At 41.5% G+C, this 269,583-nt stretch overlaps 5 protein-coding genes and 1 pseudogene across 6 annotated transcripts; 1 reads left to right on the top strand and 5 right to left on the bottom strand.

Annotated features, from left to right (window-relative positions):
* Positions 1-26,915: 26,915 nt before the first annotated feature.
* LOC106593049 (myosin heavy chain, fast skeletal muscle-like) lies at positions 26,916-46,584 on the bottom strand (annotated as a pseudogene).
* Positions 46,585-56,580: 9,996 nt separating this feature from the next.
* Positions 56,581-78,407, bottom strand: LOC106569817 (myosin heavy chain, fast skeletal muscle-like). The gene is made up of 41 exons (XM_045694482.1): positions 78,380-78,407; positions 77,846-77,891; positions 77,486-77,713; positions 76,980-77,126; positions 76,531-76,687; positions 76,184-76,211; positions 74,907-75,015; positions 74,693-74,785; positions 74,487-74,547; positions 74,230-74,328; positions 72,290-72,393; positions 71,774-71,912; positions 71,377-71,495; positions 71,056-71,205; positions 70,791-70,961; positions 70,288-70,591; positions 69,709-69,773; positions 69,527-69,614; positions 69,298-69,415; positions 68,933-69,056; positions 68,349-68,485; positions 67,049-67,304; positions 66,588-66,830; positions 66,069-66,245; positions 65,831-65,976; positions 64,087-64,177; positions 63,384-63,773; positions 63,136-63,262; positions 62,808-62,926; positions 62,462-62,658; positions 62,182-62,365; positions 61,880-62,045; positions 60,970-61,094; positions 60,490-60,798; positions 60,068-60,271; positions 59,833-59,958; positions 59,514-59,684; positions 59,115-59,219; positions 58,819-58,914; positions 56,999-57,130; positions 56,581-56,718 (listed from the first exon to the last, which is right to left on the bottom strand). Exons 3-41 carry the CDS (start codon positions 77,699-77,701, stop codon positions 56,698-56,700), a joined length of 5,814 nt encoding a protein of 1,937 aa, XP_045550438.1. The 5' UTR covers positions 77,702-77,713; positions 77,846-77,891; positions 78,380-78,407; the 3' UTR covers positions 56,581-56,697.
* A 9,907-nt stretch (positions 78,408-88,314) lies between these two features.
* Positions 88,315-105,154, top strand: eif2b5 (eukaryotic translation initiation factor 2B, subunit 5 epsilon). Its single transcript, NM_001165302.1, is given in 16 exon segments — positions 88,315-88,524; positions 90,286-90,410; positions 90,523-90,708; positions 93,343-93,520; positions 94,207-94,287; positions 94,658-94,735; positions 94,886-95,198; positions 98,228-98,373; positions 98,692-98,836; positions 99,808-99,906; positions 100,021-100,125; positions 100,219-100,309; positions 101,680-101,803; positions 102,224-102,349; positions 104,237-104,347; positions 104,524-105,154. Coding segments are annotated over 16 exon segments (2,109 nt in total). The 5' UTR covers positions 88,315-88,386; the 3' UTR covers positions 104,587-105,154.
* On the bottom strand, positions 105,151-110,143 carry mul3 (mitochondrial E3 ubiquitin protein ligase 3). Its single transcript, NM_001279087.1, is given in 5 exon segments — positions 105,151-106,541; positions 107,820-107,940; positions 108,043-108,130; positions 108,207-108,335; positions 110,100-110,143. Coding segments are annotated over 4 exon segments (825 nt in total). The 5' UTR covers positions 108,327-108,335; positions 110,100-110,143; the 3' UTR covers positions 105,151-106,045.
* Positions 110,144-129,294: 19,151 nt separating this feature from the next.
* Positions 129,295-232,446, bottom strand: LOC106569811 (vasoactive intestinal polypeptide receptor). 2 transcript variants are annotated; one of them, XM_014141442.2, is made up of 14 exons: positions 232,171-232,446; positions 202,410-202,497; positions 198,904-199,017; positions 177,253-177,365; positions 175,876-175,973; positions 158,219-158,348; positions 151,871-152,024; positions 150,368-150,428; positions 145,614-145,680; positions 145,303-145,394; positions 140,287-140,355; positions 139,903-140,032; positions 134,261-134,302; positions 129,295-133,922 (listed from the first exon to the last, which is right to left on the bottom strand). In XM_014141442.2, exons 1-14 carry the CDS (start codon positions 232,222-232,224, stop codon positions 133,725-133,727), a joined length of 1,410 nt encoding a protein of 469 aa, XP_013996917.1. In that variant the 5' UTR covers positions 232,225-232,446; the 3' UTR covers positions 129,295-133,724. The 2 variants fall into 2 exon arrangements, with proteins under 2 accessions (XP_013996917.1, XP_013996918.1); XM_014141443.2 differs by lacking the exon at positions 140,287-140,355.
* A 6,068-nt stretch (positions 232,447-238,514) lies between these two features.
* Positions 238,515-258,870, bottom strand: klhl40a (kelch-like family member 40a). The gene is made up of 10 exons (XM_014141437.2): positions 258,451-258,870; positions 257,776-257,979; positions 257,135-257,272; positions 256,639-256,701; positions 256,003-256,545; positions 253,606-253,766; positions 253,330-253,437; positions 240,824-241,009; positions 239,935-240,084; positions 238,515-238,995 (listed from the first exon to the last, which is right to left on the bottom strand). Exons 1-10 carry the CDS (start codon positions 258,628-258,630, stop codon positions 238,890-238,892), a joined length of 1,839 nt encoding a protein of 612 aa, XP_013996912.1. The 5' UTR covers positions 258,631-258,870; the 3' UTR covers positions 238,515-238,889.
* Between the last annotated feature and the right edge of the window lie 10,713 nt (positions 258,871-269,583).

Here is a 269,583-nt window from a genome sequence, read left to right as displayed (position 1 = left end):
ATTTTTACTTTAGTTTATTTAGTCAATATTTTCTTAACTCTTATTTTTCTTAAAACTGCATTGTTGGTTAAGGGCTTGTAAGTAAGCATTTCACGGTAAGGCACACGTGACAAATACAATTTGATTTGATTCAATTTGACTGAAGCCCTGTGGGTGACTGAAGTCTGCTTGATTGAGGCGGAGTACATGGGCCCCCAGGCAGTGGTGGGAAAAGTAGTCAAAAGTCATACTGTAGTAAAAGTAGAGATACCTTAATAGAAAATGACTCAAGTAAAAGTGAATTTCACCCAGTTAAATACTACTTGAGTAAAAGTCTAAAAGTATTTGGTTTTAAATATACTTAAGTATCAAAAGTAAATGGAATTGCTAAAATGTACTTAAGTACCAAAATGTACTTAAATGTACTTAAGTATCAAAAGTAAAAGTACAAAAAAAAAAAAGAATCCTTATATTATTCAAACCAGACAGCACAATTTCTTTTTTTTGTAATTTACAGATAGCCAGAGGCACACTACAACACTCTGGCATTAATTTAAAAACAACGCATTTGTTTTTAGTGAGTCCGCCAGATCAGAGGCTGTCACAACGTCCACAGAAGGTGGCGCCACTCCCCGGTCGGGCGGCGCTCGGCGGTCGTCGTCGCCGGCCTACTAGCTGCCACCGATCTATGTTTCATGTGTCTGTTGGTTATGTCTGTTTAGTACACACCTGTTCCTTGTTTGTAATTAGTGGGAGGGTATTTAGTTTCTTCGTTTCTTGTGTTACGTTGAGGTGAAGGGCTGGATGATTTTTCTTATGTGTTTTATTACACAACTATTTTGGTTAGGCCATAGGGTCACTGTGTTCACTCTGGACTTTATTAAATATATATTCTACGGACCTTTCGTCTCCTGCGCCTGACTCACCCGTTTCCTGCTCCTTGAAATACGTGACAGAGGCAGTAGGGATGACCATGTATATTCTCTTGATAAGAGCGTGAATTGGACCATTTTCTTGTCAAAATGTAACAAGTACTTTTGGGTGTCAGAGAAAATGTATGGAGTAGAAAGTACATAATTTTTTTTAGGAATGTAGTAAAGTAAAAGTTATCTAAAATATAAATAGTTAAGTAAAGTACAGATACCCCAAAAAAACGACTTAAGTACTTTAAAGTATTTTTACTTAAGTACTTTACATCACTGATATTAGGCATGATGTCTCATCATTATTTCTCACCTTTATGTCCCTTGAGTGTTCATGCTGATAACTATTTTGGTTATGCTGGCCTATTGTAAATGATCAAATAAATTCTGAACATATTGTCATTCATTATGTTAATGCAGCGACACCAATCAATTCTCCAGTAGACTTATTGTATGCTGTTTACATGTACAGTCCCTTATGTCTAAGCTTCTAAGGTGACTTGGGCTTTACTAATTATTGTGAAGAAGAAGTGTATCAGCAAACTGTATTCTGTAATTATACTGAACAAAAATATAAACACAACATGTAATGTGTTGGACCCATGTTTCATGAGCTGAAATTAAAGATCCTAGAAATGTTCCATATGCACAAAAAGCTTATTTCACTCAAATTTTGTGCACACATTTGTTTACATCCCTGTTAGTAAGCATTTCTTCTTTGCCAAGATAGTCTACCTGACAGGTGTGGCATATCAAGAAGCTGATTAAACAGCATGATCATTACACAGGTGCATCTTGTGCTGTGGACAATAAAAGGCCACTCTAAAATGTGCAGTTTTATCACACAACACAATGCCACAGATGTCTCAAGTTTTGAGGGAGCGTGCAATTGGCATGCTGACTGCAGGAATGTCCACCAGAGATATTGCCAGATAACTGCATGTTAATTTCTCTACCATAAGCCGCCTCCAACGTCGTTTTAGAGAATTTGGCAGTACTTGCAACTGGCCTCAATCGCAGACCACATGGATGGCGTCGTGTGGCGTGTGGGTGAGTGGTTTGCTGATGTCAACGATGTGAACAGAGTGCCCCATGGTGGCGGTGGGCTTATGGTATTTTATCGATGGCAATTTGAATGCATAGAGATTCATCCGCCACCATTACCTCATGTTTCAGCATGATAATGCACGGCCCCATGTCGTAAGGATCTGTACACAATTCCTGGAAGCTGAAAATGTCCCGGTTCTTCCATGGCCTGCATACTCACCAGACATTTCACCCATTGTTTGGGATGCTCTGGATTAACGTGTTCGACAGCGTGTTCCAGTTCCCACCAAAATATTCAGCAACTTCGCACATCCATTGAAGAGGAGTGGGACAACATTCCACAGGCCATAATCAACAGCCCAATCAACTCTATGCGAAGGAGATGTGTCACTCTGCATGAGGAAATTAGGAAATTGGTGGTCACACCAGATACTGACTGGTTTTCTGATCCACTCCCCTAAAAAAAAAGTATCTGTGACCGTCCCAGTCGTGATATCCATAGATTAGGGCCTAATGAATTTATTTCAATCGACTGATTTCCTTATGAACTGTAACTCAGTAAAATCTTTGAAATGGTTGCATGTGGCGTTTATATTTTTGTTCAGTATAGTTACAAAACAAAATTAAATTGAAAAATTAAATTGTGTATTGCTGCTGTTTGTCTGATATCAACAGACCATGATCAGCTCAGTTGACCATGAGAGCATTTTGTAGACAAAATGGCTTGATGCATAATATTTAGGCTCGGGAATTAACATGTGGCCCATTGTTTACCTTATCATCAATGACAAGAGGCCCATTGTTTACCTTATCATCAATGACAAGAGACCCATTGTTTACCTTATCATCAATGACAAGTGGCCCATTTTTTACCTTATCATCAGTGACAAGAGGCCCATTGTTTACCTTATCATCAATGACAAGAGGCCCATTATTTACCTTATCATCAATGACAAGAGGCCCATTGTTTACCTTGTTACCTGGCAACGGCCACAAGGACGTTTCAAAGACGTCAATCAAGGTGAGCCTATTCTTTCAAGCTTACTGAAAGTTAGAGATGAGAGAAAAAGGTAACATTTCTTACATTCTGAGCATTTTAAATTAATAGCGTAAAAATATTATGGGTGATGTTTTGGTCATTCAAAGGCTATTTTTACTTAGGAAATAGGATGACTGTGCCGGGACCGTAAAGTAATGTCTTACTGACTACACTTCTAATTCATATTAGACCAATTCCTTTTCAACATGACTTGTTATTCTATGTCCCTTTTTTGTTATTTTTTTCATTTAACCTTTATTTAACTAGGCAAGTCAGTTAAGAACAAATTCTTACTTACAGTGATGGCCTAGGAAGAGTGGGTTAACTGCCTTGTTCAGGGGCAGAACGTCAGATTTTTACCTTGTCAGCTCGGGGATTCGATCTGGCAACCTTTCGGTTACTGGTCCCTTAATCAGGACCTTCTTGGATCCTGATTGGGTTTAAAGGTGTGTCTAAGATCCATTGTTCTCACACAAACAATGTAAACTTGTGGTTTACTATAAAACAACAACCTTCAAACACAACGGCTGTGTTATTTTAAATGTAACTGTCTGCTTGGCCTTGAAGCCAACCTTTCCCGCCAAACTGGATTCTATTTTTAGCTGTCCCATAAATGTCTGAGGCCTGCACTATGTATGTGGCATGGTAGATATAGTGGAGATCTGAGATCAGACAATTTTGATGTAATACCTGCTTACAAAGATCTACAAGACTCGGCTCATTGCAACTTGAAGCCCCTGGTATGTGGATAGGTGTAACATTACTGAATACATGAAATGCTTTTATCTTGGTCTTAAACAGGTATTGACAAATGTTATCATTATAGGAGCTTGGTTCAAGTGAACGCTGACAGCATTAATCAAAATTTTATCATTTACAATCTGAGGAGAGTGAAAGGCAAGTTGATAAATACATTTGATGGAATAATCGAGAGTAAAATGTATTGTACTTGTGTAATTGTGCTGATACTAGATTGCACTGGTCATGCTGTTCCTAAAGAGTGCATCCACACAGACACATTCTCTCTCACACAGCCAGGCACACACACTGGTAGACCAAGAATGCAAAGTACCAGGCAAAGCCCTGCCAGCATGCTGACTACTTCAGTGATCCCTTGTTTCCTAAAGAGCGCACACACACTCTGACTGAAAAAGATGCTGGCAGGTCTGGTGAGGGAGCCACCTGGGACTCTGTCTAAAGTGTTTGCTTGGGCCTCAGGTCCAGGCCAAGCATGCCTGTGAGTGCAGCAGTCAATGTTGGGACCTGTTCCGGCCTTGGCGTGTGAAGAGATGCCCGCCATTGCATCGGTTTTGGTGGCAGCACTGGCTCCAACTCCAACTGGCTTCTGGGCGGGCTGGCGCTCTAGGGGGGCAGATTAAATAGTCTATTATTAAGTGCTTGTTAAATTATGAATGAGAGACTGATGAAGTGTGTGCAGCCTGCATAAGATAGCATAGTGCATACCTTTCATGCAACTTTTTTCAAATCATCATCAGAGTCACATCATGCAGCCTTTGTAAGGATCGACGCTGGAGACAAGAAGCAGGTACAGGGAGTGAACATTTAATGAAACACAGACATTAAACAGAACAGGAACAGCGTCTGGACAGGGGAAAATTAACGAAATCAATGCTGACAAAGGGAACAAAGTGAGGAGCAGACAGAAATAGGGAAGTAAATCCTGGAGTCCAGGTGAGTCCCATATTGCACAGCTGCACATAATGATGGTGACAGGTGTGCGTAATAAAGGGTATCCTGGCGCTCTCACGTGCCAGAGAGCGGGAGCAGGTGTGACAGCCTTAGAATGTATTAGAAATCAGAACACAGTGCCTTCAGATAGTATTCAGACCCCTTGACCTTTTCCACATGTTACGTTACAGCCTTATTCTAAAATTGATCAAATTGGATCAATCTACACACAATACCCCATAATGATAAGACAAAAACAGGTTTTTAGAAATGTTTGCAAATGTATTAAAAAAAACACCCTGTCATTATCGTGTATGTAGGTGGCAGGGAAGTCAGGCGCAGGAGAAACCAACTTGGTGTAACTGAAGTAGTTTAATTAATTATAAAACAAACTCCAAGAAACCAACGTATATAAAAATAAACATGGGTAAACATACCAGTCGCACACCTATTCAAAATTCACAAACACATAACCACAAACAATCTCCGACAAGGACATGAGGGGGAACAGAGGGTTAAATACACAGCATGTAATTAATGGGATTGGAACCAGGTGTGTAGGAAGACAAGACAAAACCAATGGAAAATGAAAAATGGATCAATGATGGCTAGAAGACCGGTGACGTCGACTGCCTAGCACCACCCGAACAAGGAGGGGCATCGACTTCGGCAGAAATCGTGACACACCCGGAAATATCACATTTACATAAATATTCAGACTCTTTACTCTTTACTTTGTTGAAGAACCTTTGGCAGCGATTACAGCCTTGAGTCTTCTTGGGTATGACGCTACAAGCTCGGCACACCTGTATTTGGGTTTCTCCAATTCTTCTCTGCAGATCCTCTCAAGCTCTGTCAGGTTGGATGGGGAGCGTCGCTGCACAGCTATTTTCAGGTCTCTCCAGAGATGTTCGATTGTGTTCAAGGACATTCAGAGACTTGTCCCGAAGCCACTCCTGTGTTGTCTTGACTGTGTGCTTAGGGTCGTTGTACTGTTGGAAGGTGAACCTTCACCCCAGTCTGAGGTTCTGAGCGCTCTGGAGCAGGCTTTCATCAAGGATCTCTCTGTACTTTGCTCCGTTCATCTTTCCCTCGATCCTGACTAGTCCCCCAGTCCCTGCCGCTGAAAAACATCCCCACAGCATGATGCTGCCACCACCATGCTTCACCGTAGGGATGGTGCCAGGTTTCCTCCACACGTGACGCTTGGCATTCAGGACAAAGAGTTCAATCTTGGTTTCATCAGACCATAGAATCTTGTTTTCTCATGGTATGAGAGTCCTTTTGGTGCCTTTTGGCAAACTCCAAGCGGGCTTTCATGTGCCTTTTACTTAGAAGTTGCTTCCATCTGGCCACTCTACCATAAAGGCCTGATTGGTGGACTGCTTCTGAGATGACTTTCTGGAAGGTTCTCCCATCTCCACAGAGAACTCTGGAGGTCTGTCAGTGACCATAGGGTTCTTGGTCACCTCCCTGACCAAGGCCCTTACTCTAGGAAGAGTCTTGGTGGTTCCAAACTTCTTCTATTTTTAGAATGATGGAGGCCACTGTATTCTTGTGGACCTCCAATGCTGCAGACATTTTTTGGTACCCTTCTCCTCATTTGTGCCTCGACACAATCCTGTCTCGGAGCTCTAGGGACAATTCCTTCAACCTCATGGCTTGGTTTTGGCTCTGACACGCAACTGTGGGACCTAATATAGACAGGTCCTTTTCCAAATCATGTCCAATCAATTTAATTTACCACAGGTGGACTCCAATCAAGTTGTAGAAACATCTCAAGGATGATCAATGGAAACAGGATGCACCTGAGCCCAATTTCGAGTCTCATAGCAAAGGGACTGATTAATTATGTAAATAATGTATTTCTGTTTTTTATGTTTAATAAATTATCAAACATTTCTACAAACCTTTTTTCTATTTATCATTGTAGGGTTTTGTGTGTAAATTGATGAGGGAAATGTTTTATTTCATCCATTTTAGAATAAGGCTTTAGCGTAACAAAATGTGGAAAAGGGGAAGGGTTCTGAATACTTTCCGAATGCACTGTATAGCCTAAGGTTTGTATCACAACTAAAGTTGCATAAATAACTCTAAATTAAGCATATAGGACATGTTTCAAATCATCACTTTGCTAACCCTTCAACACCAAATAGCGAACTTCCTTGGAAATCATTTGGGAAAAATGATCCTTTCTATTTTATTCAGCTGTGTTTTATCGTATTCTTCTTACTATAAAATAATATAAAATAATGGCAATTATATGCAAATCTTATGTGCTAAATGATCTAGTTTAGCCACAGCCATAAGCGTTAGACGATCAGGGTCTGACTTAAGGACGACTCTTTAATACCCTGTCAGTGAATTTGTCAAAATACGTGAGTTCTACACATCTAATATCAGTGGCATCAGTGCCAGAATAAGGCTGTTTGGAAAATGTTGGCAGATATACTAAACAATAAACCTTGGCTGCCTTGAACACGAGAGCAACAGTCCAAGAAATGCGAAGGCCTTGATGGGGTCCTTCCAGATGGTCAGCCCAGCATCCAGCAGCAACTGGTGCATCCAATTACATGTGTCAGCAATTATTTCAACAAATGTCTCTACTGATGGTGGCTCCTACACAAGTTGCTGGAGCTGTCTTTTAGAAAGACATAACAACTGTAATGTAAAGGATGAATTGACATGTACATGTTAAGAATATGTACTTTTATTGTAACTATTCACTATTCATTTTATATTTTTTTAAAGCAGCTGAAAAGCGGTTTACTTCAGAGTGTAATAAACAGCTATATCGAGGTCAGCAATATAGGGCGGCAGGTAGCCTAGGGGTTAGAGCGTTGGGCCAGTAACCAAAAGGTTGCTGGGTAAAATCCCCGAGCTGACAAGGTAAAAATCTGTTGTTCTGCCCCTGAACAAGGCAGTTAACCCATTGTCCCCCGGTAGGCTGTCATTGTAAATAAGAATGTATTCTTAACTGGCTTGCCTAGTTAAAAATATGAATAGATAAGATTATTGGCTAGCATTTTATAATAACACCTTGTAATAAAGAACTTAGAATGAATTAGAAAAAATATATATATATTTATCAATCGTTACTCCCGCATTTGTACGTTTATTAACACATTTATAAATCATATCAAATTAAATGTTATTGGTCACATACACATGGTTAGCAGATGTTAATGCAAGTGTAGCGAAATGCTTGTGCTTCTAGTTCCGACAGTGCAGCAATATCTAACAAGTAATCAAACAATTCCACAACAACTAACTAATACACACAAATATAAGTACAGGGATGGAATAAGAATATATACATATAAATATATGGTTGAGAAGTATGTAATAATGATTTGTAAGACATATGTAGGGCTCTGGCAGTCATTACATTTTTGTCAGCAAGAAACATGCTAATAAATGCTGGTCACATGCTAATTGACCATTCATTAATTTAGCATCTACGGGCTTCCATAGCCTACAAGCCACAGATGCGGACCTTTTGAACTTCTACATTTTAAAAAGTCTAATAAATCAATTCAATGTAGCCTACACCATCACAATAAATCCATTATTTATTTTAGGCAGGTCTAAAGAAACATTATGATATTAATAAAATGTAGCCTACTTCAGAAGAACAGAATAGCACATTTTCACTACACTCGCAATAACATCTGCTAACCATGTGTATGTGACCAAAAACATTTGATTTGATTTGAAAGTTGTCAAAGCTTTAGTATTTGGTCCCGTGTACAGAATATGCTGTCGCATCTTTTGAATGTACTGGCTGTGCTGATTTATCAGCCTCCTAAGCTCAAGTCTGACTTCTTGAACTATTTGAGCTACTATCACTCCTAAGCCTCTTGTGCACTGCTATGCTAGTGTTTGGTGATTACAACATACATGTCGACTCACCTGACTGCTGTCTCTCTACTGGCCTTGCTGATGTCCTGGACAACTTTGGACTCCAACAGCACATGGACTTTGCCATCCACAACAAAGGTCATATCACTGGACGTGGTCTGTATCACGGGCGTGGATCTGGACAAACTGAATGGTAATGTGTCAGGGCTGTCTGACCACGTCAACCTAGCTATTCCTCTTTCCACATTGCCCAAGATAAGCTCCCATTAATTTTATGAGTCTGAAAAGTATAAACACTGCCTAGCTTACTGAATCCATCTCCAAACTGCTAGGTACTGACTCTGTGGCTCAATACAACACTACTTCAATACAACACTACCTCAATACACTACATCAATACAACACTACCTCAATACACTACCTTATTACAACACTACCTCAATACAACGCTACCTCAATACATCACTACCTCAATACAACACTGCCTCAATACAACACGTACTGAATGAAGCTGCTCCTTTGAAAATCCGCCTGGTGTCTTTCTCCAAATCTTCTCCCTGGTACACTGAGGCGCTACGCTATCTCAGAGCAAGTGGCCGTCGTCTAGAACAACAGCATAGGTGTTAACCGTTAGTATCTCCACCAAGCAATCCGTCTTAGCCTTCTGATTCCGTGTGTTGTCGCGGTAGTGGTGCTGATTGTGGATAAACAGCGACCATCTAGTCGGAGAAGGATTCTGATGAGGACTCGGCAGCATCTCCCTGTGGTGAGGTGTTGGTGGGTGTGTTGTCTGCCAGACATCACTATGATCTATGATAACAGAGACGTGGTTGGGATACCTCAGGAAACACACACCCTAACTACACTGGGTGCAGGTGAAGTTTATTATTGGGAAACATTGCTGTTCCATTCCAGAGAAGGACAGAGAGGATCCCTAATCATGTTCCCTCCTGAATCTCACAGACCCAGATCCCGCAGCTCAGTTGGGCTCAGTTGCTGTGAACGCTACTATCTGTCCCGGGATCCTGCCAGATTCCATGTAAAGAGAGAGACACGGAAACTCAGCTAGACTAGCTGGGTCGGCAGTCTCAAATGGAGGTCGCTATTGAACGTTTTCAATGCTGCAGGAGCTGTGTTTATTTTGCTTTATTCCGGGACAATGTGGACCGCCCGGACTTTCAATGTAGCAACTGTTTGCTTGCAGAGGACTACATTGGTGAAGCGGCTACTCTTAGCAAACAAGTAGCGAACCTTACACAAGCTACTGGGGAATCCACGCCCACCTACTTTTTTGTTTTCTTCTCTACCCCAGTAGTCGGACGCCACTCTGGTCTGCTGGAAGTGTCGCTGCCGTGTCAGCTCACCACAGCCGACTGGCAGGCACTCTGCAGGGATTCTTTCCCGAAGGGATCTCCCCCTTCCCTGGAGAACGGAGCTAGTAGGATGCTCCTGGATGACTTAGGGGATGATCCTGTTCTCGACCCAACCAACCAGCCATAGAGATATGACATCCGCAGTGGAAGTCGAAGAAAGCGTCCTCTGGCAACGTGGGCCTCCTTGGAGTTGTTAAGCACGGACCAGAAATGGCTTTGTCGCCCTGGATCCAGAAATTCCGGCGCCTTCTTCCCTAGGGGCTTCTGATTCGAGATTAGATCCGGAGTACATTACAAAGCTGCTTCTGACCGTTCTACGACAGATGCCGGTAGCTGACCCTGTCGTAGTCCATGTGGGGTCAAACGACATCAGGAGGGCTAGCTAGGAATATCTGAAAATTGATTTTAAAGAACTGATTATATCACTGAAAAATTACAAAAGCTTTGTTGGAATCACTTTTATAGATAACTTGGCAACCTTCTGGAAACAGACGATACTCTACAGGAATGACGGAGTCCATCCAAATCATCTTGGCTCCTGCATTTCAAGGCTGCGTTGAGACAATGACTTATCAATGACCCAAGATCCGTTAATCCCTACCATTATGAAGCTGAGTTGTCGTAATACTGCATCTAATATACATTATCCCCGGGGCATTGGCAGACACAATGTAAGTCAGTTAATTTATGTCCCCCTAACTGCCCTGAAAACCTCTGTTGATCCTGCAACTATTCTATGCAGTCATCATGTGTCTATGAACCAGAGTTACACTGTGCCCTAGTTGGAAGTTGGAAGGCCACTGTGTGCAGCTCAACATGCACTGTTAGCTCCAATATAAATAACATGAGAAAGTCTACTTATGATAAGCTTCCCACTAAAGCATTAAAAACAATTAAGCATCCCAGAAAAGTACTAAAAATAACCCATGTTAACATATGTAGCCTAAGAAGCAAGGTTCATGAAGTCAATAACTTGCTTGTAACAGATGACGTTCATATGCTGACTATCTCTGAAACTCACTTTGATAATACCTTTGATGATACGGTGGAAGCAATACGTGGTTATAGAATCTACCGAAAATACAAAAAGGCCAATGGGGGTGGTGTTGCGGCCTATATTCAGAACCACATTCCTGTAAAGCCCATTCTTGTAAAGCCCATTCTTGTGGGAAGCTGCTAACAGTCAGTATCTGGATAATATGTGTGAAATATTTGATAATGTATGTGATATCAACAGAGAGCTATATTTTCTGGGTGATTTAAATATTGACTGGCTTTCAACCTGTAAATGTTTTACCTGTAACCAGTGTCTGCAACCTGGTTCAGGTTATCTGTCAACCTACCAGAGTAGTTACAAACAGCATAGGAATGAAATCATCAACATGTATTGATCACATCTTTACTAATGCTGCAGAAATTTGCTTTAAAGCAGTATCCAAATCCATAGGATGTAGTGATCACAATATAGTAGCCATATCTAGGAAAACCGAAGTTCCAAAGGCTGGGCCTAATACAGTGTATAAGATGTCATACAGTAAGTTTTGTAGTGATTCTTATGTTGATGATGTGAAGAATATTTGCTGGTCTTTGGTGTGTAATGAGGAGCAACCAGACACTACACTTGACACATTTATGAAATTGCTTATTCCAGTTACTAATAAGCATGCACCCATTAAGAAAATGACTGTAAAAACTGTTAAATCCCCTTGAATTGATGAGGAATTGAAAAATTGTATGGTTGAGAGGGATGAGGCAAAAGGTATGGCAAATCTGGCAGCAAGTCTGGCAGCAAAGGTACTGCAAATTGAGAAATCATGTGACTCAAATAAATAAAAAATAAAGTATACTATGAAACAAAAATAAATGATATAAAGAATGATAGTAAAAAGCTGTGGAGCACCTTCAATTAAATGTTGGGCAAAAAGGCAAACTCGGCTCCATCATTCATTGAATCAGATGGCTCATTCATCACAAAACCCACTGATATTGCTAACTACTTTAATTACTTTTTCATTGGCAAGATTAGTAAATGTAGGCATGACATGCCAGCAACAAACACTGTCAGTACACTTCCAAGTATATCGGACAAAATTATGAAAGACAAGCATTGTACTTTTGAATTCCGTGAAGTGAGTGTGGAAGAGGTAAAACAAGTATTGTTGTCTAGCACCAATGACAAGCCACCAGGGTCTGACAATCTGGATGGAAAATTACTGAGGAAAATAGCATACAATATTGCCACTCCTATTTTCCATATCTTCAATTTAAGAAAAAGTCATTCCGCTACCCAAGAATATTAAAGCCTCCTTTACTAGATCAAATAGCTGACCAATCAGCCTGTTACCAACCCTCAGTAAACTTTTGGAAAAAATTGTGTTTGACCAGATACAATGCTATTTTACAGTAAACAAATTGACAACAGACTTTCAGCATGCTTATAGGGAAGGACATTCAACAAGCACAGCACTTACACAAATGACTGATGATTGGCTGAGAGAAATTGATGATAAAAAGATTGGGGGGGCTGTTTTGTTAGACTTCAGTGCGGCTTTTGACATTATCGATCATAGTCTGCTGCTGGTAAAACGTATGTGTTATGGATTTACACCCCCTGCTGTACTGTGGATAAAGAGTTACTTGTCTAACAGAACACAGAGGGTGTTCTTTAATGGAAGCCCCTCAAACATAATCCAGGTAGAATCAGGAATTCCCCAGGGCAGCTGTTTAGGCTCCTTACTTTTTTCAATCTTTACTAATGGCATGCTACTGGCTTTGATTAAAGCCAGTTTGTCTATGTATGCGGATGACTCAACACTATACAGTCAGCTACTACAACAACTGAAATGACTGCAATGCTTAACAAAGAGCTGCAGTTAGTTTCAGAATGGGTGACAAGGAATAAGTTAGTCCTAAATATTTCAAATTAAAATCATTGTATTTGGGACAAATCATTCACCAAACCCTAAACCTCAACTAAATTTTGTAATGAATAATGTGGAAATTGAGCAAGTTGAGGTGACTAAACTGCTTGGAGTAACCCTGGATTGTAAACTGTCATGGGCAAAACATATTGGAAGAACAGTAGCTAATATGGGGAGAAGTCTGTCCATAATAAAGCGAAGCTCTGCCTTCTTAACAACACTATCAACAAGGCAGGTCCAACAGGCCCTAGTTTCGTTGCACCTGGACTACTGTTCAGTCATGTCGTCAGGTGCCACAAAGAGGGACTTAGGAAAATTACAACTGGCTCAGAACAGGGCAGCACGGCTGGCTTTTAAGGAACAAAGAACTTTCCGGGAAAAAGATAGAAGGAGTGTCACGTCTACTCCCATTCCGGCGCTCGATGTCTCCAGTTTACTAAGCATCACACCTGGCAACCCATCATTATGCACACCTGGCAACCCTCATTATGCACACCTGGCAACCATCATTACGCATACCTGCGCCCCATCATTGGGCAAACCTGGACTTCATCACTACCCTGATTACTTCCCTTTTATCTAGCACTCCCTAGCATTACTGTTCTTGTTTTGTATCGCTCTATGTTAAACTTCACCTGCTTCCTGAATCTCAGCATCATTGTTACACAGAGGGATTTGTTTAATGATTGCCAACTTAGGGTGTGATTGTGGATAACATACAGGAACTCAACTCCTTTTGTTCTCCCGATCTGGAATACCTCACCATCAAATGCCGACTGCATTACCTCCCGAGAATAATTTTCTTCAGTCATCGTCACTGCCGTGTGTATTCCCCCCAAAGCCGACACCGCGGCGGCTTTCAAGGAACTACATTGCACTATGTGGCAGGGGGGGGGGGGCTGGGCAGTGGTTAGAGTGGTTAGAGCGTTGGGCCAGTAACTGAAAGGTTGCTAGATCAAATCCCAGAGCTGACCAGGTAAAAATATGTTGTTCTACCCCTGAACAAGGCTGTTAACCCACTGTTCCTAGGCTGTCATTGTATATAAGAGTTTATTTAACTAGGCAAGTCAGTTAAGAACAAAGGTAAAATAAATAAAATGTGCCAAACTGAAACTGCATATCTTGAGGCAGCATTTACATTAGCTGCATACTCTACTAAAGGAATGTTACCAAAATTCTATCCTCATCATGGACTCTGGATCATTGCTAATCTCCCTTCTGGGATGGCTACAAGGCCCTCCCTTTGGCAAATCAGATCACACCTCCATTATGCTCCTTCCAACCTATAGGCAGAAACCTAAGGAAGCACCCAGGGCAAGGACTGTTCAATGTTGGTTTGACCAATCAGAATCTATGGTTAAAGATTGTAATTGATCCAGCGGACTAGAAAAAGTTCCGGGTCGCCTCTGAGAATAGTATCGACGTATACACTGAATCGGTGACTGGGCTCATCAAAAAGTGCATAAAGGATGATGTTCCCACTGTGACAACTTATCCAAAGCAAAAACGGTGGATAGATGGCAGCATTCGTGCAAAACTGAAAGTGCGAACCACAGCATTTAACCATGGCAAGGTGACTAGGAACATGGACGGGTACAAACAGACCAGCTATGACCTTCGTAAGGCAATCAAAGAGGCAAAACGACAGTACAGGGACAAAGTGGAATCGCAATTCAACGACTCAGACACGAGACGTATGTGGCAGGGACTCCAGACGATCACGGATTATGAAGGGAAAGCCAGCGGACACCGACGCCTTGCTTCCGGACCAATTTAAAAACCTTCACACGCTTTTGAGGAAAACAATATTGAGCCACAGATGCGGGCCTCTGCCACTCATGAGGACTGGGTGCTCTCGCTCTCCTTGGCCGACATGAGTAAGTCATTTAAGCGTGTTAACCTTCACAAAGGCTGCTGTCTCAGAACGGCATCACAAGCCGTGTCCCATGTGCAGACCACACTTGCTTCAAGATGTCCACCATTTGTTCCTGTACCTAAGAAAGCGAAGGTAACTGAACTAAATAACTAATCGCCCCTTAGCACTCACTTCTGAATACCTGTGCAACTGGGTCCTGGGCTTCCTGATGGGCCGACCCCAAGTTGTGAAGGTAGGCAAAAACACCTCCACCACACTGATCCTCAACAAGGGGGCCCCACAGGGGTGCGTGCTCAGCCCCCTCCTGTTCTCCCTGTTCACCCATGCATGTTTTTGCACTACACAGCTGATTCAAATAATCAAAGCTTGATGATGAGTTTCTATACTCTTAGTACAAAATTCCAAACTGATAACACATAAAACACAGCAAGTCTTTATATTCAAAACCTTTTATTGTGCATTAATTTTGTTTGGAGACAGCTTTCACCAGAGACATTGATCCAAAATATAGTTTATTGTGAAATACCATGAGAACATTGATTTAATCACCAAAACATAATATTTTCTCCATGTAGTTGTTTTAACAACCAGTTAATCCAATAGCAAAAATGCAAGATACATGTTTCACAATGTCCCTTTGAATGTAGTACAGTATTGTAAATTACAGGACGTTGCAGTGTTATTACAGTAAGCTACACACTTGCACTACCAATAAAAATGTACTGAAAATCCCATTTTCATCATTTCTGTCCCATGTGTGATTAAAGGAGTGATCATTGAAGACATCTTTCATAATCATTGATGCAAATGATACAGTATATATACTGCTCAAAAAAATAAAGGAACACTTAAACAACACAACGTAACTCCAAGTCAATCAAACTTCGGTGAAATCAAACTGTCCACTTAGGAAGCAACACTGATTGACAATAAATTTCACATGCTGTTGTGCAAATGGAATAGATGACAGGTGGAAATTATAGGCAATAAGCAAGACACCCCCAATAAAGGAGTGGTTCTGCAGGTAGAGACCACAGACCACTTCTCAGTTTCTATGCTTCCTGGCTGATGTTTTGGTCACTTTTGAATGCTGGCGGTGCTTTCACTTTAGTGGTAGCATGAAACGGAGTCTACAACCCACACAAGTGGCTCAGGTAGTACAGCTCATCCAGGATGGCACATCAATGCGAGCTGTGGCAAGAAGGTTTGCTGTGTCTGTCAGCGTAGTGTCCAGAGCATGGAGGCGCTACCAAGAGACAGGCCAGTACATCAGGAGACGTGGAGGAGGCCGTAGGAGGGCAACAACCCAGCAGCAGGACCGCTACCTCCGCCTTTGTGCAAGGAGGAGCAGGTGGAGCACTGCCAGAGCCCTGCAAAATGACCTCCAGCAGGCCACAAATGTGCATGTGTCTGCTCAAACGGTCAGAAACAGACTCCATGAAGGTGGTATGAGGGCCCGACGTCCACAGGTGGGGGTTGTGCTTACAGCCCAACACCGTGCAGGACGTTTGGCATTTGCCAGAGAACACCAAGATTAGCAAATTCGCCACTGGCGCCCTGTGCTCTTCACAGATGAAAGCAGGTTCACACTGAGCACGTGACAGACGTGACAGAGTCTGGAGACGCCGTGGAGAACGTTCTGCTGCCTGCAACATCCTCCACCATGACCGGTTTGGCAGTGGGTCAGTCATGGTGTGGGGTGGAATTTCTTTGGGGGGCTGCACAGCCCTCCATGTGCTCGCCAGAGGTAGCCTGACTGCCATTAGGTACCGAGATGAGATCCTCAGACCCCTTGTGAGACCATATGCTGGTGCGGTTGGCCCTGGGTTCCTCCTAATGCAAGACAATACTAGACCTCATGTGGCTGGAGTGTGTCAGCAGTTCCTGCAAGAGGAAGGCATTGATGCTATGGACTGGCCCGCCCGTTCCCCAGACCTGAATCCAATTGAGCACATCTGGGACATCATGTCTCGCTCCATCCACCAACGCCACGTTGCACCACAGACTGTCCAGGAGTTGGCGGATGCTTTAGTCCAGGTCTGGGAGGAGATCCCTCAGGAGACCATCCACCACCTCATCAGGAGCATGCCCAGGCGTTGTAGGGAGGTCATACAGGCACGTGGGGGCCACACACACTACTGAGCCTCATTTTGACTTGTTTTAAGGACATTACATCAAAGTTGGATCAGCCTGTAGTGTGGTTTTCCACTTTAATTTTGAGTGTGACTCCAAATCCAGACCTCCATGGGTTGATAAATTGGATTTCCATTGATTATTTTTGTGTGATTTTGTTGTCAGCACATTCAACTATGTAAAGAAAAAAGTATTTAATAAGATTATTTCTTTCATTCAGATCTAGGATGTGTTGTTTAAATGTTCCCTTTATTTTTTTGAGCAGTGTATATTTTTTTGTTGATGATATAATTACAACATACTGTAAACAAATTAAATGAAAGAAACATTTCAGTATGTTTTGCAGGTAATAGTTTCTATCAAGCGTGTCTTGAGCAGTTGGCCATAGGTTCTCATCGAAATGGAGATGTTTCCCCCATGTTGTTCAGGCACTCAAATAATGTGTCGTTGTTATGTATTGTAATCATGTATTCTATTTTACAGTATTGTATTTTAATAAGGTATTGTAGTGGTCTTGTTTGGCTCAGTTGGTAAGAGCATGGAATTAGGAACACCAGGGTTGCGGGTTCGATTCCTACTGGGGTTCACATACGAAAAATGGTCAACTTACTGTTGTCTCTTTGGGTAAAAGTGTCTGCTATGTAAATGGTATTACAGTACAGTACAAGTCAATGTAAATAAAGCAGCAAAAAGACCCCAGCAAGGGATGCATTTATTTGTACATGCAGTACATTTCTGTTCCTGTCAATATCAGATTAAAAGATATATATATTCTGAAGTAAAATCATCATCATCATACTTTAAAAACATACTTTTTCGTCCTGTAGGTCTCAAAATATGTAAATAGTACACAAAGCAGTTTAAAATGTATAGGATTACCAAACTGTTAAGTGATTATCAATTAAGAGAAGTAGGATTAAGTAATAGTAAAATGTATTTGAACAAATCAGATGATAATCACATCAAAAGTAAAGTGAACATTGCATTGTGAGAAGGAAGTACTGTATATGAACATGTATTGCAATGTGAAACATGTACTTCTAGATGAAACACTGATTAAGTTTTGTGAAAAGGTGACTGTATGATTGAGTGTGATGTTCTCAGTCAATTGAAAATGTTCTTAGAGTTTTGAAACAACTGTCTTTTTGATGATCTGTTTTGAGTTTTCTACTAAGAGTTGTGAAAATATACCACAGACTTGTGAAAATTAAACCAAAGCCTTAAAAAAAACTGTAACTTTAAATATCAACCACTCTACAACGCAGGTCTTCTGCTCTACGGATTGAATCGAGCCCTTAGTCTGTGCTCGCAAAGAAGTTTTATCTCCACAGACAAGAGTTTGCCTGAGACACCCCAACCCCTTGGCTCAAGTCAGCATTTTTTTTTTTACATGATTCAATCCATTAAAATGTCACAGGTATGTAAAAATCTAAATCTGGATGTGAAATGTCACATGCTGTGGCATGGATCCAGAAAACAACTGAGCTGGTTGTTTTTTACCCCCTGTCAGTGACCTTCTCCGCGGCCAATGGTCATGCTCTGAAACTGGGTGTCAGAAATACATGCAGCCTAAAGTTGTTTGGGATTGTTTTATGACCCATCGTCATAGAGATGGTATCAAACCACAGCTGCTGAGCTGTTCTTGAATCTCCAATTTGATCCCATACAGTCGATGGCAGAGTTACAGGAAGTATACCAAAGCAACAGATCATTTACAAGCCCAATATGGCCATGTGTCAGAAATACATCCAGCTTCCACAGCAACATATCTAAAGTCATTTGGCATTGCTTTATTGTCATTTGAACCGCACACCAGAAGATATGACCATATACAAAACAGACTTATACTGGACATGGCCATTATACGGATCAGTCAAATACCTGCTTCTTTTTGGACAGATTTATTTTTAGATGTTCAAATGTCAAGACAAGACAGACACAGTCAAGGACAAGAAAAGTAAAGTCCATAACTAAGAACATCAATAAAACGGGGAATCCCACACCCTCCCTTCAGCTGCAGCTGTTGGAACAAAAGCGTCTGGGGGAGCAGGGAACTCATCCTAGCCAAGCGTTTGGAAGATCCAAGACAAGTGGCAGCCCAATCCACTAGATGGTCCAACCAATGATCAATGTTAAGAAGTGCAACACCTCACATCAAGTCACACTATTGAAAGACTGATTTAAATCATGTGGGAAATGTTGAATAGAAGGTGTTAACAATGACTCAATAACCCATGAATTCTGGGATTGCTATAAAGTCGAAAAGTTATAGGTTGTGTTATGGAAAGCTGGTTGTCAGAAGTATTACAATGTAAACGTACTTTTAATCTGTCTGTCTGCATATTTCAAGACAGCATATGAGGTGCAGTGAGAAACCTGATGGGTTGGAAGATACTTTTCTCATCAATCATTTTTGAAGAAACATATACTTAAAAACTGGAAATCAACTAATCCTACATCGTTAACACAATGGAAAGGTCAAACGCTTTATTATCTAAATGGTGAAAGTGCGTGGGTGATGGGGGCACTGGAGATGTGGATGGGGCGCTGGAGATGGGATGGGGCGCTGGAGATGTGGATGGGGGCGCTGGAGATGTGGATGGGGTGCTGGAGATGTGGATGGGGGCACTGGAGATGTGGATGGGGGCACTGGAGATGTGGATGGGGGCGCTGGAGATGTGGATGGGGGCGCTGGAGATGGGATGGGGCGCTGGAGATGTGGATGGGGGTGCTGGAGATGTGGATGGGGGCACTGGAGATGTGGATGGGGGCATTGGAGATGTGGATGGGGCGCTGGAGATGTGGATGGGGGCGCTGATGATGGGATGGGGGCGCTGGAGATGTGGATGGGGGCGCTGGAGATGTGGCAACGGAAGAAACAGATAAACAAAATGGTGCAGTTTGAGGCCATGTGGCAGGTAGGTTTGTGGATGATGTTGTGGATGTATGTTGCCGTTTGTGAATTGTATTGCTAAGAAATACACTGCTCAAAAAAATAAAGGGAACACTTAAACAGCACAATGTAACTCCAAGTCAATCACACTTCTGTGAAATCAAACTGTCCACTTAGGAAGCAACACTGATTGACAATAAATTTCACATGCTGTTGTGCAAATGGAATAGACAACAGGTGGAAATTATAGGCAATTAGCAAGACACCCCCAATAAAGTAGAGGTTCTGCAGGTGGGGACCACAGACCACTTCTCAGTTCCTATGCTTCCTGGCTGATGTTTTGGTCACTTTTGAATGCTGGCGGTGCTTTCACTCTAGTGGTAGCATGAGACGGATTCTACAACCCACACAAGTGGCTCAGGTAGTACAGCTCATCCAGGATGGCACATCAATGCGAGCTGTGGCAAGAAGGTTTGCTGTCTGTCAGCGTAGTGTCCAGAGCATGGAGGCGTTACCAGGAGACAGGCCAGTACATCAGGAGACGTGGAGGAGGCCATAGGAGGGCAACAACCCAGCAGCAGGACCGCTACCTCCGTCTTTGTGCAAGGAGGAGCAGGAGGAGCACTGCCAGAGCCCTGCAAAATGACCTCCAGCAGGCCACAAATGTGCATGTGTCTGCTCAAACGGTCAGAAACAGACTCCATGAAGGTGGTATGAGGGCCCGACGTCCACAGGTGGGGGTTGTGCTTACAGCCCAACACCGTGCAGGACGTTTGGCATTTGCCAGAGAACACCAAGATTAGCAAATTCGCCACTGGCGCCCTGTGCTCTTCACAGATGAAAGCAGGTTCACACTGAGCACGTGACAGACGTGACAGAGTCTGGAGACGCCGTGGAGAACGTTCTGCTGCCTGCAACATCCTCCAGCATGACCGGTTTGGCGGTGGGTCAGTCATGGTGTGGGGTGGCATTTGTTTGGGGGGCCGCTCAGCCCTCCATGTGCTCGCCAGAGGTAGCCTGACTGCCATTAGGTACCGAGATGAGATCCTCAGACCCCTTGTGAGACCATATGCTGGTGCGGTTGGCCCTGGGTTCCTCCTAATGCAAGACAATGCTAGACCTCATGTGGCTGGAGTGTGTCAGCAGTTCCTGCAAGAGGAAGGCATTGATGCTATGGACTGGCCCGCCCGTTCCCCAGACCTGAATCCAATTGAGCACATCTGGGACATCATGTCTCGCTCCATCCACCAACGCCACGTTGCACCACAGACTGTCCAGGAGTTGGCGGATGCTTTAGTCCAGGTCTGGGAGGAGATCCCTCAGGAGACCATCCGCCACCTCATCAGGAGCATGCCCAGGCATTGTAGGGAGGTCATACAGGCACGTGGAGGCCACACACACTACTGAGCCTCATTTTGACTTGTTTTAAGGACATTACATCAAAGTTGGATCAGCCTGTAGTGTGGTTTTCCACTTTAATTTTGAGTGTGACTCCAAATCCAGACCTCCATGGGTTGATAAATTGGATTTCCATTGATTATTTTTGTGTGATTTTGTTGTCAGCACATTCAACTATGTAAAGAAAAAAGTATTGAATAAGATCATTTCTTTCATTCAGATCTAGGATGTGTTGTTTAAGGGTTCCCTTTATTTTTTTGAGCAGTATATATTAAAAATACAAGTAAAAATAAGTAATTGTATGGAATTGTGTCCAGTTTAACTGATGCTGTGGTAATATGTAACGGGGTAGAACCGGTTGATGCATTGTGAATGGACCCTTGTTGGTCTACCAGTCCCAGGTGTGGCTCATTGTTAATTAGGGCGTGGCCCACACTGCCTTGTTGTGTAATTCAGGGGGTCCATCTCCTTACTAAGTGCTAGTCGGCGTGCCTTAGGAGCAGTGGTGGATTCAGGAGGTATAGGCGACATGAGCAGCCGCCCGGGGCGGCATCTTGCCGGGTGCGGCATGGGGCGCCCGCACCAAAAAATTTGGAATGGTGACATTTGCGCGATGGGTTTTCTAAAAAGGTTTTATAAAACCTGTCCGCACACTACCAAGGTGAATTGGTTTAGTCTTGACTCTTGGTTGACAGTGTTGGGGGGTGGGTAATGTATTGATGCTAGAGTGCCAAATCAACATAAATTTGTTTCTATTTGTCTATGTTACTACTTTTTGATATTTTTGAGTCTGATTTTGTATATATTTGTATATATTTATGTAGTTTAAAATGTTATGATTGTTTATGTATTCTTCCAAATGTCTGAATATAAATTACAGTTATTGCAGAATGGTGCTTTTTATGTATGTTGGGGGGCTGAAGGGGGGGGGGGGGGTTCGCCCCAGGAGCCATACAAGCTAGAACCACCACGGCTTAGGAGGAGTGGATCGGTGACGGTGGTTTTAAAAAAACGAGGTATGAAACTAGGAATTGTGAATGTAGTCATTTTTTTGTGCTGGAAACCAAGGCTTTTTGAAGGCTTCACAGCTTTCACCAAATTATGCCAAAAAACAGCTCATTACTCAGGGTTTCATTGCCGGTTTACAATGCACATTAGTGACATCTTCTAGTAACAATAAATAGCAGATTTTTTTTCTCCACTGTTTTAATCAAAATTGTAGTTCTTCAACATAAAATGACAGCTCTAAATAACAACAATGGAATCTATGGCATTACTTAAGATTGTAACATAGTGCACTTAATAACAACCATAGACCACTACAAATACATCACAGAGTCTAACATGGAACCAGACAATACTAACTGATGACTGACAACAAAAGAGTACTATATCAAGGGTAGGTAATCAAGGAAGTAATGACGTCCAGGTGTGACTGATGATGAGATGCAGGTGTGCATATTGATGGTTGCCAGGTGTGTCTAAAGATGGGTTGCCAGGACCGTAGAGAGAGTGGACGTGACAGTACCGGCCAGGAGGACGGCCCCGAGTGATTCCATCAAGTATTAACCCTGGGTTGTGACATACGCAATCATGACATCTTCATTTCTTATTTTGTCTTCATTTAGAAATGTTTCGTTCACTTTGAAAATGTGGAGGAGGTTGTGTAGATCATTAGGAATTATTTATTATTAAATTCATTTAATCCATTTTATATTTACGGCAGCATAATTTAAACTGTGCTAGGGCTGTGTGAACTTTCACTAGGCACTGTATAATGTTTCAGTCTGTAAAAAGTGATCACATTATGCAGGAACAATTGTAACGCCCTGGCCATAGAGAGGGGTTTTTGTTCTTTATTTTGGTTAGGCCAGGGTGTTACATTGGGTGGGCGTTCTTATGTTCTTTTTCTATGTTTTTGTATTTCTTTGTTTTGGGCCGTGTGTGTGTGTCTGTGTGTGTGGCTCCCAATCAGGCACAGCTGAAGGTCTTGGAATCTCTGACCTTGGCAGTTTGCCTGGTGAACTCATGGGTACATAAAATGCCAAAGTTGGTAATGTAATGTATAATTTCCATGGTAATTTGGAAAGCTAATACAAGCACTATTTGCTCTCAAGGACATATTTTGGATAAACAAATGTTGAGTATTTGTAAAGTATCTTCTCACTCATCAGTTTTCTGTCAAGATGGCCATTCACTGAATCTGTCAGACATTGACTAGCTCTCCATGGTCTGCAGAACGCGATCCATGGCTGTCCCGAGACTCTGTAACATATTCGTGTGCTGCTGGACGCGCTCCTCTACTGGGAGAGGAGGGCTGGCTGCTCCTGCTGACTCCATTATATGGTCCGTGATTCTGTAATGATTTCGTTTAGAGAAGTATCGGAGTCAGGCGCAGGGCACAGGGATGAGTGCAAACAAAACGTGTTTACTCAAAACCACAATAAAACTTCTCCCTCAGCAAAATAACAGGGTTGGGAGAAACACCTCCAACAACCACAAAACATGAACAATCACGGACAAGACAAACAGGGAAGCCAGAGGGTTAAATAATGAACATAATCAGGGAATCATAAACAGTAATGTAAAATTAAGACAAAACAAAACAGGGAAACATAGATCGGTGGTTGACTAGTAAGCCGGTGACGTCGACCGCCGAATGCCGCCCGAACAAGGAGAGGGGCCGACTTCGGCGGAAGTCGTGACACTGGTAATGTAATGTATAATTTCCATGGTAATTTGGAAAGATAATACAAGCACTATTTGCTCTCAAGGACATATTTTGGATGAACAAATGTTGAGTATTTGTAAAGTATATTCTCACTCACTTTTCTGTCAAGATGGCCATTCACTGAATCTGTCAGACAATGACTAGCCTTGTGTTGTCAAAAATCACATGGTAAACGGCTGGGGGCAAGGCTGGCGGGCGGCGATGGCTGCTCCCGGCTGGCGGGCGACCCTTGCTGCGCCCGACTGGCGGATGTCCCTGGCTACGCCTGGCTGGCGGGCGGCGATGGCTGCGCCCGGCTGGAGGGCGGCGATGGCTGCGCCCGGCTGGCAGACGACCCTGGCTGCGCCCGGCTGACTGTATAATGAGCCCGTCTCAATGATGTTTACACACTAGCTGAGGGAAGGCAGTTCTCACCCAAGATTTGACGGTACATGGCCCCGTCCATCGTCCGTTTGATGCGGTGAAGTTAATGTTAAAGCATAATGTTTCCACCTCCATGTTTGACGGTGGGGATGGTGTTCTTGGGGTCATAGGCAGCATTCCTCCTCCTCCAAACACGGTGAGTTGAGTTGATGCCAAAGAGCTCCATTTTGGTCTCATCTGACCACAACACTTTCACCCAGTTGTCCTCTGAATAATTCAGATGTTCATTGGCAAACTTCAGACGGGCATGTGTATGTGCTTTCTTGAGCAGGGGGACCTTGAAGGGCGCTGCAGGATTTCAGTCCTTCACAGCGTAATGTGTTACCAATTGTTTTCTTGGTGACTATGGTCCCAGCTGCCTTGAGATCATTGACAAGATCCTCCCGTGTAGTTCTGGGCTGATTCCTCACCGTTCTCATGATCATTGCAACTCCACGAGGTGAGATCTTGCATAGAGCTCCAGGCCGAGGGAGATTGACAGTTCTTTTGTGTTTCTTCCATTTGCGAATAATCGCACAAACTGTTGTCACCTTCTCACCAAGCTGCTCGGCGATGGTCTTGTAGCCCATTCCAGCCTTGTGTAGGTCTACAATCTTGTCCCTGACATCCTTGGAGAGCTCTTTGATCTTGGCCATGGTGGAGAGTTTGGAATCTGATTGATTGATTGCTTCTGTGGACAGGTGTCTTTCATACAGGTAACAAACTGAGATTAGGAGCACTCCCTTTAAGAGTGTGCTCCTAATCTCAGCTCGTTACCTGTATAAAAGACACCTGGGAGCCAGAAATCTTTCTGATTGAGAGGGGGTCAAATACTTATTTCCCTCATTAAAATGCAAATCAATTTATAACATTTTTGACATGCGTTTTTCTGGATTTTTTTGTTGTTATTCTGTCTCTCACTGTTCAAATAAACCTACCATTAAAATTATAGACTGATCATTTCTTTGTCAGTGGGCAAACGTACAAAATCAGCAGGGGATCAAATACTTTTTTCCCTCACTGTATAATGAGCCCGTCTCTCTGATGTTTACACACTAGCCTTTAGTCATTATCTCCAATGGCAATCAACCAGCATCTCTTGAAGAAGGGAGCTGAAACGTTGGGCTGGATGAACGATATTGAATTCAAATAATATAAAATACAAAGTAAGAACCTTTTGTGCACTTTTTGGCGTGTTCATCTCTTCATTGACTGCAAGACTTTCTGGGTAAGTACCGCAGCTCACATACAGCTTCATCTACATTTGTTTTGCTTGGTTTAGGGACATTGACCTCCATATTGAGTCTTGTCTATCTGAATGTTTAACACACGTTTCTCTTTCCTCCTCCCACTGTTTCTGTTTTGAGGAGCTGCGGTTGAACCCTAAAGTGGATTGGAAATGCTAATTGACTAATGATAAACCCTTATCATGTTTGTCATTTCTTTTACCATTTGTGGGCATAATCTCGGTTAACCCAGAACTAAAATCTCACGTAATTTGGTCAGATGTTCATTAGCCATTTATTCAGTGGTATAAAGTAACTAAATAAACATATTTTGGGGGGGTATCTGTTCTTTACTATTTATATTTCTGACAACTTTTACTTTTACCCCAATATATTCCTAAACAAAATAAATACATTTTACTCAAACATTTTCCCTGCCACCCAATTCGTAACATTCGATTGCTTAGCAAGTCATGCACTTGTCAAAAGAACACATGGTCTTCCCTACTGCCTCTGATAAGGCGGACTCAATAAACACAAATGCTTTGTTTGTAAATGATGTCTGAGTGTTGGAATATGACCATGGCTATTTGGTAAATGAAATTGAAAAAAACAACAAGAAAAATGTACCGTCTGGTTAGGGTAATATAAGGAATTTGAAATTATTTATTATATTGAAAACCAGAGACTGACTTTTACTCAAGATGTAATTTATTGAGTGACTCACTTTTATTTGAATAATTGTTTTATGAGCCAACCAGGGGAGACTCATCGAGGCCTGGTGACAGACGGAGTCTACAAGACACAGCGATGGCTCCCTCTTCTGGACGTGCCAGGTCTCGATGGGCTCACTGGCCAGGAATAATTGAGGCTGATTGTGGTTGGTGAGTAATCAAGGGGCTGATTGCTCACCAGCTGGATGAGTCCCATAAAGCTGCCAGAACATGAGGGTGGGTAGTGGGAAAGAGAGGTTACTTCTGTATTGTTGTGGGTAGTACCAGAGACAACGGAGGGAGTTGGGTTTTGTTCTCCATTGGATACAGCAGGAGCCCAGAAAATGTTATCCTGGAGGAGTCCTTTTTGTTTCTTATTTAAATAAACAACATTGAAACTGAGCTAATGCCATTCTGTCTGTATCTGATATGTGTAAATGTCTTGACCAAACCCTGATATGTGTAAACGTCTTGACCAAACCCTGGTCTTCCACAGAAGTTATCTTCATTTTTAGTCAAGTATGACAATTGGGTAATTTTTCCACCACCACCACATTTACAGTATGTTTACGTAGTCTGATCACCAGAGATAATGTGTAATGCAGTCTGTTTCCTGAGAACTTTGTTCTGAGAATTTCTCCATAATCTCCAGTGTTCCCTTTCAATGGCTACCACGGTTGTGCTGAGTAATAAGTCCACCATCACAAGGAGTATGTAGGCATACATGTTTTTAATCAACGATCATTTTCACCATGAAAATCATATTTTATGCAACACAGGAAAATGATATAAGACATTTGTCTTGTTTATTCAGCAACTTCTTCTCTTGTTTATTCAGCAACTTCTTTTCCCTGTAAAAAAAAACAAAAAAAATGATAAATCTGTATTCATGAGCGTGTATACACTTGGAAAGAGTATAATGGATCCAGCATTTAAGGCTCAGTGCTCAGCCTTAATCTTATGTTTTTTTCCCTACATGAAATGTGCTTATTAGCAATCTTAAATACCTACATTTTAGTGAGTGTAAAAGATCAATATTGATTTCTGTGAAGACTGGATCATAGGTGGTGTTTATGTGGTCATATCTGAGCATTTGTCAGATGTAGGTTTAGTAGCAGCTCTGTACCTTTCCAGTGCTGCGGGATTTAGCTCTGAGCTTGTTGACTTGACTCTCAGCGATGTCAGCACGCTCCTCAGCCTCCTCCAGTTCATGCTGAACCTTCCGGAACTTAGACATGTGGCCGTTGGCTTGTTCCTCCTGTGTGAGGAACAGAGAGGGAGAGCACAACATCAGCATTCAAAGTTTGAAGCTTCAGGTAGCAATTTAATGTTATAATTTTTTTAAAGTATTTAACAGTTTTTTGTTATTTTTATGACAGATTTAAGATTGCAAAGTATGTAGGGAAATAGATGATTAAGCAGAGAAAGTGAGTGGTGGGACGGGGGATCAAACCACTCCCTCCAGGGGCGTAAAGTGCCTAACTCCCTTTGGATTTCGTCACATTTTATAGTCTTACAAATTAGGATTTAAATGGATTGAAATTAAATTTTTTGTCAATGATCTACATAAACTGCTCGGGAATGACAAACTGGATTCCAAAAAATCAAAAAATGATGTAAAATAGAACAATGTGTCTGTCTATGGTGATTGCATGGCTGAATGCTCGATTTTATACACCTGTCAGCAACGGGTGTGGCTTTAATATTTGACGGGGTGTCCACATACTTTTGCATGTGTATACATGTATACAGTATATATATAAGTACCCCCAGAGTCAATTTAAATATTTTTGGGTCAGTCTCTGAGAGCTTAACACACCTGGATCGTTAAATTTTAGCCCATTATTACTTTCAAAATTCTTCATGCACTGTCGATTTGGATGTTAATCACTGCTAGATAGACATATTTAAGTCTCACCATAGACTTTCAAGCAGATTTAAGTCAAAACTGTAACTCAGCCAATCAGGAACATTCCCTGTCTTCCTGGTAAGCAAATTTAATGTCGACTTGGCCTTGTGTTTTAGGTTATGGTCTTGCTGAAAGGTGAATTAATCTCCTAGTGTCTGGTGAAAAGCAGACTGAACCAAGTTTTTCCTCTATGATTTTGTCTTTGCCGAGCTCATGCTGTTTTTTTTGTTCTGAAAAACTCCCCAGTCCTTGCCAATGACAAGCATACCCATAACATGATGCAGCCATCACCATGCTTGAAAATACTATGCTTTTTTTGCAGTATTACTTTAGTGCCTTCGCAATGGGCAAAAAATGGCTGAATCAACGTTGTTTATACAACCCCAAAAAAAGTGATGACGTTGACTCAACATGGAAAACTGACTTGATTTGCAAAAAGTAATCAACGTAAGGGCTTTTTGTGTTTTTTTTCAACCAAGATTTTACCTTAATTCATAGAAGTGGTGACATTTGTTGTTGATTTCACGTTGAAATAACGGTTAGTTGACAGCTCAACCAAATATAAATCAAAACTATCCCAAGAAATGTCTGTGCCCTGTGGGTTGTTGCAAAAAGGATGCATGTTTTGGAATATTTTTATACTGGACAGGCTTCCTTTTCACTCTGTAATTTAGGTTAGTATTGAAGAGTAACTACAATGTTGCTGATCCATCCTCAGTTTTCTCCTATCACAGCCATTAAACTCTGATAAAATTGCTGATGGGTTTCCTTCCTCTCCGGCAACTCCGTTAGGAAGGACGTCTGTATCTTTGTAGTGACTGGGTATATTGATACAATATTGAACGGCTTATTAGTAACTTCACCATGCTCAAAGGGAAACTCAGCATTTACCAATCAGTGCCCTTCTTTGCGAGGCATTTGAAAAGCGTAAAATAAAATGTTGTAATGTAAACTAGGGAAGAAATATGTTTTTCAATGTATGCTTTCAGAGTATTTGACTAATTAAGGGTGCTCACCGCTTCCTCAGCCTGTCTCTTGTAGGCTTTCACTTTCATCTGCAGCTTATCTACCAGGTCCTGAAGTCTGCCAACGTTCTTCTTATCCTCCTCAGTCTGTGGGAGAATATCAAATAATCAATGCGCAGTAGTTTTATACACAAACCTGTCTGTGTTTGTGTCAACCCACTGGGCAACGGCATCAATTCAACATCTATTCCACGTTGGTTCAACATATTTTCATTGAAATGATGTGGAAACGATGTTGATTTAACCAGTGTTCCCAGTGGGAAGTGTTTGAAGAAGGCGCTTTCTCTTACCTGGTAAGTAAGCTCCTTGACTCTGCGCTCATACTTGCGGACTCCCTTGACTGCATCTGCACCTCTTCTCTGCTCAGCCTCCACCTCAGTCTCAAGCTCACGCACCTTGTGTGGAAGAAATTAATGTAGGCATTTGTTTGAAGGGGTGAAATCAGATTTAACAAACCTTTGTAAAACAGAGGTATATTGTTCTACTCATTCAAGGAGTCAAGATTGTTGCCTGTTCCTATGTGCTTCTACAATTTTAATTGAAGGAGTCTGTAATGATAACAGCTTTTCATTATCTAGGTGGGTTATTGAGAGAAAAAGTCATTACACAATGGTCCTGTGTGTATTATCAAATACATTTCCTGAAATCAGTCTTTCAATATACCCTAATCCATTGTGCTGTCAACTCACCCTGGACTCCAGTTTCTGGAGCTGCTTCTTGCCTCCCTTCATGGCCAGATTCTCAGCCTCATCCAGGCGGTGCTGCAGGTCCTTGACTGTAATCTCCAGGTTCTTCTTCATCCTCTCCAGGTGAGAGCTGGTGTCCTGCTCCTTCTTCAGCTCCTCAGCCATCATGGCCGCCTGGAATGGTAGTTTATTTAATTTATGCACCAATTGGCACCAATCATAACATCTCTCTGAGATCTTATTTGTTGTAAACCAGCCCAGCTACCATTGGCACTTGGTGACAAATCAAGTGGATGTATATCAATAGATCATAAAGACTCACGTCAGTGATGGCCTTCTTGGCCTTCTCCTCTGCGTTCCTGGCCTCCTGGACGATGTCGTCCACCTCTCCCTGCACCTGCACCAGGTCAGTCTCCAGCTTCTTCTTGGTGTTCAGAAGGCTGGTGTTCTGGAGGATGAAACAAGACCCTTTGTTTTAATCTCAAGAGAACTTACAAGTCACAAGGCAGACAAGGTATGCTTGGTTGAGTTTAATGAGAAATGGCTTAGAGCCGTACCTGGGAGTGCAGCAGTCCAACGCGCTCGCTGGCATCTACCAGCTCAGTCTCAGCCACTTTGCGGCCTCTCTCAGTCTGCTCCAGAGCAACTCTCAGCTCCTCAATTTCAGCCATCATCAGACCGTTCCTGCGCTCCACCATGGCTACCTGCTCCTTCATGTCCTCTGAGGCACGGACAGCGTCATCAAGGTGCAATTGGGCATCCTGAGGTTCAAAATGACATAGGTTCATTAGGACTTGTGGAAGTAGAGACGATAGGATTGGTGACAGAACTGTTCATTGGTAAGAATTTCCCCAATATCCCTACCTTTCTGCAGTATATTAGTCAACACTATTCAATTCCTCTGTTCTATTCTTTTCTACAGATTCACAAAAAAATCTCTCCACATGTTCAGATGTTTGAGCCTGAGGGCCTAGTCCCTTTACCTTGAGCAGTCCCTGGACGTTCCTCAGCTGTTTCTGGGCCTCAGCGGCCTGCCTGTTGGAGTGGCTCAGCTGGATCTCCATCTCGTTCAGGTCTCCCTCCATCTTCTTCTTCACCCTCAGGGCGTCATTCCTGCTCCTGACCTCAGAGTCCAGGGTGCTCTGCATGGAGTCAATCATCCTCTGGCTGTTCCTCTTGATCTGCTCCATCTCCTCGTCTTTCTCAGCGATCTTCCTGTCCACCTCACCCTTGATCTGGTTCAGCTCCAGCTGCACACGCAGAATCTTGGCTTCCTCGTGCTCCAGTGTTCCCTGGACAAGGAGAAGCAGTCGGGTAAATTGTGTTCAATACATTTAGTTGTGTATAACACAAGGAACTAAATATATATAACTATGATAAACACTAATACAAGGAGCATTGGAATGTAGCTGGCATTGGCTATTGTTACACTACTTTTCTCATCTAACAGCGGCAGTTTGTACCTCAGCCTCCTCCAGAGCAGTCTGGATCTCAGACTTCTCTGTCTCCACGGTCTTCTTGGCCTTCTCCAGCTCGTGGATGCTCTTGCCAGTCTCTCCGATCTGCTCAGTCAGGTCAGAGATCTCCTCTGCACACACAAGCAGTTTAGGCTTGGGAGATTTTCAGTGGATATCGCCAATGCACTGAAGTTGACATTGAGGGTGCGTTCGTAAATTCACTCTGGCTACCTACTCCGATTTCAGAGCACTCTCATCTGAGTGTGCCAGAGCACAGAATAATTCATACATTTATGAATGCTCAACACCCTCTGAATATGGTACTTGTCGGCAAAAAAAGCGTATTTAAATTGTTGCCAACAGCACAGATACAGTCACCAACGCTCTGGATAAGATGAAAACAGCCTAACCAGCTCTGTTAGGGCGAGTAAAATGGTCAGAGTGAGGTGTTCTCTCATTTGTGTCTGGAAGTAGCTAGCCAACATTAGCCAGTTAGCTTGGGTGCTTGACTGCTGTTGTGAGGTCAGAACGCTCGGATCAAACCTACTCGTCGGCCAGTGTCCAGTGTGTGCTCTGAACACTCCGAGAGCAAAACGCTATGAATTTACAAACGGACAATCTGACAACGCTCTGAATTTACGAACGCCCAGAGCGCACTCTGGCACTTCAGATGGAATTTACGAAAACACCTTCAATCATAATAATTAATTAATTAATCAGCACTTCATACAGTCTTGCAAATCTAATTGCCCCCACTTCCTTGGGCTGTTCAAAGGAATACCGATTACAAGTGAAGTTTTTTAAATGTTATACCGTTCTAAAATGGTGTAATAGAAATGTTGATGGTTACAGTTTCCTAAATGTTCAAAACCCGAGTCAAACATGAGCCAAGTAAAACTGCTGTCAAATGCTCACGTTGCAGGTTCTTGTTCTCTCTCTTCAGAGTCTCCAGATGATCCAGAGCCTCCTCGTAGGAGTTCTTCAACTTGAAGAGTTCAGTGCTCATAGAGCGAGCCTCCTTCTGAGCTCCTTCCAGCTCAGCCTGGCCCTCCTCATACTTCTGCTTCCATTCTGCCAGGACCTAGGGGAATCCATGAGATTTTCATTACAAGTAATTGATGAAGAGTTTTGAATCAGAAAAACGCTGCAATTATACTACAATTGGTAATATAGCAGATAGAAAATGTCAACCTAGCGTGAGGTTTATTTATTTTCACCTTGTCAAAGTTCCGCTGCTTCTTGTCTAGGTTGGCGGCCATTGCGTTGGCTCTCTCAACGTCAATCATGAGGTCCTCCACCTCTCCCTGCAGCCTCTGCTTGGTCTTCTCCAGGGAGGCGCACTTGGAGTTGGTTGCCTCAATGGTCTCCTCAGCGTCCTGTAGACGCTGGGCCAGCTTCTTCCTTTTGGATGACAGAAGGTGTAGAAATGTTACAATACATATGGACCCTCACCATCCACACCCTATATTTGAGTTTTTGCTGTTGGGTGTGACTTACTTGGCCTCCTCCAGCTCCTCTGTGCGCTGGATGGCATCAGTTTCATACTTAGTCCTCCACTGAGCCACCTCACTGTTCGCTTTGGACATGCCGCGTTGCAGCTCTGCCTTGGCCTCCTGCTCCTCTTCAAACTGCTCTCTCAGGAGGTCACAGTCATGGCGGGCAGACTGGACACCGTGGGCCAGGGGCGTTTTTAGCCTGTGAGAGAGAAAGACAAAGACAAAGAGATTTTAGAGAGATAGTAAAACAAATGACAGTAGAAGTCTCTGAGGGTGGCGTAGTCACCGTCTATATGAAGATATGGCTATAAACTCTGTGGTCGGTGGTATCCATTTTGTGTCCCTTACCTTGACCTCCTCCTCAATCTGCCTCTTCAGCTCCTCCACCTGCTGGGTGAATGCCTGTTTGCCTCTGGTCAGCTGAGACACCAGGGCTTCCTTCTCCTCCAGCTGGCGTCCAAACTCACCTGCAGGGATAAAGGGATATCTCGTTAATGGGGTCTCTGACCTCCTAAGATTGAAAATGTATTTTTAGGTATCGTAGGGCAATGTTATGTGGTGAATATTACGCTAGGAACTATTGTGGACTGGACTATCAGGATATAGCCCCCAATACATGTTATTGTGTTTTACTGAAGGAAAGCATCAGTTTGTTGTTCATTGTTGATGATGGTACCATTTTCTGTCAGGAGTCTGGCCCTCTGTCCGCTGATGTCGTTGACCTGGCGAACATTCTCATCATTCTTAGTCTTGAGCTCACTCAGCTGGTCCTCAAGAGTACGACACATCTTCTCCAGATTGCCCTGTTAGTGAAACATGTTCCATCATTACTTTATATATGGGACTCCTGTCAGCTGCAGTTCTCTGGAATGGTAATGTAGTTGACCCTCCTCAACACTGCTTGATCAAAACATCACTACTCACCTTAGCCTTGGCGACAGCCTCCATGTTGCTGGAGAGGTCATCAATCTCCATCTTGTACTCGCTCTTCTCCTTCTCTAGCTTCTGCTTGACACGCTGCAGGTTGTCGATCTGCTCCCCGAGCTCAGCCACACTGTCGGCCTGCTTCTTGCGCAGAGCGGCGGCTGTGGCCTCATGCTGCAAAGTGGACTCTTCAAGATCACGACGCAGCTTCTGGAACTCAGCCTCACGCTTCTTGTTCATATCAATCTGAGCAGAAGTGGCGCCTCCGGCCTCCTCCAGCCTCTCGCTGATCTCCTCAAGTTCCCTGGAGAGATCGGCCCTCTGCTTCTCAACCTTAGCCCTGGCAGCACGCTCAGCTTCAATTTCCTCCTCCAGCTCCTCAATACGGGCCTAGAACAGGAGACAGGAGCAGGAGGAATGAACACTACAATGCAGTTGAAACAATTGAATATGTTCATACTAAGCCAGTTCCAATAATATATTCAGTAGAAACTTGCCCATGCAGGAACCAAAACCACAATGATAAAAAGCACCATATTTACAATGGTACGAAGCAGCGGTAAGAAGCACCATCTTCCATCCTACTGAGCCATAATTGTTTTCAGGAAATGAAGGAACCGATTCAGGTGTTGGCTTTCCTGTACTGGAGCTTAGATCCTGTACTGTACCTGGAGTTCCTTGATCTTCTTCTGCAACTGAGCTCCCAGAGACTGTTCATCCTCAACCTTGCTGAGGAGCTGGCTGGTCTCAAACTCCTTTCTAAGAAACACAAACACGTAGATTGCAGAGTTTTGGTTCGATATTGTAAAGACAGAGTATCATACCATTCAGTTTCCTGTTAAGAATCACATGCAAATGGTCATTCATAATTAGAACAGTTAGTCAAGAACAACTATTATTTTGATCAATATGGCAGGTAATACTGTCGTAATTTGTTTGTGTTTACTTCTTGATTTTCTCATCAGCTTGCTGCTTGTCATTCTCCAGGTCCATTATGGACTCCTGGGCCAGTTTCAGATCTCCCTCCAGCTTTCTCTTGGCTCTTTCAAGGTCCATACGGAGCTTCTTCTCTTGCTCCAGAGAACCCTCAAGCTATAAGATATAAACACAATGTTCAAATCTTAACAACTTAAGGTAATATCATCTCATATACTATCATGGCCAAAATGTCAAACTCCTCTCACGTCGTCCACTTGCTGTTCCAGCTTGGTCTTGGCCTTGGTCAGAGTGTTGACTTTGTCCTCCTCTGCCTGCAGGTCGTCCAGTGTCTGCTGGTGGGCCTCTTGGAGGGCTTTCTTCTCCTTGGTCAGCTTGGCAACACTCTCATCCAAAGACGCCATCTCCTCTGTCAGGTTTTTAACCTGAAAACCACCACAACAAAATGAGTCTTTGGGCTCTTCACCATAAAGGAGAGATTTATCTTGATATATATTGCATTCATTTCATTTATATTAGAAATGTGTCAACAAGTACTGCACCATATTCAACACTAAATGGAAGTGTACACCATGCCAGTGTACTGAATGGAATTCATAAACGAGGGGGAAACATGCAATGAGTGTGGGGAATACTCCGCAACTGAAAATCAACTATTTTTCATTTTTCCTGCACCCACAACACGACTTGAATTCCATTTCTGTTAAGCTAGGTTTTGAGTTGATTATTGTTTGGTGGTTAGACTGTCTCTGGTAAAAACACAAGACCTTGTTTTCAGTGGCGTGCTTCTCCTTCTCCACTTTGGCTAGGGTGAGCTCCAGGTCATCAATGTCCTTCTTCAGCTCAGAGCACTCGTCTTCCAGCTTCCTCTTCTTGGCAGTCAACTCAGCATTCATCTCCTCCTCATCCTCCAGCCTCTCAGTCATCTCTTTGAGTTTGGCCTCCAGCTGGATCTTGCTCTTGATGAGCCCCTCGCACCTTTCCTCAGCATCGTTCAGACTTTCACCTTCCTGGTTTCAGAACAGGAGAATAAATTCAGAGGCCTCATTTTGTGTATCAAAATATAGACTTTATTTAGTCAGAGATCAGAGGAAATCAATATAAATTCATGAAATGTATTTTTAACATGGGCTATAAAAACGTGGGACTTAGCCACGAACTTCAGAGTGTGCGTGTGTGTGTTTGTGTGTGTGTAAATATGCCTTGATGAGGGTCGTTGGTCACTTACAGATGCGACTTGGAGAGCCAGGTCTGCCCTCTCCTGCACCAGGGACACTAACTTCTCCTCCAAATGCTTCTTAGCGGCCAGAGCCTTGGCCAGATCTGTCTTCATCTTCTCATAGTTCTCCTTCATGTTGGCCAGCTCCTTCTCAGTCTCAGCGCTTTGCAGCAGGGGCTTGATCTTGAAGTACAACTTCATCCATGGCCAGGTTTTCACATTCATGAATGAACGGATGTTGTACTGGATGGAGAAGATGGACTCTCTGGTCAACAGAAAGGATAGAGTAGCATGGTGAGTGACATGCTTAATAAAGCTACATTCTGGGAGTCAAAGAATACCACAACAGAGCCTTGTGACACTTTTGGTATACAGTTGAGGAATTGGGCTAGAGAAATGTAACCAGGCATGATAATGGATGAGGCTTTTCACTTTAAAATGTACACCAAACAAAACCATTGATTTCAAAGTTTAACAAACCAAACAACTCTATACACAAGGACAAATTTGACAAAAACACATTCACAGGAAGAACTGCAAGTTAACATAATGAAATGAAAGGAGATTTTACTGTAATTCTATTAACAAACTTTGCAAAGACAAAGTTTTTCTAGTAAATGTTCATTTTTTATTTTCTGTCTAAATTGAAATGTAACCTCTGTTAAATTCATAGACAGTGCTCTCAGTGACAAGACTGACAAGCTCATTAAGCATTTTGTATACTTAAAACCTGTTTGGGATAGGGGGCAGTATTTTCACGCGCCAAATAAATGGACATGTTGGAGATATAACGACGGAATTTATCGAACAAAAGGACCATTTATGATGTTTATGGGACATATTGGAGTGCCAACAGAAGAAGATCTTCAAAGGTAAGGCATGAATTATATCATTATTTCTGAGTTTTGTGTCGCGCCTGGCGGGTTGAATTCTGATTGTCATAATTCAATTGATGGGGTGCTGTCCTCAGATAATAGCATGGTTTGCTGTCGTCGTAAAGCCTTTTTTAAATCTGACACGGTGGCTAGATTAACAAGAAGTTAAGCTTTAATTTGGTGAATTGCACTTCTGAATGTATGAAAGTTAAATATTTCTAATGATTTATTTTGCATTTCGCACTCTGCCATTTCACAGGATGTTGTCGAAAGGTTCCGCTGGCGGAACCACTAGCCATAATTAAGAAATTAATATGTTAATATCCCAAATTTAAATGGCCTATTGAACAGCTTGCCAATTCCCAAACTACTGCGTTAGTAGAGCAATAAAATACGTACTTTCTCATTCTGATCAACTCACATCATATACAGTATATAATCATAATGAATTACATACAGGTGGTTCACAGAACGCTTTGCCAAGATATATACTATTTCTCACCTCCTCTCCATCATCTTGGTGAACTCTCTCCTCATGAGGAATCCACGGCTGAGAGCCTGGACCATGCCGACCAGAGCTGCTAGCTTCTCATCTCTCATCTCCTCCAGGACACCCAGCAGACCGGCTTTGAAGAACACCTGAAACAAGTAAACATTGTCAATGGAACCACAGTCAGATGGTGACAGATATAAATGGTTGACTGAAAAGAGGGGAAAACCACCACTAGACTGATTTGAACAACATAAACATTGCAATTCTTACAAACAAACCATGGGATAGGTTGTTTATAAGATGTTAGTTATTGTACAGTTGTAGATTAATAATGTATACTGATATAACTGCAGCCATACCACTAACACAATGCATATGATAATGAGTTGAGTTTCTCTGTTCTATACTTGTGATGTTTGAATTAGATTTTTTTTTAAAGGTACAATGTTTTTCCACCTTTTCAATTAGTTAAATGAAGAAGAAAGAACAATATCATAGATATACCAACTGGAAAAATGATGAATGGTTAGGGTTTATATTATCATTGAAGTTGTGATTTGTTGTCAGCCATGGCTGGGTTGTATTTGACTGACCTTGGTGTGTCCAAACTTATAATCCTCGTGATTTACATCAATGGACCCAAGTAGCTTCTCAGAAGCCTTCTTGTTGTCCATGAACTGGCCCTCTGGGATGACACTGGCATTCAGTACTTTATACCTGAATGAGGAAACATTTTTAACATGTGTCAAGTTGTAACAGGTTGGTGAAATTATGTGAAAGGTAAGCCTATTCTGATGCTGGGAAAACCCTTGGAGCAGGTATGTCTTTGTGTGTGTGTGTGTGTGTGTGTGTGTGTGTGTGTGTGTGTGTGTGTGTGTGTGTGTGTGTGTGTGTGTGTGTGTGTGTGTGTGTGTGTGTGTGTGTGTGTGTGTGTGTGTGTGTGTGTGTGTGTGTGTGTGTGTGTGTACCTCTGCTTGAAGTCAGCATAGATGATTCTGCTGGGGAAGCCCTTTCTGCAGATCCTGATACCCTCCAGAACACCATTACACCTGAGCTGGTGGATAACCAGGAAGTTCTCCATCAGACCTGGTAAAACAAATCAAGTTTTCTTTAATATTCATAAACTGGTTAAAGATTCAGATGGTTAAGGTTAGTGATACTGTACTGATAAGATGCCCTATTTAAGTCAATAAACACCTGGAGTCTTTGACTCGTTGGGGATCAGGCAGCGCACAAAGTGAGGATGAGTGCTCCTCAAGTTGGTCATCAGCTTGTGTAAGTTCTCCTGAAAGAGGGATACAAACCATTTTCTCAGAAAATAATTTATCATCATCAAGGCTCCTTTTGAAGGACTGAATATACACATTTCAAAAGCTCACCCTGAACTGGGAGGACACAGTCTGCATGGAACCACCCTTCTTCTTGCCTCCTTTCTTGGCTTTATCTGTTAAAATGAGGGGAAAAGTAAGAGTTAGCTAGAAAAGTACATTTCCTAGAGCGGGCAGAATAAATAGAAGAATAATAAGATGTAAGATATCGATAGTGGTGTTGTCTTCAGCAAGCACACTAATTATAAACCAGATCATGTCAGGATATCTTCACACTTATCCTAATGCAAATGGTGCCGATGAGATCGTGTAAATTAACACATATTGTAGGAGAAAATTAACCCAGTGAATAACCCTGAGAAATTGTGAAACGTTCAAAGACGAATACAATTTAATTTGTCACATGCTTCGTAAACAACAGTTGTAAACCAACAGTGAAATGCTGACTCACGGGTCCTTCCCAACAACATTAAGAGAAAAATATAGAAAAAAATAATAACATGTGGAAAAAATACACAATGAGTAACAATAACTTGGCTATATACACAAGGTACCAGTACGAGTCGATGTGCAGGGGTACCAGGTCATTGAGGTAGATATGTGATGCTAGATACGTGATGCTAGTCTTACCCTCAGGTGGGGCAGCAGGGTACAGGGTAGCCATCAGTTTGACTGAGGCTTTCCCGTACATCAGAATAACTGATTCGTTCAGGGGGTCCTTGTTCTTATCCAGCCAGCCAGTGATGTTGTAGTCCACAGTGCCGGCGTAGTGTACGAGAGAGAAGTGGGCCTCTGGCTTGCCTTTGGCAGGCTTGGGCTTCTCAAACGCCTTGGTTTTGCCAAGATGCTGGTCGTTCAACTTGTTCTTGAAGGTAGTGTCTGAAGCCTTGGGGAACATGCACTCCTCTTCAAGGATGGAGAAGATGCCCAATGGCTTTACGAAAAGAGATTTAAGAGACATTTATTCCTTTAGTAAACATGCTATTTTAGGATTCTATTCCTTTAGTCACATAATAGGAGACATATTGACTTCTCAATGTTCAGAAACGTTGTACCACCGTGATAATATATCACACATCACTCGCTATGAGCTTTGCTGTTGTGGTCCAGTATAATCCTCAAAGACAGCTTACCTTCTCAATAAGCTCAATGCAGGCAGCCAAGTCCATGCCAAAGTCAATGAATTCCCAGACGATTCCCTCCTTCTTGTACTCCTCTTGTTCCAGGACGAACATGGTGTGGTTGAAAAACTGTTGCAGCTTCTCATTGGTGAAGTTGATGCACAGCTGCTCCATGCTGTTGTACTGTGGAAGGAATTTCAAAAGGGATATTTTCATCATACAAGGCTGTAATCCCTTTCAATCACAACTAACTGTCTTGTTCTGGTCTCATACTCACATCAAAGATCTCAAACCCGGCAATGTCCAGCACACCGATATAGAACTGCCTTGGATTCTTGGTGTCCAACATCTCGTTGATACGGATGACCATCCACAAGAACATCCTCTCATAGATGGACTTGGCCAGAGCCATGACTGCATTATAAACCTGCAATGATAATACCTCATATTAATACATGAGATATTGACCATGTCTAGTGATGAGGTGATAAGCGTTTGGAAAAACAACATTAGACCTACTATTGAAAAAAAGGCAATGTTCTCATCCCCAAAAGAATTCAGGTGCTCAGAAAATGGTAGATGCTGTGTTTCACCTTACCTGAGCCACAGTCTGTCCCTTGGTCACATACTCGTTGCCAACCTTCACTCTGGGATAGCACAGACATTTCAGCAACTCAGCTGAGTTCAGGCCCAACAGGTAGCCTATTTTATCAGCCACTGGAGAGAGAACCAACATCAACATACTCAGGCACTCAAGATCGCTTGTTTCTGATGTTACACTGACAAAAAAGTTTGTCCAACTCTTTTTAGTGGGATAGGTTTTGATTTTCATCCTCATCCCTTGTTTCAAATCATTTGTGGAGGTTGGAATTTGGTCTCCATAATGTATCTCCTACCTGACTTTCATGTGGTAATGTCTGTCTTACCGTTTCTATTTCTATGTTTGGGAATGGGTCTAATGCTTTCCATATTGTATATCTATGAGTGGGACTCACCCTCTGTGCCGTCTGGCTCGGCCTGTTCCTCACGCTGCTTCTGCTTGAATTTCAAGTTGCCATGGTGCGTTACAGCTCCTGTCAGCTTGTAGATGGCCATCTTCTCATCATTAGTGAAGCCCAGGATTGTAATGGCATCCTGGAATTAGAGAGGAAGTACAACAGTGATGAAGTCAACAGTAGTTTGCTCAGTTACAGTACACTACAGTTCTGTGCTCACTCCAGAACAAACGGGATGGAGAGAATTAACTGGCTTCTCTGTTCCACATGATTACTTTTGGCCAACACTATTGTGTGGCAGCACAAAATCAGTTTTACACAGTTCCACAGGACATTAAGTGGCACTCTCTTGTGGATGTCTTACATGTACCTAAAGGTGAAGTGTGGAGGCATGACGAGTGCCTTGAGACACATGTCTAACTAACTCAAAGGTGCCCATCTGTCACCGAGTTGGAATTGCACTATGTTCCTACCCGTTCCATGTCTAGAGTTTGGCTAACCCTTTGTATAACTCACGTCTGTGGCATCCAGCTCTTCCTTGTCGTTGATGCTGGGCACAGTGATATGACCCTGGCTGATCATGGGGAAGTCGTAGGGGTTTGTGGTGAGGAGCGTCATTTCTGTGGACAACGGAAAACGGCTTCTCAGTTACATCTCGTAGAATTCCAATGTCCTACCTTTACGGTATCTCTCCCTCCTTTACTCAGTAGATGGACTCAAGGATAAACTCAGCAAAAAAATAAATGTCCCTTTTTCAGGACCCTGTCTTTCAAAGATAATTCGTAAAAATCCAAATCACTTCACATATCTTCATTGTAAAGGGTTTAAACACTGTTTCCCATGCTTGTTCAATGAACCATAAACAATTAATGAACATGCACTGTGGAACGGTCGTTGAGACACTAACAGCTTACAGACGGTAGGCAATTAAGGTCGCAGTTATGAAAGTTTAGGACACTAATGAGGCCTTTCTACTGACTCTGAAATACACCAAAAGAAAGATGCCCAGGGTCCCTGCTCATCTGCATGAATGTGCCTTAGGCATGCTGCAAGGAGGCATGAGAACTGCAGATGTGGCCAGGGCAATAATTTGCAATGTCCGTACTGTGAGACGCCTAAGACAGCGCTACAGGGAGACAGGACGGACAGCTGATTGTCATCGCAGTGGCAGACCATGTGTAACAACACCTGCACAGGATCGGTACTTCCGAACAGCACACCTGCGGGACAGGTACAGGATGTCAACAACAACTGCCCGAGTTACACCAAGAACGCAAAAGCCCTCCATCAGTGCTCAGACTGTCCACAATAGGCTGATAGAGGCTGGACTGAGGGCTTGTAGGCTTGTTGTAAGGCAGGTCCTCACCAGACATCACCGGCAACAACGTCGCCTATGGGCACAAACCCACCGTCGCTGGACCAGACAGGACTGGCAAAAAGTGCTCTTCACTGCAGAGTCGTGGTTTTGTCTCACCATGGGTGATGGTCGGATTCGCGTTTATCATCGAAGGAATGAGCGTTACACCGAAGCCTGTACTCTGGAGCGGGACCGATTTGGAGGTGGAGGGTCCGTCATGGTCTGGGGTGGTGTGTCACAGCATCATCGGACTGAGCTTGTTGTCATTGCAGGCAATCTCAACGCTGTGCGTTACAGGGAAGACATCCTCCTCCCTTATGTGGTACCCTTCCTGCAGGCTCATCCTGACATGACCCTCCAGCATGACAATGCCACCAACCATACTGCTCGTTCTGTGCGTGATTTCCTGCAAGACAGGAATGTCAGTGTTCTGCCATGGCCAGCGAAGAGCCCGGATCTCAATCCCATTGAGCACGTCTGGGACCTGTTGGATCGGAGGTTGAGGGCTATGGCTATTCCCCCCAGAAATATCCGGGAACATGCAGGTGCCTTGGTGGAAGAGTGGGGTAACATCTCACAGCATGAACTGGCAAATCTGGTGCAGTCCATGAGGAGGAGATGCACTGCAGTACTTAATGCAGCTGGTGGCCACACCAGATACTGACTGTTACTTTTGATTTTGATCCCCCTTTGTTCAGGGACACATTATTCCATTTCTGTTAGTCACATATCTCTGGATCTTGTTCAGTTTATGTCTCAGTTGTTGAATCTTGTTATGTTCATACAAATATTTACACATAATAAACGCAGTTGACAGTGAGAGGACGTTTCTTTTTTTTGCTGAGTTTATATACAGTATATAATAAATAGCTTCAAAAGACTGGACTGAGGCTCCTAGAGTAGTGCATCACAGCGCATTACTTGATAGGTCTTTCCCATGAAAGATCTATAAAGACCAGACCCATGTCTAGATGTCTTGTTATCTTGGATGAACTCATTGTAATTGTATTAATAGATGGACTAGGATTTTTTTTTTTTTTAATAAGTTCCACAGATGGAGGTGTGAATAATTTCACATCAACCTCTACTTTTCCTTACCAACTAGTTCAGGTTTGTGGCCTGTCATCAACTGGTAGAAGATGTGGTAGCCTCTCTCATCGGGCAGCTGGAAGGCCACTCTGGACTTCTCCAGCAGGTCTGAGAGACAACGAGAGAGACAGAGTGCGAGAGAGAGAAAGAGAGAGAGAGAGAGAGAGAGAGAGAGCGAACGAGAACATTACATGTGATGATATGATCTCCTAAAATATTCTGTGTAAATTAAGGAAAGCATTGAGAAATAATCAAAACCAACTCACAGGTCTCAATATCAGCTTTAGCCAGTTTGCCTGCTTGGAAGTGAATCCTGATGAATTTACCCTGAGGTAGAGCATGGGGGTTAGAAATATGTCTACAAAACAATTCAAACATTTTACTTTGATAGAACCCCTCGAAATGTTAGTTTGTTGGAATGTTTTTTTTCCCCAATATAATGTCACTTCCACATTATGCCCTTCATACTTACAAAGCGAGACGAGTTGTCGTTCCTCACTGTCTTGGCATTACCATAAGACTCCAGCAGAGGGTTAGCTGCAATGATCTGATCCTCAAGAGACCCCTGATTGAGAAAAACACAAGTTGCTAAGAAACTGATAAACCCTTTCTTGAAAAAGGATTCACTACTGGAAAAAAAATCACAGCCCACCAAACTGAAATACGTTAAAACGGCAAAACCTACCTGCATTTTGCTGGGGTCTGCTTCCTTCTTGCTACCAGATACTGCAATGGTAGCAAAGTACTGGATGACACGCTTGGTGTTGACAGTCTTTCCTGCACCGGATTCTCCACTGGTTAATATGACAGAGAAAGAGGGGTTTTAGTCACAGATTGTGTCAGATTGGCTTTCACTAAGAAATAGCATTTAAAAATACACTTTTGACCTGTTATCTAACAGAAGTAAATAATTAACAAATATTCCCACTCATTGATGTATTATTGCACATAGTCTAATCCAAAATAATCCCAAATACATTAAAGCAGATGTTGTTGTTTTTTCTGAGGAGGGGGGGGGGGGCGGAACATAATTGCAAATAATTTGTACACTGCAAATTGACCGCAAGAAGCCTAAACAGATTTAACAAAAACATAATAATTTCAAACCTTGATTACGTTGGGATATGATCACATATGTCTCTCTATTTATGTGTGGGAATACTTTGAGATCAGATTTCCTAAATTATAATCACTTGGACCTGATTTCCATTTAATCATTTACAACACATTAGGAACACTTGCTCTTTCCATGACATAGACTGACCAGGTGAATCCAGGTGAAAGCTGTGATCCCTTATTAATGTCACCTGTTAAATCCATTTCAATCAGTGTAGATGAAGGAGAGGAGACAGGTTAAAGAAGGATTTTTAAGCCTTGAGACAATTGAGACATGGACTATGTATGTGTGCTATTCAGAAGGTGAATGGGAAAGACAAAAGATTTAAGTGCCTTTGAACGGGGTATGGTGGTAGGTGCCAGGCGCACCAGTTTGAGTGTGTTAACTACAATGACTATAATCCATTGTGCGGCTACACAGAGAGGGAGAGAAGAGACAGTAGACGTGCGATGGAGAGGGATAGAGAGATGTTGCTTCACCAGGTATCTCTACCTGAAAATGTATGATCTAGGTGGTTGGTATTCAGCAGTCATAAAAGTATGCCTTATTTACTTTATGATAATGACTTGGAATGAAATAATAAAGTCATCAAATAAAACAAATGTAATGTATACAACTTACATATATAATTAAAGTAATGTGACTAAATGATGGTTAATTAAGCAATAAGGCCAGAGGGGGTATGGTATAATGCATTCAGTTGTGCAACTGACTAGGTATCGCCTTTCCCAAGTTGTTAAAAAAAAAGGAAAGACATTTTGGTTAATCACTCAGCATAAACAACTTACGTAATCAGGATGGACTGGTTCTCCTTATCTGGAACCAAAAAACATCATGTTTATTATTCTCAAGCAACATTATGGGTATATCATGAATTTCATTTTGGAACATTTTCTATTCAAGGCTTATGAAATCAGATATTCCAGGCAAAATGTTTAAACCTACATGAGAAAACAGTAGATTCCCTCCACCCATCCACCCATCCATCCATCCATCCATCCATCCATCCATCCATCCATCCATCCATCCATCCATCCATCCATCCATCCATCCATCCATCCATCCATGAGATCTCGTACCAATCATCATGAACTGAAAAGCGTTGTCAGAGACGGAGAAGATATGGGGTGGAGCCTCCATCCTCTTCTTCCCTCTGTAGGCGTTGACAACCTCTTCGTCGTACACGGGGAGCCACTTGTAGGGGTTCACCGTGGCACAGAAGAGCCCAGAGTAGGTCTGGATGAAAGGGATTCAATAAAATTGGATAAATGTACTTGTTTTTTTTTGTTGGTCTACTGCAGTGGTATGTTTTGGTTTATACGGTTCATTTATGTGTAGTACTGGAAGTGTGTATTTCTTATGTTCATTTATTGTATGTGTAGTACTGGAAGTGTGTATTTCTTATGTTGATGTATGTGTGTGTATGTTTATGCAGGTTCTTACATAAATCATCCATGCTGCATAACGCTCTTTGAGGTTATACAACACCGAGGCTTCATTCAGGTAGGTCATCATGGCCATGTCCTCAATCTTGTCGTACTTAGGGGGGTTCATCTGATAGATGTCTGCTTCTTTGAACTCTTTTCCTTCCTGAAACAGTCAGAATTCTACATTACACACAGATCAAACTGGACATGACTGAATGCATTTTGCTCATTATTTAAATCTTTAAAAAAAGATGCATTCCCCCATTTGAATCCAACTACTCTGTTATTTAACACCCATTGACACATAAATGGTTATTCTTGACTAATCAATGACAATAATTCCATGCCATTGTTAAAGGTTATATTCTCCTTACAAAAAACAAAGAAATACTTCTTAATCTATCTCTTGTTACTGATTTCATATTGCCTATAGGCATTTTTTTTTCATTCATTTTGTTGATTTTTCAAGAAAGAGTAATTGCACAAACTTGAACTTGAATACTTTTCAGATCAGGCTTACCTCCTTACTGCCATCAGGTTTCGTGACTGTCACAGTACACTTTCCATCGGCCCTGGCAGTGACCAAACCCTTTAGGTACAGCTCCACCTTGTCTGTCACATAGCAGGCGTTCTTTGAATCAAAAGGCATGGCTTGTGCCTCCATCCTCTCCCTCTCAGGCTTACGAAGGTACAAGGCAGCCTTGCCGTAGATTTGCATCTCCGCGTCCGTACTCATGGTGACGGATTACTAGGAAAGAAATGAAACAAGAAACTAGAGTGACTCTGTGGTGCTTCCTCCACAGTCAACAGAGTTAGATAAGCGGTATCTCTCACAGAATATTTCCATCATTTTTATATGAAGACTCAAACAATGTCTCACCTTCGTTTTCCCCTCCTACAGATTGATTTGTACTCCTTGGAGGACCCTGTGAAACATTAGAATGTTGTGAATTCTAAAGCCTTATCATTTAGCCCCCGAAAGGCTAGAAAACAATTTGAATGGCATCTTTCAACCCAAATCATTACAACCATGTCCAATTCAACTACAGGTGCAACTGGTTACTTTCATTTTCCTAGTGGCAACTTACGTTACTAGACATTCTGTCAAGAATTCAAAATACCCCTGAAAACCCAGTTACATTCTAGAACACCCCCTCAATTTACAAACAAGTGCAGGAGCACCACTTTTGACTGTGAATTAAAGTGACAGATTATAAGTATAACACCTTTAATGTAAAAATAATAATAATAAAAATAGCTTTAATCAATGCCACTTGACTGCATATTGTAAAATCTTAAAAGAGACTTATAAGAGAAAATGCAGAACTCAATTCAAACGTTGCATTTAGCTACTACCTCAGATGCTGAGTGAATGTAAAAATCTAAGGATGTGGAGAGAGTCTTACCACAGAGGAAGAAGGAGCTGACTTATGAATGCTGGGTTCTCAGCCTCCTTATATCTGGTTGAAAGTGCAAACCAAGCAAAAGTTAAATATGGACCACCCTGGTGAAGGAAATGTATTGGATGAGAGACCGATGTATTTCTGTGTCTCACTAGCCCCACCCACTTCAGGGAGCATCCCACACACTCCCATTACATGACTTTGTAATATAATATTTGTCTCTGAATGGAATTTCACAGAATATACGTAAATGAGATGTAATTTAATAATTAGGACAACATAATTTGTTTATTTATCAAATTGATTAAAATATTACAACCAAGGCCCCTCAAGTACTGTAATGGAGTCAGTCCATGTTTCCCCAATATCACTAAAATAGTTTTCATAAAATCTAATCTGAGAATATTTAGTAAAAGTTTTGTGATATTATTCCTTATGAACAACTTTATATTTTCAATTTTTTGTTTGAGTCATTTTGTATTTGGCTTTCAATAATCGCTCATTAAACTGTTGAATCAAATGTGTATTTATTCATCTAGAATATGATATTTTGAAGACGCTATAGGCACTATTATTTGTCTCACATTTCAGTTGTCTAAAACGGTCCAGCAGGATTATAGCTACTTGGGGTTAGCTTTAGGGTCATAATTCTTATGGCCAGCACAGTATTTCAATGTTCGGTATAGCACTTTCAAATACCACATTGTAATAATAATACATTTATAATTAATTAGTAAATCGTTTTTCCATCATTTATTTATCATTAATCTCACATTTGTAAATGTTAGCAAGCCTCTTATTTAATACTGATGAATAATATAAATCATAAGGGCCCTCCCTATACATTGGTTTATAAGGACCAAAACATGAAGTGCTTTCATTTCTAAACAGTAAAACAGATATGTGTCACATTCTCTACTGTCGCCTAATGTGAAACATTCTATTTAAAATCTAAAATGCTGGAGTATAGAAGGCAAATATAAATATGTAGCTTTACTGTCCAAATACGTATGGAGGGGGATTGAATAATAAAACTGACCTTAGATCAGTGTCAGAGGAATATGTACCCCTTGACATACCCAACTAGAAAACTGTTTATTTGGCCACAAAGACCACAACTGACTTTACAGCCGTGGGTCTTCTCACAATGTACTGAGCACTGTACTGAGATCAGTGCTGAGGTCATTGCAAATCCTTTCAAAGTCAATTCAGGAAGTGAACTTTAATTTTTTCATTAAAAAAAATCATTGTGCACAGTTTACTTCCTAATGAACTGATTTGTATTTCTTCCACTACAGCACTAATGTACTGATCCTGATTTCAAGTAATTACGGGATAAATTGAAGATTAAGATCAGTTGATTTAGCAGAAGGCGTTGTGTTAATGCTGAGGTGGAATAAAAGTTTGAACACCATGTGGATGGCTGTCCAGAACAGAAGTTGCATACCCCTGATATACTATTAATAACTGGCATTAGTAAACTGGCATAATAAAACTGGCATTGTACATATTTGACGTATTTTGGCATGGCCGGGAGGATTCGGAATGGAACTCTTGATCCAATACATTTTAAGGGTGTGACTCAGGGCTCCATTCAATCCGCAGCGTGGAAGATCTGCATTGTAGTGCCATTGACATTTAAAGGCAATGTGGCCGGAGACTGAATTCACGGTAAACGCTGCATATGTCAGATCAATAGGAAATGTTACTTTAGATGTCAACCGTGCTACAACGCAGATCTTCTGGTCTATGGATTGAATCGAGCCCCTAGTCTGTGCTTGCAAAGTAGTTTCATCACCACAGACAGGAGTTTGCCTGAGACACCCCAACGCCTTGGCTCATGTCAGCATTTTTTTTACATGATTTCATCCATTAAAATGTCACAGCCAGTAAAAATCTAAATCTGGAAATGAAATGTCACAAGCTGTGACATGGATCCACAAAACAACTGAGCTGGGCTCAGTTCACTCAGATCTTATTTTCCAGGACCCATATTTTGCTCTAAATTTATTACAGTGGCCAGTAAAGGCAACGTGAGGACCTCATGATGGACTAATAAGATCAAAATAATGTGCTGGTCTGTATCGGATCTCTGTGTGTTCCACAGTATAGGTCAGGGGTACTCAAATATTATTTGAGAAGGTCCGGTGAGCTAAAAAACTTTAGCTGACATGGTCTTGTTTTTTGCTTTTGCTTTTATCTTGTATTTAACTAGGCAAGTCAGTTAAGAACAGATTCTTATTTACAGTGACTTCCTATCCCGGATGACACTGGGTCAATTGTGGGCCTCTCAATGGGACTTGCTATCACAGACGGATGTGATACAGCCTGGATACAAACCAGGCATTGACGCGACTCGGGTGTCCCATTGAGATGTAGTGTCTTAGACCACTGCATCAGTCGGGAGCCCTGATCAACTGTCATGAATTGTTTTCTTTAATTAATCTCTCTAAGGTCGGCAGTGACTGATGTGACAAGATGAAAATTGCATTTTAGAAATTTAGAAAATGCAGTTTGTTCATTAAACTTTTACATCTTTCAAGGGTAAGTTGAAAGCCTGACTGAGTTCCTTAAAAAAACAAATAAATATATACTATAATTTTTTGGTCGGGACCTGTGGTCCATAATGACCCCGTTCTGGGTGTGGATGCGGATCGCAGTCTGCCTGTTGAGGATGGCTGGTATTTGTTATGCGGTTTTCACTTTTCAGCATGCAGTATGATGTCAATGGAGGGCCAAATGTAATATTAATGTCATACTGTTACGTGAATTAAGTTATCAATGTTCTTAAACCTAACTTCAATTTAAACTACTCAGCTTGTATACCAGAAGGTGTAAGGTTCCGGTTGAAATAAACAGACTGAGGCCCAGCTAACAATGGTCAGAACGTTTATTTATGAGAGCTCTGAAATCCTTACAATGTACAAAGCCTTTTATATTAACACACACACACACACATTAGTCGAGAACTCCACCTCGCTTTAGGCGGCTGTATTCTTCCACAGTACACATACATTCCTTATCAACCTTGCCACCTGTCTTCTAATCTCCTGCCAACTAGCCGTTCCCAGGCCGTTGTTTCTCTCCCTAACTTAGGGAGGCATCTTCTCCTTTTCCTTTCCCAAGGTCGTCTTATCAACTCTGCCCTGCTCATTTTGAATTGGTAACAGTGTCTTACTCACACACAGTATTGGAATATAGTTTTTAACCCATTATTTTAGCCTTATTTTGAATACATTCCAACAGGTTATAGGGTTTCTGAGTGAAATCATTTAGTCAAATCTTTAATCATATAATTTCAATTACACATACATATAAGAAGTAGTCAACCCGGTCTGTGACCTTCTCCGCGGCCAATCACCATGTTCTGAAACTGGGTGTCAGAAATACATGCAGCCTAAAGTTGTTTAGGATTGTTTTATGACCCATCGTCATAGAGATGGTATCAAACCACAGCTGCTGAGCTGTTCTTGAATCTCCAATTTGATCCCATACAGTTGATGGCAGAGTTACAACAAGTATACCAAAGCAACAGATCATTTACAAGCCCAATATGGCCATGTGTCAGAAATACATCCAGCTTCCACAGCAACATATCTAAAGTCATTTGGCATTGCTTTATTGTCATTTCAACCGCACACCAGAAGATATGACCATATACAAAACAGACTTATACTTGACATGGCCATTATACGGATCAGTCAAATACCTGCTTGGACAGATATCTGTTTGGAGAAATTTATTTTTAGATGTTCAAATGGCAAAACAAGACAGATTGTAGGAAGACACAGTCTGTCACATTTGCCGTAGAGAGGAGAGGACCAAAGCGCAGCGTGTGTATCGTTCCACATATTTTATTGAACTGTGAAACTATGCAATACATACAAATAAACTGAATAAACAAAACAACAAAACGTGACGCAGATGTGAAACATACACTACTCAAAAACAATCTCCCACAAACCCAGGTGGGAAAAACACCTACTTAGGTATGATCTCCAATTAGAGACAACGATGACCAGCTGTCTCTAATTGGAGATCATCCCAAACAAAACCCAACACAGAAATACAAAACTAGAATATAACATAGCCGAAAACTAAAATAGAAAACCCCCGTCACGCCCTGACCTACTCTACCATAGAAAATAACAGCTTTCTATGGTCAGGATGTGACACAGTCAAGGACAAGAAAAGTAAATTCCATAACAGAGAACATCAATAAAACTGGGAAATCCACACCTTCCCCTTCAGCTGCAGCTGTTGGAATAAAAGCATCTGCGGGGAGCAGGGAACTCATCCTAGCCAAGCGTTTGGAAGATCCAAGACAAGTGGCAGCCCAATCCACTAGATGGCCCAACCAATGATCAATGTTAAGAAGTGCAACACCTCACATCAAGTCACAGTATTGAAAGACTGATTTAAATCATGGGGGAAATGTTGAATAGAAGGTGTTAACAATGACTCAATAACCCATGAATTCTGGGATTGCTATAAAGTCTAAAAGTTATAGGTGGTGTTATAGAAAGCTGGTTGTCAGAAGTATTACAATGTAAATGTACTTTTAATCTGTCTGTCTGCATATTTCAAGAGAGCATATGAGGTGCAGTGAGAAACCTGATGGGTTGGAAGATACTTTTCTCATCAATCATCTTGAAAAAACATGTACTTAAAAACTGGAAATCAAACGCTTTATTATCTAAATGTTGAAAGTGCGTGGGTGATGGGGGTGCTGGAGATGTGGATGGGGCGCTGATGATGGGATGGGTGTGCTGGAGATGTGGATGGGGGCGCTGATGATGGGATGGGGGTGCTGGAGATGTGGACGGGGCGCTGGAGATGGGATGGGGGTGCTGGAGATATGGATGGGGCACTGAAGATATGGATGGGGGCGCTGATGATGGGATGGGGTGCTGGAGATAAGATGGGGGTGCTGGAGATGGGTTGAGGTTTCTGGAGAAAGGATGGGGCGCTGGAGGTGGGATGAGCGCGCTGGAGATGTGGATGGGGGCGCTGGAGATGTGGATGGGGCGCTGGAGGTGTAGATGGGGGTGCTGGAGATGTGGATGGGGCGATGGAGATTGGTTGAGGTTTCTGGAGAAAGGATGGGGGCGCTGGAGATGTGGATGGGGGTGCTGGAGATGTGGCGATGGAAGGAGAAACAAAATGGTGCAGTTTGAGGCCATGTGGCAGGTAGGTTTGTGGATGATGTTGTGGATGTATGTTGCCGTTTGTGAATTGTATTGCTAAGAAATATATATATTAAAAATACAAATACAAATAAGGCGTTGAATGGAAGGTTGTCCAGTTTAACTGATGCTGTGGTAATATGTAATGGGGTAGAACCGATTGATGCATTGTGAATGGACCCTTGTTGGTCTACCAGTCCCAGGTGTGGCTCATTGTTAATTAGGGTGTGGCCCACACTGCCTTGTTGTGTAATTCAGGATGTCCATCTCCTTACTATGTGCTGGTCGGCGTGCCTTAGGAGCAGTGGTGGATTCAGGTATAGGCGACATGGGCAGCGACGTGGGCAGCCAATGGTGACATTTGCGCGATGGGTTGTCTATCGCTCATTTGCACGTCACGTCAACGATATGTCACAGTGTGGTACTGTGGGTCAATTAACCTTGTCGGAGTGGGCGCCCTGATTCTAGTTTGTGGGGGGGCGGGGGTAGGATGACCTCAGGTCTCCCCACTGGAAGCCCGAGGTAGGGGGAGCAGGGCAATCTATCAAATAGCGCACCTCTGACTTTGTCCAGTACTATTGCAATTAGTAAAATAATGCACACTATGAAATGCTACCAAATAAACCACAATTCATTCATAATACTATGAATATGTAGTTTCACAGACATACTGTTGCATTTTTTAAGGGGTGGTGTGAAATCGTTAAGAGTAATATAAAACCTATCCGCACACTACCAAGGTGAATTGGTTTAGTCTTGACTCTTGGTTGACAATGTTGGGGGGTGGGGAATGTATTGATACTCAAGTGCCAAATCAACACGAATTTGTTTCTATTTGTCTTTCTTACTACTTTTTGATATGAGTCTGATATTGTATATATTTTTTTATATAGCTTAAAATCTTTTGATTGTTTATTGTTCCAAATATCTGAATATAAATTACAGGTATTGCAGAATGGTGCTTTGCTTTTTTGTATGTTGGGGGCTGAAGCGGGGGGGTTCGCCCCAGGAGCCATACAAGCTAGAACCACCACTGCTTAGGAGGACTGGATCGGTGACGGTGGTTTTAACAAAATTCAGTATGAAACTAGGAATTGTCAACGTAGTAATTTTTTGGTGATGGAAACCAAAGGCTTTTTGAAGGCTTCACAGCTTTCACCAAATTATGCCAAAAAACAGCTCATTACTCAGGGTTTCATTGCCGGTTTACAGTGCACATTAGTGACATCTTCTAGTAACAATAAATAGCGGTGTAAGATCAGATTTTTTTTCCTCCACTGTTTTAATCAAAACTGTAGTTCCTCAACATAAAATGACAGCTCTAAATAACAACAATGGACTCTATGGCATTACTTAAGATTGTAACAAAGTGCACTTAATTACACCGACAAGCATAGACCACCACAAATCAAGCATAGACCACCACAAATCAAGCATAGACCACCACAAATCAAGCATAGACCACCACAAATCAAGCACAGTGTCAGACATAGAACCAAACAATACTAACTAACAACAAAAGAGTGCTATATCAAGGGTAGGTAATCAAGGAAGTAATGACGTCCAGGTGTGACTGATGAGCTGCAGGTGTGCATATTGATGGTTGCCAGGTGTGTGTAAAGATGGATTGCCAGGACCGCAGAGGGAGTGGACGTGACAGTACCGGCGAGGAGGACAGCCCCGAGTGATTCCACCAAGTATTAACCCTGGGTTGTGAAGACATACACAATCATGATGTCTTCCTTTCTTATTTTGTCGTTCACTTTGAAAATGATGAGGAGGTTGTGTAGATCAGTAGGAATGATTTATTATTAAATTCATTTAATCCATATTTATATTTATGGCAGCATAATTTAAACTGTGCTAGGGCTGTGTGAACTTTCACTAGGCACAGTATAATGTTTCATCTGTAAAAAGTGATCACATTATGCAGGACCAATATATGCGTGTTGTGTTGCTGACTAGAACAGTCTTGGAATCTCTGACCTTGGCAGTTTGACTGGTGAACTCATGGGTACACATAAAATGGCAAAGCTGGTAATGTAATGTATAATTTCCATGGTAACTTGGAAAGCTAATACAAGCACTATTTGTTCTCAAGGACATATTTTAGATGAACAAATGTTGAGTATTTGTAAAGTATCTTCTCACTCACTTTTCTGTCAGACATTGACTAGCCTTGTGTTGTCAGAAATCACATGGTAAACGGCTGGGGGCAAGGCTAGAGATTGACATGTATAATGAGCCCGTCTCTCTGATGTTTACACACTAGTCTTTAGTCATTATCTCCAATGGCAATCAACCAGCATCTCTTGAAGAAGGGAGCTGAAATGTTGGGCTGGATGAACGATATTGAATTCAAATAATATAAAATACAAAGTAAGAACCTTTCGAGTACATGTTGGCGTGTTCATCTCTTCATTGACTGCAAGACTTTCTGGGTAAGCACCGCAGCTCACATACAGCTTCATCTACATTTATTTTGCTTGGTTTAGGGATAAGAGCGTCTGCTAAATGACTAAAATGTAAAAATGTAAATGTAAATGTAAATGTAAAATGTATTGACCTCCATATTGAGACTTGTCTATCTGAATGTTTAACACACGTTTCTCTTTCCTCCTCCCACTGTTTCTGTTTTGAGGAGCAGCGGTTGAACCCTAAAGCGGAAGTGGACATGCCTTTTGTTCTTCTACATCGACCTCGAGTTTGACGAGGACGCACTTATGTTGCATGTTGACACCATCACCTTTTTCCAAGCCAAGGAAGGACATAAAGTGCCTCTCTCCAGAAGTGTATATCTGCCCCAGCTCTATTGGAAATGCTAATTGACTAATGATAAATCCTTATCATGTTTGTAATTTCTTTTACCATTTGTGGGCATAATCTCGGTTAACCCAGAACTAAAATCTCACGTAATTTGGTCAGATGTTCATTAGCCATTTATTCAGTGGTATAAAGTAACTAAATAAACATATTTTGGGGGGTATCTTACTATTTATATTTCTGACAACTTTTATTTTTACCCCAATATATTCCTAAACAAAATAAATATATTTTACTCAAACATTTTCCCTGCCACCCAATTCGTAACATTCGATTGCTTAGCAAGTCATGCACTTGTCAAAAGAACACATGGTCTTCCCTACTGCCTCTGATAAGGCGGACTCAATAAACACAAATGCTTTGTTTGTAAATGATGTCTGAGTGTTGGAATATGACCATGGCTATCGGTAAATGAAATTGAATAAAACAACAAGAAAAATGTACCGTCTGGTTAGCGTAATGTAAGGAATTTTAAATGATTTATATTGAAAACCAAATACTTTTACTTTTACTCAAGATGTAATTTATTGAGTGAATCACTTTTACTTGAGTAATTGTTTTATAAGCCACCCAGGGGAGACTCATCGAGGCCTGGTTACAGACGGAGTCTACAAGACACAGCGATGGCTCCCTATTCTGGACGTACCAGGTCTCGATGGGCTCACTGGCCAGGAATAATTGAGGCTGATTGTGGTTGGTGAGTAATCAAGGGGCTGATTGCTCACCAGCTGGATGAGTCCCATAAAGCTGCCAGAACATGGGGGGTGGGTAGTGGGGAAGAGAGGTTTCGTCTGTATAGTTGTGGGTAGTACCAGAGACAACGGAGGGAGTTGGGTTTTGTTCTCCATTGGATACAGCAGGAGCCCAGAAAATGTTATCCCGGAGGAGTCCTTTTTGTTTCTTATTTAAATAAACACCATTGAAACTGAGCTAATGCCATTCTGTCTGTATCTGGTATGTGTAAATGTCTTGACCAAACCCTGATATGTGTAAACGTCTTGACCAAACCCTGGTCTTCCACAGAAGTTATCTTCATTTTTAGTCAAGTATGACAATTGGGTAATTTTTCCACCACCACCACATTTACAGTATGTTTACGTAGTCTGATCACCAGAGATAATGTGTAATTCAGTCTGTTTCCTGAGAACTTTGTTCTGAGAATTTCTCCATAATCTCCAGTGTTCCCTTTCAATTGCTACCATGGTTGTGCATATGCTTCTCTCTTGATTTATTTTTTGAAATGTTTCAATTTGGGCCTTTCCATACACTGTAGGTCAATATCCCCCCCCCCCAAGTGTAAAAGGTTCATTTAGGATTTTATGGCATCCATAGCTCAGTCTATGAATTTCAGATTGGTTGCGTTTCTCCAGCCCCATCACTCATCTGTTTACCAAAATAAGTGGCATTTGTTGTTGTTGGAATCCCAGAATACAATATGGTACAAATTACAATATTTTTGTGGTATGAAAAAACTGTTTGCTGAGTAATAAGTCCACCATCACAAGGAGTATGTAGGCCTACATGTTTTTAATCAATGATCATTTTCACCATGAAAATCATATTTTATGCAACACAGGAAAATGATATAAGACATTTGTCTTGTTTATTAAGCAACTTCTTCTTTTGTTTATTCAGCAACTTCTTTGCCCTGTAAAAAAAACCAAAAAAAAAAAGATAAATCTGTATTCATGAGCGTGTATACACTTGGAAAGAGTATAATGGATCCAGCATTTAAGGCTCAGTGCTCAGCCTTAATCTTGTTTGTTTTTTTGCCCTACATTAAATGTGCTTATTAGCAATCTTAAATACCTACATTTTAGTGAGTGTAAAAGATCAATATTGATTTCTGTGAAGACTGGATCATAGGTGGTGTTGATGTAGTCATATCTGAGCATTTGTCAGATGTAGGTTTAGTAGCAGCTCTGTACCTTTCCAGTGCTGCGGGATTTGGCTCTGAGCTTGTTGACTTGAGTCTCAGCGATGTCAGCACGCTCCTCAGCCTCCTCCAGTTCATGCTGAACCTTCCGGAACTTAGACATGTGGCCGTTGGCTTGTTCCTCCTGTGTGAGGAACAGAGAGGGAGAGCACAACATCAGCATTCAAAGTTTGAAGCTTCAGGTAGCAAATTAATATGATTTTTTTTTTTAAGTATTTTACAGTTTTTAATTTTTTTTGGACCGATTTAAGATTGCAAAGTATGTAGGGAAATAGATGATTAAGCAGAGAAAGTGAGTGGTGGGACGGGGGATCAAACCACTCCCTCCAGGGGCGTAAAGTGCCTAACTCCCTTTCGATTTCGTCACATTTGATAGTCTTATAAATTAGGATTTAAATGGATTGAAATTTATTTTTTTGTCAACGATCTACATAAACTACTCTGGAATGACAAACTGGATTCCAAAAAATCTAAAAATAATGAAAAATAGAACAATGTGTCTGCCTATGGTGATTGTATGGCTGTATGCTCGATATAATACACCTGTCAGCAACGGGTGTGGCTTTAATATTTGACAGGGTGTCCACATACTTTTGCATGTGTATACATGTGTATACATGTATATATATATATATATATATATATATATAAGTACCCCCCGAGTCAATTTAAATCTTTTTGGGTCAGTCTCAAAGAGCTTAAAACACCTGGATCGTTCAATTTTAGCCAATTATTACTTTCAAAAATCTTCATGCACTATCGATTTGGATGTTAATCACTGCTAGATAGACATAGTTAAGTTTACCATAGACTTTCAAGCAGATTTAAGTCAAAACTGTAACTCAGCCAATCAGGAACATACCCTGTCTTCCTGGTAAGCAAAATCAATGTAGACTTGTTCTTGTGTTTTAGGTTAGTGTCTTGCTGAAAGGTGAATTAATCTCCTAGTGTCTGGTGAAAAGCAGACTGAACCAAGTTTTTCCTCTAGGATTTTGTCTTTGCTGAGCTCATGCTGTTTTTTTTTGTACTGAAAAACTCCCCAGTCCTTGCCAATGACAAGCACACCCATAACATGATGCAGCCATCACCATGCTTGAAAATACTACGCTTTTTTTGCGGTATCACTTTAGTGCCTTCCCAATGGGCAAAAAATGGCTGAATCAACGTTGTTTATACAACCCCCAAAAAAGTGATGACGTTGACTCAACCTGGAAAACTGATTTGATTTGCAAAAAGTAATCAACGTAAGGGCTTTTTGTCTTTTTTTCAACCAAGATTTTACCTTAATTCATAGAAGTGGTGACATTTGTTGTTGATTTCACGTTGAATTCACGGTTAGTTGACAGCTCAACCAAATATAAATCAAAACTATCCCAAGAAATGTCTGTGCCCTGTGGGTTGTTGCAAAAAGGATGCATGTTTTGGAATATTTTTATACTGGACAGGCTCCCTTTTCACTCTGTAATTTAGGTTAGTATTGAAGAGTAACTACAATGTTGCTGATCCATCCTCAGTTTTCTCCTATCACAGCCATTAAACTCTGATAAAATTGCTGATGGGTTTCCTTCCTCTCCGGCAACTCCGTTAGGAAGGACGTCTGTATCTTTGTAGTGACTGGGTATATTGATACAATATTGAACGGCTTATTAGTAACTTCACCATGCTCAAAGGGAAACTCAGCATTTACCAATCAGTGCCCCTCTTTGCGAGGCATTCCAAAAGCGTAAACTAAAATGTTGTAATGTCTACTAGTGAAGAAATATATTTTTGAATGTATGCTTTCAGAGTATTTGACTAATTAAGGGTGCTCACCGCTTCCTCAGCCTGTCTCTTGTAGGCTTTCACTTTCATCTGCAGCTTATCTACCAGGTCCTGAAGTCTGCCAACGTTCTTCTTATCCTCCTCAGTCTGTGGGAGAAGATCAAATGATCAGTAATCAGTTTTATACACAAACCTGTCTGTGTTTGTGTCAACCCACTGGGCAAAGGCATCAATTCAACATCTATTCCACGTTGGTTCAACATATTTTCATTGAAATGACGTGGAAACGACGTTGATTTAACCAGTGTTCCCAGTGGGAAGTGTTTGAAGAAGGCGCTTTCTCTTACCTGGTAAGTGAGCTCCTTGACTCTGCGCTCATACTTGCGGACTCCCTTGACTGCGTCTGCACCTCTTCTCTGCTCAGCCTCCACCTCAGTCTCAAGCTCACGCACCTAGTGTGGAAGAAATTAATGTAGGCATTTGTTTGAAGGGGTGAAATCAGATTTAACAAAGCTTTGTAAAACAGAGGTATATTGTTCTACTCAGTCAAGGAGTCAAGATTGTTGCCTGTTCCTATGTGCTTCTACAATTTTCATTGAAGGGGTCTGTAATGATAACAGCTTTTCATTATCTAGGTGGGTTATTGAGAGAAAAAGTCATTACACAATGGTCCTGTGTGTATTATCAAATACATTTCCTGAAATCAGTCTTTCAATATACCCTAATCCATTGTGCTGTCAACTCACCCTGGACTCCAGTTTCTGGAGCTGCTTCTTGCCTCCCTTCATGGCCAGATTCTCAGCCTCATCCAGGCGGTGCTGCAGGTCCTTGACTGTAATCTCCAGGTTCTTCTTCATCCTCTCCAGGTGAGAGCTGGTGTCCTGCTCCTTCTTCAGCTCCTCAGCCATCATGGCCGCCTGGAATGGTAGTTTATTTAATTTATGCACCAATTGGCACCAATCATAACATCCCTCTGAGATCTTTGTTGTTGTAAACCAGCCCAGCTTCCATTGGCCCTTGGTGACAAATCAAGTGGATGTATATCAATAGATCATAAAGACTCACGTCAGTGATGGCCTTCTTGGCCTTCTCCTCTGCGTTCCTGGCCTCCTGGACGATGTCGTCCACCTCTCCCTGCACCTGCACCAGGTCAGTCTCCAGCTTCTTCTTGGTGTTCAGAAGGCTGGTGTTCTGGAGGATGAAACAAGACCATTTGTTTGAATCTCAAAATAACTAACAAGTCACAAGGCAGAAAAGGTATGCTTGGTTGAGTTTAATGAGAAATGGCTTAGAGCCGTACCTGGGAGTGCAGCAGTCCAACGCGCTCGCTGGCGTCTACCAGCTCAGTCTCAGCCACTTTGCGGCCTCTCTCAGTCTGCTCCAGAGCAACTCTCAGCTCCTCAATTTCAGCTATCATCAGACCGTTCCTGCGCTCCACCATGGCTACCTGCTCCTTCATGTCCTCTGAGGCACGGACAGCGTCATCAAGGTGCAATTGGGCATCCTGAGGTTCAAAATGACATAGGTTCATTAGGACTTGTGGAAGTAGAGACGATAGGATTGGTGACAGAACTGTTCATTGGTAAGAATTTCCACAATATCCCTACCTTTCTGCAGTATATTACACTATTCAATTCCTCTGTTCTATTCTTTTCTACAGATTTACAAAAAAAATCTCTCCACATGTTCAGATGTTTGAGCCTGAGGGCCTAGTCCCTTTACCTTGAGCAGTCCCTGGACGTTCCTCAGCTGTTTCTGGGCCTCAGCGGCCTGCCTGTTGGAGTGGCTCAGCTGGATCTCCATCTCGTTCAGGTCTCCCTCCATCTTCTTCTTCACCCTCAGGGCGTCATTCCTGCTCCTGACCTCAGAGTCCAGGGTGCTCTGCATGGAGTCAATCATCCTCTGGCTGTTCCTCTTGATCTGCTCCATCTCCTCATCTTTCTCAGCGATCTTCCTGTCCACCTCACCCTTGATCTGGTTCAGCTCCAGCTGCACACGCAGAATCTTGGCTTCCTCGTGCTCCAGTGTTCCCTGGACAAGGAGAAGCAGTCGGGTAAATTGTGTTCAATACATTTAGTTGTGTATAACACAAGGAACTAAATATATATAACTATGATAAACACCAATACAAGGAGCATTGGAATGTAGCTGGCATTGGCTATTGTTACACTACTTTTCTCATCAAACAGCGGCAGTTTGTACCTCAGCCTCCTCCAGAGCAGTCTGGATCTCAGACTTCTCTGTCTCCACGGTCTTCTTGGCCTTCTCCAGCTCGTGGATGCTCTTGCCAGTCTCTCCGATCTGCTCAGTCAGGTCAGAGATCTCCTCTGCACACACAAGCAGTTTAGGCTTGGGAGATTTTCAGTGGATATCGCCAATGCACTGAAGTTGACATTGAGGGTGCGTTCGTAAATTCACTCTGGCTACCTACTCCGATTTCAGAGCACTCTCATCTGAGTGTGCCAGAGCACAGAATAATTCATACATTTATGAATGCTCAACACCCTCTGAATATGGTACTTGTCGGCAAAAAAAGCGTATTTAAATTGTTGCCAACAGCACAGATACAGTCACCAACGCTCTGGATAAGATGAAAACAGCCTAACCAGCTCTGTTAGGGCGAGTAAAATTGTCAGAGCGAGGTGTTCTCTCATTTGTGTCTGGAAGTAGCTAGCCAACATTAGCCAGTTAGCTTGGGTGCTTGACTGCTGTTGTGAGGTCAGAACGCTCGGATCAAACCTACTCGTCGGCCAGTGTCCAGTGTGTGCTCTGAACACTCCGAGAGCAAAACGCTATGAATTTACAAACGGACAATCTGACAACGCTCTGAATTTACGAACGCCCAGAGCGCACTCTGGCACTTCAGATGGAATTTACGAAAACACCTTCAATCATAATAATTAATTAATTAATCAGCACTTCATACAGTCTTGCAAATCTAATTGCCCCCACTTCCTTGGGCTGTTCAAAGGAATACCGATTACAAGTGAAGTTTTTTAAATGTTATACCGTTCTAAAATGGTGTAATAGAAATGTTGATGGTTACAGTTTCCTAAATGTTCAAAACCCCGAGTCAAACATGAGCCAAGTAAAACTGCTGTCAAATGCTCACGTTGCAGGTTCTTGTTCTCTCTCTTCAGAGTCTCCAGATGATCCAGAGCCTCCTCGTAGGAGTTCTTCAACTTGAAGAGTTCAGTGCTCATAGAGCGAGCCTCCTTCTGAGCTCCTTCCAGCTCAGCCTGGCCCTCCTCATACTTCTGCTTCCATTCTGCCAGGACCTAGGGGAATCCATGAGATTTTCATTACAAGTAATTGATGAAGAGTTTTGAATCAGAAAAACGCTGCAATTATACTACAATTGGTAATATAGCAGATAGAAAATGTCAACCTAGCGTGAGGTTTATTTATTTTCACCTTGTCAAAGTTCCGCTGCTTCTTGTCTAGGTTGGCGGCCATTGCGTTGGCTCTCTCAACGTCAATCATGAGGTCCTCCACCTCTCCCTGCAGCCTCTGCTTGGTCTTCTCCAGGGAGGCGCACTTGGAGTTGGTTGCCTCAATGGTCTCCTCAGCGTCCTGTAGACGCTGGGCCAGCTTCTTCCTTTTGGATGACAGAAGGTGTAGAAATGTTACAATACATATGGACCCTCACCATCCACACCCTATATTTGAGTTTTTGCTGTTGGGTGTGACTTACTTGGCCTCCTCCAGCTCCTCTGTGCGCTGGATGGCATCAGTTTCATACTTAGTCCTCCACTGAGCCACCTCACTGTTCGCTTTGGACATGCCGCGTTGCAGCTCTGCCTTGGCCTCCTGCTCCTCTTCAAACTGCTCTCTCAGGAGGTCACAGTCATGGCGGGCAGACTGGACACCGTGGGCCAGGGCGTTTTTAGCCTGTGAGAGAGAAAGACAAAGACAAAGAGATTTTAGAGAGATAGTAAAACAAATGACAGTAGAAGTCTCTGAGGGTGGCGTAGTCACCGTCTATATGAAGATATGGCTATAAACTCTGTGGTCGGTGGTATCCATTTTGTGTCCCTTACCTTGACCTCCTCCTCAATCTGCCTCTTCAGCTCCTCCACCTGCTGGGTGAATGCCTGTTTGCCTCTGGTCAGCTGAGACACCAGGGCTTCCTTCTCCTCCAGCTGGCGTCCAAACTCACCTGCAGGGATAAAGGGATATCTCGTTAATGGGGTCTCTGACCTCCTAAGATTGAAAATGTATTTTTAGGTATCGTAGGGCAATGTTATGTGGTGAATATTACGCTAGGAACTATTGTGGACTGGACTATCAGGATATAGCCCCCAATACATGTTATTGTGTTTTACTGAAGGAAAGCATCAGTTTGTTGTTCATTGTTGATGATGGTACCATTTTCTGTCAGGAGTCTGGCCCTCTGTCCGCTGATGTCGTTGACCTGGCGAACATTCTCATCATTCTTAGTCTTGAGCTCACTCAGCTGGTCCTCAAGAGTACGACACATCTTCTCCAGATTGCCCTGTTAGTGAAACATGTTCCATCATTACTTTATATATGGGACTCCTGTCAGCTGCAGTTCTCTGGAATGGTAATGTAGTTGACCCTCCTCAACACTGCTTGATCAAAACATCACTACTCACCTTAGCCTTGGCGACGGCCTCCATGTTGCTGGAGAGGTCATCAATCTCCATCTTGTACTCGCTCTTCTCCTTCTCTAGCTTCTGCTTGACACGCTGCAGGTTGTCGATCTGCTCCCCGAGCTCAGCCACACTGTCGGCCTGCTTCTTGCGCAGAGCGGCGGCTGTGGCCTCATGCTGCAAAGTGGACTCTTCAAGATCACGACGCAGCTTCTGGAACTCAGCCTCACGCTTCTTGTTCATATCAATCTGAGCAGAAGTGGCGCCTCCGGCCTCCTCCAGCCTCTCGCTGATCTCCTCAAGTTCCCTGGAGAGATCGGCCCTCTGCTTCTCAACCTTAGCCCTGGCAGCACGCTCAGCTTCAATTTCCTCCTCCAGCTCCTCAATACGGGCCTAGAACAGGAGACAGGAGCAGGAGGAATGAACACTACAATGCAGTTGAAACAATTGAATATGTTCATACTAAGCCAGTTCCAATAATATATTCAGTAGAAACTTGCCCATGCAGGAACCAAAACCACAATGATAAAAAGCACCATATTTACAATGGTACGAAGCAGCGGTAAGAAGCACCATCTTCCATCCTACTGAGCCATCAGAAGCCACCAGCAAAGATGTGTGCTACCAGAATAATTGTTTTCAGGAAATGAAGGAACCGATTCAGGTGTTGGCTTTCCTGTACTGGAGCTTAGATCCTGTACTGTACCTGGAGTTCCTTGATCTTCTTCTGCAACTGAGCTCCCAGAGACTGTTCATCCTCAACCTTGCTGAGGAGCTGGCTGGTCTCAAACTCCTTTCTAAGAAACACAAACACGTAGATTGCAGAGTTTTGGTTCGATATTGTAAAGACAGAGTATCATACCATTCAGTTTCCTGTTAACCTGTTAGGGCTAGGGGGCAGTATTGACACGGTTGGATAAAAAACGTACCCGATTTAATCTGGTTACTACTCCTGCCCAGTAACTAGAATATGCATATAATTATTGGCTTTGGATAGAAAACACCCTAAAGTTTCTAAAACTGTTTGAATGGTGTCTGTGAGTATAACAGAACTCATATGGCAGGCAAAAACCTGAGAAGATTGCATGCAGGAAGTGGCCTGTCTGACAAGGTGTCGTTCTTCTTGTCTCTGTTTATTGAAGAGTGAGGATCTTAGCTGTCCCGTGACACTTCCTACGGCTGCCATAGGTTCTCAGAAGGCGGCAAAACGCTGAATCGTGGCTTTGCAGGCTCTGGCTGAAACAAAGTAGCGCGTTTGGGTAGTGGCTGGTTACAGTACTGTGAGACTCAGGCTCGTGCCCGCGTCGACCGAAAGCTTTGTTTTCTTTCCTCTGTTTAGCTAAATGGACATTCCCGGTCGGAATATTATCGCTTTTTTACGAGAAAAATTGCATAAAAATGGATTTTAAACAGCGGTTGACATGCTTCGAAGTACGGTAATGGAATATTTAGATTTTTTTTGTCACGAATTGCGCCATGCGCGCGACCCTGATTTACCATTTCGGATAGTGTCTGGGACGCACTAACAAAACGCCGCTATTCGGATATAACGATGGATTATTTTGGACCAAACCAACATTTGTTATTGAAGTAGCAGTCCTGGGAGTGCATTCTGACGAAGACAACAAAAGGTAATCAAACTTTTATAATAGTAAATCTGATATTGGTGAGTGCTAAACTTGCCGGGTGTCTAAATAGCTAGCCCATGATGGCTGGGCTATGTACTTAGAATATTGCAAAATGTGCTTTCACCAAAAAGCTATTTTAAAATTGGACATATAGAGTGCATAGTGGAGTTCTGTATCTATAATTCTTAAAATAATTGTTATGCTTTTTGTGAACGTTTATCGTGAGTAATTTAGTAAATTGTTAGTGAATTCGCCGGAAGTTTGCGGGGGGTATGCTAGTTCTGAACGTCACATGCTAATGTAAAAAGCTGGTTTTTGATATAAATATGAACTTGATTGAACAAAACATGCATGTATTGTATAACATAATGTCCTAGGGTTGTCATCTGATGAAGATCATCAAAGGTTAGTGCTGCATTTAGCTGTCTTCTGGGTTTTTGTGACATTATATGCTAGCTTGAAAAATGGGTGTCTGATTATTTCTGGCTTGGTACTCTGCTGACATAATCTAATGTTTTGCTTTCGTTGTAAAGCCTTTTTGAAATCGGACAGTGTGGTTAGATTAACGAGAGTCTTGTCTTTAAAATGGTGTGAAATAGTCATATGTTTGAGAAATTGAAGTAATAGCATTTCAAAGGTTTTGAAAATCGCGCCACAGGATTCAACTGGCTGTTACGTAGGTGGGACGAATTCGTCCCGCCTGCCCCAGAGAGGTTAAGAATCACATGCAAATGGTCATTCATAATTAGAACAGTTAGTCAAGAACAACTATTATTTTGATCAATATGGCAGGTAATACTGTCGTAATTTGTTTGTGTTTACTTCTTGATTTTCTCATCAGCTTGCTGCTTGTCATTCTCCAGGTCCATTATGGACTCCTGGGCCAGTTTCAGATCTCCCTCCAGCTTTCTCTTGGCTCTTTCAAGGTCCATACGGAGCTTCTTCTCTTGCTCCAGAGAACCCTCAAGCTATAAGATATAAACACAATGTTCAAATCTTAACAACTTAAGGTAATATCATCTCATATACTATCATGTCCAAAATGTCAAACTCCTCTCACGTCGTCCACTTGCTGTTCCAGCTTGGTCTTGGCCTTGGTCAGAGTGTTGACTTTGTCCTCCTCTGCCTGCAGGTCGTCCAGTGTCTGCTGGTGGGCCTCTTGGAGGGATTTCTTCTCCTTGGTCAGCTTGGCAACACTCTCATCCAAAGACGCCATCTCCTCTGTCAGGTTTTTAACCTGAAAACCACCACAACAAAATGAGTCTTTGGGCTCTTCACCATAAAGGAGAGATTTAGTTTGATATATATTGCATTCATTTAATTTATATTAGAAATGTGTCAACAAGTACTGCACCATATTCAACACTAAATGGAAGTGTACACCATGCCAGTGTACTGAATGGAATTCATAAACGAGGGGGGAACATGCAATGAGTGTGGGGAATACTCCGCAACTGAAAATCAACTATTTTTCATTTTTCCTGCACCCACAACACGACTTGAATTCCATTTCTGTTAAGCTATGTTTTGAGTTGATTATTGTTTGGTGGTTAGACTGTCTCTGGTAAAAACACAAGACCTTGTTTTCAGTGGCGTGCTTCTCCTTCTCCACTTTGGCTAGGGTGAGCTCCAGGTCATCAATGTCCTTCTTCAGCTCAGAGCACTCGTCTTCCAGCTTCCTCTTCTTGGCAGTCAACTCAGCATTCATCTCCTCCTCATCCTCCAGCCTCTCAGTCATCTCTTTGAGTTTGGCCTCCAGCTGGATCTTGCTCTTGATGAGCCCCTCGCACCTTTCCTCAGCATCGTTCAGACTTTCACCTTCCTGGTTTCAGAACAGGAGAATAAATTCAGAGGCCTCCTTTTGTGTATCAAAATATAGACTTTATTTAGTCAGAGATCAGAGGAAATCAATATAAATTCATGAAATGTATTTTTAACATGGGCTATAAAAACGTGGGACTTAGCCACGAACTTCAGAGTGTGCATGTGTGTGTTTGTGTGTGTGTAAATATGCCTTGATGAGGGTCGTTGGTCACTTACAGATGCGACTTGGAGAGCCAGGTCTGCCCTCTCCTGCACCAGGGACACTAACTTCTCCTCCAAATGCTTCTTAGCGGCCAGAGCCTTGGCCAGATCTGTCTTCATCTTCTCATAGTTCTCCTTCATGTTGGCCAGCTCCTTCTCAGTCTCAGCGCTTTGCAGCAGGGGCTTGATCTTGAAGTACAACTTCATCCATGGCCAGGTTTTCACATTCATGAATGAACGGATGTTGTACTGGATGGAGAAGATGGACTCTCTGGTCAACAGAAAGGATAGAGTAGCATGGTGAGTGACATGCTTAATAAAGCTACATTCTGGGAGTCAAAGAATACCACAACAGAGCCTTGTGACACTTTTGGTATACAGTTGAGGAATTGGGTTAGAGAAATGTAACCAGGCATGATAATGGATGAGGCTTTTCACTTTAAAATGTACACCAAACAAAACCATTGATTTCAAAGTTTAACAAACCAAACAACTCTATACACAAGGACAAATTTGACAAAAACACATTCACAGGAAGAACTGTAAGTTAACAGAATGAAATGAAAGGAGATTTTACTGTAATTCTATTAACAAACTTTGCAAAGGCTAAGGCTTTTTCTGTTTAAATTGAAATGTAACCTCTGTTAAATTCATAGACTGTGCTCTCAGTGACAAGACTGACAAGCTCATGAAGCATTTTGTATACTTAAAACCTGTTTGGGATAGGGGGCAGTATTTTCACGCGCCAAATAAATGGACATGTTGGAGATATAACGACGGAATTTATCGAACAAAAGGACCATTTATGATGTTTATGGGACATATTGGAGTGCCAACAGAAGAAGATCTTCAAAGGTAAGGCATGAATTATATCATTATTTCTGAGTTTTCTGTCACGCCTGGCGGGTTGAATTATGATTGTCATGTGTTTGTTTGATGGGGTGCTGTCCTCAGATAATAGCATGGTTTGCTGTCGCCGTAAAGCCTTTTTGAAATCTGACACGGTGGCTAGATTAACAAGAAGTTAAGCTTTAATTTGGTGTATTACACTTGTGAATGTATGAAAGTTAAATATTTCGAATGATTTATTTTGCATTTCGCACCCTAGCCATAATTAAGAAATTAATATGTTAATATCCCAAATTTAAATGGCCTATTGAACAGCTTGCCAATTCCCAAACTACAGCGTTAGTAGAGCATTAAAATACGTACTTTCTCATTCTGATCAACTCACATCATATACAGTATATAATCATAATGAATTACATACAGGTGGTTCACAGAACGCTTTGCCAAGATGTCTACTATTTCTCACCTCCTCTCCATCATCTTGGTGAACTCTCTCCTCATGAGGAATCCACGGCTGAGAGCCTGGACCATGCCGACCAGAGCTGCTAGCTTCTCATCTCTCATCTCCTCCAGGACACCCAGCAGACCGGCTTTGAAGAACACCTGAAACAAGTAAACATTGTCAATGGAACCACAGTCAGATGGTGACAGATATAAATGGTTGACTGAAAAGAGGGGAAAACCACCACTAGACTGATTTGAACAACATAAACATTGCAATTCTTACAAACAAACCATGGGATAGGTTGTTTATAAGATGTTAGTTATTGTACAGTTGTAGATTAATAATGTCTATTGATTTAACTGCAGCCATACCACTAACACAATGCATATGATAATGAGTTGAGTTTCTCTGTTCTATACTTGTGATGTTTGAATTTGATTTTTTTTTAAAGGAACAATGTTTTTCCACCTTTTCAATTAGTTAAACGAAGAAGAAATAACAATATCATAGATATACCAACTGGAAAAATGATGAATGGTTAGGGTTTATATTATCATTGAAGTTGTGATTTGTTGTCAGCCATGGCTGGGTTGTATTTGACTGACCTTGGTGTGTCCAAACTTATAATCCTCGTGATTTACATCAATGGACCCAAGTAGCTTCTCAGAAGCCTTCTTGTTGTCCATGAACTGGCCCTCTGGGATGACACTGGCATTCAGTACTTTATACCTGAATGAGGAGACATTTTTAACGTGTCAAGATGAAACAGGTTGGTCAAATTAAGTGAAAGGTAAGACTATTCTGGTGCTGGGAAAACCCTTGGAGCAGGTGTGTGTGTGTGTGTGTGTGTGTGTGTGTGTGTGTGTGTGTGTGTGTGTGTGTGTGTGTGTGTGTGTGTGTGTGTGTGTGTGTGTGTGTGTGTGTGTGTGTGTGTGTGTGTGTGTGTGTGTGTGTGTGTGTGTGTGTGTACCTCTGCTTGAAGTCAGCATAGATGATTCTGCTGGGGAAGCCCTTTCTGCAGATCCTGATACCCTCCAGAACACCATTACACCTGAGCTGGTGGATAACCAGGAAGTTCTCCATCAGACCTGGAAAAACAAACCAAGTCTCTTTTAATATTCATAAACAGGTTAAAGATTCAGATGGTTAAGGTTAGTGATCCTGTACTGATAAGATGCCCTATTTAAGTCAATAAACACCTGGAGTCTTTGACTCGTTGGGGATCAGGCAGCGCACAAAGTGAGGATGAGTGCTCCTCAAGTTGGTCATCAGCTTGTGTAAGTTCTCCTGAAAGAGGGATACAAACCATTTTCTCAGAAAATAATTTATCATCATCATTGCACATTTTGAAGGACTGAATATACACATTTCAAAAGCTCACCCTGAACTGGGAGGACACAGTCTGCATGGAACCACCCTTCTTCTTGCCTCCTTTCTTGGCTTTATCTGTTAAAATGAGGGGAAAAGTAAGAGTTAGCTAGAAAAGTACATTTCCTAGAGCGGGCAGAATAAATAGAAGAATAATAAGATGTAAGATATCGATAGTGGTGTTGTCTTCAGCAAGCACACTAATTATAAACCAGATCATGTCAGGATATCTTCACACTTATCCTAATGCAAATGGTGCCGATGAGATCGTGTAAATTAACACATATTGTAGGAGAAAATTAACCCAGTGAATAACCCTGAGAAATTGTGAAACGTTCAAAGACGAATACAATTTAATTTGTCACATGCTTCGTAAACAACAGTTGTAAACCAACAGTGAAATGCTGACTCACGGGTCCTTCCCAACAACATTAAGAGAAAAATATAGAAAAAAATAATAACATGTGGAAAAAATACACAATGAGTAACAATAACTTGGCTATATACACAAGGTACCAGTACGAGTCGATGTGCAGGGGTACCAGGTCATTGAGGTAGATATGTGATGCTAGATACGTGATGCTAGTCTTACCCTCAGGTGGGGCAGCAGGGTACAGGGTAGCCATCAGTTTGACTGAGGCTTTCCCGTACATCAGAATAACTGATTCGTTCAGGGGGTCCTTGTTCTTATCCAGCCAGCCAGTGATGTTGTAGTCCACAGTGCCGGCGTAGTGTACGAGAGAGAAGTGGGCCTCTGGCTTGCCTTTGGCAGGCTTGGGCTTCTCAAACGCCTTGGTTTTGCCAAGATGCTGGTCGTTCAACTTGTTCTTGAAGGTAGTGTCTGAAGCCTTGGGGAACATGCACTCCTCTTCAAGGATGGAGAAGATGCCCAATGGCTTTACGAAAAGAGATTTAAGAGACATTTATTCCTTTAGTAAACATGCTATTTTAGGATTCTATTCCTTTAGTCACATAATAGGAGACATATTGACTTCTCAATGTTCAGAAACGTTGTACCACCGTGATAATATATCACACATCACTCGCTATGAGCTTTGCTGTTGTGGTCCAGTATAATCCTCAAAGACAGCTTACCTTCTCAATAAGCTCAATGCAGGCAGCCAAGTCCATGCCAAAGTCAATGAATTCCCAGACGATTCCCTCCTTCTTGTACTCCTCTTGTTCCAGGACGAACATGGTGTGGTTGAAAAACTGTTGCAGCTTCTCATTGGTGAAGTTGATGCACAGCTGCTCCATGCTGTTGTACTGTGGAAGGAATTTCAAAAGGGATATTTTCATCATACAAGGCTGTAATCCCTTTCAATCACAACTAACTGTCTTGTTCTGGTCTCATACTCACATCAAAGATCTCAAACCCGGCAATGTCCAGCACACCGATATAGAACTGCCTTGGATTCTTGGTGTCCAACATCTCGTTGATACGGATGACCATCCACAAGAACATCCTCTCATAGATGGACTTGGCCAGAGCCATGACTGCATTATAAACCTGCAATGATAATACCTCATATTAATACATGAGATATTGACCATGTCTAGTGATGAGGTGATAAGCGTTTGGAAAAACAACATTAGACCTACTATTGAAAAAAAGGCAATGTTCTCATCCCCAAAAGAATTCAGGTGCTCAGAAAATGGTAGATGCTGTGTTTCACCTTACCTGAGCCACAGTCTGTCCCTTGGTCACATACTCGTTGCCAACCTTCACTCTGGGATAGCACAGACATTTCAGCAACTCAGCTGAGTTCAGGCCCAGCAGGTAGCCTATTTTATCAGCCACTGGAGAGAGAACCAACATCAACAGACTCAGGCACTCAAGATCGCTTGTTTCTGATGTTACACTGACAAAAAAGTTTGTCCAACTCTTTTTAGTGGGATAGGTTTTGATTTTCATCCTCATCCCTTGTTTCAAATCATTTGTGGAGGTTGGAATTTGGTCTCCATAATGTATCTCCTACCTGACTTTCATGTGGTAATGTCTGTCTTACCGTTTCTATTTCTATGTTTGGGAATGGGTCTAATGCTTTCCATATTGTATATCTATGAGTGGGACTCACCCTCTGTGCCGTCTGGCTCGGCCTGCTCCTCACGCTGCTTCTGCTTGAATTTCAAGTTGCCATGGTGCGTTACAGCTCCTGTCAGCTTGTAGATGGCCATCTTCTCATCATTAGTGAAGCCCAGGATTGTAATGGCATCCTGGAATTAGAGAGGAAGTACAACAGTGATGAAGTCAACAGTAGTTTGCTCAGTTACAGTACATAACAGTTCTGTGCTCACTCCAGAACAAACGGGATGGATAGAATTGACTGGCTTCTCTGTTCCACATGATTACCTTTGGCCAACACTATTGTGTGACAGCACAAAAGCAGTTTTACACAGTTCCACAGGACATTTAGTGGCACTCTCTTGTGGATGTCTTACATGTACCTAAAGGTGAAGTGTGGAGGCATGACGAGTGCCTTGAGACACATGTCTAACTAACTCAAAGGTGCCCATCTGTCACCGAGTTGGAATTGCACTATGTTCCTACCCGTTCCATGTCTAGAGTTTGGCTAACCCTTTGTATAACTCACGTCTGTGGCATCCAGCTCTTCCTTGTCGTTGATGCTGGGCACAGTGATATGACCCTGGCTGATCATGGGGAAGTCGTAGGGGTTTGTGGTGAGGAGCGTCATTTCTGTGGACAACGGAAAATGGCTTCTCAGTTACATCTCGTAGAATTCCAATGTCCTACCTTTACGGTATCTCTCCCTCCTTTACTCAGTAGATGGACTCAAGGATAAACTCAGCAAAAAAAGAAATGTCCCTTTTTCAGGACCCTGTCTTTCAAAGATAATTCGTAAAAATCCAAATCACTTCACATATCTTCATTGTAAAGGGTTTAAACACTGTTTCCCATGCTTGTTCAATGAACCATAAACAATTAATGAACATGCACCTATGGAACGGTCGTTAAGACACTAACAGCTTACAGACTGTAGGCAATTAAGGTCGCAGTTATGACAATTTAGGACACTAATGAGGCCTTTCTACTGACTCTGAAATACACCAAAAGAAAGATGCCCAGGGTCCCTGCTCATCTGCGTGAATGTGCCTTAGGCATGCTACAAGGAGGCATGAGGACTGCAGATGTGGCCAGGGCAATAATTGGCAATGTCCGTACTGTGAGACGCCTAAGACAGCGCTACAGGGAGACAGGACGGACAGCTGATTGTCCTCGCAGTGGCAGACCATGTGTAACAACACCTGCACAGGATCGGTACATCCGAACAGCACACCTGCGGGACAGGTACAGGATGTCAACAACAACTGCCCGAGTTACACCAGGAACGCACAAGCCCTCCATCAGTGCTCAGACTGTCCACAATAGGCTGATAGAGGCTGGAATGAGGGCTTGTAGGCTTGTTGTAAGGCAGGTCCTCACCAGACATCACCGGCAACAACGTCGCCTATGGGCACAAACCCACCGTCGCTGGACCAGACAGGACTGGCAAAAAGTGCTCTTCACTGCAGAGTCGTGGTTTTGTCTCACCATGGGTGATGGTCGGATTCGCGTTTATCATCGAAGGAATGAGCGTTACACCGAAGCCTGTACTCTGGAGCGGGATCGATTTGGAGGTGGAGGGTCCGTCATGGTCTGGGGTGGTGTGTCACAGTATCATCGGACTGAGCTTGTTGTCATTGCAGGCAATCTCAACGCTGTGCGTTACAGGGAAGACATCCTCCTCCATTATGTGGTACCCTTCCTGCAGGCTCATCCTGACATGACCCTCCAGCATGACAATGCCACCAACCATACTGCTCGTTCTGTGCGTGATTTCCTGCAAGACAGGAATGTCAGTGTTCTGCCATGACCAGCGAAGAGCCCGGATCTCAATCCCATTGAGCACGTCTGGGACCTTTTGGATCAGAGGGTGAGGGCTAGGGCTATTCCCCCCAGAAATATCCAGGAACATGCAGGTGCCTTGGTGGAAGAGTGGGGTAACATCTCACAGCATGAACTGGCAAATCTGGTGCAGTCCATGAGGAGTAGATGCACTGCAGTACTTAATGCAGCTGGTGGCCACACCAGATACTGACTGTTACTTTTGATTTTGATCCCCCTTTGTTCAGGGACACATTATTCCATTTCTGTTAGTCACATATCTCTGGATCTTGTTCAGTTTATGTCTCAGTTGTTGAATCTTGTTTTGTTCATACAAATATTTACACATAATAAACGCAGTTGACAGTGAGAGGACGTTTCTTTTTTTTGCTGAGTTTATATGCAGTATATAATAAATAGCTTCAAAAGACTGGACTGAGGCTCCTAGAGTATTGCATCACAGTGCATTACTTGATAGGTCTTTCCCATGAAAGATCTATAAAGACCAGACCCATGTCTAGATGTCTTGTTATCTTGGATGAACTCATTGTAATTGTATTAATAGATGGACTAGGATTTTTTTTTTTTTTAATAAGTTCCACAGATGGAGGTGTGAATAATTTCACATCAACCTCTACTTTTCCTTACCAACTAGTTCAGGTTTGTGGCCTGTCATCAACTGGTAGAAGATGTGGTAGCCTCTCTCATCGGGCAGCTGGAAGGCCACTCTGGACTTCTCCAGCAGGTCTGAGAGACAACGAGAGAGACAGAGTGCGAGAGAGAGAAAGAGAGAGAGAGAGAGAGAGAGAGAGAGCGAACGAGAACATTACATGTGATGATATGATCTCCTAAAATATTCTGTGTAAATTAAGGAAAGCATTGAGAAATAATCAAAACCAACTCACAGGTCTCAATATCAGCTTTAGCCAGTTTGCCTGCTTGGAAGTGAATCCTGATGAATTTACCCTGAGGTAGAGCATGGGGGTTAGAAATATGTCTACAAAACAATTCAAACATTTTACTTTGATAGAACCCCTCGAAATGTTAGTTTGTTGGAATGTTTTTTTTCCCCAATATAATGTCACTTCCACATTATGCCCTTCATACTTACAAAGCGAGACGAGTTGTCGTTCCTCACTGTCTTGGCATTACCATAAGACTCCAGCAGAGGGTTAGCTGCAATGATCTGATCCTCAAGAGACCCCTGATTGAGAAAAACACAAGTTGCTAAGAAACTGATAAACCCTTTCTTGAAAAAGGATTCACTACTGGAAAAAAAAATCACAGCCCACCAAACTGAAATACGTTAAAACGGCAAAACCTACCTGCATTTTGCTGGGGTCTGCTTCCTTCTTGCTACCAGATACTGCAATGGTAGCAAAGTACTGGATGACACGCTTGGTGTTGACAGTCTTTCCTGCACCGGATTCTCCACTGGTTAATATGACAGAGAAAGAGGGGTTTTAGTCACAGATTGTGTCAGATTGGCTTTCACTAAGAAATAGCATTTAAAAATACACTTTTGACCTGTTATCTAACAGAAGTAAATAATTAACAAATATTCCCACTCATTGATGTATTATTGCACATAGTCTAATCCAAAATAATCCCAAATACATTAAAGCAGATGTTGTTGTTTTTTCTGAGGAGGGGGGGGGGGCGGAACATAATTGCAAATAATTTGTACACTGCAAATTGACCGCAAGAAGCCTAAACAGATTTAACAAAAACATAATAATTTCAAACCTTGATTACGTTGCGATATGATCACATATGTCTCTCTATTTATGTGTGGGAATACTTTGAGATCAGATTTCCTAAATTATAATCACTTGGACCTGATTTCCATTTAATCATTTACAACACATTAGGAACACTTGCTCTTTCCATGACATAGACTGACCAGGTGAATCCAGGTGAAAGCTGTGATCCCTTATTAATGTCACCTGTTAAATCCATTTCAATCAGTGTAGATGAAGGGGAGGAGACAGGTTAAAGAAGGATTTTTAAGCCTTGAGACAATTGAGACATGGACTATGTATGTGTGCTATTCAGAAGGTGAATGGGAAAGACAAAAGATTTAAGTGCCTTTGAACGGGGTATGGTGGTAGGTGCCAGGCGCACCAGTTTGAGTGTGTTAACTACAATGACTATAATCCATTGTGCGCCTACACAGAGAGGGAGAGAAGAGACAGTAGACGTGCGATGGAGAGGGATAGAGAGATGTTGCTTCACCAGGTATCTCTACCTGAAAATATATGATCTAGGTGGTTGGTATTCAGCAGTCATAAAAGTATGCCTTATTTACTTAGAAGAACTACTAAAACAGTGATTTTGTCAGACAACATAGGCAGCAGCTCTCTAGAATAGAGATAATGACTTGGAATGAAATAATAAAGTCATCAAATAAAACAAATGTAATGTATACAACTTACATATATAATTAAAGTAATGTGACTAAATGATGGTTAATTAAGCAATAAGGCCAGAGGGGGTATGGTATAATGCATTCAGTTGTGCAACTGACTAGGTATCGCCTTTCCCAAGTTGTTAAAAAAAAAGGAAAGACATTTTGGTTAATCACTCAGCATAAACAACTTACGTAATCAGGATGGACTGGTTCTCCTTATCTGGAACCAAAAAACATCATGTTTATTATTCTCAAGCAACATTATGGGTATATCATGAATTTCATTTTGGAACATTTTCTATTCAAGGCTTATGAAATCAGATATTCCAGGCAAAATGTTCAAACCTACATGAGAAAACGGTAGATTCCCTCCATCCATCCATCCATCCACCCATCCACCCATCCATCCATCCATCCATCCATCCATCCATCCATCCATCCATCCATCCATCCATCCATCCATCCATCCATCCATCCATCCATCCATCCATCCATCCATCCATCCATCCATCCATCCATCCATCCATGAGATCTCGTACCAATCATCATGAACTGAAAGGCGTTGTCAGAGACGGAGAAGATATGGGGTGGAGCCTCCATCCTCTTCTTCCCTCTGTAGGCGTTGACAACCTCTTCGTCGTACACGGGGAGCCACTTGTAGGGGTTCACCGTGGCACAGAAGAGCCCAGAGTAGGTCTGGATGAAAGGGATTCAATAAAATTGGGTAAATGTACTTGGTTTTTTTTGTTGGTCTACTGCAGTGGTATGTTTTGGTTTATACGGTTCATTTATGTGTAGGACTGGAAGTGTGTATTTCTTATGTTCATTTTTTGTATGTGTAGTACTGGAAGTGTATATGTCTTATGTTCATTTACTGTATGTTAAGTACTGGAAGTGTGTATTTCTTATGTTCATTTACTGTATGTGTACTGGAAGTGTGTATTTCTTATGTTGATGTATGTGTGTATATGTTTATGCAGGTTCTTACATAAATCATCCATGCTGCATAACGCTCTTTGAGGTTATACAACACCGAGGCTTCATTCAGGTAGGTCATCATGGCCATGTCCTCAATCTTGTCGTACTTAGGGGGGTTCATCTGATAGATGTCTGCTTCTTTGAACTCTTTTCCTTCCTGAAACAGTCAGAATTCTACATTACACACAGATCAAACTGGACATGACTGAATGCATTTTGCTCATTAATTATTTAAATCTTTAAAAAAGATGCATTCCCCCATTTGAATCCAACTACTCTGTTATTTAACACCCATTGACACATAAATGGTTATTCTTGACTAATCAATGACAATAATTCCATGCCATTGTTAAAGGTTATATTCTGCTTACAAAAAACAAAGAAATACTTCTTAATCTATCTCTTGTTACTGATTTCATATTGCCTATAGGCATTTTTTTTCATTCATTTTGTTGATTTTTCAAGAAAGAGTAATTGCACAAACTTGAACTTGAATACTTTTCAGATCAGGCTTACCTCCTTACTGCCATCAGGTTTCGTGACTGTTACAGTACACTTTCCATCGGCCCTGGCAGTGACCAAACCCTTTAGGTACAGTTCCACCTTGTCTGTCACATAGCAGGCGTTCTTTGAATCAAAAGGCATGGCTTGTGCCTCCATCCTCTCCCTCTCAGGCTTACGAAGGTACAAGGCAGCCTTGCCGTAGATTTGCATCTCCGCGTCCGTACTCATGGTGACGGATTACTAGGAAAGAAATGAAACAAGAAACTAGAGTGACTCTGTGGTGCTTCCTCCACAGTCAACAGAGTTAGATAAGCGGTATCTCTCACAGAATATTTCCATCATTTTTATATGAAGACTCAAACAATGTCGCACCTTCGTTTTCCCCTCCTACAGATTGATTTGTACTCCTTGGAGGACCCTGTGAAACATTAGAATGTTGTTATTCTAAAGCCTTATCGTTTAGCCCCCGAAAGGCTAGAAAACAATTTGAATGGCATCTTTCAACCCAAATCATTACAACCATGTCCAATTCAACTACAGGTGCAACTGGTAACTTTTTTATTTTCCTGGTGGCAACTCACTTTACTAGACATTCTGTCAAGAATTCAAATAAATACCCCCGAAAAGCCATTTACATTCTAGAACACCCCCTCAATTTACAAACAAGTGCAGGAGCACCACTTTTGACTGTGAATTAAAGTGACAGATTTTAAGTATAACACCTTTAATGTAAAAATAATAATAATAAAAATAGCTTTAATCAATGCCACTTGACTGCATATTGTAAAATCTTATAAGAGACTTACTTATAAGAGAAAATGCAGAACTCAATTCAAACGCTGCATTTAGCTACTACCTCAGATGCTGAGTGAATGTAAAAATCTACGGAGATGGAGAGAGTCTTACCACAGAGGAAGAAGGAGCTGACTTATGAATGCTGGGGCCTCAGCCTCCTTATATCTGGTTGAAAGTGCAAACCAAGCAAAAGTTAAATATGGACCACCCTGGTGAAGGAAATGGATTGGATGAGAGACCTCTGTATTTCTGTGTCTCACTAGCCCCACCCACTTCAGGGAGCATCCCACACACTCCCATTACATGACTTTGTAATATAATATTTGTCTCTGAATGGAATTTCACAGAATATACATAAATGAGATGTAATTTAATTATTAGGACAACATAATTTGTTTATTTATCAAATTGATTAAAATATTACAACCAAGGCCCCTCAAGTACTGTAATGGAGTCAGTCCATGTTTCCCCAATATCACTAAAATAGTTTTCATAAAATCTAATCTGAGAATATTTAGTAAAAGTTTGGTGATATTATTCCTTAATATCTGTTGAATCAAATGTGTATTTTTTAATCTAGAATATGATATTTTGAAGATGCTGTAGACACTTTTATTTGTCTCACATTTCAGTTGTCTAAAATGGTCAGGCAGGATTATAGCTACTTGGCTTTAGGGTTAGAATTCTTATGGCCAGCACAGTATTTCAATTTTCGGTATAGCACTTTAAAATACCACATTGTAATAATAACGCATTTATAATTCATTAGTAAATAGTTTATCCATCATTTATTTATCATTAATCTCACATTTGTAAATGTTAGCAAGCTAGTTATTCACACATTTATAAGCCTCTTATTTAATACTGATGAATAATATAAATCATAAGGGCCCTCCCTATACATTGGTTTATAAGGACCAAAACATGAAGTGCTTTCATTTCTAAACAGTAAAACAGATATGTGTCACAATCTCTACTGTCGCATAATGTGAAACATTCTATTTAAAATCTAAAATGCTGGAGTATAGAAGGCAAATATAAATATGTAGCTTTACTGTCCAAATACGTATGGAGGGGGATTGAATAATAAAACTGACCTTAGATCAGTGTCAGAGGAATATGTACCCCTTGACATACCCAACTAGAAAACTGTTTATTTGGCCACAAAGACCACAACTGACTTTACAGCCGTGGGTCTTCTCACAATGTACTGAGCACTGTACTGAGATCAGTGCTGGGGTCATTTCAAATCATTTCAAAGTCAATTCAGGAAGTGAACTTTAATTTTTTAATAAAAAAAAATCATTGTGCACAGTTTACTTCCTGAATGAACTGATTTGTATTTCTTCCACTACAGCACTAATGTACTGATCCTGATTTCAAGTAATTACGGGATAAATTGAAGATAATGATCAGTTAATTTAGCTGAAGGCGTTGTGTTAATGCTGAGGTGGAATAAAAGTTTGAACACCATGTGGATGGCTGTCCAGAACAGAAGTTGCATACCCCTGATATACTATTAATAACTGGCATTAGTAAACTGGCATAATAAAACTGGCATTGTACATATTTGACGTATTTTGGCATGGCCAGGAGGATTCGGAATGGAACTCTTGGTCCAATACATTTTAAGGGTGTGACTCAGGGCTCCATTCAATCCGTAGTGTGGAAGATCTGCATTGTAGTGCCATTGACATTTAAAGGCAATGTCGCCGGAGACTGAATTCACGGTAAATGCTGCATATGTCAGATCAATAGGAAATGTTACTTTAGATGTCAACCGTGCTACAACGCAGATCTTCTGGTCTATGGATTGAATCGAGCCCCTAGTCTGTGCTTGCAAAGTAGTTTCATCACCACAGACAGGAGTTTGCCTGAGACACCCCAACGCCTTGGCTCATGTCAGCATTTTTTTTACATGATTTCATCCATTAAAATGTCACAGCCAGTAAAAATCTAAATCTGGAAATGAAATGTCACAAGCTGTGGCATGAATCCACAAAACAACTGAGCTGGGCTCGGTTCACTCAGATCTTATTTTCCAGGACCCATATTTTGCTCTAAATTTATTACAGTGGCCAATAAAGGCAACGTGAGGACCTCATGATGGACTAATAAGGTCAAAATAATGTGCTGGTCTGTATCGGATCTCTGTGTGTTCCACAGTATAGGTCAGGGGTACTCAAATATTATTTGAGAAGGTCCAGTCGTACAAATGCCCCCCCCCAACATTTAGCCATGTCTTATGTGTTTTCATGTGATACCTGAGAGACTCAACAACAAAATCATTACCTGCGTTGGGCTTAAAAACGTTAGTTGACATGGGCTTACTGATCAACTGTCATAAATATCTCTCTTTAATTAACTGTCATAAATACCTCTCTATGACTGACACGACAAGAGGAAAACTGCAAATTTCGAAATTGCAGCTTGTGCATTCTACAATGAAAAACTTCAAGGGTAAGTTGAAAGCCTGACTGAGTTCCTTAAAAAAACGAATAAATATATACTATAATTTTTTTCGGCGGGACCTGTGGTCCGTAATGACCCCGTTCTGGTTGTGGATGCGGATCGCAGTCTGCCTGTTGAGGATGGCTGGTATTGGTTATGAGGTTTTCACTTTTCAGCATGATGTCAATGGAGGGCCAAATGTAATATTAATGTCATACATACAAGAAGTAGTCAACCCGGTCTGTGACCTTCTCCGCGGCCAATCGCCATATTCTGAAACTGGGTGTCAGAAATACATGCAGCCTAAAGTTGTTTGGGATTGTTTTATGACCCATCGTCATAGAGATGGTATCAAACCACAGCTGCTGAGCTGTTCTTGAATCTCCAATTTGATCCCATACAGTCGATGGCAGAGTTACAACAAGTATACCAAAGCAACAGATCATTTCATCTATAACCTTTGAAGTTTGTCTTGTAGGACAGCTGTTTAGAGCTGAAAATGTATGGAAATTTCATAGGCCTATTGAGATTCTTGTCACGCTGAAAACTAAAATAAATATATTGTGTCATTGCATTTAGGGCTCCTGAGTGGCGCAGCGGGATAAGGCACAGTATATCACTGTTAGAGGTGTCACTACAGACCCTGGTTCAATTCCTGGCTGTATCACAACTTGCTGTGATTGGGAGTCCCGTAGGGCGGCTCACAATTGGCCCAGTGTCGTTAGGGTTTGGCCGGGGTAGGCCGTCATTGTAAATAATAATTTGTTCTTATCTGACTTGCCTAGTTAAATAAAAAATTGCTGATATTGTTGTCTGTCCCATGTACCACTTTTAAGGACTGTTTTAATTCAGTCCCAAGGACCTCACCTACAGAAGAGTTTATTTATTGTTAATTCCCCTGCGTTTACAAATAGCCTTGACCTCTACAGCAGCTGTTATATCTGGGATGACTGAAGACCTGATGAAAATAGCCTCTACTTTATAATTTAACTTCACAATCATCTCAATGTTTTACTCAATTTGTTTGATCGGAATCAGGTTTATGTTCATTAGGCACACCCCAGTAAAACATTAAATAAATAAGACTAGTAAGTGCCATTAAAGGAACAAGGTTGACCGTAACAGTTGAGGTTTTAATCTTAAATCGACCGTGCATTCCCTTCTGACAGGGGGAATGGAAGCTTGTTGTGTACAACAGGGAAGGGCAATTGAATGCAGTGGCTTGTATTCATGGATGCGAAAAAAAAAGTACAACTAGAAAAACATACAAAATAATGAATTTTTCATCTCTGTGTTTCATAAATTTCCTTCAATTTCCTTCCAACTATCTGATGTTGTCCGGTCAAAATGAGTATGATATTGTTGCCGCTGTAGCACTGAACACAAGGGAAGCCAGCGAGCATTTGGCCTCCCTTGATAAAAAAAAAGAATAAAATAATAGCCAATCAACGTTGAGCTAAACTGTGTGAGCTCAGCTATGAATGGTCCTGGTGCACCCAAAAGCAATTGTCAAAAGAAGCCAGTTTGGATTTGGCTTCAAACCAATCACATTACCAGCATCCAGAAATGTAATTGACAGAAAAACATTTAATTGTTACATCTTGTTTTGTTGTTCTCCTCTGGTGGCTAAAATTGTCCCATTCCTAAATTAGCCATGGTTGGAGATGGGGATTTGGACTTGTGGTTTTACTTAATTCTCCATGCTGGCCAATGATTATAATGGCAATTCTGATCCAACCATTAATTCATACATTGTGCTCCTGGCCTGAGAGGATGGATGTTCAACATGTAGCTACATGTAGAAGGCTAATGTTAACTAGCTAATGTTGCCCATGAATGAAAGTTAGCCTAGTGAGCAAGCTTTTTAGCCAGGTAGCCTAGGACAACAAAAACTAAAAGTGTGTACTGTATGACAGAGTCATAGACTGTTTAGGCAACATGAAAGAGGACGATGTCATTGCTGGCGTTTCTCTACAAGGGTTCTCAAGAACTTAAGGGTGAGTTCATGGTTTTTTTCTACTTGAAAGCACGCACATACACGCACACACACACGCACACAGACACGCACACAGACACAGACGCAGACACAGACACACACACAGACACACACACACACAGAAATCTTCACGATGGACAGTCACATCATATTTAGTTTACGTTGATTGGACTAAATCGTTTTTTGGTATATTTTAGTTGTCACTGTATTAGACTAAGCATAGGTGACTAGATGTTGAAATGGTGCTGGAATAGTGGAGGCAGCGACTGTTTTCTTTGCAACTTGCGGTAACTCTCCGTGGTTCTAAATCAATAGTTTAGTTGTCCAAAAATGGCGTAAACATGAACTTGCTTGGCCGTGCTGTAGGTCATGTAACTGTTTGTTACATGTAAAATGATTTCTGGACTTCAGCTGACAGATATTGCTCTCCGGTTTTGTGATTTTACATTTACATTTTAGTCATTTCGCAGACGCTCTTATCCAGAGCGACTTACAGTAGTGAATACATACATTTCATATATTTTTTCCACATACTGGTCCCCCGTGGGAATCAAACCCACAACCCTGGCATTGCAAACACCATGGTCTACCAACTGAGCCACACGGGACAAAATGATGAGACAAAGGTGTGGTTGAATTTATTCTGCCACTGTGTCTTCTTATTGTCTCTGCCTTTAGGTCTATATATCACGGTGTCAAGGCATATGAACTAACAGGATATAGAACACAACTACTGACTGAATGCAAGACTATCTATGGGTTAATAGCGTTGACATGTAATGCTTGACATGCTCAGTTTTCCATCACAAAACACCAGAAAATGGCCAAAGACTAGAACTAGCTCACCTGCTTATACACTGATTCAGATGTTTCAGATGTTTCTTCCAGAAATCATTTAAAATAATAATTTCACCATATTAAAAACAAGTTCAGTTCACGTAACAGGGTTGACCTTAACGTGGGACAGACGTAAATGAATCACGTGAAATAAATAATCTTCAGAAATGACTTTGTTGAGGCAATAACATAACTAGGCATTTACAATGATGGTGAAATGTTGGTTAAGTGGGTTAAAATCAAGTTGGAAAAACATGACACGGGACAAATTAAGATTGATAGAATTTTCCGTGTACTCTATATTTAAGGCACTTCGTTTACTATAACGGGCTTTTAAATTCAATATCGGTGCACAATTTCTACTTAAAATGTCTGCAAAATGTACTCTATTTGCAGAACGACCCAGGTAATGACATGGCAAGAGATTGGACTGTTTTGGGAAGGAGTTCAGCCCCTCTGTGATTGGTGCTGTTATCAGGAAGTAGATCCAGTAGATATTGTAAGTGAACGTTTAAGAACACTGCTATGCTTTTCCTGAATACACTGAGAGCACAGCGGTCTAAAGTGATGAGTGACGCAGCAGTCTAAGGCGCTGCATCTCAGTGCATGCGGTGTAGCTATAGTACCTGGTTCGACCCCAGGCTGTATCACATCTGGCCGTGATTGGGCGGTGCACAATTGGCTGTCAGCAAACTTAATGATGGTGTTGGAGTCGTGCCTGGCCGTGCAGTCATGAGCGAACAGGGAGTACAGGAGGGGACTGAGCACGCACCCCTGAGGGGCCCCTGTGTTGAGGATCAGCGTGGCGGATGTGTTGTTACCTACCCTTACTACCTGGGGGTGGCCTGTCAGGAAGTCCAGGATCCAGTTGCAGAGGGAGGTGTTTAGTCCCAGGGTCCTTAGCTTAGTGATGAGCTTTGTGGGCACTATGGTGTTGAACACTGAGCTGTAGTCAATGAAAAGCATTCTCACATAGGTGTTAATTTTGTCCAGGTGTGAAAGGGCAGTGTGGAGTGCAATAGAGATTGCATCATCTGGGGATCTGTTGGTGCGGTATGCAAACTGGAGTGGGTCTAGGGTTTCTGGGATAATGGTGTTGATGTGAGCCATGACCAGCCTTTCAAAGCATTTCATGGCTACAGACGTGAGTTCTACTGGTCGGTAGTTGTTTAGGCAGTGTTCTTGGGCACAGGGACTATGGTGGTCTGCTTGAAACATGTTGGTATTACAGACTCAAACAGGGCAAGGTTGAAAATGTCAATGAAGACACTTGCCATTTGGTCAGCGCATGCTCAGAGTACACGTCCTGGTAATCCATCTGGCCCCGCGGCCTTGTGAATGTTGACCTGTTAAAGGTCTTACTCACATCGGCTGCGGAGAGCGTGATCACACAGTCATCCGGAACAGCTGATGCTCCCATGCATGTTTCAGTGTTACTTGCCTCAAAGCGAGGATAGAGGTTATTTAGCTCATCTGGTAGGCTCGTGTCACTGGGCAGCTCTCGGCTGTGCTTCCCTTTGTAGTCTGTAATAGTTTGCAAGCCCTGCCACATCCGACGAGCAGCAGAGCCGGTGAAGTACGATTCAATCTTAGCCCTGTACTGACGCTTTGCCTGTTTGATGGTTCGTCGCAGGGCATAGCGGGATTTCTTATTAGCTTCCGGGTTAGAGTCCCTCTCCTTGAAAGCGGCAGGTCTACCCTTTAGCTCAGTGCGAATGTTGCCAGTAATCCATGGCTTCTGGTTAGGGTATGTACGTACAGTCACTGTGGGGATGACGCCGTCGATGCACTTATTGATAAAGCCTGTGACTGATGTGGTGTGCTCCTCAATGACATCGGAAGAATCCCAGAACATATTCTGTGCAAGCAAAACAGTCCTGTAGTTTAGCATCTGCGTCACCTGACCACTTTTTTATAGACCGTGTCACTTGTGCTTCCTGCTTAAATTTTTGCTTGTAAACAGGAATCAGGAGGATAGAATTATGGTCAGATTTGCCAAATGGAGGGCGAGGGAGAGCTTTGTACGTGTGCGGAGTAAAGGTGGTCTAGAATTTTTTTCCCCCTCTGGTTGCACATTTAACATGCTGATAGAAATGAGATAAAACTGATTTAAATTTCCCTGCATTAAAGTCCCCGGTCACTAGGAACGTCACCTCTGGATGAGTGTTTTCCTGTTTGCTTATGGCGGTATACAGCTCAGTGAGTGCGGTTTTAGTGCCAACATCGGTCTGTGGTGGTATGTAGGCAGCTATGAAAAAAACAGATGAAAACTCTCTAGGTAGATAGTTTGGTCTACAGCTTATCATGAGATACTCTACCTCAGGCGAGCAAAGCCTCGAGACTTCCTTAGATATCGTGCACCAGATGTTGTTTACATATATGCGTAGGCCCCCGCCCGTGTCTTTCCAGAGGCTGCTGTTCTATCCTGCCGATAGAGTGTATAAGAGCTGTATATTCTTTATGTCGTCGTTCTGCCACAACTCGATGAAACATAAGATATTACAGATTTTAATGTCCCGTTGGTAGGATATACTGTACGTGCTTTCAGTTCGTGACATTTACTTCCCAGCGATTGAACGTTAGCTAGCAGGATGGAAGGCAAAGGCAGATTAGCCACTCGCCGCCTGATCCTCACAAAGCACCCTGATCTTTTTCCGCGAAATCTCAGTTTCCTTCTCCAGCAAATGATGGAGATCTGGGCCTGTGTCGGGTGTCCTTAGTATATCCCTCCCCTCCGACTCTTTGAAGAAAAACTCTTTGTCTAATCTGAGATGAGTAGTCGCAGTTCTGATGTCCAGAAGCTCTTTTCGGGTCATAAGAGCAGCAACATTATGTACAAAACAAGTTATGAACAACGCGAAAAAACTAACAAAATAGCATGGTTGGTTAAGAGCCGATAAGACGGCAGCCCTACCCTCCGGCACCATCAGGTGGCAGTGACAAAAAGAGCAACGGATCATTTCTGTTTACACAGTAAAGTTGCATGGCCATACATATTATTGTATTAATCTGTTCTGACTCCTGTGCAGCACTGATTAGTTTAAATTCATTTCTGTCACTGGCGCAGACAAGATGTCTTATATGAGATTTTGCAGTGCTTGGCTTGTTTAGGGCGAGACAGATGGGGGTAGTTGTGAAGTTCCTCTGTGTTCCAGCACATGTGGGAGTAGAGGGGAATGAGGAAGTGGATGTTGTCACCAAACAGGCTCTCAAACATCCTAATGTCAAGATGGAAATGACAATCAATAAAGCAGAAGATAAGGGGTTAATAAGAACAGTGGTTAAAAAAACGGCAAGAGTTGCTGGAACAGTGCGGTAAAGGGACGACGGCTGTATAATTGTATTATTATCTTTATTTAACTAGACAAGTCAGTTAAGAACAAATTCTTATTTACAATGACTGCCTAGGAACAGTGGGTTAACTGCCTTGTTCAAAATGACAGATTTCTACCTTGTCAGCTCAGGGATTTGATCCAGCAACTTTTCAGTTACTAGCCCAATGCTCTAACCGCTAGGCTACCTGCCACCCCAATATCCAGGAGAAGGGAGGAAAGAGTAATCACAAGGCTGATACTGGGACTAACAAGGCTCAACAGCACTTTGAAAATACAGTAGTAGGATAAACATCCAACTGGAAAGTGTGCATTGATGTAGTGGTAAAAAACAACAACATTAGATAAGGGGTTAAAAAAAAAAGAAGGGGGTAAAACCTTTGATCTCCGGTCGTGGTGAAAAAAGTAATGTTTCCTATACTTTCATTCTTTTAAATCGCACAAGTTTGGTAAACTGTTGGGCACTGTTTTAAAACATGCATATTTAAGTACTTAAAAAAAATATATATAAACATTTTTCTCTACTGGAAGTGTGATCACTGCCAGGATGAGATACGAACTGTGGAACACATCCTATTTCAGTGCCAGCAGTATGGGAGGTTTAAGAAATAATGGTATTGAGGAGCCAAGTTTAATTGAGTTGTTAAGATAACCTTCAGGCGATGTTGCATTTCCTTTAAGACCGGTTTTATAAGGGTCTGGAAGAAGAACAAGAGTTCTCAATCTCATAGTCCACACCCCAGTACAGTAGGTGGCGGTAATGCACCATTAACGTTGGATGCCAACCGCTGATAAATCCCACCAAATAAGATGACCGGTCCCAACGCAGACACCGTAGTTGTACCAAAGATTTGTATAACTAACTCAAGATAGACCACAACCTTAATCATAGTGGACAGAACAAGCAAGAAGGTGGGCGAACCAAGCACGATCTAGCGAGATCTTATTTGCACGTTCAAGCAGGTATTTGCATATTTCCGTTAGGGAACGCCTAGAAACATATAGATTTTAGTTGGGAGAAGAGGTTTTATATTTTAGTTTGGGGCAGGTAGCCTAGTGGTTAGAGCATTGGGCCAGTAACCAAAAGGTTGCTGGATCAAATCCCCAAGCTAATAAGGTAGAAATCTGTTGTTCTGCCCCAGAATAAGGCAGTTAACTCACTGTTCCCCGGTAGGCCATCATTGTAAATAAGAATTTGTTCTTAACTGACTTGCCTAGTTAAATTAAAAAAATGATAATAACTGTATTAAGATCAAATGTTTCATCAATGAAAAAATTAGCAGAATGTCGTTCAAAATCCATCTCACTTCATCTTCGGCCACTGGGCTTCCTCTCATCACCATATTTGGTGGTGAGTGGAAATGCCAACCGGATGCTTCAGATTTATACATCCGGTGCAACATCTGGCTCATTGTTCTATCTGTGGTTGTTACTATCTGACGAAAGGTTGTTGAAATTTTGCTAGTAACGTTAACTAGCTACCTAGTTCTCAGACAAACACCATGTCTAGCAGAGGAGGAAAACAGAAGAAAGGTAATGTCACCAGTGAACAGGAGGAAGAGGAGCAGCCGCTTCAAGCTGTGCTAGTCGCCGATAGCTTCAACCGGAGGTTCTTCCCCATCTCCAAAGACCAACCCAGGGTATGCGATGGTGCCATGGCTTAATAGTGCATGCTAGCGCTCGAAAACTCTAGGTGGCAGATGGAACTGAGAGTCATGATCTAGGGCTAAGTGCATGCATGTTATTGTCAATGGATGACAGCGCTAGCATAGCTAGCTAGCTACCGTTCTTGCAAGCAACCTCGTGTTCTTGAAATGCAACATTTCATAACAATTATGGCCAATGTGTTTTCCTCCTAACTAGTTAGTAATATTCGTGGTAGAAAATCTGTGGGAGACACATGTCAACAGATCTCGTCTGTAGTTTAGTTAGGTAGCGAACCAGCAATTGTATCACTGTTCCAGATGGCATGATAAATGATCATCTCTTTAAGTGGGACACCATCAGATCCATGTAGCTGCTAGACTAATCGTGACAAAAGCACAACAACAATGTTCATTTATTAATCCTGCTAGTAAATGGACATTGGTAAAAAAATATATATATATATATATGTTTTTAACTTGTCCAACAAGCTTTCTCTACCCTTAACCTTGTTCTGAACACCTCCAAAACAAAGGTCATGTGGTTTGGTAAGAAGAATGCCCCTCTTCCCACAGGTGTTATTACTACCTCTGAGGGTTTAGAGCTTGAGGTAGTCACCTCACACAAGTACGGTGTACTGTCCTTCTCTCAGCACATATTAAAGCTTCAGGCTGAAGTTAAATCTAGACTTGGTTTCCTCTATCGTAATCGCTCCTCTTTCACCCCAGCTGCCAAAATAACCCTGATTCAGATGACCATCCTACCCATGCTAGATTACGGAGACATAATTTATTGATTGGCAGGTAAGGGTGCTCTCGAGCAGCTAGATGTTCTTTACCATTTGGCCATCAGATTTGCCACCAATGCTCCAATAGGACACATCACTGCACTCTCTACTCTTCTGTAAACTGGTCATCTCTGTATAATCGTCGCAAGACCCACTGGTTGATGCTTATTTATAAAACCCTCTTAGGCCTCACTCCCCCCTATCTAAGATATCTACAGCAGCCCTCATCCTCCGCATACAACACCCATTCTGCCAGTCGCATTCTGTTAAAGGTCCCCAAAGCACACACATCCCTGGGACTCTCCTCTTTTCAGTTCGCTGCAGCTAGCGACTGGAACGAGCTGCAACAAACACTCAAACTGGACAGTTTTATCTCCATCTCTTCCTTCAAAGACTCAATCATGGACACTCTTACTGACAGTTGTGGCTGCTTTGTGTGATGTATTGTTGTCTCTACCTTCTTGCCCTTTGTGCTGTTGTCTGGGCCCAATAATGTTTGTACCATGTTTTGTGCTGCTACCATATTGTTGTTATGTTGTGTTGCTACAATGCTGTGTTGTCATGTGTAGCTGCCTTGCTATGTTGTTGTCTTAGGTCTCTCTTTATGTAGTGTTGTGTTGTCTCTCTTGTTGTGATGTGTGTTTTGTCCTATATTTATATTGTATTCATTATTTATTTTTAATCCCAGGCCCCTGTCCCCGCAGGAGGCCTTTTGCCTTTTGGTAGGCCGTCGTTGTAAATAAGAATTTGGTTCTTAACTGACTTGCCTAGTTAAAGAAAATTAAAATAAAGTTGCCATCATTCTGGTCATCAGTCTAATCTTGGAATCCAAATATCACGTGAGTGCTAGCCAGCGTCACTCAGAACTTCAGATTTCCCGACACCATCCTAATGCTTTTATATGTGAGACTCCAAACCTGATGGTCATTGTTGCGCTCATCACATCTCTGCTGTGTTTTGTACCATCCAGGCTCTCCTACCGTTGGGCAATGTGGCCATGATAGACTACACCCTGGAGTTCCTAACATCCACTGGTGTTCAGGAGACATTCGTCTTCTGCTGCTGGATGTCCAATAAGATCAAGGACCACCTGCTGTAAGAACACACACACACACTCTGACCAGGAAAAACTAGTCATAGACACTATTTAGGGCCCAAACACACACAGGGTTTTCTCAATATAAATGTTTCCTCATCCTCCCAACAGTAAGTCCAAGTGGTGTCGTCCCACCTCTCCAAACGTGGTCCACATCATCACCTCTGATCTGTACCGTTCCCTCGGCGACGTGCTGCGGGATGTGGACGCCAAGAATCTGGTGAGGAACGACTTCATCCTGGTCTACGGAGACGTCGTATCCAACATCGACGTCAGCCAGGCCCTACAGGAGCACCGGTCAGTCACCTTTGACCCTTGACCTTAGACAACAGGGCTGGAGGAAAAGCCAGCACACCCAGCATCTCTCCAGGAGGAGGGTTTGAGTGGCCAATCCTCATGAGTTGGCTAAACCTCATCCTGGAGAGCTACATATACCTATGAAATGTCGTTTGGGTCTTTGTGAGTCAAAAAAGATACATTTGACGTGTCAAATAAGCTTGTTGACCAATCAGGACCTGAATATGACTGCACTCCACATACATTTTTTTTACGTAGTTATTACACATTGATTACACTATCACTCGTATTTAATGTCACAACGATTCAGCGATACGTATGCTATGATGCTGGTAAAGTTATCTCGCGCAGTTACAGTGCTGGTCATAAAAAAAGCTAGCTAGCTGAGGGATGCAAACAAGGTTCTTCCGTAAAAACAGCAAAACGACATCTGTTTCAGCTAACTATATAGCTAGGTGTCATCATCTAAAATAACCCTAATTTATAACACAGTTCTTAATTGATTAATGGTGGTCGGACCCAACTGTGTGAAGCTAGCCACAATGTTGATTAGCCACAATAGTGGACTTTGCGGTTTGCCTTTAAAATAAAAGTATTTTATATTTACCTTTATTTAACTCGGCAGGTCAGTTAAGAACAAATTCTTATTTTCAATGACGGCCTAGGAACAGTGTTGTTCAGGGGCAGAAGAACAGATCTTTACCTTGTCAGCTCGGGGATTTGATCTTGCAACCTTTCGGTTACTAGTCCAACATTCTAACCACTAGGCTACCTGCTGCCTCAAAATAAAAGTATGTCATTGACAGTGTTGCAAATTAATACAAATAGTAGATTTATGCCATAATTGAATAGATCATGCTAAAAGAGGTTGGAATGTTGTTATATAAAATCAATGAAAGACAATCATTTGTTAATTTGACAAAAATCTGTTGAAATCACACTGGATGTATTATACTTTAGAATTGCATTGTGGGCATCCTTATTTCACTGTATTTTAGTGTACAGCCTTACCTATTGATTGTGGATCAATGACATGCTATCAGTCTACTCAGTGACACCCAGAGAACATTAGCATCAAGGCTCTTATTGCTGGACTCTGAAACAACTATGAATTGAGCCACATTTATTGTCAACCTATGTGTATTGACCAGTATTCCAGAGGAAAAACAATACTGCGTGGATGTTCTGGAGTCTGATAACTCTGAGGACGTTGAGAAAAAAAATATCTTGGGTATTGAGTAGACTGATACCCCATTTAATTGATCCCCAATCCTTAGGTAAAACTGTACAGTGCAATATGAATGTCAATACACACAATAGGCTGACTGGGGAGGGGATTTCCCTCAGTCATAATGCTAATATTTGGTAAACTCTTCACAGTTGTGTTCTGTGGGTGTCACCGAGTAAACCTATACCCCATTTCATTGCTTCACATTCCAACCTTGTTTAACATTATCTAGTCTAAATATGGCATGTTTCCACCAATTGTAACCTTCTGCATCACTTTCAAAGAGGTACTTTTATTTTGAAGGCAAACTGCAAATTCCACTATTGTGCCTAATCCTTATTGTGGCTAGCTTCACAACCCGATCCGGTCGAGCGACACTGTCCAGTCGAGCCTCACTAGCCAGATGATGCTATCTGGCTGCTTATAATGTTAGCTTTGGGCAACAGGGTTAAGTAGCTGGCTAGCTATTTATTTTCATGAACTGAAGTTCAATTTCAATAGGCGAACAACAAGTGGCTACCTAGCTAATACTTACTCACAAGGATTCCTAAATCATTGCTGAGAATAATGAAAATGACTGCAGCTTCTACTGGTCATTGTTTTCAGGCTGGTTGTATTGGTGCTAGCTAGGTACCAAGATAAAGCTAGCTACCCCAGATGTTGCGGTCTAACAAATAATGCATTATTACCAACGCGGTATTGTAAACACATCGTTCGTGGCCGGTGTTTGCTTGTTTGCAGACTTTTTTTTGTACAGCTTTGACAGAGCTACTGATATTAGTGGTGGCGCATGGATTGTACGTGCAAATTCAGAACACACAACATTCTATAATAAAACTGTGTTATTTGAGGTCTCAAATTAAAAGCTTATTTAACGCGTTAAATAGTGTTATTTGACGTGTATCTTTTTTGACACGCGAAGACCCAAACGGCGTTCCATAGATACCGGCTTTTGCACCAGCCCTGCTTTAATCCAGCACATGTGATCCAGCTATTCAAGATTGTGATGAGCACTTGACTAGGAATCAGCTGTATAGCAATAAGGCCTGAGGGGATGTGGTATATGGCCAATAAACCACGGCTAAGGGCTGTTCTTAGTAACGACGCAACGCTGAGTGCCTGGACACAGCCCTTAGCCGTTATATATTGGCCATATACCACAAACCCCTGAGGTGCCTTATTGCTATTATAAACTGGTTACCAACGTAATTAGAGCAGTAAAAATAAATGTTTTGTCACACCCGTGGTATACAGTCTGATATACTACAGCTGTCAGCCAATCAGCATTCAGGGCTCGAACCACCCAGTTTATAAAATGTAATACACCAATGGGGCGGGTAGGCCTATTTGTATACCTTTTTCATATTGATCACGTATTAACACTAGGAATTATGTTGTTCATGAAGGCACCGGCGTAAGGTGGACAAGAACATCTCTGTGATGACCATGGTGTTCAAAGAGTCTTCTCCCGGCCACAAGTCTCGCTGCGAGGAGGATGACGTGATCGTTGTCATGGACAGCAAGAGCAAGCGGGTCCTCCACTACCAGAAGACACAGGGCCTTAAGAAGCTACAGTTCCCCATGGTAACGTAACAGTTCATCATGGGAACGTAACAGTTCTCCATGGGAACGTAACTGTTCCCCATGGTAACGAAACAGTTCCCCATGGGAACGTAACAGTTCTCCATGGGAACGTAACAGTTCCCCATGGTAACGAAACAGTTCCCCATGGTAACGAAACAGTTCATCATGGTAACGAAACAGTTCATCATGGGAACGTAACAGTTCATCATGGGAACGTAACAGTTCATCATGGGAACGTAACAGTTCATCATGGGAACGTAACAGTTCCCCATGGTAACGAAACTGTTCATCATGGGAACGTAACAGTTCCCCATGGGAACGTAACAGTTCTCCATGGGAACGTAACAGTTCATCATGGGAACGTAACAGTTCTCCATGGGAACGTAACAGTTCCCCATGGTAACGAAACTGTTCATCATGGGAACGTAACAGTTCTCCATGGGAACGTAACAGTTCTCCATGGGAACGTAACAGTTCATCATGGGAACGTAACAGTTCTCCATGGGAACGTAACAGTTCTCCATGGGATCCCCCAAAAGGTAAATTTACTGCACAGCAAGTAGTAGAGATACAAACAGAAAGTTTATAAGCAAAGATAAACATTTAGATATTAAGTCCTGAACCTCTTTTCAGAATGTGTGGATGTTCAGGAGTGGTAGACTGACCTATTGTGTTTTGTCTTGCAGAACATTTTCCAACATGGAAGTGATGAGTTTGAAGTCAGACATGATCTGCTGGACTGCCACATCAGTATCTGTTCCCCACAGGTAATCTACTGTCTGGGCGATTCCATGGTAATGGAATTACGCACATTAAAATGTATACCAAACAAAATCCATTGATTTCAAAGACTAACAAACCATAGCATTTCCACAAAGTTTGCATCTGCACAGAAATGTATATATATATTTTTGCTTTACTGTATAAATTGTTCAAAGTAATCATTGTGCATAGAGTTGTATTATATGTTCAACTTTTGAATTCAATGGTTTTTGTTTGGCATACATTTTAAAGTGAAAAATCAGATTCTCAGCGTAATTCCTTTGCTGTGGAATTGCCCGTCTTTAACCGGTGGGGGGGGTCTGGGTGAGCTGCAAGTCTCTTGTATGGAAGACATGACACTGGCTTTGTTTACAGGTAGCTGAACTCTTCACAGACAACTTTGACTACCAGACCAGGAATGACTTTGTCAGAGGGATTCTGGTCAATGAAGAGGTATGAGAAAACAAATTCAGTGATTATGATACAGTATATAAGATATACTGTATGTTGTATTGAAACCAGAACATCCCAAGCAATGCCCCAACCAAAGCTTATACACATCCTTACCCGAGCAAACAAGTCTACTATGTCCTCCTGCTCTAGATTCTGGGCAACCAGATCCACCTGTATGTAACACAGGATGGCTATGGAGCACGCGTATCCAACCTGCAGATGTATGACTCCGTCTCCTCGGACATGGTACGTCGCTGGGTCTATCCCCTCACCCCCGAGGCTAACTTCACGGACCAGCAGGGGCAGGGGTGTACCCACTCCCGTCATAACGTCTATCGGGGCGCCGAGGTCAGCCTGGGGCACGGCAGCCAGATGGAGGAGAACGTTCTGATTGGTCGAGACACCAGCATCGGGGCCAACTGTCACATATCAAACAGCATCATCGGCAACAACTGCACCATAGGTATTATACCGTTACTGTTTCTACAGGGTTCGTAAGGTCATGAATATCCTGGAAAAGTCATGGTATTTTGAAATTGAGTTTTCCAGGCCTGGAAAAGTTTTGGAAAATGTTAGTCTGAAAAGTCATAATAGATAGCCAATTCAAAACATATCTTGTACCCTCTAGTTAATTCTTGATCTATTATTAGCGCGTATTAATGTTTTCGTCATGTCCCCAAAAAACTTTCCACCGACACTCGCGAATAAGGCGATACAAAGTTGATTCCCTTTTTTAAACAATTGATATGATTCATTTCAACAATTTTTTTTTTGGTTGACAAAACTAACGATTCACTTCGACTTTGTATTAGGTTCAATAACGGTGAATCAAATCATGTGAATGAAAATAATAATTTGATAACCATGAACATGAATTTTAGGAAACAATATTAAATGTAGCCTTTGGGATTATGTGGCTTGTACTTGTTTTGTAGATACAGTACTTCCAGTTAATTTGGGCATCCAATGTATGGGACATTGCGACCCAATAGATGCTAGTCAGCCTGCAAAGTAAACACTTCCAAGGTAGCTAAGATAAATATGACTAAACTAGTAAAGGTACATTTCCTGAATAGAATTTGTGGTCTTGCTTCAGCTGTCTTAAAAGGATATGTAGCCCGCCATAGCCACTTGATCTTTGATATATTGAATGAGCGAATTATTTAAAAAGGCATAAAACGTATTTGGTTGTAATGTTGAAATGTTTTACATCAAGAGTGGTCAACCATCCTCCAGGAGAGCTAATGGGGGCAGGCTTGTATTCCAGTCCCCAGAAATGATCTGCTCAACCACACCTTGATAAACTGTCTCTGTGTTTGAGCAGGGCTTGATCAAAAGCCTGCACATCCAGTATCTCTGCAGACTGAGGGTTGACCATGTGTTTTATACAGTTGTCTAACAGGTATTCTACTTTGTGGGGGTTAAGTCTCTTGCTCAACAACATGAGATGGTACATGGTATCAGAGAGCAGCCTCCCAGTGTCGATACCACATTAAGCTTACTTTATTTGTACGTAAATAGAGATGCCGCCGAGTGTTGGTCATGGAAATTTAGTTATGTAAAAGTAATACAATTCCATCTGTCGAAATGTGTATGAACCCTGTTTCTATCATAGGTACTGTAGTGAAGCAATCACCTGAGCTTAGTTCTGTACCAAAGGTAGTCATGAGGTTAGATCATGGGAACCTCACCTGTCCTTTCAGTATAAAGGACAGGCGGCAGGTAGCCTAGTGGTTAGAGCGTTGGGCCAGTAATCGAAAGGTTGCTGGATCGAATCCCCGAGCTGAAAAGGTAAAAACTGCCCCTGGACAAGGCAGTTAACCCATTGTTTCCCGGTAGGCAGTCGTTGTAAATAAGAATTTGTTATTAGCCTCTCTAGGGTATGTGGGACGAAATTGTCCCACCTACTCAACAGCCAGTGGAATCCCGTGGCACGATATTCAAATACCTTAGAAATGCTATTACTTCAATTTCTCAAACATATGACTATTTTACACCATTTTAAAGACAAGACTCTCGTTAATCTAACCACACTGTCCGATTTCAAAAAGGCTTTACAACGAAAGCAAAACATTAGATTATGTCAGCAGAGTACCCAGCCAGAAATAATCAGACACCCATTTTTCAAGCTAGCATATAATGCCACATAAACCCAAACCACAGCTAAATGCAGCACTAACCTTTGATGATCTTTATCACATGACACTCCTAGGACATTATGTTATACAATACATGCATGTTTTGTTCAATCAAGTTCATATTTATATCAAAAACCAGCTTTTTACATTAGCATGTGACGTTCAGAACTAGCATACCCACCGCAAACTTCCGGTGAATTTACTAAGTTACTCACGATAAACGTTCACAAAAAACATAACAAATATTTTAAGAATTATAGATACAGAACTCCTTTATGCAATCGCTATGTCCGATTTTAAAATAGCTTTTCGGCAAAAGCACATTTTGCAATATTCTGAGTAGATAGCTCGCCATCACGGGCTAGCTATTTTGACACCCACCAAATTTGGCACTCACCAAACTCAGATTTACTATAAGAAAAATTGGATTACCTTTGCTGTTCTTCGTCAGAATGCACTCCCAGGACTTCTACTTCAATAACAAATGTTGGTTTGGTTCAAAATAATCCATAGTTATGTTCAAATATCCTCTGTTTTGTTCGTGAGTTCAAGACACTATCCGAAGGGTGACGCGCCCAACGCGTTTCGTGACAAAGAAAATCTAAATATTCCATTACCGTACTTCGAAGCATGTCAACCGCTGTTTAAAATCAATTTTTATGCGATTTTTCTCGTAAAAAAAGCGATAATATTCCGACCGGGAAACCCTGTTTTCGTTCAAAGACTAAAAATCTAAAATGGACTCTTCTCGTGCACGCGTGCCCCAGTTTCATTGTTCTCTGATCGACCATTATCCAAATGCGCTACTGTTTTTCAGCAATGGGCTGCAAAGTCATCATTCAACGTTCTGCCGCCTTCTGAGAGCCTATGGGTGCCGTAGGAAGTGTCACGTTACAGCAGAGATCCTCAGTTTTCAATAAAGAGAGTGTAGAAGGCCAAGAAATGGTCAGAGATGGCACTTCCTGTAAGGAATCGTCTCAGGTTTTTGCCTGTCATATGAGTTCTGTTATACTCACAGACACCATTCAAACAGTTTTAGAAACGTTAGGGTGTTTTCTATCCAAATCAAACAATTATATGCATATTCTAGTTACTGGGCAGTAGTAATAACCAGATTAAATCGGGTACGTTTTTTTATCCGGCCATGCAAATACTGCCCCCTACCCTAGAGAGGTTAACTGACTTGCATAGTAAAATACAGATTAAAATAAATAATTAAATAAACATTGAGTGAATCCAAGGTGCAGTTTTCCTTCAATCTGCTCTGCATTACTAGTCTGCCAGGTTCTCCAAGATGCCAGTGATCCTGGAGAAGCTTGGCAGTCTGACACCTCTCTTTGATGTCTCTCTATAGGGGACAATGTGGTGTTGGACCGGGCCTACATGTGGAACAACGTACACATCTCCAGCAACGTAGAGATTCACCAGTCAGTGGTGTGTGATGGGGCTGTGGTCAAAGAGGCTGTACGCCTCAACAAACAGTGTGTCCTCGCATACAACGTAAGGCAACAAAGTCTTTACAACCAAATAACACTGTTTTAATGAAAACATGTTACCCTCTTAAATGTACATAATGGACTGTGATTCTGTAGTGCTTTTCAGTAGCTCTCTAAGTACTTTACAATGTAGCTGCTAATTGAAATATTTATGTAAACAGTAGCTACGTATTGTAAGCGCCAGCATGAAGCATGTTAACTGTTTACCTTTCACTCTTTCCTAATATCAACATTTTTTATTAGGTACAGTATGCTTTCAAAATAGTAACTTTTGAGTACTTTAGGAGTATTTTTCCATTATTCCATGTTGTCTGTTTCCCAGGTGGTGATTGGTCCGAACCTGTCCCTCCCAGAAGGGACTGTGGTGTCTATGCATCACCCTGAGGAAGAGGAGGAAGATGATGATGATGAATTCCTCAGTGATGACCAGGAAGTGGGACACAGCAAAGACAAGACCAGGCAGAAAGGTCGTGGGTTTATTTATTACTGTCGTGGGTTTATTTATTACTGTCGTGGGTTTATTTATTACCGTAGTGGGTTTATTTATTACCGTAGTGGGTTTATTTATTACCGTAGTGGGTTTATTTATTACCGTAGTGGGTTTATTTATTACTGTCGTGGGTTTATTTATTACCGTAGTGGGTTTATTTATTACCGTAGTGGGTTTATTTATTACTGTCGTGGTTTTATTTATTACCGTAGTGGGTTTATTTATTACCGTAGTGGGTTTATTTATTACTGTCGTGGGTTTATTTATTACCGTAGTGGGTTTATTTATTACTGTCGCGGGTTTATTTATTACTGTCGTGGGTTTATTTATTACCGTAGTGGGTTTATTTATTACTGTCGTGGGTTTATTTATTACTGTCGTGGGTTTATTTATTACCGTAGTAGGTTTATTTATTACCGTAGTGGGTTTATTTATTACCGTAGTGGGTTTATTTATTACCGTAGTGGGTTTATTTATTACCGTAGTGGGTTTATTTATTACTGTAGTAGGTTTATTTATTACTGTCGCGGGTTTATTTATTACTGTCGTGGGTTTATTTATTACTGTAGTAGGTTTATTTATTACCGTTGTGGGTTTATTTATTACTGTCGTGGGTTTATTTATTACTGTAGTAGGTTTATTTATTACCGTTGTGGGTTTATTTATTACTGTCGTGGGTTTATTTATTACTGTAGTAGGTTTATTTATTACTGTCGCGGGTTTATGTGATTCTTCAACAATTGATAAGTCCACAAACAATGTTTTGAAATGAAATGTATCTTGTTTCCAAAGTTATATTGTTATTCAATGTTATGGAAATCTGTTTTTGGAAATAATGTCAAAGGTATCTGAGGACATATCTGTGATATTTATGTCAATGACAGTGAGCAAAACCTTGTTGACTGTACTGTAACAGTATACCCTTACCTGCCCGTTTCACCTATCCAGCGTTTAATCCAGCCGAGGTAGGACCTGGGGGTAAAGGTTATATCTGGAAGGCCAGTATGGACGACACTGAGGATGAAGAGCTGGCACAGTGTCTATGGGGTAGGCCACTTTCAAAACAAAACTTAATGCAAAGTAGTCTGCTGAGTGTGAAGAGACTGGGTGAGGCCAGTTGTCCATGCCCTCAGTCATAAAATATATATCCTGTCTCTCTAGGCCTGGTGCTTAACCCTGACCCAGAGAGTGACAGTGAGAGTGAGGCCAGCGAGGAATCTCAGGATCGCAGTCGCAGTGTCTCACCAGAGATTGACGACGTCAATGGTGAGGGGATATCGATTTGATTAATGAATTGATTTGTTGAATTGATGATACAAATCCAAAATGACATGCCATAGCAATAATGTGTTTGTGTAGCTTTCCAGTTGGAAGTGTTGGGGACACTACAGAGAGGTTTGGAGGAGAACATCGTCTGTGACAACCTGGTCCTAGAGATCAACTCTCTCAAGTGAGTAGTAGTGAGTTCCTGATAAGTGAGTAGTAGTGAGTTCCTGATAAGTGAGTAGTAGTCAGTTCCTGATAAGTGAGTAGTAGTCAGTTCCTGATAAGTGAGTAGTAGTCAGTTCCTGATAAGTGAGTAGTAGTCAGTTCCTGATAAGTGAGTAGTAGTCAGTTCCTGATAAGTGAGTAGTAGTCAGTTCCTGATAAGTGAGTAGTAGTGAGTTCCTGATAAGTGAGTAGTAGTGAGTTCCTGATAAGTGAGTAGTAGTCAGTTCCTGATAAGTGAGTAGTAGTCAGTTCCTGATAAGTGAGTAGTAGTCAGTTCCTGATAAGTGAGTAGTAGTCGGTTCCTGATAAGTGAGTAGTAGTCGGTTCCTGATAAGTGAGTAGTAGTCGGTTCCTGATAAGTGAGTAGTAGTCGGTTCCTGATAAGTGAGTAGTAGTCGGCTCCTGATAAGAGTGAGTAGTAGTCGGCTCCTGACAAGAGTGAGTAGTAGTCGGCTCCTGACAAGAGTGAGTAGTAGTCGGCTCCTGACAAGAGTGAGTAGTAGTCGGCTCCTGACAAGAGTGAGTAGTAGTCGGCTCCTGACAAGAGTGAGTAGTAGTCGGCTCCTGACAAGAGTGAGTAGTAGTCGGCTCCTGACAAGAGAGAGTAGTAGTCGGCTCCTGACAAGAGTGAGTAGTAGTCGGCTCCTGACAAGAGAGAGTAGTATTCGGCTCCTGACAAGAGAGAGTAGTAGTCGGCTCCTGACAAGAGAGAGTAGTAGTCGGCTCCTGACAAGAGAGAGTAGTAGTCGGCTCCTGACAAGAGTGAGTAGTAGTCGGCTCCTGACAAGAGTGAGTAGTAGTCGGCTCCTGACAAGAGTGAGTAGTAGTCGGCTCCTGACAAGAGTGAGTAGTAGTCGGCTCCTGACAAGAGTGAGTAGTAGTCGGCTCCTGACAAGAGTGAGTAGTAGTCGGCTCCTGACAAGAGTGAGTAGTAGTCGGCTCCTGACAAGAGTATGTAATACTCTTTTTTTTTAACTAGGCAAGTCAGTTAAGAACAAATTCGTATTTAAAATGACGGCCTACTGGGGAATAGTGGGTTAACTGCCTTGTTCAGGGGTAGAACGACAGATTTTTACCTTGTCAGCTCAGGGATTCGATCCAGCAACCTTTCGGGTTACTGGTCCAACGCTCTAACCACTAGGCTACCTGCCGCCCCACATAGCCCTGATAAAAGTGTGTCATACTCTGCTCCTGATAAGTGCAGTTCAGATAAGTGCAAGCTCTGTTGAAGTGCACTAGTTTTTCAGTCCCATTATAACAGATCCAGCTAAATGTTGTCCACGCTACCATCTTCAGAGTATAGATCTTATACTTCCCCTCTCCCACCAGGTATGCCTATAACATCACTCTCAAGGAGGTAATGCAGATACTGACAAGAGTTGTTCTGGAGTATCCCTTCCAACAGCAGGGGACGCAGCTCACCACCCTACAGTACACTGGTTCACTACTGCCTGTAAGTACTTATAACCACCACCCTACAGTACACTGGTTCACTACTGCCTGTAAGTACTTATAACCACCACCCTACAGTACACTGGTTCACTACTGCCTGTAAGTACTTATAACCACCACCCTACAGTACACTGGTTCACTACTGCCTGTAAGTACTTATAACCACCACCCTACAGTACACTGGTTCACTACTGCCTGTAAGTACTTACAACCACCACACTCCAATTGATTGTTCTACAACCAATAATTAGAATAAATATATTTTATTTATCTAGCGCTTCATTTTTACAGACAAATCACTTACAAAAATGACCAGCTCCTATCTCCACCCCCCAAAAAACAGTTAGAGATGTAATGAGGGACAGAGAGCCGAGACGGTCAAAGAATAGCCTATTTTCTCTTCTCCCCCCCCGCCTCTCAGCTGCTGAAGACGTGGTCTCCGGTGTTTAAGAACTACATCAAGAGAGCTCAGGATCACCTGGACTGTCTGTCTGCTGTGGAGGAGCTGTTCCTGGAGCAGGAGACTCATCAGACTGCTATGGTCAAGGTGGGTTGTCTGTCTGGACTGTCTGTCTGGACTGTCTGTCTGGACTGTCTGTGTTCTTAGAGCAGGAGACTCATCAGACTGCTATGGTCAAGGTGGGTTGTCTGTCTGGACTGTCTGTCTGGACTGTCTGTCTGGACTGTCTGTGTTCTTAGAGCAGGAGACTCATCAGACTGCTATGGTCAAGGTGGGTTGTCTGTCTGGACTGTCTGTCTGGACTGTCTGTCTGGACTGTCTGTGTTCTTAGAGCAGGAGACTCATCAGACTGCTATGGTCAAGGTGGGTAGAGTGTAGTATGTAGACCTGCGATAGATAGAGTCCTGTCCAGGGAGTGTTCCTACTACTTGTACATTAAGCTGCCTCATGCTACAGAAACAGGAGATGGGCTCCTGCCCTATGAGCCGTTCTGGCTCAGATAAGGGTTTGAACCCAAAATAATTTTCCAATCGTTTCCAACCACTATTTTTTTGTTGTTGTTACCTTCCACTGTTGCGGCCAGCAAAATAAAGCTCTGAACCAGTTAGGAACCAAAATAAAGTAACGGTTTATATCCGTTCCTTTCTGTTCCTTTTTCTTTCCTTTTTTTTGCAGAGCAGCACCAGATTTAGAATAAAAACATGTATTTTTTTGTTGTTGTTAATAAATCCAATGTGAGACGTGATAACTATATTATCCTTAGCTAGCATTGAAAAGTTTAATCCATTCTTCTGTAATATCCAATAGGGTGCTAGACTATTCTCCTGAGGGGGAGGGGCAGGTTGTAATATCCAGTAGGGTGCTAGACTATTCTCCTGAGGGGGAGGGGCAGGTTGTAATATCCAGTAAGGTGCTAGACTATTCTCCTGAGGGGGAGGGGCAGGTTGTAATATCCAATAGGGTGCTAGACTATTCTCCTGAGGGGGAGGGGCAGGTTGTAATGTCCAATAGGGTGCTAGAATATTCTCCTGAGGGGGAGGGGCAGGTTGTAATATCCAGTAAGGTGCTAGAATATTCTCCTGAGGGGGAGGGGCAGGTTGTCATGTCCAGTAGGGTGCTAGAATATTCTCCTGAGGGGGAGGGGCAGGTTGTAATGTCCAATAGGGTTCTAGACTATGCTTCTGAGGGGGAGGGGCAGGTTCCCTATACACGCAGACACCAGGGTTTCCATGAGCCAGTAGGCCCAAATGTCATATTTTTAACTAATAGATAGCTAATAGATAAAAATTGTAGTTGGCCAAATTGTCCAGAAGAGGCAGTCTAATCATAGCCTGCACTTCAGCACCGTACTCTTTGTGTGCCTGCTGCTGTTAGGAGAGAGTGAGAGAGGAGCCTTGGCCACTGTTGATTACAAAGATGGACGCCTTATGCATTGAAGTTAGAGAAAGAAGAGTAGGTCTGTCTACAGTGAGTAGGGTACATGTCGAGGAGAGGTTTAAATATTGTAATGGACTAAGATGAGAACTTTGGCGCAGCCAATTGCAGGCTACTGTCTTTGTAATTTGCTATAGGCTGCTTTTACGGACACGTAAATGTGTCTCATTTGGCCAATATTCCTTGTTTATTGATGGCCAGGTCGGATCTGAATACATATGGATGTCCGTTTAAATGTAAATCTTCCCAGCCCCACATTTTCCTAATGGCAGGCAGACACTAGAATAACTTTCTGAGTGAGTGTGAGGGCTTTGCATATACGTAAAATAATGTTAACCAGTTCCCATCATAGTTTAAATAACAGTTATGTCCCGAAACAGTATAGATCACTTTCGTTTGCCTTTCTGATTCTGTTCCTCAAAAAAAAAGTCATTTTCAGTTCTGTTCCCAGAACCGGTTCCAACCCGCTTCTTACTTTTAATTTTTTTTTACTTGTGATGTTGGACGTTAACATGTCTGTTGTCGTCGTCTTCCCTGTAGGTGCTGATGAAAATGTACCAGCTGGAGATCCTTGAGGAGGAGGCCATCCTAAAATGGTTCTCTACAGGAGCCACCAATGACAAGAGCAGACAGCTACGCAAGAACCAGGGAGTGAGTACCACTTACAGAGCTTATACATTATAACAGCCAGAAAGGCATTGTGTTGGGAAAGTCATCGTTTTCCAATGGAGGGGGCAGTTAGACGATACCTAAGTGCTTGGCACTGCACGTCCTGTACAGACCCCAGGCCTAAACACATTGCTGAGAGGTCTTCCTGTCTTCCTCAGCTCCAGAAGTTTATCCAGTGGTTGGAAGAAGCCGAGGATGAGTCTTCGGAGGAAGGAGAGTGAGGAAGAGGAGGAATAAAGACTGACGACTTGAGACTGTGTGAATAGAATTCCATGGTTTCCATGGCGGTTCACTTTAAATCTGCACTTAAAGGACCGGTTTCCCGAGACAGATTAAGGGCTGGATTCAATCCGTATCGCGGAAGATCCGCATTAAAATTTAAAGGTAATTTCCGATTTGAGCCGACATATACAGCATTTACCGTGAATGCAGTCGCCGCCAACATTACCTTTTAAATAAGCTATAACGTAGATCTTCCACGATACGAAGCAAATACAGCCCTAAGCCTAGTCCTGGAGTAAAAATCTATTTTAGTGGACATTCTCCATTGAGAAAGCTTTTTATTCCAGGATTAGGCCAAATCTGTGTCTGGGGAAAACCATCCCAGAATGTCAAAGGTTATCAGTTTGGACACTGTGGCAGCTTCATAATTGCTTCTCCAAAAGGAAACGATGTTGTTGATATTTAGTCATTGTGTACAGCGCAAGCAGACATCTTGCTCACAATGTCACAAGAAGAAAAGCTGTGGTATGATTTAATAACACCCTAATAAAAAGAGATTTAAACACACTGAGTAGTTTTAATATATTCCCAACATAGACATTTTACATTTTAGTCATTTAGCAGACACTCTTATCCAGAGCGACTTATAGTAGTGAATGCATACATTTCATACATTTAAAAAAAAAAAAATTCTGTGCTGGCCCCCCATGGGAATTGAACCCACAACCCTGGCGTTGCAAACCCACAACACCATGCGTTGCAAACACCATGCTCTACCAACTGAGCTATCAACCAATGAATAGAGAATGTCACAGATCTGCTTTAGTGTTCAGTATAGACAGGTTTTACCTGATTTCCCTGGGAGTGATTTTTCAAGTAACCACAGTGGTTTAATGCTGTATAGAGGTAGTTGTGTTCTATACTAGCAAACTCACCTGCTGATGTTAGTCATACATACGTCTATCACATAATACACCACCATCTCAAAGACCTTACTTAAACTAAACCGCAGCGACCGGCAAGAATGATTTAAAACAAGTATGATTAAAACTAGATATTTGAAAAATGATCGATTCAGAACATTTCATTAAAAAAGAATGGCTGGTCTACGTTCCAGTATAAGTCCTCCGTTGATGTATCGACTTAAACACTGTTTCTTATGTGCCACTGATACCCTGTGGACGGGATTTGTCAAGACACTGTCTTGCAATACCTATGGTCCTCCATAATCCTATGAATTGAGTGGTTTAATAATATTCACTACAGACGTTTACCATTCACCTAGGGCATAATCCCTCATTAACAAATTATATTTATATCTACAAAGAACTAGGATAAGTTTAAGCAATACTTTACCTTCTGATAGGCTGGGTTGAATTTTCAACATATTGCTTAAAACCTATCCAATAATTTTAGATGTGCAGGAGGGCTAGGTAGAAGGTTTAGGCATCAAAACTACTAATCTCTTCTGTCCTTTTTCCCTATCGTACTATAAACCGCCCCGGCCAGCAGCGATGCTCCCGTAATCCCAAACAGCGCCGTCAGCCTCTTCCACAGATTGGCCGTACCCTCATGTCTCTCTATAAACCCCTTGTAGTCCGTGGGGACCAGGATGTAGCGGCGGCCATCTTGTGGCGCCTGCAGCCTCATGGTCGTCCCTGTCCCTCCCTCCAGCACCACCTCCCCGAAACCCGTCATAGTGGTTCCAACACGGAGCAGCTCCTCCGTCTCCTTCTGCGCCATGGGCCGCTCGCCGCTGAGGCCCTCCAACAACACGTCCACCAGGCCCTCCTGGGCGTGTTTGACACTGCAGTGAACTCTCTCCAGGAACCAGCCGGAAGCCTCCAAAGGGGAATGGACCTTGACGGTGATGTCGGAGATGTAGGCGCCTGGTTCAACCAGACTGAAGGGAACAGCGTTGTTAGTCTCCTTCCTGTTGGTCGTTCTGGAGTACCTGAGAAAAGGGGAGGGGGGACATGGTGTTGACCTTAGTATGTACTGAATTGTATTACTTTTAGAAATTGTGATTCTTAAAGAGCTAAATGATTCCAAGTTCCACTTTGAGCAAGTTACACTATATATTACACACACACACACGTATGTGGACACCCCCTTCAAATTAGTGGATTCGGCTATTTCAGACACACCCGTTGCTGACCGGTGTATAGAATCGAGCACACACCCATGCAATCTCCATAGACAAATATACTGAAGAGCTCCATGACTGGAAATGTCTAGGAGCAACAATGGCTCAGCCACAAAGTGGTAGGCCACACAAGCTCACAGAGCGGGACCGCCGAGTGCTAAAGCGCATAGCGTGAAAAAATCGTTTGTCCTCTGGAAGCAACAATAACTGTTCGTCGCGAGCTTCATGAAATGGGTTTCCATGGCCGAGCAGATCCCAATACCAAGCGTTGGCTGGAGTGGTGTAAAGCTTGCTGCCATTGGACTCTGGAGCAGTGAAAACGTGTTCTCTAGAGTGATGAATCACGCTTCACCATCTGGTCGTCCGACTGGATGAATCTGGGTTTGGCAGATGCCAGGAGAACGCTACCTGCCCAAATGCATAGTGCCAACTGTAAAGTTTGGTGTAGGAGGAATAATGGTCTGGTGATTCTGTGCTTCCAACTTTGTGGCAACAGTTTGGGGAAGGCCCTTTCTTGTTACAGCATGACAATGCCCCTGTGCACAAAGCGAGGTCCAAATTGACTGGTCTGCACAGCCCTGACCTCAACCCCTTAGAACACCTATGGGATTAATTGGAACGCTGACTGCGAGCCAGGCCTAATCGCCCAGCATCAGTGCCCGACCTCACTAACACTCGTGGCTGAATGGAAGCAAGTCCCCGCAACAATGTTCCAACATTTTTTTACTTTAACTAGGCAAGTCAGTTAAGAACAAATTCTTATTTACAATGATGGCCTAAGAACAGTGGGTTAACTGCCTTGTTCAGGGGCAGAACGACAGATTTTTACATTGTCAGCTCGGGGATTCGATCTAGGAACCTTTCGGGCACTGGCCCAACGCTCTAACCACTAGGCTACCTGCAGCCCCAACATCTAGTGGAAAGCCTTCCCAGAAGAGTAGAGGCTGTTATAGCAGCAAAGGGGGGGACCAACACCATATTAATGCCCATGATTTTGGAATGAGATGTTGGATGAGCAGGTGTCCACATATTATTGGAATGTGTACATAATGCTGTATTATGGCTAATGTATGGCTGTGTACTAACCATGTTCTAGTGATGTTGTTCCACACTTTCCAGTGTTCCTCTACAGCTATTTTCTGGATCACACCAAAGCATCTTGGGACAAACTGACTGGCCAGAGTCTCACCGTCCGCCTGGACCAAACCTGGAACAAGAACACTTCACACATCTCTAATATATACTGGTAATAAACACATTCTTTAAACTAATGCTGTTTAATCTGTTTCAGAGGGGGGTTTCCACTTACCTTCTACTGCGACGTACTGCAGTTTTCTGTGAGGCGATGCCTTGAGGATCCTTACCAAGTGTTGATCCGGGATGAATTTGGGTATTTCCTATTCGAGAGAGAAATGAAACAGAAACTGTACTTCATTTCTGCATTTGTGTGTGTGGTGTGTGTGTGTGTGTTACCTTCAGCTTGACCATTTCATCTTTCTTCTCTTTGTATAAGTGGTAAAACAAGCCAGAGAAGGCAAAGCTGGAGCCCACACCGATCAGGACCAATGGGTTGAAGATGGGAAGGTCACTCATCCTGTCAATCTGTCATAGAAAATAAGATCAACATTATTTATTTTATTTAACTAGGCAAGTCAGTTAAGAACAAATTCTTATTTTCAATAACGGCCTACTGGGGAACAGTGGGTTAACTGCCTTGTTCAGGGGGCAGAATGACAGATTTGTACCATGTCAGCTCGGGGATTCAAACGTGCAACCTTTCAGTTACTAGCCCAACGCTCTAACCACTAGGCTACCTGCCGCCCCATCCTTATCCAGATCACAAACCTAAAACCAAATCTCGAGTGAGTACTGGCCAACTTCTGGTGTCTGATTCACGAGGGGAAATGTTTTTGAGTCAACACAGTGATTTACATTGCACACACACACTGGCTATGTTGACACAGGCAGGCCAATTCTAATATTTTTTTGCCACTAATTGGTCTTTTGACCAATCAGATCAGATTTCGCCAATAATTGGGCAAATTATCAGAATTGGGCTACCTGTGTAAACACAGCCACTGTTTGTTGACTTGGGATGTGGAGCCCAGGAGGTTGGTGATGCCTTAATTGGGGAGAGGATGGGCTCGTGGTAATGACTGGAGCAGAATCAGTGGAATACATCAAACACACGGTTTCCATGTGTTTAATGCCATTCCAGCCATTATTATGAGTGCAAGTTAAGCCCCTGATGACACACGCTTGCATGTGGCTCAAAGAGGCCAGCCACATGGTAAGATGAGTATACACTGTTTTGCTTTTGTTCATCCAGAAAGTTTTTGGCATAGACATTACAAGTATTTCGCTATACCCGCAATAACATCTGCTAAATATGTGAATAATAACGATTGATTTGATTTAGATACACACTACTAGGTTTCTTAGCGTGTGTCTACTCGCTAAGTACACAACATAGAGACTTTTGACCAGGGATTATTGTTTTCCAAGTAAGATCTTGTATGTTTGGTGTGATTTGTTTCGAGAGACTGGTATTGATGTGTAAATTCTATTTCGCAGTAAAATTTAAAGCTGCAATATGTACACTGATTGAACTGCACTGTAGGTTAATAAGGGCTTGTATAAGTAAGCATTTCACGGTAAAGTCTATTTGTCACATGCATCAAATACAAATGTAAAGTAAAGATTTTTATCTTTGAGTGACAGACCAAATTCCCATAGAAAGGTGACTTTATAAATCTGTCATTTTCTTTGAAAGCAAGTCTAAGAAGGGGTATCTGCTCCATGTATACTGAAAATACAATATTTGTGGTTGTTGAAAATATATTTCACAGCGGTTTAGATGTTACAATGATTCTCTCTTGCTTTTTTTTGTCACAAACTGAAATTAGGCAAACTATTAGAATTTTAGCAACCAGGAAATGGGTGGAACGATTTCTGCATACTTCACCTTTAAGCATTGGTATTCTTAACCAGAGACGCACCTTAATTCCCCTCTGACGTTCAATGGATAAAACATGGACGTATTCATTACGCCGATTCTGTTGAAAAACGTACGGAAGCAAACGATACGGGGAGGGACCTACCTGAATTTGTCCAATAGAAACACTGGTTTTCGTTGCAAAACTCAACTGTTTGCAACTGTTTGGCTAATGATTACGCCAAATATGTTTTATAGCTAACCCTCACTGTTCTTTGATTACACCCCTGGTGACTGAAAAAATGCAATGTAGCCTGATTGTTTACCTTGTAAGAAGAACAAGACAGGAAGAGGAACACAACGATATATATTGGTAATGTTGGATTTAGTCAAATGGCTTTGATGTGAATTAATAAATCCCAGTTACTCACCTATTCTAAAACACACACAGTCAAACGGAACGAATAACCTGAAACAATTCCAAAACTAAAGTCAAGGCGAGTCATTTAGGTTTCACTTCCTTTAGTTTACGCGTTGCTGACGTTGCACTTGCTAAGCCAATGGTATGTTGCGTTCGTACCCGCCCACTAGTAGTTTTACAACATGAATTAGAAGACGTGACCTCCAGGTGGCAGCAAAGCCATGGGTTTCGTTAAGAGTCATTTATTTCAATAAAGGGCTCTGGGTTTAGGACGCTTGTCCACTGAATAATTGAGGCACTTAGTTACCTTTTCAACTGATGTATAATGTATGGTACATTGCACCAGTCACAAAAAAAATAAAAATGTTTTGTTCAATATGTCTACTGTGTTTTTTTTGTATGTGCGAAGGCTAACTGTCCAGTGTGACTCCCTCAGCCCAATGACTCATGGGTAAATATCCACTGATTGACACAATCAGCTTCCTCATCCTGTCTGTTTTATTATTGAACATTTTCTCATATCTCAGTAGGCTAAACTTTGCTATTACACATACTGTCTTTGAAATAATCTCTCACACTCTCTTTCTGCACCACATTTATCTGTGGAGTGAGTCTGAAACCTTTCAACAACAACAAAAAAACTTCAAGGTACTCCTTAGGTTGAGATATAATGCCTATGTCTTGGCAGGACAGCTTCCAAAGAGACAATGTCACTAGCAGCCATCATCTCTCGTTTTGTTTGATTTAAGGTACCCAGACAGAATTTCAAACTACAAAATGTCAGGGGAAAACTGTGATAAACTTCACCCAACTTTCTGTCCGATTCTGTATTCTGAGTAACTTTGTCTGATTCCAGATTCTGTGTAACCTTTCTGCAGTCACCTCAGGACGATCGTTAAACAATTGTGCTTATTAACTGTGGGTCCCCAGGACTGGAGTTGACAAACACTGCTGTAGTTTATCCAACAGTGCCTTTAAAAGATAGATCTGTTAGGATGGCATGGACTTATTGTTGCGTAATGCTCCACAGGGAACGAAGAAAGAGTTAATGGCTACCCAAAGGAATCCACTACTTTTTGACCAATGAGACGTAGCCACTAACTTGTCTTCGTTCCCTGTGGAGCTTAAGGCCACAATAAGGCCATTGGGTTCCAATTTGGGCCACACCCAGTGAGTCTTGTAATGGTTAGAGGATGAAGCCTTGTGAGTTGAAAAAGACGCTGATCTACAGTAGAGTTAGACAGGATAGGCCCTGCTTTGATGTGGAATGACATGCTCTATTTCTCCTGCCTGGGCTCAGAAGCAAAGCCAGACAGCAGTGAAGACATGTGTCCTTGTGTTTCATAAATCATATACCACCATGTTCTTGTTGGCTGCTAGTAGACCGGTGAGTTTGGTGAAGCGAGACTAATTGCCCATCAACTCACCTGTTATGGAGAGTCAGAAACATGCACTTAGTCATTGCTTGGGCATTAATCTTTACATGCTGCCAAATAGTTTAGTTTATTCCGTTTGCTATGCTTTGTTTCATATTGATTGTCTAAGGTTCCATATAACATTTTTTTTTTTTTTAAATTATTTTTTTGGCCAGTCTTACTTTTCAGCTCGGTATGACTCGGGTATAGATTCATTCAGTTTGAATCATCCTTGTGTCCTTGAAGTCTTAAGTTCTTGGTCATTGTGACTGCATCATTCTGAGTACAGCGCTTTCTGATCTGAAAGATGACGCTGGGTCATATAGCCTTGAGCTCAGAAAAAAAAAATATGGAAGAGAAGAAATTGGTTGAAAAATGTATCGCTGACGCATTACCATTCCTGAAACATTTCCTCACCTGATAACTCTGTAATACAGTCTTCTGAAATGGAAAATATAACGTGTAATACAAAACAGATACCTTAAGTATCCTGGAAGATTTTCATATGTCATCATCATCATACAAACAAACAACCATATGACATCTTTGAATTAAGTGCAATCACAAAATACATACGAGATCTTCTCAACTTTGATTATTTTAAACTCATTCTCAACTAAAATCAGCAACCAAAAAAAACAACACTCAGTATATTTACAGGCTCCCCATTACATCAGACTCACACTGTGTGAAACTAATGGGGTCTTAGCTATCATAAAAGAAGGTTGTTCTAATTTCATGAATTCATTTATAAGTTATATTCTTCCAAATTAAAAGGTTTATATTATTTTGATTAGTTGAAATGACTAGAAATAAAACTGTGACTTCAATGTCTTCCCAATACTTCCAAGTGACTTAGTCAGAACTCAGAAAATGTCACGTCCTGACCAGTAAAGGGGTTATTTGTTATTGTAGTTTGGTCAGGACGTGGCAGGGGGTGTTTGTTTTATGTGTTTCGGTGTTTTTTGGTTAATGTTCTATGTTAGTATATTTCTATGTTCATTCTAGTTTTTCTATTTCTATGTTTAGTTTATTGGGTTGACCTTCAATTGGAGCCAGCTGTTCCTCGTTGTCTCTAATTGAAAGTCCTATTTAGTAGGGGTGTTTTTTCATGGGTTTTTGTGGGTAGTTGTTCCATGTTTAGTGTTTAGCCTGACAGGACTGTCTTCGTCGTCATTGTTTGTTATTTTGTTTTGTGTTCACTTTCCTTCAATAAAAGAAGATGAGTTCACACATTCCCGCTGCACTTTGGTCCCATCTTTACGACGAACGTGACAGAAAAGTAAGCTAATCTCCTGTGGCCTGTCCAGCCACCTGAGGGTTTAGAATGTATCAATGTAACACCTTGTTAGATACAGCATAACATTGTGCTGGTTAAACAGCTATATTTATCCTGTTGTTAACAATGAAGGAAACTGTACCATTTTGTAATTTCATTATTGTTTTTATCACCTTGCCCTCATTTGACCATGTCATCCTGCTTCCTGCCTGGTTGCCATGACAATGAGAACATGCGACAGCCCTTACTGAAAAACATGGCATCTGACAAACAGTTGTGGAAAACCTTTGGCCAATTTGTCACAAATTTGCAGCGAGCTCATATTTTCACATGCAGATTCGTTTTTGGGCAAACTGTGAACTTGGTAAACTTGTGAAGTTCTGGTAAACTTGTGGTGAACATTCTACTGTTTGCTGCAAACTCTGCAAGAATATGTAAAATACTGTGCATTCGGAAAGTATTCAGACCCCTTCACTTTTTCCAAATTTTGTTACGTTACAGCCTTATTCTAAAATGGATTAAATCGTTTTTTCCCTCATCAATCTAAACACAATACCCCATAATGACAATGCAAAAATAGGTGTTTAGAAATTTTAGCAAATATATTACAAATTCAAAAGTGATATTACATCTACAGAAGTATTCAAACCCCTTACTCAGTACTTTGAAGCACCTTTGGCAGTGATTACAGCCTCGAGTCTTCTTGGATATGACTCTACAAGTTTGGAACACCTGTATTTGGGGAGATCCTCCCATTCTTTTCTGCAGATCCTCTCAAACTTTGTCAGGTTGGATGCTGAGCGTTGCTGCACAGCTATTTTCAGGTCTCTCCAGAGATGATTGATTGGGATCAAGTCCGGGCTCTGGCTGGGCCACTCAAGGACATTCAGAGACTTGCCACTCCTGCATTGTCTTAGGGTCATTGTCCTGTTGGAAGGTTAACCTTCGCCCCAGTCTGAGGTCCAGAGCACTCTGGAGCAGGTTTTCATCAAGGATTTCTCTGTCCTTTGCTCCATTCATCTTTCCCTTGATCTTGACTAGACTCCCTGTCCCTGCCGCTGAAAAAATCCTCACAGCATGATGCTGCCACCACCATGGTTTACCGTTGGGATGGTATTGGCCAGGTGATGAGTGGTGCCTGGTTTCCGCCAGACGTGACGCTGCCATTCAGGCCAAAGTGTTCAATCTTGGTTTCATCAGACCAGAGAATCTTGTTTCTCATGGTCTGAGAGTCCTTTAGGTCCCTTTTGGCAAACTCCAAGTGGGCTGTCATGTGCCTTTTACTGCGGAGTGGCTTCCGTCTGGCCCCTCTACCATAAAGTCTTGATTGGTGGAGTGCTGCAGAGATGGTTGTCCTTCTGGAAGGTTCTCCCATCTTCACAGAGGAACTCTGGAGCTCTGTTAGTGATCATCGGGTTCTTTCTAACCTCCCTGACCAAGGCCCTTCTCCCCTGATTGCTCAGTTTGGCCGGACTGCCAGCTCTAGGAAGAGTCTTGGTGGTTCCAAACCTTTTCCATTTAAGAATTATGGAGGCCACTGTGTTCTTGGGGACCTTCAATGCTGTAGACAATTTTTGGTACACTTCCTCACATCTGTGCCTCGACGCTGCTGTTTCAGAGCTCTACAGACAATTCCTTCGACCTCATGGCTTGGTTTTTGCTCTGACATGCAGCGTCAACTGTGGGACCTTATTCAGACAGGTGTGTACCTTTCCAAATCAAATCAATTGAATGTACCACAGGTGGACTCCAATCAAGTTATAGAAACATATCAAGGAAACAGGATGCACCTGATCTCAATTTCCATTCTCATAGCAAATGGTCTGAATACTTAAGTAAATAAGGTTTTTCTGTTTTTATTTTTAATACATTTGAAAACATTTCTAAAAACCTATTTTTGCTTTGTCATTATGAGCTATTGTGTGTAGATTGACAAGGGAAGAAAAATATTTAATCCAATAACGCTGTAACGTAACAAAATGTGGAAAAAGCGAAGGGGTCTGAATACTTTCCGAATGCACTGTAGACCAGGTTTTTGGTTACTGTGTGTTAACATTGAAATGTTGTATCTACATTAACCAAATCACAAAATGTAAAGTTAACTTCTCATAGAAGAACTAAACAAACAACGTATTCAGTGTCTTAACAGATTTAAAAAAAAAAAAAATCAATACAGCAGACTGGATATTTCCCAAATCAATTGTTTATTTCATATTTTTATGTAGCTGAAACATTTACATGAGAGAAATGTGAACACTATGGGGATGTTGACCTTAGAATGTTTAAATGGGCAACTACAGAATTATTTACATGAGCCAACTGAGCAATAGATTTCAACCAATGGAAGTTTAAAGATAATTAACAAATGTGTGATAATTAAAACAAAAACCAAACATACCCAGGTCAGAACTATTGTATTTTTGAGTGAACAGTTGGAGATGGCTGCCATGTGGAAGTCCTTTGTTTGAAGCTTGTTGCATGCACTGAAAACAATCAGAAAATGCAGAACATAAAACAAAAAACTAATTAGGACACTGAAAATATTTTATTTTGCCATCTTAAAAGGTAAAAATTGAATTATGCCTAATATGGCAATTCATATTATTTTTTCCAAAATGAATTACTGTTACACACAAAATGCTGGGTTAAAAATAATCAAATTTGGGCTAATTTCGACAATATTTTACAACCACAGTGTTGGGTTATTTCAACCCAGCTGGTTTGGGTTGTGCTTGTAACCCAGCGGGTTTGGGTTGTGCTTGTAACCCAGCGGGTTTGGGTTGTGCTTGTAACCCAGCGCCTTGGGTCGAGCACTTGACGAAACTGCTGGGTAAGTTAGACTATATTGCTAAGTTAAACCAACCCAGTGTTTTGGGTTGTAACATAAACCCAGCACATTAGGTTGTTGGATTGACACAACACATTGGGCATTTTGTTTATGTAACCCTTGGGTTATTTTCAATGTAATTAATGCTATTTTCAATTTTGCTTATATATGTTTGCCTTCTCTACCATCTCACCCCCTCCTTTTCATACACACAATCAATATACAATATTGAATGTCATAATTAATTAGTTTTGCCTGCATTTCAGAACATACATCACAGCACATCAGAGAATTGTCCACAATGTACAAGAATGTATAATATTTTTAAATATCACATTAAAACGAAACCCTATTATGAGTGTGTTAGTTCATAAAATAAGATTTCATAAAATAGGAATGATTTAAAATTGATCTCTATTTTATGAACAGTCCAAACCATTAGCCTAATGTGCACACAGATTGCAATCTGAGAAAAACAAAGCGTGCGTGTGTGAGACACAGTCTGTCTTAAGTGGTAATAACACAGATCTGTGTTATTACCACTTATCAGACAGTGTCAGAGCTAATTAATAGATTAGCACATTCAGTGACACACTTCAGCTTTCTTAGGTGACAGTACACACACACATCACTCTACTCAAATTCAAATCAAATCCAAAAAAAATATTAAGCCCTTCTTACATCAGCTGATATCTCAAAGTGCTGTACAGAAACCCAGCCTAAAAACCCAAACAGCAAGCAATGCAGGTGTAGAAGCACGGTGGCTAGGGAAAAACTCCCTAGAAAGGCCAGAACCTAGGAAGAAACCTAGAGAGGAACCAGGCTATGAGGGGTGGCCAGTCCTCTTCTGGCTGTGCCGGGTGGAGATTATAATAGAACATGGCCAAGATGTTCAAATGTTCATAGATGACCAGCAGGGTCGGATAAAAATAATCATAGTGGTTGTAGAGGGTGCAACAGGTCAGCACCTCAGGAGTAAATGTCAGTTGGCTTTTCATAGCCGATCAGGACATGGACAAATGACGGTTATTAGTTAATAACTGTATTTCAATCATAAAGCACTTTTCACAATCCCCAAAATATAACATTTTTGTATTTCAAATAAATTGTTGTGATAGAATGAAAGCGTACCACAATGCACTTCAGCCCAGTTTAAAAAACATTTCATTTTATAGTAATCATAAATATATGAAGTTGTATGTGCAACATAAAGGCAAGCAAGCAAAAAAATGCATTAAAACAAACAAAAAGTCAATTTCAACAGAGCTATTAACGGTGCCTTAAGAGCATTGCTATATGAAGGGGAAAGGGGAAGTGGGATACCTAGTCAGTTGCACAACTGAATACATTCAACTGAAATGTGTCTTCCACGTTTAACCCAACCCCTCTGAATCAGGGAGACACTCATGGCTCATCCATCCATTGATCTATTCATTCACAGAAACACATGTGTTTCTGCCTGTCACTTCTGACACTACATACAAGAGTAGATACTTATCAATATTTTTCAGTTGAAAAAATACATGTTCGCAACAGTCTCACTGCGGGGGATTCTGTACCTGACAGCTGATACACTGTGGTCTGTAATAATTTCCATGCTGGGGCACAGTGGGAAAGTTGATATCAAACACGTAATAGGACTTGAAGCACACATCCAGTGCCCCACGCAGTGTACCTTGCTCCAATGCCTGTCCACTAATGACTGTAAACACCTGTGAGCAGTCCCCAAGAGCCAACACAAATTAGTAGGGTCTGGTCACTTCCGCCTCCGCCTGGTGCAGGTCCCAACCTGTTAGATATAAATCATCATCATTTTGAATATGAGGACTTGTGCAAAGGATGGAGGTACACTGACAATGCCATCGCGCACAATTTGTTTTGTATACCATATAGCCATTTACAAATATAAATATAAAACATCCAATCCCAGTTTCATGCCTACATCTTCCATTCATTTGGAGCTGAGGCTCATAGGTTCATTTACACAACAATGTCTTGGAGTGTGCAGTTATGCATAACTGATTTTTTTGCATGCTGTTCCTTTCATTCGAGGTTTGTAAATGCTATCATCTAATTTCCCCATCAATCTCCCTATGCCTCCCCATGCCTATCCACTATTTAAACCTACGGGCTGCAAGTCAATGAAGGACTTTCTGGTCTCTTCGATGCTGGGTCGGAATCGTCTTCCTGACAATATTTGTAGCATGGTGTTGGGAGGACCACTGGCAGAATCTTAAAGCCATGTCACCTTGTATATCTAGAGAGGAGAATGTTTAGTGAATAACTTGATTGTTTCAGGATTTAAAAATAAATTAGCATCTGAGACACCACCAGAAGGGTAATTTCAAACTAGACCTGCAAAGCAATGTCTTTTTGTCCTTGAAGTCCGTGATCCAATTTCCCCCTGAGAACGCTGGGTTTTAAATTTTACATTTACATTACATTTAAGTCATTTAGCAGACGCTCTTATCCAGAGCGACTTACAAAATGGTGCATTCACCTTATGATATCCAGTGGAACAACCACTTTACAATAGTGCATCTAAATCTTTTAAGGGGGGGGTTAGAAGGATTACTTTATCCTATCCTAGGTATTCCTTAAAGAGGTGGGGTTTCAGGTGTCTCCGGAAGGTGGTGATTGACTCCGCTGTCCTGGCGTCGTGAGGGAGCTTGTTCCACCATTGGGGTGCCAGAGCAGCGAACAGTTTTGACTGGGTTGAGCGGGAACTGTGCTTCCTCAGAGGTAGGGGGCCAGCAGGCCAGTGGTGGATGAACGCAGTGCCCTTGTTTGGGTGTAGGGCCTGATCAGAGCCTGAAGGTATGGAGGTGCCGTTCCCTTCACAGCTCCGTAGGCAATCACCATGGTCTTGTAGCGGATGCGAGCTTCAACTGGAAGCCAGTGGAGAGAGCGGAGGAGCGGGGTGACGTGAGAGAACTTGGGAAGGTTGAACACCAGACGGGCTGCGGCGTTCTGGATGAGTTGTAGGGGTTTAATGGCACAGGCAGGGAGCCCAGCCAACAGCGAGTTGCAGTAATCCAGACGGGAGATGACAAGTGCCTGGATTAGGACCTGCGCCGCTTCCTGTGTGAGGCAGGGTCGTACTCTGCGAATGTTGTAGAGCATGAACCTACAGGATCGGGTCACCGCCTTGATGTTAGTGGAGAACGACAGGGTGTTGTCCAGGATCACGCCAAGGTTCTTAGCACTCTGGGAGGAGGACACAAGGGAGTTGTCAACCGTGATGGCGAGATCATGGAACGGGCAGTCCTTCCCCAGGAGGAAGAGCAGCTCCGTCTTGCCGAGGTTCAGCTTGAGCTGGTGATCCGTCATCCACACTGATATGTCTGACAGACATGCAGAGATGCGATTCGCCGCCTGGTTATCAGAAGGGGGAAAGGAGAAGATTAATTGTGTGTCGTCTGCATAGCAATGATAGGAGAGACCATGTGAGGATATGACAGAGCCAAGTGACTTGGTGTATAGCGAGAATAGGAGAGGGCCTAGAACAGAGCCCTGGGGGACACCAGTGGTGAGAGCGCATGGTGCGGAGACAGATTCTCGCCACGCCACCTGGTAGGAGCGACCTGTCAGGTAGGACGCAATCCAAGCGTGAGCCGCGCGGAGAGGGTGGAGAGGAGGATTGAGAAGTTGAGAAATTGAGAAGGCTCAGAGCAATCGGTAGTGAAGCAGACAAACAATTACTTTTCCATTGCAGTTTAATCATTAGCCTGGATTACACCTAACTCTGGAAGTCCTCCTGACCGGCACAATGCATTGATAATGAAAGGAGGCTATGCTTTTACTGGTTGGCTCTCCTCTGTGTCTTTCTCACTCAAACACCCACAGCCACACTCAGCCCTTCTCGCTCCCCTTCTGTTACAATGGTTGGATTTTCAAATTCAAACAATGAGAGGTCAAATGTTAAAAAAATTACATTTGAGAGAAGCAATTAAACCCTGTCGCAAAATTTGAGCAAATATTGCATTAACAAACAGCTGTGAGTCACTTGGGTCGCATGTGCTGTGAGTCACTTGGGTCGCATCAGCCAAGCTAGTTAATCATAGTAAACAGAATCAAATTCAAGTCTAATGTTTTTGTAAAAAATTGAACACACCATGCCTGGAGTATCCAGCAGACGCCGATACTCTCTAACTATGTCTTCGGCGCCTGGAGAGCAGTTATTGTTGGGGGTTAACTGCAGAAGGGCAAAAGGCAGATTTTTCCACCTTGCTGGCACGGGGATTTGAACTAGCAACCTTTCTGTTACTGGCCCAATGCTCTTAACCTCTAGGCTTAACTGCTAGAGGGAAACCTACATTTCTAAATGACATACTTTGAGGAGGGAAGGGTTGATAAGGCAGGTCAACTGGTTGAACAAAGACAAGAGAGCGAGGAGAGATTTCACCCTCAAAACAAATCCAATGTATACCCCACATAGATTCCACGTCATAATACATTGACAAATTATGTTGAAACAACCAGTTTGTGCCCAGTGGGATGAGTCTTCCATTTTGATAACTGATGATATTATCCACGGTCCCCCTTGGATTAGCCTCATCTGCACAGCATAACAAATTCCTCACTGTGTGGTTGGATATATTCGCTGTCCCATGTCCCATGTTTTTACAGTATGGTCTGTCTAAAGCAGTATGGTTTCAGCCAACTGATTCATTTTTTACATTTAAGTCATTTAGCAGACACTCTTATCCAGAGCGACTTACAGTAGTGAATGCATACATTTCATTTCATGCATAAAAAAAAAAAAAAAGAATTATACTAGCCCACCCGTGGGAATGAAACCCACAACCCTGTCATTGCAAACACCGTGCTCTACCAACTGAGCCACAGGGAAGAGGAGGTATTAGTGATGCTGTCTACACCCTCAGATGATGCAGGTTAGATTAGATTATACCGATTTGGGCACTAACACATACTCCTTATGTAATCTCTGTATTGTATGGCGTCCAATTGGCTCATTCATCCCCCCATGTAACCATTCCCCAGGTCGTTGCTGTAAATGAGAATGTGTTCTCAGTCAACTTACCTGGTAAAATAAGGGTTAAATCAATAAACAAAATTGTGACTGGGATTTTAATACCACTTGGATTGATCAATATAAACCACATTATATAAACAATAACACTGTAAACTAGTATAAGCCTGCTTATTTACTTCAAAGCTGTTCATTATTGTTCATATAATAATGTTGATAACGAGAAGTTTCACACCAAGTCTTGATTATATTGACACTCTGAACATTTTCTTCAGTGCTTGGAGTCTTTGGCAGTGACATTGTGTTTTGTGTGAATCCAAGGTACCTTGGGGCACATCAACCAGTATAAACAACCTGTGCCCTGCATTCAAAGATGATCTGGCTATTTGAATGATTGTTTAAACTTTTTCATATTTGACTGGCTCTTAGGCTCATTCAGCATATTTCCAGTGATTTCAGTAAAACTGGATTTGATTGTTGGATTTACCTTCCTTAGTTGGAGCTAGACTGTAACAGAAAGGAGGGTGTGTGTGCGCGTGTGTGTGTGTGCGTATGAGTGCATTGGAGGTACATTGTTTGATTGAGAGGACAGGAGGGTAGGGGAGAGAGTCAGGAGAGAGGGGAGAAAGGAGGGTAGGGGAGAGAGTGAGGGGAGAGAGTTATGGGAGAAAGGAGGGTAGGGGAGAAAGGAGGGTAGGTGAGAGAGTGAGGAGAGAGGGGAGAGAGTGAGGAGAGAGGACAGGAGGGTAGGGGAGAGAGAGAGGGGAGAAAGGAGGGTAAGGGAGAGAGTGAGGCGAGAGTCAGGAGAGAGGACAGGAGGGTAGGGGAGAGAGTGAGGACAGGAGGGTAGGGGAGAGAGTGAGGAGAGAGGGGAGAAAGCAGGAGAGAGGACAGGAGAAAGAAGAGGGGGATGGGGCTGTACACTTGGGAGAAAGTATGGCTCTTAGTGAGCAAGCCAGCTGCCAAACAAGTCCTTAAATAATTACTTTTAGAAGTCTTAGGATGCTCTCCAAGATTCTTTAAAACATTCATGGATACTAGAATTCTCCTGCTTTTTAGGGGGTTAGTAAAAATGAAACACAGGCGACAAAATCATAATTTGACATCTTGTTTACGTACTTGTTCTAATAAAGACACAGTTGAATCAGAAGCTCATGTGTTGTATAACTAGATATTTTAAATGGAGACATCCAATGTTTTCAAGGCTCTTATCCAGCCACATTGATGGCTTCTGTGATTTGAAAGTCAGTCAGTGAAAGTCTGTGTCTCATTTCATTAAACAGGTAAAACGTGTGAGATTGTATCTTAACTTCCACCTTTATCCTGTAATATAATATTTTTTTCATCAGAAAATCAAATGATCTTTGGTGGAGTCCAAAGACTATTTTTACTGTGATAAACATTTATTCAGAATTCCAAGTTTGATTTGCTCCTGAAGGGGCGATACTTTATCTGAGAACAACCATAAAATGTACATGTACATTTGGGCTGTCTGCCTAGCCACCAATTTCCTTAAACAGATAAAACATGTGAGATTGTATCTAAACTTCTACCTTTGTCCTGTAATATAATATATTTTATCAGAAAATCAAATGATCCTTATCAAATAGTCCAAAGACTATTTTTACTGTGATAAAAAATAAAGAAATACAGAATTCCAACTTTGATTTGATCCTGAAGGGGCGATACTGTATGTGAGGACAACCATAAAATGTACATGTAAGTACATTTGGGCTGTCTGCCGAGCCACCATGTCTCGACTATACGGACACCAACTATCATCCATTTAGATAAAAACAGTCTGTGATGCGTTTTCTAGTCGTAGTAAAAATGTTACCTGACTTGAATTCCTATCTGATCATCAAGTGGCGACCAATCGTTCAGGGCAGGTGGGTCAAAACCTACCTGTTTTGAACACCACCTGTTTAGCAAAAAATACAAAATTATATGATTATTATTATTTATTTATTTTGGCTGCCTGTTTTGTATGTCATTTAGGCATTAACAATACGTGTCACATATCAGTTAGCAAATAATGTAAAAATAATTCCTTCAGTTAATAAAGTCGCATACAAACGTGGTCTCTTTTTTGCTTTCTTGAGTAAGGCAGCTCCAAAAATGTAGGTGTTTCAGCCTAGCTCAGTGCTTTCTGTTGTGGAGAGGCAGACAGCAGAACATACAACGCATAGGGGTTGGTCATTTTCTCTAGTTGCGCCGTGATTGGCTGTGTTCTGTAATTCATGGGGACATTACATCACCGCCAAATCTACAGGGAGAGCTAGAAAGTTCAAGCTCCTTGGGTGTTGCCATAGTTACATTAGAAGTGCCCTTCCAAGAAGGCTCAAGGACATTGGCCACAGATAAAATCATGTCAAATCCGTTATTATCTACCGTAGCTTTGATTGGACCGATCATGTCAGCGTCATACTTTCAAAATCTTACTTGCAGTCTTGCAGTCATCATCATGAATCACGTCGACAATCTACTGGAATATCCTTTTCAAACCTTGTCATATGAAGAGAAATTATAGATAAAAATGTATCGGTGCTCATTGGCCATTGGTCTTAAACATTACACAAGTTGGAAATCGCAAATTCAACAATGAGTGCAAGTGTTGCAAAAGCAATCACTATTTTGCTTCCCCTGCCTGCTATTCGATGGAGAGGGTGTGTGGTTCAAATCTGGGTTTAACGGTCTCTTTTCCAAGCTTAAAAGGATAAACATTAACATGCAACACCATGGCCAGAAAAGGTTTAATACATTAGCCATACTATCAATCCAGCATGACTTTTGCCACATTCAAAACAACTGGAAACTCGGAACTGGGAAATCTCAGACCTCCCTGTTCAAGTGAGCACAGCACAACGTTGAGTCCAAAAATGTATTGTATGCTGCTGCATAAATGATGTAATATGCTAGGGAGATATGTATACTGTAGCTAAGAAAGTAATACTAAGTGTATGATGTGTAGTAAGCTGTTAGTAGCCTATGTGCCTCACCCTAATAATTTGGTCCCTTTCCCTCCTCATAACTTAGCATACTGTTCTGACTTGGTGGTGCACATGTAGCCTATAGCCTGTTTTAGATAAATGTCATCATTAAATATTGTAAGAGCTTTCATTTTCTGCTTATATGCCCCCTTTATTTATCCTACAGTTCTGAGTTGCTGTACAGGGAGAATACTGTAAGAACGGCCCACAATCTGAAATCTGTTTCTGTACATTTCAAAAGTGCTGAACAAATTGTTATATTGACTAAGTCCGTCTTAACTCGCTCATTAATGCCTTAATCAAAATTACGGATTGCCTCTTGTCCCCTCATCGTTCCCTTATGCCATAGTTTGTACATCTCACTTGTCAGTGGAAACCACATTTGTTTAAGTCAGTCAGCCATATCAGCTATGTTTTTAAAAAGGCAGTAAATGAGGCTGAATGAACTGTTTTGCTGCCAAACAAGGTTCCGCTGATAGCCAGGTGTAGCGGTAGTAAGGATTAACTCCATGGTGCTGAAAATAAAGCTCTGCTGTTGAGACAGCTTTATGTAGGCCCTAACAGTTTGTGTGAGTGTTTGTCACTGTTACAGTGCAATTAATATTGTAAGGATCGACGCAGGGCGACGAGAAGCAAGTACAGGGAGTGAGCATTTAATAAACAACAGACATGAAACAGAACAGGAACAGCATCTGGGCAAGGAAAAATAACGACATTAATGACAATAATGCTGACACGGGGAACCAACTGAGGAACAAACACATATAGACGGGGCAGTCAACGAAGGGAAGGAGTCCAGGTGAGTCCAATGAGTGCTGCTGCGCGTAATGATGGTGACAGGTGTGCGTAATGAAGGGCAGCCTGGCACCCTTCAGCGCCAGAGAGGGGGAGCTGGAGCAGGCGTGACAAATATATTGTTTAGTGTTGTGGTGTTTAGTGTTGTGGTGCCTGCTTTGCAGGCATGCATAAAAACATGTTTTTGTTGAGTTTGCCCCACCAAGATTTACATGCTAAAATTTCCACTGTAATCATCCCATTCAGAGGCTATGGGAATGTGGGAACTCCTTCAAGACTGTTGGAAAAGTATTCCAGGTGAACCTGGTTAAGAGAATGCCAAGAGTGTGCAAAGCTGTCATCAAGGCAAAGGGTGGCTACTTTGAAGAATCTCAAATATAAAATACATTTTGATTTGTTTAACATGAATACTGAATACTTATGTTCTTGAGGCATCACTACAGACACCCTGGTTCGAATCCTAGGAAACGTTGTAGATCCTTTACGGTAGTAGGTTTGGGCCAGTTAAGCACGGCTGTGACTTTGCCTTTGTCCATGTTGACCCCTCCTGGTGTCAACACGAACCCTAGGAAGGTTACCGTAGTAACGTAAAAGGCGCTCTTCTCAGCCTTGACATAAAGATGGTAGTCCTGTAGCCATTGGAGGACCTGTTGCACATGTTGTACGTGTTCTGCAATGGAGGGAGAGTAGATCAAGATATCGTCAATGTACACGATGAGGAACTGGTTGATCATGTCCTGGAAAACTTAATTCATGAAGGACTGGAAGACTGCGGGAGCATTGGTGAGACCGTAGGGCATAACCAGGTATTCGTAGTGACCCCTAGCGGTGATGAACACCATCTTCTACTCATCCCCACTTCGGATACGGACCAGGTTGTAAGCACTATGTAGGTCTAGTTTAGAGTCCAACCTGTTTTAGTGTGGCCAGAATCAGAGGAAGAGGGAAGCGATTCTTGATGGTATGGTCATTGAGGGGTCGGTAATCTATGCAGGGACGGAGACAACCATCCTTTTTTTTCACAAAAAAAGAAACTGGATGAAGCCGGAAACATGGATGGATGGATGAATCCCATGTCGAGGGCCTCTTCTATATATGTAGGTGTCCATAGCCTCATTCTCTTGGATGGACAAGGGGTAGATCCGACCCTTAGGGGGCGATGTCCCAGGAAGGAGGTCGATCGCGCAGTCCTCCAGGCGATGAGTGGCCAGAATGGACGTCATTTTCTTGCTGAAGACACTCAGGAACTGGGCATATACAGGCGGGATGTGGGTTGTAATGGCAGACTCCGATCCTTCTATAGAGGTGGCTCAACAGGGTAGACTGAAGCAGTTCTTAAAACAGACGGGAGACCATGACAGCAGTTCCCCTTACCGCCTGGAGATGGCAGGGTCATGAAGGCTTAGCCAGGGGTGACCGAGGATGAGGGGTTCTTTAGGCGAAGACAACACCATTAACTTAATGACCTCAGAGTGAAGGAGGCCAATCTGAAGGGTGATACTTTCCATCATGCGAGTCAAAAGACCAGATCTGAGAGGTTGTCCGTCCAGCGCATTAATCCTAAAGGGAGGATTAACAGGGATTAGTTTGACTCTTAACTGTTGTACCAATTATTCGTAAATGAAATTAACTGTGGCCCCCCAAGTCCACTAGTCCCCCCACAAACTGAGTGACCCCATTAGCAGAAAGAAGAGCTGCCTTTTGGTAATATTCAAAAGCGTAGAGGTGCTTACCCGGGCGGAAGTGGAGTGGTTGTGGTCACCCCTTCGTGGGGAGGGGGGGGAATCGGACAGCTATTGAGTTGGGGGTTACTCAATAGAGGAACAGGTTTTCACGTAACCTCCGGTGTCTCTCAGCAGGCGTGAGAGGGGTGCGGCCGAGTTGTATGGGTTCGGGGCTATTGGACCGTGGTGGACGAGAGAAGGTCGTGGAAGACTCGCAGGCCATGTATTGGTTTAGGTCTGTTAAATCTCCTCTGCAGGCCAGTTCAGTCTGTAACTCCCGATTAAAACCCCTCCGGTAGACTGTAAGGAGAGCTGGTTCACTCCATCCACTGCCGGCAGCCATGGTACGGAACTCAAGGGCATACTCAGTGTTGGAGCGATGACCCTGTCGTAGCTCACATAACAGGTCCCCGGTGTGACGACCTGAAGCTGAATGGTCTAACACCTCCTTGAAGAGGACAGATCAGAACTTTGAGCGGCCCACAAGGCTATGACCCAATCCAGAGCTTTGCCTGTGAGTAGGGAGATGAGTCCACCCTGTCTTTGTCAGAGGTGTAGTCAGCGGGGGGATGGTCTATGTACAGGTTATACTGCATGAGAAATCCTTGACATTTCCCTGGGGAGCCGTCGTATTTATTATAAATGGATATGGGAGTGATGAACGAGAGGAGGCTGTGGCACCTAATAATCGGTGAAGCAGGAGGGGCTGGCGAAGGAGGTCGCAGTGTTCTTCGGTTCGTTCCTCTTGTTGGGATAGACGTAGTTGCAGCTCCGCTGAATCCATCTGTTGTTTTAGGTGAGGTATTCTGTAATGAACACGATGGGAGACAGAGAGTTGGTGCAGGTGTTTATTGTAAAGGACCACAGGAGGAGGCAGGTACCTGGGTTCAGGGGCAGGCAGAAGGTCATACGCAGGGGGTCCTGCATATGAAGGCAAAAGTACAGGCAAGGACAAGGCTAGTAACATCGTCTGGGAGATCAGGCAATAGGTAGATAACAGAAATCCGATAGGCTAAAGTACAGGCAGTGAATAGGCAAAGTTGTCGTTTGTGAGGCAGGCAAAAACACGGGAGGAGTAAATTATGGGAAAAACAGAGCTCCGAATAGAAGTGTGTCACAAAACAAACAATACCTCACAATGATGTGGTGCAAAGAACAGAACTAAATAGTGTGTGATAATGACATACAGGTGTGTGAACAGGTGATTGGGATCTGGAAAGTGAGCTGCGTACAGGGGATCTACGTGTTTGAGAGTGTGAGTTGGAAGCAGACCTTTAGAGTTCTTGGGAACAGGAATGATGGTGGTCATCTGAAAACATGGGGATTACAGACTCGGACAAGGAGAGGTTGAAATATGCCTGCCAGTTATTTTGTGCTTGCTCTTAGAACGCGCCCTGGAATATCGTCAGGCCCCGTGGTCTTGCTGGTGCATAAAATGAGTTCATCTGGTAAAGGCATTGTTAGGCAGATCACGGCTGGGTCTTTTTTTGGCATCCGTTATGGACTGTAGCCCCTGCCACATGCGACGGGCAGCGGAGCTTGTATATTATGATTCGACCTTATTCCTGTATTGTCCTTTTGCTCGTTTGATGACTCTGCAGAGGTCATAGCGGGACTTCCTGTACTTGTTCCTGTCTTTAGCCATAGCCTCAGGGTTGTCTGCGTTAGCTCTGTGTGCAGTAGCCCTGTCCTTTAGTTTAGCTCCAACCTCTGTGTTAATCCAGGGCTTTTATTGAGGAAGCAGCAATCCTACACTGTGATGACAACGCCACTGATGCATTTCCTAATGAAACCAGTGACAGGTGGTTAGCTTGTCGATGGGGTGGTAGAGGGCTATACAGAATGTATACAGCAGTATGTAGACACCCCTTCATATTAAGTGTATAGCTACACTACATATACAAAAGTATATGGATGCAACTTTTAGTGGATTTGATTATTTCAGCCACAACCGTTGCTGACAGATGTATAAAATCGAGCACACAGTCATGCAATCTCCAAAGACAAACATTGGCAGCAGAATGGCCTTACTGAAGAGCTCAGTGACCTTCAGCATGGCACCGTCATAGGATGCAACCTTTCCAACAAGTCAGTTAGTCAAAATCTGCCCTGCTTGAGCTGCCCCTGTCAACTGTAAGTGCTGTTATTGTGAAGTGGAAAGGTCTAGGAGCAACAACGGCTCAGCCGCAAAGTGGTGGGCCACACAAGCTCACAGAACGGGACCGCCAAGTGCTGAACCGCGTAGCTCGTAAAAATCGTCTGTCCTCGGTTGCAACACTCACTACCGAGTTCCAAACTGCCTCTGGAAGCAAAGGCCAAGCCTAAGATCACCATGTGCAATGCCAAGCGTCAGCTGGAGTGGTATAAATCTTGCCGCCATTGGACTCTGGAGCAGTGGAAACGCATTCTCTGGAGTGAAGAATCACGCTTCACCATGTCAGTCTGACGGACGAATCTGGGTTTGGCGGATACCTGGAGAATGCTACCTGCCCCAATGCATAGTGCCACCTGTAAAGTTTGGTGGAGGAGGAATAATGGTCTATGGCTGTTTTTAATGATTCGGGCTAGGTCCCCTTAGTTCCAGTGAACAGAAATCTTAACTCTACAGCATACGTTCTAGATGATTCTGTGCTTCCAACTTTGTGGCAACAGTTTGGGTAAGGCCCTTTCCTGTTTCAGCATTACAATGCCCCCATGCACAAAGCGAGGTCTATACAGAAATGGTTTGTCAAGATCGGTGTAGAAGAACTTGACTGGCCTGCACAGAGCCCTGACCTCAACCCCAAATCAAATCAAATGTTATGCTACTGCTGTTGAATAAAATGTGACTAGTATTTTCTTCCTGCCTGGAATCCACACTAAATCCATGCTCTGTTTCACTATTGCTTTAGAAAGTTACCGTGTGGATTCAAGGCTAGTTTTGTTCAGTTAATAACCAGGTTAACTTTTTTAAGCCTTGACAGTTCAAATGTACACTAGTGTAGAAAGTATTCAATATATACAAGGATGTGTAAATACTATGGACAACAATAGGTCGCCTGACACAGGTTAAGGAGCCACTATCTCTATCACAAATATAATTTATATATTGAGATAAGTAATCTATTTGTCATCATGTTCCCTGGTTGTATATGTGAGGACTAGAGAACATAGATGTTTCCGACAGAAGAAAACACAAAGGGTTTCATTGCTTCTGTCTTTACTAGAACATAATTTAAACTGAATCCAAAAGCAGAATTGCACAATATTTACAAAACACTTGCTTACACCAGTTTTTGTGTTGTTCGGAATGTTCCAAAGCATTCCATAGAATGTCGAATATAATTATTCTTGTAGATATTCTATCAAATGACAGAGAATATCAATACAGTGTGTTTAAAATAATACAACTGAACGCATAACACAAATACTAACTTAAAAATAATGACATAATACATGATATGCATTGAAATCCAGTCATCACCTGAGAACTGTAAATAACCACAATAAAACACATGATAAAAATGTACTTCATTCCTACTGTATATGTAGCTTCACCATAGCTGGAACAATTGTATGACATTTTTAGTGAGAGGTACGTTCACGTATTCACATGTACAATGAAATTCAACAAGGTAAACAACACAGATTTCTGAAAGGTTTTAGAAACCAAGTGGGAAACAATTCAGTACCATTGAAATCAAATATCTTACCTCGTAGAGGTGGCAACAGGTTAGGAGCTATGGGAGGAAACTTTTAAACATTTTACGCCCCCCCATCACTTCACCATACGGCTAAACGCCATGGCTAACCGCCTGGTCTTCCCACTTATGATCTTTAGTGGATAAGTTGAAGTTGTGAACGAAAAACACATACAGGTGCATCTGTACTGAAACGCAATACTATTGGCTTTTTTTTAATGGGGGGGGGGGGGGGGGGGGCGGTTGAGGGAAATGTAAGAGCAAGACTTAAAAATACCTGACTGTCTGCACACCAAACTATGCACTAAGAGACTCTGCCTTACAATGAAAACATCTGCGCTTCAATCCCGCACATAAATTCTATGAAAACTATAAGCTTCTTTTCTTGGAATGTTATCCAGCTATATTTCAACACAACATAATTCTGGTACATAAAAGTGTCTTCATCAAAGGCTAAACCTCTGGTTGATCATGGAAAGCTGGATACTAGATAGATAAGGGACCAGACCAGATGCTTCCAATATAGACTAGACCACGTGGATAACATTTCACTTTAAGATCCTTCCAATGTAGATGCTGCCACATGGACAACGTGTAATTCTAAAGTTGAGTAACGTGAACTGGCCAGCCCAGCCAGTCAATCAGTCTGGTAGTGGTTTAATAAACAGCTTAAAGAATCTCTTCAGCTATTTTTGTAAAACTTTTTTTCTGTGAAAAACAAAATATCCCATGTATAAATACAATAATGTACACACACTTAAAGAGAAAATATTTTTTTAAATGCAAACTTCAAGGAGTAGGCCATTGAAGAAGTTGGTCTGATGCCCCCCCCCCCCCTTACTTGTGGGATCAAAAGAGAAAAGGACCCCCCCACCACCACTTGTGTGATGTCATGTCATACCTAGACAACCCATTGATCGCCTTTTTAAGTAAATGAGGAGAAAAGGAGCCTGGAGTGCGTCTTTAAGACTGGTCCCCTAGCTACCAGCATAAGGTTTTAAGTAGCACTGTGTGAACCCGAGTCCTTTTATTTAATGCTCTGTTTCTCTTGACACTCATTCCTACAGGTGGTATGGCTCCCAAAGCTCTCCTATGCATCCATCAATGAGAAAACGATGGAAAAACTAGAATAATATTATGTTTTAACTCCCTGTTGTGCGTCACTTAAATCCCTTAACTGGAATGTTAACCACTAAATGTTGACCTCTAAAATCAATGTTGCTCTGTGGTTGGTTAAACTATTAATATACTGTATCTGGATGTGAACTTCTGTGGGTTGAGTTTCAATACGTTTTCACCTAACAGGAACATTTCCAGTTTAATGGGCTTTGCCTTTCTCACACACCTTCTCCTGTAACCTAGCCTGTAACCTCATCCCAACTCCTAGCCTGTTACCTTGTCCAAGCTCCTAGATTGTTATCTAGCTCCTAGCTTTTTACCTAGCTCCTAGCCTGTTACCTAGCCAAAGCTCCTAGCCTGTTACCTAGCTCATACCCTGCAAGCTAGTCGTAGCCTGTTACCTAGTCGTAGCCTGTTACCTAGTCCTAACTCCTAGCCTGTTACCTAGTCCTAGCTCCTAGCCTGTTACCTAGCTCCTAACCTGTTACATAGTCCTAGCCTGTTACATAGTCCCAGCTCCTGGCCTGTTACCTAGTCCTAGCTCCTAGCCTGTTACCTAGCCCTAGCTCCTAGCCTGTTATCTAGCTCCTAGCCTGTTACCTAGTTCAGCCTGTTACCAAGTCCTAGTTCCTAGCCTGTTACCCAGCTCCTAGCCTGTTACCTAGTCCTAGTCTGTTACATATTCCTAATTCCTAGCCTGTTACCAAGTCCTAGCTCCTAGCCTGTTACCTATCTCCTAGCCTGTTACCTAGTCCTAGATCCTAGCCTGTTATCTAGCTCCTAGCCTGTTACCTAGCTCCTAGCCTATTACCTAGTAGTAGCACCAAGCCTGTTACCTAGTTCTAGCTCCTAGTCTGTTACCAAATCCTAGCTCCTAGACTGTTACCTAGCTCCTAGCCTGTTACCTATTCCTAGTTCCTAGCCTGTTACCTAGCTCCTAGCCTATTACCTAGTAGTAGCACCTAGCCTGTTACCTAGTCCTAGCTCCTAGCTTGTTACCTAGCTCCTAGCCTGTTACCTAGTCCTAGATCATAGCCTGTTATCTAGCTCCTAGCCTGTTACCTAGCTCCTACATTTTGCCTAGCCCCTAGCCTGTTACCTAGCTTCTAGCCTGTTACGTAGTCCTAGTTCCTAGCCTTTTACCTAGTCCTAGCCTGTTACCTAGCTCCTAGCCTGTTAACTAGTCCTAGCTCCTAGCCTGTTACCTAGTTCAAGCTCCTAGTCTGTTACCTAGTCCTAGCCTTTTACCTAGTCCTACCCTGTTACCTAGTCCTAGGCCGTAGTCTGTTACCAAGCTCCTAGCCTGTTTACTAGTGCTAGCTCCTAGTCTGTTACCTAGTCCTAGCTTCTAGCCTGTTACCTAGTTTTAGTTCCTAGCATGTTACCTAGTCCTAGCTCCTAGCCTGTTACCTAGTTCAAGCTCCTAGTCTGTTACCTAGTCCTAGCTCCTAGCCTGTTACCTAGCTCCGTGCATGTTACCTGGTACTAGCTCCTGACCTGTTACCTAGCTCCTAGCCTGTTACCTAGCTTGTTACCTAGCCTCTTACCTAGTCTTAGCTCCTAGCCTGTTACCTACCTCCTAGCCTGTTACCTAGCCTCTTACCTAGTCCTAGCTCCTAGTCTGTTACCTAGTTATAGCTCCTAACCTGTTACCTAGTTCTAGCTCCTAGCCTAATACCTAGTCGTAGCTCATAACCTGTTGCTCTTCTGTTAGCCAACTTCTCTGACATGTTCATTTGTTGTCATGTCAAACATGTATGACAAAGAAGTTGGCTAAAGCACATATGTTACAGATCTGGGATCAGGCTTCTGTAGCTAGCATATGAGACCAATGTAAAGTTATGAAGCAATATTATCTTAAGCCACACAGCAGAGTTGGGGTCAATTCCATTTTTAATTCAGGAAGTACACTGAAATTCTAATTCTCTTGAATGGTTTTACTTTCTGAATTGACTAGAATTAAAATGGAATTGACTTCAACCCTGCCACACAGACTAACACACCACTCAATACACACACAGATATATCCAATGGTGATTTGAACTGGAATGTTTTTTTGGACTAAACACAGATAGTGTAGACCAGGGAGTAGGTGACTAGATTTAGCTGTGGGCTGATTTTTGTCATTGCGGCTGGTTGGAGGACCAGAACATAGTTATGAAGCTTTAGATCACTTTATTGGTCAAACAACGTCTAACTGAAATGTAACTTCCGCTTTTAACCCAACCCTCTCCGAAAGACACACATACATACATACATGCATACAGTATACAGGTTTTGGAGGTGTCAGGGCCACCACACTGAGTGCCTGGGGAGCTGTTGTTGTGGGGGGTTAAGTGTCTTGATACCAGCAAACCCTTCGGTTGCCAGCTCACTTCTTGACAGATTTTTCCAGTCGGACCCGGGATTCGAACTGGCAAACCTCCGGTTGCTGGCTTGCTTCTCTCTAACCGCTAGGCTACCTGCTGCCCCATATAAAAATGTGTACACTGCAACCACAACTAAGCCTAAAAAGAGATTTTGAAAATAACAATCATTGAGACACGATGATGTCTCTTTTTTTTATTTGTAGGAATACTTGGGAACTGATTTCCTAAATTAAACAAAAAACAAGCAAAATAAATTGTGTTAAATTGGTCCGCAGCTTACAAAAGGGGACCGCAGGCATTCCTGATCTAAGCCTATCATTGCTGCTGTTGTGTGTGGTTGGCTGGTGGTCTCTGCTGTGCTGACTGAATACTAAACAGCACTTCAGTGCAGCACGTCTCTGTTGCCTCCTCTTCTCTGCCCTCTGTTACCACCCAGAGCTGGGCTCAGATAGCAGAGAAGTGTTCCTGGCAGTCGGAAGCTCGACGTGTGGTGGGGCTACACCTGGTCAGCATGGTGATCTGGGTGCTGAAGTTGTTGCCGTTGCTACCCAGATACTGGGGCTGCTGGTATTTGGTGTCTCCTTTACCCAGAAACCTTTGCATGTGCCACCTTCGCCACTTACGTTTCACCTCCCCCTGCACCTGGTGGGGATAGAGGTAGGAGAGGAGGGAGAGAGCACGTGAGAGGGAGGAAGAGAGGAACATAAACAGAAGGGGAGAGATTGAGAGGAGATAGGACACAGCACGAGGGATAAGTCAGAAAAGATATAGACACAGAAAGAGATAGATGAAGAAGACTATCTGTTAGTCTTTATCTATCTCTTTCTGTGTCTAACAGATAGACACAATGAGACTCTCGGTGTGAGAAAAATGGAAAGTTTACAGTATTAGATCCAAAAATGTATTCCAAATTTACCCTGACATTGTCAGCTCATCTTAGGAACTTTTTTGTGTCTGTGGAGTGGTGTGTATGTTATTACCTCTCCATTTAGGAAACAATACAGTACTGCAACCCCAAACCCCTGAGAGAGAGACAGAGAGAGACAGAGAGAGACAGACAGACAGAGAGAGACAGACAGACAGACAGACAGACAGACAGACAGACAGACAGACAGACAGACAGACAGACAGACAGACAGACAGACAGACAGACAGACAGACAGACAGACAGACAGACAGACAGACAGACAGACAGACAGACAGACAGACAGACAGACAGACAGAGAAAGTCAGAGAGAGAGAGAGAGGAGACAACAATCGATCATTAGGATTCCTGATGATGAGTGTTCTGTTTCATAGAAAGGCCTTTGCCCCAGAGAGACTCAGCCAGAGCAGTTGTGAAAGACTGAAAAATGATCCCAAAGATTATGACCAAATTCAGCATGAGGTAGGGTCATTAATTCTGGGCCTGATAGAATTTTGTGCTGAGAGGACATGAGAGGTTTTTCCCGAGGGAAAATACGAGTTTAAAGCAGATATAAATTAAGACTGCTATCATAACAACTAGATCATTGCTCTCACAAATGACCTGGGTATTTGGAAAGAAAATATAAAGTCAGAATGACTTGTGAGAGAGAGAGCTCCTTGAGAGTTTGAGGGTCGAGGGTTTACATTCTTGAGTTGTACATTATGCTATGTAATCTGTCTTATATATTAACTTCTATTTAGTGCACATATCTAAATGGTTAGACGGATGAAAATGTATCTTTCTGTGCCATCTGATTCAAGTGTTTACTTCATATTCCCTAATAGCCAGGAAAAGCTCCCGCAGCAGGTTTTCCTGTGGTATTCTGTATCTCTTTCTCTTTACCACAAATGGCCTGTTTGGCTCAACCTCAACTCATAACACAGAACGTAAATCTCGTGGAAGTCAGATAGGGACAGGGAGGATATCAAACCTCATTATTACACATCCTATGATTGTATTACGTTGTTTTTTTGACACTTGGAGAATGCAGAGAACATAGACCTATTGCATTCTTTACACCCTGAACTGTTAACATACTAGACTGACTGGGACTAATTACATAATATTGTTAATATCCTTACAGTGTGTTTAGAAAGTATTCATTCCCCATGACTTATTCCACTTTTTTTCTACAGCCGGAATTCAAAATGGATTAAAGAAATAAAACATCTCACTCATCTACACACAATAACCTATAATTACAAACTGAAAACATGTTTTTAGATTTGTTTGCAAATTTATTGAAAATAAAATGACAGAAAAATATAATTTACATAAGTATTCACACCCCTGAGTCAATACTTTATAGAAGCACCTTTGGCGGCAATTACAGCTATAATTACACCCGAGTCTTTCTGGTGAAGTTTCTAAAAGCTTTCCACACCTGAATTGTGCAACATATGCCCATTTGTCTTTTCAAAATTCTTCAAGCTCCAATTGGTTGATGATCATTGCTAGACAACCATTTTCAGGTCTTGCCATAGATTTTCAAGCAGATTTAAGTCAAAACTGTAGCTTGGTCACTCAGGAACATTCACAGTCTTCTTGGTAAGCAACTCCAGTGTAAATGTGACCTTGTGTTTTAGGTTATTTTCCTGCTTAAAGGTGAATTCATCTCCCAGTGTCTGGTGGAAAGCAGACTGAACAGGTTTTCCTCTAGGATTTTGCCTGTGCTTAGCTCCATTCTGTTAAGTTTTTTATCCTGAAAAACTCCCCAGTCCTTAACAATTACAAGCATACCCCTAACATGATGCAGCCACCATAATGCTTGAAAATATGGAGAGTGGTACACAGTAATGTGCTGTATTTGATTTGCCCAAAAGATAACACTTTGTATTCAGGACAAAAAGTGAATTGCTTTGCCACATTTGTTTCAGTATTACTTTAGTGTCTTGTTGTAGGCTGTCATTGTAAATAAGAACTTGTTCTTAACTTAAGGATCGGACCCTTTTTCAATTTTCGCCTAAAATGACATACCAAAATCTAACAGCTTGTGGCTCAGGACCTGAAGCAAGGATATGCATATTCTTGATACAATTTGAAAGGAAACACTTTGAAGTTTGTGGAAATGCGATATTAATGTAGGAGAATATAGCACATTAGATCTGATTTATTGATACATGGTTTATTGATACATTTTCAAGTTCATAACTGTGCACTCTCCTCAAACAATAGCATGGTATTATTTCACTGTAATAGCTACTGTAAATTGGAAAGTGCAGTTAGATTAACAAGAATTTAAGCTTTCTGCCCATATCAGATATGTCCATGTCCTGGGAAATGTTCTTGTTACTTACAACCTCATGCTAATCACATTAGCGCATGTTAGCTCAACCGTCCTGTGGGGGGGGGTCACCAATCTCGTAGAGGTTTACTGACTTGCCTAGTTAAATAAAGGTAAATAAATAATAACACATTGTGTTAGCTAATCCAAGTTTATCATTTAAATGGGTAATTGATCATTAGAAAACCCTTTTGCAATCATGTTAGCACAGCTGAAAACTGTTGTGCTGATTTAAAGAAGCAATAAAACTGGCCTTCTTTAGATTTGTTGAGTATCTGGAGCATCAGCATTTGTGGGTTCGATTACAGGTTCAAAATGGCCAGAATCAAAAAACTTTTTTCTGAAATTCGTCAGTCTATTCTTGTTCAGAGAAATGAATGCCAGAATCAAAAAACTTTTTCTGAAACTCGTCAGTCTATTCTTGTTCAGAGAAATGAAGGCTAGAATCATGTGAGAAATTGCCAAGAAACGGAAGATCTCGTACAATGCTATGTTCTACTCCCTTCACAGAATAGCGCAAACTGGCTCTAACCAGACTAGAAAGAGGAGTGGGAGGCCCCGGTGCAGAACTGAGAAAGAGGAAAAGTACATTAGAGTGTCTAGTTTGAGAAACAGATGCCTCACAAGTCCTCAACTGGCAGCTTCATTAAATAGCACCCGCAAAACACCAGTCTCAACGTCAACAGTGAAGAGGCGACTCCGGGATGCTGGCGTTCTAGGCAGAGTTGCAAAGAAAAAGCCATATCTCAGACTGGCCAATGAAAAGAAAAGATTAAGATGGGCCAAAAGAACACAGACACTTGTCAGACGAACTCTGTAGATACAGGAACTCTGTAGATACAGAGTACATATGTCTTCCTACAGACACGTTGTCTTAATTCTGACCTTGCAGTACTGGGTTCACTGTCTGGAGTGGATGGGGGGTCAACACTGTCATTCCTGATCTCAATCTCTATCTGTGTTTTGCCTGTCTGATCCGCCATTTTGTTCGCTCCTGTCTTTTTTCCCTTTCTGTGAGATCCCTCACTCTTTCTTTTTTGACTCTCTAAATCCTTTAAGTCTGGTGTTTTTGTTTAAGGAGGCTGCTCTGTGGTGTGGGTCAGCATGCCTGCGCTGTCTGTAGAGTCTTTGCCTTTCAGCAGCACCTCATTTCGCCATATTTATCAAAAATAAAGCCATATTATGTGATTACAATATTGAAACAGTAATTAAAATGCTAGTAAGTATTTTTTAATATAATTGTTGAGGGTTTAATTTAATGTTACGTTGAAAAAAAGTTTGTGGTGTTATTGATTGTCACTGGAGTTATCGTCATGTCACTGGTGTTACCAGCAAGAACAGTAACACCAGTGACGATAACATCAGTGACAAATCTGCAGACAAGATAGCATATCTAAGATGGTGGCCACTGTAGCTCAAACCATACTTCATAAATTGTAAATAAATCACTTAATCATGCAATTTTATCAATAATTTTAATCAAATTTCCTTTCCCCTTACTATAAAATGTATAACACCAGTGACACATCTTAAGTCCTCGCATGAAATTACCAAGTTAAATTACATTTTAGTCATTTAGCAGACACTCTTATCCAGAGCGACTTACAGTAGTGAATGCATACATTTCATAGAATTTTTTTTTTGTATTGACCTCCCGTGGGAATCGAACCCACAACCCTGGCATTGCACACACCATACTGGCGTTGCAAACACCATGCTCTACCAACTGAGCCACAGGGAAGACGTTGTTAACAGATGAAGAGAGAGTGCACACTCACCATGTGCTTTTCAAAACAGTCCCGTCTCCAATGAACCTTTGACCGAGGAAGAATTTGTCAAAGATGTTGCATTTTTTTCAAAGTGGTGGTTTCTATAAATTTTAACACCAGTGACATGAAATTGAGGGACAGCTATTACTTGTAAATTATTTGTAATATTTATTTGATGTTTTTTCTTTTCTAAGTAGTCCACTAAATAACTATATAACTTTCCTTTGTATTATGACATTTAAAGAGAGAGAAAAATATATTTTTAAACTCAAAATATATCACTAAACCATGACTCCTGACCCGAGGGACAAGCCAATTTCATGGTACTGACAGTGCTCTACAATATATAAAAAATCTTTGCAATATAACTGTCTTACATATGTTTTATTAATAATAAAACACTTCAATTAAATCAAAAATATATATTTTTTGTTTCATTAACTCACACTTTTAAGTGTTTTTCCTGGTGAATAAGGCCAGGACAGGAAAGCCACCATTTTCGTAGAATGACCCATGTGTTCCGTAATTCAATACAAGATAGTTATAAAGTAAGTCACCATATACTAAGGCCTACATGCTATATTATAGCCTTGAGGCCTTAGTTCTTTCCTACCTGGAAGGATCTTACAATCAGGTCAAAGACCTTCCTACCTGGAAGGATCCTAGAACCAGGTCAAAGACCATCCTACCTGGAAAAATCCTACAATCAGGTTAAAGACCATCCTACCTGGAAGGATCCTAGAACCAGGTCAAAGACCATCCTACCTGGAAGGATCCTAGAACCAGGTCAAAGACCATCCTACCTGGAAGGATCCTAGAACCAGGTCAAAGACCAACCTACCTGGAAGGATCCTAGAATCAGGTCAAAGACCATCCTACCTGGAAGGATCCTAGAACCAGGTCAAAGACCATCCTACCTGGAAGGATCCTACAATCAGGTTAAAGACCATCCTACCTGGAAGGATCCTAGAATCAGGTCAAAGACCACTCCTACCTGGAAGGATCCTAGAACCAGGTCAAAGACCATCCTACCTGGAAGGATCCTAGAACCAGGTCAAAGACCATCCTACCTGGAAGGATCCTAGAACCAGGTCAAAGACCATCCTACCTGGAAGGATCCTAGAACCAGGTCAAAGACCAACCTACCTGGAAGGATCCTAGAATCAGGTCAAAGACCATCCTACCTGGAAGGATCCTAGAACCAGGTCAAAGACCATCCTACCTGGAAGGATCCTACAATCAGGTTAAAGACCATCCTACCTGGAAGGATCCTAGAATCAGGTCAAAGACCATCCTACCTGGAAGGATCCTAGAACCAGGTCAAAGACCATCCTACCTGGAAGGATCCTAGAACCAGGTCAAAGACCATCCTACCTGGAAGGATCCTACAATCAGGTTAAAGACCATCCTACCTGGAAGGATCCTAGAATCAGGTCAAATACCTTCCTACCTGGATGGATCCTAGAACCAGGTCAATGACCATCCTACCTAGAAGCATCCTAGAACCAGGTCAAATACCATCCTACCTGGAAGGATCCTACAATCAGGTTAAAGACCATCCTACCTGGAAGGATCCTAGAATCAGGTCAAAGACCTTCCTACCTGGAAGGATCCTAGAATCAGGTCAATGACCATCCTGATTCGAGTGTTGATGTCTTCAGGGATGAAGGCAAAGATGATGTAGTTGATTCCGAACAGAGGTATCAACAGTAGTGTGGATTTAGCCAACCTCCTGTGGATCAGAACAACAGACAGAATGAGGGTTGTTTTTTTTTTGGCAGTATATCTTTGAATAATTATTTATTTTGTGTGATCATCTGAAATGTTGTATTCTAAATGGTGAGCTAGACAGAAAAAAAATACCAATATTATCGATATTTCTTGACCATTCCTAATCACATTGACTGTGGATTTGGATAGAGAACATTCCAGACTGTTCATATTTCCAATATCTACCAATAATCAAAGGACAGAGGTGAAGCTAACCATTTTCTGTAGCTGGAGGGTATTTTATAGCAATATCTCAGAGCTGGGTGTCTTTGCAGGATGTCTTTCCTGAGGAACAACATTACAATGGTAGGGTAAAATGTTGTACAACCTGATATGAAAGTTGTGACCATTGCTCTCAGAAAAGGTGCGTCGACCAAAATGTAATAGGATTCCAAAATTGTTTAGCTGGTCCGCACTCAAAAAAAGACCTCCTACACCTGTCTTTAAACTAAAGAGCAAGTTTATTCCCCCCACTTTTAATCCATCTATCATAAAATATATATATATATATATTTAACCATTATTTAACTAGGCAAGTCAGTTAAGAACAAATTCTTATTTACAATGATGGCCTACACCGGCCAAACCCGGACGACGCTGGGCCAATTGTGCGCCACCCCATGGGACTCCCAATCACGGCCGGTTGTGATACAGCCTGGATCATTACTTATTGTAAACTTGTAGAAAGCAAAATTGATCAAACTTTACAACAGAACAATCATAAGAGATATAGAATTAACAACCTTTCTTCCTCAGAGAGATTAGCATTAGAGCAGTTGATAAATGATGAGGGCCTTACAAAAAAAAAATCTGATTAGGGGGATGCTATTGATTAGTATTGTAGTACAGGACACATGCAAGTATGTTGAGAAAATTTAAGAAATGCTTGTCGATCAGAAGTACTATAGACGCCTTCTGCTTAACCCCACAGCTAATCACAAAACGGAATTAGATTCCTTATTAAAACTTGGTCTACAGAGCAACTGGCTTAGAAAAAAAAATCAAATTCCTTATTATGTATTTCCCTGTAACTCCCGTTATATAAAGACTTCATATGTTTCATACAGACATTTCCTGTGAGACCACTTGTTTCTGGTATGGTTGTTTAGGTGAAAATGTATCGAAATTTGTAGTCTATCATATTCAACCTGACTTTTTTCCTATATTATAGAAACTACAGGTTGCTTGTTGAAAATCCCACTCATTGATGAAGGAGAATGGCTTGTTACACTTAATGTTGCTGCACTTTATACAAATATAGTGAATCAAGCTGGCCTCGAGGCATTATCGTATTTTCAACGGGTGCAAATCACGAAAACCACTGACCAATTACATGGTAGAATTGTAAAAAAAAAAAAATGGTTCTGTCAAAAAATTATTTTCTGTTTGACAATGAATACTTTTTACAGATGCATGGAACGAGTACATCATTGGCACCAAATTACTTATATAAACTCTAGATTCCAATCCATCTCCTTTTCAATGGACAAGGGTACTGAAACTATTCATTTTCTTGATGTACAAGTGTATAAATCATCTGGGAAACTATATAGCTACCAGTGTTTGTATTTGTATTTATTATGGATCCCCATTAGCAGCTACTCTTCCTGGGGTCCAGCAAAATTAAGGCAGTTTATACCATTTTTAAAAACATTACAATACATTCACAGATTTCACAACACACTGTGTGCCCTCAGGCCACTACCACTCCACCACTACCACATATCTACAGTACTAAATCCATGTGTTTTTATATTGTGTGTGTGTGTGTGTGTGTGTGTGTGTGTGTGTGTGTGTGTGTGTGTGTGTGTGTGTGTGTGTGTGTGTGTGTGTGTGTGTGTGTGTGTGTCCAATGTTTGTGTCACTTCACAGTCCCCGCTGTTCCATAAGGTGTTTTTTTAATCTATTTTTTAAATCAAATTTTACTGCTTGCGTCAGTTACTTGATGTGGAATAGAATTCCATGTAGCCATGGCTCTATGTAGTACTGTGCCACCCATAGTCTATTCTGGACTTGGGGACAGTGAAGAGACCTCTTGTGGCATGTCTTGTGGGGTATGCATGGGTGTCCGTGCTGTGTGCCAGTAATTTAGACAGACAGCTCAACGCATTCAACATGTCAATACCTCTCATAAATACAAGTAGTGATGAAGTCAATCCCTCCTCCACTTTGAGCCAGAAGAGATTGACATGCATATTATTAACATTAGCTCTCTGTGTACATCCAAGGGCCAGCCGTGCTGCCCTGTTCTGAGCCAATTGCAATTTTCCTAAGTCCTGTTTTGTGGCACCTGACCACACGACTGAACAGTAGTCAAGGTGCGACAAAACTAGGGCCTGTACGACCTGCCTTGTTGATAGTGTTGTAAAGAAGGCATAGCATCGCTTTATTATAGACAGACTTCTCCCCATCTTAGGTACTACTGCATCAATATGTTTTGACCATGACAGTTTACAATCTAGGGTTACTCCAAGCAGTTTAGTCACCTCAACTTGCTCAATTTCCACATGATTTATTACAAGATTTACGTTGAGGTTCAGGGTTTAGTGAGTGTTTTGTCCCAAATGCAATGCTTTTAGTTTTAGAAATATTTATTCCTTGCCACCCACTCTGAAACTAACTGCAGCTCTTTGTTAAGTGTTGCAGTGATTTCACTCGCTGTAGTAGCTGATGTGTATAGTGTTGAGTCATCCGCATACATAGACACTCTGGCTTTACTCAAAGTCAGTGGCATGTCGTTAGTAAAGATTAAAACCGCTACCCTGGGGGAATTCCAGATTCTAAATGGATTATATTTGAGAGGCTTCCATTAAAGAACATCCTCTGTGTTCTGTTAGACAGGTAACTCTTTATCCACAGTACAGCAGGGGGTGTAAAGCCATAACACATACGTTTTTCCAGCAGCAGACTATGATCAATAGTGTCAAAAGCTGCACTGAAGTCTAACAAGACAGCCCCCACAATCATTTTATCATCAATTTCTCTCAGCCCATCATCAGTCATTTGTGTAAGTGCTGTGCTTGTTGAGTGTCCTTCCCTATAAGTGGGCTGAAAGTCTGTTGTCAATTTGTTTACTGTGAAATAGCGTTGTATCTGGTCAAACACAATTTCTTCCAGAAGTTTACTAAGGGTTGGTGACAGGTTGATTGGTTGGCTATTTGAGCCAGTAAAGGGGGCTTTACTATTCTTGGGTAACGGAATGACTTTAGCTTCCCTCCAGGCCTGAGGGCACACACTCTCTAGTAGGCTTAAATTGAAGATGTTTACAGGAAGCCAAAAGATAAAAACATCTTATTGCTCGCAAATAGTTACCATCCGAGAACGCTCAAAAGTTTACCAATAAGCCAACTTTATTATATACGCCGAATCTGTAGTACTGACAAAGAGTATTTATTCAAAACAAACAGAAAGTATGTTTCCGCCAAAGAAATTACCTAAAAGATTGGCTGCAACGTGCCAATGAAAAGGTGAAGGATGTTAATAGAAATCACCTCTTCACAAAGCACGTTAGAACAACAAAACCTTCCTCAGTGAATTGTGCTCTGATGACAAACTTCATCAACTCTCCGGTGATTAAGCACCACCATGTTATCTCGTCAGACAAATCTTTAAATGGTGCCTCCCAACACCCCCCTCTATTTACGAACAAACGGTTAACCTCTACAGGATTGGTGTCCCCCCCGCGGGACGGTTGAGCTAACGTGCGCTAATGTGATAAGCATGAGGTTGTAAGTAACAAGAACATTTCCCAGGACATAGACATATCTGATATGGACAGAAAACGTACCCTTATTGTTAATCTAACTGCACTGTCCAATATACAGTAGCTATTACAGTGAAAGAATACCATGCTATTGTTTGAGGAGAGTGCACAGTTATGAACTTGAAAATGTATCAATAAACCAATTAGGCACATTTGGGCAGACTTGATGCAACATTTTGAACAGAAACGCAATAGTTTATTGGATCAGTCTAAAACTTTGCATATACACTGCTGCCATCTAGTGGCCAAAATCGAAATTGTGCCTAACCTGGAATAATACATTATGGCCTTTCTCTTGCATTTCAAAGATTATCTTTTTTTTATAACGTATGCTTTTTTTCTTTGTATTATCTTTTACCAGATCTAATGTGTTATATTCTCCTACATTAATTTCACATTTCCACAAACTTCAAAGTGTTTCCTTTCAAATTGTATCAAGAATATGCATATCTTTGCTTCAGGTTCTGAGCTACATGCAATTAGATTTGGGTATATCATTTTAGGCGAAAATTTAAAAAAAGGGTCCGATCCTTAGGTAAACGAGTAGGTGCACTCCTGCAATAAGTAATGACAGAAAGGGCACCAAATCAAACTCCTTGTTAAGTCCACATGGGTGTAGTGTGCATAATGTAAAAAAATCCAAAGAACTCTCTACAGCAGAGTTCTTTCAATATTGCCACCTCTACGTTTAGCCCAAACCTTTTCTATACCAATACACTAAGTCATCAGTTCAATGGCCCGCTTCCATAAAATGTCAACAGGAGAGGCGAATCACAGAGCTTAATGTTGCTGAGTCGTTCATTAAGACAGATTGTCAGTCTCCGCGTTGTCTGACCAACGTAAAATTAACAAACATTTTTAACTAACAAATTACACGAGTTGTAGGTTAAACAGGAGTTTAGATTATATTTATGGTTGATAATGATCTGCTTCCACCATACGTTTACAGAAAGCACAACTTCTACACGCAAAGTTACCTTTTATGAATTACTGTTTTTTTGGGAGTATGAATGTTAGCTAACTATAGTTTATAATCGTAGGTATCTTATAACGAGATCACAATGAAGAACCTTGAGACGCTGATGACATCAGCCTCCTTTATACCTGGAGCTAACATACGTCCTTCCTCTTGATATTTCTCCTGCTGTTGTCCTTATCTTATCTGTTTGCACTTTATAAGATCTGATAACAGTCAGATCACAATGCGTCATCTACACCTGTCTAAAATTGTGGGCACAATCAGAACAAAGGACGCATGTTAGAACCAGGTGTAAATGGGGCTTAGGCTGAAACGTTTGTCAATCTAAGCACCCCATAATGAACAAAATACTAAACAGAAACCTTGAATCTCTCTTTTTTTTGTGTGCAGACCAGCTACACATACATTGACATCCTGATACGAACACATCCTTAGTTAATTAAAATGGTCCCATAAAACAGCTGAGAAAGTGAATATCAACAAAACCTACGAGTATTGATGAGATTCCTTCCTTCCTATGTCTCTGCAATTCATTTTCTGACGCAGGATCCGTATTATGCAGATGAACAGGATGAAGTTTACCTGGGTTTGGGAATGAAAGAGGCCTACCATTTAATTCATGTAATGTTGAGTTGTATATAATATGTCAATCATCGGCTTGATCCAGTGTGTGTGTGTGTGTGTGTGTGTGTGTGTGTGTGTGTGTGTGTGTGTGTGTGTGTGTGTGTGTGTGTGTGTGTGTGTGTGTGTGTGTGTGTGTGTGTGTGTGTGTGTGTGTGTGTGTGTGCGTGCGTGACACACCAGTATGGTCAGTAATATTGGCATTTTGATGATCCACCAGGGATGGTCGTTAATAATGTCCCAACACCTATAGAGGACAGAGGGAGGAGCAGAAGCAGAGGATGAAGGATGTCACCAACACACACACACACACATTATTTAGATACTAATGGATACATACAAAGTTAAGGCCCAAGGCAAAACCCTCTATACCATTTTATAATTCAAAATGACCAAAATGTGTATCATTGTAAAAAACAAATCATTCAATAAAATATTAAATTGTACATGGATTTTTGTCAAGGTTATACTTGCCTATTGTAGAGTACACTACAATGTAAAGTCCTCCTAATGGCCTCCATAGAGACCAACCATTCATCACCACAGGAAATTCATGGCAGGTAACATTGCTACAATGCTACGGTGGCCATGTAATGTGAAATGTGGCATTGGCAGTTTATAATAATTATTTGTCTAACAAAGTCATACCTTGGTTCTATGAATTTAATAATTGGGCACTGCAGTACACCCTTAAAAAAAGTATCCCAGGGATATAAAAATATCAAAATATACATGTACAGTGCTTGCAGAAAGTATTCTAACCCATTTACTTTTCCACATTTTGTTGTCTTACAGTCTGAATTTAAAATAAATACAATTGAGATGTTGTGTCTCTGATCTACACACAACACCCCATATTATCACAGTGGAATTTTGTTTATAGAATTTGTTTTCAATGTATAAAAAAAAAAAAAAGCGAAAATGTCTTGCGTCAATAAGTATTCAACCCGTTTGTTATGGCAAGCCTAAATAAGTTCAGGAGTAAAAATGTGCTCAACAGAACAACTATAACTCATATGACCCATGTCGTCCAAAAAAGTTATACTTTTGAATCATCTGTCCATAGAACATTCTTCCAAGAGTCTTGATGATCATCCAGGTTGCAACGATGTGCGCTGAAAGTCAGGAAGCAAGTTCAGGGAGTGTGTGTTTTAATAAATAAACACAAAATAATACAAAATAAGAAACACGAACAACGCACAGACATGACACAGGAACAGAAACAATAACACCTGGGAAAGGAACCAAAGGGAGTGACCTATATAGGGAAGGTAATCAAGGAGGTTATGGAGTCCAGGTGAGTCTGATGACGCGCAGGTGTGCGTAACGACGGTGACAGGTGTGCACCATAATGAGCAGCCTGGTGACCTAGAGGCCGGAGAGGCAGCACACATGCGTCGGGGAGAGGATACTGTCACGCCTCCAGCCGCAGGACGCCAACCAAAATGACGATCCAAGGGATCAGGAGAGGACCGGTCACCTCTGCTCAGGAAACCTGTCAATCCGGCTGAGACGCAGGAGCATGGTGACCTAGAGCGCTGGAGAGAGAGCATACGTGATGGTACCCCCTCCCTGGCGCGTTCGGCTCCAGCCGCAGGACACCAACCAAAGGAACGATTCTGGGGATCAGGAGCGGACCGGTAACCCCTGCTGATGCGCGGGAACCTGACAGACCGGCTGAGGCAGGGGAGCCTGGTGAGCCGGTGGAAGCAGGAGAGCCCGGCGATCCGGCAAAGGCATGAAAGCCCTACGAGACGGCTGAGGCAGGGGAGCCTGGCAATCCGGCTGAGGCATGAGAGCCGGTGGAAGCAGGGGAGCCTGGCGATCCGGCTGAGGAATGAGAGCCTGGCGAGCTGGCGGAGGCAGGGGAACCTGGCGATCTGTCTGAGGCATGAGAACCTGTAGCGGCTCCCGGACCTGACATCATTCCCACCAAGAGAAAAACAAATCCCTGATGCTTCCCTTAGGTGAGCCATTATTCTGTAACGATGTGCGCTGAAAGTCGGGAAGCAAGTTCAGGGAGCGAGTGTTTTAATAACACAACATGAACAACGCACAGACGTGACACAGCAACAATAACGCCTGGGAAAGGAACCAAATGGAGTGACATATATAGGGAAGGTAATCAGGAAGGTGATGGAGTCCAGGTGAGTCTGCGATGCGCAGGTGCGCGTAACGATGGTGACAGGTGTGCGCCATAATGAGCAGCTTGGTGACCTAGAGGCCTGAGAGGGAGCACACGTGACACAAGTGCTTCTTGGCAAACTTGAGTCAAGCTTTTGGATGACATGGGTCTTATTATGCCTGGCGAAAACCAAACACTGCATTCCACAGTAAGAATCTCATACCAACGGTCAAGCATGGTGGTGGTAGTGTGATGGTTTGGAAATGCTTTGCTGCCTTGTGACCTGGACGACTTGCCTTAATAGAAGGAACCATGAATTCTGCTCTGTGTCAGTGAATTCTACAGGAGAATATCAGGGCATCTGTCTGTGAGCTGAAGCTGAAGTGCAGCTGGGTCATGCAGTAAGACAATGATCCAAAGCACACAATCAAGTCCAAATGAAAATGGCTAAAAAGCAACACACTTGAAGTTTTGGAATGGCCTAGTCAAAGTCCAGACCTAATCCCAATTGAGATGTTGTGACAGGACTTGAAATGAGCAGTTCATGCTTGAAAACCCACAAATGTCGCTGAGTTAAAGCAGTTCTGCATGCAAGAGTGGGCCAAAATTCCTCCACAGCGATGTGAGAGACTGATCAACAACTACAGGAAGCATTTGGTTCAGTCAGTACAGCTACAGTAAATTCCTCCACAGCGATATGAGAGACTGGTCAACAACTACAGGAAGCATTTGGTTGCAGTCAGTGCAGCTAAAGGTGGCACAACCAGTTATTGAGTGAAAGGAGGCAATTACTTTTTCACACAGGGTAATTGAGTGTTGCATAACTTTGTAAATTAAATTAAATATGTATCAATTTTATTTGTTTTTGTAAACTCAGGTTCCCTTTATTTTTTAGGTTTTGGTTGAAGATCTGAAAACATTCAGAATCAAAACTATGCAAAAATAGGGGTCAAATACGGCACTGTATGTACAGTACCAATCAAAAGTTTGGACACACCTACCAATTCCAGGGGTTTTCTTTATTTTTACTCATTTCTACATTGTAGAATAATAGTGAAGACATCAAAACTATGAAATAACACATATGGAAGTAACCATGTAGTAACCAAAAAAAGTGTTAAACAAATAAAAAATATATTTTATATTTGAGAATCTTCAAAGTAGCTACCCTTTGCCTTGATGACAGCTTTGCACACTCTTGGCATTCTCTCAACCGGTGTCATGAGGTAGTCACCTGGAATGCAATTCAATTAACAGGTGTGCCTTGTTAAAAGTTAATTTGTGGGATTTCTTTCGTTCTCAATGTGTTTGAGCCAATCAGTTGTGTTGTGACAACGTAAGGGTGGTACACAGAAGACAGCCCTATTTGGTAAAAGACCAAGTCCATATTATGACAAGAACAGCTCAAATAAGCAAAGAGAAACGACAGTCCATCATTACTTTAAGACATGATGGTCAGTCAAAGTGGAACATTTCAAGAACTTTGAAAGTTTCTGCAAGTGCAGTCGCAAAAACCATCAAGCGCTATGATGAAACTGGCTCTAATGAGGACCGCCACAGTAATGGAAGTCCCAGAGTTACCTCTGCTGCAGAGGATACATTCATTAGAGTTACCAGCCTCAGGAATTGCAGCCCAAATAAATGCTTCACAGATTTCAAGTAACAGACACATCTTAACATCAACTGTTCAGAGGAGACTGCGTAAATCAGGCCTTCATGGTCGAATTAATAAGAGAATGGAGAATGGAACGAGAATGGAATTAGTCTCATTTGAACACTTTGTATTCAGGACAAAAGGTTAATTGCTTTGCCGTTTCTTTTTCTTTTCAGTATTACTTCAGTGCCTTGTTGCAAACACGATGTTTCCTTTTTTTCACTCTGTCAATTAGATTAGTATTTTGGAGTAACTACAATGTTGTTGATCCATCCTCACTGTTTTAAAGTCATCATTGACCTAATGGTGAAATCCCTGAGAGTTTCCTTCCTCTCCGGATGTCTGTATATTTGTAGTGACTGGGTGTATTGATACACCATCCAAAATGTAATGAATAACTTTACCATGTTCAAAGGGATATTCAATGTCTGCTACCATTCACTGCTCGACTGAGGGACCTTACAGATAATTGTATGTGTGGGGTAAAGAGATTTTTTTTTAAAGTATGTTAAATACTATTATTGCAACTTATCATGTGACTCGTTAAGCACATTTGTATTCCTGAACTTTTTAAAGTCTTGCCATAACAAAGGGTTTGAATACTTATTAACAGAAGACATTTCAGCTTTTAATTTTTAATGAATTTGTAACAAATTCCTAAAAACATAATTCCACTTTTACATTATTGGATTTTGTGTGTAGGCTAGTGATTCAAATCTAAATTGAATCAATTTTAAATTCAGACTGTAACACAACAACATGTGGAAAAACTCAAGTGGTGTGAATACTTTCTGAGGGCACTGTATATATAAGAAATATACCATTCTTTGTCCCTTAAGGCAGGGTTTCCTAAACTTGGTCCAGTGGCCCTCCCTGGTTGCACGTTTTGATTTTTGCCCTAGCACTGTGTCTGTACCCGTTAAAGTACAACTTTTTTTTTTCTGAGTGTACGAGAAAGTGCAGTAGAATGTTTGCCATAGGTTCATATTTTATTATAGTAAATGGACAGCATTTTCTGTGAGTGTTTCATGGATGGACTACTTGCATACATTCGTTGGCTGTTGAGATACATTTTCAATTGCAATGTGGAACACAGCGTCACAGGATATTCAAAACACTAACACAAACAAACTAACAAAATAACAGTGAACTTACCCAGAGTGTTTTAAATAAGCCTTTGTAATAACCCAAGCTGTGATAAAAATAGTTGGGGCCCCTGTGAATATCAGAGAACAAACAACAACAAAAAAATGGTCAATAAACTGTGTGAGTTCACTTTTGAAAAAGTTATTGCCAAGAGATTATGATAAAGGTATCTGTGTCATGAGGCATGCAGATAAAGCATAACACCGTAGGTGTATGAGCCTCAGTCACTGTTCCAGCCGGCTACCACCCGGTACTCTACCCTGCACCTTAGAGACTGCTGCCCTGTGAACATACTCATTGAACACTGGTCACTTTAATAATGTTTCCATACTGTTTCACCCACTTTGAGTGTGAAAAACCCAGCAGCGTTGCAGTTCTTGACACACTCAAACCGATGCGACTGGCACCTACTACCAAACCCCGTTCAAAAGCACTTCAATCTTTTGTCTTGCCCATTCACCCTCTGAATGGCACACATACACAATCCATGTCTCAAATGCCCAAAGGCTTAAAAATCCTTCTTAAACCGGTCTCCTCCCCTTCATCTACACTGATTTGAAGTGGATTTAACAAGTGACATCACTAATAAGGGATCATAGCTTTCATCTGGATTCAACTGGTCAGTCTATGTCATGGAATGAGCATGTGTTCATAATGTTTTGTACACTCAGTGTATCTATATTTATACTCCGGTCTCTGATATTGCTCGTTCTGATATTTATACATTTTTCTGGATTATGTGTGTGTATAGTTTATTATTATTATTATTATTATTATTATTATTATTATTATTATTATTATTATTGCTCTGATTGAGCTATTAAAAGCATAAACCTTGATTTGATTTAAATATTAATTTGTTTGGTCCAGTCTGACACAATGTTCAAACACAACGCTATCAACTCAATACATCACTTTTCAAACACAACGTTAACAATGATATTCTAACACAAGTACATGACATTTCAATCAGTCTAATAGAAAGAAAAAAAACAAGCAACCAGCATGACATTCTACATTTACTTTTCAGATTACTGCTCTGTAAGTAAATACTTAAAAAAACAAGGATCTCCAGTTAGGGACACTCATATTCTTGATTATCTCTGGAGTGTTTTTTGTTGTTGTTTTTAATCCAGAAATGGACAGCATGCCTTTTACTTCAAAAAATCTTCTTCAAATCCTGTAAATATATGGTCACACTGCCATTTTGGTTATCAGTGATCAGGTGTGGATGAGTAAGGCACAGGATGTTTTAAGTATGCTCATAGAACACAAGCATCTGGAAACGATAGAGTTACTCTTTAGAAGTAATATTAATCTAATGTATAATCAGTGTTTTTTCAAAATCGTGCTAGCCTTATCCAAGTACAAGTAAAAAAACATTGACATATGGTGTCTTCTTAAAAACAAAATGGCCTGAATAAAATGAAATAAAAAATTCACAGCCAAACATTGCATATAATCCTAATGGGATTAAAGACACAGTTGGAGGTATGTTACAGTGACACCTACCCCAGCCAATCAGAATGTACCACCAGAAGTACTTCCTCTCGGAGAAGAAGGAGACAGCCAATAGGGTGTGGACGTAAAGGCCTTCGACCAATAGCCAGAAGTAGCTGGTCATGATGCCATACTGGAAGAAGACAACCCCTGCCTTACATCCCACCTACGGAGAGAGAGCACAGTATCAACATGGAAATTGCAGAATCGCATTAGTGGAAATGTTGGGGGTTCTCAGGGCAGGCCTGTGAATGGACAAAGCCATCGATAATGTGACAGCATTCATTCCTATGTCAAGACTCAATAACGCATTGAAGTTAAATTAAGTCGGTTAGGATGGTGTTTTATGGAGAGATAACATGCGCAGTTTGAGCTACTCCAGAAAGTAATGTTGGAGGCTAGCTCATTGCTCTCTCATTGAGTATTTCAAGTTAAAGACCAACCGGGGTACTGCAGGCTGCCATTATCATCTAAATTACCCTTATTACTTCTTTGTGAGATTTTAAAATAATCGGTTCCAGGACATACGTCTGGTGAATTAGAAGCAATTTTTGGTACCATGATTGTCTTCTCAAAATGTTTTTATTTACACAAAGATTGACCACAAAGATCGCCATTTTTCCATTCACTTTAATGGATGCAGGCTAACAATGTCTGCAGTACTGTGGTCGGCCTTTAACTTCCGTGACTTCAATGAGAGGAGCCAGTCATTCTTCCCTGGTTTGAGTCATGTTGGGGACAATTTTAGGATTTTAGCTAACCCTAACCCTTTTCCTAATCTTAACCTAATTATCTTGTTCTCCTAACCTGCTACGAAAAGTCACTTCTGCAAATCAAATCAAACTTTATTTGTCACATGCGCCGAATACAACAAGTGTAGACCTTACCGTGAAATGCTTGCACTTCTTGTATTCAGTGTGTGACAAATAAAGGTTGATTTGATTTGCAAAAGTGACTTTTCATAGCAGGTTAGGAGAATTTACCCAAGAGAATTAAGGCACCGATCTAGTCAAAGGTGGCAGATCTGCACAGGTTCTGAATAACATGATACTCCATGCAAGTTAGTCAGAATATTGAGAAGGAAAACCTTGATAGCACTTTTTATTTAACCCTTATTTTACCAGGTAAGTTGACTGAGAACACATTCTCATGTACAGCAACGACCTGGGGAATAGTTACATGGGAGAAGATAAATGAGCCAATTGTAAGCATGGGATGATTAGGTGACTGTATGAGGGACAATTTGGGAATTTAGCCAGGACACCAGGGTTACCCTTATGATAAGTGTCATGGGGATCTTTAGTGATGACAGAGAGTCAGGACACCCATTTTAACATCCCTTCTGAAAGACAGCACCCTACACAGGGCAATGTCCCCAATCACTGCCCTGGGGCATTGGGATATTTGTTTTAGACCAGAGGAAAGGGTGCCTTCTACTGGCCCTCCAACACCACTTCCAGCAGCCTTCTGGTCTCCCATCCAGGGATCAACCAGGACCAGCCCTGCTAAGCTTCAGAAACAAACCAGCAGTGAGATTCAGGGTGGTTTGCTGCTGGGTTACCGACACCATACAGCAGGCGTCCCATTTTCTCAGTCTATTTATAAACATTCAATCCCTAGATAATCAAACAATATACATTTCAAACTAACTGTCGTTCTATAAAACCAACACTGTAATGTTAGATTAGATAGTGGTTATGAGCTATCATAACGAGTTTACATGTCTCCTCTTTAAGCTGTTTCTGAGGGTCCCTCTCTATATACAATATGTCTCCCCTAAGAGTCCTGTACAAACTGTTTCTAAGGGCTGTCTACATGTCAGATTAGATCAGTGTTTCTCAATCGTGGTCCTGGGGAGCCAAAGGGGTATACCTTTTTGTTATTGCCCTAGTATTCACACACTTGAATACTAATACCAGGGTGGCAGGTAGCCTAGTGGTTAGAGTGTTGGCCTAGTAACCGAAAGGTTGCAAGATTGAATCCCCGAGCTAGCAATGTAAAAATCTGTCGTTCTGCCCCTGAACAAGGCAATTAACCCACTGTTCCCCGGTAGGCCGTCATTGAAAATAAGAATTTGTTCTTAACTGACTTGCCTAGTTAAATAAAGGTAAAAAAAAAAAATCAGCTCATCATGAAGCCTTTCGATTAGAATCAGGTGTATGAGTTCTAGAACAATAACACAAAAAGTGCACCTCTTTGGGTCCCCAGGATTGAGAAACACTGCATTAGATAGTGGTTACTATGACTATGAAATATGGTGACCCTTGTATAACGTCAACACTACTACATGTCTTTTCTCCTGTGAACGTCTTCCACAACTGTCTCCTAAAGGTTTGTCTTCAAACATGTCTTCCGTGAGGGTACCAGCTGTGTTTACCCCCCTTGTTAATGTACAGTATATATCATGGAGCAAGCACTCCAATGGAGGACAGTCTGCTCAGAGTGTCATTAAATACACAGCCAGCCCTTAGACATCAAACCATCCGTCACACTTTAAGCTAATAAACATAGACCAAAGGTACGTACAGTGCCTTCAGAAAGTATTCATACCCCTTGACTTATTCCACATTTTTGTTGTGTTACATCCTGAATCATTTTTTAAAATTAAATTTGGTGTTTTTTTCACACCCTTCTACACACAATACCCCATAATGACAAAGTGAAAACATGATTTTAGATTTTCTTTCAAGTTTATTGAAAAATGACATTCAGAAATATCAAATTTACGTAAGTTTTCACAACCCTGAAAATATTTTTGGAATATTTTGATCCTGTACAGGCTTCCTTCTTTTCACTCTGTAATTTAGGTTAGTGTTGTGGAGTAACTACAATGTTGTTGATCCATCAGTTTTCTCCTAGCACAGCCATTAAACTCAGTAACTGTTTTAAAGTCACCCTTGGCCTCATGGTGAAACCCCTGAGCGCTTTCCTTCCTTTCCTTCCTCTCCGGCATCTGAGTTAGGAAGGGCGCCTGTATCTTTTCAGTGAGTGTGTGTATTGATACACCATCCGAAGTGTAGTTAATAACTTCATTATATTCAAAGGGATATTCAATTATTTTTTTTATTTTTTTTTTACCAATCTACCAATGGGTGTCCTTTTTTGCGAGGCATTGGAAAACATCCCTGGTCTTTGTGGTTGAAACTGTGTTTGAAATTCACTGTTTGAATGAGGGACCTTACATATAATTGTATATGTGTGGTACAGAGACGAGGTAGTCATTCAAAAATCATGTTAAACACTATTATTGCACACAGAATGAGTCCATGCAACTTATTTTGTGACTTGTTAAGCAGATGTTTACTCCTGAACTTATTTAACTTGCCATAACAAAGGCGTTGAATACTTATTGACTCATTTTTTATTAATCTGTAAAAAAATGTGTAGACCAGTGACCAAAAAAATAAACTTAATTTAATCAATTTTAAATTAAGGCTGTAACACAACAATATGTGGAAAAAGTCAAGGGGTGTGAATACTTTCTGAAGGCACTGTATGTATGACATGTATACCATTGCTGAGTAACAAAACCTAGCCATACTGCCAGCCACGACCTTGCAGATCTGAGAGGATTGTATAAGTGGAATCATTAAGGATTACACCCATTCTGAGAGCAAGCCTGCATTTATAAATTCTGCTAATATCCCTCCAATCCCAGAACACCTAGAGTTGCTAGGAAGTAGATAGTCGGCAGGGGGGCTAGGGGATCGATTTAGTTCATTCAGAATATACGTTATGTTGCTCTAGTCCCTTTTCATTCAACATAAGACACCAATAGTATGGTTAAGAGTTAATTAGTTCTTCTGGATTTGCAGCTGTTGCAGAGTTTACTGACTGCACTTGTAAAACTTTCAATGTGATTCAAAGCCAAGCCAGCCCTCCTCTGTCTCTCAGCCAGGCAGCTCACCACACCGCTAGTCACTTCTGAGTGTTTAGCAAACAGGAACTCTCCCTAACATCCTGTTACATGACATCATTAGGGAACACTCTCCAAAGAGTCGACAAACACTGTTACACCCTGTATGCTATAAACGAGACCTGGAAAGCAACACTCAATTCAAAACTAAACCCAGGAAGGAACACAAAGCTTTAAAGGCAACAGCACTCTGTTTGAGTAATGAATCAAATGAGAGAGAGAGAGAGAGAGAGAGAGAGAGAGAGGCAGGCTTGTGACAGCTGACTGGGGCCTCTAAGACAAGCATGTTAACATATTGTTGATTTTTTTTTTTACCTTTATTTAACCAGGTAGGCTAGTTGAGAACAAGTTCTCATTTGCAACTGCGACCTGGCCAAGATAAAGCATAGCAATTCGACACGTACAACAACACAGAGTTACACATGGAATAAAGAAACATACAATCAATAATACAGTAGAAAAAAGAAAAGAAAAAGTCTATATATAGTGAGTGCAAATGAGGTAAGATAAGGGAGCTAAGGCGATAAATAGGCCATGGTGGCGAAGTAATTACAATATGGCAATTAAACACTGGAATGGTAGATGTGCAGAAGATGAATGTGCAAGTAGAGATACTGGGGTGCAAAGGAGCAAGATAAATAAATAAATACAGTAGGGGATGAGGTAAGTAGATAGATGGGCTGTTTACAGACGGACTATGTACAAATGCAGTGATCTGTGAGCTGCTCTGACAGCTGGTGCTTAAAGTTAGTGAGGGAGATATGTAATCAGTAATCAAGGAAAGTATCCAACAAACAAGTGTTTACATTCTAGCCCCTCCCTCTAAACAAGGTGAAGCATTCTGTCCTTACTGTGTTGTTGAACCCCTCCCTCTAAACAAGGTGAAGCATTCTGTAGTTACTGTGTTGTTGAATCCCTCCCTCTAAACAAGGTGAAGCATTCTGTAGTTACTGTGTTGTTGAACCCCTCCCTCTAAACAAGGTGAAGCATTCTGTAGTTACTGTGTTGTTGAATCCCTCCCTCTAAACAAGGTGAAGCATTCTGTAGTTACTGTGTTGTTGAATCCCTCCCTCTAAACAAGGTGAAGCATTCTGTAGTTACTGTGTTGTTGAACCCCTCCCTCTAAACAAGGTGAAGCATTCTGTAGTTACTGTGTTGTTGAACCCCTCCCTCTAAACAAGGTGAAGCATTCTGTAGTTACTGTGTTGTTGAACCCCTCCCTCTAAACAAGGTGAAGCATTCTGTAGTTACTGTGTTGTTGAATCCCTCCCTCTAAACAAGGTGAAGCATTCTGTAGTTACTGTGTTGTTGAACCCCTCCCTCTAAACAAGGTGAAGCATTCTGTAGTTACTGTGTTGTTGAATCCCTCCCTCTAAACAAGGTGAAGCATTCTGTAGTTACTGTGTTGTTGAATCCCTCCCTCTAAACAAGGTGAAGCATTCTGTAGTTACTGTGTTGTTGAACCCCTCCCTCTAAACAAGGTGAAGCATTCTGTAGTTACTGTGTTGTTGAACCCCTCCCTCTAAACAAGGTGAAGCATTCTGTAGTTACTGTGTTGTTGAACCCCTCCCTCTAAACAAGGTGAAGCATTCTGTAGTTACTGTGTTGTTGAATCCCTCCCTCTAAACAAGGTGAAGCATTCTGTAGTTACTGTGTTGTTGAATCCCTCCCTCTAAACAAGGTGAAGCATTCTGTAGTTACTGTGTTGTTGAACCCCTCCCTCTAAACAAGGTGAAGCATTCTGTAGTTACTGTGTTGTTGAACCCCTCCCTCTAAACAAGGTGAAGCATTCTGTAGTTACTGTGTTGTTGAATCCCTCCCTCTAAACAAGGTGAAGCATTCTGTAGTTACTGTGTTGTTGAACCCCTCCCTCTAAACAAGGTGAAGCATTCTGTAGTTACTGTGTTGTTGAATCCCTCCCTCTAAACAAGGTGAAGCATTCTGTAGTTACTGTGTTGTTGAACCCCTCCCTCTAAACAAGGTGAAGCATTCTGCAGTTACTGTGTTGTTGAACCCCTCCCTCTAAACAAGGTGAAGCATTCTGTAGTTACTGTGTTGTTGAACCCCTCCCTCTAAACAAGGTGAAGCATTCTGTAGTTACTGTGTTGTTGAATCCCTCCCTCTAAACAAGGTGAAGCATTCTGTAGTTACTGTGTTGTTGAACCCCTCCCTCTAAACAAGGTGAAGCATTCTGCAGTTACTGTGTTGTTGAATCCCTCCCTCTAAACAAGGTGAAGCATTCTGTAGTTACTGTGTTGTTGAATCCCTCCCTCTAAAAGAGGGTGCAGCTCAATATTAGGAAGGTGTTTCCTAACGTGTTGTACACTCACTGTACGTACATTACTTTCAAGTATTTAATTTGCGCAGCTTAAGTATTAGACATGTTCAATTTTGACCCAGGTCTCTATGGTAACAAGTAGCACAACAAAACAACATGGACTCACAGTTTCAGGTTGACAGTCGGACTCCCCGACTTCGTATAAAACCACATCTTTGATAAACACGGCAATGGCTTTCAGTATGAACGCCACAAACAGGTTCATGTGGATGTAGTTTCTGGTGCAGTGCAACTTCCTGTTGAACAACATTACAAATATGCATATCAGTTTATAGCAGTTATATCACATTTATTTGATCATATCATCCTATTTTATTTCCTTTTACATTTATTACAGGACTACATTTTTGACAGACATTAGACAACTATACTGCCCTACTAAGGAAAAAGGGCAATAACTGCTCATTTGGTCTAAAATGAGTTAACGTCATTTTTTTGATACATTAAATACATGCTTAATCATGTGGACAAGTATCCTGCCTCTATTGTATTGTGTTTTGGAGAAAATTAGGGGTCATGTTAGCAGTAACTGCATAAAGTTACTGTGAAACCAAGGTAAATAAAAAGCCATTTTTCTCAGTTAAAAGCTATGAGCAGTTACTGCCTTTCTGCTTGGTATGACAGTATAGTACTACCACCGTGACCAAACATTTCCAAAACCAAGGTATTCAGGCATTATTTGATAAGGCAGCATGTCCGTCATGCTTCCCTTCATTTTCTTTGTGTTATAGGTATTATACAAATGGAATACCACCTCTGAGTAACATTTCCAAAACCACTTATAATACTGTACATTTGATAATATGTTGTCCTGTTTATTCCCTTCAATACTACCACTGTGACTAACATTTCCCAGACTTAAGTCTTCATGTTGGCAAATATTGTATTGTATTGTAAGAGCCTCTAACAGAAGTGATAATCAGATTGGGGTTCAAACTATAAGAACCTATAACAGAAGTGACGATCAGATTGGGGTTAAAACTATAAGAACCTATAACAGAAGTGATAATCAGATGGGGGTTAAAACTATAAGAACAAATAACAGAAGTGACGATCAGATTAGGGTTAAAATGATCAGAGCCTCTAACAGAAGTGTTGATCAGATTGGGGTTAAAACTATAAGAACATATAACAGAAGTGATGATCAGATTTGGGTTAAAACTATAAGAACAAATAACAGAAGTGTTGATCAGATTTGGGTTAAAACTATAAGAACATATAACAGAAGTGACGATCAGATTTGGGTTAAAACTATAAGAACATATAACAGAAGTGACGATCAGATTTGGGTTAAAACTATAAGAACATATAACAGAAGTGATAATCAGATGGGGGTTAAAACTATAAGAACAAATAACAGAAGTGACGATCAGATTAGGGTTAAAATGATCAGAGCCTCTAACAGAAGTGTTGATCAGATTGGGGTTAAAACTATAAGAACATATAACAGAAGTGATGATCAGATTTGGGTTAAAACTATAAGAACATATAACAGAAGTGACGATCAGATTTGGGTTAAAACTATAAGAACATATAACAGAAGTGATAATCAGATGGGGGTTAAAACTATAAGAACAAATAACAGAAGTGACGATCAGATTAGGGTTAAAATGATCAGAGCCTCTAACAGAAGTGTTGATCAGATTGGGGTTAAAACTATAAGAACATATAACAGAAATGACGATCAGATTTGGGTTAAAACTATAAGAACATATAACAGAAGTGATGATCAGATTTGGGTTAAAACTATAAGAACATATAACAGAAGTGACGATCAGATTTGGGTTAAAACTATAAGAACATATAACAGAAGTGATAATCAGATGGGGGTTAAAACTATAAGAACAAATAACAGAAGTGACGATCAGATTAGGGTTAAAATGATCAGAGCCTCTAACAGAAGTGTTGATCAGATTGGGGTTAAAACTATAAGAACATATAACAGAAGTGACGATCAGATTTGGGTTAAAACTATAAGAACATATAACAGAAGTGACGATCAGATTTGGGTTAAAACTATAAGAACATATAACAGAAGTGACGATCAGATTTGGGTTAAAACTATAAGAACATATAACAGAAGTGTTGATCAGATTGGGGTTAAAACTATAAGAACCTGTAACAGAAATGACGATCAGATTGGGGTTCAAATGATCAGAGCATAGTGGGTGTAAAAGTGTGGTGACAGACAAGGCAGCTTCCCCTGTTGTCAGAGTATTGTGTCACAAAGTCTACTTTATATAAACAACACTGTGTGTTCCGTACACCTGTGATGCTCTGACCCTCCAAACTGTTGCTCAGGCCAGAAATATGTTAGTTAGGGGCATCTGCCATTGCATCGTAAGACCCCTTGGAGTAAACACATCACTCACTGTTTACCAAGACAAACACACACACACACACACACACACACACACACACACACACACACACACAGTTAAATGAAGTGTGTGATGCTTTAAAAGGCCTACTGGGAAGCCAGGCCACTTAACCTTTAATTAATGATCAGAACTCTGTCATTCTCTGTCTTCCTCTCCCCCCTCCTCAGCCCTCCTCTTACCCTTCCTCTCACCCCTCTTCTCATCCTTCCTCTCAGTGTGTGAGTGTCTTTGTGTGTGTACCACAGGATCACTTACAGTAGTGAAGTTTATGACAGGATATGTCCTTTTGTTAACCACTCCAGTGTGTTTGAGAGATGGTACAACGCCACATTATGGCATTTAGAAAACCTGTTCTACCCAGGTGTCGTAGTGTTAAATGGGGTGTAGAAGACACCATAAAATCATCATCAAACTGACCAAAAGGACATACTGTGCAATGCTGCCTGTGTAAAAGAGGCAGGGGTTATCGTCCCAAAGCTTGAATGAGCTAGCTGTAAGAGATTCTTCTGCATAACGTGCCATAACTAAGGGATAAACGCACCTGTTCTGTATATTAATAATGGACGATGCAAGGTAATGTACAGAACGGAGGTGTTTATCCTGCTTATACTACAGTAATGTAGAGAACGCAGGTGTTTGTCCCATTTATACTACAGTAACGTAGAGAACGGAGGTGTTTATCCCGCTTATACCACAGTAATGTAGAGAACTGAGGTGTTTATCCCGTTTATACCACAGTAATGTAGAGAACGGAGGGGTTTATCCCGCTTATACTACAGTAATGTAGAGAACGGAGGGGTTTATCCCGCTTAAACTACAGTAATGTGGAGAACGGAGGTGTTTATCCCGCTTATACTACAGTAATGTAGAGAACGGAGGTGTTTATCCCGCTTATACCACAGTAATGTAGAGAACGGAGGGGTTTATCCCGCTTAAACCAGAGTAATGTGGAGAACGGAGGTGTTTATCCCGCTTATACTACAGTAATGTAGAGAACGGACGGGTTTATCCCGCTTATACTACAGTAATGTAGAGAACGGAGGTGTATATCCCGATTATACCACAGTAATGTAGAAACGGAGGTGTTTATCCCGCTTATACCACAGTAATGTAGAGAACGGAGGGGTTTATCCCGCTTATACTACAGTAATGTAGAGAATGGAGGTGTTTATCCCGCTTATACCACAGTAATGTAGAGAACGGAGGCGTTTATCCCGCTTATACCACAGTAATGTAGAGAACGGAGGGGTTTATCCCGCTTATACTACAGTAATGTAGAGAACGGAGGTGTTTATCCCGTTTATACCACAGTTGCCAAAGAAAACAATACTAACATTTGTTTGTTGATGGTTTCATTTATATAAGGAAAATCATGCTCTCTCATCTTTTGGTTGCTAGAGACGCGACCCAGCCTTCAGTTCGCTTAGTTTGATATGTATGGATGTGACCCAGTAGTTAGTTTGATATGTATGGATGTGACCCAGTCGTTAGTTTGATATGTATGGATGTGACCCAGTCGTTAGTTTGATATGTATGGATGTGACCAGGTAGTTAGTTTGATATGTATGGATGTGACCCAGTCCTTAGTTTGATATTTATGGATGTGACCCAGTCGTTAGTTTGATATGTATGGATGTGACCCAGTCGTTAGTTTGATATGTATGGATGTGACCCAGTCGTTAGTTTGATATGTATGGATGTGACCCAGTCGTTAGTTTGATATGTATGGATGTGACCCAGTCGTTAGTTTGATATGTATGGATGTGACCCAGTCGTTAGTTTGATATTTATGGATGTGACCCAGTAGTTAGTTTGATATGTATGGATGTGACCCAGTCGTTAGTTTGATATGTATGGATGTGACCCAGTCGTTAGTTTGATATGTATGGATGTGACCCAGTAGTTAGTTTGATATGTATGGATGTGACCCAGTAGTTAGTTTGATATTTATGGACGTGACCCAGTAGTTAGTTTGATATTTATGGATGTGACCCAGTCGTTAGTTTGATATTTATGGATGTAACCCAGTAGTTAGTTTGATATTTATGGATGTGACCCAGTCGTTAGTTTGATATTTATGGACGTGACCCAGTAGTTAGTTTGATATTTATGGATGTGACCCAGTCGTTAGTTTGATATTTATGGACGTGACCCAGTAGTTAGTTTGATATTTATGGATGTGACCCAGTCGTTAGTTTGATATGTATGGATGTGACCCAGTAGTTAGTTTGATATTTATGGATGTGACCCAGTAGTTAGTTTGATATTTATGGATGTGACCCAGTCCTTAGTTTGATATTTATGGACGTGTCCCAGTAGTTAGTTTGATATTTATGGATGTGACCCAGTCGTTAGTTTGATATGTATGGATGTGACCCAGTCTTTAGTTTGATATTTATGGATGTGACCCAGTAGTTAGTTTGATATGTATGGACGTGACCCAGTCCTTAGTTTGATATTTATGGATGTGACCCAGTCGTTAGTTCGATATACGTACGGACGTGACTGTTATGATGTGCGCTGAGAGTTGGAAGCAAGTTCAGGGAGTGAGTGTTTTAATAAATTAACGGAAGATAATACAAAACAAGAAACTCAAACAGCACACAGACATGAAACAGAAACAATGACGCCTGGGGAAGGAACCAAAATGAGTGACACATATAGGGCAGGTAATCAAGGAGGTGATGGAGTCCAGGTGAGTGTCATTAATGCGCGATGGTGACAGTTGTGCGCCATAACGAGCAGCCTGGTGACCTAGAGGCCGGAGGGGGAGCACACATCACACATGAGGCTGACCCAGTCGTTACTTTGATTAGTTCGATATTTACGGACGTGACCCAGTCATTAGTTTGATATTTCTGGACGTGACCCATTTGTTACTTCGATATTTATTGACTTGATCCAGTCATTAGTTCAATATTTATGGACGTGACCCAGTCCTTAGTTTGATTAGTACGATATTTACGGACATGACCCAGTCTTTAGTTATATTTATGGATGTGACCCAGTCGTTAGTTATATTTATGGACGTGACCCAGTCGTTAGTTATATTTATGGATGTGACCCAGTCGTTAGTTATATTTATGGACGTGACCCAGTCGTTAGTTATATTTATGGACGTGACCCAGTCGTTAGTTATATTTATGGACGTGACCCAGTCTTTAGTTATATTTATGGACGTGACCCAGTCGTTAGTTATATTTATGGACGTGACCCAGTCGTTAGTTTGATATGTATGGACGTGACCCAGTCTTTAGTTATATTTATGGACGTGACCCAGTCGTTAGTTTGATATGTATGGACGTGACCCAGTCTTTAGTTATATTTATGGACGTGACCCAGTCGTTAGTTTGATATTTATGGACGTGACCCAGTCCTTAGTTCGATATTTATGGACGTGACCCAGTCCTTAGTTCGATATTTATGGACGTGACCCAGTCCTTAGTTCGATATTTATGGACGTGACCCAGTCCTTAGTTTGATATTTATGAACATGACCCAGTCGTTAGTTTGATACTTATGGATGTGACCCAGTCGTTAGGTTGATATTTCTGGATGTGACCCAGTCGTTAGTTTGATATGTATGGATGTGACCCAGTAGTTAGTTTGATATGTATGGACGTGACCCAGTCATTAGTTTGATATGTATGGACGTGACCCAGTAGTTAGTTTGATACTTATGGATGTGACCCAGTCGTTAGTTTGATATTTATGGACGTGACCCAGTCGTTATTCCGATATTTATGTATGTGACCCAGTCGTTAGTTTGATATTTATGGACGTGACTGTCAGAGACGGCCCACAGTCCGGAGCCGGCAGAGACGGCCCACAGTCCGGAGCCGGCAGAGACGGCCCACAGTCCGGAGCCGGCAGAGACGGCCCACAGTCCGGAGCCGGCAGAGGCGGCCCACAGTCCGGAGCCGGCAGAGGCGGCCCACAGTCCGGAGCCTGCAGAGACGGCCCACAGTCTGGAGCCTGCAGAGATGCTCCTCAGCCCTCAGTCTCCGGCGACGCTCCTCAGCCCTGAGTCTCCGGCGACGCTCCACAGCCCTGAGTCTCCGGCGACGCTCCTCAGCCCTGAGTCTCCGGCGACGCTCCTCAGCCCTGAGTCTCCGGCGACGCTCCTCAGCCCTGAGTCTCCGGCGACGCTCCTCAGCCCTGAGTCTCCGGCGACGCTCCTCAGCCCTGAGTCTCCGGCGACGCTCCGAGGTCTCCGGCGACGCACCTCAGCCCGAGGTCTCCAGCGAAGCACCTCAGCCCAGAACTTCAGCAGTGGTCTACAGCCCTGAGCCTTCAGCGGGGGTGGGCTGGTTAGAATGGGGACTAAGGCCGGAGCCAGAGCCACCTCCATAGTTGGAGGATTGGGGGGGGTGTAGCACGGGAGCCGTCATTGACAGTGGCCACTCTCCCTTCCCTCCCTTTAAGTTTGGGGTTATTTTTGTGGGGTTTTTGTGTTTAGGTGCATTCGGGGTCTGCACCTTTGGGGGCGATACTGTCATGTCCTGACCAGTAAAAGGGGTTATTTGTTATTGTAGTTTGGTCAGGGCATGGCAGGGGGTGTTTGTTTTGTGTGGTTCGGGTTTTTTGGTTTATGTTCTACATTTTCTATTTCTATGTTTTTATCAAGTTTTTCTATTTCTATGTTGGGGTTTTGGTAGGACCTCCAATTAGAGGGAGCTGGTTGTCGTTGCCTCTAATTGGAGGCCATATTTAAGTGGGTTAGTTTTCTCTTGTGTTTGTGGGTGGTTGTTTCCTGTTTAGTCTGTACACCTTACGGGACTGTTTTCGGCGTTTGTTTTGTTTAAGTGTTTTACCTTTAATAAATAAGAAGATGAGCACTTTACCTGCTGCATTTTGGTCCACTCCTTACGACGAACGTTACAACGTGACCCATTTGTTACTTTGATATTTATTGACTTGACCCAGTCGTTAGTCCGATATTTATGGACGTGACCCAGTCATTAGTTTTATATTTATTGACTTGACCCAGTCGTTATTCCGATATTAATGAACGTGACCCAGCAGTTAGTTTGATATTTATGGAAGTGACCCAGTAGTTAGTTTGATATTTATGGAAGTGACCCAGTAGTTAGTTTGATATTTATGGAAGTGACCCAGTAGTTAGTTTGATATTTATGGAAGTGACCCAGTGGTTAGTTTTATTAGTTCGATATTTATGGATGTGACCCAATCATTTGTTCTTTATGTTCCGTTGCAATTTTCGCTGGCAATGTTCTTATCCCTCGCTTGCTAGCTAGCCAGCTAGCTACAGCTAATACAGTCACGACCTCTGCAGACAGAATAACAGCAATGTAGCTGTTTTCTATTGACAGTCATTTGGATACATCCATAACAATGAGCTGATGATGCCCTATTTAGACTGGCACAGCTAGAAGTCAGGACACGCAACAGATCAGGTCATTGCAGCACGGCTGGTCCTTAGATGTACACAGAGAGCTAACATTAGTTAGGTCATCTATAAGTCTATGCTAGGTAAAGCTCCGCCTTATCTCAGTTCACTGGTCACGATAACAACACTCACCCGTAGCACACGTTCCAGCAGGTATATATCTCACTGATCATCCCCAAAGCCAACACCTCATTTGGCCGCCTTTCCTTCCAGTTCTCTGCTGCCAGTGACTGGAATGAATTGCAAAAATCACTGAAGTTGGAGACTTTTATTTCCCTCACCAACTTTAAACGTCAGCTATCTGAGCAGCTAACCGATCGCTGTAGCTGTACATAGTCCATCTGTAAATTGCCCACCCAATCTACCTACCTCATCCCCAAACTGTTTTTATTTTATTTACTTTTCTGCTCTTTTGCACACCAGTATTTCTACTTGCACATCATCATATGCTCATTTATCACTCCAGTGTTGATCTGCTAAATTGTAATTATTCGCTCCTATGGACTATTTTTTGCTTACCTCGTTATGCCTTTGCACACACTGTATATAGAATTTCTTTTTTTTCTACTGTGTCATTGACTTGTTTATTGTGTTATTGGCTTGTTTATTGTTCACTCCATGTGTAACTCTGTGTTGTTGTCTGTGTCACACTGCTTTGCTTTATCTTGGCCAGGTCGCAGTTGTAAATGAAAACTTGTTCTCAACTAGCCTACCTGGTTAAATAAAGGTGTAATAAAATAATAAAACATTTAAAAAAAATGTATAATATGCATGTCAATCCCTCAAAGTGGAGGAGAGACTTCATCACTTATTGTATTAATGAGAGGTATTGTCACGTTGAGCAGAGCACTGAGCTGTCTGTTTGAATTACTGGCACACAGCTCGGACACCCATGCATACCCCACAAGACATACCACCAGAAACCTCTTCACAGTCCCCAAGTCCAGCACAGACTATGAGAGGTGCAAAGTACTACATAAAGCAATGACTATATGGAACTCTATTCCACATCAATTAACTCATGCCAGCAGTAAAATTAGATTAAAAAACAGATAAAAATACACCTTATGGAACAGTGGGGACTCTGAAGCAACACAAGCATAGGCACAGACACATGCATACACACACACGATAACATACGCACTATACACACGCGTACACATGGATTTTGTGTAGATATGTGGTAGTAGAGTAGGGGTCTGAGGACACACACTTAATTTGTTGGGAAATATGTTGTGAATGTATTGTAATGTCTTAAAAGTTGTATAGCCATAATAAATACAAAATACAAACACTGGTCGTTAAGAGGAGATCGCATTGCATATCAAAACACAAGGCTAGAAGCTAGCAAAATAGTTTGTGCTATCAAACCTGCCAATTTGACAACCGAATTCAAAAATATCAGTTGCTGAAAACAGCTGGTCAAACTAGAAACATGTGGGAGGGTTTGACAGCATAACACCACTAAACTAGAAACATGTGGGAGGATTTGACAGCATAGCGCCACTAAACTAGAAACATGTGGGAGGGTTTGACAGCATAGCGCCACTAAACTAGAAACATGTGGGAGGATTTACCAGCATAGCGCCACTAAACTAGAAGCATGTGGAAGGATTTAACAGCACAGAGCCACTAAACAAGAAACATGTGGGAGGATTTGACAGCATTGTGCCACTAAACTATAAACATGTGAGAGAATTTGACTGTAATGCGCCACTAAACTATAAACATGTGGGAGGATTTGATAGCACAGTGCCACTAAACTAGAAACATGTGGGAGGATTTGACAGCATATCGTCACTAAACTAGAAACATGTGGGAGGATTTGACAGCATAGCACCACAAAACTAGAAACATGTGGGAGGATTTGACAGCATAGCACCACTAAACTAGAAACATGTGGGAGGATTTGACCACATAGCGCCACTAAACTAGAAACATGTGGGAGAATTTGACAGCATAGCATCACCAAACTAGAAACATGTGGGAGGATTTGACAGCATTGCTCCACTAAACTAGAAACATGTGGGAGGATTTGACAGCATTGCTCCACTAAACTAGAAACATGTGGGAGTATTTGACAGCATAGCGCCACTAAAATAAAAACATTTGGGAGGATTTGACAGCATAGCGCAACTAAACTAGAAACATGTGGGAAGATTTGACAGCATAGCGACACTAAACTAGAAACATAAGGGAGGATTTGACAGCATAGCGCAACTAAACTAGAAACATGTGGGAGGATTTGACAGCATTGTGCCACTAAACTATAAACATGTGGGAGGATTTGACAGTAATGTGCCACTAAACTATAAACATGTGGGAGGATTTGATAGCGTAGCGCAACTAAACTAGAAACATGTGGGAGGATTTGACAGCATAGTGCCACTAAACTAGAAACATGTGGGAGGATTTGACAGCATAGCATCACCAAACTAGAAACATGTGGGAGGATTTGACAGCATTGCTCCACTAAACTAGAAACATGTGGGAGGATTTGACACCATTGCTCCACTAAACTAGAAACATGTGGGAGTATTTGACGGCATAGCGCCACTAAAATAAAAACATTTGGGAGGATTTGACAGCATAGCGCAACTAAACTAGAAACATGTGGGAAGATTTGACAGCATAGCGACACTAAACTAGAAACATAAGGGAGGATTTGACAGCATAGCGCAACTAAACTAGAAACATGTGGGAGGATTTGACAGCATTGTGCCACTAAACTATAAACATGTGGGAGGATTTGACAGTAATGTGCCAATAAACTATAAACATGTGGGAGGATTTGATAGCATAGCGCAACTAAACTAGAAACATGTGGGAAGATTTGACAGCATAGCGACACTAAACTAGAACATAAGGGAGGATTTGACAGCATAGCGCAACTAAACTAGAAACATGTGGGAGGATTTGACAGCATTGTGCCACTAAACTATAAACATGTGGGAGGATTTGACAGTAATGTGCCACTAAACTATAAACATGTGGGAGGATTTGATAGCATAGCGCAACTAAACTAGAAACATGTGGGAGGTTTTTGACAGCATAGTGCCACTAAACTAGAAACATGTGGGAGGATTTTGACAGCATAGCGCCACTAAACTAGAAGAATGTGGGAGGATTTGTCAACATAGTGCCACTAAACTAGAAGAATGTGGGAGGATTTGACAACATAGTGCCACTAAACTAGAAACATGTGGGAGGATTTGACAGCATAACGCCACTAAACTAGAAACATGTGGGAGTATTTGACCACATAGCGCCACTAAACTAGAAGAATGTGGGAGGATTTGTCAACATAGTGACACTAAACTAGAAGAATGTGGGAGGATTTGTCAACATAGTGACACTAAACTAGAAGAATGTGGGAGGAATTTAACAACATAGTGACACTAAACTATAAACATGTGGTTGGATTTGACAGCATTGCTGTCATAAGTATCTTCGTCTTCTGACGATAATGCGAAATCGTCATCGGAAAAGGTAGACCAATACGCAGCAGGTGTGCAGTTGTTCATTTTGAACATTTAATTAAATCAACACGAATACAAAAACAACAAACAAGAAAACGAACGATAAACTGACAGTCTGGCTAGCATAGGCTCAACACAGAACAATCACCCACAAATCACACACACAAACACACCCTAATATATGGGACTCTCAATCAAAGGCAGATAGACAACACCTGCCTTCAACTGAGAGTCCCAACCCCAATTAACCAAACATAGAAACACACACACCAGACTAACCATAGAATACAACCACATAGACCATCAACCAAAAACCCAGAAATACTAAATCAAACACCCTTTACACAAACACACCACCCCGAACCACATAAAACAAATACCCTCTGCCACGTCCTGACCAAACTACAAAAACAATTAACCTTATACTGGCCAGGACGTGACAGTACCCCCCCCCTTAAAGGTGCTACCCCAGAAGCACCTTAAAAAATAACCCCAAGCAACACCAACATTTTTTTTTCCCCTTTTCTAAAGGGAGGGAAGGGAGGGTGGCTGCCGTCAACGACGGCACTGTGCTACACCCCCCCTCCCCAACCCACCTATTTCTGGAGGTGGCTCTGGTTCCGGCCGTTCCAGGCTGTCGGGCCACTCTGGCATCGCCGAGGGGCAGTCGGGCCAGTCTGGCATCGCCGGGGGGCAGTCGGGGCAGTCTGGCAGTTCGGGACAGTCTGGGCAGTCTGGCAATTCGGGACAGTCTGGGCAGTCTGGCAATTCGGGACAGTCTGGGCAGTCTGGCAATTCGGGACAGTCTGGGCAGTCTGGCAATTCGGGACAGTCGGGCCACTCGGGCCACTCCGGCAGTTCAGGGCAGTCTGGCCACACCGGCAGTTCAGGGCAGTCTGGCCACTCCGGCAGTTCAGGGCAGTCTGGCCACTCCGGCAGTTCAGGGCAGTCTGGCCACTCCGGCAGTTCAGGGCAGTCTGGCCACTCCGGCAGTTCAGGGCAGTCTGGCCACTCCGGCAGTTCAGGGCAGTCTGGCCACTCCGGCAGTTCAGGGCAGTCTGGCCACTCCGGCAGTTCAGCGCAGTCTGGCCACTCCGGCAGTTCAGCGCAGTCTGGCCACTCCCGCAGTTCAGCGCAGTCTGGCCACTCCCGCAGTTCAGCGCAGTCTGACCTCTCTGGCGACTGTTGACTGGCGGGCAGCTCTGACGACTGTTGACTGGCGGGCAGCTCTGACGACTGTTGACTGGCGGGCAGCTCTGACGACTGTTGACTGGCGGGCAGCTCTGGTGACGACTGTTGACTGGCGGGCAGCTCTGGTGACGACTGTTGACTGGCGGGCAGCTCTGGTGACGACTGTTGACTGGCGGGCAGCTCTGGTGACGACTGTTGACTGGTGGGCAGCTCTGGTGACGACTGTTGACTGGCGGGCAGCTCTGGTGACGACTGTTGACTGGCAGGCAGCTCTGGTGACGACTGTTGACTGGCGGGCAGCTCTGGTGACGACTGTTGACTGGCGGGCAGCTCTGGTGACGACTGTTGACTGGCGGGCAGCTCTGGTGACGACTGTTGACTGGCGGGCAGCTCTGGTGACGACTGTTGACTGGCGGGCAGCTCTGACGACTGTTGACTGGCGGGCAGCTCTGGACAGGTGAGACCCACTGGAGGCCTATTCCTGGGAGGTGGCACAGGACGGACCAGGATGGGGAGACCCACTGGAGGCCTGGTCCGAGGAGGAGGCACAGGATAAACCGGGCTGTGGGGGAGCACTGGAGTTCTGGTACGGACACACTTTACCCATACTCCAGGCTGAATGCCCACTTTGGCCCGGCACGGGCGGAGAGCAGGCATTGGGCGAACTGGACCCTCCCAGCGCTCTGGAGACACAGTGCGCAACGCCGGCGCAGGATAACCTGGACCGAGGAGGCGCACTGGAGACCAGACGCGCTGAGCTGGCACCATCCGCCCTGGCTCGATGCCTGCACTCGCATGGCACTTGCGGGGGGCTGGTATGTAGCGCACCGGGCTTTGAACGCGCACTGGGGACACCGTGCGCTCCACAGCATAACACGGTGTCTTACCAGTACCACGCTGCTTCCGGTAAGCACGGGGAGTTGGCTTAGGTCTACCACCTGACTCCACCAATTCCCCCGTGTGCCCCCCCCCAAAAAAATTGTGGGGCTGCCTCCCGTGTCCGTTGCGCTCCCTTGCCTCGTACCAGCGCCTCTCAGCTCTCGCCGCCTCGATCTCCCACTGCGGGCGGCGATACTCCCCAGCTTGAGCCCATGGTTCACCTTCGTCCAGTAATTCCTCCCATCTCCAGGAATCCTGAACGATCCTCTCCATCTTCTCCAAAGTCCATGAGTCCTTCTCCTGGTGCCTCTCCTTCCTCTGCTGCTTGGTCCGTTTTCGGTGGGTAATTCTGTCATAAGTATCTTCGTCTTCTGACGATAATGCGAAATCGTCATCAGAAAAGGTAGACCAATACGCAGCAGGTGTGCAGTTGTTCATTTTGAACATTTAATTAAATCAACACGAATACAAAAACAACAAACAAGAAAACGAACGATAAACTGACAGTCTGGCTAGCATAGGCTCAACACAGAACAATCACCCACAAATCACACACACAAACACACCCTAATATATGGGACTCTCAATCAAAGGCAGATAGACAACACCTGCCTTCAACTGAGAGTCCCAACCCCAATTAACCAAACATAGAAACACACACACCAGACTAACCATAGAATACAACCACATAGACCATCAACCAAAAACCCAGAAATACTAAATCAAACACCCTTTACACAAACACACCACCCCGAACCACATAAAACAAATACCCTCTGCCACGTCCTGACCAAACTACAAAAACAATTAACCTTATACTGGCCAGGACGTGACAATTGCACCACAAAACTAGAAACATGTGGGAGGATTTGACAGCATAACGCCACTAAACTAGAAACATGTGGGTGTATTTGACCACATAGCGCCACTAAACTAGAAGAATGTGGAAGGATTTGTCAACATAGTGACACTAACCTAGAAGAATGTGGGAGGATTTGACAGCACAGCAACACTAAACTAGAAACATGTGGGAGGATTTGACAGCATAGCGACAAAACTAGAATTATGTGGGAGGATTTGACAGCACAGCAACACTAAACTAGAAACATGTTGGAGGATTTGACAGCATAATGACACTAAACTAGAAACATGTGGGAGGATTTGACAGCACAGCAACACTAAACTAGAAACATGTGGGAGGATTTGACAACATAGCACCACAAAACTAGAAACATGTTGGAGGTTTTTGACAGCATAGCACCACTTAACTAGAAACATGTGGGAGGATTTGACAGCACAGCAACACAAAACTTGAAACATGTTGGAGGATTTGACAGCATAGCACCACTAAACTAGAAACATGTGGGAGGATTTGACAGCACAGCAACACTAAACTAGAAACATGTTGGAGGATTTGACAGCATAATGACACTAAACTAGAAACATGTGGGAGGATTTGACAGCACAGCAACACAAAACTAGAAACATGTGGGAGGATTTGACAGCACAGCAACACTAAACTAGAAACATGTGGGAGGATTTGACAGCACAGCAACACTAAACTAGAAACATGTAGGAGGATTTGACAGCACAGCAACACTAAACTAGAAACATGTGGGAGGATTTGACAGCACAGCAACACTAAACTAGAAACATGTGGGAGGAAAGGACAGCACAGCAACACTAAACTAGAAACATGTGGGAGGATTTGACAGCACAGCAACACTAAACTAGAAACATGTGGGAGGATTTGACAGCACAGCAACACTAAACTAGAAACATGTGGGAGGATTTGACAGCACAGCAACACTAAACTAGAAACATGTGGGAGGAAAGGACAGCACAGCAACACTAAACTAGAAACATGTGGGAGGATTTGACAGCACAGCAACACTAAGCTAGAAACATGTGGGAGGATTTGACAGCACAGCGACACTAAACTAGAAACATGTGGGAGGATTTGACAGCATAACGCCACTAAACTAGAAACATGTGGGAGTATTTGACCACATAGCGCCACTAAACTAGAAGAATGTGGAAGGATTTGTCAACATAGTGACACTAACCTAGAAGAATGTGGGAGGATTTGACAGCACAGCAACAGTAAACTAGAAACATGTGGGAGGATTTGACAGCATAGCGACAAAACTACAATCATGTGGGAGGATTTGACAGCACAGCAACACTAAACTAGAAACATGTTGGAGGATTTGACAGCATAATGACACTAAACTAGAAACATGTGGGAGGATTTGGGAGGATTTGACAGCACAGCAACACTAAACTAGAAACATGTGGGAGGATTTGACAGCATAGCACCACAAAACTAGAAACATGTTGGAGGTTTTTGACAGCATAGCACCACTTAACTAGAAACATGTGGGAGGATTTGACAGCACAGCAACACAAAACTAGAAACATGTTGGAGGATTTGACAGCATAGCACCACTAAACTAGAAACATGTGGGAGGATTTGACAGCACAGCAACACTAAACTAGAAACATGTGGGAGGATTTGACCGCATAGCATCACTAAACTAGAAACATGTGGGAGGATTTTACAGCACAGCAACACTAAACTAGAAACATGTGGGAGGATTTGACAGCACAGCAACACTAAACTAGAAACATGTGGGAGGATTTGACAGCACAGCAACACTAAACTAGAAACATGTGGGAGGATTTGACAGCACAGCAACACTAAACTAGAAACATGTGGGAGGAATTGACCACATAGCGCCACTAAACTATAAACATGTGGGAGGATTTGACAGCACAGCAACACTAAACTAGAAACATGTGGGAGGATTTGACAGCACAGCAACACTAAACTAGAAACATGTGGGAGGATTTGACAGCACAGCAACACTAAACTAGAAACATGTGGGAGGATTTGACAGCACAGCAACACTAAACTAGAAACATGTGGGAGGATTTGACAGCACAGCAACACTAAACTAGAAACATGTGGGAGGATTTGACAGCACAGCGACACTAAACTAGAAACATGTGGGAGGATTTGACAGCACAGCGACACTAAACTAGAAACATGTGGGAGGATTTGACAGCATAACGCCACTAAACTAGAAACATGTGGGAGTATTTGACCACATAGCGCCACTAAACTAGAAGAATGTGGAAGGATTTGTCAACATAGTGACACTAACCTAGAAGAATGTGGGAGGATTTGACAGCACAGCAACACTAAACTAGAAACATGTGGGAGGATTTGACAGCATAGCGACAAAACTAGAATCATGTGGGAGGATTTGACAGCACAGCAACACTAAACTAGAAACATGTTGGAGGATTTGACAGCATAATGACACTAAACTAGAAACATGTGGGAGGATTTGGGAGGATTTGACAGCACAGCAACACTAAACTAGAAACATGTGGGAGGATTTGACAGCATAGCACCACAAAACTAGAAACATGTTGGATGTTTTTTACAGCATAGCACCACTTAACTAGAAACATGTGGGAGGATTTGACAGCACAGCAACACAAAACTAGAAACATGTTGGAGGATTTGACAGCATAGCACCACTAAACTAGAAACATGTGGGAGGATTTGACAGCACATCAACACTAAACTAGAAACATGTGGGAGGATTTGACAGCACAGCAACACTAAACTAGAAACATGTTGGAGGATTTGACCACATAGCGTCACTAAACTAGAAACATGTGGGAGGATTTGACAGCACATCAACACTAAACTAGAAACATGTGGGAGGATTTGACAGCACAGCAACACTAAACTAGAAACATGTGGGAGGATTTGACAGCACAGCAACACTAAACTAGAAACATGTGGGAGGATTTGACAGCACAGCGACACTAAACTAGAAACATGTGGGAGGATTTGACAGCACAGCAACACTAAACTAGAAACATGTGGGAGGATTTGACAGCACAGCGACACTAAACTAGAAACATGTGGGAGGATTTGACAGCACAGCAACACTAAACTAGAAACATGTGGGAGGATTTGACAGCACAGCAACACTAAACTAGAAACATGTGGGAGGATTTGACAGCATAGTGACACTAAACTAGAATCATGTGGGAGGATTTGACAGCATAGCGACACTTGCGTCATGACTGCAACAGTAGGGACCAGAGAAATTCATGTTCATCTCAAACCACGTTAGGTCGTCAGATACTTATTTTTCTTTAAAGGAAGAATCCTACAAAAGGCATTGACAACACATTCATAGGCAATACTATGCATTTAAAAAAAAAAAAGTTGTACAGATTTAAAAGAAAAACATTAGTCTTAAATCGCAAACCACCGTGCCTAATATATGCAGAGGAAAAACATCCTTAGAGTCTTTGCTGTTCCATATGTAAACACTCCCACGCTGCTCTAGATAAGCTATTGAGCAGCTGGTGATGTAAGCACAGTAAAGAATCCTACCTAAAAGTGCAGAGTAGGACGATAGCGATAGTGAGGGAGATGAGAGAGAGACTGTGTCCGATAGTGTAGCCTACTTTCACTGCCCAGTAGAACTCCTCCTGAGAGAAACACACAAGGAGACACATTAAAACACGTTACCGCTCACATCTCACGTTCAAAGCTAAAATCCGAAAATTACAACAATAACAAAAGAGGTCAACCTACCTCTGTTTTGGTAAAAAGCTGAAAGATGGGCCTGGAGAAATTTAACCACTCTCAAATTCATAGACAGAGCTATGGAAGGAAAGACTGACCATCCATGATATACAGTACAAAATTATATATTTTTATAAACAAGTTTATATTTTAGGTTCTGATGGGGTACGACAGTTGAACTAAGCTCATATTCTTCAAGAATCAAGTTTTATTCTTCAAGAATCAAGTTATATTCTTCAAGAATCAAGTTATATTCTTCAAGAATCATGTTATATTCTTCAAGAATCAATGCATGTATTTAATTAATGTATACGTACATTTTTTTATCTAGCAATAAGGATGATTTTTATTTATTTTATTTAACCTTTATTTAACTTGGCAAGTCAGTTAAGAGCAAATTCTTATTTACAATGGTGGCCAAACCCAGACGACGCTGGGCCAATTGTGCGCGGCCCTGTGGGATTCCCAATCACGGCCGGTGGTGATACAGCCTGGATTCAAACCAGGGTGTCTGTAGTGACACCTCTAGCACTGAGATGTAGTGCCTTAGACCGCTGCGCCACTCGGGAGCCCGAAATTCTAGATTTAACACATGGGCAAATCTATAATGGTTGAGCACCTTCCTCCGACAATCACTTTTCTTTTTGATGTAATTCTAATTTCTGGATGAGGCTTAACATACAGGATACAATCTAGTTACGTCATATGATTGTGCAAAACACAAGGCCCTAATAATGGTACCCTATTCACTACTGTAGCGCACTACTTTAGACCAGGCCCATAGGGCACCCTATTCCCTACAGTAGCGCACTACTTTAGACCAGGCCCATAGGGCACCCTATTCCTTACTGTAGTGGGAATTTAGTGCCATTTCAAATGTAGCCTTCATACATGCTCCTTTACTCTAGGGAGTAACATGGACGTCTGTTGGTATTGTAGCTCTATGTGGCCGACTCAGTTTGAATCCAGGCTGTCTGTGCACCACCAGACCATTTTAGCCCGCTGAGCTGAAGCCTGGGCATTAGCTTGGGGACCTAAACACTTCTTTATCGTAAAGTAAAAGCCATTGTCTTGTTATCACCGTTACACAAATACAAAGGTCGCTGATTTATGAGCGTTGGTCAATAATGATTAGAAATGTATCGATGGATCTGTAAAAAAGACACTGGTTGCCATACCTACCGTGTCATCATCATCAACTTTGGTGACGTTGGCGTTGTACCCACAATTCAGTGCATAGGAAGCAGGGCTAACCTCAGACCAGCCATCACTGGTGCAGGTCTTCGACAGGTTACCTAGATGACAGAGAGGACAGGTGTGACAGGTTACCTAGATGACAGAGAGGACAGGTGTTACAGGTTACCTAGATGACAGAGAGGACAGGTGTAACAGGTTACCTAGATGACAGAGAGGACAGGTGTAACAGGTTACCTAGATGACAGAGAGGACAGGTGTAACAGGTTACCTAGATGACAGAGAGGACAGGTAAAACAGATTACCTAGATGACAGAGAGGACAGGTGTAACAGGTTACCTAGATGACAGAGAGGACAGGTGTAACAGGTTAACTAGACGACAGAGAGGACAGGTGTAACAGGTTAACTAGACGACAGAGAGGACAGGTGTAACAGGTTAACTAGACGACAGAGAGGACAGGTGTAACAGGTTACCTAGACGACAGAGGGGGCAGGTGTAATAGGTTACCTAGACGACAGAGCGGACAGTTATAACAGGTTACCTACACTGTACTTGTTTTTACAGTAACTTACTGGCAGCCAGTTACCTGTAAGTCACTGTAAAAAAGGAGCAGTATGTTACGTACTATATTTTACAGTATTCAATAATGTTACTGTAATTTATTTACAGTACCAATAATGCTACTGTAGTCATTTTACAGTAACATACTCTTCCTGTAAAGACTTATTTGCATATTTCCCAGTGCCTTGCCTTTAAAATTAATTGTAGAGTTACCACCCATGACTGTTTTTGTTAGTGACAGAGACATAGTTGTTGCAGTAATCCTTGTTCAGTCTTTTGGCCAAGTGAGATTCTAAGTGAATAAGTTGTCATTAAAATTAAATTCTGGCAGAATTTCTCTGGACCCCAACCCAAATCTAATGACACAGCCTTAAAATCTGTACATTTTGATTTTTACATCAACAAATAACCTTCAATTAATTACATTTTCATCTCTTATCAAAATGAAAGAAACCAATAAATAAATGTACTTTTGTACTCTAAAACTTTTGTGAATTGTCCAGAATCCCCGAACTGACAAGGTAAAAATCTGTTGTTCTTCCCCTGAGCAAGGCAACAGATTTTTACCTTGTCATTGTTCCCCATTGTTCCTCAGGCGCCAATGACGTGCATGTCGATTAAGGCAGCCCTCCGCACCTCTCTGATTCAGAGGGGTTGGCTTAGATACGGAATATACATTTCAGTTGAATGCGTTCAGTTGTACAACTGACTAGGTATCCCCCTTTCCATTTCCCTTTCCCTTTCCCATACAATAATTTGTACTCTTATTTTATTTTGGTCCCCCCCCCAAAAAATTGTACATTTATTTTGGCGACCTCACTGCAGTTCCTCCCCTGACATTGAATACCACTGCTTTAACACAATACATATTTCATTATGCCATATTTCATAAGGCCTTATAGTTTTACTCTTATACAGTGGTCTGAAACTCAGGATTTACAGGCCACATCATGCCTGCTATTAGGGCTGCAAATTTCTGTTAACTTTACCAAAACTTTCAGAAGTCCTGGAAGAATCATCCAACTGGGATTTCTGGAAAAACCTGGGAGTTTCCAGAATTTTGCAACCTTACCTAGTTATGTTATTTATCTTTGTGTATTATAAGATTAATTAATCAATCAAAAACACAGATAAAACACAGATATGAAAAACAATTGTCAAACAATCTACCTGCATTACAGCATGCAGGGAACTTTGATAATGATTACAATTGTTTTACAGTTAACTGACTGCCAGTAAGTTACCGTAAACAAAACTGTTTTATGGTTACCAACGTTGTTACTGTAATCCATTGATGGTACCATTACTGTTATTGTAATCTATTGTAAGGTGTGGGGAAGGGGGAGAGTTGTTTGAATTCAGGCTAAGTGATGTTGCAATTCACCAAATTTTTCCAAGGGGCCAGTGTTTTACATGTAGCTCATATTATGCTTGTGCATGGTTTACTTATAACAATGGATCATGATTTATTTGGATAACTTATAACAATCGATAATGATTTATTTGGATTACTTATAACAATCGATAATGATTTATTTGGTTTACTTATAACAATGGATCATGATTTATTTGGATTACTTATAACAATCGATAATGATTGATTTGGATTACTTATAACAATGGATCATGATTTATTTGGATTACTTATAACAATCGATAATGATTTATTTGGATTACTTATAACAATGGATCATGATTTATTTGGATTACTTATAACAATCGATAATGATTGATTTGGATTACTTATAACAATCGATAATGATTTATTTGGTTGATGTGCCTTTGTAATGATATATGTTTGCTTTAATATAAAAATAGCATGGCTACAAACAAAGCAATGCATATAAAATAACAAAACAGGTACCAATTAACAAAGACTAAAATATAAAATGTATAATTACAATTTGCAAAAAAAACTAACAAAAAAACATTTTCTCTCTTGCTTCTGAGGATGAGCTTGGACTTTGTTCTTTTTTGTATTGCATTCTATTTTGAATATTCCAAAATACAGTAAGTGAAGCACTACTGTGTCTTATGTAGCATGATTTTATGGCCATGTCCTAAATACATCAAATATATTTCCCGGCCATTACATTTTTCACACAATGCAATGTCTTTAACGGTAATCTACTGTATTCAGTTTATACAGTATGTTAATGTTGATTATACAGTAATTTACTGTGATAATAACTTTTTTTTTACAGTGTAGGTAACAGAATGTACAGTAATTTACAGGTGATTTCCAAAACCAAAACAATACGTTTCCATATGTTCAGCTCAATCAAGTTAAATTACAATAGTTCAACAGAGCCCAACTCTGACATTTTTTTTTTCCTGTATCTTTTTTTCTGTATCTTTCTGTATTATGCAATCTTCAAAGGAATCAAACCAAGTGTTGTGAAATCTCTTCAGCCTTCCCACTCCACTGATCAACACAACAGTCGGCTCCAAGGAGCACAAAAACAAGAAACATTCTTGGTGAAATACTAGTGTTTCTTTTCGTCTTTAGATATCAGAGGCGCAACTTTTCCTTCCTTTTATTCAGATCCAATTATATTACACAGAGAGTCTCACTGGAACACACTCCACTTCAGCAAATTGAAGTCTTTACTGTCTGGAGGGGATATGATGGCCCCTGTTTTGCACTAAGGCTTACAGGTTCCGTGTGTGTGTGTGTGTGTGTGTGTGTGTGTGTGTGTGTGTGTGTGTGTGTGTGTGTGTGTGTAAAAATACAAATAAATAAAAAAGCGGTATTGTCACATCCAGCAGATAGGTGCAGTGTAATGTGTTGTTTTACAGGGTCAGCCATAGTAGTACGGCACCCCTGGATCAATTAGGGTTACGTGCCTTGCTCAAGGGCACATCGGCATATTTTTCACCTTGTTGGTTCGGGTATTCAAACCAGCAACCTTTCGGTTAGGCTACCTGCCACCCTAAACCCCATCTGTTTCTTAAATTACCCAGGACCATTCCTCAGAGACCAAGATGCCATCGTCTAGTAATGAGTCTATGGGGACACACAGGGAAAGGGTCTACAGTATACAGTCTATGGGGACACACAGGGAAAGGGTCTACAGTATACAGTCTATGGGGACACACAGGGAAAGGGTTTACAGTACGGTCTATGGGGACACACAGGGAAAGGGTTTACAGTACGGTCTATGGGGACACACAGGGAAAGGGCTTACAGTACGGTCTATGGGGACACACAGGGAAAGGGTTTACAGTACGGTCTATGGGGACACACATGGAAAGGGTTTACAGTACGGTCTATGGGGACACACAGGGAAAGGGTTTACAGTACGGTCTATGGGGACACACAGATAAAGGGTTTACAGTACGGTCTATGGGGACACACAGGGAAAGGGTTTACAGTACGGTCTATGGGGACACAGGGAAAGGGTTTACAGTACGGTCTATGGGGACACAGGGAAAGGGTTTAGGGTACGGTCTATGGGGACACACAGGGAAAGGGTTTACAGTACGGTCTATGGGGACACAGGGAAAGGGTTTACAGTACGGTCTATGGGGACACAAGGAAAGGGTTTACAGTACGGTCTATGGGGACACATAGGGAAAGGGTTTACAGTACGGTCTATGGGGACACACAGGGAAAGGGTTTACAGTACGGTCTATGGGGACACACAGGGAAAGGGTTTACAGTACGGTCTATGGGGACACAGGGAAAGGGTTTACAGTACGATCTATGGGGACACACAGGGAAAGGGTTTACAGTACGGTCTATGGGGACACATAGGGAAAGGGTTTACAGTACGGTCTATGGGGACACATAGGGAAATGGTTTACAGTACGGTCTATGGGGACACACAGGGAAAGGGTTTACAGTACGGTCTATGGGGACACATAGGGAAAGGGTTTACAGTACGGTCTATGGGGACACACAGGGAAAGGGTTTACAGTACGGTCTATGGGGACACAGGGAAAGGGTTTACAGTACGGTCTATGGGGACACACAGGGAAAGGGTTTACAGTACGGTCTATGGGGACACACAGGGAAAGGGTTTACAGTACGGTCTATGGGGACACAGGGAAAGGGTTTACAGTACGGTCTATGGGGACACATAGGGAAAGGGTTTACAGTACGGTCTATGGGGACACATAGGGAAAGGGTTTACAGTACGGTCTATGGGGACACACAGGGAAAGGGTTTACAGTACGGTCTATGGGGACACACAGGGAAAGGGTTTACAGTACGGTCTATGGGGACACACAGGGAAAGGGTTTACAGTACGGTCTATGGGGACACACAGGGAAAGGGTTTACAGTACGGTCTATGGGGACACACAGGGAAAGGTTTTACAGTACGGTCTATGGGGACACACAGGGAAAGGCCTTACAGTACGGTCTATGGGGACACACAGGGAAAGGGTTTACAGTACGGTCTATGGGGACACATAGGGAAAGGGTTTACAGTACGGTCTATGGGGACACACAGGGAAAGGGTTTACAGTACGGTCTATGGGGACACATAGGGAAAGGGTTTACAGTACGGTCTATGGGGACACACAGGGAAAGGGTTTACAGTACGGTCTATGGGGACACACAGGGAAAGGGTTTACAGTACGGTCTATGGGGACACAGGGAAAGGGTTTACAGTACGGTCTATGGGGACACATAGGGAAAGGGTTTACAGTACGGTCTATGGGGACACATAGGGAAAGGGTTTACAGTACGGTCTATGGGGACACAGGGAAAGGGTTTACAGTACGGTCTATGGGGACACACAGGGAAAGGGTTTACAGTACGGTCTATGGGGACACACAGGGAAAGGGTTTACAGTACGGTCTATGGGGACACACAGGGAAAGGGTTTACAGTACGGTCTATGGGGACACACAGGGAAAGGGTTTACAGTACGGTCTATGGGGACACACAGGGAAAGGGTTTACAGTACGGTCTATGGGGACACACAGGGAAAGGGCTTACAGTACGGTCTATGGGGACACACAGGGAAAGGGTTTACAGTACGGTCTATGGGGACACATAGGGAAAGGGTTTACAGTACGGTCTATGGGGACACACAGGGAAAGGGTTTACAGTACGGTCTATGGGGACACATAGGGAAAGGGTTTACAGTACGGTCTATGGGGACACACAGGGAAAGGGTTTACAGTACGGTCTATGGGGACACACAGGGAAAGGGTTTACAGTACGGTCTATGGGGACACAGGGAAAGGGTTTACAGTACGGTCTATGGGGACACACAGGGAAAGGGTTTACAGTACGGTCTATGGGGACACACAGGGAAAGGGTTTACAGTACGGTCTATGGGGACACACAGGGAAAGGGTTTACAGTACGGTCTATGGGGACACATAGGGAAATCATTGGATATGATCACAAGGATGAACACAAAGGAAAGAAACTGTGCTGTCTAGAAAGTTGTTCGTTCCTAGTGATTATTCACATATCAACACCATATTAGTTAATATCAACAGATCAAAACAGAACAAAATAATAGTACAACTGAGAGATTGATTCGTGGATGTATTTGGAAAAATCTCATTTTTATTAATACATAAGAGGCATTACTGAAGAAGGAATGGTTTGTGCTTAATTGTTACCATCCTTCACTCACTACTAGAGAAATGTCAGCCACAAACACCCTATCCTTCAAGAGCTTCTCTCCCCCCCACAGTAAACACAATATTATCACTGCATTCAAGTAGGCTTGCTCATAGCAGAGCAGAGGAGTATACGGTACGAATAAAGGAGGTTCAAGGAGTTAGCCAGCTAACGTGCCTAAGTATTATGAAATAACTTTGTATTTTTTATTTTTTTGAAAGAGAAGCTTGAAACGGGTCCATGGTCTAATTGTGTCAACAGCCACATCGAAGTTTATCTTTCTTTAATGAACCAGAAAATCTGTAGTTATTTCTGGTTGTTTATCAAAGTTAGCTGGCTAAGTCATTGATCCTTCTTTTGCAGTATACCCTCTCCGGTCTACAGCTTGAGTTGGAACAACAGGCAGCGATGTAGCATGTTAGCTTGGAATTCTGTTGTTCATTTGGACAAGAATAATGTTGTCAAAAGCACAGCGTTCAACGCGTTATGTTGTTTTGGTAAAGCTGACAATGATGACGCAAGTATCCTACATTGTAACGAAAAACTACAATTTATTTTGTCATTTTTGTTGTTGTATTATCAACAGTGCAATACTCTAAAACCTTTTACTGCAGCATACTATAAATTATGGTGCATTGTGGGAAAATGTTGTGGGCAGGGAAAGAATTTCTGTATTTTAAATGGTACTGTAATTCCACCCAACAGAATATAGTACCGTACCGTATCTTTGGAGCTCCAAAAACCTTTTGACCACTAGTGGGTGCATGGTATTGTTGTTTCCATTAACATATTTTGAGGCGTGCCTTGTAAGAGGCTACATTTGTTGAACCTGTGAATGAGAATGCTGTACCAATTTAACTGCTATAAATGTAAAATATATAAGGGACAGATTGGAGTGGCAGCAAGTCTTAAACCTTTTAATGGTTGAATATTTAACCATGTCCTATTGGTCTGTTTGGCACTGTAGGCGCAGCCAGTTTTTGAAGCCTTTTGTTAAGGCCTCTAAAAGTACAAGTGATATAAAACACCAACTGTTCATTAATATGCTGTAATGTGTAAACACTTTGCCTAGCAGCCAACCTGCTTGCAACAATCCTTTTGCAATAACAGTCAAATACTGTGAAATACAAAACCCCTCACCCTCCAATGAATTTAATTTAATCATCCATTCATTCCAACGTTTTACAGTATAATACAGTCAATGTTACGGTATTGTACTATGTGTCATTGCACAGTACTTGATTCAGTCACGTATTTATATTACAATAGGTGTCCTGTAATATGAAATACAGAATTCTACTTGCCACTGAGCTGCTAGTAAATTACTGTCAAATTCATAGCAACCCTTTTACAGTGTTTTTACAATATAGGCTGGAGTAAAAAAAGGGGGGGAAATAGAGAGAGGGGGACAGAGAGGGAAGAGAGAGCGAAAGGGAGACAGAAATAATGAGAGAGAGAGAGAGAGAGAGAGAGAGAGAGAGAGAGAGAGAGAGGAGGGGGACAGAGAGGGAAGAGAGAGTGAAAGGGAGACAGAAAGAATGAGAGAGCGAGAGATGAAGAGAGAGAGGGACAGAGAGGGAAGAGAGAGCGAAAGGGAGACAGAAAGAATGAGAGAGAGATGAAGAGAGAGAGGTACAGAGAGGGAAGAGAGAGCAAAAGGGAGACAGAAAGAAAGAGAGAGAGAGATGAAGAGAGAGAGGGACAGAGAGGGAAGAGAGAGCGAAAGGGAGACAGAAAGAATGAGAGAGAGAGAGAGAGAGAGAGTGAGAGAGAGAGAGAGAGAGAGAGAGAGAGAGAGAGAGATGAAGACAGAGAGGGACAGAGAGGGAAGAGAGAGCGAAAGGGAGACAGAAAGAATGAGAGAGAGAGAGAGAGATGAAGAGAGAGAGCGAGAGCAGCAGAAAGAGAGAGAGAGAACGAGATAAGCCGGTGGTGTTTTAGTCCATGCCACCATTGGATCCTCTGTGTCTAAGGGATTGCCAGAAGAATGCTTTCATCAGGCCTCCAAACAAGAGACCAATGGATTTTGGATGTCATGCATGACGACGGGAGTACCTCAAACAAGTTAATCATCCCTGCATGGTGTTGTCTCTGAGGCCTGACTTTAGATTAGGGCTCTTCTTTCAATACGGCAAAAACACATACACTGCTGTGGACACTGGGTCTGTGTGCACTTCTTGTGAAGACGATTATGTATTAGGACATCCTGAGGAGAGACACTGATATATATCTTCTGCCTGTTATTGTTTTGCTCATGTTTAATAGTTTCTGTGCTTATTCTGTTTTTACACATTCTGTGTTCACAGCAAGGTAACCCCCCCCCCCACACACACACACACACACCTGGGTGCAGAAATATTTTCCCCGCTATTTTTATTCCGTTAGCCAAATACATTTAAACTCAGTTTTTCACAATTCCTGACATTTAATCCTAGTAAAAATTCCCTGTTTTAGGTCAGTTAGAATCACCACTTTGTTTTAAGAATGTGAAATGTCAGAATAATAGTAGAGAGAATGATTTATTTCAATTTTTATTTCTTTCATCACATTCCCAATGGGTCAGAAGTTTGTATAGTTTGTATAATTAGTATTTGGTAACATTGCCTTTAAATTGTTTAACTTGGGTCAAACATTTCGGGTAGCCTTCCACAAGCTTCCCACAATATGTTGGGTGAATTTTGGCCTATTCCTCCGGACAGAGCTGGTGTAACTGAGTCAGGTTTGTAGGCCTCCTTGCTCGCACATGCTTTTTCAGTTCTGCCCACAAATCTTCTATAGGATTGAGGTCAGGGCTTTGTGATGGCCACTCCAATACCTTGACTTTGTTGTCCTTAAGCCATTTTGCTACAACTTTGGAAGTATGCTTGGGGTCATTGTCCATTTGGAAGACCCATTTGCGACCAAGCTTTAACTTCCTGACTGATGTCTTGAGATGTTGCTTCAATATATCCACATAATTTTCTTTCCTCATGATGACATCTATTTTGTGAAGTGCACCAGTCCCTCCTTCAACAAAGCCCCCCAAAACATGATGCTGCCACGGTTGGGATGGTGTTCTTCGGCTTGCAAGCCTCCCCCTTTTTTCTCCGAACATAACGATGGTCATTATGGCCAAACAATTCTATTTTTGTTTCATCAGACCAGAGGACATTTCTCCAAAAAGTACAATCTTTGTCCCCATGTGCAGATGCAAACCGTAGTCTGGCTTTTTTATGGCGGTTTTGGAGCAGTCGCTTCTTCCTTGCTGAGCGGCCTTTCAGGTTACGTTGATATAGGACTCCTTTTACTGTGGATATAGATACTTTTGTACCTGTTTCCTCCAGCATCTTCACAAGGTCCTTTGCTGTTGTTCTATGATTGATTTGCACTTTTTGCACCATAGTACGTTCATCTCTAGGAGACAGAACACATCTCCTTCCTGAGCAGTATGACGGCTGCTTGGTCCCATGTGTCTATACTTGCGTACTATTGTTTGTACAGATGAACGTGGTACTTTCAGGCATTTGGAAATTGCTCCCAAGGATGAACCAGACTTGTGGAGGTCTACAATTTTTGGCTGATTTCTTTAGATTTTCCCATGATGTCAAGCCAGGAGGCACTGAGTTTGAAGGTAGGCCTTGAAGGTAGACCACAGGTACACCTCCAATTGACTCAAATCATGTCAATGAGCTTATCAGAAGCTTCTAAAGACATCGTTTTCTGGAATTTTCCAAGCTGTTTAAAGGCACAGTCAACTTAGTGTATGTAAACTTCTGACCCACTGGAATTGTGATACAGTGAATTATAACTGAAATAATCCGCCTGTAAAAAATCGTTGGAAAAATTACTTGTGTCATGCACAAAGTAGATGTCCCAACCGACTTGCCAGAACTATAGTTTGTTAACAAGATTTCTGTGGAGTGGTTGAAAAACAAGTTTTAATGACTCCAACCTAAGTGTATGTAAACTTCCGACTTCAACTGTATATATATATATATATATATATATATATATATATATATATATATATATATATATATAATAAAAAGAGAGAGAGAGACATGGTGGGAGAATGTTGTCCACAGCACCCGAACACACTACTCGCCTGTAATTAATTATAAAATCAGTCAATGGCAAAGTGATACAGGGAGAGGTGACATCCACAGCACCAGAACCTGAACCTTACTAAGTATCTACTGTCCTGTAATTACAGTAGAGTTTGACACCATGTATTTACTGCCCTGTAATTACAGTAGAGTTTGACACCATGTATTTACTGCCCTGTAATTATTGTAGAGTTTGACACCATGTATTTACTGCCCTGTAATTACAGTAGAGTTTGACACCATGTATTTACTGCCCTGTAATTACAGTAGAGTTTGACACCCCGTATCTACTGTCCTGTAATTACAGTTTAAGTCCTTGCATCATAGCGCAGAAGGATAGTGTTTTAATCACTATAGCACATTCAAAGATCGATTTATAGCCATTAATCTAAAATAATTAATAGAGTTTAAACAATAAACCTTTTCTTTTTGTCATAGACGGATAAGATTAATATGAGATGTAAGGTGAGTTCATAACGAGTTCAGGAAGCCAAGCCTAATCTTTACGTGACTTTCACAGTGGTGTCGGAAGATGTTTTGATCAAGAGATACCTTGAGAAAACATGTAAATGTTGCAATACATGTATTTTACAGTTATGAGGAAGATGAAATCGTACAGTTAGTGGTTTTATATATTTTAATTATAGTATATTTAGAAAGCATATAAGTAATTTCAAGCCTTATTCATACCATTTTTTTTCAATAAGAAATGCATCACATAAAATATTTCATATTTTTATCATATTGTACTTTGTACTTGAGCCTATGTCCTCAAAAGGGACTACACCTCAGCAAGTTAGAACGGTGAGATTTTAAACTCTATTGGAGTATGCAGCATTACTAGTTATTGTTTATGGTCCTTTCATGATAAATACTTACATTTTAGATTACATGTAATTACGTTTAAGAGTGTTAAATATATGGTTCTTTGGCTGTCGCAATAGGAGAACCCTTTAAATAACCTTTTTTTTGTGTTGGAGGTAGAACCATTTTGGGTTCCATGTTGAACCCTTTCAACAGAGGGTTCTACTGTACCTGGAACCAAAAAGGGTTCTCCTATGGGGACAGTCAAAGAACCCTGTTGGAACCCTTTTTCTGAGTGTAGAGTGTAGGTAGAGTTTGAGACCATGTATTTCTTGTAATTAGAGTTTAGGAAGAGTTTGAGACCATGTATTTCTTGTAATTAGAGTTTAGGTAGAGTTCGAGACCATGTATTTCTTGTAATTAGAGTTTAGGTAGAGTTCGAGACCATGTATTTCTTGTAATTAGAGTTTAGGAAGAGTTTGAGACCATGTATTTCTTGTAATTAGAGTTTAGGAAGAGTTTGACACCATGTATCTCTTGTAAACAGAGTTTAGGTAGAGTTTGAGACCATGTATATCTTGTAAACAGAGTTTAGGAAGAGTTTGAGACCATGTATATCTTGTAAACAGAGTTTAGGAAGAGTTTGAGACCATGTATCTCTTGTAAACAGAGTTTAGGTAGAGTTTGAGACCATGTATTTCTTGTAATTAGAGTTTAGGAAGAGTTTGAGACCATGTATATCTTGTAATTAGAGTTTAGGGGTTCTATTCTGTCTGTAAAACTGAAGCGTTACATATTCCGGAATAGAACTGCAACGGTAATTTACAATTGAGTGGACAAACTGTAAGCGGTGTTTACTGGGAATGCAATCTCTGCTAAAAAGCTGTAATTTTCCTTTAAATTTCAATCATACTGTAAAGCTGGTTTTCTGTGATACGGATTGAATAGAGTTTAAGCCTTTACACTCGTAGGAATTGGCCTAAATAGATAAGGCTAAATTAAACTGTTTCTTACTGAAGAAATATAAAAACCACATGCATAATCACGGCAGCAATTGAAAGGAAACCGTTATTAGACCAACGTTGAGGACATAACAGTTTACCTGACACAAGAATGAACCAAACATTACGCTGTTGATTCTATGTGCATTTTACATTTACTGTACTTTTCACTGGACTTGAAATCTAAAAATACTTACATTCAGTAACATGATAAGAATATTTCTGGGAAATGTGAGGTAGCTGCAACATGACAAATGACATGATGACATGAGTTTGAGTGAGAGGAGTAACTGTTGTCTCCAAGTGGGGACACACACACACACACACACACCTCTCCAGTGCCCTCAGTTCCTAAGTCATTTCAATACAATTTTATGACTCCAGGAAGAGTCTTCAACTGTAAAGTGCTTTATTGACCTCTCCTAGCTGTGCCGTTGAGGAACTACAGCAAGCACACTTGTTTTGTTTGGAACCCTACATCCCAGCCGTCACACAATTATTGTGGTTTTATTACGCAATCCCAAAATTTCTCCCATTTTAAATTGCAATCTGGGTTAGATGGGCATCATTGGAAAGCTTGTTCTATTGTCAACATGACTAGCTAAGTTATAAAATCTGATCTTACAGTGTTAGACTTTCACAAGGCAATTCAGACAAACTGATGCTAATTTTGGTGCGGATAGAAAGGAGTCATGAGTGAATTCAGGTGGTTTTTCCGTGGTAAAGTTTCTTGACAATAGACAGACATAGGCTCTGTTCAGAACAACCCAGGGTATGACGACATGTCATTTTGTAACTGTTGGCCTACATCAAACATAGTGGTCATAAATGTTGACACTGTATATGACATAAGTTTTATGATATGGAAATGTGAAGTGCACATTTGGACTCACAGGTGTTTGACTTGCTTGTATGACTTCAAAGCGGTATTTATTATAATCGTCAACGTCTTATCTTCCAAAATACATAGAGTTATCTGAATTTACAGCATTTCCTCACTCAGACAGCAAAAATTTGCAAAGGTTGACCAATTAGCAGAAGGGATGGGGGCAACTTTTTGTTGTGTGTGTGTGTGTGTGTGTGTGGTGCTCAAATTCAGAACAGCTGTCAGTCAAAAACCCATCCAGTGCTGTGAAGCGCAGAGCCAGAGGTCTGACCTTAGTTGTAGCATGTGACTGTACAGCCAATTTAGGCGCTTATCTATGACCAAATCTACCATTTTCAACCCGCATACATGTACAAGTGTAAAGAGCTACTTAGCGTTTCAGACCATATCTGTGTTCGAATACGCATACTAACATACTGTATACTACATACTTAATGAGTATTTACTACCTACTATATACTATTAATTCATTTTAGAATACTGTAAACGAACGGTATCGTTTCAGTCAAGCTTACTAGAGCTTCGCCTGTCTACCGGAAGTTGATGCTGTTGCTATGCAACCTCTTGCTAGCTGGTTAGCATAACAAATGACTAGCTAAACATTTTACGATTTCGTGTGTATTCGTAAATTCAATCAGGAGTGCCAGAGTGCGCTCTGGGTGTTTGTAAATTCAGAGCATTGTCAAGTTGTCCGTTAGTAAATCCAGAGAGTATCGCTCTCAGAGCGTTCAGAGAGCACACTGAACGCTCTGGGTGTGGAGTAGGGTTGATCTGAGCGTTCAGAGACCACACTGGGCGCTCTGGCTTGTTCTAGGTCCCAAGAAACAAAGAGATCTTCTGTTGAATCTGACAATTAATCTGGATGGTTGTACAGTCGTCTCAAATAAAACTGTGAAGGACCTCGGCGTTACTCTGGACCCTGATCTCTCTTTTGAAGAACATATCAAGACTGTTTCAAGGACAGCTTTTTTCCATCTACGTAACATTGCAAAAATCAGAAACTTTCTGTCCAAAAATGATGCAGAAAAATTAATCCATGCTTTTGTTACTTCTAGGCTGGACTACTGCAATGCTCTACTTTCCGGCTACCGGATAAAGCACTAAATAAACTTCATTTAGTGCTAAATACGGCTGCTAGAATCCTGACTAGAACCAAAAAATTTGATCATATTACTCCAGTGCTAGCCTCCCTACACTGGCTTCCTGTTAAGGCAAGGGCTGATTTCAAGGTTTTACTGCTAACCTACAAAGCATTACATGGGCTTGCTCCTACCTATCTTTCCGATTTGGTCCTGCCGTACATACCTACACGTACGCTACGGTCACAAGACGCAGGCCTCCTAATTGTCCCTAGAATTTCTAAGCAAACGGCTGGAGGTAGGGCTTTCTCCTATAGAGCTCCATTTTTATGGAATGGTCTGCCTACCCATGTGAGAGACGCAGACTCAGTCTCAACCTTTAAGTCTTTACTGAAAACTTATCTCTTCAGTAGGTCCTATGATTAAGTATAGTTTGGCCCAGGAGTGTGAAGGTGAACGGAAAGGCTGGAGCAACGAACCGCCCTTGCTGTCTCTGCCTTGCCGGTTCCCCTCTCTCCACTGGGATTCTCTGCCTCTAACCCTATTACAGGGGCTGAGTCACTGGCTTACTGGTGTTCTTCCATGCCGTCCATGGGAGGGGTGCGTCACTTGAGTGGGTTGAGTCACTGACGTGGTCTTCCTGTCTGGGTTGCCCCCCCCCCTTGGGTTGTGCCGTGGCGGAGATCTTTGTGGGCTATACTCGGCCTTGTCTTAGGACGGTAAGTTGGTGGTTGGAGACATCCCTCTAGTGGTGTGGGGGCTGTGCTTTGGCAAAGTGGGTGGGGTTATATCCTGCCTGTTTGGCCCTGTCCGGGGGTATCATCGGATGGGGCCACAGTGTCTTCTGATCCCTCCTGTCTCAGCCTCCAGTATTTATGCTGCAGTAGTTTATGTGTCGGGGGCTAGGGTCAGTCTGTTACATCTGGAGTATTTCTCTTGTCTTATCCGGTGTCCTGTGTGAATTTAAATATGCTCTCTCTAATTCTCTCTTTCTCTCTTTCTTTCTTTCTTTCTGTCGGAGGACCTGAGCCTTAGGACCATGCTTCAGGACTACCTGGCATGATGACTCCTTGCTGTTCCCAGTCCACCTGGCCGTGCTGCTGCTCCAGTTTCAACTGTTCTGCCTGCGGCTATGGAACCCTGACCTGTTCACCGGACGCGCTTGTTGCACCCTCGACAACTACTATGATTATTATTATTTGACCATGCTGGTCATTTATGAACATTTTAACATCTTGACCATGTTCTGTTATAATATCCACCCGGCACAGCCAGAAGAGGACTGGTCACCCCTCATAGCCTGGTTCCTCTCTAGGTTTCTTCCTAGGTTTTTGGCCTTTCTAGGGAGTTTTTCCTGGGGAGTTTTTCCTAGCCACCGTGCTTCTTTCACATGCATTGCTTGCTGTTTGGGGTTTTAGGCTGGGTTTCTGTACAGCACTTTGAGATATCAGCTGATGTACGAAGGGTTATATAAATAAATTTGATTTGATTTGATTTTGATTTGAGGGGGGTTGATCTGAGCATTCAGAGAGCACACTGGACGCTCTGGCTGAGGAGTAGGGTTGATCTGACCGTTCAGAGAGCACACGGGACGCTCTGGCTGAGGAGTAGGGTTGATCTGAGCGTTCAGAGAACACACTGGGCGCTCTGGCTGAGGAGGAGGGTTGATCTGAGCATTCAGAGAGCACACTGGGCGCTCTGGCTGAGGAGGAGGGTTGATCTGAGCGTTCAGAGAGCACACTGGATGCTCTGGCTGAGGAGTAGGGTTGATCTGAGCGTTCAGAGAGCACACTGGACGCTCTGGCTGAGGAGTAGGGTTGATCTGAGCGTTCAGAGAGCACACTGGGCGCTTTGGCTGAGGAGTAGGGTTGATCTGAGCGTTCAGAGAGCTCACTGGACGCTCTGGGTGTGGAGTAGGGTTGATCTGAGCGTTCAGAGAGCACACTGGGCGCTCTGGCTGAGGAGGAGGGTTGATCTGAGCGTTCAGAGAGCTCACTGGGCGCTCTGGCTGAGGAGTAGGGTTGATCTGAGCGTTCAGAGAGCACACTGGACGCTCTGGCTGAGGAGTAGGGTTGATCTGAGCGTTCTGACCTCACAATGGCAGTCAAGCACCCAAGCTAACTGGCTATAGTTGGCTAGCTACTTCCAGACACAAATGAGAGAACACCCCACTCTGACCATTTTACTCACCCTAGCAGAGCTGGTTAGGCTGTTTTCATGTTATCCAGAGCGTTGGAGACTGTAACTGTGCTGCTGGCAACAATTTAATTACGTTTTTTTTGCAGACATTTACTGATTCAATGGGTGTCGAGTGTTGGTAAATTCATGAGTTATTCGGCGTGAAAGTGCTCTGGAATCAGAGTAGATAGCCATTGAATCGCACGACTACACCACTTAGCTAAGAATTATGTAAATAATCAAGTCAATAAATGTTGGGTAGTTAGTTAGATAGCAGATAGTTAATATACTGCCTGGTAAGATTGTACGACATCCGGGAACTTTTGGCATACTAACTATATCTATACTATGACCAATAAGCCATACTATATACTCAATTCACATCACAAATAGTATGGTAAGCACGGTTAGTATGAGTATTCGAACACAGCTCATGTCTCTACTCTCCTGTAATTAGAGTTTAAGTATAGTTTGAGAAAATAAAAAGTATGAGCTGGAACACACCCAGAGAAGTTATTTTGTGTAGAGATGCTGACTAATGGGGAATACGCTCTAACCTATGAAAATATATAAAGAGACTCGCACACTCTATATATAAACTCCCAATAATTTATTGCGTAAACCACCAACTATTCGATGTCACTGTGCCTTCTTCAGGGTGTTTAAGTAGAGTTTGAGACCACATATCTACTCTCCTGTAATTAGACTTTAAGTAGAGTTTGAGACCACATATCTACTCTCCTGTAATTAGACTTTAAGTAGAGTTTGAGACCATGTCAGTGTCAGTGTCAACACACTGAAAGCATTCCACACTGTCAGTTAGAATGAGGAGTGGACATCAGGAGTGGGACAGACAGGTTACATTCAGGGAGATATATGGATGTGTGTGTGTATCTGTGGTGGGTTTGTGCGTGCGTCTCTATGTGTGTGTGTGTGTTTATGTACCGTAGACCTCCTGTGTTTCTGTAAAGGTTGGACCGTGGCTGAGCTCCACCCTTCCAATCCAACAAACCAAATTAATGACTTTGTCCCTAAATCTCTCTGGCGCCAGGTTTCGTAATAACCCCCCCCCCCACACACACACACACACACCCTAATGCATGTTTTTCTTTCCATGAGCCTAGAGCCTGAATGGCTTCTGAGGTTGAATGTGTATGGTAATTGATGTTAAAGTGGAATGGATTTAGACAAAAGGAATAGGGTTTTCACACTTTCACACATTATTCAGAGTTCTTTAAGAATCAAAGGCTTTAGATACATTGTCTTCATGCCGGGGCTTTGGTCTCAACTAATTATCGGCAGACCTTTAATGTATATCAACCAACATGCACTAAGTGTTAACATAGACAAAGAGTACACACAATATACATCTCCTTTTACCTGTGTTTTTTCATAACCTTAACTAAAGGTCAATAGCAGTTGTTCCTCTGTGAGTTCTGAACAGGATGACACTCTAGAAGAACAACGTGCCGTCTTTGAAGGCTTATCTTTGAGTGAACACGTCGGTTAGTCTTTCAAGATCAATGTCGCCCTCACACATCAAAATGCAATTCATCTCTCTTCTTCTGTCTCAGTATGCTGTGCAATGGGGTCTTGTCTTAAGTCTAGTCTCAATCGGCTCTGATAGGTCTGTGTGTACTGTGGGGCCTGCTAGACTGTAGACTGTGCTGCTCTGACAGGTCAATGAAATACAGGTCTCCTTCTCTGACTTCTCGGAATCCCACAATTCCCCTAATCCTTCCTCTGTTTTTCCCTGAGGTCCTCTCACTTTTCAGGTCAACCTCCATCTCTTCATCTTCTTACATCCATCTAGCTCCATCTATTCCCTCTGGGCTACATAAATCACTGATTCCCAGAAGTCCTCTGCTTCACTGTGACCTCTCTGTAACAGATGACACGAGAAGATAGATCCATAGTGTGACAGCTCGCCAACATGTTGAATATATTACAAACTAAACTACACTTGACGTTTGAGAGGATATAGACAGACCAGACTGAAACTGAACATAAACTAAACTACACTTCACGTTTGAGAGGACATATAAAGACCAGACTGAACACAAACTAAACTACACTTCACGTTTGAGAGGATATAGACAGACCAGACTGAAACTGAACACAAACTAAACTACATTTCAAGTTTGAGAGGACATAGACAGACCAGACTGAAACTGATCACAAACTAAACTACACTTGACGTTTGAGAGGATATAGACAGACCAGACTGAAACTGAACACAAACTAAACTACATTTAAAGTTTGAGAGGACATAGACAGACCAGACTGAAACTGAACACAAACTAAACTACACTTGACGTTTGAGAGGATATAGACAGACCAGACTGAAACTGATCACAAACTAAACTACACTTGACGTTTGAGAGGACATAGACAGACCAGACTGAAACTGATCACAAACTAAACTACACTTGACGTTTGAGAGGACATAGACAGACCAGACTGAACACAAACTAAACTACACTTGACGTTTGAGAGGATATAGACAGACCAGACTGAAACTGATCACAAACTAAACGACACTTGACGTTTGAGAGGACATATAAAGACCAGACTGAAACTGAACACAAACTAAACTACACTTGACGTTTGAGAGGACATAGACAGACCAGACTGAAACTGAACACAAACTAAACTACACTTGACGTTTGAGAGGACATAGACAGACCAGACTGAAACGGGTTGATCGTACAGGTTTAGACTGTTTTATCTAAAATGACATTTTGAGACACAAGAGTAGCATCGTTGGGTTTATCTTGATGATGGTTTGTATTGGTTTGTAGAGAATTCATTTTTGTGCTGACTATAGTAGCTCCCATTCTGAAATATCCTTCTCAGTTCATGTTAAAAATAGCCAAATATCCATGACAATGGTAAAAGGTTTCTCATGTGACATTACTGATGTTGACAAACAAACTGACAAATATTCCAACATAATTCACACAGCATTGTCTCTCAGCACATTGTCTCTTCACGATCAACAGCACGATGATGTCACCTCTAAAATGGTCTTATTCTTTCCACAGCAGAGTTATGTAGATCTATACAATAGGCCCGATGATAGACTTCTGTGTTGAAAACTCCAGGCCTGGAAGCCAACTGAGTCTGTAGAAATAAACAAGTTGTGTGAACTGAACCACCAGAAGAGAACAACAACACAGGGAGAGAGCTACACACAGGGAGAGAGCTACACGGGGAGAGAGCCTCACCCAGGGAGAGAGCCTCACCCAGGGAGAGAGCTACACACAGGGAGAGAGCTACACACAGGGAGAGAGCTACACGGGGAGAGAGCCTCACCCAGGGAGAGAGCCTCACCCAGGGAGAGAGCTACACACAGGGAGAGAGCCTCACCCAGGGAGAGAGCCTCACCCAGGGAGAGAGCCTCACCCAGGGAGAGAGCCTCACCCAGGGAGAGAGCTACACACAGGGAGAGAGCCACACACAGGGAGAGAGCTACACACAAGGAGAGAGCTACACAGGGAGAGAGCTACACACAGGGAGAGAGCTACACACAGGGAGAGAGCTACACACAGGGAGAGAGCTACACAGGGAGAGAGCTACACCCAGGGAGAGAGCTACACCCAGGGAGAGAGCTACACCCAGGGAGAGCGCTACACCCAGGGAGAGAGCTACACACAGGGAGAGCGCTACACCCAGGGAGAGCGCTACACACAGGGAAAGAGCTACACACAGGGAGAGAGCTACACAGGGAGAGAGCTACACACAGGGAGAGAGCTACACACAGGGAGAGCGCTACACCCAGGGAGAGAGCTACACACAGGGAGAGCGCTACACCCAGTGAGAGCGCTACACACAGGGAGAGAGCTACACACAGGGAGAGAGCTACACACAGGGAAAGAGCTACACACAGGGAGAGCGCTACACACAGGGAGAGAGCTACACACAGGGAGAGAGCTACACACAGGGAGAGAGCTACACACAGGGAGAGAGCCACACACAGGGAGAGAGCCACACAGGGAGAGAGCTACACACAGGGAGAGAGCTACACACATGGAGAGAGCTACACACAGGGAGAGAGCTACACACAGGGAGAGAGCTACACACAGGGAGAGAGCTACACATAGGGAGAGAGCTACACAGGGAGAGAGAAATACACAGGGAGAGTGTTTTCCGTAAATCAAACAAAATACCCTGTCGTTAAGCTAGATATTCCCTAAGCCAACAATTTCTTCCATACATAATTAATGATCACAACTTCAACTTTCAATGAATCTCCTCATACGTGAAAGTTCTCCAGAGAGAGAGAGAGAGAGAGAGAGAGAGAGAGAGAGAGAGAGAAGTGTTCAAACACAACACTGCCTGGGAAAAACAGAGGAACTGAGGAAACTGCCTCTCAACATAAAGGCTAGAACAAAATGTTTTGGTCCGGGTGTTGTGCAAGTTTTATTCCTGTTACTTGATGCTAACCACAAGAATCCTAATTCATTATTAGAACCATTCAAATGGTAGGTGGCATATACAACATTAGATGGTGGGTGGTGGTTAATGGTGGGTGGTGAGGGAATGGTGGGTGGTGAGTAATGGTGGGTGGTGAGGGGATGGTGAGGGAATGGTGGGTGTTGAGTAATAGTGGGTGGTGAGTGAATGGTGGGTGTTGAGGGAATGGTGAGGGAATGATGGGTGGTGAGTGAATGGTGGGTGTTGAGGGAATGGTGAGGGAATGATGGGTGGTGAGTGAATGGTGGGTGGTGAAGGAATGGTGGGTGGTGAGGGAATGGTGGGTGGTGAGGGAATGGTGGGTGGTGAGTAATGGTGGGTGGTGTGTAATGGTGGGTGGTGAGTGAATGGTGGGTGGTGAGTAATGGTGGGTGGTGAGTAATGGTGGGTGGTGAGTAATGGTGGGTGGTGAGTGAATGGTGGGTGGTGTGGGAATGGTGGGTGGTGAGTAATGGTGGGTGGTGAGTGAATGATGGGTGGGTGGTGAGGGAATGGTGGGTGGTGAGTAATGGTGGGTGGTGAGTAATGGTGGGTGGTGAGTAATGGTGGGTGGTGAGTAATGGTGGGTGGTGAGTGAATGGTGGGTGGTGTGGGAATGGTGGGTGGTGAGTAATGGTGGGTGGTGAGTGAATGATGGGTGGGTGGTGAGGGAATGGTGGGTGGTGAGTAATGGTGGGTGGTGAGTGAATGATGGGTGGGTGGTGAGGGAATGGTGGGTGGTGAGGGAATGGTGGGTGGTGAGTAATGGTGGGTGGTGTGTAATGGTGGGTGGTGAGTAATGGTGGGTGGTGAGGGAATGATATTGTATGTTTTGCTGGTTGCCCTTCCCAAGTCTCTAGGATCTAGTCTTTTTCCTCAGGGATTTGGAAGAATAAAAATAATAGATGATACAATACTTGTTGTCAGTTTGCTGTTGCAGTAAGGGAAATGCATCATCGTATGTTATGACACACATACACACACAAACACACGCAGGGTCTTACCCATGATGAAGTCGTTGGTCAAGTATAAGAAGTAGACAGGGCAGGGGATGGTGACCACCTGTCCTGTATTGGCGCTGGGCCAGCAGGCCACCTTGTCCCACGTCCCACTGCAACCTGGGGGAGAGAGGGGAAGGAGGGGAAGGAGGGAGGGAGGGGGAGGAGGGGAAGGAGGGAGGGAGGGGAGGAGAGGGAGGAGGAGGGGGATCTTGAAATAATAACCAACGTGCTCACTCAAAGATTAGCCTTAAAAACAGAGATAACCTTTTAGAGTTATGTACTTTTCCTTCACGATGTTCAGAACTCATAGAGGGAGAGAGGGGGAGTGGGGACGGGGGGAAGGACGGAGGGATGGGAGAGGGAGAGAGGGGGAGGCAAGTGAGAGGAGGAGGAGGGGGAAAGAAGGGGAGAGAGAGAAAGATGGATTAGAGGAGGAAAGGTAGATGGAGAAAAAAGGGGACAGACAGACAGACATAGACATAGACATAGACATAGACATAGACACAGACATAGACATAGACACAGACATAGACATAGACATAGACACAGACATAGACATAGACATAGACACAGACATAGACATAGACATAGACACAGACATAGACATAGACATAGACATAGACACAGACATAGACATAGACATAGACACAGACATAGACATAGACAGACAGACATAGACATAGACATAGACATAGACAGACAGACATAGACATAGACATAGACAGACAGACATAGACATAGACATAGACACAGACAGACAGACAGACAGACAGACAGACAGACAGACAGACAGACAGACAGACAGACAGACAGACAGACAGACAGACAGACAGACAGACAGACAGACAGACAGACAGACAGACAGACAGACAGACAGACAGACAGACAGACAGACAGACAGACAGACAGACAGACAGAGCGAGACAGAGACAGATAGACAGAGAGCAAGAAAGACAGAGAAAGAGACAGAGAGACAGAGAGAGAGAGAGAGAGAGAGACAGAGAGAGACAGAGACAGACAGAGAGACAGAGAGACAGACAGAGAGACAGAGACAGAGAGACAGAGACAGAGAGACAGAGAGAGAGAGAGAGAGAGAGAGAGAGAGAGAGAGAGAGAGAGACAGAGAGACAGAGAGACAGAGACAGAGAGAGCCTCTTGAAAACCCTGTGTGATTGATGAACTCCACATTTACAAAGAGATTAAAGATGATTCATGTTCTCCTGTGTGCAGTAAAAACTAACCCACACTGTGTATGTTTGTATGTTTCTAGGACAGCCAATCAGTAAAATCTAAGGTCACATCACATAGAGTTAACTACAGATGTAGGATCTTAATTGGAGCCAGTTTGCTACAGCAGGAAAATAATCCTGCAGCAACAGGAAATTATAATTATTTTGTGGATTATAATTAATGGACATTTTTTATAGGGGTTAATATTTTTTCAGTAAGGGAAAAGATCAAGTCTGAAATATCAAAGTGGAAATTAAAAACTTTGGAATCCTTTTTAAACCTCAAATGCACTACAAATTTGAAATGTCTTGAATTGCAAGAAAGTTCTCATGCAACAGGGTGATCAAATTTAAAATCCTACATCTGTACATGGGCCAGTGTCTTGCCACATAACTTAAATAACCAACAAGCTCTCACAGCCTCATGTCAGAATTAGACGTTCATACATGTTTTTCAAACGTAAAATGTAAAAGTTTTTTTCCAAACGTCACATTTCGAAGGGTTTTAAGATTAAGTTTAGCCATCAACTCTGAATTTTTAAGGTTAGGGTTAAGTTTAGGATGGATTCAAACATGCAACCTTTTGGCAACAAGAGGCAGACGTCGTTAAATAACCCATTAAATGCAGGCTTCATAAAACACTGTCATAGCCTAATCCTATTGATACTATTATTTTCATTTATATCTCAGCGAAGATTGAGTATTTGGCTCTCACACGAAGTCGAGAAAGCAATCCAGAGAATTTTCAAAAGGGAGGAAATACACCACTTTTTAATTCACTTTCATCGTCTGAAAAGGCGATTTGCGAGTTGCCCCTTGTCGTATTACCCTAAGGATTTTTTTGCGTCGTAATCGACAGAATGTGTATATGGAGAAACTGCATCTAAATTAAAATGATAATGAATGCTAAATTAGTTTTTATAAATAAGGCAAAGGAATAGTCAGTTGTGCATCCCAAATGGCACCCTATTCCCTACATGGACCCTATGGGCCCTGGTCAAAAGTAGTGCACAATGTAATGTATAGGGTGCCATTGCAGACGCAACCAGTAGGTGTTTTCACCCACGTGTGGCATGACATCACATCACCAAGCCTAGGGATGTTTGACATAATCGTGAATAAAGTATACTGTATGATCACATGCCAGGACGTGCTTCATATAAAGCTTACCTAATAACAATGGTAATTATTACTTAATAAACTGGGTGTTAATTGGTATTATACAGTTGGGATGGTTCAATGGCATTAACTGTGTTTTAATATCATAAAAAATACATCAATAGGTGTACTCTCTCACATGAAAACATACTGCAGTACTACAGTCTGCAAAAAAACACTACATTAATTGCTATAGTACATATTCGTTTTTTACTACAGTATTTATACTATAGTTAACTGTAAATACTACAGTATACTACAGCAAATACTACAGTAAATACTACAGTATACTACAGCAAATACTACAGAAAATACTACAGTATATACACTACAGTGTACTCCTTCAAATACTACAGTAAATACTACAGCACATACTACAGTAAATACTACAGTATACTACAGCAAATACTACAGTAAATACTACAGTGTACTACAGCAAATACTACAGAAAATACTACAGTATATATTACAGTATACTACAGCAAATACTACAGTAAATACTACAGCAAATACTACAGTAACTACTACAGTGTACTACAGAAAATACTTCAGTAAATACTACAGTGTACTACAGAAAATACTACAGTAAATATTACAGTAAATTCCGCAAAAAAACTACAATGAATAATACTACAGTGTTCATACCATGCACTACATACATTATTTGGTCAGTATCCATCATCAGTATGTCTCTATTGAAAACACTACGAGGATAACATCTCTGCAGATAAATTGTTGATGAGAACCTATTGCGATTCAAAGCTATTCAAGGCACCCAGTAGACTAAAGAACAGCGGCACGACATGGTTTACATCTTCTAACTACAGGATCCGACTGTAAGTCGAGGAATAATAACATGTGTTGAAAGTTTGTCTGACTGCATCTAATACATAGCTTGTAAAAGCCCTAAGTAGATGTACTGTTTATAAGAACTAAAAGGGCTGTACAGGTTAAATGGTGAAACTTTTTAAAGTAAGTACATAGTAAAGTACTGATTGATACAACTTATAGAGAACTAAAGGACATGTACAAATACAAAATACAGTAATGTAGTTGGTATACCACACACACACACACACACACACACACACACACACACACACGCTAAACTACTGAACTTACCTGTTGTCATGTTTTCTAACTGGGCCATGCACGTCTCTTTCTCCTTCTCCATCTCCAGCATGATGTCACATATCTGAAGGGACAGCATCTGTAGGAAGACAATGTGATGTACGTTAACACCTGGAAGGGACAGCATCTGTAGGAAGACAATGTGATGTACGTTAACACCTGGAAGGGACAGCATCTGTAGAAAGACAATGTGATGTACGTTAACACCTGGAAGGGACAGCATCTGTAGAAAGACAATGTGATGTACGTTAGTGTAACAGAGAAGGGTCGGTGAACCATGCTTGTATAATGAGAAACCTTGAGACCTGAAGACTTGTGTTACAGTAGTTCCCAAGCTTTAGCCAGAACATCCTCCTAAGACAGCCAGTGTAGCAACGGCTTGCTATCTCAGGAGGACGTTTTGGCTACCTGATCTTATAGTAAGGTTTTAGTTTAATGGGCTAACTAACACAGTCTTGTGACACAAAGGAGACCCAAGTTTGAACCTCTATCGGTCACATTTGCCTGGGTCTGTCAGCTAGTAAACAACTTCATGTTGACCCTGTAAGCCCTTATCCAATGTAAATATCTGAGATGTGATATCACATTTGACAAACGACTCGTGAATCATTACCACCACACAGTTAACGCACCTCAATGGAAATTATTAAAAGCTCAAAGCAAAAAAACATATCCATCATCACTGGAAAGTGGAATGGAAGTACCGACTGGTCATCTGAAATCAATCTGAGGAGACGCATGAAGATGTCAGACACACACATTGTGAACTTCAATTAAACCTTTGATTTTTGACTTACATTATATTTCTTGAGAAAAGGCGTAAGGCTGAAACATCAAGTCTGTGATCTATCCCCTCCTCCTTGTTTTTGTCTATAGTATGTAGCCCTATGATAAATTACATATTCCTCAGTCTTCAAAACAACATGAAATTGTTCAAATAAAACACGTTTTCATATGATCACGTGATCTTATGTGAAGTTAATGTGATAACGTGACAACATCTAAAGCGACATGTGAACATAAAACTACACATGAAAACGTGATCATATGTGAAGTGTTCCAAAAAAACTAGTTTTCACCTGATTTCACATGTGAAATTTCAAGTGAAATCATGTGAAATTTTCCACTTGTGAAATCATGTGGGGTTTTTTTCTGTAAGGAATGTTTTCTGGGAAAAACTAAGTCATGAATCATCAGTCATCATCAGCCATCACCTTGGTCTCTAGGCTATTTCCATCTGGGGACAATTTCACTCTTGGCATCATTGACTTTTATTAGCAGAGATACTCCGTTCCAACGGAGTGAAGAGCCAGGACCTCACCAGAATATCTTTCAACAGACCCCCACTATAAAAATATGTTTCAGTAGATTTGACGAACTGACTTGTTGGAAAGGTGGCTTCCTATGACGGTGCCACGTTGAGTCACTGAGCTTTCAGTGCGGGCCATACTACTGCCAATGTTTGTGTATGGAGATTGCATGGCTGTGTACTCAATTTTATACACCTGTCAGCAACGGGTGTGGCTGAAATAGCCAAATCCACTAATTTGAAGGGGTGTCAATGTACAGTACAAGTAAAAAGTTTGGACACGCCAACTCATTCAAGGGTTTTTCTTTATTTTTACTATTTTCTACATTGTAGAATAATAGTGAAGACATAAAAACTATGAAATAACACACATGGAATAATGTAGTAACCAAAAAAGTGTTAAACAAATTAAAAATATATTTGAGATTTGAGATTCTTCAAAGTAGCCACCCTTTGCCTTGACAGCTTTGCACACACTTGGCATTCTCTCAACCAGCTTCACCAGGAATGCTTTTCCAACAGTCTTGAAGGAGTTCCCACATATGCTGAACATTTGTTGGCTGCTTTTCCTTCACTCTGCGGTCCAACTCATCCCAAACCATCTCAATTGGGTTGAGTTCGGGTGATTATGGAGGCCAGGTCATCTGATGCAGCACTCCATCGCTCTCCTTCTTGGTCAAATAGAACCTACAAAGCCTGGAGGTGTGTTGGGTCATTTTCTTGCTAAAAAACAAATGATAGTCCCATTAAGCGCAAACCAGATGGGATGGCGTATTGCTGCAGAATGCTGTGGTAGCCATGCTGGTTAAGTGTGCCTTGAATTCTAAATAAATCACTGACAGTGTCACCAGCAAAGCACCCCCACACCATCACACCTCCTCCTCCATGCTTCACGGTGGGAACTACACATGATGAGATCATCTGTTCACCTACTCTGCGTCCCACAAAGACACAGCGGTTGGAACCAAAAATCTCAAAATTTGGACTCACCAGACCAAAGGACAGATTTCCACCGGTCTAATGTCCATTGCTCGTGTTTCTTGGCCCCTGCAAATCTCTTCTTATTATTGGTGTCCTTTAGTAGTGGTTTCTTTGCAGCAATTTGACCATGAAGGCCTGATTCACGCAGTCTCCTCTGAACAGTTGATGTTGAGATGTGTCTGTTACTTGAGGGTGCAATTTCTGAGGCTGGTAACTCTAATGAATGCATCCTCTGCAGCAGAGTGAATAATGATGTACTGTCATTTCTCTTTGCTTATTTGAGCTGATCTTTTAGCAAATAGGACTATCTTCTATATACCACCCCTACTATCTTCTGTATATCACCCTACTATCTTCTGTATACCACCCCTACTATCTTCTGTATACCACCCCTACTATCTTCTGTATACCACCCCTACTATCTTCTGTATGCCACCCCTACTATCTTCTGTATACCACCCCTACTATCTTCTGTATACCACCCCTACTATCTTCTGTATACCACCCCTACTATCTTCTGTATGCCACCCCTAATATCTTCTGTATACCACTCCTAATATCTTCTGTATACCACCCCAACTATCTCCTGTATACCACCCCTAATATCTTCTGTGTACCACCCCTAATATCTTCTGTATACCACCCCTAATATCTTCTGTATACCACCCCTAATATCTTCTGTATGCCACCCCTAATATCTTCTGTATGCCACCCCTACTATCTTTTGCACACCACCCCTACTATCTTCTGTATACCACCCCTAAAATCTTCTGTATACCACCCCTACTATATTCAGTATACCACCCCTAAAATCTTCTGTATGTCACCCCTAATATCTTCTGTTTACCACCTATACTATATTAAATAAAGAAATAAATTCCACAAAAATACATTCCAGGTGACTACCTCATGAAGCTGGTTGAGAGAATACCAAGAGTGTGCAAAGCTGTCATCAAGGCAAAGGGTGGCTACTTTGAAGAATCTCAAATATGAAATATATTTTAATTACTACATGATTCCACATGTAACCAGCTAGCAATTGGTTTCTCAGCTATGGTTGACTTGTGTACTGTCTGACAGTGAAATGTGGCTAGCTCTTACTGTAGCTTGGACTATGGAGTAGCTAGCTAGCGAGTGTTGCAAAAGCCCATTGCATACATTGTAAGGTAGCAGCGTGACAATTTGCCCAAAGTTAGTGTTGGGTTTGAACTGATGTAGCTATCTAGCTAACTAATACGTTTTGTGGAAACATTTAGGACTGGCATTTGGACGTGAGCTGACCATCCGTTAGCTAGCTCCCTTCTGTGTCGAGGTCTCACTATCATAATGTGTCAGACAGTAGACCCCACTATAATAAATAATGTCTCAGTAGACCCCACAATAATAATATGTTTCAGTAGACCCCACTATAATAATATGTTTCAGTAGACCCCACCATAATAATATGTTACTGTAGACCCCACTATGATAATATGTTTCAGTGGACCCCAATATAATAACATGTTTCAGTGGACCCCACTATAATAATATGTTTCAGTGGACCCCACTATGATAATATGTTTCAGTGGACCCCACTGTGATAATATGTTTCAGTGGACCCCACTGTGATAATATGTTTCAGTAGACCCCACTACAATAATATGTTTCAGTAGACCCCACTATGATAACATGTTTCAGTAGACCCCACTAGAATAATATGATTCAGTAGACCCCACTATGATAATATGTTTCAGTGGACCCCACTATAATAATATGTTTCAGTGGACCCCACTATAATAATATTTCAGTGGACCCCACTATAATAATATGTTTCAGTGGACCCCACTATAATAACATGTTTCAGTGGACCCCACTGTAATAATATGTTTCAGTACACCCCACTACAATAATATGTTTCAGTAGACCCCAGTATAATAATGTTTCAGTGGACACCACTGTAGTAATATGTTTCAGTGGACCCCACTATAATAATATGTTTCAGTAGACACCACAATAAAAATATGTTTCAGTAGACCCCACTATGATAATATGTTTCAGTGGAACCCACTATGATAATATGTTTCAGTGGACCCCAATATAATAATACGTTTCAGTGGAGCCCACTATGATAATATGTTACAGTAGACCCCACTATAATAATATGTTTCAGTGTACCCCACTATAATAATATGTTTCAGTGTACCCCACTATAATAATATGTTTCAGTAGACCCCACTACAATAATATGTTTCAGTAGACCGCACTACAATAATATGTTTCAGTGCACTCCACTACAATAATATGTTTCAGTAGACCCCACTATAATAATATTTCAGTGGACCCCACTATAATATGTTTCAGTGGACCCCACTATAATAACATATTTCAGTAGACCCCACTATAATAATATGTTTCAGTAGACCCCACTATAATAATATGTTTCAGTAGACCCCACCATAATAATATGTTTCAGTAGACCCCACTATAATAATATATTTCAGTGGACCCCACTATAACAATATGTTTCAGTAGACCCCACTAAAATAATATGTTTCAGTGGACCCCACTATGATAACATGTTTCAGTGGACCCCACTATAATAATAATATGTTTCAGTGGACCCCACTATAATAATATGTTTCAGTAGACCCCACTATAATAATATGTTTCAGTAGACCCCACTATAATAATATGTTTCAGTGGACCCCACTATAATAATATGTTTCAGTAGACCCCACTATAATAATATGTTTCAGTGGACCCCACTATAATAATATGTTACTGTAGAACCCACTGTAATAATATGTTTCAGTAGACCCCACTATAATAATATGTTTCAGTAGACCCCACTATAATAATAATATGTTTCAGTGGACCCCACTATAATAATATGTTTCAGTAGACCCCACTATAATAATATGTTTCAGTAGACCCCACTATAATAATATGTTTCAGTGGACCCCACTATAATAATATGTTTCAGTAGACCCCACTATAATAATATGTTTCAGTGGACCCCACTATAATAATATGTTACTGTAGAACCCACTGTAATAATATGTTTCAGTAGACCCCACTATAATAATATGTTTCAGTAGACCCCACTATAATAATATGTTTCAGTAGACCCCACTATAATAATATGTTTCAGTAGACCCCACTATAATAATGTGTTTCAGTAAACCCCACTATAATAATATGTTTCAGTGGACCCCACTATGATAACATGTTTCAGTGGACCCCACTATAATAATATGTTACTGTAGACCCCACTGTAATAATATGTTTCAGTAGACCCCACTATAATAATATGTTTCAGTAGACCCCACTATAATAATATGTTTCAGTAGACCCCACCATAATAATATGTTTCAGTAGACCCCACTATAATAATATATTTCAGTGGACCCCACTATAACAATATGTTTCAGTAGACCCCACTAAAATAATATGTTTCAGTGGACCCCACTATGATAACATGTTTCAGTGGACCCCACTATGATAACATGTTTCAGTGGACCCCACTATAATAATAATATGTTTCAGTGGACCCCACTATAATAATATGTTTCAGTAGACCCCACTATAATAATATGTTTCAGTAGACCCCACTATAATAATATGTTTCAGTGGACCCCACTATAATAATATGTTTCAGTAGACCCCACTATAATAATATGTTTCAGTGGACCCCACTATAATAATATGTTACTGTAGACCCCACTGTAATAATATGTTTCAGTAGACCCCACTATAATAATATGTTTCAGTAGACCCCACTATAATAATATGTTTCAGTAGACCCCACTATAATAATATGTTTCAGTAGACCCCACTATAATAATGTGTTTCAGTAGACCCCACTATAATAATATGTTTCAGTGGACCCCACTATGATAACATGTTTCAGTGGACCCCACTATAATAATAATAATAATATGTTTCAGTAGACCCCACTAGAATAATATGTTTCAGTGGACCCCACTATGATAACATGTTTCAGTAGACCCCACTATGATAATAATAATAATATGTTTCAGTAGACCCCACTATGATATTATGTATCAGTGGAACCCACTATGATAATAATAATAATATGTTTCAGTAGACCCCACTGTAATAATATGTTTCAGTCGACCCCACTATGATAATAATAATATTAATATGTTTCAGTAGACCCCACTATGATAATATGTTTCAGTGGAACCCACTATGATAGTAATAATAATATGTTTCAGTAGACCCCACTATAATAATATGTTTCAGTCGACCCCACTATAACAATAATAATAATAATAATAATAACAATATGTTTCAGTAGACCCCGCTACAATAATATGTTTCAGTGGACCCCACTATGATAACATGTTTCATTCGACCCCACTATGATAACATGTTTCAGTGGACCCCACTATAATAATAATAATATGTTTCAGTGGAACCCACTATGATAATATGTTTCAGTGGACCCCACTATGATAATATGTTTCAGTAGACCCCACTATAATAATATATTTCAGTAGACCCCACTATAATAATATGTTTCAGTAGACCCCACTATGATAATATGTTTCAGTAGACCCCACTATAATAATATGTGTCAGTGAACCCCAATATAATAATTTGTTTCAGTAGACTTCACTACAATAATATGTTTCAGTGGACCCCACTATTATAATATGTTTCAGTAGACTTCACTACAATAATATGTTTCAGTAGACCCTGCTATAATAGTAATAGTATGTTTCAGTAGACTCCACTACAATAATATGTTTCAGTAGACCCTGCTATAATAATAATAGTATGTTTCAGTGGACCCCACTATAATAATAATAATAATAATATGTTTCAGTAGACTTCACTACAATAATATGTTTCAGTGGACCCCACTATTATAATATGTTTCAGTAGACTTCACTACAATAATATGTTGCAGTGGACCCCACTATTATAATATGTTTCAGTAGACTTCACTACAATAATATGTTTCAGTAGACCCTGCTATAATAGTAATAGTATGTTTCAGTAGACTCCACTACAATAATATGTTTCAGTAGACCCTGCTATAATAATAATAGTATGTTTCAGTGGACCCCACTATAATAATAATAATAATAATATGTTTCAGTAGACTTCACTACAATAATATGTTTCAGTGGACCCCACTATTATAATATGTTTCAGTAGACTTCACTACAATAATATGTTTCAGTGGACCCCACTATTATAATATGTTTCAGTAGACTTCACTACAATAATATGTTTCAGTAGACCCTGCTATAATAATAAAAGTATGTTTCAGTAGACTTCACTACAATAATATGTTTCAGTGGACCCCACTATTATAATATGTTTCAGTAGACCCTACTATAACAATGTTTCAGTGGACCTCACCACTAATACAGACCCCACCACAGTCCTCCAGCGGTTTATCTGATTTATAGCCATTACTTTGCTGGATGAGACTCTTCAGCTGTGACATTAATCAAATATATATGACCGGGCTGTTGTTAGACAGAGAACCATTCAACCAACCAACTATACAGGGATATTTTTAGAACCAGCCCATATGGCTGGAGGTCCCTCTGACAGACTCCCACAAGGAGACTACTGGAGTTTGAAGCAGTGTGATTGTTGCACTAGTGATGGAAAACCTCCATAGAGACCCTCTAGTCTATTCTCTCTTCCCCATTAAGAGGTGGAGGCAGGCAGTGTGATTGTAGTGTTGGTGCTTGAAGTGATGGAGGACCAAATGGCATAGTATTCCCTTTATAGTGCACCACCTTTGACCATGCCCATTAGGGCACTATATAGGGGACATAGTGAATAGGGTGCCATTTTGGACACACACACACACACACATCCATGCTCTCCCTCCCATTAAGAGGTTGAAGTTGAGGCAGTCAGTGTGTTGTTAGCTGTGACAGCATGACGTGATGGAGGAGGTCCATGATGGAACTTATAACTAACACAACAGTGACATCCTCTCTCTCTCTCTCGCTCTCTCTCTCTCTCTATGGGACAGTATCGTGAGTCACTTGTTACTAATTGGGAAGAGAATTAGTGTGTCCTTCATCTCAATTGATAACATCAAGAGTAACTAGACTGTAAAGGGGTTACTGAATTTGATAGTGGCTTACAGGCAGCTCGGTGCCAAGTAAAATTCTGTATTTCATACAGTACACCTACTGTAATATAAATATGGTATCAAAGCAAGTACTGTGTAATGACACAGCACAAATCGGTGGCGGCCCATCCACTAGGGCGTTAGGGGCGGTGCCCCATTTGTAATTGGTAGAAAAAAGTGAAAAAAAGAATCAAATAAAAACAAAATATATATTATAACATTCAAGGATTATGTTTAAAATGTCTATAAAACTGTGGTTAATTTGTTTACATTTTACTGTTAATTTTTTTTTCTTCAAAACAAGCTGTTCAGTTACCTACTGCTTAGCCATCAGCAGCTCTGGGCACACGGCCTGCCGTCCAGCGCTTGCCAGCTATTAAATTGCTTGCTATTGGGGCGGTGGACTGCAGCAATGAGATTGCAGGATTGCATCACATTATTTTCACAACACAAAGTAAATGGACCATCCTGTGGTGTTGAAATGAACACACAGGCCTGCTCTATCAGGTATTAAAAAGTTGGCGCTAAAGAGAAAATTGCAATGAATTTGTGAATAAATAATCATGACAGTGAGTGGGAGAGGGAGAGCTTGCTAGCTCGCATGCCAATCAAGTCTAACTAAAGTTACTGGCGAGCTCATCGTTCTTGTGACCAGGGTTGGGTAGGTTAAATGTAATCCGTTACAGTTACTTGTTACCTGTCCAAAATTGTAAACAGTAATGTGACTTGTAACGTACCTTCCCGGATAACCCAAACTCAGTCACGTAATCTGATTACGTAATCTGATTATTCATTTTAGATAATTTACCCCTTAAGAGGTGCAGGTTAGAGTTTTTTGTCATGAATCTTGTTCTGGAGGCAGCTCTGCAGAGTAGTCACTAGCTGGCACAGCCACAAAGTAATAAAATCTGATTTTAAACCTAAGAATAACCCTCAAACCGCAACTATGCGGAAAAAGTTTACCACCATTTCCTGGTTGCAAAAATTCTAATAGTTTGCCTAATTTCACTTTATGTGACAAAACAAGTGGAGAATCATTATACCATCTAAACCACTGTGAATATATTTTCTAAAACCAAAAATATAGAATTTTCAGCTGTTTGAAGCTGGTGTCCAAAACTGAAAGACAAAGTTTAAGAATGGGAATCATAGAAATCATTATCTACTGCTTCTTAGAATTGCTTTCAATAAGAATGACAGATCTATTTAACTAGGCAAGTCAGTGAAGAACAAATTCTTATTTTCAATGATGACCTAGGAACAGTGGGTTAACTGCATTGTTCAGGGGCAGAACAACAGATTCTTACCTTGCCAGCTTGGGGATTCAATCTAGCAACCTTTCGGTTACTAGTCCAACACTCTAACCACTAGGCTACCTGCCAACCCATCTATGACTCACATTTCTCTATGAATCTGGTCGGGTCCCCAAAACGTTACGCCTAACCCTAACGATGAAATTATTTATACTTAAGTACATTTAAAACCAAATACTTTTAGACTTTTACTCAAGTAGTATTTTACTGGGTGACTTTCACTATTACTTGAGTCATTTTCTATTAAGGTATCTTCACTTTTACTCAACTATGGCAATTGGGTACTTTTTCCACCACTGCTCATTGCTTCGAGTTGAGAAAATAAATGCTGCTCTTGGAATGGCATGCTTTGTTTAAACTGCTGTTTAAGTCCATAAAAATTGCGCAAGTTTGAGCATGTTTCCGTTAGGCCTATGGAATTTGTTTATTTATTAATCAGCACGAATTAGATTGAGCTATAAAAGCCCCAATCGTGGTCTTCTTAAATTAAACTTGTTTTTGACAGGATGGAGCACAATACCACGGGGGAGTTTAGAGGGTAGGAACTCCCTCAAACTTTTATTCAATAGGCTGGGATCTGAACTATACAGCTGTTGCATGAGCAAATTTTATATTGGCTGTCCACTGGGGCATATTCATTTTGCCGATTCTGTTGCAAAACATTTCTGAAACGGAAGCAAACGGAACGAAACAGGGAGGGACCTACCTGAATTTGTCCAATAGAAACTCTTGTTTTGTTCTGTTTGCTTCCATTTGATTCTTAAACAGTAAACGTTTTCCTGAATGAATACACCAGTTTCCTTAATGAATACACCAAAAACAATGTCGCAAAAACAATGATTGATAGGAAGCTTAAACTTATTCAATTCAACCATTATTTGGTTAAAATAAACATATACTGTACATTTGTGAACAGCCATCCACAACCACCACAATCAATAAGGCGCAAAAACCTAAATGAGAGAGCTGCAGTATGATTCACATCAATGCGCTATGTAGAGATCACTAATAAGTGGAATCCATATCGCCCGTAGGCTACACCCCAGCTGTCATCCTTACCTCCAAGCGTTTATTGAAGTTGGATAATCTTTGGATGCCGACAGCAGTCACACCATTGGAAGACATATATTGCACTGTAGCCTGCAAAAGCCTATTCCTGCTCTTTTCCCGAGATCAATCAAACGCATTGGTGTGTGAGCATCATAGTGGTGGTCTCTGACTTGTGGTCAGACTCGCTCACACTGAAAACAATTCACTGCTGATATTAATGTCATTGAGAACACAGAATGATGTCAAATATTTTTTGAGCAAACATCCTTTCTGAATATAAAAGTAATCCTACAAGTAATCATCTAGTTTTTCTAAAGTATCTGTAATCTGATTACCAGCAACAACAACAAATTGTAAAGTAATAGATTACAGAAAAAAGGTAATCCATTACATGTAATCTGTTACTCCCCAACCCTGATTGTGACATTATGCTAGCTAGCGATCCAACCTGGTCTCAGAGCATTTCGTAGTATTCTGTAGGTAAATTCGAGACAATGCATTTAGTATGACATGTTACGGTTGGTATAGTTATATAAAACAGATGGTTACTTAAAGCATAAACGAAAGTAGGGTGGATGGGTGGGCGTATAACGCGAACGTCTAGCAACCCAAATGTTGCGAATTCTAATCTCATCACGGCCAACTTTAGCATTTCAGCAACTTTTAAACAACTTACTACTTTCTAGCTATGTTGAAACTACTTAGCATGTTAGCTAACCCCTAACCTTAACCCTTAACCCTTTAACCTAACTCTTAAACATAATCCTAACCTTAACCCCTAGCCTAGCTTAAAGTTAGCGAGCTAGCTAACGTTAGCCACCTAGCTAGAATTCATAATATATCCTACGTTTAGCAAATTCGTTGAAGCTATGCTTGATGTGTTTTCCCTGTGCTTGATGTGTTTTCCCTGTGCTTGTGTCACCGATGTCATGAAGATGCTGCTGCCTGCTCATTCAAATGATATAACTTTTGGTAATCAATACAGTGGCAGCATGTGCAGCAGAGGTGATTCTGTTTATACATACAAAATTGAAATAAGTGTATTTATGCTGTTGTTCAAATGCACAGACCAATTTACACTCAGGCGGACTGTTTATTAGGTACACCACCCCATTCACGAAAATGGATCGCTCCTACATGCAGGCACTAGGGATGGGGGTGTGAGAATGCGGGTCTGGGCAGGTGAGATGTTTAAAATTGTATGTGTAATAAAATTAAATTTAAAAAAAGTAAAAAGCAGGCAGACAGGCATTGAGGCATTCAGTTACTGTTCAACTTGAATGTTAGAATGGGAAAACGAGTGACCTAAGAGACTTTGAGCGTGGTCTGATCGTCGGTGCCAGGAGCGCCGGTTCCAGTATCTCAGAAACGGCCGCCCTCCTGGACTTTTCACGCCTCTTCCTATTCCTTCACATTGTCATCAAAGTATAGGATGATGCGTTACATTGCTTTGAGAAAAGCCCTCTTACTCATATAAGAAATATGGCTAGTGGGTGGTTTGAAATGTTATTTCAAGGGAAGCCAGCAATCAGAGAAAGAGCTGTGTTATTCTGACAGTCATCCTGGTGTGAATTACTAGCATCCCTCCATATGTTGAAGACAATAGTCACAAGGACACTGATGCTGACTGGACAACCAGAACTACAGAGGAGGCAGACAACATGGAGGCTGTTGCCATGGTGTCTTATTGCAAGTAAGAAAAGTCATCACTGCCTTATTTCACAAGAAATGAAGAGAAACCAACCATCACATAACTGACATGTGGATGACGATTTCACTTCTTTGGTATCCATCAACTTTGGAAAAATATCAAGGCCTAACCTCTGTAACACTCCTCAACTCTAAGAAAATTGTAGTTTATACGCCAGTGTAAACTTTGTTAGCTCAGAAATAAAATATTAGGTTCAATATCGAAATTCAACTTCATAAATCAATATTGGTTCATATATGAAATACTGCAGAATGTCTTATGTATCAGGGTGACTTGTGTAGGAATGTAGGTCGGATGCTTTGTGAAAGGATGCTGTCTAAAAATCCCATACAAGGTGAAAAGGGATGGTATTGTAGGTATAGCAGGACATTGTTCCCTCACATCTGGGACCCTGTAGACCTGGGGCCCTGTATAGCTGGGGCCCTGTAAACCTGGGACCCTGTAGACCTGGGGCCCTGTAGACCTGGGGCCCTGTAGACCTGGGGCCCTGTAGAGCTGGGGCCCTGCAGACCTGGGGCCCTGTAGACCTGGGGCCCTGTAGACCTGGGGCCCTGTAGAGCTGGGGCCCTGTATAGCTGGGGCCCTGCAGACCTGGGGCCCTGTAGACCTGGGATCCTGTATAGCTGGGGCCCTGTATAGCTGGGGCCCTGCAGACCTGGGGCCCTGTATAGCTGGGGCCCTGCAGACCTGGGGCCCTGTAGACCTGGGGCCCTGTAGAGCTGGGGCCCTGTAGAGCTGGGGCCCTGTAGAGCTGGGGCCCTGTAGAGCTGGGGCCCTGTAGAGCTGGGGCCCTGTATAGCTAGGGCCCTGTATAGCTAGGGCCCTGTATAGCTAGGGCCCTGTATAGCTGGGGCCCTGCAGACCTATTTTATTAGGATCCCCATTAGCTGTTTTGGGTATTTTATTAGAATCCCCATGACCTGCTTCTAAAGCAGCAGCTACTCTTCCTGGGGGTCCACACAAAACATTTAACATGACATAGTACAGGACAGTAATACATTATAGTCTCGCCAATAGTATGCATTGGTTGAAACTCAATTTGAAATCTCCTTACCATCTTATCTAAGCCAATATGACACCGGTGTCGATGAAGTCAACTTGATTGGAGGTACACAACTCTCGTCATGATCCGTCCGGCCGTTACCAAGAACCACTATTCCAAAAAAAATTTGGACAGGGTTGGTAGCATTTTTTGCTCAAATTCTAGACTCCAGATTGAAACTAGGCTACTGCGTCCATAAACTGACCATCGGACTTAGATCCATTTGGAATGAATACATTTGCAGGTTGCAATAGTTTTTTATTAAATTCATAAATTTAACGCTCTCACGTGCACATTTATGCCCAATAAAAACCAACGATGGGCTACCTTTCTAACAAACCTAACATCTTTTCAGCCGTATCTCAGAGTTCTAAATCCGAGTGCAACTTGGTTGCAGCGCAACAGTAGGAGCTAGCTAGTAGAAGGCTAGCAGCTGTAGCTAGCTACAGCTTACACCAGTTGAATGAGAAGCAGAATGGAAGTTAGCTAGCTAGCTAGGTATATTTTGCTATGGAAGGTTTTTCATATGGCTGAAGTCATCTGTGTACACCGCTGACCTGGAATCAGAACTTAAACAAATACAGTGTCGTGAAAAATACCCCCTTTCTGATTTTATCTATTTTTGCATATGTTTGATACTGAATATTATCAGACCTTCAACCAAAACCTAATATTAAATAAAGGGAACCTGAGTGAATAAATAACACGACAATTACATACTTATTTCATTTATTTCATTAACAAAGTTATGAAATAAGTGTCATGACTGTCCTGATCAGATCAGGTTACAGGAGACCACAGCCCTACAGAGTATCTTTCAACCCCCAACAGAGGAGGAGAGATCTAGGGGTCTGAAGATGTGGGGGTTTTATGACCCCTCACGCCCATGATCAATCTTAGGCCACAGAGAAATTCCTTTGTCCTCACTATGGAGAACTGGCCTCAGAACATTAAACATGCAATAAAGGGACTTTGGAACAATGGTTTCCGTCAGCCACAATGGTGGTCATGACGATAGATGGAATATGAAAATGTATGTCATTTTTGTTTGCTATTAAAGGTTAACAGATGACGTTATGAAAACATTGTACCTTTAAGAGTTTTCCCAGTATATGCCTGATGTTTATACATTGTACGTTGTGTGGAAAATATCCAAATCAAAGAGAATGTTTTGGTAAAGATGAAATGTGAAGTTAGTTGTCTAAAATTGGATTTGAGTAAAATCTAGGCCTTGCCCTTATTAACTTGGTACGCCCAGAGAATTGCCCTAAAGGCGGTTACGCCCACTTCTGACCCGAAGGTATAAGACATGTGAGTTAAGAATTAACATATCAGACTAAAGTGACCCCAGGCTGCAGCCGAGGTCTAAAAGTTAAACGAAATCCAAAACGCAACACAAGGTTGAAGACAAAGAAATCTTTTTCTACCCAAGCTACGGATGAGTAGCTGTGTCTAAGCGGGTGAATTCAAGCCGAACCACCTAGCCTCCACTCTTCATCGAATCGTGGTATCTACGTTGTTTCATTCCTACGCTGTGAGCTCTGAGCTACAGAGCTGTCTGTCCTCAGACGACACTATCAGAGAAAGGGGGAGAAATCAGACCACTAAGCCAAAAGGGACACTGACATCGTGAGGACAACCAGAGAGTTGCGTTGGAGAAGTGCGTCCTTGAGCAGCCTAAACGCGCCACGCGGAGCTTCCCATCTGAGACCTCCAACACGTAATTACATCATTATATTCTGACCCATAAGAGCGGCAGTTCGGGGCAAGGCTAGGGTTAAAATAAGCATTGCTGACAAATGCAACCAAATGTATATTTCTCTCGTGTACTTTCTCTTTTTCTCTCTCTTTTAAATCCCCATTTTGGGTAAAACACGCCATAGTGTGTTGGCCCGTTATACTAAGTCCTAATCAATAGCTTAGACTGTGTTTTGTGTATGTGTATCTTTTATCATCATTTTAGCTTGCTAGTAAACAAATAATCAACTAAGATTGGTGTGGTAAACTCATTGGTGGGACCCAGGTCCATGCAGATTCCCGGATTATGCGACGTTCAGAAATAAGACTAGAGGAATTTGATTAATTAGCGACTGTTGTAAAATCGATATTCTGATATTCTTTGAGTTAATTTGGGAAATAGAAACTCAATAAAACTAATTTTCCCATGGTGCCCCAGGTTAATGAGTTAATAATTGCTTGATTCATTGCTTGATTCATTTAATCACGCAATTATAAACCGTTAACCTGTTATGGATAGGGGGCAGTATTTTCACGGCCAGATAAAAAACGTACCCGATTTCATCTGGTTATTGCTCCTGCCCAGAAACTAGATTATGCATATAATTGTTTGATTTGGATAGAAACCACCCTAAAGTTTCTAAAACTGTTTGAATGGTGTCTGTGAGTATAACAGAACTCATATGGCAGGCCAAAACCTGAGAAGATTCCATACAGGAAGTGCCCTCTCTGACCATTTCTTGGCCTTCTTTAGCCTCTTTATTGAAAACAGAGGATCTCTGCTGTAACGTGACACTTTCTGGTTTTTGATATAAATATGAACTTGATTGAACAAAATATGCATGTATTGTATAACATAATGTCCTAGGAGTGTCATCTGATGAAGATCATCAAAGGTTAGTGCTGCATTTAGCTGTGGTTTTGGTTTTTGTGACATTATATGCTAGCTTGAAAAATGGGTGTCTGATTATTTCTGGCTGGGTACTCTCCTGACATAATCTAACGTTTTGCTTTCGTTGTAAAGCCTTTTTGAAATCGGACAGTGTGGTTAGATAAAGGAGAGTCTTGTCTTTAAAATGGTGTAAAATAGTCATATGTTTGAAAAATGGAAGTTTTCGGATTTTCGAGGAGTTTATATTTCGCGCCACGCCCTATCATTGGATATTGGAGCGGTGTTCCGCTAGCGGAACGTCTAGATGTAAGAAGTTAATCATTCGATGGGCAACATTCATCACATTAACTAATACAACGTCACAACATATGTGTGTGAAAAAGTAATTGCCCCGTTACACTCAATAACTGGTTGTGCCACCTTTACCTGCAATGACTGCAGCAGTGTTTGGTTTTCACCAAGCAGAATGTGACCCATTTCATCGCAAAAAGTTATACTTTTGACCCATCTAGCCATAGAGCATTCTTCCAAGAGTCTTGATGTTCATCCAGGTGTTTCCGTGTGCTTTTTCGCAAACTTGAGTCAACTTTTTGGATGAGATGGGTCACATTATGTCTGCAGAAAACCAAACACTACATTTCACAGTAAGAACCTCATACCAACGGTCAAGCATGGTGGTGGTAGTGTGATGGTTTGGGAATGCTTTGTTGCCTCATGACCTGAACAACTTGCCTTAATAGAAGGAACCATGAATTCTGCTCTGTGTCAGGGAGGGTGACATGTAATTGTACTAGCACGTATTGCTACTACGAAGGAGAGAACATTGGAGAGACCACATCTCAAACTCTCAAGGAAGACGTCATTGCCCTCATCCGTCAGATGCATGCCATCCCTACAGTACAAATACATGTGATAAGTTGCACATGTTGTAAAAAAAGTTAAAAATAAAAAAACACGTGTCAAGCTGTCCCACGTCGAGCTGACAAACGACTTATGTTTATTCATATAAACACCATCCACCAAACACTATCAGTAGCACTTATGTATGTTCTGTTCCAAATCTGTGAGTACTCCCATCTGTTTTCATATTTATACAGCCATTTATAAATGTGGGAATGTGTGCTCTTTTACTGGAGTTGGAAATCTGTGTACAACATTACTAAGAACATGTGGCTGAAAGATTCAAGAGTGCCTATCCAATGTCAGATTTGTAAATATGTATTCTTAAAAGGGTAATTTTGTCTAATGACTTTGTGTTTCTTAGCAGTTTGTCATTTGTCACAGTGTTTGTATCAGGAGTTACCAAAATTGCTATTGACCAGCCATAGGGTTATGAAGGCCTTTTTGTTCAAGCCCAGTGCTACCACAACTGATTCTACCACTCAGCTGTTCACCGAGACCTCAGCTGTTCACCGAGACCACAGCTGTTCATCGACACCTCAGCTGTTCATCGAGACCTCAGCTGTTCATCGAGACCTCAGCTGTTCATCGAGACCTCAGCTGTTCATCGAGACCTCAGCTGTTCATCGAGACCTCAGCTGTTCATCGAGACCTCAGCTGTTCATTGAGACCTTAACTAGTAAAACTGGGCTTGAACAAGAAAGCGTGCATAACCTTTAGGGTCGGGAATTGCCAGGGACATCACGATATGATATGTATTGCGATTCTCATGATTCTATATGTATTGCGATTCTCATGATTCTATATGTATTGCGAATCGATACTGTGGTTTTATTTCGATTCGATGTTCCAATTTGAGTTAGTTAATGACACCGGAGGGGATGGCTGCCGTTTTACATGCTCCTAACCAACTGTGCTATTTTGTTTAGTTTTTTCGCATTGTTTGTAACTTATTTTGTACATAATGTTGCTGCTACCGTCTCATATGACCGAAAAGAGCTTCTGGATATCAGAACAGCGATTACTCACCTAGAACTGGATGAAGATTTTTTTCTTGAATGTGAAGGATATACTGCTTCCCCGAGACCAGGACCAAATCCCTCTCATACGGGTGAAGAAAACACGAAGATATCGTGGTCAGAGGTCGGGGTGGCTAAACCGCCACTACCATCTGTCCTATTGGACAACGTGCAATCACTGGAGAATAAACTGGATGATCTATGATCAAGACTATCCTACCAACGGGACATTCAAAACTGTAATATCTTATGTTTCACTGAGTCATGGCTGAACGACGACACGGATATTATAGAGCTGGCTGGGTTTTCCATGCATCGGCAGGACAGAGCAGCTACGTCTGATATTGATGTCTATTTATCAATATCAGCTTTTGCGTGATGTCTAATGTTAAGGTATTGCTCTCCTGAGGTAGAGTTCCTCATGATAAGCTCATCTGTATTATTTGTAGCTGTCTATTTACCACCACAAACCAATGCTGGCACTAGGACTGCATTCAATGAGCTGTATAAGGCCATAAGCAAACAAAAAAATGCTCATCCAGAAGTGGCGCTCCTAGTGGCCGGGGACTTTAATGCAGGCAAACTTAAATCCATTTTACGTCATTTCTACCAGCATGTCACATGCGCAACCAGAGGGAAAAAAAACTCTAGACCACCTTTACTTCACACACAGAGATGCATACAAAGCTCTCCCTCGCCCCTTATTTGGCAAATCTGACCATAATTCTATCCTCCTGATTCCTGTTCATAAGGAAAAACTAAAGCAGGAAGTACCAGTGACTCGCTCAATACAAAAGTGGTCAGATGACGCGATTGCTGCGCTACAGGACTGTTTTGCTAGCACAGGCTGGAATATGTTCCAGGATTAATCCAATGGCATTGAGGAGTATACCACCTCAGTCACCGGCTTCATCAGTAAGTGCAACGATGATGTCGTCCCCACAGTGACCGTATGTAGATATCGCAACCAGAAGCCATGGGTTACAGGCAACGTCCTCACCGAACTAAAGGCTGAAGCTGACATTTTCAAGGAGCAGGACACTTATCCGGATGCTTAGAAGAAATCCCTCAGACGAACAGGCAAAGCATCAATACAGGACTAAGATTGAATCCTACGACACTGGCTGTGACACTTGTTGAATGTGGCAGGGCTTGCAAACTATTACGGACTACAAAGAGCTACTCAGTGACGCGAGCCTACCAGACAAGCTAAATGCCTTTTATGCTCGCTTCGAGGCAAGCAACACTGAAGTATGCATGAGACCACCAGCTGTTCCAGACGACTGTGTGATCACGCTCTCTGTAGTTGATGTGAGCAAGACCTTTAAACAGGTCAACATTCACAAGGCCGCGGGGCCAGACTGATTAATGGGACGTATACTCGGACCAACTGACAAGTGTCTTCACTGACATTTTCAACCTTTCCCTGGCCGAGTTTGTAATACCTACATGTTTCAAACAGACTACCATAATCCCTGTGCCCAAGATAGAGAAAGTAAGCTGCCTAAATTACTACCGCCTCATAGCACTCAGGTCGGTAGCCATGAAGTGCTTTGAAAGGCTGGTCATGGCTCACATCAACACCATCATCCCAGAAATCCTAGACCAACTCCAATTCGCATACCACCCCAACAGATCCACAGATGACAATCTCAATACCACTCCACACTGCCCTTTCCCACCTAGACAAAAGGAACACCTATGTGAGAATGCTGTTCATTGACTACAGCTCAGCGTTCAATGCCATAGTGCCCACAAAGCTCATCACTAAGCTAAGGACCCTGGGACGAAACACCTCCCTCTGCAACTGGATCCTGGTCTTCCTGACAGGCCGCCCCCAGGTGGTAAGTGTAGTTAACATATCTTCCACGCTGATCCTCAACACAGGGGCCCCTCAGGGGTGTGTACTTAGTCCCCTCCTTTACTCCCTGTTCACCCACGACTGCGTGGCCAAACATGACTCCAACACCATCATTAAGTTTGCTGATGACACAACAGCGTTAGGCTTGATTACCGACAACGATGAGACAGTTTATAGGGAGGAGGTCAGAGACCTGGCAGTGTGGTGCCAGGATAACAACCTCTCCCTCAATGTGAGCAAGACAAACAAGCTGTCTGACAATTTGTTGTCCTTCTGTTGCATCTCTATCGACATTACAGCATCTGTGCTGTAACGTGACACTTTCTAAGGCTTCCATTGGCTCTCTAAAGCCTCCAGAAAGTGGAATGGGGTGTCTGCTGTCTCTGGGCAAAGTACAGCAGCAGAGTTTGTAAGTGGTCAGCCTGGGGACAGTGAGACTGGAGATGCGCGGTCACGAGAACTCGCCATGTTTTTCTTTCAGTCTTTGAATGAATACAATGTTACCCGGTTGGAATATTATCGCTATTTTACGAGAAAAATAGCATAAAAATTGATTTTAAACAGTGTTTGACATGCTTCTAAGTACGGTAATGGAATATTTTGAATTTTTTTGTCACGAAATGCGCTCGCGCGTTACCCTTCGGATAGTGACCTGAATGCACGAACAAAACGGAGCTATTTGGATATAACTATGGATTATTTGGAACCAAAACAACATTTGTTGTTGAAGTAGAAGTCCTGGGAGTGCATTCTGACTAAGAACAGCAAAGGTAATCCAATTTTTCTAATAGTAATTCTGAGTTTAGGTGACCCCGAAGTTGGCGGATGTCAAAATAGCTAGCCGAGATGGCCGAGCTATGTACTCAGAATATTGCAAAATGTGCTTTCGCTGAAAAGCTATTTTAAAATCGGACATAGCGATTGCATAAAGGAGTTCTGTATCTATAATTCTTAAAATAATTGTTATGTATTTTGTCATCGTTTATCATGAGTAATTTAGTAAATTCACCGGAAGTTTGCGGTGGGTATGCTAGTTCTGAACATCACATGCTAATGTAAAAAGCTGTTTTTTTATATAAATATGAACTTGATTGAACAAAACATGCATGTATTGTATAACATAACCTGTTGGGGCTAGGGGGCAGTATTTTCACGGCTGGATAAAAAAACGTACCCGATTTCATCTGGTTACTAATCCTACCCAGTAACTAGAATATGCATATACTTATTATATATGGATAGAAAACACCCTAACGTTTCTAAAACTGTTTGAATGGTGTCTGTGAGTATAACAGAACTCATTTGGCAGGCAAAACCCTGAGACATTTTCTGACAGGAAGTGGATACCTGATGTGTTGAATTACCTTTAAGCCTATGCCATTGAAACACACAGGGGTTGATTAATGTTTTGGCACTTCCTATTGCTTCCACTAGATGTCACCAGCCTTTACAAAGTGTTTTGAGTCTTTTACTGTGAGATCTGACCGAACAAGAGCCATGGAACGGTGATGGCCGATTAGACTCTGGCGCGCGAGTTCATGTTGGGTACCCTCGTTCCAATACGTTATAAAAGAGAATGCATTCGTCCACCTTGAATATTATTCATGTTCTGGTTAAAAAAGGCACTAATGATTTATGCTATACAACGTTTGACATGTTTGAACGAACGTAAATATATTTTTTCCCCTCGTTCATGACGAGAAGTCCGGCTGGCTTAGATCATGTGCTAACAACACGGAGCTTTTTGGATATAAATGATGAGGTTTTTTGAACAAAACTACATTCGTTATGGACCTGGGATTCCTAGAAGTGACATCTGATGAAGAGAATCAAAGTTAATGGATTATTTACATAGTATTTTCGATTTTAGATCTCTCCAACATGGCCGTTTGTCTGTATAGCAAAGCATATTTTTCTGGGCGCAGTGCTCAGATTATTGCAAAGTGTGATTTCCCAGTAAGGTTATTTTTAAATCTGGCAAGTTGATTGCGTTCAAGAGATGTAAATCTATAATTCTTTAAATGACAATATAATATTTTACCAATGTTTTCTAATTTTAATTATTTAATTTGTGGTGCTGACTTGACTGCCGGTTATTGGAGGGAAACGATTTCCTCAACATCAATGCCATAGTAAAACGCTGTTTTTGGATATAAATATGAACTTGATAGAACTAAAAATGCATGCATTGTCTAACATAATGTCCTAGGAGTGTCATCTGATGGAGATTGTAAAAGGTTAGTGCATCATTTTAGCTGGTTTTATGGTTTGGTGACGCCCGTCTTTGAATTGACAAAACATTACACACAGCTATTGTCAATGTACTCTCCTAACATAATCTAACTTTATGCTTTCGCCGTAAAAGCTTTTTGAAATTGGACAACGTGGTTAGATTAAGGAGATGTTTATCTTTCAAAGGGTGTAAGATAGTTGTATGTTTGAAAAATTTCAATTTTGACATTTATTTGGTTTCAAATTTGCCGCTCTTGAAATGCACCTGCTGTTGATAGGTTGCACCACGGGTGGCACGCTAGCGTCCCACATAGCCCCAAGAAGATAATGTCCTAGGAGTGTCATCTGATGAAGATCATCAAAGGTTAGTGCTGCATTTAGCTGTGGTTTGGGTTTATGTGACATATATGCTTGCTTGGAAAATGGCTGTGTGATTATTTGTGTCTATGTACTCTCCTAACATAATCTAATGTTTTGCTTTCGCTGTAAAGCCTTTTTGAAATCGGACAATGTGGCTAGATTAACGAGAGTCTTATCTTTAAAATGGTGTAAAATAGTTGATTGTTTGAGAAAATTGAATTGTGGTATTTTAGTTGGTTTTGTATTTCGCGCCGTGCGATGCCATTGGCTGTTGGCTAGGGGTTCCGCAGGCGGAACTGGGTTCCGCTAACGGAACGTCTGTCCTCAACAGGTTAACAGCTTCTACTCCCAAGCCATAAGAGTGACGAACAATTAATGAAATGGCCACAAGGACTACTTACATTGACCCCCCCCCCTTTGTTATTACACTGCTGCTACTCACTGTTTATTATCAATGCATTGTCACTTTACCTCTACCTACATGTACAAATGACCTGGACTAACCTGGACCCCTGCACATTGACTCGTTACCGGCACCCCTTGTATATAGTATATATTTATTGTGTTACTTTTAATTACATTTTTTACTTTTAGTTAGTAAATATTTTCTTAACTCTTTTTGTTGAACTGCATTGTTGGTTAAGGGCTTGTAATTAAGCATTACACGGTAAGGTCTACACCTGCAGTATTCAGTGCATGTGACAAATATAATTTGATTTGATGTCTGCTGCAGAGGGACAAGAGAGAGCCATGAGAAAACAAGATTTGATTAGTCATGGAATTAAAGTGCTCAAAACAAATTGGCTCCCTATTTATTTTTTTTTAAATATGGAGAACAAGCTACAGTATGAAGGACAAATAGTGGAGTTTTGGTGCAGGTACATTCACCTAGCGCAAAAATAATACGATACAATATGATTTATCATCAAAAATAATATCCCGATATGTGTCCATCAATTTTTTGCCCATCAATAATAACCATGTAGCTTTTCAAGAGCAATTGTGGCCATCCCTGAATTGTATGTACAAAGTTGACTATATCTGGTAAAGTACATTTGATTGTAAATTGTCTATTTTGTAATAACTCACTATTGTTTACAGGTAACGTAGTACTAGGCCTTCTGTAGACTTTAAAGTACATGTTTATGTAAATAATTAACGGCTACATAGTAACTATTGTGTTTGTTTTCCAGGAGCTTTCTCCATGAGCTTTCTTTCTCCATGTTCCAGTTTAGTCTTTATTGGCTTAAATGGATTTCTGGTTTTTCGCTTCCCTCTGGAAAATCAGCTGTTATATAAATACTAATAACTACATTATTTCTGTTGCCATTTTTTATTTTTGTGTACTTTTTACTTGACTTGTATTGCAGTGTTATGATGTATTATAATGTTCTATAATAATGTTGTGTTTTACACCTGGTGTAAAAACCAAGGAAAAAGGTAAAACAAAAAACAACGTTAAGTGCAGAGGGTGCAGATGGACAGATATATATATATATATATACACACTGTAAAATGTATACTGTATATGAGTGGCTGCGTTGAACACACCACCTCCTGTTATTATGTTCGGAACCTACTGACCAAAACAGGAAATATATTTATTTTTCAATTACATGTATTGCAGGCACCACAGTACTACAAGATAAAACAGCTCACTCAATCAAGCCTGATGGTGTTGTAAATATAAAAGCAAAGCTTGCTTTCATATCATTTTTTTAAAAGCTTGAAAGGGTATTGGAATGGGGTAATGGCTTAGTGTGGGTTGGGAAGAATGAAATACATTACTTTATATGTGATACAAATCAGGAGCACCTCCTCTAAGAGTATGAATGAGGCTGTTTGAGAAGGTTTAAATCCTAAGCAACTTGCCAACACATTGGTTTCAGTACAATAGACCAACATAGCTACACTAGTAGGTCAAAGCTGTGTGCTGGAAAACCTTGGTAGAGCATGGGTGAAGTACGCATTGTGGTGCTCATGTGAATTTCATTTCTTTTTCAGCTTCAGACCAATCCCTCCATCTCACTTAAAATGTGTTTTCTTGTTTTTAAGATATTTACTGTAGACCAGAACAAAAGTAGTGCATTATTTAGGGAATAGGGTGCCATTTGGGACAAAGAACTGGGGACTTGCAGTGTGAGGTACCACAGCTATGGAAAATGTCAGAGACTCTCAGAAAATAAATTACAGGGGGTCCTAGAACACTGGAGTGGAGACTCCTAGACTCCAGATTACATATTTCCCCTAGAGGCAGGGGTCCTTCTATCTGCTCTCCTCAGGTCGACCACTTTCCTAGCTACAAAAAAAGTACAATCAGCCTGGTCTCAGAGCTTTAGACTGCGTTCAATGGTGTGCAAATACCTGTAGACTGCGTTCAATAGTGACAAAAGCCTGGAGCAATCTCAGGGACTCTTGGCAGAAAATTGAAAAAGTGACCAATACACAAAATCCATTTTCAACAGAGCCTCCCTCTCCCTCGCTAGAGTTTCTAAGACGGAGATGAAGGACAGTCAATTCTGACTATACACACAAGGGATAATTCCCAAATGGCACCCTATTCCCTATGGGCCCTCATCAAAAATAGTTCACTATATTAGGAATAGTGTGCCATTTGGGACTCAGTGAAGATTATTTGAAAGGGAATAAGTGGACACACAAAGCATACCAAATCTGAAGAAGAATATAATAATAATTTATAATAATTGATTGGACACATACTAGCTGACTTGCATCCTCCAATCGAGGTACTTAAAAAAAAAAAAAAATTCTCCACACATCAAGAGGTATAACATGAATTTGTGTCAAGAGATTTTGTCAATCCAACATCTACATTTGATTAGAGAGCGTATCTTTCCAGTTTATATTCTCCAACCTAGGTCCTAGGGGAGAGGCGGCATGAGGGGCGGCATGAGAGGCGGCATTGATAAGATGTAACATTGAGATGTATTTTAGAAAGTTCATGTCAGCTCTCTGTTAAGTAGCTAGTTCGATGTAAACAGTGTTTTGAGAGACCGTTTTATAGCCTAGTTTTTCTTATTTTCGTAGATCCAACTATATATATTTGGTATTTTGGGGGGTATTTTATTAGGATCCCCATTAACTGTTGCGAAAGCAGCAGCTACTCTTCCTGGGGTCCACACAGAACAGGAAACATGACATAATACAGAACATTAATAGACAGGAACAGCTCAAGGACTGAACTACCTACTGTACATTTCATATCCAATTCTATTGCGTATCACCACCATGCTGTTACTAAAACAACTGTCTTCACCTGAAAGACTGTTATCCGGCGCCTTCTGCCATCTCCCTTTCCTTTTTTTAATGTATTTAAAAAAAATATATATAATTAAGATTAGTTGCATTTCCTTAAATTATCAGAATGGTCTAACAAGTTAACAATACATCATGTCTTTCATTTACCTTTCTTCATGAAAGACCACTGAACAAGAGATAACAGATTTACATTTCTACATGAAAGACCACTGAACAAGAGATAACAGATTTACGTTTCTACATGAAAGACCACTGAACAAGAGATAACAGATTTACGTTTCTACATGAAAGACCACTGAACAAGAGGTAACAACAGCATCATCCAATGATGTCATTGATTTTTCATTCTTAGTTTAGACCCTAAATCAAACACGAAACTGCATCATGCAGGACTGAAAAAATGGTTGAACCTGTCCTTGTGTAGCCTATCTGTCACGTCATGGCCAGTATAAGGGTTAATTGTCATTTTAGTTTGGTCAGGACGTGGCAGAGGGTATTTGTTTTATGTGGTTCAGGGTGGTGTATTAGTTAGGAGGGCGTTTGATTTATTATTTCCGGGTTTTGAGTTATGGTCTATGTTGATGTATTTCTATGTGTAGTCTGGTTGATCTGTTTCTATGTTGAGTTAATTGGGGTGGACTTCCAATTGAAGGCAGCTGTGTGGTGTTGCCTTTGATTGGAAGTCCTATATTAGTTGGGTGTGTTTGTCTGTTTAATGGTGGGAGATTGTTCCGTGTTTAGTGTGTGTAAACCTAACAGGACTGTCAGTGTATCGTGCGGTCGTTTTTGTTATTTTTGTATGTTCGTTTTGGAATTTATTAAAAGTTCAAAATGAACCATCTCAACTCTGCTGCATATTGGTCCTCATTTTCCGATGATGATTTCGCCATATCGTCCTCCGACGAAGAAATCCCTGACACTATCAGACTAGGACAAGACAGTGTTGCCATGACAACGGAATTTTGACTGTCGATACCAAATTTAGTATCACAAGACACGAGACCATCACGATACTCGATACGAAAATGAAAACATTACCACTGTAAAAAAAAAAAAAAAAAGGCATATTAGCCAAAGTCACAGAATGGCACTTGATCCAGACAGATAAACTCAGCTATTTTCTCTATTCAATCGTTGGGCATCTTTTGAGTTCAATATCATTATATTAGAATTGTTTTAAGTCAACATTTTTCAGAGACAGCCATGTATGCATTAATTAATCAATTATACATCCATACAATCAATTTGACTTTGTTTTTACCAATCAATCTACATAACAACACAAATGGTAATAATTTATTTGAATGGTAAATCTCGATTGATAAACTGGGTACATCAAGACTTAGCCTAGGTCTAGTCACAATACAGGTGAAGGAATATTCAATAGGATTCTGTGAATGCATTGAGTTATTGAGCTGATTTCACAGAGCTACAGAGGACAAACAATATGTTTCTCTCGTACATTTGGGACTTATTCTATTGTACTGATCAACAACATTTGCATTGAAGTAGCTTATTTGATAAAAGTCTGCCATCATTCAGGAGGCAAGGGGCGGACGGGCCCCATCGGAGCCCAATATTCACACACACAGTCTGGTCGCTGAGGTAATAGTTCCTCTTTGGGAGAGACGTGAGAGAGCGACCGAGTGAACATAGTTTTGATGGCAATTTGCTTTTACATTAGCATATTTTGCATGATGGTTTGCATATTATCACAAACAAAATACTAGGAATAATGAACTGATGATAAGGGAGGACATTGGCTGCGCTGATAAACAGAATGCTGCTACTCTCTGCTGTTATCATCTATGCATAGTCACTATAATAACTCTACCTACATGTACATATTACATCAACTAACCGGTGCCCCCTGTATATAGTCTCGCTATTGTTATTTTACTGCTGCTCTTTAATTACTTGTTACTTTTATTTCTTATTCTTACTCATATGTTTTTTTAAACTGCATTGTTGGTTAGGGGCTCGTAAGTAAGTATTTCACTGTAAGGTCTACACCTTTTGTATTCGGCGCATGCGACTAATAGAATTAGATTTGATTTATCCGTGAGACACATTTGACAGATGTTCCGAAAGTAACAAATTCTAGAACCAAACTGTTTTTCCTGTTCTAGTATCAAAAAAGTACAGACATTTTGGGTATACTGTGCAACACCAGGATAGGATAGGATGAGGGGAAAATTGTTAACTCAGCCTCTTGTAAATGATATGGCCCTAATACAAACGAGTTCCCAGAAACTGCAGGAGGTAGGCTATACAACAGCATCTTCCAATGGAAGTTATTAACAATGGTTGAGTGTTAGAATCACTCACTCAGCCTCTGGTGTATTGATGATGTTGACACTGTGTTACGAATACATGCCCCAGACACATCCAAGGCACTCTGGATAAATCGTCTACATAACCTATTCTGATTGAATAACGTTTTCTGAAGGTTTCTTCATGGTTCTATTTAAAGTCGTGTTCTCAGAACATTAAGAAAACGTTCCATAAAAATCACAATAAAACATCGGTAACGTTTAAAGAATGTTCTAAGAATGTTATTTAAAAACATATACATTCTGTTCTCAGCATCAACAAAACCGGCTATCCTCTATCATGCCAAGTGTGTTCAGGTGTGTTGGCCGCGCCCACTAATTGATCACACCCAATCTTAATGAGTGCTTGTTTCCTTTGAAATAGGGTCTGTTTGAATAGACACAAATTAACAGCTTTATATGAGTTCAAAAAACAGGGGGTGCTTGCTCCATCCCAGTAGCGCAGTGGACTAATTCCATGGATAGGGAACAGAAGATCACAGGTTTGAATCTCACTGACTGCCACAATAATAAAGAAAAGTGTTTGCATGATTAATGCCTAAGCAAATTAATTTCCAATGGTCCTGTCTGTGTTTAGAGTTCAAAACAGATAACCCAAACTAAGCTAGCAATGTTATTAAAAGTCTTATTGATACTTGTTCTCAGAATGTTATTTAATTACCTTCACATAACCTCTAATTTCCATTCTCAGAACGTTAATAAAACCTCCCAGGAAAACTTTCAGGGAACCATAGTAAAATGTTCTCAGAACCTCCCCGCAACCATAATAAAAGGTTCTCAGAACCTCCCTGGAACCATAGTAAAACGTTCTCAGAACCTCCCTGCAACACAAATATACAAGTTCCCAAAACAGGCAAAATGTTCACTTCCGTTCTCAGAATGTTTAAAAAACGTTCAGTTTTACCTGTCAGTAAACTTATGGTTTCATTCCCGGAACGAATGGGAAACCAAAAACGTACGTTCCCACTACTTCCAAGCAACCAAATGTGCTAGCTGGGTTTTATTTACTAAAACCCTATGAATGAATCACGCATAATGACAACAAAAATTGGCGTTTACACAGGCCCCACTGGACGCACACTGGTTGAATCAGCATAATTTTTTTTTTTTGGGGGGGGGGGGTTGATGGTCGAGGCAAGCAACCCCCACTTCACCCTCCACTCTAACGACACACGCAACATTCGTGCTTAAATCATCAGTCTTTGAGTAGTGGCAGTCTAGAACGCACATACATCAATAGCGTTAAAACAGAAATATTGTAACCTGCACACAAAAGTGCACGTTTCTATTTATTTGTAATATGTCCTGCTCACAGCTTCTGCAATATGTTGAAAAACCAATAACCTAAAAGCCTACGCTAAAGGTGATGCATCCTAAAATAAAATAAATAAAAAGTCTATAACCTTCAATTGAAATTGTCATAATCTATGTTTACTTGTCATTGTTATTCACCGGAAGTAAATGTTGCAAATTAGGAACATTCATGAATCACATAATGGATAATTTTGCTTATTTTTCATGTTCAGAAAAGCTTCCGTTCGTTCACCAAAACCACCAAAGTTGTCAGAAAAATGGGGTAGCAGGCAAAATAGAGAATTCGAAAATGAACTTTAGTAACAATACTCACAGGTCGCAACGTGCAGACTAGAGTTAAAACCAAGACACCTTTGGAAACATCCATAACGCTGGTCGATAAAGAAACGATTTGTCTTCTTTTTTTTAATATATATATATATATATATATACAAGAAAGATAATAAAACGGTACAAGCTGTTGAACACGAACATTCACTATAATTTGGAATAAAAGAAACTCTGTGATAAGTTATTGTAGGTAGCCACCTCGGATCGTTAGTATGAGCGTGCGTATTGCGCCGTGATCAAATCTGAACCATTACTCCACTGAGGAGCAATGACAGCGAAGTCAGAAGGCAACCGCACCCTGTCGGTGCGCCTCGGAACTTCCCTCGTTTATAAATTATATTCTGGGTTCTTCCACCTGGAGGAAGACAACAATTTCCCTGTCCTCTACTCGTCATAAAATACATAGTTGAAAAACTGAGAACAACTCAAATTATAAAGTTGCGTACGTCATAAAGTGTTTGTAGCTCAATTGTGATTTGACAAGACTACAATTATGCCGAATCAGATATGACATTGTGTTGCCATGTGTTATTATGCTGTCATAATCAAATATTGGAATAAAGAAATCAAATGAGCTAAAATATCCCCCATTGCCCCACAGCAAGAGAAAAACCGACCTGTTAACTTCTGTAAAAAAAGCACAGTAATCTCGTTTATCATACATTTCCCGCCTACTGTGTGCACAATTTACCACCTACTGTGTGCACGACTTACAGTAATACACTTCATTTCATGCATATTTTTTATTTTTTTGTACTGGCCCGCCGTGGGAATTGAACACACAACCCTGGCGTTGCAAACACCATGCTCTACCAACTGAGCCACAGGGAAGACCAGAAGGAGGATGGAATGAGGATAAAACCATGGGAAACCATGGGCACAATCAGGGGCGAAAATCTGATATCAACTTTGGAGGGGACAATTACATGACATTTTCTCAAGAGCAATTCCTGAGGGGGACACCAAAAGTAGTGCTGTAACACATAGCCTACATTGTAATATGGTAAATGTATATTGAGGAACCAAAGAAATAAGGTGTTTGCCGTACTCCTAACTACCGGTACCCAAAACTACACAACTAATCACAACAGCAATACCATTGCCTTTAACAAATCTTAGTTCAGTCACCAGTTTAAGTTGAGAGTGGGGGTATCCATGGCATTTTCCAATTATGTTCCTATTTTACAAGTAAAAAAAATTGAGAACCTTTCATAATGTTGCCAAAGACTCAACAAACTTACCTGAGACTCCCTGTCTCTGCCAGTCTGTCCCTGCATATCTGTCCCCAACTCTGCTGTCTGTGTGCCATCTGTTGCCTGCTCTGCCTAATGACATCATTGTGAAACATTTCCATTAGAATTTCATTTCTTTCTTATAAACATTTTATCAACTAGTCTTTGAGATATTAGGCTACTAGGGTTCTTACTATGCGTTTTGGTGTATTGAAAAATACTCTGATGTCCGTCTTTTATTTTTCTTCCATTTTTCTACCTGGCTGGCTGGCTGGCTACACACACAGTGTGTAGGTTATTTACAGTAGGAGATGCGCTTCTATCATCTTCAATCATTCTATTTGGGCTTCGATCTAAAAGGTAGCTAGCAAATGTGAAACGGATTAAAATTACAAGAGTTGACAGCTGTATGAGTTCACCATTTACACAACATATGCTGCAACCTTTTGTAATTTTAATAGTTTGTTTCATATTGGCTGGCTTCCAACAATAGCTGAATTTGCAAAGCTAGAGAGCACCAATTCAGTTTCAGTGGTGTTTGCTGTAATCTTTGCTACCCGGGTTAAATAAAGGTGAAATAAAATAAATAAATAAAAGTTCACTTGCGGCAATTTAGCTTTTGCAACGAGACCATTAAATATATTTAAGACAATGGTAGAAGAGTGTAGTTCTGTTCAGTTTGGATTTCAGTTTATTGCTAACCTTATCACAGGGACTTTGAAGCACTAACTTACATCATCTGCATGCTGATTCCATCTTTGACGACGCCACATAAATGGAATAGGTACTAGCTAGCTTAATAGTTAATATTTGCGCGCTAGCTCTGCATATTCAGCTAGTGTGTGTGCGCGATTGACTGGATTAACCTCACGTCAGTTACGTGCATTGAGTGCCTTTCAGACAGTAGATACGACCTCTCTGTTACCTAGCAAGCTAAGGAACTGGCAGTGGATCAAACCATTGTGAGGCAAAGGGTGGGGGGATTGCAATCTTTTGAAACTTAAAAACGCGCTATTAAGTGTCTATAATCAGCACAATTGCTTTCATTGCGTATTATTAATATTATTTAAATTACATAGTTATGTTTCAGTGATATATTGGGGGGGACAAATCATATTTTTCCCAGGATGGGGGGGTCGTGCTCCCCCCGTCCCGTCCCGTCCCCCCCCGGGATTTCCGCCCCTGGGCACAATGATTTCTTTGATTGGGCACGACTGCCTTAATCATAAACAGTTGTGTAAAGTACTTAAGTAAAACGACTTTAATTACTACTTAAGTAGGTATCTGTACTTTACTTGACTATTTATATTTTTTCTTTTACTTTTACTTCACTACATTCCTAAAGAAAATGGTGTACTTTTTACTCCATCCATTTTCCTGACACCCAAAAGTACTCGTTACATTTTGACAGGAAAATGGTCCAATTCACACACTTATCAAGAGAACATCCCTGGTCATCTCTACAGCCTCTGATCTGGCAGACTCATTAAACACAAATGCTTCGTTTGTAAAGTATGTCTGAGTGTTAGAGTGTGCCTGGCTAGCCGCCTGGCTATCCATCAATAAAAATACAAATAAAATGATGCCATCTGGTTTGTTTAATATAAGGAATTTTTAATTATTATACTTTTACTTTTACATTTGATACTTAAGTACATTTAAAACCAAATACTTTCAGACATTTACTCAAGTAGTATTTTACTGGGTGACTTTCACTTTTACTTGAGTAATTTTCTATTAAGGTATCTTTACTTTTAGTCAAGTATGACAATTGGGTACTTTTTCCACCACTGCTCATAAACACTCCTTTAAATTATTTTCCTTATCAGTGAAAGGTCAACATGTCCGGGTAATGAAATATCATTTAAATTTACAGGTGCAACTTTCTGTACCACTTCAGTCAGCTATGTTACAAAATGTTGGAAGTCTCGTGACACTGTGTTATGCTGTGTCTGCTGTGTTCTAAGTTCACTCTCCGACCGCTGGCGTAACTTAATATTAATGTGGGATTTAAATGCCCCAGACTGAGACACACACACACACACACACACACACACACACACACACACACACACACACACCTGGGCGAGTTGATCAAATCTTTAACACGGCCATATTATCCAACCGGTCTCAGAGCATTTCATGTTATACTGTACGTAAATCCGAGATACTCAATTTAGATGTATTTTTTCCATTTTGTGTGGTATGTATTAATTTGTGGATGCCCATCACCCATCACCCAATTCACATGATATGTTACGAATTACAATTTGTATTATATGTTACAAATTCGCAAAAAGTACAATATGTTACGAATTTACAAAACGTATGATATGTTACAAATTCTAGCTAGGTGGCTAACGTTAGCTAGCTGGCTAATATTAGCTAGGCTAGGGGTTAGGTGTTAGGGGTTAAGTTTAGGAGTTAGGTTAAAGGGTTAAGGTTAGGGTTAGGTGAAGTAGTTGCTAATTAGCTAAAATGCTAATGTTGTCTGTGTTGAGATTCAAACTCGCAACATTTGGGTTGCTAGACGTTTGCATTATACGCCCACCCATCAATCCCTACAAACCATCCTACTTTTGTTTTTGCCTTAAGGAACCATTTGCCTTATGTAACCATACCAAATGTAACATAATCTTACTAATTTGAGTGCCTTGAATTGACATGTATTATGTTACGTCTAGTCTATGAGACCAGGCTGTATTATCCTGCAGTGAAAAGTAGCAGGCCAGGACTCCTCCAACTCTTCCTAAACAACTCTCCCTATAGGACAAAATAATTATTTTGTCAGCTGGCAGGACTGGACCGGAAAGGACAGGGCAGGAGAGGACAGGGCAGGACAGGGCAGGACAGGACAGGGCAGGACAGGGCAGGACAGGACCGGGTCAGGCAGGACAGGACAGGGCAGGCCAGGGCAGGACAGGACAGGGCAGGACAGGACCGGGTCAGGCAGGACAGGAGGAGCTCAAACTAGGCAGATGAGTGTGCAGATGAGTGTGCGTGCATACACCTGTTTCCCTGTGTGTGTATATGCATGCGTGCATTCGTGTGTTCAGATGCACAGTGAAGAAAATCTCCATAAATCAGTCTAGAGTCTGTGTGTGAGAAGGAGATCTCTAGTGTGTGTGTGTGTGTGTGTGTGTGTGTGTGTGTGTGTGTGTGTGTGTGTGAGAGAGACAGGAAGATGACATGCTCTGTTCCACCCCTGTCTGTCTCTTATCTCCTGAATGATCTGCTGAACTGTGGTCTATGAGTTCATCTTATCTGTTAAAAGAGGAACGTTATTCTCAGCCTCTGCTCTGGTGGCCATAAATAATCCAGCGTACATACATTACGTGTGATTGTTCGAACCTCAATAAAATCCCTGACCTTCTCTGGTGAAGTACAGTGGTAGAAGGAGTTTACCATCAATCTACTACTATGTGTAAAACCCTGGGAGACTATATGAATGGGTAGTGAAGTAGGGCCATACTGACTCAGTAGGCTACTCACCTGAATGACCCTCTTCTATCTGTTTCTGTTAAACCTATAGAAACGTATGCCAGGATTCTCTCTGGATGCGGTGTAGTACATACAAATCTCTTTGAAAATATAGTGAAAGGATGCAAGAAAAGAAATCAAGGACACCCATTGTCCAGCTGTAAGCCTACTATTCCACAGCCAGAAGTATACTTGTTTGGCACATCTAGGGATACATTTGGTGAATGAAACCTTCCTAAGGTTTCTTATGGGATTTTATGTTAATTTTATTTGTAGAGTACAACATTTTGCACTAAGTTCATCCATGCTGGCATTCAAACAGCATCTGTCTAAAAGGCTTGGTACATTTATGTGGACTGCAGGTTCTTTGTACTTTCAGGAGTTGCTTCCATTTCCACTCGATGTGTATTTACTGCCTTGTATCGGTTAATGGGGTCTTAGCGCTCTCTAGTGTTTTGCTATGGAAATAAGGATGATAACAGACATTCACTTGATTATTGTTTTAACAGTAGTTCTAATTATGTTCAATTACAGTTAAAGGTATAGATAGATACAGTTGAAGTCGGAAGTTTACATACACTTAGGTTGGAGTCATTAAAACTCGTTTTTCAACCACTCAACAAATTTCTTATTAACAAACTATAGTTTTGGCAAGTCGGTTGGGACATCTACTTCGTGCATGAAACAAGTAATTTTTCCAACAATTGTTTACAGACAGATTATTTCACTTATAATTCACTGTATCACAATTCCAGTGGGTCAGAAGTTTACATACACTAAGTTGACTGTGCTTTTGAACAGCTTGGAAAATTCCCCAAAATGCCATGGCTTTAGAAGCTTCTGATAGGCTAACTGACATCATTTGAGTCAATTGGAGGTGTACCTGTGGATGTATTTCAAGGCCTACCTTCAAACTCAGTGCCTCTTTGCTTGACAGCATGGAAAAATCTAAATAAATCAGCCAATACCTCAGAAAAAAATTGTAGACCTCCACAAGTCTGGTTCATCCTTGGGAGCAATTTCCAAACACCTGAAGGTACCACGTTCATCTGTACAAACAGTGCAAATCAATCCCAGAACAACAGCAAAGGACCTTGTGAAGATGCTGGAGGAAACAGTAACAAAAGTATCTATATCCACAGTAAAACGATTCCTATATCGACATGGTCACAAATAGGTCTTCCAAATGGACAATGACCCCAAGCATATGTCCAAATGTGTGGCAAAATGGCTTAAGGACAACAAAGTCAAGGTATTGGAATGGCCATCAAAAAGCCCTAACCTCAAACCCATAGAAAATTTGTGGGCAGAACTGAAAAAGCATGTGCGAGCAAGAATGCTACCAAATACCAATTGAGTGTATGTAAACTTCTGACCCACTGGGAATGTGATGAAAGAAATAAAAGCTGAAATAAATCATTCTCTCTATTTTTATTCTGACATTTCACATTTTTAAAATGAAGTGGTGATTCTAACTGACCTAAGACAGGGAATTTTTACTTCAATTAAATGTCAGGAATTGTGAAAAATGTAGTTTAAATGTATTTGGCTAAGGTGTATGTAAACTTCCCGACTTCAATAGCTTCAGGAGTGAAAATAAATGACAGACTTTTCATTCATTCATAATCTTTATTTGTGCTTCATACAAAGGAATTAAGCAATAAAGAAAAACAGCATGTTACAAAAACAAAAGTAATATACAAATCGTATACTAACTGTCAAAACAATTACTATTAGCTCAGTTGAAATAGACTAATTGTTCATTTTTGATTCAGTAGAATAAAGACAACATTTCATATCAACCTATTTGAAGAGGCTCCTTGCCATTAGAAGAGTAGCAACGGTGACCAACCGTCCTGCTGGAGAGTTACTGGGGTGTAGAGGCTTTTGCTCCAGCCCTGCTCTAAACACACGTGATTCTAGGTTTGAAAACATCTCCAGTATTTTTTTTTTATTATTTTTTTTATATATATTTTTTTTATAGAGCTGATCACATCTTGGTGAGACGAAGTGTATTGAGCTTTACAGCGAGAATCGTGGCACCTGCAGCATAGCTGATCTCTCTCAAAATCCCATTCCAGCAGTCCTCCTCAAATCTGTGGGGAAAGAAGAAAGTGCATTGTTCATTGTCTGTGGATTTTCTACACGGATCCAGCAGCACCCAACTCATTTTCAGACGAAGAACTTTTAATGGAGTACATTCCCAGTGGCTATAACTAGTAATAATGACGTACGTTCAGCCAATGTTGCCCTTAATAATGGTTAATGGGAATTGTTTATTATTACAACAGTTTATAACTGCCCTCCAGTACTTGTGCATCTCAGTGTAGTGCTTATGAATGCTCTATGAAGCCTTTTTAAGCTGTTATATAACTGACCTCCAGATGTCGTTCATCTACAGCAGGGGTTTTCAAACAAGCCATTCTATGTATTTGAACTATTGCACAACTAGCACACCTGATTCAACCTGTCAACTAATCATCAAGTGAATCAGGTAAGTGAATCAGGTAAGTGAATCAGGTAAGTGAATCATGTGTGGTCGTTCAGGGCTAATCTCCCGTAAACATAAATGGTACTTTAGCCTCTGACTGAGCATCTGACCAGATTATGTAATATTTTAGTTATGGGTTAACCAATAATAGTTCAGGGATACAACAATGTTAACAGTCTGGGAGTCCCAGAAGAGAGGTTTAAAAAACAACTGGTGTATAGTATGTAGTGCCTATGAATGATCTATGAAGCGTTTATAAGACTTAATTAATGCTCTGTAAAGCCTTTATAATTTGCTATAGCACTAACATCCAGATGTCGTTCATCTCTGTGGGTTGTGGATATCAACAGTATGCAGTGCCTATGAATGCTCTATAAAGCACTATGTAGTGTGTATGAATGCTTTATAAGATATTATAGCATTAACATCCAGATGTCGTTCATCTCAGTGGGTTGTGGATATCAACAGTATGCAGTGCCTATGAATGCTCTATAAAGCACTATGTAGTGTGTATGAATGCTTTATAAGATATTATAGAAATTACCTCCAGATGTCGTTCATCTCAGTGGGTTGTGGCTCGTCGCTGATCTCGCTGGGCATCATGGCGAAGCCCCCCACAGCGTACAGACATTCCCCCATGCTGATCATGTTCATGGAGCTACGCTCCTGGGGGAACTCTACGAACTCTGACCACCTGGAACACAGCATACACATTAAAACACACATTATAACAACATGTACTAAATGTAGCCTAGGCAGTTCTGTGAACCATGCTCGTGTAATAAATAACCTTGCCTGAAACCAAAATACTTCCCACTGGGCAAATTCATTAAAATGACGTGGAAATGACGTTAATTGAACCAGTGTGTGTCCAATGGTTTGTGTTAGCTCCCTGAGGTAATGTCCAGGCTTTAGTTCAGTAGGCTAACATTGTCTTGTAACCAGGGTTCAAACCATAGTCTATTACATCACCTCATGAATTAATAACATGAAACAAAGAATAAACAATCAAGTACAGGCTTAGGGCTCTATTCAATCAAGTACAGGCTTAGGGCTCTATTCAATCAAGTACAGGCTTAGGGCTCTATTCAATCAAGTACAGGCTTAGGGCTCTATTCAATCAAGTACAGGCTTAGGGCTCTATTCAATCAAGTACAGGCTTAGGGCTCTATTCAATCAAGTACAGGCTTAGGGCTCTATTCAATCAAGTACAGGCTTAGGGCTCTATTCAATCAAGTACAGGCTTAGGGCTCTATTCAATCAACCGTTACAGATTCCACATTAGAAACGTAAAAGGTCATTTCCAATTGAGTCGACATATGCAGCGTTTACCGGGAATGCAGTCTTCTCTAAAGAGGGGACATTGTAGTTCAAATTTCAAATCACGCCTTTAAAGCTGAACTTCCGCAATGTGGATTGAAAAGAGCCCTTACTTGTTTGTAGCGATGTCATAGACCTCTACAGTGCTGGTGAGTCCTGTGTCTGTAACGCCCGTGGCCACGTAGATCTGGTCATTGTGAACCGTCACAGCGAACAGAGAACGAGCCAGCTTCATAGGAGCTAGCTCCTTCCACTCAAACTTAGTGGGATTGTAGACAGACACCCTCCGTATGCACTTCCTAGGGGACAAAACACAGTATATAAACTTAGTGTGCTTGAGGACACACCCTCCGTATGCACTTCCTAGGGGACAAAACACAGTATATAAACTTAGTAGGGTTATGGACACACACCCGCCGTATGCACTTCCTAGGGGACAAAACACAGTATATAAACTTAGTGGGGTTGTGGACACACACTCTAAGTATGCACTTCCTATAGAGATCAATGCGATACAGTACAGTAACATTATACCAGAACTCATATTTTGTGGAGTTTTAGACAGGAAGTAGGGGTGCTGAGCACCACCTGAAAAACCAGAAGAAAAAAATATCTATTTTTTTTTATTAGGCACCGACTGCTTTTAATTTGATATCGGCATTTGAATTTGGCCTTGTAAACCTTGTTGTAATCTGATAGCCAAGGGGTTCATTTAATTGGTAATTGGGAAGTGGGGTGCCCTCCTTTTTGGTCATTCGAAAGCAAAAGTTGTTTTATTGCTATTAAATATAGGTTATAATATCTGTAAGCCTAATTGTGGTTTTAATTTATTAAATATAGGTTGTTATAGCTGTAAGCCTAATTGATATTTTAATTAATTCGCCCAGCAAGCTAGTGCAATGTTGGTTTCATGTAGGCCTATTGGTATGAAAATAAACACAACTGAACAACTTCAGAACATTTCCCCAACATACATGTCTTGTTTTTGGCTTCAAAGACAATAACAATTGTAGGCTATAACAAATGTGCATTGTCATGCAGTGACAGAATGATAAAATAGATCATGCAAATAATGAATGATTACCCAGTTGGGCTAACTTTTTAAACTTCTTGCTATAGGCCTACATCATCATCCTGTCACGTTTGTTGGAATGAATATCGGACCAAGGCGCAGCGAATGTTGAGTTCCACATTATTTATTAGAAAAGGGAAACTAAGCATAGACAAAAACAAATAAACAATAAACTAACAACGAACCGTGACTACAGCGAATGCTACGTGCACTAACTCAAAACACAATATCCCATAACCCACAAGTGGAAAACATGCTACTTAAGTATGATCCCCAATTAGAGACAACGATTACTAGCTGCCTCTAATTGGGAATCATACACAATCACCAACATAGAAAAACAAACCTAGAACCCCACATAGAAATAATAGACTAACCCCCCCAGTCACACCCTGACCTACTCTACCATAGAAAATAAAAGCTTTCTATGGTCAGGACGTGACAGTACCCCCCCAAAGGTGCGGACTCCAACCGCAAAACCTGAAACAAAAAGGGAGAGTTGGGGGGGTTTCTAGTATCGGCTCTGGTGCGGGCCGAAGAACCCGCTCATCCTGCGGATCCAGCCCTGGACCCAGACTGGACGCTGTGTCTAGACTGGGCACCAACGCAGAAGAAGACTCTGGCCTTGGCGCTGGAGGTCCCGGACCGTGGACCGTCTCAGGAGGTTCCGGAACGTGGACCGTCGTTGGAGGTTCCGGGACGGGGAACTGTCGCCTGAAGCGCTGGACCGGGGAACTGTCGCCTGAAGCTCTGGACCGGGGAATTGTCACCTGAAGCTCTGGACCGGGGAACTGTCGCCTGAAGCTCTGGACCCGGGAACTGTCGCCTGAAGCTCTGGAACGGGAAGGCGCACTGGAGGCCTGATGCGTGGGGCCGGCACAGGTGGTGCCAGACTGGTAACACGCACCTCAGGGCGAGTGCGAGGAGGAGGCACAGGATATCCTGGACCGAGGAGGCGCACTGGAGACCAGGCGTGCTGAGCTGGCACCACCCATCCTGGACAGATGCCCACTTTCGCACGGCAAGTGCGAGGAGCTGGCACAGAACGCACCGGGCTGTGGATGCGCACTGGAGACACCGTGCGTATCATCGCAAAACATGGTGCCTGACTGGTCACACGCTTCCTACGGTGAGTACGGGAGTTGGCACAGGACGTACTGGGCTGTGAAGGCGTACTGGAGACCTGGTGCGTATAGCCGGCATCAATTGTACAGGAACTTTAACACACTTCTCAGGACGAGTACGAGGAGCTGACTCAGGTGGCCTCGGACGGCTAACACGCTCCTCAGGGCGAATGCCGTGCATACTACACCAAACCAACAGCTCTCTCTCATCACTCTCCTCAACTTTCGCCGCCCATTCCTCGCTCAATCTGTCCCAATATTCCTCCTTGGTCTCTGACTCGCTCCGCCGACCACTCCATGTGTCCCCCCCAAAAAACTTTGTTGGGCTGTCTCTCGGGCTTCCGTCGTGGTTGCAAACCCCGGAGTCGTCGTTGATCCTCCTTCGCTGCCTCCGCCTGCTTCCATGGCAGTCTCTTGTCTCCTGCCATGATCTCCTCCCACGTACAGAAAGTCCTCCACTCTCTCCTCGCCCATGCCCAGGATCCCTGCTCCTCCTGGTCACTCTGCTTGGTCCTGGTTTGATGGGATATTCTGTCACGTTCGTTGGAATGAATATCGGACCAAGGCGCAGCGAATGTTGAGTTCCACATTATTTATTAGAAAAGTGAAACTAAGCATAGACAAAAACAAATAAACAATAAACTAATAACGAACCGTGACTACAGCGAATGCTACGTGCACTAACTCAAAACACAATATCCCATAACCCACAAGTGGAAAACATGCTACTTAAGTATGATCCCCAATTAGAGACAACGATTACCAGCTGCCTCAAATTGGGAATCATACACAATCACCAACATAGAAAAACAAACCTAGAACCCCATATAGAAATAATAAACTAGACTAACCCCCCAGTCACGCCCTGACCTACTCTACCATAGAAAATAAAAGCTTTCTATGGTCAGGACTAGAGGTCGGCCGATTAATCGGAATGGCCGATTAATTAGGGCCGATTTCAAGTTTTCATAACAATCGGTAATAGGTATTTTTGGCAACCGATTTTAATTTTTTTTAAATTTTATTATTATCTTTTTTTTTTTACCTTTATTTAACTAGGCAAGTCAGTTAAGAACACAATCTTATTTTCAATGACGGCCTAGGAACGGTGGGTTAACTGCCTTGTTCAGGGGCAGAACGACAGATTTTTACCTTGTCAGCTCGGGGATGCAACCTTATGGTTAACTAGTCCAATACTCTAACCACCTGCTTTACGTTGCACTCCACAAGGAGCCTGCCTGTTACGCGAATGCAGTAAGAAGCCAAGGTAAGTTGCTAGCTAGCATTAAACTTATCTTATAAAAAACAATCAATCAATCATAATCACTAGTTAACTACACATGGTTGATGATATTACTAGTTTATCTAGCCAGTCCTGCGTTGCATATAATCGATGTGGTACGCATTCGCGAAAAAGGACTGTCTTTGCTCCGACGTGTACCTAACCATAAACATTCATGTCTTTCTTAAAATCAATACACAAGTATATATTTTTAAACCTGCATATTTTGCTAAAAGAAATCCAGGTTAGCAGGCAATATTAACCAGGTGAAATTGTGTCAGTTCTCTTGCGTTCCTTGCACGCAGAATCAGGGTATATGCAACAGTTTGGGCCTGCCTGGCTCGTTGCGAACTAATTTGCCAGAATTTTACGTAATTATGACATAACATTGGAGGTTGTGCAATGTAACAGGAACATTTAGACTTATGGATGCCACCCGTTAGGTAAAATACGGAATGGTTCCGTATTTCACTGAAAGAATAAACATGATAGTTTCCGGATTTGACCATATTAATGACCTGCCATGATATCAATGACATTAATTAATTAATGATATTAATTAATGACCTGCCAAGGCTCGTGTTTCTGTGTGTTATTATGTTATAATTAAGTCTATGATTTGATAGAGCAGTCTGACTGAGCGATGGTAGGCACCAGCAGGCTCGTAAGCGTTCATTCACTTTCGTGCATTTTGCCAGCAGCCCTTCGCAATGCATTGCGCTGTTTATGACTTCAAGCCTATCAACTCCCAAGATGAGGCTGGTGTAACCGATGTGAAATGGCTAGCTAGTTAGCCGGGTGCGCGCTAATAGCGTTTCAAACATCACTCGCTCTGAGACTTGGAGTAGTTGTTCCCCTTGCTCTGCATGGGTAACGCTGCTTCGAGAGTGGCTGTTGTCAATGTTATCCTGGTTTGAGCCCAGGTAGGAGCGAGGAGAGGGACGGAAGCTATACTGTTACACTGGCAATACTAAAGTGCCTATAAGAACATCAAATAGTCAAAGGTATATGAAATACAAATCGTATAGAGAGAAATAGTCCTATAATTCCTATAATAACTACAACCTAAAAGTTCTTACCTGTGAATATTGAAGACTCATGTTAAAAGAAACCACCAGCTTGCATATGTTCTCATGTTCTGAGCAAGGAACTTAAACGTTAGCTTTCTTACATGGCACATAATGCACTTTTCCTTTCTTCTCCAACACTTTGTTTTTGCATTATTTAAACCAAATTGAACATGTTTCATTATTTATTTGAGGCTAAATTGATTTTATTGATGTATTATATTAAGTTAAAATAAGTGTTCATTCAGTATTGTTGTAATTGTCATTATTACAAATAAATAAAAATAAAAATCGACCGATTAATCGGTACCGGCTTTTTTTGGGGGTCCCCCAATAATCGGTATCGGCATCGGCGTTGAAAAATCATAATTGGTCGACCTCTAGTCAGGATGTGACACATCCCTAATCCCTACCTGTAGCCTACCTGCCTCTGGTATAATGCATTTTCACTTTTAATTTTTTCAGTCTTGCTTGCCCATCTTCCTGAATAAAAATGTGATATTCTAACAGATCAATCTTGCTGGCAAAAACATCATTAAATATTGCTAAGTTATTTAACTATAGTGTGGATTTAGGGCTGTTTTTAAAAAATATATAATGAGCAACCAGATGCTGATTCAGATCCAGGCAACAGAATAATATCAGACAGAGACAAGCTTGCCTTAGGGAAAACATTCTCCGACCGCCATATTCTCAGAGCCACCTTGTTGATGCAACGCTTCAATATTCGCAGTATGTTTCCCTTCCCTGGCGAATAATGCAGACAGGCAAATACAAAAAAATGAGCTGGTCGCACATATGATCCTAGACTATTGGCAACATCATCTATTTGACCGCAGCTGCCACTTCATTAAAGCCATTAGATGCAGTATATAATAGCACACTCCACTTTATTATAGGCGATAATTTTAGTACTCATTACTGCATTCTCTACCAGAAAGTTGGTTGGCCCTATTTAGTGTCACGTACATTGATTCAGTTTTCATTTATAAAGCCCTTTTACAAAAATTCCCACTGTACCTAACATCCTTACTAAACTTTAGACATACGTGTCACCACCCCGGGTCTCAGGGATGGAGAACTCTGGAAATTCCGTTGGTCTCTGCTGAGTTACGTAAGTCAGCTTTTAGTTTTCTTACATCTTATTGTGTGGAACAATCTCCAAAATGTTCTGAAATGTGATGTTCTGGTCCCTCTAGGGTAATTCAGAAAGCTGATTGAGGACATTATTACTGATGAATGTGTTTGTTTTTTTATGACCATGTTTTTCTTTCTGCTTGCATTTTGTATTTATATTTTGATGTGTGTATTTTCTGTAATTTATGGACTTCAGGGCTCATCTGTAAAATAAACCTTGGTCTCGGTATGATTCCCTGATAAAAAAATAAAGGTTAAATGCAAATAAATACAAATTATAAGGATCATCTCTGAATGTAGAGCAACAATTTGGGTGGGAAGCGCACGAGACAATGACACTATAGACTGTACGCACCGTTCCACAAGGATGACTTCATATAGCCTCTAAACTTTTTCACGAGTAACAATTTACAATTGATCCTAGCATTACTAAAGATCTGCATGCAAGTTATGATTTTCATATAAGCATTGTAGGCTACTCCACTGTGCCCCCCAAAAAATGTCCAACTAACCACATACTGAATAACTCTAGCTGGCTACAAAACAAGAGTCGCCGTCCATTCAGCCACACGACACGGAGCTCCCCTATGCCAACCTGTACTGAGGCGCTGAATGTTGTTCAATCACGGTAAGCTGATTACTGACAAAGCCACATAAATAAAAACAAACTCCATCAAGATTTTCCTTTTGTATTTCATGATTTTCTTCATTCCTTGGCGGAGTTTGTTTTTATGTATGTGGCTTTTGTCGATTAGAGGCCTAAGTAAGTCCTTTGAGGTATGCCTTTTATTTCAATGCATGTGTAGGATTTATCTGACATAGTTTGCATTCGCAGTCAGCTGTTTTATGCTCTGGTTACTTTCACGTTTATGTTGGTATTTGAAGTCGACCTTGATAGCGTGTATTATGCATCTATTTCATGCTGCACTGTATGCGCTGTTCCACAACTAGACTAAATGAGTCAGTGTAGCCTATGTATGAGGTTACTAAGTACATGCCATTCCACAGACCTTTAAACTAGGGTGACCAGACGTCCCCGTTTTCCGGGGAAAGTCCCCGTTTTTGGTGGCCTGTCCCCGGCTGGAGCTGTCCCCGTGAAATGTCCCCGTTTTTAACTGTGCGTTAAATAACAGATTGCAAAGTGAAATAATATTTTACTTGGCAGGAAAGACCGGGCAGCAGAGCCGACCGGTTGACGTCTCAATCGCGTTGAACTTGTTTTGTCCAGCAGAGGGAGCTGCTCGCTATAGCAGCTTCATTCACAACATCACCACAAACGTTTTATATCATGTTCCGCTAGCGGAACGCCTCGCCAATATCCAATGATTGGCGTGGCGCGAATTACAAACTCCTCAAAAATCCCAAAACTTCAATTTTTCAAACATATGACTATTTTACACCATTTTAAAGACAAGACTCTCCTTTATCTAACCACATTGTCCGATTTCAAAAAGGCTTTACAACGAAAGCAAAACATTACATTATGTCAGGAGAGTACCCTGCCAGAAATAATCACACACCCATTTTTCAAGCTAGCATATAATGTCACAAAAACCAAAACCACAGCTAAATGCAGCACTAACCTTTGATGATCTTCATCAGATGACACTCCTAGGACATTATGTTATACAATACATGCATGTTTTGTTCAATCAAGTTCATATTTATATCAAAAACCAGCTTTTTACATTAGCATGTGACGTTCAGAACTAGCATACCCACCGAAAACTTCCGGTGAATTTACTAAATTACTCACGATAAACGTTCACAAAAAACATAACAATTATTTAAAGAATTATAGATACAGAACTCCTTTATGCAATCGCTATGTCCGATTTTAAAATAGCTTTTCGGTGAAAGCACATTTTGCAATATTCTGAGTAGATAGCCCAGCCATCATGGCTAGCTATTTTGACACCCACCAAGTTTGGCACTCACCAAACTCAGATTTACTATAAGAAAAATTGAATTAGCTTTGCTGTTCTTCGTCAGAATGCACTCCCAGGACTTCTACTTCAACACCCAATGTTGTTTTGGTTCCAAATAATCCATAGTTATATCCAAATAGCTCAGTTTTGTTCGTGCGTTCAAATTACTATCCGAAGGGTGACGCGCCAGTGCGTATCATGACAAATAAATTCTAAATATGCCATTACCGTACTTCGAAGCATGTCAAACGCTGTTTAAAATCAATTTTTATGCGATTTTTCTCGTAAAATAGCGATAATATTCAGACCGGGAGACCTTGTTTTTGTTCAAACACTGAAAATAGAAAATGGAGTCTTCACATGCACGCGCGCACCCGTGTCATTGTTCTCAGAACGACCACTTTCCAAAAGCCCTACTGTTTTTCGCCCAGGGACTGCAGAGTCATCATTCCCCGTTCTGGCGCCTTCTGAGAGCCTATGGGAGCCTTAGAAAATGTCACGTTACAGCAGAGATCCTCTATTTTCCATAAAGAGGCTATAGAAGGACAAGAAATGGTCAGACAGGGCACTTCCTGTATGGAATCTTCTCAGGTTTTGGCCTGCCATATGAGTTCTGTTATACTCACAGACACCATTCAAACAGTTTTAGAACAGTTTTCTTTCTGGGCAGGAGTAATAACCAGATTAAATCGGGTACGTTTTTTATCCGGCCGTGAAAATACTGCCCCTATCCTAAACAGGTTAAGCCAGGTAAGTTACAATCCTTTGAGATACTTGCTAATGATGTTATAATGTCACAATTTATTATATAGATAGATGATCTGCTTTATAAGGTTTTAAATAGGTTATGCTAGCTAACATTAGCTATGTCGACTAAGTTATCTAGCTAGGTTAACTAGCTACTGTCATGCTAGCTATTAGGTTAAAAAACTTTCACATGTAAACATGCAGTGGACGGGCTAATTTTGAAAATATGATTATATTAAATTAATGCACAATTAATTATGAGAATATTTATTTGTAAATTAAAATTTTAATGGTTTGGCATTATAATAAGTAGTGTGAAAATATATTTTTATATTGTAATGGATAACATTAGCATAATGTTTTCTGTTAGAGAGTGGAGAGGAGGAAGACTGGATAGGAAGCAGAGTGAAAGAGAGAGAGGAGGAAAGGTAAAGATATGATTAGAGCATGCCAATTTATTATTCCAAACAATGGTTTTGAGATAAAATACAAAAATGAGGCAAGCAATGGGAATCTGTTAACCAAAGTATTTGATCTAATAGTGTACTCTTTATTATTAAAGATTGGAGAGGAAGGAGGAGGAAAAATTGAGGGAGTAAAAATAGTGAACCGAGGAGAGTGTGGAAGAGTGAGAAGGAAAGGAAGAAAGAGCAGGAAGACGAGTGGAGAAAGATTGGAGGAGAAGAAAAAGTTAAGAGAGTGAAGAAGAGTGACACAAGGAGAGTGAAGAAGAGCAGACAGAGGAGGTACAATGGCTCTTTCCAAGAAATGGAAAATGCCATTTTAATGACAACATGATGAGAGAATTTCCATTTATACACTCAGGTCAAGATGATAGAATGGTTAACTGCACCCTTTTTTAATTCCTCTTTTTCAATTGGCAGCGGGGGAAGAACGGCAGTGGTAGAACATCAACAGACGAAAAAGCATAAAGCCTCTCTGATTGCCACCACATTCTTCATGAAGGTTGAGCCTTCCCAAGAAGATTATGATTTAGCTGTGCAGGAGGCTGTCTCTGAATACCACACTATGCAACACAATCATAGTTACAGATCTATGGACTGCACAGCACAACTGACACGGGAGCTTTATGAGCCGAAGTTTACATGTGCTAGGACAAAATGTGAAGCCATAGTGAGTAACGTGTTAGCAACATGGGAAACTACTTTGGTAACACAGGACCTAGACCAGGTTGAATGTGTGTCCCTGTCCATTGATGCGTCCAATCATGGACATGTAAAGCTGCTGCCAATAGTAGTCAGATATTGTAAGATATATGATGGCAGCACATCTGTGGAAACAAAACTGCTTGATTTTGTTGAATTGAAAGGAGAAACAGCAGAGGAAATTGCATCTGAGGTCCTGGTGGTCATCCCAAAATTTAACCTGGAAAACAAAGTCGTGGCATTCTCTGCCGAAAACACAAATACGAACTTTGGAGGACTGAATAGGCTGGGGAGGGTCAATGTCCATACCAAAGTTAAAAAATGCTCTGCAGCGGGAAGTGATTGGCTTAGGTTTTCTTGCCCACATCATTCATAACACAGCCAGAACAGCTTTGGATATGATTCCCCTTCATGTTGAGTACCTGCTCACAAAGATATTTGGATATTTTCACCGTCAGAGTAGAAAGACTGAAGAGCTTCTGTGAGTTTTTTGGCCAGGAGTACCATAACATTTTAGGACACAGAAATGTTCGCTGGCTGTCCATACTCCCTGCTCTAGAAAGAATGCTGAAAATGTATGTGCCATTTGAGAGGAAAATGGAGAAATGTCTAAAGACAGCTTTCTCAAAACATTCCAATCATTCTTCACTATGGCTGTGAACTACTTGCAAGCATGTGGAAAGCACACAGATAATCTAAAAGATTTACATGGTCTCCTTTTAAAAAGGAAACCTCAGCGTGAAGAGATCCAGAAGGCAGCAGCCACACTGCAGGAAAAATGCCCCAATGTGATCATCAATGAGGATGCATTGTTTGACGAGGTTACTGGCCAGCAAGAGTTCCTAAAGGGGGGAATCGCTTGAAGAATGGAAAACATCTGAGATACCGCTTAGTCAGAGATGGAGCACGGTGGTTACCCACTTCAAAGAGAATGACATCCCACACACTAACCTGGCTAGATTAGAGTCTGTGTCATGTGCTTACCTGGAAGTAAGTCCAGTCGAGAGAGTGTTCTCCCAAATGAATGATATATGGACAGCAGCAAGAAATAGGTTCACTGTTCCTACCATCAAGGCCATGCTTATTGTGAAGACAAACTTCATCCTCCCCTGCCAGGAGTTCATGGAGAAGCTGGCCAAAGACAGAGCAATCCTGAAGAAGATACATTCTTCTGAGAAATATACAGATTAGGTTGGTATAAGTGTATTATGTAGTTACCAATCTCATCGTCTAATTTCTTTATTATGTTGTTAAATATTTCACATATTGTCACGCCCTGACCTGAGAGAGCTGTTTTATTTCTCTATTTTGTTAGGTCAGGGTGTGGGGTGGGCATTCTATGTGATGTATTTCTTTGTTTTGGCCGAGTGTGGTTCCTAATCAGAGGCATCGTTGTCTCTGATTGGGAATCATACTTAGGCAGCCTTTTCCCACCTGTGTTTGTGGGTAGTTGTTTTCTGTTTAGTGATTTTGTACCTGACGGAACTGTTTGGTTTTTCCTTTCTTTTGTTTGTGTGTTTCATAATAAATAAAATATGAACACTTACCACGCTGCGCTTTGGTCCACTCCTTCAACTTCAGACGACAGTCATTACACATATACTATTGTCTCTGTTTTTTCAATTTTACTCATGTTCTCTTCTGCTCTTATTCTACCCAGACTACCAGGACCACTGAATGGCTGTTCAGATCGGACAGTTCTGTCTTGTCTGTAGTGTTTCTGTAATATAGTTGTTTTCTCTGTCACAGTGTGCCTGTTAGACCAAATACATGAAACCGGAATTGTCCCCCTTTTTTATTTCATAGATAATAACATTGTGTCACGTCCTGACCCTAGTAAGATATCATTTTCTATAGTAGAATAGGTCAGGGCGTGACAGGGGGTGTTTTGGGTTTATCTATGTTTTCTATTTCTATGTTTTAGTTCTAGTTTTTCTATTTCTATGTTGGGGTTGTTTGGGTTGATCTCCAATTGGAGGCAGCTGATCCTCGTTGCCTCTGATTGGAGATCATATTTAAGTAGGGGTTTTTCTTCCTGGGTTTTTGTGGGTAGCTGTTTTCCGTTTTGTCTGTCGTACCTGACAGAACTGTTTTGTCTTTTTGTTGTTTTCTGTTTTAAGTGTTTCATTAAAGAAAAGTATGAGCACTCTACACACCGCGCCTTGGTCCCCTTTATACGACCCATGTTACACATTGGATATTTTAATGATATATTGACCGCCGAACTGGAAATGTCCCCGGTTTTAATTTCAGAAATCTGGTCACCTTACTTTAAACCTAACATAAACCTAATGTTGTGGTGATAATTAATGTCTGTCCAAATAGCATTTGAGAGTTTTTAATTGTGTAGAAGTGCACCCCACTTTGCCATATCGCAGCACCCCCCCCCCAAACTACTTCCTGCGGCTATGATTGTAGACACACAAGCAGCTTCTACATGGCCAATTAGCTAACACTTCATATCCAGGTACCTCTTATGAATCAGAACCCTCAGCGCCACAGTTATGAACGTTCTCATGCCGCCCTCTACCGGCAGTGTAACAGTGGTGCCTTAAACATTTTGCATTTACATTTTGGTCATTTAGCAGACGCTCTTATCCAGAGCGACTTACAGTAGTGAATGCATACATTTCATACATTTTTGGGGGAATTGTTAAACCCAGTAGTTCTGTATTTATCACGACTGTATAGTCTAAATTACACTATAGTGTCTGGCATCGCAAAAGTAGTAAAATGTTTAGTACGAAACAACTTTGCCAGCATTATCATGTCGTCAAATTTACTTTAGATAAATGGCAATGTTGTCAAAAATAGCTAACTAGCTAACGTTATGCTGCATCCAAAGTCAATCTGGCGACATCAACATGATGACAAAGGGTTTTCCCACTAATTATTTGCCTCCCCTTGAATTGACATTGTATTTCCAAGCCACTGTAATGCAGTTTACATGAAATCTCCATCAGCGCTCATTGACGATGCATTGAGTAGAATGCTAAGTTGGGCATTAGTACAAAACAAACGTTCAAAACAATATTGTGACGGAACATGCAAACCATAAATAGGGGACAGCATACAATCTTCAAAAGTGTGACTTACTTGCTCTCTGCCTTTCCTCCTATGACATAGACAAGGCCATTGTGTGAGACAGTTCCATGACCATAGACTGTGTATGGAAGAGGGTCTGACTCGCCCCATTTAAATGACCTGTAGAACATAACATAGAACCAACAATTAAAAATAGTTTTATAAATTGTCTCTTGTCTGTCTTTACCATTGACAGAAAGCTAGAGAGTGAGAGAGATACAGAGAGTGAGAGAGAGGACAGAGAGAGGCAGAGACAGAAAAAGGGGTAGAGTCCTGTACTGTACTCACTGTCTGTCATAGATCATGACAGAGTCTAGAACGTGTTCTCCCTCTTTCATTTCCTTGCCGCCCACAACAAAGATGGAGTTTTCTGCTTCGGTCAGCCCAAACAGGCAGCGAGGGCCTGGCAGTGAGGGCATCCCCAGCCACTCTCCGCTCATAGGGTCAAACTGGAGGAGAGAGGAAGATACCAGAATGGTTTATCAATGGCATAATAGTTCATATCATTCTGCATGTAGTAAGTCAACGTATCTCTCTGGTAGTAAGTCAACTTATCTCTCTGGTAGTAAGTCAACATATCACTCTGGTAGAAAGTCAACTTATCTCTCTGGTAGTAAGTCAACTAATCTCTCTGGTAGAAAGTCAACTTATCTCTCTGGTAGTAAGTCAACTTATCTCTCTGACACAGGGAGTTTGGTGACAGTGAATGTTATGAACATCTGTTATAACAACCAAAATGTCAGCAAAGCACATAAGGAAGATGGCCAACAGTCTGTCTGAATGTTAATCACCACCAGACCATGTAGAGAGCCATACCTGACTAATGTTTAATAATAGCAGAGAGCCATATCTGACTAATGTTTAATAATAGCAGAGAGCCATATCTGACTAATGTTTAATAATAGCAGAGAGCCATATCTGACTAATGTTTAATAATAGCAGAGAGCCATACCTTACTAATGTTTAATAATAGCAGAGAGCCATACCTTACTAATGTTTAATAATAGCAGAGAGCCATACCTTACAAATGTTTAATAATAGCAGAGAGCTATACCTGACTAATGTTTAATAATAGCAGAGAGCCATACCTGACTAATGTTTAATAATAGCAGAGAGCCATACCTTACTAATGTTTAATAATAGCAGAGAGCCATACCTTAGTAATGTTTAATAATACCAGAGAGCCATACCTTACTAATGTTTAATAATAGCAGAGAGCCATACCTGACTAATGTTTAATAATAGCAGAGAGCCATACCTTACAAATGTTTAATAATAGCAGAGAGCCATACCTGACTAATGTTTAATAATAGCAGAGAGCCATACCTGACTAATGTTTAATAATAGCAGAGAGCCATACCTGACTAATGTTTAATAATAGCAGAGAGCCATACCTTACTAATGTTTAATAATAGCAGAGAGCATACCTTACTAATGTTTAATAATAGCAGAGAGCCATACCTTACAAATGTTTAATAATAGCAGAGAGCCATACCTGACTAATGTTTAATAATAGCAGAGAGCCATACCTGACTAATGTTTAATAATAGCAGAGAGCCATACCTTACTAATGTTTAATAATAGCAGAGAGCCATACCTTACTAATGTTTAATAATACCAGAGAGCCATACCTTACTAATGTTTAATAATAGCAGAGAGCCATACCTGACTAATGTTTAATAATAGCAGAGAGCCATACCTTAATAATGTTTATAAATAGCAGAGAGCCATACCTGACTAATGTTTAAAAATAGCAGAGAGCCATACCTGACTAATGTTTAATAATAGCAGAGAGCCATATCTGACTAATGTTTAATAATACCAGAGAGCCATACCTGACTAATGTTTAATAATAGCAGAGAGCCATACCTTACTAATGTTTAATAATAGCAGAGAGCCATACCTGACTAATGTTTAAAAATAGCAGAGAGCCATACCTTACTAATGTTTAATAATAGCTGAGAGCCATATCTGACTAATGTTTAATAATAGCAGAGAGCCATATCTGACTAATGTTTAATAATAGCAGAGAGCCATACCTGACTAATGTTTAATAATAGCAGAGAGCCATACCTTACTAATGTTTAATAATAGCAGAGAGCCATACCTGACTAATGTTTAATAATAGCAGAGAGCCATACCTTACTAATGTTTAATTATACCAGAGAGCCATACCTGACTAATGTTTAATAATAGCAGAGAGCCATACCATACTAATGTTTAATAATAGCAGAGAGCCATACCTTACTAATGTTTAATAATAGCAGAGAGCCATACCTGACTAATGTTTAAAAATAGCAGAGAGCCATACCTGACTATTGTTTAATAATACCAGAGAGCCATACCTGACTAATGTTTAATAATAGCAGAGAGCCATACCTGACTAATGTTTAATAATAGCAGAGAGCCATACCTGACTATTGTTTAATAATACCAGAGAGCCATACCTGACTAATGTTTAATAATAGCAGAGAGCCATACCTGACTAATGTTTAATAATAGCAGAGAGCCATACCTGACTAATGTTTAATAATAGCAGAGAGCCATACCTTACTAATGTTTAATTATACCAGAGAGCCATACCTGACTAATGTTTAATAATAGCAGAGAGCCATACCTTACTAATGTTTAATAATAGCAGAGAGCCATACCTTACTAATGTTTAATAATAGCAAAGAGACATACCTGTAGGAAGTAGGAGCTGAGTGGTTCTTCCTTGTTGTCCTCATTGAGGAGGAATCCTCCAGCCACAAACACCTGGTTCTCCTTGGTTACCAGACTGCAGTGGTTCTTAGGGATCTCTGTTGACTCAGACGCCACAAAACACTCGTTCCCCACCGGGTCGTACGCTACGCTCCCAGTGTCGCTGATCATAAGGATCAGCTCTGTCTCAAACATCCCGAACCGAGGGTTATTGTTCAGAATCCCCGGAAGCAAACCTTGCTCATCGTCAGAGTCTTCTTCATCTTCCTTGTCACCTGCCATCTTGGACTTCCTGTTCCCTGACCTCTGGACCTCTGGGAGTCTTCCTTTGTGGGCGTCTTTGATCAGCTGCAGCTCTTTCTTGACCTCCGTGTTGGCCCGAATCCACTTGTGATTTTCAACCTTCTCTGTGAAGTAATCCACCGGGATCAAGCGGAAGCGGACACAGTGCAGAAGATCAGGCAGCTCCTTCACCCTCTCCGTTCTGTCGTAGCCCACCCAGTCCATCAGAGACTCAAACACCACCTAAATTTCCAGGTTAAGAGGACCAGAATGGGAAAAGATGAATGGGTACGTCCCAAATCAATCTATCCGTTCATCCATCCATCAACCACCCACCTCCTCTCGGTCCACGTTGAGTGCGTCGGAGGTGATGATGGCTGCCAGCTCGCTGGGGCCCAGCTGGTGGATAAATGAATATACTTTATTGTCAATTGTCACAGAGACAGAAACATTTACATTAATCCTTTAAACTTTTTGCTGCAGTGGGCTAAATCAGGGTCACACATGGTTATGGGTTTTAAAAAAAGAAGGCACCTGGACCATGTCAGATATAGAGTTGAAATGTATTACATTTAGAGTTTGCATCCCCATACTACACTTCATATACATTACAGAAAACTGAAATATAACAAAACCTTTTGACATAGAAACACCAGATGTTCGGCTGATTTAAAAAAAAAAAGTGTATTAATTATGAAATTATGAACAATATTAATAACATTCCACCCATGAGGCCACTAGTCATTTGACTGCAGTAAAGGGCTGCCACAATACCCCAAATATACCCCCCCCACACACACACACACACACACACACACACACACTAGGTTACCTGGTGAAAGTCCTGGTCCCTGACGATGAGCTGGTAACGCTCACAGATGAACTCTCTAGCTGTGAAAGCCAGGCGGGGACAGTCCAACAGAAGCCCCAGCCTGAAGATAGCCAAGCAGTTCCCCAGCACCAGCTTCTCCTACAGGGAAATATATTAATATCACCTACAGTTTCTTATCTTGTTCAATCTCGTCCCCAGCCGGCTCTCTCTTAGACGAGGTCTATTCCATTCCCCATGACCAGCTTCTCCCGATGATGATGATGACAGAGAGACAGATGCTACCTGTAGGTATGAGACGCAGACAGAGAAGACGGAAAGAGAGAGAGAGAGAGAACAAGAGAGAGACAGAGAGAGAGAGACAGAGAGAGACAGAGACAGAGAGAGAGAGATACAGAGAGAGAGAGAACAAGAGAGAGACAGAGAGAGCGAGAGAGAGAGACAGCGAGTGACAGAGAGACAGAGCGAGGAAGAGACAGACAGAGAGCGAGAGACAGAGAGCGAGAGACAGAGAGCGAGAGACAGCGAGCGAGAGACAGCGAGCGAGAGACCGAAAGCGAGAGACAGAGAGAGAGAGACAGAGAGAAAGAGACAGACAGAGAGACATAGTCAGATAGACAGAGAGAGACAGAGACAGATGCTACCTGTAGGTAGGAGACACAGACAGAGAAGATGGATGGGATCTGGTACATGTTGGCCACCATGAAGATATCCTGGACGTTCTGCTCTGTCAGGTTGATGTCCGAGGTGTAGATGTAACGCAGTATCATCGCCATGACGCCAGGCTCCACGTCTTTCAAAACGATTTCCTTCTTCCCTCCTTCCTCCAGGTTGGACAGGAACATAGCCTTTGAAGAAGAAGAAGAATCAACCAATCAATCAATCAATCATGATTGATGATAATATGATTGATGTTAATATATCATATGTGCTATTTAGTGGAAGCTTTTCCCCAAGGCTGTGAGTGCATACATTTATGACCTAGAGCAGTATTTTTTCACACTGTCCCGGCCTGTGGACCTGTACCGGCCTGTGGTCCTGTACCGGCCTGTGGTCCTGTACCGGCCTGTGGACCTGTACCGGCCTGTGTGATGTTGTTGACCAGTCCCACAGATGTTAAGTTGACACTGACTTAGTCAGTTCTACAATGCCAATTGTAATGTAAAGTAAACCTCCAAGGAGGAAGAAGTATAGCCTGCCGGTCACTGACACAAAAAAAGTTCAGAAACACTGACCTAGCGGGAATCCACTACCCACAACCCAAGAATTGCTAACGTCATGCTTGTACTTTGCTGAGTCACACAGCACCAACAAATTACCTTGAAGAAGGGGCTGGAGGCAGCGAGGACCAAGCGGTGGCACGGGAACTCCCTGTCCTGGATCTTCAGGACACAGTCTACAAACTTCTGGTTTTCCAGCAGGTCACAAAGGCCGTCCTGAAGCAGGGTTTGCTGGTACATCCTTGGCTGTTCCACCGGGTCTATCGATAAGGCAGCCATCTTGTTTTTTTCTGTTAGGTTCTCCTCAGGTCCTCTCTTACATCCTATCAACTTGTAGATGTTTTTGTGGGAAAGATTTCTAAAACGACGAGGGTATGATCCCTGCTCGCTCCCCACAACAGGACAGAACAGTACTGCCTGTTTTCACAGTACAGTCCAGTGAGTGAGAGAGAGAGAGAAAGAGAGAGAGAGCGAGAGATGAGGTTGGGTAATGGGGCAGCTAGCTAGTCTACATCAGTAGAAGTTCCCGCAGCTGTCTGTGGCTGTCAGTCTCTCCAACTCAGAGTGTATTTATAGATAATATAGCATATGTAGTCAACACACACATCACTTTACATACTGGAAAGACCCAGTAGTCATTAAGTAGGGGTGTCACATTCCTTTTCTCCAACACAGACCTTTCATAGTCCACAATGTTTGGATCCCAAAAGGATCTTTGTCAGGTATGTTTTGGAGAACATTACTGTGCAGGCCCTGCTTCACTATTTATAGTTGGGGACTCACAAAGCTGAGGAATCCATTTTGGTGAGTGTGTAAAATGACCTCCCTACAGTCTCTTTCTCTCTCTCTCTCTCTCTCTCTTTCTCTTCTCTCTGGACAGCCCCCCTACCCCATCCCCCACCAACAGCTGACCTGCACCCCAAAGGGGAGTGTCATGTTCTCCCCCTTCATTCGCCACTCAGCCAGGCATGGAAAATCTAATTGTATTTGTCACATGTGCAAAAAGGCTTACTTACAAGCCCTCAACAACAGTGCAGTTTTAAGAAAATAATATACAAATATAAACATTATTTATGAAATAAACTAAACTTAAAAAAGTAACACAACACAATAACAAATAATGTTTATTAATTATGAAATTATGAAAAATGTGAATAACATTCCACACAATAACGAGGCTATATACAGGGGGCACCAATACCGAGTCAACGTGCGAGGGTACAGGTTACTCGAGATAATTTGTTCATGTAGGTAGGGGTAAAGTGACTATGCATAGATAATAAACAGTGAGTAGCAGCAGTGTAAAAAAAATGGAGGGTCAATGCAAATAGTCTGGGTAGTCATTTGATTAACTGTTCAGCAGTCTCATGTCTTGGGGGTAAAAGCTGTTAAGGAGCCTTTTGGTCCTAGACTTGGTGCTTCGGTACCGCTTGCTGTACCGTAGCAGAGAGAACAGTCTATGACTTGGGTGGCTGGAGTCTTAGCCTATTTTTAGGTCCTTCCTCTGACACTGCCTAGTATAGAGGTCCTGGATGGCAGGAAGCTTGGCACCAGTGATATACTGTGCTGTACGCACTACCCTCTGTAGTACCTTGCGGTCAGATGCCGAGCACTTGACATACCAGGTGGTGATGCAACCAATCAGGAGGCTGTTGATGGTGCAGCGGTATAACTTTGTAAGGATCTGGGGACCCATGTCAAATCTTTTCAGCCTCCTGGGGGAGTTTAGGTGTTGTTGTGCCCTCTTCACAACTGTCTTGGTGTGTTTGGACCATGATAGTTTGTTGATGATGTGGACACCAAGTAACTTGAAGCTCTCGACCCGCTCCACTACAGCCCGGTTGATGTGAATGGGGTCGTGCTCGGGCCCTCCTTTTCCTGTAGTTCACTAGCAGCTCCTTTGTCTTGCTGACATTGAAGTCTCCGTACTTTAGATAACTATGCTCTCTTACACGCTATCACCTTGTGCTGCACTGATGTGATTGAGACTGGATAGTCAGTGTGATCCATGTTGCTCTGACCTGTCCCGTCCTGTCAGATCAGTGTGAATGAGATAGGACATGGACAAGTAGATTCTAGAAGAGCTTTGAGACACTCTTGCATTTCCTAGTGTTGAGTGATGAATGGCTGAGACATTTGTCCTGAAAGAGAAGTGAGCAACTTTGATTTATAAATGTACAGTAGGCTACATCCCCCTCATCAGTGATGCATGGGATTTTAGACCGTGAGAGAAGGCCCCCTTGTGGTGACAGTGGGAAAGTTACGGAAATATGTTTTCATGTGGGGGACATTGAGTACCTTCATAGAGCACCTAGAGTCCATTAGACAGTTCATCATGTCTTTGAAATACACAGGTTTAATGCTTTGAGGACATGAGAAAAATACATTTGAGGACGGAAAGTTGTATTCCTAACAGTTTTATTATGTTGTTTCCAAATCTTATCAAATCCCAACCGGAACAGAAAAAAATGAATTCAGTGACTGAAATAATTTAAATTCAATTGAATTCAACTGAATTCAATTTGAGTTAAACTGAATTCAATTTAAATGATAAGAAATGAACACATAGTGAGTCGTCAGTCTAAAAACGCGTCATGACTCTCCTGTGAGGATCACAAGATCAGGTTACATGACCTCTCTCACACGCAGAGGGGAGGATGGATTGATGTGGGGGTTTTATGACACCTCATGCCCGGTTGTAAATTGTATGCAGCAGAGGACTCTTTTTTTTTGGTCTTCTGTAGTGGTGATTGGAATCTCTTTGTTACAGAGACATTTTGCCGCCCAAAATCTGTAACGTCCAAAAGTGAACACTGGGACAATATTTCTAAAATCTGGATGTAGGGAATGATGAGAGATGGAATATGGGAAATTAATGTCTATTTTGTGATGTCATTAAAAACTGTATAAAAATGTTATATAATGAAAATATTGTAACTTGAAGAGTTGTGTAGGAAATATAAAAGAGGATGGTAATATTTTTGTTAAGATAGGAATGTGATTTTAGTTTTCTAACAAGACCATAGTTTTGATGATAATTTGCCCCAGTAAGTAACAGAGTGTATAAAGGATGAGTTGAGAATTAACCTGTTAGGGCTAGGGGGCAGTATTTACACGGCCGGATAAAAAACGTACCCGATTTAATCTGGTTATTACTACTGCCCAGAAACTAGAATATGCATATAATTATTGGCTTTGGATAGAAAACACCCTAAAGTTTCTAAAACTGTTTGAATGGTGTCTGTGAGTATAACAGAACTCATATGGCAGGCAAAAACCTGAGAAGATTCTGTACAGGAAGTGCCCTCTCTGACCATTCCTTGAGCTTCTTGGCTCTGTTTATTGAAAACTGAGGATCTTTGCTGTAACGTGACACTTCCTACGGCTCCCATAGGCTCTCAGAACCCGGGAAAAAGCTGAATGATGTAATTCCAGCCCCTGACTGAAAAACATTATCGCCTTTGGTAAGTGGCCGATCAGAGGACCATCAGACTGAGGCTCGTGCACGAGGGGATCCCATGTTTTTATTTTCTCTCTCTTTGAACGTAAACACGCTTTCCCGGTCTGAATATTATCGCTTTTTTACGAGAAAAATGGCATAAAAATTGATTTTAAACAGCGGTTGACATGCTTCGAAGTACGGTAATGGAATATTTAGAATTTTTTTGTCACGAAATGCGTCGTGCGCATCACCCTTCTTTACACTTCGGATAGTGTCTTGAACGCACGAACAAAACAGAGGATATTTGAACATAACTATGGATTATTTTGAACCAAACCAACATTTGTTATTGAAGTAGAAGTCCTGGGAGTGCATTCTGACGAAGAACAGCAAAGGTAATAACATTTTTCTTATAGTAAATCTGACTTTGGTGAGGGCTAAACTTGGTGGGTGTCTAAATAGCTAGCCCTGTGATGCCGGGCTATCTACTCAGAACATTGCAAAATGTGCTTTCACCGAAAAGCTATTTTAAAATCGGACATAGCGAGTGCATAGAGGAGTTCTGTATCTATAATTCTTAAAATAATTGTTATGCTTTTTGTGAACGTTTATCGTGAGTAATTTAGTAAATTGTTAGTAAATTCCCCGGAAGTTTGCGGGGGTATGCTAGTTCTGAACATCACATGCTAATGTAAAAAGCTGGTTTTTGATATAAATATGAACTTGATTGAACAAAACATGCATGTATTGTATAACATAATGTCCTAAGATTGTCATCCGATGAAGATCATCAAAGGTTAGTGCTGCATTTAGCTGTGGTTTAGGTTTATGTGACATTATATGCTAGCTTGAAAAATGGGTGTCTGATTATTTCTGGCTGGGTACTCTGCTGACAATCTAATGTTTTGCTTTCGTTGTAAAGCCTTTTTGAAATCGGACAGTGTGGTTAGATTAACGAGAGTCTTGTCTTTAAAATGGTGTAAAATAGTCATATGTTTGAGAAATTGAAGTAATAGGTATTTGAATAACGCGCCACGGGATTCCACTGGCTGTTTCGTAGTTGGGACGAAATCGTCCCACTGGCCCTAGATAAGTTAACATACCAGACCAGAAGGAGTTAAGCTGCAGCTTAGGTCTCCATTGGTTTACGACCCTGAAAATCAACACGAGGTGAAGACGACAAAGTAGTCTCTCTAACAATCAATGTTACGGCTGAGTAGCTGTTCTAAGTACTGTATCTAAGAAAGTGAAATTAAGTAGGACCATCCTGTTACTCTCTTCAAATCATCATCGACTATACTGCTCTCGTCACCCCACTGGGCATTATCAACACGGCTGATTAGCTGTCTTCAGAGGACCACTCTTCCAGAACGGGTTAAAGTGAACAACATCCTGTTAGTTCTGCTTAAGACTACAGGACAATGCATTGAAGCCACAAACGACTAAGAATAAGGACATTGTGACCTCTTGTGGACAATCAGAGCCTTACATTTAATTCGGGAGAAGGACCAACGTAACCCTTTTCACAAAGGCCTGGGTCCAATAGAGATACACGACGAAGGAAGACATTCAAACACGTAAATACATTCATTATTTCTTTACCCCAAACGGTGGCTGTTCGGGGAAAAGTATTATGATTACTGTGAGCATAGTTCCAAGTGTATAAGTTTGTGTTTCTTTCTCCCTTTGTTCCTCTCTGTTCGTCCCTCTTTTGATAAACAAGCAGTCATGTTGTCGATAGTCCGCTAGGGACCTGTTTCCATCGTATTAAGCTTCTAATCAATAACCTATGCCGTGTGTGTATCTTGTGTTATCATTTAGATAGTTAGTAAATAAACAATTAAATAAATTTTTGTGATACGGAATGATCAGTAAAGCTGGGGTTTGTGCAGATACAAGGAGTATGCGACATTCAGAATTATGAGACTGATATGAGGTAATGATTAATAAATGAATTATGAGACTGGTGAGGTAATGATTAATACATTAATTAATGAGACTGATATGAGGTAATGATTAATACATTAACCTCTCTAGGGTCGGCGGGACGAAATCATCCCACCTACGTAACAGCCAGTGGAATCCTGTGGCGCGTTATTCAAATACCTTAGAAATGCTATTACTTCAATTTCTCAAACATATGACTATTTACACCATTTTAAAGACAAGACTCTCGTTAATCTAACCACACTGTCCGATTTCAAAAAGGCTTTACAACGAAAGCAAAACATTAGATTATGTCAGAAGAGTACCCAGACAGAAATAATCAGACACCCATTTTTCAAGCTAGCATATAATGTCACATAAACCCAAACCACAGCTAAATGCAGCACTAACCTTTGATGATCTTCATCAGATGACACACCTAGGACATTATGTTATACAATACATGCATGTTTTGTTCAATCAAGTTCATATTTATATCAAAAACCAGCTTTTTACATTAGCATGTGACGTTCAGAACTAGCATACTAGCAAACTTCCGGTGAATTTACTAAACATTTACTAAATTACTCACGATAAACGTTCACAAAAAGCATAACAATTATTTTAAGAATTATAGATACAGAACTCCTCTATGCACTCGATATGTCCGATTTTAAAATAGCTTTTCGGTGAAAGCACATTTTGCAATATTCTGAGTAGATAGCCCGGCATCACAGGGCTAGCTATTTAGACACCCAGCAAGTTTAGCCCTCACCAAAGTCAGATTTACTATAAGAAAAATGTTATTATCTTTGCTGTTCTTCGTCAGAATGCACTCCCAGGACTTCTACTTCAATAACAAATGTTGGTTTGGTCCCAAATAATCCATAGTTATATCCAAATAGCGGCATTTTGTTCATGCGTTCAAGACACTATCCGAAAGGGTAAATAAGGGTTACGCGCACGACGCATTTCGTGACAAAAAAATTCTAAATATTCCATTACCGTACTTCGAAGCATGTCAACCGCTGTTTAAAATCAATTTTTTTATGCCATTTTTCTCGTAAAAAAAGCGATTATATTCCGACCGGGAATCTGTGTTTAGGTTCAGAGACGATAGAAAATAAAAACATGGGGTCGACTCGTGCATGCGCCTAAGCCCATTGTCCTCTGATAGAGCACTTGCCAAAAGCGCTAATGTGTTTCAGCCTGGGGCTGGAATTACATCATTCAGCTTTTTCCCGCCTTCTGAGAGCCTATGGGAGCCGTAGGAAGCGTCACGTTACAGCAAAGATCCTCAGTCTTCAATAAACAGAGTCAAGAAGCTCAAGGAATGGTCAGACAGGCCACTTCCTGTAAGGAATCTTCTCAGGTTTTTGCCTGCCATATGAGTTCTGTTATACTCACAGACACCATTCAAACAGTTTTAGAAACTTTAGGGTGTTTTCTATCCAAAGCCAATAATTATATGCATATTCTAGTTACTGGGCAGGAGTAGTAACCAGATTAAATCGGGTACATTTTTTATCCGGCCGTGCAAATACTGCCCCCTATCCCCAACAGGTTAACTAATGAGACTGATATGAGGTAATGATTCATAAATGACCGATATATCTTCTAGAGCAGGGCAAAGGCCGGCCTGGGGACCGTATGCGGCCCGCAACCTGATTCAATACGGCCCGCAGAACCATGTTCAGATCACATAAAGAATTTGTGATAGTAAAGTTTTGAAAAATGTATTTGTTTTTCAAATTAAAAGCCCAATGAATACTCACCTTTGTGCAATGATTTAACTCCCACCTCTTGTGGGACATTTATTTGGAAGGCACATATAAATAACAACTGCACAAGGACAGAGAGTGACTGACAGGCTGACACACACGTCACAGTTACAAATAGTAGCTAGCTAGAAATTGTGCAAAAATGAGATTTAAAAGAAAAGGAAAGTAGACAATGAATGTAGGGTGTTCCAGCAAGAGTGGACATCGAAATATTTCTTTATTGAGGTATCATGGAAAGCTGTGTGCTTAGTGTGCAAAGAGAGCATCGCTGTCTTGAAATAGTACAACTTGTCCCGACACTTCCAGACGAAGCATGCAGAGAAATATAGGAATACGTCTTCTGAGCAGAGGGCAAGTGCGTCGAAAGAGTTGCTTTCTCAGTTAAAAAAGCAGCAAGGACTTTTCACAAAACTTCATTCAGCGAAATGCGAGAGCTAGCTATGTACTGTCCCACAAAATTGCTAAACATAGCAAGCCATTTGCTGAGAGAGAATTCATTAAAGTATGTTTCATTGATTCTGCAGCAATACTTTGCCCCGACAAGAAAGAGCTGTTTGAAAATGTTTCCCTGTCAAGACGAACAGTGACGGCGTGTTGAGGACATTGCAGAGAATATGGAACAACAGTTGAAAGACAAGGTAAAGGATTTCACCCATTTCTCCATGGCCCTGGATGAGAGCAGTGATGCACATGACACGGCACAGTTGTTGACATTCTTACGAGGCATAACCCCAGAACCCCAAAATTATTTTCCTGCATTGCATTATTCATCAAGAGGTGCTCTGGAAATGTGTTCTGGAAATGAGCCATGTTGTGGATACAGTCACTAAAGTGGTAAACTTCATAAGAGCAGAATCTTTAAACCACGGGCAGTTTGTCTCACTGTTGGAAGAGACAGAGTCGGGTCATGCAGATCTCCCCTACCACACAAACGTGAGATGGCTGAGTTTGGGGAAGGTGTTTAAAAGGGTGTGGGACCTGGAGTCGGAGATCGCTGAGTTTTTGCAAATAAAAGGAAAATATGCGGATTTCCCTCAACTGCAAGATAAAGAATGGTTGGCTGATTTTGTCTTCACCGTGGACATCATGGCCCTCATGAATGAACTGAATTCCAAACTACAAGGGAAGGGCCTTTTTGCACATCAGATTTACAGCCTTGTCAAAGCCTTCAAAGGAAAATTACTCCTCCTGACCCGCCAAGTAGAAGCCAACAATCTCACCCACCTTCCGACACTACTAGTCTGTTCCCTATCAGATGACCAGCGGAAGAAGTATCCATCACTGCTGCATGCTTTTAATGGTGAGTTTTGTTGTCGTTTTGAGGATTTCAAAGTGTTGGAAAATGACATGCTGTTGGTTTCCTCTCCTTTCACCTTCAATGTGGATAACGCTCCCACTGACCTGCAACTTGAGCTTATCGATCTTCAGTCTGATGCAGTGATTGGAGAACTATTCAAAACAATGTCACTGACAAGGTTCTATGCATCTCTCGCTGAAAAAACTTTCCAAAGATTAGGAGTCATGCTCAGAAGATGTTTGTACTGTTTGGGTCAACCTATGTATGTGAACAGACATTTTCAGTGATGACATATGACAAGTCAAGGCACAGATCATCTCTTACTGATTCTCACCTCTCAGCAATCCTGCGCATAGCGACGTCAGAAACTATACCTGACTTCACTGCTCTAGTCAATGCCCATCAGAGACTTCACTCCTCACACTGATTGAGTAGTTTAAATGTAATGTTGAGCTCTCTCTCTTTCTTGTGTTTTTGTTTATATCTGTTAATAAGAGTTCTGTCCGTGGTGCTGAATGCACAGTGTACTTTTCCCTATGTGTAGTTCATTGCATGTTTAATAATGAAAATACCTACCAAAAGGAGAACATGGATGTGGTTTATTTCTGTGCATGTTAAAAAAGTAAAATAAGTAGCATATCTGGACGTGATTTACAGTAGATATCTGTCAACACAGTCATACACATGATGTATAATCCTGTAATATAATTCTAGACCGCAATGGCAAAAATATATTCTAATGTGGCCCTCCATGGAAAATAATTGCCCAGGTCTGATCTAGAGTTTAATTTGGGAGATGGTAACTCGTTAAACAACTTCTTCTGTGGTGCCAAAATCCTAACGAGTTAATTGTTACACGATTAACAATTAAACATAGTTAGTTGATTCGATACATAACAGTCGTCAGATGAATGAAAGTCACGTCACGACCAACGTAACATGAGATGACGACAACAGCACTAAACCGGGACGTTATCTATTGTCTCCTAAACAGACCTATGTCAGGTACCAATACTTTAGGCGCTTTCATTAATTGCACTTTTTGCGACTGTGTATACCCTTGGATCGACAGTGGCAGATAAATCAAGTGCACCTCTAGTACTTGAAAGTATTTGACATATGTATTTCTACTCAGGTTTGACATGTGTAATTCTACTCAGGTTTGACATGTGTATTTCTACTCAGGTTTGACATGTGTATTTCTACTCAGGTTTGACATGTGTAATTCTACTCAGGTTTGACATGTGTATTTCTACTCAGGTTTGACATGTGTATTTCTACTCAGGTTTGACGGGTATTTCTACTCAGGTTTGACATGTGTATTTCTACTCAGGTTTGACATGTGTATTTCTACTCAGGTTTGACATATGTATTTCTACTCAGGTTTGACATGTGTAATTCTACTCAGGTTTGTCATGTGTAATTCTACTCAGGTTTGACGTGTATTTCTACTCAGGTTTGACATGTGTATTTCTACTCAGGTTTGACATGTGTAATTCTACTCTGGTTTGACATGTGTATTTCTACTCAGGTTTGACATGTGTAATTCTACTCTGGTTTGGCATGTGTATTTCTACTCAGGTTTGACATGGGTAATTCTACTCTGGTTTGACATGTGTATTTCTACTCAGGTTTGACATGTGTAATTCTACTCTGGTTTGACATGTGTATTTCTACTCAGGTCTGACATATGTATTTCTACTCAGGTTTGTCTCTTATTTTTTTATTTAACCAGGCAAGTCAGTTAAGAACAAATTCTTATTTTACAATGACGGCCTACCCAGGCCAAACCCCCCCTAACGACACTGTGCCAATTGTGTGCCGCCTTATGGGACTCCCAATCACAGCCCGGTTGTGATACAGCCCGGGATCTAAACCGGGGTCTGTAGTGACGCTTCTAGCACTGAGTTTGCAGTGCCTTAGACCGCTACGCCACTGGTGAGCAACTGAATCTCTCTTAGACGGATAACATTTTACTGAACAGGTTTCAGTGACAGGACAGAGAGTCCCAGACTAACCCATATCCCTTGGTGCTGGAGCCTTTCATAGTGTGCTGACTGATGTCAAAATAGGTCCTCAGCCCAGACCCTCTCAGAGTGGCATGTTGCCAGCCAGACCTGGATTCAAATAGTATTTCAAATATTTCAAATACTTCAACTGTATTTCATTGAGCTTGTCTGTTGCAATGCAACCAATTGAAAATTCCAATCGTGTAAAACCCACCCATCTGGTAACCCAGACAAGCTTAAGGAAATGCAATACAAAGTATTTAAACAATTTCTAATACTATTTAAACCCAGGTCTTTATCCAGCAGCAGGCTGTGTCATCTGAGAGGGGAGGAGGGAGATACAGAAATGTCACACTTAATCTCTACTGTAAAATAATGGCAGAGTGGAGTTTAGAAGTCATGCATACTGTATGGAGTTGAGCAGTCATGGATACTGCATGGAGTTGAGCAGTCATGATACTGTATGGAGTTGAGCAGTCATGGATACTGTATGGAGTTGAGCAGTCATGAATACTGTATGGAGTTGAGCAGTCATGAATACTGTATGGAGTTGAGCAGTCATGGATATGGTATGGAGTTGAGAAGTCATGGATACTATATGGAGTTGAGCAGTCATGGATACTGTATGGAGTTGAGCAGTCATGGATACTGTATGGAGTTGAGCAGTCATGAATACTGTATGGAGTTGAGAAGTCATGGATACTGTATGGAGTTGAGCAGTCATGCATACTGTATGGAGTTGAGCAGTCATGGATACTGTATGGAGTTGAGCAGGCA

Source organism: Salmo salar, chromosome ssa14 (genome assembly GCF_905237065.1).
Source record: "Salmo salar chromosome ssa14, Ssal_v3.1, whole genome shotgun sequence".
NCBI lineage: Eukaryota > Metazoa > Chordata > Actinopteri > Salmoniformes > Salmonidae > Salmo > Salmo salar.
This window is presented reverse-complemented; position numbering and strand designations above follow the sequence as displayed.

Excerpts from the sequence above, each read along its gene's own strand:
- LOC106569817 (XM_045694482.1), bottom strand. The coding sequence starts at position 77,701 with ATGAGTACGGACGCGGAGATGCAAATCTACGGCAAGGCTGCCTTGTAC. Across the intron at positions 71,496-71,773 it reads CGAGCCAGACGGCACAGAGG|TGGCTGATAAAATAGGCTAC; the intron begins GTGAGTCCCACT and ends TTCTCTCTCCAG. Across the intron at positions 60,272-60,489 it reads ACGTCCAGGGACTGCTCAAG|GATGCCCAATTGCACCTTGA; the intron begins GTAAAGGGACTA and ends TTTGAACCTCAG.
- LOC106569811 (XM_014141442.2), bottom strand. The coding sequence starts at position 232,224 with ATGGATGTTTCCAAAGGTGTCTTGGTTTTAACTCTAGTCTGCACGTTG. Across the intron at positions 202,498-232,170 it reads TAGTCTGCACGTTGCGACCT|ATGCTGTCCCTTCAGATATG; the intron begins GTGAGTATTGTT and ends GTCTTCCTACAG. Across the intron at positions 152,025-158,218 it reads CCGACTGTCAACCTGAAACT|GTGGGATGTAAGGCAGGGGT; the intron begins GTGAGTCCATGT and ends CTCTCTCCGTAG.
- klhl40a (XM_014141437.2), bottom strand. The coding sequence starts at position 258,630 with ATGGCTGCCTTATCGATAGACCCGGTGGAACAGCCAAGGATGTACCAG. Across the intron at positions 256,546-256,638 it reads TCAACGTGGACCGAGAGGAG|GTGGTGTTTGAGTCTCTGAT; the intron begins GTGGGTGGTTGA and ends CTGGAAATTTAG. Across the intron at positions 240,085-240,823 it reads TATGACATCGCTACAAACAA|GTGGTCAGAGTTCGTAGAGT; the intron begins GTAAGGGCTCTT and ends GCTGTGTTCCAG.